The following is a 225,818-nucleotide window of genomic DNA, read 5'->3' on the forward strand; positions in this document are numbered from 1 at the left end:
AAGATCTAGACATTTCACACTTCAGTTAGAAAAACGCCATTCCAAATGGTCTGTCAATGAACGCTAGCATATTATAATTTAATAAATGAATCATTTGAACCACTTGAATGCTGCTTTGGAGATAACAGAAATCAGTAATTTATTAATGTATCTGAAATTTGTTGTCACTTTAAAAAGATTTTAAAGCAATTGCTTCAAAAATAAGGTTGTTTTGAGTGCTTGATGTTATTATGGAGATGAATATTTTTTCTAAAGAAGTACTCTACATTAACGTGGTGTGATCGATCGACTGTCAGTGTTTTGGTCAAGACTGAGGGGAGATAGCCCGAGCAGAAAAGAGCTAACAGATAATGAGAGGATCCATGTGAGGGGTAGAAGGGAGATGGGAGTGTGGGAATGGTGCCATAAACTGGGAGATGATAGAAGTGACAAATGGTTGAAGAAGACAGAACAAGAATTTGTTTTGTATTGGAATATCAGCTTTATTTAACATGCACAATTACAGTCCTTAACTGGTGAGTACCTTGCAAACTGTCTTTTGATTGAACAAAATGAACAATTACATGAATGACGGAAAAATAACATTTCAATGAATGTAGTTTTGAAATTTCTTATAGCCATGTCTTATTGTTATTTGGAAACAAATATTCTTCAGAATTCTAGTAGATATTTTAATTTGAGCAGAGAATCTCTTTATTTTAAAATTACTGCTACCAAACCAAGTTAAATTCTGAATATTACATCAATTAATAGTTTAAAAAGAACTATCAGCTGTGTACAAATTGAACAAATGTCAAAGCATTATTTGTGGTTTACAGAAAGTGATGCCCTGCTGTCATTGTTAAGCAACTGCAACTACTTAGCTGCACACCAGTAAGAATAATTTATTTTATTTATTGAGACAGTGAGAAATTGGTCCTTTGAGTCATGCCATCCAGCAATCCAACAATTTAATTCTAGCCTCATCACGGAACAAGAACCAACTAACCTACCAAAAGGTACATCTTTGGAGAGTGGGAGGAAACCGGAGCACCCAGAGAACGCCCATGCAGTCATGGATAGAACGTACAAACTCCTTAAAGGCAGTGGCAGGATTTGAATCTGGGTCCCCGGTACTGTAAACTGTTGAGCTAACCACTATACTGCCATGCTGCCCCAAGTTCAAGTCCGTGGCAGTCAGACAACAGCCAGACAATGGCTGTTCTGGTGAAGTGGGGGAGGTTTTCCATAATTCTGGAGCAACATCAAAGCTGAGGTGGCAGAGATGTAAGGAGTGTGGTCCAGTGTGACAGACATGGCAGGAGGTGCCAAGGTAATTTTTGCCAAGAATGAGAATTCTTACAACATGAGCTAGCAGAGAGGAAATTTTAGAAATGCCAAAGTGAGCTGTGGACCAACTGAAATACTGCAGTCACTGGGACAATGTGACATGGTGTTTAGATGTCAAAATTTGCATTTATGTAGTATAATAAAGAATTAGATTGTATGATTTACAGAAAAATATTCTGATTCTATATTTATTTTTGTTGTTATAAATGACTGACACATGGCTGCTGTTGAAATGTGCCCATATTTAGGGAAATAACATCTGTCGTTGGAGCAGAGAGAGTTGACACTATTGTGGCAGCTGTTGGGATTCCTGCAGACCTTGTCACGCTCAGATAGAAGAGTTGTTAATGCAGTGTTGCTGATGGTGTCACTACTAAGGCACCCATGGAATGAACATATCAGCAGATAGATGCTAAATTAAACACTCCCTGTTGGTTTAAGCACACAGTGAACTTTGTAAAATGTTTAAGGAACCTGAGTTTTGAAGCTGCTCATCCAGGTCTCCCAGTGCTTATTGAAATGTCTAGATAGATGTGGAGAGGATGTTTGCTACAATGGGAGAGACTAGGACTAGAGAGCACAGCCTCAGAGTGGAGATGAGGAATTTCTTTAGCTAGAGGGTGGTATATCTGTGAAATTCATTGCCGCAGACAGCTGTGAAGGCTAAGTCATTGGGTATATTTAAAGCAGAGGTTGCTAGGTTCTTGATTAATAAGGACCTAACTTTAAATCTTTGGAATGTGGGAGAATACCAAAACACCTGAAGTAAACCAACATGGCCATGGGGAGAATGTGCTAACTTCTTCCAGGCAACCACAAGAACCCAGATCAGCGAAAGCTGGTGCTGTAAAGCAATTGCACTAAACACTGCAATTTTTAGTGTTTGTTGAACCGTTTCAACCTTCCTCTATTATGAAGACTACATTTTGGCTATGATTATTTTTCTGTTTGTATTTTTAATAGCTTGTGCAAGTACATTATAAAGTCACCTTGGCCTGTACATCTCTGCATATCACTACTATGCAAATAATGTGTCAAATTTTGCCCACTTCTTCCTCCCCCGCCCCCAGTTTTCACCATTGAGGCCTGAAATCGTACATTTAATGAGGAGGCAGGGGAGATATTTAATGCACTGCTTGAGGCAGTGGTATGGCTATTTTACTCTAATTTATGGGGCCCATGTCACACCGTGAGGAGGTATTCAACTGGCATCTGTGACTTCTTTAATTGAAAAGAAAGAATTAAGTACAGATCTCTCCTCATATAGATTTAAAATAGAAATGTCCCTCTTATAACCTGGCTGAACTTCAGATAGTTTTGCTGAGCCATCCTCCAGAAAGTAATCGGTGTAGTACTCACAGAGCTACTTGATCCTGCAGGTTGTAAATCCTGTATTTATGAATTGCACTAGCATCCATTTCAGAAATGCCTCAAAGGTGGTTTGTGTAAAATGTATTAGTGTATTTGTTTGCTATAACTTGGCAGAACATCAATTTACTAAAGGACTCTATTCCGTTTCTTTTATTTTAGAGATACAGCATGGAGCCTGCTGTACTCAATTGCACCCATGTGACCAATTAACCTACTAACCCATCCATCTTTGGAATGTGGGAGGAAATCGGAGCTCCCGGAGGAAACTCACACAGTCACAAAGGGAGAACATAGAAACTCCTTCGAGACAGCGGCAGGAATTGAACCCTGGTCATTGGCACTGTAATACTGTTGTGCTAACTGCTATGCTGCTGTGGTGCCCCATCTTTCCATAGATGCTGCCTGAACTGCCGAGTTCCTTCAGCATTTTGTGTGTGTTAATTCACTGAAGGTTTTTGATTATGTGCCATTGTAAATATAAGCCAGTAAGGTAGATATTTTGTGCAAAATATCCCATTCACAGCATTGAGATTAGTTAATCTTGCTATTTTTCAAAAATGCTAGACTTATAGTCACTGGAGCCATGGGGAGAGACAGGTTAGAGCTAAATTCTACATACTTGTAATACACACACAATGCTGGAGGAACTCGGCAGGCCAAGCAACATTTATGGAAAAAAATAGTCAACGTTTTGGAACAAAACCCTTCGACAGAAGTCTATATTCTTGCATTATTTTCAACAAATAATGTTAAATGTGAGAATTACTGATTCAAAAGCTGAATGATTGAGCAGGAAGAATGTAGGTAAGAAGCAGATCTGACTTGACTTGAAATCAAAAGGGCAATGGTGAATACAGGGGACTCACAGAACCAATCTTATTGTTTACCAGGATTCGTATGATTATTGACCAGGTGACTTGTGTTTCTCAGCCACTTAGATGTTACTGACAAACCACTGTGGTATTGAACCTCAGAACGACAATTTCTTTGTCAGACTGATTTCATAGGGATGGTTGTCCCTTTAGCCTGATTCCCCATTCAATAAAATCCCCAATATCCCTTGGCATATTTAGTCAGGTTAAAATTAATGAATGACCCAGCATTAATTGTGAATCTTTTCTCTAGAAGATGTTAATAAGTTTGCTTTTTTAATGATAATTTTAAATGTTTTGCAGTTGCTTTTTGCTGATTCCAGATTTATTAAATTCAATTTATCTGCAATGGGGGTTTGAAATGACCTTGGCATTGCAGAACTGTAACTAGTCAATTGTACCAAAATTCAGCATCTATTTGGAATCTACTGATAATTACATTTATTAAACATGCTCAAAGTTCTCCTGTAACAAGCATTCTTAGACCTACTTTGGATAATAACAACCTACACTCAGTTACCAGTTTATTAATTACAAGAATTGAAACCGGTGTGGTCTGCTGCTGCTGTAGCCCATCCGCTTCAAAGGCCGATACGTTGTGCATTTAGAGATGCTCTTCAACACACCACTGTCGTAACTCATGGTTATTTGAGTTACTGTCAGCTTGAACCAGTCTGATAATTATTACTCAAACCACTCCATTTGGCACCAAGAAATCGTTACACAGTCAAAGTCACTTAGATCACACTACTTCCCCTTTCTGATGCTTAGTTTGAACTGCAGCTGAATCATATGACCATTGAGTTGCTGCTACATGATTCTGATTAGATATTTGCATTAATGAGCAGGGGTACCTAATAAAGTGGCCACCGCATATAGTCTGCACTTACAATATCAATTTTTTTGCTTCCTTTTCCTAGCTCTCCATTTCTATCTTGCTTTACTTAAATCCTCTCTAACCTCCACTTACACTTTACAGAGAAATAAGATCAAATTGGAGATGGTCTGCCAGTTAAATCCAGTAAAAGCCCTAAATGGGTTGTCTTTATAATACTTTTTTTAAAAAATTCATGATTGACAGATTGGGATACACCTTCTTGAACACTATTGTGTATAATTTTAATAGTTATTGGCATAATTTGATAACCTTCCCCCATTTATTATTTGGCACTCAGCTCTTAATTTCTAAATTCCTAATAAACAAACCCCGTTAGCTATCATACATAATTACACTGAATGACACTTTCTTTTACTCATTTTGTCACCTTGTTTTTTTCTACTGTAATGCTGAAAGTGATGAAATGCAACTCCATCCATTTACCCAAGAATAAAAATGGTGAAAGCACGATATTCTACTTGTACACTAACTATTTTTGAGAGGAAGGAATAAGATCTTACAAGTTGCAGAAATTAATATCCTCTAAAGAACTACCTCAGCCATGGGAGATGTTCTTCTGCAGGGGCTTTTCTGCAAAGAAACTTACTTCTGTTTTACTCCTAGGTACTGCAATAGTACCACCAACAGTTATACATTGGTCTCTGGTTCCAATTATGCTGGTAACATAAATTATTTTATAAGATTTCAGTGTTTTCGACAGCTCCCAATTGGAAATGTTGATGCCGACACTGCCTCGAGATATCCCCCTCACTGGCATCTATGAAAATAACAACAGTACACAATTCTTATTGACATTGAAATACTATTCAAGTCCTGTTGATCTTTTCTATAATTACAGGCCTTGGAAACTTTTTTTGATGAAATTCTTAAACAAATTGCTATAGATGCCTTTCAAGTTGTCCTTGCAAATCACTATACAGAAAGATCTTTTAGGTATGGTCTCTGGTAAAATGTGAGAAACGCTGCAGCTAATTGGCACGTGGCAAGCTTCTGATATTGACTGGAAAACCTATTTTATTTATCCCTCGACCAGCAAAGTAAGTCGGGCAGGACAACTTACTCCGCAGCAATATAGTATCCTTGGCTCTCTTTTATACACCATTGAAGGGAGTCAATAAGGCCTCAGTTTGATAACCCATACAAAATATTAGAACAGTGTGCTGTAGGGTCTTAACATAGAAACGGATCCATCAGCTCACAAAGTCTGCGATAACCACCAAGCACACATTAGCACTAATGATCCAGTTTTATTTCACGCCATACTTCTCTCATCCTCTCCCCACAGATTCTACCACTGACCAACAGATAACATGAGGTGGAGATTTAGCTTCCGAAACCACGCACCTTTTGGGATGTTGTAGGAAAATGGAGTATTTGGAGCAAATCCAAGCGGTCACAGGGAGAGCATGCGAACTCTGCTCATACAATGCCAGAGATTAGGGATTTGATGTACCATTGAAGCAGGGACCCTAGCGTCTGTGCCACTCTGAATTCACCAAACATTTTTGATCACAAAGATTAAATTGAAACATGTCTCTATATATATATTTTAGATTTCAATCTGACAGAAATAATCAAACAATTATTTATAGCTCTTACAGCAGGAAAGGATATTAGTTTACTTCAAAAAAAATTGCAGTATCTTTTTGATCCATATTTCCAATACTTAAGGGGGAAAATAATAAATACAAGCAGACTCATTCTAAGACTTACCAGATTCACATCAGTCATTATCAATATCCAATATTTCATTCAAGTCATCAAGGTCACTTTCAGGTGATTTAGCTGCATCTTCTGTTGCTATATTCTCTGTGACTTCCATTGTGGTGATGCCATACTCACTAAAGGAGAAAGAGTTCATATAATTTCACACACACATGCATATTTCCATTTTCACCAAAAGGCCAGCTTCTATCCCCCTTTATAAGACCTAAAAGTATGTCCTGTACATTAAAGATGAACTCTTGATCTCTGAATTGTACTAACACTATAATATGCCCTCCATTTCTGATTTTCCTTTTGTATCACCTTGAGGTACAGTACTGTGCAAAATTCTTAGGCTCATGTATATAGCTATGGTGCCTAAGACTTTTGAACAAAACTGAATATTGTCTTTCCAGTTACCAAATAACACTTAATATGACTGAGGTAATACAAAGCTATGTACTCTTTTTTGTTTCCCCAACCACCTTCATATTTTAATCAAATATACAGTAATGTGCAAAAGTTTTGGGCACCCTAGCTATGTCCTTAAGGACTTTTGAACAGAATTGTACTTAAGCTTAGAGTGACCAGTCTGAATGGCATACAAAGTAGAGGTTTTCACTGTATCATAGTGCATGTGGCAACAAAAAACACAATTGCCATTCCCTTCTCGTGATGTTTTACCATTCAGGGACAACACCTCTCTTTTAACCTTGACATCTCCCACCATTCCAGGTGAGGAAATTACACTTCCATTTGAACATACCGTATTCACGTTCTGTTGGCGTGTGGCCAAGTGGTTAAGGCGTTCATCTAGTGATCTGAAGGTCGTTAGTTCAAGCCTCAGTTAAGGCAGCATGTTGTGTCCTTGAGCAATGCATGTAACCACACATTGCTCTGTGACAACACCGGTGCCAAGCCATATCGGCCCTTGCCCTTGGACAACATCAGTGGCATGGTGAGGGGAGACTTGCAGCATAGGCAACTGCCAGTCTCGCATACAACCTTGCCCAGGCCTGCACCCTGGAAACTTTTCAAGGCGCAAATGCATGGTCTCTCGAGACTAACGGATGCCTATGTTCACATTCCATGTTCAACCAGTTAGTTTGATGCTAATATCTAGATCTGAACTTTTAACCAGTTCCTCACTGTCTGAGGAGGCAAACCATACCCCAAAACAATACTGCATTTCAGCAGCGAAGGAGAGGAAGTAAAAAGTAAATAATCTGCTGATAATCTGCCCAACAATAGTTGTAGGTTACTTACTGTGGGCAAATCGAATTTCTCAAAACCTAATTCTTCTCTCCAGAAGAGAGATAGCAAAGGACAATAAAAAGCAAGTTAAACTAAAATCTACCTGCAAGGTGACTGTAAACCATCCTTGTCCACTGGATCTTCCTTTACACAACTCCCCATCTGGTTTACGTCCCTCTCACTTTCTCTGAGCTCCGTCGACTTTAACTGAGACATCAGAAAGTTGGGTAATGGCTTTCTCTGCTGTTCCTCATTCAGTGCCACACTACTAATGCTGTCCCCTGTGAGGGAAAATAAAGATTAATTTCTCACATGTACAGCAAAATACCGAAACATACAGTGAAATGTGCTGTGTCAAATGAAATCAGTGAGGGTTGTGGCAGGGCAGCCCACATATGTCACTGCGCTACCAGCGCCAACATAATATGACCAGAACTCATTATTATTTTTGGAATGTAGGAGGAAACCAGAGCACCCAGAGAAAACCAATGCAGTCATGGAGAGAACGTACATACTCCTTACAGACGGCAGCGGGAATCAAACCCCCAATCAATTATCACTGACACTATAAAGTGACCACTAGCTCTGTAACGTAATGTTACCATGCTACCCTGCTGGAAATGGTAGAAGTACAGGGCTTCATGTGTAAAGAATATTATTGTTACAGACATTACCCCTCAGAGAGGCTCAATAATATTTAAATATCACTCCTAACAGATATTACACCATAATTATTTTCTAAACATGGAGTTTAGAAGAACAAGGGGAGGTCTGATGGAAACCAATCGAATATTGAAAGACCTAGACAAAGTGGATGTGGACAGGATGTTTCCTATAGTGGGGGAGTCTGGACCAGAGGACACAGCCTCAGAATAAAAGGATATCCCTTCAGAACAGATGAGAAGGAATTTCTTTAGCCAGAGAGTGGTGGAGCTGTGGAACTTATTCCCACAAATGGTTGTGGGAGCCAAGCCATTAGTATACTTAAAGCGGAGGTTGATAGGTTCTTGATTAGTAAGGGTGTCAAAGGTTACAGAGAGAAGACAGGAGAATGGGGTTGAGAGGGATAATAAATTAGCCACCATGGAATGGCAGAAGAGACTCAATGGGCCAAATAGCCTAATTAGAAACAGAAAACCTACAGCACAATACAGGCCCTTTGGCCCACAATGCTGTGCCGAACATGTACTTACTTTAGAAATAACCTAGGATTACCCATGGCCCTCTATTTTTCTGAGCTCCATATCCCTGTCCAGGAGTCTCTTAAAAGACCTTACCGTATCTGCCTCCACCACCGACACCAGCTGTCCACTCTCTCTGTAAAAAAACCTACCCTTGACATCTCCTCTGTACCTGCTTCCAAGTACCTTAAAACTGTGCCTTCTCACGTTAGCCATTTCAGCCCTGGGGAAAAAGCCTCTGACTACATGATCAATGTCTCTCATCATCTTATACACCTCTGTCAGGTCACTTCTCATCCTCCGTCTCTCCAAGGAGAAAAGGCCTAGTTCACTCAACCCATTCTCATAAGGCATGCTCCCCAATCCAGGCAACATCCTTGTAAATCTCCTCTGGACCCAGTCTAAAGTTTCTACATCCTTCCTGTAGTGAGGTAACCAGAACTGAGCACAGTACTCCAAGTGGTGGCTGAACAGGGTCCTATATAGCTGTAGCATTACATCTTAGTTCTTGATCTCAATCCCACAGTTGATGAAGGCCCATACACCGTACATCTTCTTAACCACACAGTCAACCTGCACAGCAGCTTTGAGTGTCCTATGAATTCGGACCCCAAGATCCCTCTGATCCTGCACACTGATAGACAGACAGACATACTTTATTGATCCTGGGGGAAATGGGTTTCATTACAGTCGCACCAACCAAGAATAGTGTAGAAATATAGCAATATAAAACCATAAATAATTAAATGATAATAAATAAATTATTCCAAGTGGAAGTAAGTCCAGCATATTGGCTCAGGGTGTCTGACACTCCAAGGGAGGAGTTGTAAAGTTTGATGGCCACAGGCAGGAATGACTTCCTATGACGCTCAGTGTTGCATCTCGGTGGAATGAGTCTCTGGCTGAACGTACTCCTGTGCCTAACCAGTACATTATGGAGTGGATGGGAGTCATTGTCCAAAATGGCATGAAACTTGAACAGCATCCTCTTTTCAGACACCACTGTCAAAGTCCAGTTCCACCCCAACAACATTACTGGCCTTACGAATGAGTTTGTTGATTCTGTTGGTATCCTCTACCCTCAGCCTGCTGCCCCAGCACACAACAGCAAACATGATAGCACTGGCCACCACAGACTCGTAGAACATCCTCAGCATCGTCCGGCAGATGTTAAAGGACCTCAGTCTCCTCAGGAAGTAGAGACGGCTCTGACCCTTCTTGTAGACAGCCTCAGTGTTCTTTGACCAGTCCAGTTTATTGTCAATTCGTATCCCCAGGTATTTGTAATCCTCCACCACGTCCACACTGACCCCTTGGATGGAAACAGGGATCACCGGTGCCTTAGCCCTCCTCAGGTCCACCACCAGCTCCTTAGTCTTTCACATTAAGCTGCAGATGATTCTGCTCACACCATGTGACAAAGTTTCCCACCATAGTCCCGTACTTTGCCTCATCTCCCTTGGTAATGCATCCAACTATGGCAGAGTCATCAGAAAACTTATGAAGATGGCAAGACTTTGTGCAGTAGTTGAAGTCCGAGGTGTAGATGGTGAAGAGAAAGGGAGACAGGACAGTCCCCTGTGGAGCCCCAGTGCTGCTGACCACTCTGTCTGACACACAGTGTTGCAAGCGCACGTACTGTGGTCTGCCAGTCAGGTAATCAATAATCCATGACACCAGGGAAGCATCCACCTGCATCACTGTCAGCTTCTCACCCAGCAAAGCAGGATGGATGGTGTGGAACGCACTGGAGAAGTCAAAAAACATGACCCTCACAGTGCTCGCCTGCTTGTCCAGGTGGGTGTAGATATGGTTCAGCAGGTAGACGATGGCATCCTCAACTCCTAGTCAGGGCTGGTAGGCAAACTGGAGGGGGTCTAAGTGTGGCCTAACCATAGGACGGAGCTGCTCTAGAACAAATCTCTCCAGGGTCTTCATGATGTGGGAGGTCAATGCCACCGGTCTGTAGTCATTGGAACCACTGGGGCACGGCGTCTTCAGTACAGGAATGAGGCAGGACGATGGCCAAGCGTCTTACTATTAATACTATATTTTGCCATCATATTTGACCTACCAAAATGAACCACTTTACACTTATCTGGATTGAACTCCATCTGCCACTTCTCAGCCCAGTTTTACATCCTATCAATGTCCCGCTGTAACCTCTGACAGCCCTCCACACTATCCACAACACCTCCAACCTTTGTGTCATCAGCAAATTTACTAACCCATCCATCCACTTCCTCATTCCAGGTCGTTTATAAAAATCATGAAGAGAAGGGGTCCCAGAATAGATCCCTCAGGCACACCACTGGTCACCGACCTCCATGCAGAATATGACCCATCTACGATGACTCTTTGCCTTCTGTGGGCAAACCAATTCTGGATCCACCAAGCAAGGACCCCTTGGATCCCATGCCTCCTTACTTTCTCAATAAGCCTTGCATGGAGCATCTTATAAAAAGTCTTGCTAAAATCCATATAAACTACATCTACTGCTTTACCTTCATCAATGTGTTTAGTCATATCCTCAAAAAGTTTAATCAGGCTCATAAGGCACGACCTGCCTTTGACAAAGCCATGCTGACTATTCTTAATCATATTATGCCTCTCCAAATGTTCATAACTCCTGTCTCTCAGGATCTTCTCCATCAACTTACCAACCATTGAAGTAGCACTCACTGATCAATAATATCCTGGGCTATCTCTGCTCCCTTTCTTGAATAAGGGAACAACATCTGCAACCCTCCAATCCTCTGGAACCTCTCCCGTCCCCATTGATGATGCAAAGATCATTGCCAGAGGCTCCGCAATCTCCTCCCTTGCCTCCCACAGTAGCCTGGGGTACATCTCATACGGTCCTGGTGACTTATCCAACTTGATACTTTCCAAAAGCTCCAGCACATCCTCTTTCTTAATATCTACATGCTCAAGCTTTTCAGTCTGCTATAAGTCATTCCTACAATCACCAAGGTCCTTTTCCATAGTGAATACTGAGGTAAAGTATTCATTAAGTACCTCCGCTACCTCCTCTGGTTCCGTACACACCTTTCCACTGTCACACTTGATTGGTCCTATTCTCTCACACCTCATCCTCTTGCTCTTCACATACTTGTAGAATGCCTTGGGGTTTTCCTTAATCCTGCTCGCCAAGGCCTTCTCATGGCCCCTTCTGGCTCTCCTAATTTCATTCTTAAGCTCCTTCCTGCTAGCCTTATAATTTTCTAGATCTCTATCATTACCTAGTTTTTTGAACCTTTCGTAAGCTTTTTTTTTCTTCTTGACTAGCTTTTCAACAGCCTTTGTACACCATGATTTCTGTAGCCTACCATCCTTTCCTTGTCTCATTGGAACATACCTATGCAGAACGCCACGCAGATATCCCCTGAACATTTGACACATTTCTGCCAGCCATACATTTCCCTGAAAATATCTGCTCCCAATTTATGCTTCCAAGTTCCTGCCCGATAGCTTCATATTTCCCCTTACTCCAATTACACGTTTTCTTGACTTTTCTGCTCCTATCCCTCTCCAATGCTATGGTAAAGGAGATAGAATTGTGATCACTATCTCCAAAATGCTCTCCCACTGAGAGACCTGACACCTGATCTGGTTCATTTCCCAATACCAGATCAAGTACAGCCTCTCCTCTTGTAGGCTTATCTACACATTGTGACAGAAAACCTTCCTGAGCACACCTAACAAACTCCACCCCATCTAAACCCCTTGTTCTAGGGACATGCCTATCAATATTGGGGAAATTTAAATCTCCCATCACAATAACCCTGTTATTTTTGCACCGTTCCAGAATCTGTCTCCCTATCTGCTCCTCAATGTCCCTGTTACTATTGGGTGGTCTATAAAAAGCACCCAGTAGAGTTATTGACCCCTTCCTGTTTCTAACTTCCACCCACAGAGACTCGGTAGACAATCCCTTCATGACTTCCTCTGCAGCCGTGTCACTATTTCTGATCAACAATGCCACCGCTTTTGCCTCCCTCCCTGTCCTTTTTGAAATATCTAAAGCCTGGCACTCTAAGTAACCATTCCTGCCTCTGAGCCATCCAAGTCTCTGTAATGGCCACAATATCATAGCTCCAAGAACTGATCCACGCTCTAAACTCATCTGCTTTGTTCATGATACTCCTTGAATTAAAATAGACACATCTCAAACCATCGGTCTGAGGGCATCCCTTCTCTATCAACTGCCTGTCCTCCCTCACACACTGTCTGCAAGTTTTCTCTATTTGTGAGCCAATTTCCCCGTCGTCTGCCTCTTTAGTTCGGTTCCCACACCCCCCAGCATTTCTAGTTTAAACTCTCCCCAATAGCCTTAGCAAACCACGCTGTCAGGATATTGGCCCCCCTGGGATTCAAGTGCAACCCGTCCTTTTTATACAGGTCACACCTGCCCCAAAAGAGGTCCAAATGATCCAGAAATCTGAGTCCCTGGCCTCTGCTTCAATTTCTCAGCCACACATTTATCCTCAACCTCACCCTATTCCTACACTCACTGTCGCATGGCACAGGCAGTAATCCCGAAATTACTACCCTTGTGGTCTTGTTTCTCATAATTCCCTGGAGTCTGTTTTCAGGACCTCCTCCCTTTTCCTACCTATGTCGTTGGTACCAATATGTACCACAACCTCTGGCTGTTCACCTTCCCACTTCAGGATATCATGGACGCGAACAGGAACATCCCAGACCCTGGTACCTGGGTGGCAAACTACCATCTGTGTTTCTTTCCTGCGTCCACAGAATCACTTGTCTGACACCCTAACTATAGAGTCCCCTATCACTGCTGCCATCCTCTTCCTTTCTCTACTCTTCTGAGTCGCACGGCCACTCTGTGCCAGAGGCACGGCTACTGTTCCTTCCTCCATCTAGGTCGTCCCCCACAACAGTACTCAAACAGGAGTACTTATTGTTAAGGGGCACAGCCACAGGGGTACTCTCCAGTACCTGACTCTTGCCCTTCCCTCTCCTGACTGTTACCCACTTATCTGTCTCCTGAGGCCCTGGTGTGGCTACTTCGCAGACATACTTCCTATTCCTATTCTTCACAAGTAATTTACCGCACCTCGACCTGTTATTGCCAAAGCACTCCTACTCTGACTCCCTCTACTCCGACACGCATTCTACAAAGCTGTCTCCTTCTAAAATTTTTCCCGCCAGCCAATCTCGCTGACATCCACGTGCCTGCTCAGTCTTGCCTCGATGAAACCGCTGAAGAAAAAATGATCTTTTAAATTCTTTCTGCCGGTCTGACTCACTGACGCCTATGCCCCTTCACTGTCCTGCCTCGATCCTAATTCTAGGATTCTAGTAATTCTACTCCTATGTCTTAGGGGCTTAAAACTCCAAAGTACACTGAGGTTCCAGCATTATCAAAGTCTCCAATCATTACTCCCATGTCAGTAATTAACAGGCTTAACTGAGCGGAGAGATAGAATGTGTTTTTCTGACTCACTCATTCACAGGATGTGGGACTGGCTGACATCACCTTTGCAGAGATGACTGTAAGCCACAGTGGTGAAGTGCCACGGTTTATGTGGTACAGGTGCCAACAGGCAGGGAGCTCCAGGGTACAGAGCCAGCCGTGACGAAGAAACAGCAATATGTTATAATGTTACAGCATGGAGGGGAAGGTAGTGAGTTGAATAACATGTCTGCAAGTGACACAAAAATATTGAGAAAGATACGTTCAGCTGTAGGGTGATGCCAACAAGTTGGTAAAATAGGGCGGGAAATGCAAACAGAAATTTAATTCTGAAAGCTGATTAATCAGGTGAATGGTAGGGTTTTACTACTGAGGAACGGAGGGACATGTCTAAAAATTGCTAGAAGAAACCACACAGATAAAGTGTTAAAGAAGTTATATAGGACATTTTCTTTCATTGGCCAAGACAAAGAATAAAGAGTATAGAAAGGTTTTTTTTTGTTTTAATTGTGTTCTTTCTTGTATAATGCTTTACAATTTATAAGGACTCAAAGGTAACAGATACAAAGCTGGAGAATTGTCTGCAGTCTTGATCACCACACTATAGGAAGGACATGGCTGCACTGGAGAGGATGCCAAGAAGATTCACCGAGATTCTGTGTGAGGTAGAGTACTTCAGCTGCAAGGAAAGGCTAGATAGGCTGGTTTTGTTTTCCCCAAAGCAGAGAATGTTGAAGACTGACCCAATTATATAAAATGAAGGATATACTGTAGACAGGATAGATAGTGGGAAACTTTGACCATTAGCAGAGGTGTCTATAACCCAAGGGCATGGATTTACAATAAGGACTAGGAGACCTAAGGGTACTTAAGGAAAATGTTTTCATACAAAGTGTGATTGAGATCGGGAATACCCTGCCTGAGGGGGCAATGGAGGACAATACTCTCACCATATTTAAAAACTATCACCATGGAATACAAGGCTATAGGCCGAGGGCTGGGAAACAGGATTAGTGTGGAAAGGTGCTGATCATCAGCAAAGATATAGTGGATCGAAGTGATGCATGCCAAGACTTATAAGCAGCTCACTAAAACCTCCAGATAAGATCATAAGATGGCACTAGCATACAAGGTTCCTTCAGTCGACATCTTCCAGATGGCTCCTGAAAATGTGTCTCACTTTTTTTTACATCTGTTTTTTACCTTAAGTGTGTTTCTGGGATTGTTAGAGCCCACAGTTTACAGTTAGGAGACGGTTTGAGTCAGCCATCGCTTTGCTGTGTCTGAGAAGATTCCGGGAAGCGAGCGCAAACTAGGACAGCTTTGATGCAAAGAAACTTTGAGACAGTGTGAACCGATGTTTGACTCCATTTCATCGGTTAAAATGTCCACCAGTCACTGCTTAAACCTTTGAGGAAGACTGAGACATCAAGGCAAATGCGAAAGGCTACCGAGAGTTCAGCACTGACTGCCTGCCTTTTGATTGCTGCTGGAGAAGGAATCTGTGAGCGACCTAGCACTGTGTGGCTCACTGTGGCAGGCAGTAGGCCTCTCTGCCTCTTGTGGTGTCCCTCTCTTTTGATGAATGTCGATGATACTGTAGGATGGTTTTGTGAGTTCTGCATTTATGATTCGGACTATTGTGTTTATGGACTATGGACCTTTTCACACTTACAGTTTGTACATACTGCCTTTTTATAGCCAGATCCTTTTCCGTTTTGTTGTGCAAGGGGACGGTGTTTGGGGGTTGATGTTCTGTTGCGTTCTATTCATTTTTCTGTATGGGGGAGGGTTGTTTTTGAGAGTCGATGTTCCTGTTCATTTTGAGCAGTGGGGAGGGGGGGGGTTCATGATCAGGATGCCTTTCTTTTTTGTGCAGGGGGAGGGGTTGATGTTTCTCTCCGAACAACTTTCATGTTCTTTCTTTGTTTCGTGGCTATCTGGAGAAGACAGATTTCAGAGTTATATTTGGATATATGCTTTGATAATAAATGAACCTCTGAAGATATAGGAGAACAATTAGGCTATTTGGCCCATTGAGTCTGCCCTGCCAATAGATCGTAGCTGATCTATTCTCCCCCTCATTCCCAATCTCCTGCGTTCATCCCGTAGCATTTAGCGATTCATTCATTCATTCATTCACTTACTGAGGCACAGTGTGGTATAAGCCTTTCCGGCCCTTCGGGTCGTGCCCCCCAGCAACCCCCAATTTCACCCTCACCTAGTCACGGGACAATTTATCATTTGACCTACCAACCATTAAGTCTTTGGACTGTGGGAGGAAACCCACACAGTTATGCCAAGTATGTACAAACTCCTTACAAAGAGCAGCGGGAATTGAACCTGTAGTGCTATTACTGTAAAGTTTTGTGCTAACCACCAGGCTACCATGCCTACCTGCACTACAATGGACTTTGTTTCCCAATTGTATTCTTTCTGGTACTGTATAATGTATTATTTATGCTTTCCCTGTGAGTGCCACTTTTATGATGCTGCTGCAGGTAAGTTTTTCATTGCACCCGTGCATGAGACAATCAGTTCGACTTTGGTAGCCACACACTACAACTCAAATCAAACAAAATACAAAGGGCGTTTCTCGACATGTGCTTTCATAAGAACATAAGTGTCAGCCATCTGGCCTGTCGAGCCTGTTCTGCCATTCAACAAGATCATGGCTGTGGACTCAGCTCCACCTACCTGCCTTTTCCCCACACCCCTTATTTTCCCAGCATTGCAAAATCCTATCGAACTGTGTTTTAATTAATGAGGTAACCTCTACTGCTTCACAGATTCGCTATTCTCTGGGAAAAGCAGTTTCTCCTTATTTCCATCCTAGATCTTGTATCTTTGGACTATGTCCACGGCTCTAGTCTCCAAATCTGAGGAAGGACATTCTTGCTATTGAGGGAGTGCAGCGTAGGTTCACGAGGTTGATTCCCAGGATGGTGGGACTGTCGTATGTTGAAAGATTGGAGCGAATGGGCTTGTATACACTGGAATTTATAAGGATGAGAGGGGATCTGATTGAAACGTATAAGATTATTAAGGGACTGGACACGCTAGAGGCAGGAAAAATGTTCCCAATGTTGGGGGAGTCCAGAACCAGAGGCCACAATTTAAGAATAAGGGGTAGGCCATTTAGAACAGAGTTGACGAAAAACTTTTTCACCCAGAGAGTTGTGGATCTGTGGAATGCTCTGTCTCAGAAGGCAGTGGAGGCCAATTCTCTGGATGCTTTCAAGAAAGAGTTAGATAGAGCTCTTAAAGATAGCGGAGTCAAGGGATATGGGGAGAAGGCAGGAATGGGGTACTGATTGTGGATGATCAGCCATGATCACATTGAATGGCGGTGCTGGCTCGAAGGGCAGAATGGCCAACTCCTGCACCTATTGACAATTGTCTAGTCTCAATTTACAGTGGAAACAATTTTCCTGCCTCTATCTTAATCTCTATCATAATCTTTCTAAAAGATCACCTCTTCTGAATCTCAGTGAGCATAATCCAGGCGATTCAATCTCTCCTTATTTCCAATATCAACCTGCAGAACCTCCTCTGCACTGCCACCAAAGCCAGTACATCTTTCCTTAAGTAGGGACACCAGAACTTTAGGTGCTGCCTCACCAGTACCCTGCACAGTTGTGGTGTAGCCTCGCTCAACTCACCCGTTTGGTGTTGTCTTTTCAGGGATGCTGCTTTGGAACTGTGTTGTGCTGGTGATGGTGGGCTCCTGTCATCACTACTTATGGAAGTTGTCTCATCATCCCTGGTGTCCAACAAGGACCGCTTGTATGAGACGAGTGGGAGCCACCCCTCTCCACTCTCTGCTAACATCTGGTCTGTTACAAATCTCTCCAGGTAGTTGAGTCTGAGAGGGAAAAAAAAGAGTGGTCAAAGCCATTAACGATAAACAGTAGGTAGTCATACAGTCACAGTACACTACAGCACTTCTGTGCTGAACTATTGATCTGGCTAATCCCATTGACCTGCAGCCAGACCACAGCCCTCCGTACCCCTCCCATCCATGTACCTATCCAAATCTCTCTTGTATTCCACTGTATTTCCCAACAATTACCAGAGTCACCCCAGACCTTCAGGGGCACAGCCCTCTCTATCACAGCTAGCGTGTGCAGGAAATACAGGAGCCTGAAGTCCCACACCACCAGGTTCAGAAACAGCTACATTCTTACAAGCTACAGGTTTGTGAACAGACCGCCACAACCCTCGGCAACAGAGCACTGCGGATCACCTTGTGAACTACTAGGGACTTGTCTTCGCTAGTGCCATTTTTTTCCTTGCACTAAGGTCCTGCTGTTACACGGTCTTGTTTTCTTACTATATTGTATAATTTGATGTATAATTCAAATTTTCGGGCATAGTCAGTAGCTACAGGCTTCTGTTGCAACTACAAACAAGTTTTTCCTTTGTACCGTACCTGTGCACAAGACAATCAGCTTGTGCTGATGAGTGTGATTGACTTGTTTACAAAATTATGAGGAATATAAATAGGGTGAATGCTTGCAGGCTGGACTGGACTGAGAGGTCGTAGGTTTAGAATTACTTAGTTACTGCCTGTTATGTGCTGGCGTTTAGGGCAGCAATGAAGGTCCTCCATCTCTGGCGGTGTTCACGGCTTCCTTCATCATGTCAGTAGCTTCCTCCCGGTTTTCGCTACTGCCAGTCATGCAAGTCCCAGGTGGAGACTCAGGAATACCGTCACACTCAGATATAGAAGGATTCTTCATTGCTGTTTCCCTAACAACCTTGTTTTACCAGTCAAGGTTGTTAGCCCTGAGATGAACCTCAAAACCTGGAGGACCAGTGGACCACTCTTGGCCTGGCCTCTACCCCTTGACCTGTTTAGCACAGGTGACCCTACCAAGACCCAAAGCATAAAGCCCTGACTCCAGCCAACATAGCCCTCTGGGTCTTTGAGAATTGCAAGCCTTCAAGTCACAGCATCAAGTTTGTGATTCTCTTGGAGGATGGGTTTAGGGTAAAACACACACAAAGTGTTGAAGGAATTCAACAGGACAGGCAGCATCTATGGAGAGGAATAAACAGTCAGTACTTTAGGCTGTGACCCTTCATCAGCATTTGGTACGTGTAATTCTGGATTTCCAGTATCCCTTGTTTATTACCCGCCCCCTGGTGTTCTGAAACCTAATTATAATTTTACAGTACAATCTGATAAGCTAAATTCCTGGCAAACCACAGTTTGAACATTCCTTCCTGAGATGTACTTTGCTTATATGTTTAGGGTAAAAGGTGAAAAATGAACGTGAGAGGGAACTTCTTCAGTCAGAGGGCAGTGCAAATGTTGAAGAGCTGCCCACTGAAGTGATAAATGCAAGTTCAACTGTAACGTTTAAGAGAAAGTCGATAGGCTGTGTTCTGGGTGCACAGTCTGACTAGGCAGTCAGAGGACTATCGTCTGACTAGGCATAAATTAGGCCAGCATGAACTAGATGGGCTAAAGGACCTGATTCTAGCTAGTAGTGCTGTACGACTCTATCACTCTAAAATAAATATAATGACACAAGTGAAAGTTGAGAGAGAGTAAAAGTTACAGTACTGTGGAAAAGTATAAGGGGGATGTAAACAAATTCCATAAAGTGATGATGCTTTCAAAAATAATGAAATGAAAAGTTTCTAAACATCAAAAAATTACTATAAAGAACAGTAAATAGTAAAAACTAAATTAAATCAATATTTGGTGTGACCACCCTTTGCCTTTAAAACTGTATCAGCCCTCTTAGGTACACTGTCATGCAGTTTTATAAGAAAGTTGGCTGGTTGGTTGTTCTAAGTGTCTTGGAGAACTTGCCACAGTTGTTCTGCAGGCTTTAGCTGCCTTGCTTGTTTCCATCTCTCCAGCTAATCCCAGAAAGCCTTAATGATATTGAGATCAAGGCTCTGTGGATGCCATACCATCTGAAACCAGATTTAAAAATCTAGCTTACCCAAGACTTTTGCACAGTACCGTATATAGGATCTCCCCTCATTCTCCTGCACTCTCCGGAACTAACCTATTTCACACAATACTCCCAATTTGGCCTCACCAACATCTTAAACAATTTTGCGACACTGTATATTATGATAATTTATATTAATTTGAGTTTATGTCATTTATATTCATCATTTAACGGACTGTTGCAAAAAGAAAACTCATTTCCATGGCATCTCATGTCCTGGATTTGTACTTAAACTTGCAATGCGGTAAAGAAATATTAACAAATCATCATTGTGGAAAGTTTGTAGTGTATATTGGGTTGAGTGGAGATGGTCACATCAATACTGTGAGTTCTATGTACTGACTGGATGACCAAGTTCTTCTATAAAGAGAGACAACAGAAATCGGTACCCAGTTATGAACTCAGAATAATTGCTCCACTTACACTGTTTTCTTGTCTGTCTTCAGCAGCTTTGAGGAAAACTCACTCAAGATATCCAGGAATGGCAGATTAGGGGGAGGCTGATTCTTACCCTTTTCACTGAGATCGCTGAAGGCAAACTCAATGCCGTTTCTGTCAAAAGAGATGATGTGCAATGGGTCAGCAATGAAAATACATGATGGTAAAATAAAAATAATTCTTAAAGGCAGAATGACTGTTCGTAAATAAGACAGAAGAAATAGGAAAAGTTGTACTTGTGCAACATGGCCATTGCTTCCCTGGTTTTCAACTGGTCCAAGCCAAAGGTCAGCGAGAAGCGCCTGGCCAAGTCCTTTATACTGATGAACGGCTGAAACCATCTGGTTACACTGGAGCCTTGAGCTTGCAGCAGTTCACTGAACAGCTGTAGTAACAAATGAATTAAGGAAAACATAAAGCCAAAGTTTCCAACTCAAAATTAACTGTTCTTCATCCTGTCAATTTCAAGAAAATTAATTTTTAAAAAAGCAACCAAAGCTACTAATCTACTTCCTCAGGAGGGTAGAGAAATTTGGCATGTCCTCATTAGCCCTTAACAATTTTTAATCAATGCACAATAGAATGCATCCTCTCTGGATTCATAGTGGCTTGGAATGGCAGCTGCTCTGCACATGACTGCAAGAAGCTCCAGAGAGCTGCAGACACTGTTCAGCACATCTTGGGAAACAGCCTTCCCTCTATGGACTCTGTCTATACCTCCTGCTGCCTCAGTGAAGCAGCCAGCATTATCAAGTACCCCACCCACCCTGGAGATTCTCTCTTCTCCTGTTTCCCATCAGGCAGAAGATACCAAAGCCTGAAAGCACATATCACCAGGCTCATGAACAGCTTCTATCCCACTATTAAAGACTATTACATTAATCTCTGGTAAGTAATACGGACTCTTGATCTGACAATCTACCTTATTATGACCTTGTTTATCTGCACTCTACTCGCTCTGTGGCTGTTACACTTTATTCTACAATATTTTTCTCTTTTACTTTGTTCTACCTCAATGCATTGTGCAACGATCTGATGCCTATGAACAGTTCACAAGACAAGCTCTTCACTGTTTCTTGGTACCTGTGGCGATAATAAACCAATTTCAATTTCAACCTGCATTTTTATGAGAAACTTTAACTAAAAAGTAAAGAGCAAATAGAAGTTGAAATTTGGCATTGCCAGCACTGGCTGAGTTTAAAGCTTAGTTAATTTATTTTATCTATTTATTTAGTGATAGGCCCTTCCAGCTCTACGAGCCACACCACCCCATCAACCTTACAACCTTGATTAACCTGAACCTAATCACAGGGCAATTTATAATGACAATACATCCCTTTGGACTGTGGGTGGAATCCAGGGACGGTCCATGCATCCCACAGGGAGGAGATACAGAGACTTCATACAGGACAGCGCTGGAGTTGAACTCCGAACTCCGGAATGCCCGAGCCGCAACAGCACTGCGCGAACCACTACGCTACAGTGGCGCCCATTGACTGCACCAAGCCAGGATGTGTTTCAGAACAAGGACCTGCAAATCTCAGAAGCAATCAAGTTGCATGGATAACAGGTAAAACAGCCAGTCACAAACACAAGGAATTTGGCAGGTCAGGCAGCATCTAAATTAATAAGCAGCCGGCATTTTGGGCTGAAAACATCTGTCATTTAGAGGATGTGATTCACATGGTCGTACAACAGTACGAGAACAGGCTCTTCAGCCCATCGCGACTGTGCCGACCATAATGCCAATTTAACTAATCCTATCTGCCTGTGCACAGTCCTTCCATCCCCTGCCTGTTCACAAGTTTGTCTATCAAACATTGTTATCGTTTCTGCTGCTAGCACCTCCACTGGCATCGTGCTCCTAGTACTCCAGGTTAAAAAACTTCTCTTGCAAATCTCTTTTGAACTTCCCCCCCCCCCCAACATTAAATCTATACTATTTAGTATAAAGACCCTGTCAATCTACCTTGCTTTTTGTTAAAATAAGTGAAAATCATGTTAAAATTGGACATAAATTAAAAATTGCAAGAATTGTGGTCTACCCTAGCATATATAATATACACATGCACGCACACACACACTTTGCACGGGGCAGCAATGACTCATACCAGAGGACAGCCTTTGAAGGTGATTCGAGGGAAGTTCAGGGGAGTTGTCGAAGGTATACACAGAGACCTGTGGGTGCCTGGAATATGCTGCCCGGCATTCCAGACACCCGTGGCGGTTGAGGCTGACACACTTAAGAAACTCCTATGTAGGCACATGGATGAAGCAAACAAATGGAGGGTTAGGGACACAAGAGATTCTGCCCATGCTGGAAATCCAGAGCAATGCACACAAGATGCTGGAGGAGCTCAGCAGGTCAGGCAGCATCTATAGAGCGAAATAGACAGTCAACGTCTGGGTCAAGACCCATGATCATGAGCTGTGTAGAAGGGAAATTTGCACTGAGAGTAGGCTGAAAGGTCAGCACAATTTTGCGGGCCAAAGGCCTGTACTGAGCTGCATTCCCTGCTCTATATCTCATCAGAAAGTTGCTGAATTACTGTGAGTAGCTTCACTAGATGTTCTAGAGTTTCTGAGCTCCCAGCACCACATATGCAAAGGTGGGTGATGGGAGAATGGACTGCTGGCCTGCTGAGTGATGCTCACATCTCCAGAACTTATGCGACAGAATAGAAAACACTGCAGAGATTTATCCCGTTCTCAGCACAGTAAGTAATCCAGCAAGAAATTCAACTGAGCTCAGTTGTGGAAGTTGAATCAGCAAATATTCCTGCTAGAAAGAAGACGAACAGCCTGTCAGGCTGGTGTGGGCACCTTCAGTCTTTCTCTACAGCCATTTTTTATCCCTTTTTCATTATATAGTCAATTTAAAGTTGTACCTGCTCCCAGATAATGTAATCTTAAACATATGCATATAAAGAAGCCTTTGGATCCTTGGGCCCATGATGGATCATAGACAGCACAAGCCAAAGGGTCTCCTCCCGTCTCTTTATTTCCCTGTAGTCCTGCAACTTGTCCCCTCTCATCAACTCCTCGTTGATTCTTTTTATCTTTAACCTACTCCTTTTTGCTTGTTTTTGATCACTAACCTACACTATTGGATAAATTACAGTAACCAATTAGCATACCAGCAGGCCTGTGGAAAGAAAAAAACATGCAGTCACAAAGAGAACATGCAGACTCCACACAGAAAGCACCTGAATCTGGATCTGTGGGGTGCTGAGGCAGCAGCTCAACCAGCTTGCACACTGGTGTTAGATCACAATGATTGCACAAGGAAAAGAAACCAAGCTAGTGTTCATATCATTGTGCAGGAAAATGATTAGAAAAATACAGCTAACTTCATGTGATTGTTGCTGGTGAGGCCTCACTTGGAGTATTGCGAGCAGTTTTGGGCCCCTTATCTAGGAAAAACTGTGCCAACATTGGAAAAGGTCCAAAGAAGGTTCACAAAAATTATTCCAGGATTGAACAGCTTATCATATGAGGGGTGTTTGATGGCTCTGGGCCAGTACTTAATAGAATTCTGAAGAATGAGGGGTGCCCTTATTGAAAACTATCTAATGTTGAAAGGCCTCAGCAGAGTGGATGTGCAAAAGATGTTTCCAATGGTGAGGGAGCCTAAGACCAGAGGACACAGCCTCAGAACAGATGGACGTCCTTTTAGGGCAGAAATAAGGAGGAATACCTTTACCCAGAGAATGGTAAATCTGTGGAATTCATTGCCACAGGCAGCTGTGGAGGCTAAATCGTTGGGTATATTTAAGGCAGAGCTTAATAGATTCTTGATTAGTCAGGGCATGAAGGGATACGGGGAGAAGGCAGAGATTAGGGCTGAGAGGGAAATGGATCAGCCATGATGAAATGGCAGAGTAGATTCAATGGGCCAAATGGCCTAATTTTGCTCCTATATCTTACGGTTTTACCTAGGGATACACTGCAACTGGGGAATGAACTGCTGCCTCTTTCAACATCAAACATAGTTCAGTGAACCCCGATGATTTCATAAGAGATTCTCACCTGCTTTAAGCAGTGAATCAAAGTCATTGCACACTGTATTTTGTCATTCTGCCTTGTCCTGCTGAGTGTCTCCTTAATGATGTCCCCATAGTCGTTGTAATACTAGTGAGAAACAGACACATTTTTAGATTGGACTTCTGGTACATCTGAAAGTAATAAACCAACTTAATAATCATTTCCTAACTTGTAACACTAAATTCTGCATTGCTTTTCCATTGTATTATCTCAGGGTACTGATGCGATGAAATGATCAGTTTGAGATGGCGTACAAAACAATGTTTTCTTCACTGAACTCTGCTACATGTAACAACAGGAGATTAATTTACCAATTATTTGCTAATTTTATCACTAAATCAACAAAATTAATTATGAAGCCATAGGCAAGGCTGTTTTGTGAATGGGAAAGATGTCCCTGTGCAGTCAGAAATCAAAGTTCTAAGTAAATTTATTAACAAAATACATACATGTCACCATAGACAACCCTGAGATTCATTTTCTTGCAGCCATTTGATCAGCAAAGATCTTTCGTACTCAGCCAGGTACCCTACCTGAGCCCAATGCTTTCTGTGGGTTCACCCTCCCGGAGGATGCTCTCTCGTCGGCCTAAGACTGATATCACAGCATCATCGGGGGCTGTGGATGTTTCTGATGGTTCCTCCATGTTTTGATGGTCAAAGCGAGCATAGAAGGCATTGAGCTCATCTGGGAGTGAATCCCGGTTGCCTGCTTTCGTGTTGTAAGAGCTGATAGAACTGAAGCTCTGCCACAACTGTCAAGCATTTTCATGATTCAAGTTTAGTCCAGAATTGCCACTGCCTGCGAGTTGGCTTTTCGGAGACCTTACCTAGACCTTCTGTAACTTTCTCAGTAGCCAGACTTGAATGTCTCCGATCTGGCTCTCAGCGGATTGTGGATCTCATGGCCCATCCGGGGTTTGGAAAAGACTCTGAATGATTTTTTAGGGACACACTTGTTGATGACTGTTTTTATAAAGTCCATGACAACCATGGTGTATTCATTCAAATCCACAGATGAATCCTTGAACATGGTCCAGTCCACTGACGAAGCAATCCCACAGGTGCCCCGGTGCCACCTCTTTGTTGTCCTCATCTCTGGAGCCCTGCTCCTTAGCCTCTGCCTGTACGCAGGTAGGAGAAGGACAGCCAAGTGATCAGATTTACCAAAATACGGTCTGGGCGTATAATAGTGGACTAGTGTGATGGGACCTCCGATGCTGCAAGTACTATGTTGATGGCAATTGAGCAGGGTTTTCTTCAAACAAGCCTGATTGAAATCCACAACTATGATATGAGATGCATCAGGACGGACTGCTGCTTGTTTGGTGGCAGCATTGTGCAGTATCTCAAGCGCCTGGCTTGAGACGGCCGCTAGTGGTATGTAAACTGCAGTCATGGAGGAGAACTCTCTTGGTCAGTAGAACAGTCAGCATTTGATCATTCAGTGTTCATGGTAGGGGGAACACAAGTATGACAAAGCCAACACATCAGAGCAGCACAGAGAACTTATCACGAAATACACACTTCCACTTTTTCTGAATCAGCAGTTCGATCCATCCTGTGAATCGAGAAACCTTCAGGTCTGATCGCCATATCTAGCATACCCTGAGTAAGCTACCTCTCGGTAAAACACAGAATATAACAACTTCTCATTTCTCTGCAATACACCACCCGTGCCTTTAGGTCCTCAGTTTCCATCTCCAGCGACTGCACACTTGCTAACAAGATGCTGGGTAGAAGAGGGACTCAAACCTCTGCGTTTCAGCTGGGTTAGAGTCCCCCCACCCCCTCCCCTCCTCACCTCTGGCCATGGCGATGAACCTTCATCGGCTTAAAGGTGCTGTACCTGCTGCTTGAGGGTTAAGTTCACTGAGTCCTTCAGAAGCTTGTGAAATCTGTCGTTCATTAAGTCGGTTCAGAAGTACATTGCTTAAAAGGAAATTACAGGCTGCAGACTGCAGTGAGAGTAATTCAAGAGGTATATTCAGACATGTACCCTTTTCCAAGGGTCATTGTAAACCTGAGAAAAGGGAATTCAATTTGGTATCTAATTGTGTTGCTTTTCACTGAGCCAGTGTTCAAATTTGCTTTTTCATTAGGCACCTTTTATTTATCTGAAGACAGATTTCACTGGGAAAACACAAAAGATTGCGCAGATGCTGGAAGTCCAGAGTAACACACACAAAAAAAAGTGCTGGAGGAACTTAGCAGGTCAGGCAGCATCTATGGAGAGCAATATACAGTCAACGTTTCGGGCCAAGACCCTTCTTCAGATCTGGATAGGAAGGGGGAAGAAGCCAGAATAATACAGTGGGGCGAGGGAAAGGAGTACGAACTGGTAGGTGATAGGGTAATTGGTGCAAGCAGGTGAGGAGGAAGGTGGGTGGGTGGGGGCAGGGGGAATGCAGTAAGACGAGGAAGAGGTAAAGGCCTGAAGATGAGTACAAAGCTATGGTAGAATCCTATCTAGATGTAATGTTCACACCAATACCAATTTGCCAAAACTTGCAGAGATTTATGATGAAGGCTGCCTTGTATTCAGTTTATATTTCCTGGAGTGTGCAACAGTGAGCCAACGGAGTAATTTAAAATATTATGTAGCAGATGTACAAAAAACCTCCACCCCCGTGGGGGAAGACTAGTTTGAAGGGGTATAACCACAAGTTCGAAGGTCAGTAATAGTGGGATAGACACAAAATGCTGATTGGCACTTCCATTGTATCCTGGATAATGGAGTACCTGACTGGCAGGTCACAGTTCGTGTGGCTTCAGAGCTGTGTGTCAGACATGGCAATAAGCAGCACTGGGGCCCCACAGGGGACTGGACTGGCTCCCTTCGGTATACCTCAGACTTCACATACAACACTGAGTCGTGTCATCAGCAGAAATTCCCTATTGACTCAGCAATAGTCGGTTTATAAAGGGAAGGAATACAGGGCCCTGGTGGAGGGAGGACATGGTCAAATGGTGCAAGCTGAACCATCTACAGCTCAACATTAGTAAGACAAAGGAGATGGTGAAACACAGCAGACTAGACAATACCTACTGTATTGACAGGAGTAAAGAATAGACGTTTTGGGCTGAGATCCTTCATCGAGACTAGAAAGGAAGGGGGAAAGAAGCCACCTTATTCTGGCTTCGTTAACCCTTCCTTTCCAGCAGTGGTGAAGGGTCTTGACTTGAAACATTGACTGCTTATTCCCCTCCATAGACACAGCCTGATCTGAGTTCACCCCGTATTTTGTATGATTTTTCCTTCTGTTTATGATTCACCCCCACTCTCTACTTTCTGCAGATAACGCTCTCTCCTTGATTCCCTTGTCCATTCATCCCTCTCAAATGATATCCCTCTTGGCACTTACCCCTGCAAGCAGCATAAGAGCTACACATAGCATTTACCTCCTCACCATCGACTCAGCCTGCAAGTTAACCTTCAGGGAACCCTGCACGAGGACTCCCAAGAGCCCTTCCACCTCTGATTTTTGTATATTCTCTCTGTTTAGAAACAGTCTACACCTTCATTCCTTTTACCAAAGTACCTGACCATACACTTCACTACGCAATACTCCACCTGCCACTTCTTTGCCCATTCTCCCAATCTGTCCAAATCATTCTGCAGACCCCCTGCTCCCTCAGCACTACCTGAGCCTCCATCTATCTTTGTATCGTCTGCGAGCGTGACCACAAAGCCATCAATTCTGTCATCCAAGGCATTGATATTTCATGTGAAAAGCAGCTGCTCCAACAGTGACCCTGCAGAAGACCACTGCACTGACTGCTAACTCTCCCTACCTCCCCAGCTGGTCACCCTTCTGCTATCTGAAGCCGGCACTCTGGGTGTGACCACCTCAGTAAAAGTCTCATCTACGAATTTCTTCCCAACTCCTCCTCTCTTTTCTCATTCCCATCCCGGCTCCCCCCCCCCCCCCCCCTTACGCCTTCCTTTCTTCTCATTTACCTATTACTTCCTTCTGGTGTCACTGCCCCTTCTCTTTCTCCTGTGATCCACTCTCCTCTCCTATCAGATTCCTTCCTCCTTCAGCCCTTTACCTTATCCACCTGTCACCTCCCAGCTTCTCACTTTATCCCCCTCCCCCACCACCTATCTTCTCCCTCACCCACCACCTTCCAGCGTGTACTTCATCCCCACCCTCTCCCTTCTTATTCCGGCTTCTTCCTCCTTCCTTTCCAGCCCTGACGACAGATCTCAACTGGAAACGTCGACTCTTTATTCCTCTCCATAAATGTTGCCTGACCTTCTGAGTTCCTCCAGCATTTTTGTGTGTGTTGCTCTGGATTTCCAGCATCTGCAGAATCTCTTTGTGTCTATCCCCTCTGCTCCATGGACACTGGATGTAATCGCTGGAACGCCTGGCCCACTTTAACCTTCTGCAGGGAGACTGCAGCAGTTCAAGGTAGCAGATCACCTCTGCTTTCACGAGGACCGTCCAGGTTGAGTGGTTAACCCTAACCCTGCCAGCGGCATTCTCGTCTCTTATGTGAGTTGATAAAATCAAAATCTTTACCTTGATATACTGTTTGAAGATGTTGGCAGCGATGTCCATCTCCACCACACTGAATACTATCAGCTTACAGAAGGCAGCAAGGAGATTCCTTCTCTTGTGCAAAACACCCACTTTGCCTTCTTCATCTGTAATGAAATCAACAGAACATTACAACACAGGTCCTTCAACTCACTATGTTGTGCTGACCTTTTAACCTACTCTAAGAACAATCTAGCCCTTCCCTCCATTTTTCGATCATTCATGTGCCTAAGGGACTCTTAAGTGCCCCTAATATCTCTATCTCTACCACCACCCCCGGCAGGGCGTTCCATCACTCTCCGTGCATAAGTAATGTCTATGAGTTGTGGCTAATGCAGTAATAGTGTGGTACAGTGCAGAAGCACACCCTTCAGCCTATCTAGTATGTGCCAACCTGTTTCTCTGCCTCGACTCCTATCCACACCTGCACCATAGCTCTCTAAACTCTTCCCCTCCATGTACATATCCAAATGTTGCAATTGAACCCACACCCACCATTTCCTCTGGCAGCTCGTTCCACACTCGATCCAACTGATTAATTTTAATTGTTTTTTCCTTTGCAGTTTAACAATCCAGTATCTGCTTGTGTGTTAAGTAGCTTTTATGCACAGAACAGTTTATAAATGCCTTTAATGGATGTCCAAAGTATTATTCTGGAAGCTCCTTAGCTTCTTTGTTCAGAACAAGTATTTTCTCAATAGTTGATTTTACTACAGTATTAAATAAGTATTTCCTAATTGGACTATTCTTATCTATGGAATATCTAAAAGAGGCTGTATTGTGTCAGCTGCCATCTTCCTTAGGCGTCTCTATTTCATGTAGTAGATGTCTATTGAGTTGAGTTTCAATGCTGAGTCTGGGTTACTCTGCGCCATTAAACTAGACAAATATTTCAGATTTCATATTCAGATTCAGATTTAAATTTGTCATATGTGCATCGAAACACTCACTGAAACGTGTTATTTTTGTTAATAACCAACACACGCAAGGATGTGTTGAGGGTAGCCCTCAAATGTCACCACACATTCAGGAGCAGATTTTGCATCTGTGCTTTGCAAAAATTCCTGTCAAATACAAAGATTCTTATCTCTTGAAAAAGCACAAATACTTCCTCTCACAATTTTCTTGAGCTGTGCTTTAATAAAGTTCCCTTGAACCGTTCATATCCTCTGTTAAATCCAACACATAATGCAAATCTAAACCTTCACCAAAGGATAATTCCATGAGGAAATCAGTCACTCACAAAATAGCTACTGGCAACGAGTCCAATATTACCAACCCCACCACCACCGTTATGTTTTTCACATGATCTCATACAACTGCTGCCCAAAACAAAATGAGATGTCTGTCAGCAGGTTTCAAGTTTCCATCTCCATGGCATTATTGAGGGAGCTTTCTTTAGTACTCACTAATCCATGCCAAGTCAAGACAATAAACTTTATACTGCTCTCCAGATGGAAAGGAAGTTAATTGCAGCAACTTCTGCCCATTCACCAGTGAAAAATCAACTAAAATTCAGCAAAATGGAAAACGGGGGATTCAGTGAGGAGGAAATTGAACATACCTCCCCCCACACCTCTTAATTAATATCTGCATTTCTAGAGCCTCAATCAGCTCCTTTTTTTCTGTTTTAAAACTCTAGAGCATCAGCTCTTTTTTTCCATTTTAATCTCTTGAAAGTTTCTACAGATGAACTGTGGAGAGGATTCTGACTGGTTACATCACTGCCTGCGACGGAGACCTTAATGCACAGGATCACAAGGGGCTGCAGACAACTCCATCATGACCATAATCCTCTCCACTATCAAGGTCATCCTCAAAAGGTGGTGCCTCAGGAAGGTGGTATGCATCATTTAGGATCCTCCCCATCGAGGACATGCCCTCTTTCCATTACTACCATCAGAGAGGAGGTGCAGAAGCCTAAAGACACACACACACAATACTTTAGCTCGAGTTCTTTCTTTTCCACCATCAGATTTCTGAACAGTCAATGAAGCCATGAACACTATCTCCTTATTTTTCGTTCGCACTCTTCATTTATTTTGTTACTTATAATTACTTTATGGCTTGCTGCCACAAAACAAGGAATTTCATGATGTAAAGTTTTATCACATAATAAACTTCATTGTGATTCTAGTTCTCGCTGCCTCAGTGACATAGCCTACATAACCAAACACCCTGCCCACCCCAGACATTCGTTCTTCCCCCCAACTCCCATCAGGCTTCCAAAAGCCTGAAAGCTTATACCACCAGGCTCAAGGACAGCTTCTATCCCATTATTATAAGACTATTGAACGGTCACCTGGAATGGTAGGATGGTGGGGTGAAGGTATGTCTCTACCAAAAGAGGTGTAAAGTGCTCCTTCCCTTCATTGGCCTGCAGGTCACCCTTGGGCAAGGTGTAGCACCTGCCCCCTCTCCCCTCTCCCGATCAGGGTCACGTGAAGCCACGGGAGCAGGTGGTGGATGGTCGTAAGAGCAGCTGGGGCATATCACAAGTTCTGGTTATGTGACCACTGACAGCAGGCAGACAATCACTGCAGAGTATTGATAACAGCTGGGGTCACCCGTCTTGTAAAGACACTGCTCAGAAGAAGGCAGTAGCAAGCCACTTCTGGAGAAAAATTTGCCAAGAACTATCATGGTCACGAAAAACCGTGATCACCCATGTCTTTACGACAAGGCACGTAACGAACAAACCTACTTTGATAAGATGGACTCTTAACCTCTCAGTCTATTTCAGTACAGGTTCTGATTCTGATGCTGGACTTCCAGCAGTTGCAATGAATGAAACCGTGTCTGTTGCCCCAGCCTTGCCCAGCGTAAAGGCCAGCGATCAGAGGGGGTGTGTATCCAGCCACTAACCTGAGTGCCAAGTCCAGGGGCGAAGCAAGAGGTCATCCGCTGTGACATCTGCCCTGCGCCACACCCCGCGACTCCACACTGCAGTGCCGGAGTAGAAAGTGTGAATGCAGCCAGTCAGCAGGTCCCCGGGGATCCACGAGGGAAATCTTACGAAAGGGGTACCATGAAGGGAAATCAGCTGAAGATGTCTACTACCAAAGCGGGCGTTCATTGCTAAATGAATGTCATCTCCACTTTTATTTCAGTTAAAGAACAGTCACAATGCAAATACACCTCTTCCACTGGACCATAATATTTGGAAGAAAAAATGACCTTCTTCAGCTGTGGAAAAATGCAGAACTGCAGCTCTATCATGGACACAACCCTAGCAATGCTGAGGACATCTTTAAGAGGCATCCATCATTAAGGACTCTCACCATAAAGGACATGCCCTCTTCTCTTTGCTACCATCAGGAAGGAGGCACAGGAGGCTGAAGACTCACACTCATTGTTTTAGGAACAGCTTCTCCCCTCCGCCAACAGATTTCTAAACAGCCCACGAACACAACCTCGCTATTTTGGTTTCTTGTTTTGCTCACTATATTTCTTAACAAAACTTTATTAATTTTTTAATGTATTGCACTGCACTGCTGCCAGAAAACAACAAATTTCACGACGTATGCCAGTGATTATAAACTTGATTTCGATTCTGAATTTTTGTCCAGCAACTGGCAGAGATCAGAGGGTAGGGTGGAGTGTGACTGCCATCTTGTGGTTGTTGGACACATTACACAAGACAGCATTTCAAGTGTCTTTTCAAATTTAGTAAGAAATAATTATAATCTTTGTACAAGTTTTGCTGTAAACGGAATACACAAGTCCAAACCATAATAAACTATTCTCCATGTGCCTGGATGAGTGCAACTCAAACAACTGTCAATGAACTCAATATCAACTTGTTTGATCGGTGAAAGAAAACGCTAAGGTATGATTATCCTGCAGGAGTCTGAACGCCTGTCCTGGGGTTAAAGGTAAACCATGAGATTCTACAGATACTGGAAATCCAGAGTAACACATACAAAGTGCTGAGGAACTCAGCAGGTCAGGCAGTGTCTCTGGAGAGGAATAAAGAATCAATGTTTTGGGCTAAGACCCTTCATCAGGACTGGAAAAGGAGAAAGAAGTCAGAAACAGGAGGTGGAAGGAGGGGAAGGAGTACAGGCTGGAAGGTGACAAGTGAAGCCAGGTTGGGGGGGGGGGGGGTGGGATGTGTGCCTGTCTCTAAGTAACACACACAAAGCACTGGAGGAACTCGACAGGTCAGGCAGTGTCTATGGAGGGAAATGAATAGTTGAGAACCTCCCCCAGGATCAGAATCAGCACTACCAGCTCTGATTCTCTAATACACTGTTTACTTCTGCTGATGTGCTGAGTTCCACTATCATTTTGTGTGTGCTCCCCAAGACTTCCAGTATCTGCAGAATCGCTTGTGTTTATTTTCAGCTAGACCTTGCCGTGGACACCAAACCGTGAAATAGTCTTTGAAGGTTTGTACAAAATGTAAGCTCCCTAAATTGAAGGTACGCAGATATACTCACGACAGATAAGCCTCAAACTCCTGTCTTAATTTAGAACAAGGACATTATGGTCAATATCATCCCATTAGAAGCTCAGCATTTCCTGGGATGACAGCCTGCTGCAGAGCGATAGGTCACTTGTTCCATCACAGTTCAAAGTTCAAGGTAAATGTATTATCAAAGTATGTAGCGTACTGTAAAACAGGACTTAGCCACCCTCGAGTTTTAATATGTTTTTAGATGGTGTGGCTTCCACTGAGCCCTGATCTCAACGTCATCGAAGCTGTCTGGGATTACCTGGAGAGACAGAAACAAGCGAGACAGGCAAAGACTACAGAAGAACTGTGGCAAGTTCTCCAAAATGCTTAGCACAACCTGCCAGCCAATTTGCTTATAAAACTGCACAACAGTCTACCTAAGAGAATTGATGTTGTTTTAAAGACAAAGGTGGTCACACCAAATATTGATCTGATATAGTTTTTTTAAAAAAAACTGTTGCTGCTCTATAGTGTTTTTTTGATATTTAGAAACATTTAATTATTTTTGAAAGTATCTTCGCTTTACAGAAATTTTTACATGTGCCTAAGACTTTTGCACAGTACTGTATATGTCATTATATTCTACCCTGAGATTCATTTTCTTGCAGGCATTTACAGTAGAAAAAATATAATCGAATCAATGAAAAGCAACCAATATGCAAAAGAAGACAAACTGTACAGACAAAACAAATAGTGATAATAAATAACTAATACTGAGAACAAGAGGTGCAGGATCCTCGAAAGTGAGTCCATAGTTTGTGGAAACAGTTTAGACTTGAGGTGTGTTAAGTTATCCACAATGATTCAGGAGCCTGTTGGGTGAAGGGTAATAACTATTCCTGAATCTGGTGGTGTGGGACCTAAAATTTCTGTACCTCCTTCCTGATGGCAGCAGCGAGTGGAGAGCATGGTCTGGATGGTGGGGTCCCTGAGGATAGATACTGTTTCTTTTTCTGCAAGCACTCCATGTAAATGTGCTCAGTGGCAGGGAGGGCTTTGCCCGTGAAGGACTGGGCTGTGTCCATCACCTTTGAGAAGCTTTTCTGTTCTTATACATTGGTGTTTTCATACCATGCCGCCATGCAACCAGTCAGTATACTCTCTACTGTGCATATATAAACGTCTGTTTTGGAAGTTTTTAGATGAAATGCCAAATCTGCACAAACTTCGAAGAAAGTAGAGGTTATTTGTAATGGCTCGCCAGCTCCTGCAAAGAGCCAGCCTACAAACCCCACCATCCCCCACTTGCCGTTGCTGACGTTCTCGCTGTCTTGGGGAACGAACACGTGCTCCATGACAAAGGCCAAAAGCTGAGACTGCAGGGAAGCCTCGGGAACGTAGGGGAAGGACTCGGCATTGTCACCGCCACTGGACTGAACCTCGTGGCTGAACACCAGCAGGAGGTCACAGAGGATCACGAAAGCCTGGCATTGGAAATACACACATTGTTAGTCACTGGGCACACACTCTGACACACACTGGGGGATTCTCCCACCATCCCTGGCCATGCTAATTACATCAACTGAGAACACTCATCAGCCCTCACTGAGGGGCAGATGGTGGAAAGACATCTTCAAAATGGGGTTCCTCAAGAAGGCAGCATCCATCATTAAGGAAGCTCACCACCCAGAACATGCCGGGTTCTCATTGCTACCATCAAGGAGGAGGTACAGGAGCCTGAAGACCCACCCTCACTGTTTTAAGAACAGCTTCTTCCCCTCTACCATTAGATTTCTGACAGGTCCATAAACCCACCCCAAATGATCCACTTTTCAATATTTATTTATTTGAGCCAGAACCCATTGATCAAGGTGCCACAGGACAGTCAACTATCCAGATTTCCCTTGGAGATCCTAGCCTTTAAAGATTACAGTGAAAATCCCAAGAAATTATCAGGGGCCTTTAACGAAACTGGGTAACAAATACGACGTGTTGGAGGAATTCAGCACTTCAGGCAGCACCAATGGAAAGGAAAAAGTAGTCAATGCTTTGGGCTGAGACCCTTCATCAGGACCTGCATAAAGGATCTCGGTCAGAAACAGTGACTATTTATACCACCTGACCTGTTGAGATCTCCAGCATTTTATAAGTATAACTCTGGATTTCCAGCTTCTGCAGAATCCCATGTGTTAAAGAAACTGGGTGTTTGATTTTTTGTCATTTTCTCTGAACACGAATTTATTAGATATGAAAATGGATGTGGGGAAATGGAAGGCAATAGATCAAGTGATGAAATCATGAGGAACAAGTCCAATAGAGTTGGCAAACACGTTAATTCCTCATGAGCCCAAAGTTCATATATTCCTTTCCCTTGTGGGAGGTAGCCAAGGACTAACTCCCAAGCAGGTCAGGAACTAAGTCCTCTGTTGCATCAATGAACCTCACAGATTACAATCATCCCCTGGTGGACTGCTAGAAATGGCAGGAACCACATTGTATCAATGCCTTTTGTGGGCTATGATCTTGGACCTTATCGTTTACCTGTACTGCACTTTCTCTGTAACTGTTGTGCTTTAATCTGCATTGTTATTGTTTGACCTTGCTCCTCTGCAATGCGCCCTGTAATGACTTGATCTGTATGAGCTTTAAAAATACCCAATGTCTTAGGCTCCACAGCCATCTGTGGCAATGGATTCCACAGACCCACCACCCTCTGGCTAAAGAAGTTCCTCCTCATCTCTGTTCAATAGGGACATCCCTCTGTTCTGAGGTTGTGCTCTCGGGTCCTAGACTGCACCACGATAAGAAACATCTTCTATATCTCCGCCCTTCAATACTCGATGACAATGGATGGGTAGTGGGCAATGGTTAGGGGATGGTGATTGAGGGACTATCATTGATGAGCAGCGGCTGGTGGACAAGGATTGGTGAATGATGGTTAATGGACGATGTTGGTGAGCAACTGCTGGTGGTTGACTCTCATCCTCTGATCATCTTCCCTTTGGTGGGAGCTCACATTCACCCTTGTGAATATTGGGAACCTACGTCAAACGTGCTTTAGAAACTGAAAACACAAGAAAGAAGGCAGATGCTGGAAGTCTGGAGCAACACACACAAAACAACAGAAGAACTCAGCAGGTCAGGCAGCATCTATAGAGGGAAATGGATAAGAGTTAAGACCTTCAACACAACTCAAAAAGCCCTGTTTCAATCCATTAATACTTTTATTCTATGGATTGTTGTAGCATAGAAATTATGGGCCAAATGGCCTATTTTCCACAATTCTGTGCAACTTGTAAAGCCTAGAGCAAGGGAATGGGGCCAATCATATAGACCCTTGAAAGAGCTAGCACCTGCATAACGGGCCATATGGCCTCCTTCTCAGTCAACAGCAGGAAAGATTCAGAAAAACAGCACAAAATCTGAAGGTTTTGTTATGCATACTGACCTGCTCTCTGATAACGTCGCTGACATTGGTCAAATACTGTCTGGAAATATAACAGAATCCCCTCATCTGCTTCCCCACGGACTCCTGCATGGTCTACGTAAGAACAAAGCCAACTTTTACACGCCAAAGACAAAGGATAATTTTCCGATATGGGTTGCACTGTCGAGATTTCTTATACCCTGGCCAGGCTATCATGAAGAACTGTATCCACACGTTAAAGGAAGAACATCAATGACTCTCTAACCATAACAACCAGGCGAGGAATACTAGAGTAAACATTCATACGGCAGGCTCCAGTATACAACACTCTGCAAAAGTCCTATACACAGTACTGTGCAAAACTCTTAGTATGGTTTCAGAGAGCCCTTATCTCAACATCACTGAGTCTGTCTGGGATTACCTAGAGAGACAGACAAGGTCTGCAGAAGAACTGTGGCAGGCTTTCCAGAATTCTTGGAACAACCTACCAGCTGATTTTCTGAAAAAAACTGCACGACAGTGCACCGAAAAGAATCAATGCAGCTTTAACGGCAAAGGGTGGTCACACCAAATTCTGATTTAGTTTAGTTTTTTGTTCCTGTTTACTGCTCTTTATAGCAATTTTTTTTTTGATATTTAGAACCTTTTCATATCATTATTTTGAAAGCATCTTTGCTTTACAGATTTGTTTTTATACGTGCCTAAGACTCTTGCACAGTACTGTACATACAGAGGGGCTGCAGTAATCTGAGTGTTAATACAACCGGTGCAGAATATTAGAACGGACAGCATTCTCAGCCTAGTTGAAATCTGGAAGTGAGTCCACATGGGGATGGGGACTGGTCTGTGACATTCTCTCAGAATAAGTTATCAGATTTAAGACGGTTAATTACAATTAATGGACAGAGATTTCCAGGACTGATTGATCACCAGTATTGCTTACACAAAACAAAAACCATTTTGAGATAGTATCAGTGGCGATTAAACGTATGTAGTCCAAAACCTGTCTGGCGTATGGTAAGGGACAACACACCAAAAAATAAATCTCCTCACCTTTACTAAGAAAGACAAGAATCTGCACAGTTAGCCTGTACACCAGGTGCTATTGTAACATTGACGCCGCAGGTCGTCTTTGATTCTATGGATCAGTGTAGCATGAAAACAATGGGCTGAATGGCCTATTTTATACAGCTTTGTGGAGCTTGAAGAATCTAGAGCAGAGGAATGGGATCGATCGAACAGCACTTTGGAAAGGCTAACACAGGAATAACATTCCATTCTCTGATTCCATGAGGCTCCATTCTCTGATGTAGTCAGGGAAGGATTGAAAAGGTGAGCTGTTGGCCATGAATTTAGACAGGTTAATCATTCTGAGTGGATTGAGTAAATAATGGCCAAGTTCAAAGTAAATTTATTATCAAAGTACATACACGTCACTGTATGCTACCCTGAGATTCATTTTCCTGCAGGTATTCACAATAGCACAGAATGAATGAAAAACTACACACACACTGACAAACAACTAATATACAAAAGAAGACAAACTGTGCGATAAATAGGAAGTCGACATACAGTACCTTAGAGGAAATGCCTTCAGAAACTTTGGAGAGTTGCCACATGATGTGAAAGTAGCTACACTTTATTGCCTGAATAATGATCTGCAACATGGGGGAGAAGAGTAATTGTAAACTTTGCCTTTTTAAGTTAAAATAATTAGGGCTTCTATGTTAAATGTTATTTATTATTTATCTATTGAGATACAGCGAGGAATAGGCCCTTTTGCCACCCAGCAATCCCCTGATTTAACCCTAGCCTGATCACAGGACAACTTGCAATGACCAATTAACCTACCAACCGGTACGTCTTTGGACTGTGGGGGGGAAACCAGAGCACCCGGAGGAAACCCATGTGGTCACCGGCAGACTCCTTCTGGGCAGCGGTGGGAATTGAACCCAGCTCACTTGTACTGTAAAGCTACAATGCCGTGTAGTTAAGTACAACATGAAACCATTCAGTTAGCTCATTCAGTCCCAAGTGAGACTTGGTTCTGGAGACTATGAAAAGAGATAGGCACATGGATAAAGTAAAAATGGAAAGATATGTAGGAGGGAAGGGTTAGATTGATAAGGTCTAGATTGGTTAAGGTTAGATTGATATAGTAGGCTATAAGGTCTGCGTCATCAGATGAAGGGCATGACTGCACTGTAAAATTTTATGTTCTGAGAGACACAATGAAGCTTTTGTGATTTGTAATATGGTCAAAGAGGTTTTAAAAATGACTCTCAAAGTTTGTGCAGTATTGCACAACGGGAAGCTCTGACAGACGTTTATAATTTTATTAGAGGCATTGACGGGCAGCTGGCTTCTTTTACACAGGGGTCAAAATGTCTAGCACTGGAGAGCATGTATTTAAGGTGTGAAGGAGGAAGTTCACAGAAGATGTGTACGACAGTTTGTTTTTACAGGGAGAGGTGGTGGCGGGGGTGGCAAAGACGATAGAGGCATTTCACAAGCTCTTACACAGGCACATGAATGTGTAGATAGTTGGGGGGAGGGGTATCGATATTATGTAGGCAGGAGGTATACGTTTAGTTAACCATCTAATTACCAGTTTAATAAGTTGAGACTCACCGGCTCCGGGACATTCCCGTCTTCCAGCCCACTCTTCAGCAGCTTACAGGTGCTGTTTAACAAATTCCACCGAGTTATGTCATGAGCACTGAAGCAGGGAACAGGGAGAGGGAACTCAGGTCAGGAAGAAAATGCACTTTTGAAGATCAAATGAAACTGCAGATGGTGGAAACCTCAAGCAGGGCATGCCGGGAAGATTTAGCAGTTCGGGGCAGCAAAGTAACGCAGCATGGAGCGTAAAGCCCCTCCTACGTTGACACTGAAAGACTGCGTCACTGGCAGGTACACCCTCAGACTGTGTTGGTCATTGACATAAGCAACACAGTTCACTGTATGATTCAATATTTTGATGTGCATATTACAAATAAAGCTCATCTTTAATCTGCGGGAAGAGGAATGGAATCAATTTTTTCACGCGGAAGGTGCATCATCAGAACACTTTAGATCTGAAATGTTAACTCTGTTTCTCTCCCCACAGATGCCGCCTGACCTGCTGATCAACAATGGCTTCCGGCCCGACACCGCAAGAAACTGCAGAGAGTCGTAGACGCAGCTCAGCACATCACAGAAACCAAACTGCCCTCTATGTCCGCCGTCTAGACTTCTCACTGCCTCAATGAAGCAGTCAACGTAAAGACCCCACCCGCTCTGAACAGTCTCTCTTCTCTCCCCTCCCGTCAGACAGAGGATAGAAAAGCCTGAAAGTAGGCCCCTGAACCAGCGTGGATAACTTCACTCACCTCAACCCTGAACTGATTCAACAACCTACAGACACACTCTCAAGGACTCTACAACTCATCTTCTCAGGATTATTAGCTTACTATTTATTTATTTATTTATTTATTAATTATTTGTGTTTTTCTTGTATTTCCACAGATTATCTTCTGCACATTGCTGCTTGTCAGATTTTGTGTGCAGCTTTTTATTGTTTCTATTACATGTTTTGTTCTACTGCGAATGCCTACAAAAAATGAATCTCAGGGTAGTAGATATGTACTTTGATAATAAATTTTCTTTGAACTTTGAACGATCTGTGTGAAAAGTTGCCCCTCAAGTCCCCCTTAGATCTCCCCCCACCCTCACCTTAAAGCAACACTCTCTAGTTATGGATGCCTCTACCTGGGGAAAAGACTGGGACCATCCACCTTATCTGTGCCCCTCATGATTTTACACACGTCTCCAAGGTCACCCTTCAGTTTTCTATCCTCCAGAAAAAAAAAGGTTCCGGCTTATCCAGCCCTCGTTACTCAAATCTTCAAGCCCCAGTAAATCAAAACAAAGCTTCCACTGATTTCTCCCCCTCCCTCTTCTGTACTTTTCCATTCCCAGTTCTGGCTATCCTCTCACCTTCTTGCTTCTCCTCATCTGCCCTTCCCCTCCTACTGGTGCCCTTCCCTTTCTCCCAGGGTCCAGTCTAGTCTCCCTCCAGATTCCTCAGCTTTTTACCTTTTTCACCTATCGCTTCCCAGCTTCTCACTTCAACCCCACTTTCCCTCTCACTTGGCTTCTCCTGTCATCATCCAGCTTCTGACCTCATTTCCATCCCCTTCACCCCACCACCTATTTACCTTCCCCCTCACCTGCCTTCACCTCTACACCTATCACCATCTGGTTTGTACTCCTTTCCCTCCTCCCACCTTCTTATTCTGGCTTCTACCCTCTTCCCTTGCAGTCCTGATGAAGGGTCTCAGCCAGAAATGTCAACTGTTTACTCCACTCCACAGATACTACCTGACCTGCTGTTCCTTCAGCTTTGTGTGTGTTTAAGTGCAAATCTGGTTCTGTCATAAATGGCTGCAGGAATAGAATGCAGCATACTGTTGGAAAATTTACCGAAAATTGGAAAGGTGGAGGCTGTATAACACCGTATAAAATGACAACGCACACTAATACTGAATTGGGCTTCTCGTCAAATAGAGAGCATTTTTTACTGGAGTCTTCCATATAATTTTTCTATAATGTGGGAAACCAAAATGAGCTCTATGTTCAGTGGCCACTTTTTTAGGGGCACCTGCTTGTTAATGCAAATATCTAATCAGCCAATCATATGGCAGCAACTCAATCCCTAAAAACATGCAGACACAGTCGAGAGATTGTTGTTGTTCAGACCATCAGAATGGGGAAGAAATGTGATACAAGTGACTTCAACTCAGTGCCAGACGGGGTGGTTTGAGTATCTCAGAAACTGCTGATCTCCTGAGATTTTCACACACAACCGTCCCCGGTGTTTACAGAAAATAGTGCAAGAAACAAAGAAACATCTTGTGAGTGGCTATTCTGTGGGTGAAATTGCCTTGTTAATGAGAGAGGGTAGAGGAGAATGGTCAAGCTGACAGGAAGGTGAAAGTAACTGGAATAATCACACATTACAACAGTGACGTGCTGAAGAACATCTCTGCGCACACAACACATCAAACCTTGAAGAGGATGGGCTATAGCAGCAGAAGACCATGAATATACACTCAGTGGCCACTTCATTAGGTACAGGAGGCACCTGCTAAAGTGTCCATGGTGTGTATATTTCAATAGTAAGTGGTGATCTCCATGTCTTACACGTCATTGTCAATTTACAAACTAAATCTCAGTCCATTACTGCAAAGGTCTCACTTACTTATGGAAGGTAGTTATTCTCTTCAACGTTGACCACATTTGGTAAGATTCAGTCTCGTTGAACCGGTCTCCCTGTGGCACAATAAATCACAAATAAGGAGCTATAAAAGTCAAAAGTGGTACCATTGGGTAAGTGCCCCCAACTTTCTGTGTGACTGGGAATTAATCTAATGCTGTAGCCAAATACAAACTGACATACAAACCATCAAGGGACAAGGTTAACTGAGCATTCAGATATCACACTGCCCCCTGTAGGTTGGAGTTTTTTCTGGCTTGTAGAGCCAGGTTCTCAAAGCAAACACACTCAACATCTCAGAGGATCTGCCTGGGCCCTGCACACAAAAGCAATTATGACGAAGGCATGGCAGCGGCTATACTTCGTTAGGAGTTTGAGGAGAATCAGTACACCATCAGACACTAGAAACATAGAAAACCTACAGCACAATACAGGCCCTTCAGCCCACAAAGTTGTGCTGAACATGTCCTTACCTTAGAAATTTCTAGACTTCCCCATAGCCCTCTATTTTTCTAAGCTCCATGTACCTATCCAAAAGTCCCTTAAAAGACCCTATCGTATCCGCCTCCACCACTGTTGCCAGCAGCCCATTCCACCCACTCACCACTCTCTGATTAAAAAACTTACCCGACATCTCCTCTGTACCTACTCCCCAGCACCTTAAACTTGTGTCCTCTTGTGGCAACTATTTCAGCCCCGTGTAAAAGCATCTGTCTATCCACACGATCAATGCCTGTAGCAAATTTCTACAGATACAATTCTGACTGCTTGCATCATCACTGCTATAGATGCTTCAGAAGGTTGTAGACTCTACCAGCTCTTTCACGGGCACAAGCCTCACCTCCATCGTGGACATCTTCCAAAGATGGTGCATCAAGAAGGCAGCATCCATCACAAAGTACCCTCACCATCCAGGACATGCCCTCTCCTCATTCCTACCAACAACGCATAGCTACAGCAACCTGAAGCCCCACATTTAGGAACAGCTTCTTTCCCTCTGCCATCAGATTTCTAAATGGTCCATCAACCCATGAGCACTGTGTCACTACTCCTCTTTTGCACTATTTACTTATGTTTAGATTGTAACTTATAATATTTTTTATGTCTTGCACTGTCCAGCTCCCACAAAATAATACATTTTATGACTTATGTCAGTGACAATAAACCTGACTCTGATTATGCAACACTAGCCATTCGCTTTTCTCTCTTCTATCTTCTTGAAGACACAAGAGCTCGAAAGCCTGGAACAGCCGTTCTTCCCCACTAGACTCCCGAATCAACCACCGTTTTCACTTCTTCCTGGCAGTGCTGCCACATTCTCATATTCTTAACTTGACCTCTCATTTACTTCACTGTTGTCACTTGTACTTTGCATTGCAACATTTGCACCACTCCATTTTTGTGTTCATCACTGTACTTATTATTATCATAAGGCCATAATTCATAGGAGCAGAATTATGGCATTTGGCCCATCGAGCCTGCTCCGCTATTCTATCATGGATGATTTATTTCCCCTCTCAGGATTATTCTTCTGCCTTCTCCCTGTAACCTATAATATCCTGAATAATCAAGTACCTGTCAGTCTTCATTTTAAATATCCCCAATGATTTGGCCTCCACAGCCCTCTGTAGCAATAATTTCCACAGATTCACCACCATCTGGCTAAAGAAATTCCTCCTCATCTCTGTTTTAAAGGGATGTCCTTGTATTCTGAGGCTGTGCCCTCTGGTCCTGGACTCTTCCCGCCCCATGGAAATATTTCCTTTTTGTCCACTCCATTTAGGCTTTTCAATATTCAGGTTTTCCCCTCATTCTTCTAAACTGCAGCCAAGTACAAGCCCAGCAAACGCTCCGCATACATTAACCCTTTCATTCCTGAATCCTCTCCAATGCCAGCGTATCCTTTCACAGATATGAGCCTCAAAACTGCTGACGATACAATATTCACTGCGTGATCTTTACAAGAGCAAGTAATCATCTTGCATCCTATTGTATATGATGAGAAACTAATCTAACATAGCCTAACAAATCTTTTATAGAATCTTTGAAAAGCTGTTAGACACCCATGCAAGAACATCTCAATACCAAGAAGTACAAGTTTTATGATGGTATTGGGTTCCTGTCTGCAAAGCCCTAAACTCAAACGAAGATTTTAAACCCCATCCAATATATAGTAGATATCAATGGGTACACTCATTATAGGAAGGTTATATTATATCTCCCTACTCCTTAAGGACTAGTTTACTTCCCTGTCTAGCCTCGGTGGCGATGTTGAGGTGCCAGTACCCTTTGCTTGAGTGGTGTGCCCTTCCTGCTCTAATAAGGAGGAGATAGTTCCAACTAATGAAGTAGTTCAAACACAGTTTATTTTAAATTCAGACAAATAATTCATAACACACGATTAACAATCACAGAGAATTCCCAATTTATAAAAAATATGCAAATTACAAAATACAAAGGATTCACAAACAGAGATACAGTTCTTACAAACTGGAAAAACATACCAATGAGTTGCAGACGAATGAGTCATCCATCGCAGAAAACAAAGGTTGTGAAATAAGTCCTAGATCTTCCTTTTGTAACCCATCTCTCTGTTATTCTCCTCGACATTCCTAACAATTTCCCATCATTCCAATACTAGTTTCTACTAGATAACATCATCTGCATGTGATGTTTTCCAGATACCTTTGCTGGGACAAAGTAACTCGCACAGATGGTCTTAAAAGCCTCTGGCAAAAGAGATCCCATTCACAATGAATGCTGTGATGCATGACCCCATGTACACAAACACCCCTACTTGTAAGCAGGTTTGACCTGCTAAGCAACGTAACCCCACTGTCTAGCCTTCAGCTAATGGAGACAAGTCTCGTGGCCCTGCAAAAATGTGCCTCCAACTTCAAACTGATTGCTGCTTGCAACTTAACATTAAGGACTGGGGATGTTCTTAACAAAAAAAAAGCTGAATGAAGAATCAAATTTTAATTTTATCACCAATAACTCTGACCTTCAGAAAGGTCTTGCAGCTGTGCTAGAAGGCCAAGTTTAGCAATAAGCTTCTCGGGCCCTGGAAAGTGAGCATCATCACAGAATCAGATACAGTATGTCGCACGCTACCCGGTTTCCAAATTTGGCTTCATTGAAAAATTTGTTTCACTAGGTGATATATAAATGCAAACAATTGCTTAATTCAAAGGAGAAAAAAATATACAGCTCTCACCTTGTGAAGAAAGTCTTTCAGCAGGCGGTTGAACTTCCCCACAAGCTGGTCGAATAACTGACTCTTTGCTTGCTCTACTTGTTCGTGAGCAGCCAGCTCCTCCTTGCTAAGGAAGAGGTATGCCTTCGAACAGAACTCCAGAACTTCAGAGCCTGTCTCCTGTTCCACTATCTCCTTTATCTGCTTCAGCAGGGTACCCAAATGCTGCCAATTCCAAAAGCGAAGAAAAGACCGTGAGAAGAGCAATGGAATTCCAAACCCGAACACCCATATTTCCTTGATCTAGATTAATTTTCCAAAGATTCAAAGTACATTTATTATCAAAGAATGTATAAACTATACAACCTTGATATTTGTTTGCTTACAGGTAGCTACAAAGCATGGAACCTGAAAGAACCCAATTAAAGAAAAAAAAAGATCTCCAACATACAATGTGCAAGAGAAAGAAAAAAATGCAAATCACGCAAACAATCGAAGCAAACAACAGCATTCCAAGCCAAACTGAGTCCTCAGATCTGAATCCTGGAGCTGCCCAGAGCAGGCCCAAAGCCTCACTTATCAGTTCATCATATTAACGGGCACGGAGCATGGCAGCCAGGGCAGTCTTCATAGCCTCAGCGCCATGGAAAGAGGAGTGACCATCATGGAGAGCAGGTGAAATCGGTTCTCACCTCAGATCCTGGCACCCTGCCTTTTCAGTCTATCTGGACCGGCGTTTAAATTGACCAAAAAGCATTCAAGCAAAAGACTCCAATCTCCTGGAGAGGAGAGTGAACATCACGGAAAGCGAGCGAAAATGGCTCTTGCCTCCCAACTGAGAGGATTGTTTAGATTGTCTGAACAGCGGATCCTACCTCGCACGAGGACCCGGCCGCTGTGAAGGGCTTGGGGCCTAGACCATGCCGCCCAGCGACTCGCTCCGGGTCCTGATTTCACCACCCAGCCCAAAGCCGCTCCCAAGCTCTTCAAATCAGCTCGGCGCCCAAAACGATCCAACCTCGCATCTGGGCCAGATGTACGGGCATCAAATTTCCTCTGCCCCAGCTTCTCCTCTCGACAGCAACAGTGATCCAATCTCACAACCTAACATAACTTACCTCAGAAAAGGTGACATTGGTGATGTTTTTAGTTAGATATCTTATCTTTTTAACTACCAAGTGAGCTGCTGCACACATTCAGTGGCGCAATCTTTACTGGAAGCAATTTGCCACAGTAATGATAAGCTTAATAGCACCTGCTATTATTGAGACATAAATTATTCCATAATGTGCAATATTGTGTGAATCCTTACTCTCTGTCAGTTTCTGGAAAATTTCTGTCATCTAAACCCCAGCTTCCCAATACTGGCAAATGGCCAACAGGGTGAGAGCACTGATAGAAATGTAAACTGTTCCTGAATCTGTAAATTAACTCCCAGGATGCTGCCTGGATTGGAGAGCATGTCTTATGAGGATAGATTGAGTAAACTAGGGCTTTTCTCGTTGCAGTGAAGGAGGACGAGAGGCAACTTGATAGAGGTGTGTAAGTTGATAAGAGGCATAGACAGAGTGGATGGTCAGCCAGCAACTTTTCCCCGGGGAGGCAATGGCTATTATGTATGAGAGGGCATAATTCTAAAGTGATTAGAGGGAAGTATGGGGAGGTGCGATGTCAGGAGCAGTTTTTTTTTTACACACACACACAGAGCGGTAGGTGCGTGGAATGGCTGCTAGGGATTACTGGTAGAGGCAGATACATTCATCATCACCATTATGTGTCGTGTCATACGACGTCAGCAATCACGGTCTTTGACCATGATTGTTCTCAGCAAATTTTTCTACATAAGTGGTTTGCCATTGCCTTATTCTGGGCAGTGTCTTTACAAGACGGGTGACCCCAGCCATTATCAATAACCTTCAGAGATTGTCTGCCTGGTGTCAGTGGTCGCAAAACCAGGACTCGTGATATGCACCGGCTGCTCGTGCAACCATTCACGACCTGCTCCCGGGGCTTTACGCGACTCTGACTGGGGGGGGGGGGGGCTAAGCAGGTGCTACACCTTGTCCAAGGGTGACCTGCAGGGAAGGAGTGCCGTAACCTCCTTTAGTAGAGGCACATCTCCAAACTGCCACCCAAGCAGATACATTAGGGACAATTTAGAGGCTCTTAAATAGGCAAAATTTAAGGGCAAAAGAGAAAAGTAGGGCTATGCATTAGGCTGATCTTGGAGTAGGGTGAAAGGTTGCCATGAGATTGTGAGCTGTACTGTGCTCTGCTATGTTCTGTGTTCTAAACTCGACTTCTAGCGTCCACGTCTCCTTGATGCTCCTAGATAAACCTTCATTGCTTTTACAATTTTATTGTTCTTCAGTGGCAAGAAAGCGAAACAGCCAGCAGAAGTGCTGCTTGACGGTTCGCTGGAGTTCGAGGATGCTGCGCTAAACCAGACAGTACTGGCTGATGTGAGGATGCTCCCTATGTTGGCAGTGTAGAATTGCACCAGTATGTTCTGGGGAGATGAAATTTTACCACTTGCCTCAAGAAGTACATCCACTGTTGAGCATTTTTGTTAATGAAGAAGATATGGTTCTCCCAGATGATTCATTCCTGACCTCCGCTGTCATCTATATGGAGTTTACACGTTCTCCTTGCAACACTGTGGGTATTCTCTTGAGTAGGTTAATTGGCCACTATAAACTGCCCTGTGATTGGCAGAATTTAGGGGAAATTGAAGGGAACATGGAGAGATTAAAATGGGTTTCGTGAATGAAAATGGATGGGTGGGAGTTGGTGTGGACGTAGTAGGCTGAAGGGCCTACTTCAGTGGTGAATGACTCGATGGCCTTGTGGAGCAATAGATTAGTGTGGGGTTGCGTTGGACTAAGTGTCTTAACTTGCCTGCTCATGGAAAGTCAGTCCACAGTGGGAGGCGGGGACTGGCCTGTGTAAGGAGCACGGCAGCCCCTCTGCTCACTTCTGGTGCCGATGGTGCTTGAATCGAGTACGCAGTAACCATGTCTTAGGTTGCTGTGGACCAAGTCGATGTGTGCCATGGAGGCGGTAAACAGTGGAGGATATACTTTAGTGCAGAATGCCCATGTACACACTCGAGATAGTACTTGCCACCGTCTGTATAGTTAATGTCTGTTTTGTCCTGCCAATTCAGCCGCTCAGTTTAGTTAAGAATTTGCAACCAAGTGTAGCTTGAAGAGTCATTAAATATCTAGTGTCGTGGTCTGGTAACTTTGAGGACTTAGATAAGTACCTGTTTGACTTAGATGTTTGTTTGGTTGATTGTTTCGCCATTTGAATTGTAAATAAATAGTTAACGAGCTTACTCATAATCAGTGTCAGTTAATGAACCTGACAATCCGCTTCCCCCTTGGGGGAGATTGCTGGTGGATGCAGATTTGGTGGGAGAAAATACCCTGTTTCCCGTGCGGTGTGGCTTGAATAACGCAGTGGGCTCACCTTTTCCATTTGCACAGTACTGTAGACCTCCAGATCAAAATACTGGGGAACTTGTAGAAGGTTGAGCTTAATTGCTTTCTCCCCGTCAGCGGAATACTGCAAAATTAACGTACACAAAGTCAAATTCTAGGTTGCAACAGGCTCCAACAGCCTCATAGATCTCAAAGATTCTCATAGATACTAATCAATCAGTCTCATAGATTTGTCCATCTCTATCACACAGTTTGGTTTCCACTGCCCCGCTCCCCACGTTCTGAAGACACTAGGGTCAAGCATTGCTTCTTCTCTTGGGTACTTTGACAGGCCTCAGAGGCAGGAGGTATAGGGAAAGGGTGGGCAGGCTAGAACTTCATTCCTTGGAATGTAGGGGCAACCTTATAGAGGTGCATAAGATCCTGAGGGCACAGGTAAGGTGAATGTCCGCAGCCCTTTCTCCTAGGGACAGGGAAGCAAGAACAAGCGGGCAAAGGTTTAAGATGAGAAGAGAAAGATTTGAAAGGCGCCTGAAGGGCAACTTACTCATGCAGAGGTTCATAGATGGAATGAGTTGCCAGAGAAAGTGGCTGAGGCTGATACAACAGCCACATTTGACTATATGACATAGGAGCAGAATTAAGCCATTTCATCATGGCTGATCTATTATCCCTCCTGACCCCATTCTCCTGCCTGCACCCTGTAACCTTTGATGCCCTTACTAATCAAGAACCAATCAACCTCCGCTTTAAAGATAATGACTTGGCCTTCCCAGCCGCCTGTGGCAGTGATTTCCACAGATTCACCACACTCTGGCTAAAGGAATTTCTCCTCATCTCTGTTCTAAAGAGACATAATTCTATTTGGAGGTCTTGCCCTCTGGTCCTAGACAATACCTTTCCCCCCAGTCCCTATTGTTTAGAGGGATATGGGACAGATGTGGCAAATGAAACCAGCTTAGACAGGCACTTTGGTCAGCATGAACGAAGGCCCTGTTTCCATGTTGTATAACACTATGACTAAGGCTCTGGGCCTATGAAGAAATAACTGGCTGCATGCCCTCTGACCTCGACATTTGGCATAAACTCAGCAAGCTAGGGGCCAGCCTGCCCTCTGAACCAAAATAGAGTCACAGCACAGACACAGGCCATTCAGCCTATCTAATCTATGCTGACCATGGCGCCCACACAGTTAGTCCCTAATTCCTGCATTCGACCCATATTCCCTTAAGCTCCGCCCTTCCATGTACCCGTTCTTAAATGATGCTGTTGTGTTTGACTCAAGCACTGCCTATCTCAAGTCATATACACACTGCCCTCTGTGTGGAAATGAGGTGCAGCCTCCACACAAACCTTAGCCAGCAGCTGTGGAAGTGCCACAATGAAATGTTCCGTGAGCTTTGCTCGATCGTCCGTCTGGGACTTCCTCTCCTTTACCATCTGAACCTAAAGTAGACGACAGATCCTCATTAATTATCATTGTAGCAGGTGTTGTCTAAAAAGAGAAAGAATACAGATGCATGGAGTATGCCTGTTCACAGTCACTGGGAGAGAGCCGTCGGATCTGGTGTGCTCCACCGGGGGGCGCTGTGACACGGCATCCAGGCTGGGGTCTGTGCTGCCCCCTGGTGTGCGCTCAGCAGACAACAAGCTTTTTTTTTAATGGTACTGTATCTCACATGTGCTTGCTGCCTTGTGCATGCTTTGTGCTGTGTGTGACTGTTGGGTCTGTGTTTTGCACCTTGGCCCCAGAGTAGCACTGTCTTGATTGCCTGTATTCAAGTACAGTTGAATAACAATTAAACATGAATTGAATTGATTTGAATAGAACAGCCCTTCAGTCCATGATATTGTGCCAATCATTATACCTATTCCAAGATCAACCTAACATTTTCCTCCACTATTCTTTCATCGATGTGCCTATCTAAGAGTCACAAGGGTCCCTAATATATCTAACTCTATCACCACTCATGGCAGTGCAATCCACACACTTTCCACTCATGTCAGTGTGGAGGATCAGAGGGATCTTGGGGTCCAAGTCCGTAGGACACTCAAAGCTGCTACACAGGTTGACTCTGTGGTTAAGAAGGCATACGGTGCATTGGCCTTCGTCAATTGTGGGATTTAATTTAAGAGCCGAGAGGTAATGTTGCAGCTGTATAGGACCCTGGTCAGACCCCACTTGGAGTACTGTGTTCAGTTCTGGTCGCCTCACTACAGGAAGGATGTGGAAACCATAGAAAGGGTGCAAGGGAGATTTACAATGATTTTGCCTGGATTGGGGGCACAGAGTCTTACCATTAATACTGTATTTTGCCATCATATTTGACCTACCAAAATGAACCACTTCACACTTATCTGGGTTAAACTCTATCTGCCACTTCTCAGCACAGTTTTGCATCCTATCAATGTCCCGCTGTAACCTCTGACAGCCCTCCACACTATCCACAACACCCCCAACCTTTGTGTCATCAGCAAACTTACTAATCCATCCCTCCACTTCCTCATCCAGGTCATTTATAAAAATCACCATCTCTCTCTCTGTGCCTCTCAGTCGGTGCTGTCGGAGGATGGTGTCGGAGTCTTGGGCCTCGGGCAAGGTTTACCCAATGCGGTTTGTGGATTGGACTCTGTAGTTCATGTTATGATGAGATACAAACACGAGAAAATCTGCAGATGCTGGAAATCCAAAGCAAAACACACAAAATGCTGGAGGGACTCAGCAGGCCAGGCAGCATCTATGGAAAAGAGTAAATAGTCGACATTTTGGGCTGAGACACTTCATCAGGATGCTGATGAAGGGTTTCCATAAGACCATAGACCTTAAGACATAGCAGCAAATTTCGCCCATTTGGTCCATCCAGTCTGTTCGACCATTCAATCATGGCTGATCCTTTCTTCCCCCTTCTCAGCCCCACTCTCCACCTTCTGCCCATAATCTCTGATGCCATGGCCAATCAAGAACCTATACATCTCTGCTTTAAATACACCCAACAACCTGGCCTCCACTGTTCCCTGTGGTAACAAATTCCACAAATTCACCACCCTCTGGCTAAAGAGATTTCTCTGCATCTCTGTTTATGGATGCCCCTCTATCCTGAGTTTATGTCTTCTAGTCCTCAACTCTCCCACCATGGGAAACGTCCTCTCCACATCTACTCTATCTAGACCTTTCAACATTCGAAAAGTTTCAATGAGATTCCCCCTCATCCTTCTAAATTCCAGTGAGTACAGACCCAGAGCCATTAAAAGTTCCTCATATGATAACTCTTTCATTCCCGGAATCGTCCTTGTGAACTTCCTCTGAACCTTGCTCAATGCCAGAAAACCTTTTCTCAGATAAGGAGACCAAAACTGTTCACAAAACTCAAGCAGAGACCGCACCAGTGCTTTATAAAGCCTCAGCATCGCATCCCTGCTCTTATAATCTGGACCTCTTGAAATGATTATATTTGCCTTCTTCACCACCAACTAATCCTGCAAGTTAACGCTTAGGGATTCTGCACAAGGATTCCCAAGTCCCTTTGCATCTCAGATTTGCCAAAGTGCATGACCATGCATTTTCCAACATTGTATTTAATTTGCCACTTTCTTGCCCATTCTCCTAATGTCTGTCCTTCAGCAGCCTTCCTGTTCCCTCAACACCACGTGCTTCTCCACCAATCTTCATTTCATCTACAACAAAGCCATCATTGATATACAGCACAAAAATAAGCGGCCCTAACACCAACCCCTGCGGAACACCACTAGTCACTGGCAGCCAACCAGAAAAGGATCCATTTATTCCCACTCGCTGCCTCCGACCAATCAGCCAATGCTCTAATCTTGCCAGTAACCTTCCTGTAATACCATGGCCTGTTAACTTGTAACCTTGTCAAAGGCCTTCTGAAAATCCAAATATACAACATCCACTGCATCCCCTTATCTATCCTACTTATAATCTCCTCAAAGAATTCCAACAGGTTCGTCAAGCAAGATTTTCCCTTAAGGAAACCATGCTGACTTTGTTGTATATCGTCCTGCGTCAAGTATTCCATAACCTCATACTTAACAACTTCCCAGTCACTGAGGTTAGGCGAACTGGTCTATAATTTCCTTTCTGTTGCCTTCCTCCTGTCTTAAAGAGTAAAGTGACATTTGCAATTTTCCAGTTCTCCGGAATCATGCCAGAGTCTAATTATTTTTGAAAGATCATTACTAATACCTCCACAATCTCTACCGCTACCTCCTTCAGAACCCAAGGGTGCAGTTCATCTGGTCCAGATGACTTATGTAACCTTCGGTCTTTCAGCACCTTCTCCCTCGTAACAGTAACTGCACTCACTTCTCTTCCCTCACACCCTTCAACATCTGTCTCACTACTAGTATCTTCCACAGTGATGCAAAACACTCATTTAGTTCATCTGCCATCTCCTTGTCCCCTGTTATTATTTCTCCAGCCTCATTTTCTAGCATTCCTATATCCACTCTCAGCTGTCTTTTATTTTTTATTTACTTGAAAAGGCTTTTTTTTTTTATCCACCATGATATTGTTTGCTAGCTTGCTTTAATATTTCATTTTTTCCTTCCCAATGATTTTTTTGTGCTTTCTGTAGGTTTATAAAAGTTTCCCAATCCTCTGTCTTCTCATTAATTTTTGCTCTGTTGTATGCACTCTCTTTTGCTTTTACATTAGATTTGACTTTGCTCGTCAGCCACGGTTGTACTAGTTTGCCTTCAGAGTATATCTTTGTTTTTGGAATACATCTATCCTGCACCTTCTTCATTTTCCCTAGGAACTCAAGTCATTGTTGCTCTGCTGTCAGCCTTACCAGCATTTCCTTCCAATTTACTTTGGCCAACTCCTCTCTCATTCCACTGTAATTTCCTTTACTCCACTGAAATACTGCTGCATCAGACTTTACTTTCTGCCTATCAAATTTCAAGTTGAACGCACTCATATTGTAATCACTGCCTCCTAAGGGTTCCTTTACCTTATGCTCGCTAATCGCCTCCAGTTCATTAAATAACACCAAAACCGGTTTAGCTGATCCCCTGGTAGGCTCAATGACAAGCTGTTCTAAAAATCCATCTCAGAGGCATTCAACAAATTCACTCTTTTCAGATCCATTGTGAACTTGATTTTCCCAATCTACTTGCATGTTAAAATCTGCCATGACTATCATAACATTGTCCTTTTGACTTGCCTTTTTCTATTCCCCGTTGTATTCTGTAATCCACATCCTAGCTACTGTTTGGAGGCCTGCGTATAACTGCCACCAGGGTCTTTTTATCCTTGCAGTTTCTTAGCTCAACCCGCAAGGATTCAACATCTTCTGATCCTCTGTCACATCCAATAATTTGATGCCATTCTTTACTAGCAGAGCCACGCCACCCACTCTGCCCAACTTCCTGAAACATCAACATGAGGAAATCTGCAGATGCTGGATATTCAAGGGTCCTGACGAAGGGTCTCTGCCCGAAACGTCGACTGTACTTCTTCCTATAGATGCTGCCTGTCTTGCTGCGTTCCAGCAGCATTTTGTGTGTGTTTCCTGAAACGTCGACTGTTTACTCCTTTCCATAACTGTTGCCTGGTCTGCTGAGTTCATCAAGTATTTTGTGTGTGTTGCTTATGACAGTTTATGTTTTATGTTTCTTTTTTTTTATTGCTATTCGGTGCGATTTTGATCGGGGAACGAGGACTGGCTCTGTAACCTTCAGTCAACGAAAGACACAGTGCTAAACTGAACTAAACTGATCACCAGGCTAATTCTTAGGATGAGGAAGTTGTTTAATGATGAAGATCTAAAAAAGATGTATCAGTATTCATTAGCGTTTAGGAAGGTGATGTTATTGAAAGAGGTAGGAATCTACAGGAACTTGACACAGTAGATAGTGAGATTATTTCCACTACTGGGAGACCTCAAATTAGGGAACATTGTTGCAAGATTAGAAAGCAGTTACTTAAAATTGATATGTGTAGAAACAACTTCTCACGGAATAGAAAGAGACCTTTTGGCCCCACAGATTCCTGGGCTTCAATATCTCGGACTACAAGGTGGCCCCCATTTTTCAAACATTTGGTTTACGACAGCTCGCTGTTACGAAAGACCTATATTAGTGCCTGTTTTCGATAATCAAAGAGGATTTTCGCTTTTACGAAAAAAAGACACCCCCTTTATACGTGTGTTTACCCTAGGAAAGACTACCATGACCGTGAAGCCTTGTGAGGGCAGTTATGTGCGCGTGTGTGTACGTGGTGATTTTTTTTTCTCCAAATCGATTTTGGCTCTCTGCCTTCCCTATTTTGATAAGTGAAACTACACTGTACATACAATATTTCTACTTTATATAGCTGTGTCTTTATCATATCTTTCCAGCTTTTACTATATGTTAGTGTTATTTTAGGTTTCATGTACTACTTGGTATGATTTGGGAGGTTATTTTTTGGGTCTGGGAACTCTCAAGAATTTTTCCCATATAAATTAATGGAAATTGCTTCTTCACTTTACGACAGGTTTCAAAGGAACACTCCACCTTTGGATAGCAGGAGAAACCTGTATCTACCTTGGGCCAAACATATTAATGCAATCGCAACGAGGGCTCTACTTCATTAGGAGTTCCAGGAGATTTGGTTTATCACCAAAGACTGTTGCAAATTTCTACAGATGTACCGTGAAGAGAATTCTGACTGCTTGCATAACCACATGGTAAAGAGGCTCCAAAGCACAGAGGCTGGAGACTCAGCCAGCTCCATCGCCACCACCTATACATTTCAAAAGGAAGGCAGCATCCACCATCCATCATTAAGAACCTTCACCAGCCGAGACCAGCCCTCTGCTCGGTACTCCTATCAGAGAGGAGGTACAGGAGCCTGAACACCCACACTGCATGTTTTAGAAACAGCTTCTCCTCTACCATCAGATTTCTGAACCCGTGGACACTATGTCACTATTCATCTTCGGTGCTATTTATTTTTTTATATTGCAATTCACAGTCATTCTTTTATGTCTTACACTGTAGTGCTACCACAAAACAATAAATGTCACGGCATGTGGCAGTGATGTTAACTCTGTTCTGGTTCTGAAGAGACTAACCTTCTTTCCCAAGCACCTGCCACCGGGAGGGAGGCCCTCTGCCGCCTGCCGAATCGAGCCCAGCATGATCTCCACCAGTCCCTTCTTCTGTAGATTAGAGAAACCTGGAAGACAGCAGAACCTCAAGAGTAACAATGCTTTCAGAACGACCGCGATGACCTGAGAGCTGGCCCTCACACAACTTCCTCACCTTTCTCTCCCATGCTGCCATCTTCTAGCAGTATTGCCGTCATGGACTCCCAGTCCTTCAGTAGGAACGCTGAGTGATCCCAGAGGCTGTCAACGAGGTAGGCTGAATGGGTGTACCCCTGAAGAGAATACATAGTAACAAGGAGTTTACGGGTGTCATCTTCAAACTGAGATCTTGTCCTTAAAGCAGGACCCCATAAGACGAATCTATGGCACACCTGTCCAAGATGGCACATACCAAGAATTTTGTAGGCGTGTGTTATACAGCACTACCTATCAATTCTTTAAATCCCACTCATTTACAGTGCCTCAGTAAAGCAGCCAACAGAATCAAAGGTCCCACTTCTCTTTTCTCCCCTCTTCCACTGGGCAGAAGGTACAAAAGCCTGAAAACATGCACCACTAGGCTCAAGAACTCTTCTACCCCACTATTATAAGACTATTGAAAGGTTCCCTCGATAGACCCCTGACCTCACGATCTCATTATGATGTTGCACCTTATCGTTTACCTGAACTGCACTTGCTCTGCGACTGTTATATTTTACTCAGCATTGTTATTGTTTTAGCTTGTCCTACCCGTGTGCTGTGTATTCATGTCATCTCTATGAGCAGAATACAAGAAAAGCTTTTCACTGCGTTTCGGACATGGTATAACAATACGCTAATTCTAATTCCAGTTCCGTTCTGTAGGTAGAGATGGCATTCCAATCAACACAACTCACACTTCAGTAGTCGTGACTCTCAATCCTTTCCCCAGTATGATACTTAATCCTATAATACGGCCAAATGTTAATCCCACCTCACTCTCCAGATAGAAGTTCACCAGAGTCTTTAAGTGGCTGATGTTACAGGTGGCACTCTCCTTTCTCTCAGTCAATTCATCTTGAAATTCAGAATCCTGACTGCAAAACAACCTGAAAAACAAACATTTCATATGATTAGAGGGTCTCAGGTTTCTTTGTCAAAAAAGCAACATTTATAGGATTGTCAAAGCAGCATGGTAGCATAGCGGTTTGCGTACCATCATTCCAACAGCAGTGACCGGAGGTTCAATGCCACCACTATCTGTGTTCTCCCTGGAACCGCATGGGCTTTAGAACATTGAACACTAAACCACAGTTCAGGGTCCTGCAGCCCACAACATCATGCCAAACTCTTAACCTTTTCTTACATAGATCTACATAGACCTCCATTTTTCTATCATCCATCAAAGGGTTTCCTAAATGTCCTTAATATCTGCCTCTGCCACCATCCCTGGCAGGGCATTTCACGCACCCACAACTCTCAGTGCAGAGAACTTAACGCTGAACTCCTCCCTATACTTTCCTCCCTATGCCCCTGGCATTAGCCATTTCCATCGTGGGGCAAAAGTCTCTGGCTATTCCACTCTAGCACTGCCCCTCATCATCTTGTACACCTCTCGTTTTCTTTCACTCCAAAGAGAAAGGCCTTAGCACACTCAGCCTATCATAAGACATGCTAACTAATCCAGGCAACATCCTGGTCAAACTACTACATCCTTCCCTTACTGGAGTGACCAGGACTGAGCACAACATTCCAAGTGTGGTCTAACCAGGGCTTTATAGAGCTGCAACAGTAACTCACGACACTTGAAATCAATCCCCGAAATACTGAAGACCAACATACCATACACCTTCCTAACCACCCTATCAACCTGCACAGCATCTTTGAGGGATCTATTGACATGGACCCGAAGATCCCTCTATTCCTCCCCCCGCCAAGAATCCTGCCATTAACCCTGTATTCTGCCTACAAATTTGACCTTTCAATGTGAATCATTTCATAGCCTCCGGGTTGAACTCCATCTGCCACTTCTCTGCTCACTGTGCATCCTGTCAATATCCTGTTGCGTCCTACGACAGCCTGACTCAATCCCACCAGCCTTCATGTCATCTGCAAACTTACTAAACCACCCTTCCACTTCTTTATCCAAGTTATTTATAAACATCATAAAGAGTAGGTGTCCCAGAACATATCCCTGTGGAACACCCCTGTCACTGATCTCCAGACAGAATCCAGGGGCAAGCCAATTCTGAATCTAACCAACCAAGTTTCCCTGGATCTCATGCCTACAGACTTTCTGAGTAAGACCACCATGGGAAAACTAATCAAATGCTTTACTAAAATCCATATACATCACATCCACTGCTCTGCCTTCATCAGTGTGCTTTGTCACATCCTCAGAGAATTCAGTCAAGCTCGTGAAGCATGATCTGTCCCTCACCAAGCCATGCTGACTATCCCTAATCAGACCGCTTGCTCAAATGATCATCAATCCTGTCTCTAAGAACTTCCTCTAATAATTTGCCCACCACTAAAGTAAGATTCACTGGTCTAAAATTCCCTACTCCCTTTCTTGAACAAAGGAATAGTATTTGAAACCCTCCAATCAGCTGGTACTACTCCTGTGGCCAATGAGGACACAAAGATACTGCAGGGTGTTCCAGTTTTCTCCCATATCCCAAATACATGTGGCTTAGTAAGTTAATTGGTCACATGGGTATAACCAGGAGGCACCGGCCCATTGGACCCAAAGGACCTGTTAATGCGCTGTTTCTTTAAATAAGTTAATTTCATTAAATGCACTCATAAGACCATAAGACATAGGAGCAGAATTATCAAGTCTGCTCCTCCATTCCATCATGGCTGATTAATTATCCCTCTCAACCCCATTCTCCTGCCTTCCCCGGTAACCTTTGATGCCCTTATTAATCAATAATCTAACAACTGCATTTTTAAATATACCCAATGACTTGGCCTCCACAGCTGTTTCTGGCAATAAATTCCACAGATTCACAATACTCCAGTTAAAGAAGTTCTTCCTCATCTCTGTTCTCAATGAACATCCCTCTAATTCTGAGACAGTACCCTCTGGTCCTAAACTCTCTAACAAAAGGAAATATCCTCCCAACATCCACTCTATCTAGGCCTTTCAACATTTGATAAGTTTCAATGAAATGGCCCCTCATTCTTCTAAAAATCAGGAATTGGAACTCAAGGGAGAAAGAGGTTAGAAATGGAATGGCAGAAGAACAGGGTCCACTGTGCACTAGGAGTTGAAGCAAGCTGGGAATTACATTGGCTCATCTGTTCCAGTTGGCTTGGAACCTCTGGTTCCCATGATCACTTCTTTCTCCGAGGCCTCTCCTCTCCTGTGAATGACCAATGCGAGAACAGAATGAGATGTTCTGGCCCCTCATCGGGCTCGTTGAAAAGATCCATACTTACTTCCTATGCAGGAATTCTCCAGCAGCCACAGCAACGGGCCTGTGTGCCGAGTACACAAAATGGTAGAGCTGCTCGCAGTCTACTGAAGTCAATGCATCTTCGCAGTTCCTACAGAAAATCATGAACAGAGAAGTGCCAGTGTTTTAATCTGAGTTTTGAGTACAGTGCTCCAACATTTTTATGACCATTGCAACGTTTCCTCTCTGTTCCGACAACGGATCTTCAACCTGAAACATTCTGTTTCTCTTTCCACAAATGCTGCCTGACCTGAATTCTTCCAGCAATTCTTGTTTTTATTTCAGACTTCCCAGCATCCATCTTGATTTTTATTTACACCAACTACCTCATTAACCATTTCCTTTAAGACCCTGGGACACATGATCTTGTTGGTTCCCAATTCCAACAATTTCCTCAGCAACTCTATCAGAGTGATTCCAATTGTCCCAAGTTCTGCCCTTCCAATTCATGACTTAAAGCATTTCCAGCTTGTATGCTATATGTGAAGACTGATGCAAAATACTTCATAATTCTCTATTATTAATTCTCCATAAGAACAAGCTTCACGTTGTAAATTCTCTTTTTGATATCTTACACTCCGATTTTTTTTCAACTCTAGCTAACTTTCCCGACTGGATTTGACCTCTGATCCCTGGAATAATCAAGTGTAGGATGCTGGACTGCTACTCCACTCCTCTAAAGCTACTGCTGTTAGTGCAACCTAGTGTTACATAATGGGAAGGAACGAGAGTGCCTTAACTTGTTAAGAGTCTAGGATAAAATTGAACGGTCAGGCATTCAATTTTAATTCAATTCAGTCAACTGGATTTCTACAGGATAGAAGGGAATGGAAGCTATTTTGAACAAATGGGCCTTATCATGAGCAAGAACATATTGAAATTGAGTTATGAGCTAGAACTAATTGGTAAGTGTTACATATCACTGAAAAAGTAAGGAACTTCTATTGATACACCAGAGAAAGCATCGTAGCTGGATGTGTCATGGATTGGTACGGTAACTGCCCAGCACGTAACTGCAAGAAACTGCAGAGAGTAGTGGACAAAGCTCATAGAAACCAGCCTCCCCCTCCATAACTCTGTCTTTAGGTCAGTAAAAAAGCCAGCATAATCAAAGACCCCACCCCACTCTCTCCCCCCTCTTCCCTCATGCACAACTTACAAAAGACTGAAGGAATGGTCTGTAATGCCCTGGCTCACATGGTTCATAGTTTGTCTCTGTTATGCTCTCCTGTTCTCTGTGTAAGCTGCTTGTCTGGGTTACCGTTGAAGATGAGAGATAGGAGAAACGTGTGCCATCCTTTTGGGATGAACGGATTCAGGGGAAGTTTCACTGCTGAGGGACACTAAGGTTGGGCTTGGGGTTGTTTTGAGAGGGAAGAAGAGAGAAGATGCCAGAGAGAAGAGGTTGGAGGAGTCGACCCGGAGTGGGGTCATGGTTCGATGAAGCCCGGGGAGATCGAAGGAGGATCAGCAAAGGGGAAACCCTGAGCTCCAACTTGTGCACATTAGACTGTTGCATTTAAATGGGCCCTTTTCTTTTTTTTTCCTTTTTCTTTACTAACCCTTCAGTCAAATTAAGAATTATAAAGCTAAATCTTTTAATCGTATGCATTGTACTGTCTGTTAATTTGTGGTACTTATTTGTAAAAGTGTAACAAATCATGCAGCACCCATACAAACGGGGGGATTTGGGGGGGGGGGGGGGCCTGCACCTCAATCTCCCATGTTTGGAGAGTGTCTTCCTTACACTTATGCAGCCGACAGAACCAGCTCAGGAACAGCTTTGACTCCGGTGTTAAATGACTACTGAATGATTCCTATTAGGACTCTTGACCTCACAATCTACCTTGTCAGGATCCTGCACTTTACTGTCTACCTGCACTGCACTTTCTTTGGCCCTGTTACACTTCATTCTACATTTTTATTGTTTTACCTTGTTCTACCTCAATGATGATCTGATCTGAATGAACAGTACACAAGTCAAGCTTTTTTACCGCACCTGCGTACATTTGACACTAACAAACCAATTCCAATTCTAATTGTGCAAATCCCAAAACATTCCCATTCCTGTTCCAATGTGCCTTGTACCAAGATGAGGCTATCCTCAGGGTAGTGGAGCAACACCTGACATTCCGTCTGAGTACTCTCCGACCGGATGGCATGAATATCAATTTCTCCTTCCAGTTAACAAATCCCCCACCCTCTTCTCTTCATCTCTCTGACCTTTCACTTCTTCTCACCTGCCTATTACTTCTCCTGGGTCCCCTCCTGCTCCCCTTCTCCTATCATCCACTCTCCACGCCTATCAGATACTTTCTTCCCCACCCCTTGACCTTACCCACACACCTGGCTTTGCCTACCATCTTCCAGCTAGCCTCTTTCCCTCTTCCACCCCCCCCCCCCAACGTTTCACTCAGCCATCTCCACTCTTCCCTCTCAGTCCAGAAGAAGGGTCTCGGCCTGAAACACCGATTGTTTACTCTTTTCCATAGATGTTGCCTGGCCTGCTGAGTTCCTGTAGCATTTTGCATGTGATGCTTTGGATTTCCAGCATCTGCAGATTTTCTCATATTTGTGAAATCCCAAAATGGTTAGGATCACTATTATTCCAAAGGTGCTGACATAATTGGGAAAATACCCATGTTATCAGAAATCAATAAGGAGGCAATTACTCACTCCAACATGAGAGTTAACACCTTAATTGCTTGTACAGCTACTTCACTTTCAGTGTCCAGAGTCATTGATTTGATTCTGTCCTGTTGGAAAGGAAAAGGACACGGTGTGGTTAGGAGATTTCAAACAGTTAAACTGGGGCCCACTCACTAAAAAGAACAGTGGATATGACCTCCACAGTTGTGATTGCATTTGTAATATTTTACTGTTCAAATAATAATTCAAGAATTGCAGTAATCCAATCAGTGGTGTTATGTTTTGTAACTCATAAACATGAAGCTAATTGAAATAAAAAATACGGAAGTCCAGAATGCATTCACGTTAGTTTCGTTTTTACTTTTAGCAAGGCATGCACTCATGACATGGTGGCATTATAATGAATGCCATTTACGTACTTTTACAACTAACCTGTAATTATTTATTTAAATAAGAATGCTTAATCAAACAATATATTTACATTATTACTCAAATATTACTGAAATAGTAAAGACGCAACAAGTGACCAGCCGATTAGATACAGGAATGGAACTCAGCGTGACCTTCTTCCCATCCACTTCTAGGCTTGATGTGCTGTGTACTCATAAATGTTCTTCTGCCTGCACTGTTGTAACTTGTGGTAATGAGTGTTACTGTCAACTTGAACCAGTCTGACCTCCCTCATTAACAAAGTCTTTTCACCAGCAGAACTGCCACACACCTTTTTTTTGTTTTTCAGACCACTCTCTCCCAACATCAAGGCAGTCTCAAGCAAATGCTCGCAACCCATTGGCACAAGGGATATTAACATCTTATGCTTTCTTGATTTTTGTGAACTCTAGATTCTGTTGTGTGTAAAAATCCCAGGAGATCAGTAGTTTCTGTAACCAACAATAATTCTATAGTCGAAGTCAGTAATAGAACACTGGAAGAGGCCTTTCAGCCCACAATGCTGTACTGTTCCAATTAAATTAGTAATCAAATGAGCAAACTAACTAATCCACTCTGTCTATACAATATCCATATCTATCCCTTTTTACACTCCCTGTGTAAAAACTAGCCCTTCACATCGCCTTTGAAATTAACCCCTTTCATCCTAAAGGCATGCCCTCTGATATTAGACATTTCAACCCTGAGAAAAAGATATTATCTTTCTACTCTATTTATGCTTCTTATAATCTTATAAACTTCTATCAGATCTCCCTTCAGCCTCCGCCGCTGTAGAGAAAACAACTTAAGTTTGTAAAAAACACAAAATGCTGGCAGAACTCAGCAGGCCAGACAGCATCTATGGGAGGAGGTGGTGACGACGTTTTGGGCCGAAACCCTTCATCAGGAGGGAAACCCCATAGATGCTGTCTGGCCTGCTGAGTTCTGCCAGCATTTTGTGTTTTTTATTTATTTCCAGCATCTGCAGATTCACTCGTGTTAACTTAAGTTTATCCAACCTTTTGTTATAGCAGGTGCACTCTAATCCAGGCAGCATCCTAGTAAACCTCATCTGCACTCTCTCTAAAGACGACATCCTTCCAATAATGGGGTGACCAGTACTGCATGCAATACTCCAGACGCAGCCTGACTAGACTATTACAAAGCTGCAGCATAACTTGCAGACTCCTGAATTCATGCCTCAACTAACGAAGGCAAGCATATTATATACCTTCTTAACTACCCTGTCAACTTGGGTAGCCACTTTCAGGAAGCTCTGAACTTGGACTGCAACGACATCCTGCTCTTCAACATTGTTAGTCTTTCCATTAACAGAGTCTTGTCTCTTTACGCTTTTACGCTTGACCTACTAAGGTGCAACACCACATTTGTCAGGGTTAAACTCCATCTGCCTATATCTGCAACTGGCCTGTACCTCATTGTATTCTGGGCCAGTGTTATAAGCTATCCACAACACCATTAATCTGAAAACTTACTAAGCCACCCATTTACAATTTCATCCAGGTCACTTACAAACATCACAAGCAGCAGAGGTCCAAGTACAGAGTCCTGCGGAACACCATGAATCAGACTAGTGTATTTAATATTTCAGTAATACTTGAGTAATCTTTGATTAAGCATCCTTGTTCATTTAAATAATTCATAATGGGTTATATGTAAAAATGCATGAATCGCATACAGCATGATGCCACCATAGGATATGTGCATGCCTCATTTAAAGTAAAAGACAAAATTAAACTTGCATCTTTCAGGTCTCTTGTTTTCCTTTGAATTAGTTTAATGTTTTTAAAGTTACAAAAGAAACCCAGACCTCCAGTTAGACTAAGTTCCTTTGACCACTATTCTGTTTTCTGCAGGAAAGCCAGTTCTGAATCCAAATGACCAATTCACAATGGATCCACTGCATCTTCATCTTCCAGATGAGCCTCCTATGAGGGAACTTGACAAACACCTTACTAAAATCCATTTAAACAACATCCACAGCTATACCTTCATCAATCACCTTGATGAGTCACCTCGTCAAAACAACTCAATCAAGTTAGTAAAACACAATTTGCCCCACACAAGGATGTGCTGGCTCTCCTTCATTAAACCGTGGCTTTCCAAATGCTCATAAATCTTATCCCTAAGCTCTCCAGTAACTTCCCCTATCATTGATGTAAGACTCATCAGTCTATAGTTTCCAGAATTATTCCTGGCTCCCTTCTTGAATAATGGAACAACATTAGATCACAATTCTTCCCCTTTCTGCTGATTGGTCTGAATAACAACTGAACCTTTTGGCCATGCTGGCGTGCTTTTAGTCATCAAGTTGCTGACACATGATTGACTGATTAGATATTTGCATTAACTAGCAGGTGTACAAGTGTACCTAATGAAACAGCCACTGAGTGTATTAACTGCTTTTTAAACACACTTATACTATAGGTCATGTGAAGCTCTTGAACAGATTAATTATTGTATGCACTAACATATACTAGGGTCTGTCAGTTAAATAACCCAGTACACAGGCCTGCACACATTGACACAACATTGGTTTTGAAAAATCTAACAAACTCCCATCTAGACACCACTTTCAGGACAGAAAACCTCCCTTCACAGATATGTTATCAGACAGAGTATGACTGAGTTGCATAAGGAAATACAGATGCAGGAGTTAAGTTTAATGGGTCAGAAAGAACTAAAGGAGAAAAAGGAGGAAGTTCCAGAGCTTAGGGTTCAGTCCCCAGCTCTGGAGATGTTAAGTTTAAGACGACTAGGAGAGTTCCAAGGCTGGAGGAGAATTGTGCTGGAATCAAAGATAGCTTCCACTCTAGTTTTGTGGGTTCTCATATGGATTTTGAGGTCAACATGGGATCCACATACACTTCCACAGAACGGGGAGGGTTATGGGTAGCTTGTGTGGTAGGCTGCTCCTTCCTCTGCTAATGCAGCTCTACATGCTCCCACTACAAGGTCTTAAACTTCCCAATACCATCTCCAGTTTCACTGACTAGAGTTTCTAAAGGTCAGTGCACTCCATTGAGTTACAGTGTGCAAATTGGCTTCTTTGTCATCCTGTCTACATGCAATTTCACTTTTTGCGAACCATGCACTTGAAGGCCAGTGGCCTACCCAATAGAGTCAACTGGGTGAATTCAAAGAAAAGAAGGAGCTGGCTCTAGAGGGATTTGGCTCAACTGCCACACCACACTCGAGAAACTTCACCATAAAAATGGGATTATCTCTAGTATCCAGGGTAACTGGATTATCCCTAGTGTCCAGGCCCATCATTACTCTCATTCAGCCAAAACAATAATCAGCACATTATCTGATTGATATTGCAGTGAGATTTTGCTGTATGCAAATTTTCTGCTCTGCTTGGAACTCGGCAGGTCAGGCAGAATCCATGGAGAGGAATAAACAGTCGACAGTTCAGGTTGAGATCTTTCATCAGGACCTGATCAGACCTTCATCAGGAAGGGTCTGATGAAGGGTCTTAGCCTAGAACTTCAACTGTTTATTCCTCTCCATAGATGCTGCCTGAGCTGCTGAGTTCCTCCAGCATTTTGTATGTGGTACTCTGGGTTTTATCATCTGCAGAATCTCCTGTGTTTATGACTCTCTGCTATTTTTCCTACTTTACAAGTCAAATTATATTTTACAAATCTAATCAACTAAGAAGTACTCAGAGTGGACATAGAACTCAGTATGTCAATACAAATCTTTCCACAACTTGCTACTTGGTAGCATTCGAATTTGGAGATCTGTAGGACTTGGTTTTTTCCACACAGAGGGTGGTGCAACATGAGGAGGTGTTAGAGGTGGGCACAGTTACACTTAAAAGGCCGGAGACACAAGGGACTGCAGATGCTGGAATCTGGAGCATAAAACAAGTGATAGAAGTAGCAAAGTTTTAAAATGGTTGGCAGACAACAGAAATTAAATATCACATCAATCTTCCCATAGGTAAGGCCAATTGCATCACATCTTATTCAAATGACGTCTTATTTCTCGAAGATAATGGCAAATACTGTGCTTTTTAATTTCAACTGTAGTAAGTGAAGCAGGCTCTATTTTCCCGATGGCTGAATGCGTTTTTATACTACTTAACATTAAGCTGGTGACCTGTGTATGCTTTACTAGAAAGTTATTCAATCTCTAATGCTGCAGATATGTGGAGTTTTCAAAACTAACGGTTGCCAAGCATTGTAAGCTGCTTTGAACAAAGTTGTTTAAAATACTGTCTAACCGGTCTTTCATTTCTCATTACATATTTTATGTGTGAATTTCTCCATTTAATTTGCACCTTGTATGCTAACTGGGAGAAAGTAACCAAAAATACCAAGGCTTTGTATCAGTGCGTAGGAATTTAGTTTTATGACTAGAAGTCGGAGGCCCAAAGGCAGCCTGTTCTGGTTCGGAGGCCAGACTGTATGGGTGGGAGTGCAGGGGGGTTGGAGCATGAGAAAGAGGCTGTTCTGCTGCTGTTGGCGTTTATGTTGTTCTGCCAGGAATGTGTGACAACACTTGTGGGATGCCCCCAGCGCGCTAACACAAACAACACACTTCAGTCTTTCGATGTACATGTGACAATTAATTAAAAATCAAACAAACTGCTGGAACAGCTCAGTGGGTCGAGCAGCATCTGCGGGGAGAAAAGAACTGTCACCAGGATCGTCCTCCTGCAGGGTTTTACCTCGAAACATCGACAGCTCCTTTCCACCCTCAGACGCTGCTCAACCCATGAGCTTCTCCAGTGGATCGTTTGTTGCTTATGTTTAAAAAAAACATTTAGACAGGTACAGTACAGTGCAAAAGTCTTCGACACCCTAGCTATATACATGTGCCTAAGACTTTCACACAGTACTGTATGAGGATAAAAAAGTTTCATAAGAATATGGGCCAAATGCAGGCAAATGGGATTAGCACAGCTAGACATCCTGCTAGGCATGGATGAGTTAAGCCGAAGGACCTGTGTAAGTGCTGTCTCTTCTCTCCTCTTCTCCGGTTGTCCTTCGGAATCTGATGACAATGTCCACTCCTTTAACAGTGAGATCTTTGATGACTATACAGTCCTATCCTGGACCTATTGTAGGTGGGACGTGTATATGTGGTAGTGATGGTAGTGATGGCAACCATGGCTGCATTTCTCCTGACTCTCTTCTGCTGTCTTCTGGTTGTTCTTTCCATCTCCAGAATACGAACCCCATCTCTACACAGCTGTCGCCAAGTGTTACAGTCAGCAGCAACATCCTCCAGGTCCTCAGGTCTGATCTTGCACTTCCTTAAAGCATTCTTCATCTGATCCTTATAGCGCTTCTTCGGCCCTCCAGCTGAGCGTCAACCATGATAACGCTGGGTGATCATGGCCCCAATACTTCTGCAGTTGGTCTTAACAAGTATTTCAGTGTGAGGCACCCACTCACGCCAAGAAATTCCCAGGATGCGCTGAAGGCAGCTGAAGGACTTGATGTGACGACTGTAGGCTACCCAAGCTTCACAGCCATAAAGGAGGGTGGTGACACAGACCGCTTGGTATACAGCGACCTTTGTGGAGGGACGAAGGCTCCTGTTCTGAAAGACTCTACGCTAAAGTCTCCCAAAGGCAGCTGATGCCTGTTTAATGCGGCTCTGGATGTCGGTGTCAATGCCACTAACCTCAGAGAGAATGCTCCCCAGATATTTGAAAGATGGCACTACCGACAGCTTTTCATCACCAACAGTGAAGGCAGGTAGGGTGGGTGGGATACTGGTACTCCACTGGCAAACCACTTCTGTCTTGGTGGTATTGATGGTCAGCACCATCCTGCTGTATGCTCTTAATGCCACAGCAAGGACAGGCTGAAGATCCTCCGGAGTGTGGTCCACAAGAGCACAGTCGTCTGCATACTGCAGCTCCAAGACCCGCTCTCTACGGAGTTTGGTGATTGCGTGGAGCCTCCTGATGTTAAAGAGGTTTCCATCTAATCTGACGTCCACTGCCACACCGCTGCTATTCTCAATCTCGTTGTGGAGAAGCTTGGTAACACACAAGAGGAAGATGTTAAAGAGCACTGACGTTAGCACAGAACCCTGCCTCACTCCTGTGCGTACAAGGAAGGGCTCAGACTCTAAGTGCTGTATAACACTGTCTAACTCAGAGATTCCTGCTTTTATTTACTTTCAATGTTAGCAACATTGATTCCAAGTTTAATTTGGTGCCGTCGCCACACCAGCGGGAAGTGGAGCTACTGGTATTCTCCACACTCTGGCCCAAGGACATTAACAACACCAGTACATTGGATGTTTTGCTGTATTAAGTTAGGGAATTGAATATATGGGCTATTAGACTGGAAAGTAAGATTGGATATGAAAGGTTATGCGTTGAAACCTCCATAAATTCATTCAACCCAAGATTGGGGCAAAGATTCCATGGTTGCTGCTTCTCCCAGAACCCTCCCTCTCAGATGCCATCAGAAGGAAAGACGTCAACTCACCTTGAAGCGACAGGTGAAAAGATCCATCTTTGCACAACACTCTTGGTCAGAGTACAGGGCCAGTAATCCAATCAGGCATTTCAATCTCACCTCACTTTGCTTCAAAAGAATAACAGCAGCAGGGTTAGAGGAAAAATGGTCAGACTGCATTTTCTACTCAAAATAAATTACCTGAACTGAATGTCATAGATGGGTTTTTTTTTCGCTTTTCTTATTGGCGATATCATCGGAGTGAGTGGTCATAGCCTTAGAGTCAAGCAGGCACCTCAGCATACCATTTTCATATCTACCACCAAGCCAATCCAACTACACTAATCCAACTCAGACACTTGTCCACATCCTTCTTAAGTCAGGGGTTTCCGACCTGCTGTCCATGGACTCCTTGCTTAACGGTATTGGTCCATTGCATAAAAAAAGTTGGGAACCCCAGTCTTAAATGTTGTGGGGGTATTTTCTTCCTCCATCCCCTTCTTGTGGTTAACGCGCTAACTGATCTGAAACCTAAGATATTGGATCATGACTAATTTCACCCCGAAGGACATTGAGAAACCAAAATTGACCTCTTACAAAAGCCAACAAAGGGAGCCTGGAACCCAAGACCATGGGAGCAGGAGGTGGTCACATAACCTGCCAAACCTGGTCTTCCTTTCAGCAGATGGCTGTTATTTTGTGACCTATCTCCAGAAGCATATTTAATTAACTAAAAATGCATCTAAATTAACAACTGAGTTACCATCTTTGGCTTCCTTCAATTAGACAAGAGAGAGAGGCTTGCAGGAGTTTGGGGATATGGGAATTGATCTAAGAACAAGCTTAGATTTGAAAGAGCTCAAGAGGAAATCTGAAGGTTCCCACTTGTAACAGTTTTAGCAAGTAACAATATCAAGGAAAGGTCCCCATCATAGAGTCATAGACAATATAGCATGGAAAAAGGCCTTTCGGCCCAACTTGTCCATGCTGTCCATGATACGCTACATTTACCCATGTTTGGACCCTATCCCTCTGAACTCCTGCAACATATCGAGCCAATTGTCTTTTATATGTTGTTATTGTACCTGCCTCTCTCACTTTCTCTGGTAACCTGTCCCATATAGGCACCACCCTCTGCATGAAGAACTGCCCCTCAGGACCAATGTTCCCTCTTATTTTTAGTAGTCAGCGTGCGCAAAAATCTTACGTTGTGCAAAATTTTTCCCTGTGACAAAAGTACGTCCGCACTGAATGCACACATGGCACAGTTTATGTAGGTTTACAAAATATTTGACATAAAACTGCACAGAGTAACAACAAAATAACATACATATTCTGTTAACTAGTTAACAGAAATGTTTAGCTAAAGGATTATTTTCAATAAGTATAATTATTATTTTAGGTAACTAACCTTTTATGTGCACATTAATTTCTTCTGTGCGCTGGTTGAAAAACGTGTTTGCACGCGCACAGCTTAGAGGGAACATAGCTCAGAACCCTTTTAAAACTCATCCCTTACCTTAAACCCAGGCCCTCTAATTTTTAGCTCCCCTTCCATGAGAAAAAGACTGTGTGCAGTCACCTATCTGTGCCCCTCAATATTTTATATAAATCTATAAGGTCATGAGCAAGGAAAGATATCAGCAGCTCCCCCTACTTATCTGACTTGGACTCTCATCTTTTGTTAATCCATTGCAAAATTATAAGATGCCTCTTCACCATTCCCTCTCCCTCTCCTTTAGTTTTCACTCATTCTGAATCTACACACATATACTGAAATCTGAAACTTGCCATCTCACTCACGTTGGTTCACTACCAAGACTTGGGCATTGTTGGTAAGATAGCCCATACTTCCCACCAATCAACACGGACCTTTTGTAAGGAGGACTAATGGTTGCTGTGAGTTCTGCTGGCCAATAATTGCCAGGTTCAAACAATAGAAGATTAACACACACAAAATGCTGGAGGAACTCAAGGCAGAGACTATGGAAATAAATTAGCAGTCAACAGTTCAGGCCAAGACTCTTCATCACGTCTGGAGAGGATGCCAGAACCAAAAGGCAGGGAGAGGGAAAGGAGGACTAGCTGGAAGGTGATAGGTAAAGCCAGATGGGTGGGAAAGGTAAAGGGCTGGAGAAGAAGGAATCTGATAGGAGAACGAGGAGAACTATGGGAGAAGGGGAACAAAGAGGGGCATCAGGGAGAGGTGATAGGCAGCTGAAGAGGAGAGATAAGAGAGCAGAATAGGGAAAAGAAGAAGAGAAGGGGAGTGGGGGAAAAAATGACTGGAAGGAGAAATCGATGTCATTGCCTTCAGGCTGGAGGCTACCTAGACGAAACATGAGGAATTATTACTCCACTCGGAGAGTGGCTTCATCATGGCAGGTCATGGACCAATATTCGAAACTGGAAATGCAAAAAGAATTAAAATTGCAGTCCACCAGGAAATTCCGCTTTTTGCAGATATAGCGGAAGTGCTCAACAAAGCAAACCCCCCCCCTCCCCAATTTACATTGGGAGTCACCAGTATAAAGGAGACAACATCAGGAGCACCAGATAGAAGATTTCCTGAAGAGTATTAGTAAGCCAAATAGATTCTTATAACAATCCAGTAGTTTTATAATCGACCAATATGATTCGATTTACTTCTAATTTCAGATATATCTAATTGACTGAATTCAAATTCCACAGCTGTGTTGGTGGGAATTGAACTCAAATCTACAGATAAATGGTCCAGGACTCTGAATGCTAGTCACAACTGTAACCCCAATGCCACTATCAAGTCACCTCTCATCCTCCTTTGCTCCAATGCGAAAAGCTCTAGCCCACTCAACCTGTCCTTATAAAACATGCTCTCTAATCCAGGACAGCACCCTGGTAAAACTCCTCTGCAGCCTCTTTAAAGCTTCTGCATCCTTCCTCTAATGAGATGAACAGAACCGAACACAATACTTCACGAGTGGTCTAACTAGTTTTATGGAGCTGTAGCATTACCTCAACTAATGAAAGCCAACACACCACACACCTTCTTAACCACCCTATCAATCTGCACGGCAATTCTGAGGGATCTACATACAAGGACCCCAAGATCGCTCCAGTCCTCCACACTGTTATGAATCCTGCCATTAATTCTGTGTTCTGCCTTTCAAGTTTGACCTTCCAAAGCCTAATAGGTGATGCCTACTTATTTTAACCACCTCTGTAAATGATAATATAGTCTTTCAGCAAAAACCTATTCAGAATCAGAATCAGGTTTAATATCAGTGGCATATGTCATGCGATTTGTTTTTGTGGTAGCAGTACAGTGCAATACATAATAAAGAAAAACTGTAAATACAGTGTTACGAAGGATGAACAACTCTGATGGGCAGAAGGGCGCAGAGTTGCCCATGTCCCCTCCCCTGGGAGAATCACAAACTGTTACTGTTGCCAGGCTGCTAATGAGAGAGTAAGAGAGACAAAAGAAAACAGGCCAGGACATCTGTTACTGATAACAGCCTGAGAGAGAGTTATGTTTATCCACCATGTTATGACTCCCGAAAGACTTATGGCTGCGGAGAGGGCTGTTTACGTGCTCATTAAAATTCCTCAGTGGACAGCCAGAGTGGGCTGGTTTGATGGGTTAAGTCATTCAAAACTGATTGACACCGGAGACCCCGTGAGTGGGGATAAAATTGAGGCTTGGGGTGACACCCCTCAGACGCACCAGGAGACACACAAGTGAGCATCAGACACCCACAAGAAAGTGTGGGGCATCGGGGACCAAACGGATTGGTCAATTTCACTCACAGTTGTTATAGCAAGGCCAGTGGGGACTTGTGTGTGTGTCCACCCTTGCCTGGGTGACAAGTCCACCACAGATGAACGGTCTAGCTAAAGGACAGAGGGGTCATACTTGAATGGCCACAAAAACACATCGACGGATCAAGAAAGTAAAGGAAGGTTTGCAAGACAATAGCTGTCACTGTTTGATCTCTCTCTCTCTCTCTCTCTCTCTCTCTCCCTCCCTCCCTCTCCCTCACCCTCTCTCCCTCTCTCTCACAATTACAACACATCGACCAACAACTACCTCAGCCTGTATGAACTGAACTGAACTTTATACTCACATATGACAATTCATTATCCCCTAGACAACGATAGAGCTTGTTTATTATTGATTATTATTATACCCACACTTTTAGGTTTAGTATTGCTAATGTATATTATCTCTATATTTGCATTGATATTGTTTTGTATATTTTACTAATAAACACTGTTGAAAATAGTACCACCAGACTCCAACGGATTCTTCTATCTTTGCTGGTAAGACACCCAGTTACGGGGTACGTAACGACAGTAAGTTAAATTAAATTAAATAAATAGTGCATAAAGAAAAAAGGTTCATGGGTTCAATGTCCATTCAGAAATATGATGGCAGAGGGGAAGAAGCTGTTCCCGAATCGTTGAGTATGTGCCATCAGGCTCCTGTCCCTTCTTCCTGATGGTAACGATGAGAAAAGAGCATGTCCTGGATGATGGGGAGGTCCTTAATGATGGACGTCACCTTTTTGAGGCATTGTTCCTTGAAGATGTCCTGGAAGCAGAGGAGGGCTAGTGCCCATGATGGAGCTGACCGAGCTCACAACCTCTGCAGCTGATTTTGATCCTGTGCAGTGCCCACCCCCCACCATACCATACGGAGATGCAGCCATGTCCTCTGGGCTCACCAATCTCAACTAGTTAGCTTCCTACTCCCACGAACAAGTCCCAAGTAGCTGTCCAAGCAATGAATGCCAACGTGGAGTAACTCTGGGGCCTTTATTTTCACTTGCACATGGACCATGATGAACATGAACTGAAACTTGGCAAACAGCAGGCTGACGCTTTGTCTACTTTGGGCTCATTACAACACCACTTCAGCAAAATCCCCAGATTAGTTTGAATATATAATAGCATTCAAAAAGGACTGCAAGAAAAGCCATCACAGAATGGAGAATTAATCACCACCCAACCAAGACGGAGAGAGGACCGGAGAACATTATAGATTGACTCACTTTGTCATGCAAAGTCCACCCCACATATTTCAAGTAGCTGTCAGTCAGAAAGCGATCGCTGCAGGTTTTCATCCAGATGCCTATTTCCTCGATACAAATAGCTCTGATTTCAGGCAATGCATCACTGCAGGAAAATGGGAATTATATTTACGATGAATGACTGCACCGTGCTTGTGTATCACATAAACACTATGGTCCAAAATTTAATATATATGTATATTACATGTTATAGAGAGATGGATGCAAAGGTAGATAGCCAGGCAGATATACAGTCAACCCTCATCGATACAAACACTCCAGAGTCAGGCCGAGGCTTAAAATTCTTCAAGAGTTTTGCCTTGGTAACACCTCCAGGCCCCAGAGAATAATCTCTGGACCTTATAGTGTTCATTAACCTCACACAAATAACAAAGAACAATACAGCACTGTACAGGCCATTCAGCCCACAATGTCGTGCCGACCCTTAAACCCTGCCTCCCATATAACTCTCCACCTTAAATTCCTCCATATACCTGTCTAGTAGTCTCATAAATTTCACTAGTGTATCTGCCTCCACCACTGACCCAGGCAGTACATTCCACGCACCAACCACTCTGAGTGAAAAACCTTCCTCTAATATCCCCTTTGAACTTCCCTCCCCTTACCTTAAAGCCATGTCCTCTTGTACTGAGCAGTGGCACCCTGGGGAAGAGGCGCTGGCTGTCCACTGGGCTGCATCATCTTATGTTCTTGATATTTACTGCTTATTTATTTATTATTATTATTTTTTTCTTTTGTCTTTGCAGAGTCTGCACTCCAGTTGAATGCCCAAGTTGGACAGTCTTTCATTGATTCTATTATGGTTATTATTCCGTGGATTTATTGAGTATGCCCACAAGAAAATGAATCTCAGGGTTGTACATGGACTTTGATAATAACTTTACTTCAAGCTTTGCTGTGCACCAACTTAGGTTTACAAAGGTTCAGTGTTAACGACACAAGTTCAATTGCGCCACTGTCTGTAATGAGTTTGTCTGTTCTCCCCATGACCGGTTAAGTTTCCTCTGGGAGCGCCAGTTTCCCCCACATTCTAAAGATGTATGGGTTACTAGGTTAATAGGGTGTTATAGGGCAACAGGGCCTCATTGAGCCAGAAGGGCCAGTTACAGAGCTGTATTTCTAAATAAAAATATATAAAATAAAATACAGAGGAAAAAGGATGTTAGGGCAAACAGATAGAACATAGAATAGTACAGCACAGTACAGGCCCTTCGGCCCACAATGTTGTGTTGACCCTTAAACCCTGCCTCCCATAATCCCCCCATCTTAAATTAAAACAGGGTGCAAGGTCCATTCTGACATGCATTTCCTGTGACCCCTTACACACCTTTAGATGTGAGGGAAGGAGAAAGATTTAATTTGCGATTTCTCATGCAGTCAAATAGCTTGATAGTTTCGCTACTTCATGGAGAATGACTAATTTAGGCCATTAGTCATTCTGCAAGAATCCGAAGGAAAACTGTGCAAATGGATAGAGTCTAATAAAACCACAAATATATGCAGGCTTGCTTTCCGTCCACCTTATGCACTGTTGTGGCAGTTTGAAATTTATGGTGATTGGAATTATTTATTTCGTTCTCTATGCTTCATATGCTCCTTGGTTAGAACGTTTCAAAAACATCATTCTTCCTTGTGATGGAAATTTTCCCGAGCTCAAAGGTAACTCCGAGGATTAAGTGGCATCGGTTGCTGCAACAGTCTCCACAACAATATCTGTCCTAACATATTTCCCCGGAGACTTCAGAATGTGCGCCCTCCAGGGATATGCCTGGACAGTGATGGAGATCAAGGCTCCAGATACAAGCACGTCAAGGAGAAGGCCAGTCTAAAGGGTGGGACATTTTCATTTCCCACACTTAACACTAAATGATTTTTTGAGAAAATGCACTTCATTTAATATTTTTAAAAATAATTTCTTGCACTATTTCCGAGCTCTTGACTTCAGACCAGTTTAGTATTAGCGTGTTAGCGTTTTTGTGTGTGTGTGTGTGTGTGTGTGTGTGTGTGTGTGTGTGTGCAAGGGCACCATCTTGACAAGCTTTTTGCATCAAACTTTTTGGTGATTGCTCATCGTACGGCGTGTCTTGTGCATCTGTAACCTGGCGGAACTATCCCTCTCCAGGTTTGTTTTATGGGGTCGAGTTGCTAGCTCGACACTCAACCCAGGCACAGATGGAGAGCGTGCAAGAGAGCCGGCCGGATTCGAACTCAGGACCTCTCACCCCAAAGTCCAGCGCTGATGCCACTACACCACCAGCCGGTTATTAGCATGTATGTATATCTACAAAAGTATGAGGTTTTAGCCAATAAAGTGCATGTGAAAAGGAAAACATATCCCAGACCATTTATATCAAATTTTTCTTCCATCTTGGAGCTTAGCATCAGGTGGCATTTTTCTAAGTTAAGGATTATTATGGTGAGCATATATACCTTGGGTACACACTCACAGGCCACTTAGTTAGGTACACCTGTACATCTACTCGTTTATCTATTCAACCACTCATGTGCCAGCAACTCAATGCATAAAAGCATGCAGACATGGTCAAGAGGTTAAGTTATTGTTCAGACCAAATATCAGGATGGGGAAGAAATGTGATCTAAGTGACTGTGACCGTGGAATGATTGTTGGTGCCAGGCAGGGTGGTTTGCACCTCTCAGAAACTGCTGACTTCCCCGAGGATTTTCACACACAACAGTCTCTGGAGCAGGGGTCCCGAATCTGGGGTCCACAGACCCCTATGTTAATGGTAGGGGACCATGGTATGAAAAAGGTTGAGAACCCCAGCTCTAGATTTCACAGAAAATGGTGCAGAAAACAAAAAAATATCTAGTGAGCGGCAGTGCTGTGGGAGAAAACGCCTTGCTAATGAAAGGGGTCAGAAGAGAATGGTCAGACTGGTTCAAACTGACAGGAAGGTGACAGTAATTCCAGTATCCATGCGTTACAAGAGAAGTTTGCAGAAGAGCTTCTCTGAACACACGACATGCCAAACCTTGAAGTGGATATAACAGAAGAGCACGAAACATACACTCAGTGGCAACTTTATTTGATGGAGCTCCCAGGACTGGACACCATCTATTCCAGCAGACTCAGGAGGAAAGCAATCAGCGTAACCAGAGACACCACACACCCCGGCCACTCCCTGTTTGACCCGCTGCCGTCCAGCAAAAGCCAGAACAAATAGACTGAGGAACAGCTTCTATCCCAGAGTTGTGACCTCCATCACACCACTGCCACAGAACAATGACTGAAACTGTGAGCACACACAAGGACTCAAATACTTGCACTAACGGCACTTTGTGCATTACTGTGATATTCTGGTGCTGCTGCAACTTATTTTCTGCTACTTATCTATTTAATACTGTTATTCTATTATTGTCTTGTTTTTATCTACCGCTTTATTTAATTGCCTGATAGGAAGCCAAACAGAGTTTCATTGTATCTATGTATAATGACAATAAAGATCATTGATTCATTGATTATAGGATGTACCTAATAAAGTGGCCACTGAACATAAACACCAATGAAATTAGCTTTTTACAGAGATGCACCTTAAGCACACACAAACTTACCGATATCTGTGCACAAAGATTCCTTTGAAAATGGCATCCATTAGATTTTCAATATTACTCTGCTTTTCTAAAATCTGAAAAAATAAAATTAAATATTCATTACACTGAGAAAGGAAAGCATTTCTGGCCCACACTGACTCTGCATCATTTTCCATGATTGGTGGACGCTTGAGAGGTGGAGGAACCTTTGTGAGTCAGAACATGGGACAAAACCGTGACTGGGCTCCCTCGCTTGGGGTCAGGGTTACCTCCCTATCACACTCTCTTTCCTCTTCCTCCTCTCCTCTTATACAGAATGCTCTTAAAGTATCCAAAGGATTGGATTTTTACATTCTTCCAAATCCCACGACTGGGAAATTCAAATACAGCTAACTAAAAGTGGAGTAAAAAGAAAGCCACATCAGTCACGGCAACCATAAAATAGTCTGACTGTCACAAAAACTCATCAACTTTCCTACTGTTGCTCAGGGGATGAGATCCCCATCTTTTTCTGGTCTGGCCATTATGTGACTCCAGACCCACTGATGTTGTTGACTGTTTCTGGCCTTCGAAATCTGTTGGCCAGGAGCTCAGTTCAAGGGCCAATAATGTCCAGGTCTCATGAACAGATGAGACAGATGGTAAAGAAGTGAAGTAAGCCTGTGAAAACCAGTGGGTTTACTCCCCCGTCCCTCCTCCTGTCTTTTTCTGTTCCCCATTCTGGTTCCCCTCTCCTTCTCCTTATCTGCCTATCACCTCCCAGTAGCACCCCTCCTCTTTTTTCTCCATGTTCCTCTGTCCTCTGCTATTAGATTCCTTCTTCTTCAGCATTTTTCACCTATCACCTCCCAGCTTTTTACTTCAAACCCCCTCGCTCACCCAGTCACTATCCCTCTCACCCAATTTCACCTATCACCTGCTAGCTAGAACTTTTTCTTTATCCCAATCTCCTTATTCTAGCTTCTGCCCCCTTCCTTTTCAGTCCCGATGAAGGATCCCAGCCCAAAACATTGACTGTTTATTCCCCTCTACAGATGCTGCCTGACCTGCTGAGATTCCTCCAGCATTTTGTACGTGTTGCTCAAGATTTCCATCATCTGCAGAATCTCTGGTTTAGTGTTGACTCTTAACTCTCACAAGACATTGAGTGGCAGCCATACTCGTGACACCCACATTCTGTAGAGACGTAAACAGCACTGAACTTTGCCAAGTCATCATCCAATCTGAGAAGGGATCACGTTGAACGCTGCCTGCCACCAACCTGAAGGCCTCACTAAATTTACATACATTCTGTGGATGTGGGTGCTCTGGGGTAAGACGGCATTCACTGGACTTTCCCAGCTGGGATGTTGACAGATGCCATTTTCTTCTTGACCTGTTGCAGTTTATTCTCACAGAGGGTTGGGCAAACATATCTGGGAGTGGGTAAACTGTGTAGGTCCATAGAGACATAATATACACTCGTTGACCATTTTATTAGATACACCTGTTCGTTAATGTAAAAATCTAATCAGCCAATCATGTGGCAGCAAGTCAATGCAAAAAAGCATGTAGACGTGGTCAAGAGGTTCAGTTGTTGTTCAGATCGATCACTAGAATAGGGAAAAGATAGGATCTTAGTGACCTTGACCACAAAATGATTGTTGGTGCCAGACATGATGGTTTGAGTATCCCAGAAACTTTTGATCTCCTGGGATTTTACAGAGAAATATGCGAAGAGCAAAAGACATCCAGTGAGCAGTATACTGTAGGCAAAAATACCTTGTTAATGAGAGCAGTCAGAGGAGAATAGCCAGGGAGGTTCAAGCCAACAGGAAGGTGACGCATTACAACAGTTGTGTGCAGAAGAGCACCTCTCAACAGACGACACATTGAACCTTGAAATGGATGATGGGGTACTGCAGCAGAAGATCACAAACATACAGACCCTTCACCAGGACCGAAAAGGAACAGAGAAGAAGCCAGAATAAGAAAATGGAAGATGAGGAAGGAACGTAAGCTTGCAGGTGATAGGTGAAGCCAGGTGAGCCAAGTTTACACATAAGACCATAAGACATAGGAGCAGAATTAAACCATTCAGCCCATTGAGTCTGCTCCGACATTCCATCATGGCTGATCCCAGCTCCCACTCAACCCCAGACATCTGCCTTCTTGCCATATCCTCTGATGCCCTGACCGATCAAGAAACTTATCAACTTCTGCCTTCAATATACGCCTGGACTTCACCTCCACCACAGTCTGTGGCAGAGCATTCCACAGATTTACTACTCTTTGGATAAAAATAATTCCTCCTTACCTCTGTTCTAAAGAGTTGCCACTCAATTTTGAGGCTGTGCCCTCTAGTTCTGGATACCCCCACCATAGGAAACATCCTCTCCACAACCACCCTATCTAGTTCTTTCAACAGTCGGTAGGTTACAATGAGATCCCCCACATTTTTCTGAATTCCAGTGAGTACAAGCCCAAAGCTGCCTAACAGTCCATATACATTAACCCCTTTATTCCCAGAATCAACCTCGAGAAGCTGCTCTGGACTCTCTCTAATGACAACACATCCTTTCTGACATATGGGGCCAAAAACTGTTGACAATACTCCATGTGGCCTGACAAGAGTCTTAAAAGGCTCAACATTATTTCCTTGCTTTTATATTCTATTCCCAAAATAAATGCCAACATTGCATTTGCTGTCTTTACCACACACTCAACTTGTAAATTAATCTTCTGGGAGTCTTGCACGAGCACTCCCAAGTCCCTCTGCACCTCTGGTGTTTGAACCCTCTAGCCATTTAGATAATAGTCCACACTATTGTTCCTTTTACCAAAATGCATTATCATACATTTCCCAACATTGTATTCCATCTGCCATTTTTTTGCCCATTCTTCCAATTTGTCTCAGTCCTGCTGCAATCGCATTGCTTCCTCAGCACTACCTCCCCTGCACCTATCTTTGTATTATCCACAAACTTTGCCAGAAAACCATCAATTCCATTATCTAAGTTATTGGCAAACAATGTGAAAAGCAGCAGTCCCAATATTAACCCCTGAGGAACACCACTAGTCACCGGCAGCCAACCAGAGAAGGCCCATTTTCTTCCCGCTCGCTGCATCTTGCCTGTCAGCCATTCTGCTATCCATGCCAGTATCTGTCCTGTACCACCATAGGATTTTATCTTGTTAAGCAGCCTCATGTGTGGCACCTTATCCAATGCCTTCTTAAAATCCAAGTAAATGGCATCCACTACCTGTCCTTTGTCCACCCTGCTTGTTACTTCCTCAAAGAACTTTAACAGGTTTGTCAGGCAAGATTTCCCTTTACAGAAACCATGCTGACTTTGACTTATTTTGTCATTAGTCTCCAAGTTCCCTGAAACTTTATCCTTCATAATAGACCCCAACCACTGAGGTTGGGCTAACTGGTCTATATTTTCCTTGTTTTTCCCTTCCTCCCTTCTTAAAGAGTGGAGTGACATTTGCAATCTTCCAGTTCTCTGGGACCATGCTAGAATCAAGTGATTCTTTAAAGATCATGACCAATGCATCCATTATCTCTTCAGCAACCTCACTCAGGACTCTGGGATGTCGTCCATCTGGCCCAGGTGACATATCCACCTTAAGACCTTTGAGTTTGCCTAGTACTACACCTGCCATTTGAGAACTTCTTCCTCTGTGGGATATATCAATCCTGCACCTTGTGAACTATTCCTAGAAACTTCAGCCATCTCTGCTCTGCCGTCATCCCCGCCAATATCCTCCTCCAATCCATCTGGGCAAGTTCCTCTCTCATGCCTCTGTAATTCCCTTTATTCCATTGTGATACTGATACATGTGACATGTGCTTCTCCCTCTCAAATTGCAGTGTGAATTCAATCATATTATGATCACTGCCTCCTTAGGGCTCCTTTACATTAAGCTCCCTACTAAGATCTGGGTTATTACACAACACCCAATGTAAGAGAGCCTTTCCCCTAGTAGGCTCAAACACAAGCTGCTCTAAAAAGCCATCTCATAGGCATTAAACAAATTCCCTCTCTTGCAATCCGACACCAACCTGATTTTCTCAACCCCTTGCATACTGAAATCCCCCATTACAATTGTGTCAATACCCTTCTCACATACCTTTTCCATCTCCCTTTGCAATCTCAACCCCACATCTTGGCTACTATCTGGAGGTTTATACGTGATTCCCATAATGGTTTTTTTTAACCTTGCAATTTCTTAACTCCACCCACAAAGACTAAACATTCTCTATCAACTGCTTATTAAAGATAAAATTCCATCTCTTACCAACAGAGCCACAGCAGCACCATTGCCTTCCTGCCTGTCCTTTTGAGACAAAGTATATCCATTGATGTTAAGCTCCCAACCATGGCCTTCTTTCAGCCACTAATAGTACAGTACTATGCAAATATCTTTGCCTCATATACAGTAGGGTGCTTAAGACATTTGCACAGTACTGTAGTAACTTTATGTATTACACCGTATTTCTGTTGCAAAAACGAATTTCATGAGTGATGGTAAACCTGATTTTGATATGGGTCTCCGTTGTGGACTGAGAATGGGAAGGAGACAAAAGACAGGGAGATGGGAATCATGGTTGGGAAAAGGGGATGAAGTGGGAAGCACCAGAGAGACGTTCAGTAATGATCAATAAACCAATTGTTTGGAATCAAATGACCTTGCCTGGTGACTTGGTGCTGGGTGTGTCTGTACCCATGCTACACCCCACCCCTAGCACTCCTTCTCTGCCACCTGTCCCAAACCCCTCCCACGTCACCCTACCCTCACCGTTCCCAAAAATCCTTGGCTTCCGCCAGATTTACAAACCTGCTCTCCGCTCCAAGCTGTTAAATACAGTACTGTGCAAAACTCATGGGCACCCTAGCTCTATATATGAGCATAAGAGTTTTGCACAATGCTGTATAAACTCTAATATCTGCTTTAACATACTGCCCCATACACACAACAAAAAATAATAACTTTATCCTTTGTTTTCCCATTTAACACCATTCAAGCTGTCTTAACCCTCACTGTCCCTCCCATCCATCTGGCGCCATGTGCCTGTCCTTTTCATTGCCTACCTTCTCCCATCATCGGCCTACCTCTGTCTCCCAACACCACCACTACTTGGCTCACTCCACCCATCATGCTTCATCCCTGTCAGTCCACTAATCACCTGATGGCTCCTGCTTCACTGCTCCCCCTCTCCCGATACAGGACCTTGGCTCAAAATGTTGACTATTCCCTTCATCACACAGATGCTGCTCAATACGCCAAGTTCCTCCAGTTGATTGTTAATTGTTCCATATTCTAGCAACTGTGGTCTCTGGTGCGTCTACTTTTATCTTTAAACTGACTTCACCTTGGCATGTTGAAGAGACATGTGAGATCCCGAGAATGAAGCCGGCTGGAGTTTAGGCATCTGGTAAGGTCACCTATAGTGGTAAGGTCAAGAGGGAGAGCAATCCAACCAAGACCTCAGCAATGGAACTGAAAGATGATGACACATCAGAATGGCAGTGAAAGTGGAGGACGGCTACAGTAGTGAAGGGTCCGCAGTCACCTTGCAGTCCATGCCACTGGACCTTTACCCCGATCTGTGAAGGACCGTGTGGCGGTTCCCCTGCATCAGCCTCCCAACATTAAACAAAGTCATGCACAAGCCTTGTCCATTAAGGGCAGAATGCGTGGAACCCTGATCAGTCTCTGCAGCCACCTGAAGACCCACCATTAAGCAACCACTTCGGAGAACATCATACTCAACTTGAGTGATCGCACTACCCTCTTATACCGAAGTTCAGGACTGGGATAACACCACTGAGCATTACCATGGGAGAACGACCACTGACAATAGACAATAGTAGGCCATTTGGCCCTTCAAGCCAGCACCACCATTCAACGTGATCATGGCTGATCATCCACAATCAGTACCCCGTTCCTGCCTTCTCCCCATATCCCTCGACTCCACTGTCTTTAAGAGCTCTATCTAATTCTTTCTTGAAAACATCCAGAGAATTGGCCTCCACTGCCTTCTGAGGCAGAGCATTCCATAGATCCACAACTCTCTGGGTGAAAACGTTTTTCCTCAACTCTGTTCTAAGTGACCTACCCCTTATTCTTAAACTGCGTCCTCTGGTTCTAGACACCCCCCATCATCGGGAACATGTTTCCTGCCTCTAACCTGTCCAATCCCTTAATAATCTTACCTTCAGGGGCTCTCAGACATTTTATGAATTAGGTACAGAGTAGGCTACTCAGCCCTTAGGTCTTCAAGCAGGATCCAAGACTTGCACCAATATCATCTTTCCACACTCAGAAATATTTGGACCCAGCCCGAAACACCTTCTATTCCCCTTATTTTTTTTGTTTTTTTTTCTTTTTCTTTGCGGAACTCAGACCATAGGTACACCCATAGGACCAAACCCTGGTCCACGGTACTCTTTTTTACCGCTGTGTTTTCCTATGTTGGCGACTAATGTGATGGCTTACCTTGACTGCTCCACACAGGAAGGAAATTGTACTCTAACAACAGACTAGGAGCAGCCTCAGATTTGGTACTGATCAACTACCAGTGCACAATTCTGTACCCAATATAATGAAGTCAAGGGTCAGCCATCTCGGTGGAACCTGCACTTTATGTCAAGAATTTATTTAAAACCTAGAGGTGGCATCAGTTTAAATTTCCACAAGGAAAATGGGAGACAAGGAATCTACTTACCTCATCCTTCTTCTGCAAGAATGTTTCTAGTCCCCGGTTTGGCCTTCTGTTCATCTTCTCCACTTCACACTGTCGTTGCGTGTTGTGCAACTGTACCCGCAGACTCAGAGACACGTGGATTAAAGCTGTCATTAGTTTCATAGCTTGAGGGAAAGGAGAATACCCTGGTTTTAGGAAAGGCTTGGCAAATTCAGGCATGGTATCAAATACATGACGGCCAGATTTTGTTACTGTGATAAAAAGGCCTCGGGGTTTCAGGATGAAGCTACCAAGGAATAGCATAGTGCATTTAATGTATAACACAGGCACTATGTCACGTCCTTGCATTCTGAGGATGCAAACTCTGGCCCTAAACTCTCCCACTATTGAAAACATCCTCTTCATGTCCACTCCCCCTCAGTTTTCCAATACTCAATAGGGATCAATGAGATCCCCCTCGTTCTTCTAAACTCCAGTGAGTACAGGCCAAAAGCCGTCAAATACTCTTCATATGTTAACCTTTTCAATCCTGGGATTATTTTCACAAATCTCCTCTGGATCTTCTCCAACATTAGCACATCCTTTCTTAGATAAGAGGCCCAAAACTGCTCACAACACTGCAAATATGGTTTGACCAACGAGTTATAAAGTCTCAGTACTACACCTTTGATTTTACATTCTGGTCGTCTGGAAATGAATGTTAAAATTGCATTTGCCTTCCTTACCATCAACTGAAGCTGCAAGCTAACCTTCAGGGAATCCTGCACAAGGACTCCAAAGCCACTTTGCACCTCTGATTTCTCAATTTGCTCCCCATTCAGAAAATAGTCTGCACCTTCATTCCTTCTACCCAAGGGCATGACCACTGCACTTCCCAACACGATATTCCACCTGCCCCTTCTTCGCCCTTTCTCCTAATCTGTCCGTCTTTCTGGAGACTCCCTGCTTCCTCAATACTACCTACCCCTCCACCTGCTGTATCGTTGTATCGCCTGCAAACTTGGCTGCAAAGCCATCCAGATCATTAAGATATAATGTACTGTACAGGATTGTGGACACTATGTCCTCCAATTGCAGGAGATCAGCAAATTAGCCCGCCTTCTCAGCACAACTAAGAATACCACATCGTAAGAACAATAAACTATAGCAAAAATATAGACTGCCTTCACACAACAGCTGTAGAAGACAACATCTGTATACTCTCAGTTGCCACTTTATTGGGTAGTAATGCCCTTTAGAATCTAAAAATTAAAAATTATTTAGATTTTAAATAGTTTAGAGATCCTTTTACATACTTTGAACCCTACAGCAGATGCTGCCGAACTTTCTCGGCCCCAACAGAGCTCTAAGCCCCATCTCACTGTATCCCGTCAGATTCCTCAGGAGATCCTACAAACATGTGGAAACCCAAAGGGATCTGGGGAAGATCTTTGCCATGGACAGTTTCTGAAGTCCATCTGCCACCTCCTTCTGTTTTGTCTCAGGGGGCTTCCTGGCGTCGTGTCAGAATGAAATTCTCTCACCTGCAAGTGTACTGGTGTGTCGGAAGGCCCGCACCTGGGAGTCTGAGAGGCCGGTTAGAAGTGAGATCACTGTATCCATCAGGTACTCGTCGTGTATGATGGTGTACTGACAGTGCTGAATCAACACTGAGAGGAATTCACAGAAGTTGGACTTGAACTTCTTCCAGTAGGGTCCTGACATTGTCAGGGGGTAATCCCCACTGTCCTGTGGAGAAAACAGGAGATAGAGCAAGGATCAACTGGTGCAGAGGGTGAACAGGGATTTCAACAGCAAGAATGCAGTGGAGAAGGTATCCCTTGAGCTATTGAGAAGCTATTGAAAGATATCAAAAAGATTGAAAGTGCACGGAGAAAATTTACAAGAATGCAGCCAGGACTTGAGTTATAGGGGAAGGTTGAATAGGTTAGGACTTTATTCCCTGGAGTGTAGGAGGATGAAGGGAGATTTCATAAAGGCATATAAAATTAAGAGTGACATGGACAGGGTTAATTCAAGCAGGCTTTTTCCACTGAGTTTGGGTCATGGAATAAGGGTGAATGATGAAATGCTCATGAGGGGAATGAGGAGGAATTTCTTCACTCAAAGGGTGGTGAGAGTGTGGAACAAGCCGGCAAGGGAAAATGGTGGATTGGCTTAGATTTCAACATTTCAAGAGAAGTTTGGAAAGTGAGGGATATGGAGGGCTATGGTCCAGGTGCAGTTCAATGGGACTAGCCAAAATAATAAGCCCAGCATGGACTAGATGAGCTGAAGGGCCTGTTTCAGTTCCATAGTGCTCTATGACTCAATGACTCTAGGTAGGGTTGTTCTCACTGAAGGGAGTAAGGTTGAAGGCTACTTCACAAGAAAACGGTTGTTAGGAATGTGGTTAAAATGAAAAAGTGCCAGTAGCAAATAGCTCAAGGGATCAGATAACACAGATTTAGGATTTGGACAAAGAATGCAAGGGAGGGGAGCACAAGAAGTAATGTTTTAGTTAGAGGGCAGTCTGCATCTGGATTTCATCACATGAAATAATGGTGGGAGCCAAGTCAGCAAGGGCCTTCCATAGAGAATTGGATAGGCATAATTGAGGATGAATAATTCGCAGAATTAGAGGAAAGGATGGACAGGAGCTAGCAAAGACTGAACGGCACAAAACAGGCCATTCAGTCCATGCAAACACGAGGAAATCTGCAGATGCTGGAAATCCAAGCAACACACACAAAATGCTGGTGGAACGCAGCAGGCCAGGCAGCATCTATAGGGAGAAGCACTGTCGATGTTTCCGGCTGAGACCCTTCGTCAGGACCCTTGTTTGGTTTTCCTTTCCTTAGCTTTGTTTTACTCTCTGTATAAAATATCTCCGGAGTTTTGAATTTATTGGTATTTTTTCATGTCCTCTCTTTGCTAGCCAAATTTCTCCCCGCACTTTTCATACTTTGGGGCAATGCAGTAGTGTAGTGGTTAGCACGTTGCTCTTTAGTACCAGCGACACGGGTGTGACTCCCACCACTGTCTGTAAGGAGTTTTTACATTCTCTCCCTTACTGTGTGTGCTCTGGTTTCCTCTCACAGTTCAAAGATGTAGTAGTTAGCAAGCTGATTAGTCATTGTAAATTGTCCTGCTGCATTCCACCAGCATTTTGTGTGTGTTGCCATTCAGTCCATCATTGTTCTACATTTCTATAAACAAATTTATCAGAAAATGGCTGTTTCTATTGATTCTGCTTTCAACATTCACACCTCCTCTAAGCCCAACTTTTGTTTTTCTACTTGTCTCATTACAGTCCACCTTTACCCAGTACCAGCATCCCCATGACGATTTGGTCATGCCTGCTTTCCACCCCATCAAAGCCCTTCCCTTGTATTTGTTCTTCTCGCCTCTTTCTCTGCATCTGTGCTCCATTAAAACCCATCAGAGTTACAATTTCATAGAATTAGGATCACAGACATGCTGCAGCACAACAGCAGACATTCAGCCCAGCATATTTGTCCTGACGCTTGTTAAATCAATCACGTTGGTCATATTCTCCTACTCTTTCCCTTTAGCCCTGTGATTTTCTCTCGAGAGTGCCCATCCCCTCCTCTTTTGAAGACACTAACTCATGCTAAAATAAACTAAAAGATCAAAACTAAGTTTATACTCCTCCCCTATTTTGTACCTTTTGCCCAATTATTAAATTTGAATTGGTCCTGATTTATTAAATTTGCTTAAAGTGTATTACATTTCAGATTTGATTAAGTTTGATCGTGATGAAAGGCACAGCTCAAAACGTCGAATGTTTATTCCTTTCCATAGATATGCCTGACCTGCTGAGTTCCTCTAACATTTGGTGTGTGTTACATTCCCTGTTTCCTGAAACACATGCTAATGGAACACTTTAAACTCATTAAGTTATATCTATCTTTCAATTTATTGAGGTACAGCACGGAATAGACCTCCAAGCCGTGCCAATTCAACCCTAACCTAATCACGGGGCTATTTACAATGACCAATTAACCTATGAACCCGTACGTCTTTGGATTGTGGGAGGAAACCGGAGCACCCGGAGGAAACCCATGTGGTCACAGAGAGAACGCACATACTACTTGCAGATAGTGGCAGGAAGACCATAAGATACAGGAGTTGAATTAGGCCATTTGGTCCATCAAGTCTGTTCTGCCATTCCATCAGGCTCATTTATTTTCTCTCTCATCCTCATTTTCCTGCCTCCTACACACAACCTTTGACTTCCTTACTAATCAAGAACCTATCAACCTCCACTTTAAATATGCCCAACGATTGGCTTCCACAGCCAAATGTAGCATATAGCGTAGAAAGAGCCCACCTGGTCCACATCAACCATCAAGCACCCATTTAACCTAATCCTGCACTAGCTCCTTAAGCCGGGGAGGGTAGTGGGGATAAGATCACGCTTCCTATCAAACGCTCCCCAAAGGCGTGCATCTCAAATAGCCTCTGACAACCAAGTCCAGCTCCTGGCCTTCATGTGTGGCTTAGCTGCCGAGCCCGGCCGCACTGTTTCTACTGACAGGGGAAAGGGTGAAGGCGGGTTACTGGCACCTTAAAACCAGTCACTTCGGGCAGGTGGGGCTCGTCACCTGTGGTTGGCGACTCGTGTATGGGAAGGAAAACTCTGACCTCAAACCTCTGCTGCCTTGCAGCTACACCCACCCATGGGGACAGGCTTCAGGAATAAACCACGAGGATAAATCCAGGGCTGGAGTCCCTAAGGCAGCCCCGCATTGAGTTCGGCTTTGACTGGCAACTCCTGTGAAGCCGCCGGTGCCAACTGCATCGGTCTCTGCCATTCCTTTGGATTCATCAGCTGAATGGAGAGGGGGATACTGCTCCAGGGGAAACAGCTCTCTATATCGTACTGCCCCAGCTTGCCTATTGGCTTTTGGATCACGTAGACCGAAAGGACATAACATCCATGGTCAACCTCAAATAAGAGAGGGCCTCAGCACTAACTGCATAAAACCCTCCCTCTGACTATTCATCCCATCAGTTCCAGTCATGGTTTGGCACAACTCCCTAAAAATTCTCTTCATCTTCCTTCCACAAAGGAAAACCCTTGGAAAACGCTATCTTTCATAGAAACATAGAAAATGGGTGCAGGAGTAGGCCATTCAGCCCTTTGAGCCTGCACCGCCATTCAATATGATCATGGCTGATCATCCAACTCAGAACCCTGTACCTGCCTTCTCTCCATACCCCCTGATCCCTTTAGCCACAAGGGCCATATCTAACTTCCTCTTAAATATAGCTAATGAACCAGCCTCAACTGTTTCCTGTGGCAGAGAATTCCACAGATTCACCACTCTCTGTGTGAAGAAGTTTTTCCTCATCTCAGTCCTAAAAGGCTTCCCTTTTATCCTTAAACTGTGACCCCTCGTTCTGGACTTCCCCAACATCGGAAACAACCTTCCTGCATCTAGCCTGTCCAATCCCTTTAGAATTTTATTCATTTCAATAAGATCCTCCTTCAATCTTATAAATTCCAGTGAGTATAAGCCTAGTCGATCCAGTCTTACTTCACATGAAAGTTCTGTCATCCCAGGAATCAATCTGTGGAACCTTCTCTGTACTCCTTCTATGGCAAGAATGTCTTTCCTCAGATTAGGGGACCAAAACTGCACACAATATTCTAGGTGTGGTCTCACCAAGGCTTTGTACAACTGCAGTCGAACCTCAACCTCAACGCTTCGTTTTTCAAGGCCATGGGAAGTGACAATGGAATCCACTGAGTGAAGGCTGGTTTGCATGACGGACTGGGTTGCGTCCACGCTTCCTGCAATTTTTTTTGCAACCTTGCCATGCCCACAAGTGGTGCATCCAGATAGGATACTTTTTATGATTCATCTACGCTCAATAATCTACGATCCTGTGACCAGGAATGAAAGCGTTCACCTATGAGGAGCATTTGATGGCTCTGGGACTGTTCTCACTGTAGTTTAGAAGAATGGGGGTGGGGAGATCTCACTGAAACCTATTGAATATTGAAAGGCCTAGATAGAGGGATGTGGAGAGGATGTTTCCTAGTGGGAAAATCTAGGACCGGGGAACAGACAAAGAATAGAAGGATGTCCCTTTAGAGCAGAGATGAGGAGGAATTTCTTTAGCCAGAGGGTGGTGAATCTGTTGAATTCATTGCTACAGACAGCTGAGGAGACCAAGTCATTTGGTATATTTAGAGCAGAGGTCGATAGGTTCTTGATCAGTAAGGACATCAAAGGCTGAGGGGAGAAGATGTGAGAATGAGATTGAGCAGACTTGACGGGCTCAACAGCCTAACTCTGCTCCTATGTCTTATGGTCTTCTCTGTACTCCCTCAATGAACTTCATGTCCTTCCTAATGCCAGGTGATCAAAATTGGATCCAAAATTCTAGCAAATTCTAGCAATCTATTTTTCTCTTTAAAACAGACTCTTCTGGCTTGGAGAAAAGCTTATCATATGGATAGGAAAGATTTAGAGCAGAGGTTTCTATTCTGGGGTCTACGGACCCCTCGGTTAATGGTAGGGGACCATGTTATAAAACGGTTGGTAACCCCTGGTTCAGAGGGAGGGATATGGAACAAAAATGAACAAATAGCGCTAGCTCAGATGAGTAGTATGGTTGGCAATTGGCTCAAGGGCCTGATTCTATGCTGTGTGGGTCAATGGCGTGCTGAGCCAAAATGTTAACTCAATTTTCCTCTCCGCAGGTGTTGCATGACCCGCTGCTCATCTTTTGTTTAAGGTTCGGATATGATCACTTCACTCAAGGGAATTAAAATCTCCATGGTAGAAACAGTAAGTTGTGTTGAAGAGCGAGAGAGAGGGTAAAATTCAGACATTGACACAATACCAGTTCAAGTGGCCACGTCACATTCAGGATCCAGGGATACACCATGAACTTCTTGTACTGTAAGCCAGTCTCCTACAGAAAAAGAATAAAAGTTACCTCAAATTTCAAAAACATTGCAATGTCATTTTTTTTCTTGAGTCTATTTGCAATATAAAGTTCATATTAATTTTTGGGGGTTTACAATTGATTTAACTAAAGAATAAAGGCTCCAAATTCTTAGACACATTAAAATGATTTGCTGTGCAACACACTGAAAAAGCTGGAGGAACTCAGCAGGTCAGTCAGCATCTATGGAGGGGAATGAACAGTTGACATTTCAGGCTGATGTCCTTTATCAGGACTGCCTACCCTGCTGAGTTCCTCCAGCAAACATGTGGGTGCTCCCACAAACAAGAAAATCCTGATGAAGGCTTTCGGCCCGAAATGACAACTCTACTCTTTTCCACAGATGCTGCCTGGCCTGCTGAGCTCCCCCAGAATTTTGCGTGTGTTGCTCTGGATTTCCAGCATTTCGGAATCACTTGTGGAAGCAATTTGCATATTTCTAGCAACTAATTGATTAGTTGAATTATTGATCGCAGATGAATCATAAGAAGTATCCTATCTAGATGCACCACATGTGGGCATGGCAAGATTGCAAAAAAAATTGCAGGAAGCGTGGACGCAACCCAGTCCGTCATGCAAACCAGCCTTCATTCAGTGGATTCCATTGTCACTTCCCATGGCCTTGAAAAACCAAACAACTAAATCAAGAACACCTCCCATGCTGGCCATTCTCTTCCCCCCCACCCCCACCACCTACTGACCAGAAGATACAGAAACTTGAGAATACATACTGTTGTGCATTTAATATTCCAGTAATATTTGAGTAATATTGTTTGATTAAGTATTCTTTGTTTGTTTAAGTAATTCATTATGGGTTTTATGGAATATTATGTGAATGCTATACATCATCGCGCCACTACATCATATGTGCATGCCTCACTTAGAGTAAAAATTAAACCAAGACACATTCTTCAGTGTATTTTTTTACGGCAATTAAAGATGAACAGATCCAGGGCAGGTAGAACCCTCCTGATGAAGGGTTTCGGCCCGAAATGTCATCACTACCTCCTCCCATAGATGCTGTCTGGCCTGCTGAGGTCTGCTAGCATTTTGTGTTTTTATCCAAGACACACTCTCCTGTCTTTTTCTTGCAAGTAGTTTTATGTTTTGGAGTTACAAACCATAACACATACCTCAAGGTTCAAGAACAGTCTCAGTTATCAAACTTTTGTACTGATCTCCTGTACACTAATGATCTACCTTGTCCACCTGTGCTACACTTCCTCTTTAATGCTGGGAGTCGGACTGCAACCAATCACCAAGCAGGAGTACGTGACAGGAGCTACCTTTTCAATCAGGTCCGCAATCCGGATTTGAAAGACAGAACTTTGCGGCAGTTTCTCAAAGTGGGATTGCCAGCAATCACCAGGCAGGATTCATTAAAAAGGGCAATTAAAAATAACACAAGTGCAGGCAGAGCAGCTATTCTTGTGAGTGGGTCAGTGGTTGGAGTGGCTTGGGCTCAGCAAACTTGGGTGAAGTAAAGTATCTGGTAAGTTTCTTATCTTCTTCTTAATTTTTCATTCCTCGCCTGCTTAGCCAGAGTGAGAATGGTTCCGGGGGCAGTGTTTTGTACTGTGTGTGGAATGTGGTCTTTCTGGGAGATAAACACATCTGCACCAGGTGCACTGAGCTACAGCTCCTCGGAGAGAGTATTAGGGAACTGGAGCTGCAGCTCGATGACCTTCAGCTCATACAGGAGAATGCAGGTGACAGATAGCAGCAACGGGGGGGGGGGGGGGCAGTCACCCCTAGGTTGCAGGAGACAGGTAATTGGGTGACTGTCAGGAGAAGGAAGGGAAATGCTCTGCCTGTGGAGAGTACCCCTGTGGCCATTCCCCCAATAATAAGTATACCATTTTAGATACTGTTGGGAGGGACAACCTGGGTGGGGGTTGGAGGGAGCCACAGTGACTGGGTCCCTGGCTCTGAGTCTGATGTTTTACTCAGAAGAGCAGAGAGGTGAAGGGGATTGCAGTGGTGATAGGAGATTCCTTAGTCAGAAGAATAGGAATGAGATTATGTGGGTGTGATAGAGACACCTGGATGGTACATTGCCTCCCAGGTGCCAGTGTGAGGGATGTCTCGGATCGGGTCCATTGCATTCTCAAAGGTAAGGGTGAGCAGCCAGAGGTCTCGGTACCTATGGCACCAGTGACACAGTAGAAAAGGTAAGGAAGTGCTGAAGAGAGATTTAAGGAAGCTAGGTAGAAAGCTGAAAAGCAGAACCTACAGAGCATTAATCTCTGGATTGCTGCCTGTGCCATGTGCCAGTGAGGGTAAGATTAGGATGATTCGGCAGGTGAATGCGTGACTGAGGAACTGGTGCTGGGGGCAAGGGTTCAGATTTATGGATCATTGGGATCTCTTCTGCGGAAGGTACGGCTGTACAAAAGGCACTGTTTACACCCGGACCAGAGGGGGTCCAATATCTTTGCGAGCAGGTTTGCTGAAGAGGGTTAAAACTAATTTAGCAGGGGGTGGCAACCGGAGTGATAGTGTTAAGGATGATGTAGTTAGTTCACAAACAGAGGCAGCGTGTAGTGAGACTACTAGTAAGGAGAGGCTGATGATAGGGCAAAATTGCAGTCGACAGGATGAGTTGCAATGTAAAGGCAGAAAAAAACCAAAAAGGGTGAATAGATGATTAAAGGTGTTATATTTGAAAGTGAACAGGGTACAGAATAAGGTTGGTGAACTTGTAGCACAGTTACAGATTGGCATGTATGATGTTGTAAGTATCACTGAAAGAAGATTATAGCTGGGAGCTTAACATCCAAAGATACGCATTGTATCAAAAGGACAGGCAGGGAGGCAGAGGGGGTGGCGTTGCTGTGTTGGTAAAATAAGTGAAATCAAATCATTAGAAGGAGGTGACATAGGGTCGGAAGGTGTTGAATCATGGGGAGAGCTAAGGAGCTGAAAGGATAAAAAGACACTGATGGGAGTTTCATACAGACCCCCAATGTGAAGTTATCCACTTTGGAAGCAGGAACAAGAGGGCAGAGTATTGTCTGAACGGTGTAGAGTTAGGTAAGGGAGAAATGCAAAGAGACCTAGGAGTCCTAGTTCATCAGTCAATGAAGGTGAATGAGCAAGTGCAACAGGCAGTGAAGAGGGCAAATGGAATGTTGGCCTTTATTACAAAGGGAATTGAGTACAAGAGCAAGGATGTCCTTTTGCATTTGTACAGGGCCCTGGTGAGACCACACCTGGAATATTGTGTACAGTTTTGGTCTCCAGGTTTAAGGAAGGACATTCTGGCAATTGAGGAAGTGCAGCGTAGATTCACTAGGTTGATTCCTGGGATGGCAGGGCTGTCTTACGCAGAGAGATTGGAGAGATTGGGCTTGTACACACTGGAATTGAGGAGATTGAGAGGGGATCTGATTGAAAAGTTTAAGATAATTAAAGGATTTGATAGGATTGAGGCAGGAAATATGTTCCAGATGTTGGGAGAGTCCAGTACCAGAGGGCATGGATTGAGAATAAGAGGTCAGTTATTTAAAACAGAGTTGAGGAAGAGCTTCTTCTCCCAGAGAGTTGTGAAGGTGTGGAATGCACTGCCTCGGAAGACGGTGGAGGCCAATTCTCTGGATGCTTTCAAGAAGGAGCTAGATAGATATCTGATGGATAGGGGAATCAAGGGATATGGGGACAAGGCAAGGACTGGGTATTGACAGTGAATGATCAGCCATGATCTCAGAATGGCGGTGCAGACTCGAGGGGCCGAATGGTCTACTTCTGCACCTATTGTCTATTGTCTATTGTCAATAGTAAAGATGTGGTCTACAAATTACAATGGGAGATAGAAAATGCATGCCAAAAGGGCAACCTTACAATAGTCATGGGGGACTTCAACATGCAGATAGATTGGGAAAATCAGATTGGTGCTAGATCCCAAGAGGAGGAATTTCTAGGATGCCTACAAGGTGGCTTTTTAGAGCTGCTCGTGATTGAGCCCACTAGGGAATCAACTGTTCCGGATTGGGTGTTGTGCAATGAGCCAGATTTATTAGAGAGCTCAAGGTAAAAGATCCCTTAGAGGAAAATGATCATAATATGATCGAATTCACCCTGAAAGTAAGTGGATTTTTGTGGAGGAAAGGGAATTACAGAGGCATGAGAGAGTAGCTGGCCAAAATTGATTGGAAAAGGACACTGGCAGGGATGATGGTAGAGCAGCAATGGCTGGAATACCTGAAAGTAATTCGAAGGTTACAGGATATATACATACCAAAGAGGAAAAAGTATTTTAAAGGCAAGATGACATAACTGTGGCAAATAAGAGAAGTCAAAGCCAACATAAAAACTAAAGAGAGGGTATATAATAGAACAAAAATTAGCAGGAAGTTAGAGGATTGGGAAGCTTTTAAAAACAAACAGAAGACAACTAAAAAAAGTCATTAAGAAGGAAAAGATGGAATACAAAAGTAAGCTAGCCAATAATATTAAAGAGGATACTAAAAGTTCTTTAGATACATCAAGTGTAAAGAAGAGGCAAGCGTGGATATCAAACAGCTGGAAAACGATGCTGGAGAGGTAGTAACGGGAGACAAGAAAATGGGAGATACAATGAATACGTATTTTGCATGAGACACTAGCAGTATGCTGAAAGTTCAAGAGGTTCAGGGGGCAGAAGTGCGTAAAGTTGCCATTATTAAGGGGAAGGTCAGAATCAGAATGAGGTTTAATATCACTGGCATATGTCATGAAATTTGTTAACTTAGTGACAGCAGTACAGTGCAATCCATGATAATATAGGAAAAATAAATAAATCAATTACAGTAAGAATATATAAGTGTATTGAATAGTTAAATTAAAAATAGAAATAATAAAAGTGAGGTAGAGTTCATGAGTTCAATGTCCATTTAGGAATCGGATGGCAGAGGGGAAGAAGCTGTTCCTGAATCACTGAGTGTGTACCTTCAGGCTTCTGTACCTCTTACCTGATGGGAACAGTGAGAAGAAGGCATGTCATGGGTGATGGGGGTCCTTAATGATGGACACCACCCCTTGAAGATGTTGTCCACAGAACAGCTGCTCACTGGATGTTTTTTTAAATTCTTACACCATTCTCTGTAAGCTCTAGAGATTGTTGTGCATGAATATCCCAGCAAATCAGCAGTTTCTGAGGTACTCAAACCACCCCAACTGGTACCAACCATCATTCCACAGTCAAATTCACTTATATCACACTTCTTCTCCATTCTGATGTTTGGTCTGAACAACAACTGAACCTCTTGCACTATGTCTGCGTGCTTTTATACACTGAGTTGCTACCACTGATCTTAACTGATCAGATATTTGCATTAACAAGCAGGTATACTGGTGTACCTAATAAAGTGACCACTCCATGTGTGTCACTATATACTATACTGATCTTTAAGTTTCAAGTTTCTAATTTAGTAACATTACTATAAGTTGCCTTCTGTGGTCCATATATAAAAATTGACAAGCGTCCACAGGGATAAGCCAAATTTCCTTAGCCTTCTGTGCAAGTAGAGGGCACTGGTGTGCTTTCTTGGCCATAGTATCTATGTGTTTGGACCAGGTGATGTCAACACCTGGGAGTTTCAAGCTCTCAACCATCCCCACCTTACATAAAACCTAGACCTGTACAGCACAATAAAGGCCCTCTGGCCCATGATATTGTACCGACCTTTTAACCTACTCCACGACCATTCTAATGTTACCCATTTTCCTTTCATCTATGTGCCTATCCAAGGGTCACTTAAATGTCCCTAATCTACCAGTCTCCAGCAGTGTAATCCAGACACTTAACATGCTCTGTGTAAAAACCTATCCTAATATCTCCCTTAAACATTTCCCCGTTCACTTTAAAAGGATATCCTCTGCTATTAGCCATTGACACTCTGAGAAAAAAAATGCTGGCTGTCCACTCTATTTTTGCCTCACGTAATCTTATATACCTCTAGCAAGTCACTTCTCATCCTCCTTCACTTTAAAGAGAAAAGAACTGGATGGGTTAATGTTTCCTCGTAAGACATGCTCCCTTATGAAACCATCAGACATAGGAGCAGAGTTTGGCTATTTGGCCCATCGAGTCTGTTCTACCATTCAATCATGGCTTATTTTTTTCCCTCCTCAGCCCCACTCCCCATAACCTTCAATGCCATGTCCAATCAAGAACCTATCAATCTCTGCCTTAAATACCCAATGACCTACCCTCCACAGCTGCCTGTGGTAACAAATTGCACAAATTCACCACCCTCTGGCTAAAGAAATTTCTCCACATCTATTTTAAGTGGATGCCCCTCTATCCTGAGGCTGTGCCCTCTTGTCCTAGACTCCCCCACCATGGGAAACATCTTTTCCAAATCTACTCTGTCTGGATCTTTCAATATTTGAAAGATTTCAATTTGATCCCCCGCCCCCCAAATTCCAGCGACTACAGGCCCAGAGATATCAAACGTTCCTCATATGATAACACTTTCATTCCCAGAATCATCCTTGTGAACATCCTCTGAATGCACTCCAATGCCAGCACATCTTTTTCTTAGATAAGGAGCTCAAAACTGTTCACAATACTCAAGGTGAGGCCTCACCAGTGTCTTATAAAGCCTCAGCATCACATCCCTCCTCTTATATTCTAGACCTCTTAAAATGAATGTATATGCCTTCCTCACCACCAACTCATTCTGCAAGTTAACCTTTAGTGTGTTCTGCGCAAGGACTCCCAAATCCCTTTGCATCTCAGATTTTTGGATTTTCTCCTTATTTAGAAAATAGTCCGCACATTTATTTCTACTAGCAAAGTGCATGACCATGCATTTTTCAACATTATATTTCATTTGCCACTTTCTTGCCCACTCTCCTAATCTAAGTCTCTGCAGCTTTCCTGCTTCTTCAACACCACCTGCCCTTCCACCAGTCTTCGTATCATCTGCAAACCTGACAACAAAGCCATCTATTCCATCATCTATATCATTGATATACAGCATAAAAAGAAGCAGTCCCAACACCAACCCCTGCGGAACACCACTAGTCACTGGCAGCCAACCAGAAAAGGATCCTTTTATTCCCACTCACTGCCTCCTGCCAATCAGCCAATGCTCTAACCATGCCAGTAATTTTCCTGTGATACCATGGGCTCTTAACTTGGTAATCTGCCCCATGTGTGGCATCTTATCCAGGCAGCATCCTGGTAGATTTCCTCTGCACCCTCTCTAAAGCTTCCATATTCTTCCTATAATGGCAGTTCAGTAACATTAGTATATGCAGGAAAGTGGGCCTCCCTGCTGAAGGGAAATGGCCTTTCTCTTCTTCAACCACACGTAAGTTTATTCATTACAATTGCTCTATGTCTCATGGCAAACAAGCCCTGCCTAAGCAGTGTCTCCTCACGACTAAAGAGGTAAAAGAGATTAGATTTAATTTGCACAGTGAAATGCATTGTGACGTTATTGTTTGTGATGAGCTGGGGGCAGCCCACAAGTGTCGGCACCAACATTCAATGCCTTCAACTTATTAATCCTAACCATATGTCTTTGGAATGGGAGAGGAAACAGGAGCAGCTGGTGGAAAACCATAGGGAGAATGTACAAACTCCTTACAACACGGCAGTGGGAGTCAAACCCCAATCAGTGATCAATCGCCGGTGCTGAATCAGAATCAGGTTTAATATCACTGGCATACATGGTGAAATTTGTTGTTTTGCAGTAGCAGTACATTCATTGCAATACATAATAAAACGATAAACTATAAGATATGTGTGTGTGTATATATATAAAAAATGGTGAGGTAGAGTTCATGGGTTCATTGTCCATACAGAATTTGAGGGCGGAGGGGAAGAAGCTGTTCCAATTGTGCTAATACTTTCACTAAATGTGGAAGATCTGATCAAGCTGTTTATTTAAACTATTTGAAGAACTCATTCAGTGTGGATAAAGTATTAACTCTCCAGTGGGCTAAGGAGGCTCAGGCACTGAGTATACTCAGGATTAATACAAGTACATTTTTAGAAGCTAATGGGATACAGAATTTTGGCAGGAAAGTGGAGTTGAGGGAGCAAAGGGAGCAAGAAAGGGAGGGGTCACTGGCTGATGGTATGGTCACCCCTTATAAGGGACTCCTTAAGCCACGCCTACAAGGTGCATTTTGTTCCAAGACACCGGGGACACACTTTCGTAACTTTGTCGGCTGTGTTACCTGTCCCCAGCAGTCTGTGCAGAGTGTCGATCCCCATGCGCATCCTGCCCACTGAGAAACTGACGCTTATCCAGCGTTCACGTGCACAGCGGGTGTGGGAGAGGGGATTGAATATGCAGCACAAGATGAAAACCAGGTTTTAAAATCAATCTCAAAAACCTTATCTCACCTCATCAAATTCCTCAGTCATTTTTCTCCTGATGTCAGGACTGTGCATATTTTGAAAAACTTCAGCTGTAACAATTCCTGAAAAAAAAAACACTTAGAATAAAATACATTACTTCAAAATATTCATGCTTGAAATACATTACATTTTGGAAAAAAGAAACGCTCTCATAAAGCAGAATGTATAAATAATAGATTGCCCACTCTAAGACCTACCAGTGGACAGGAATCCCAAGTTACAGATGAACATCAAATACTCTAACTTCCGGTAATATTTCCACCTCTCCCTTTCCTCTTCTTCCATTCACCACTCTCTTACCTCTTCTCTTCTCGCCTGCCTATTACCTCCTCCTGGTGCCCTTTCTCCTTCCCTTTCACCCACGGTCCACTGTCCTCTCCTATCAGATTTCTTCTTCTTCAACCTCTCACCTTTTACACCCTTTCCACCTATCGCCACTCAGCTTTTCACTTTGTTTCCCCCTCCCCCGCAGTTCACCTGGCTTCTCCTATCACTTTCTAGCTGCTACTACTTCCCCTCCCCACCTTCTCATTCTGGCTTCTTGTCCTTCCTTTCCCATGTAGGGTCTCAGCCCAAACCATCAACCGTTTATTCCTTTCCATGGATGCCGCCTGACCCACTGAGTTCCCTAAGCATGTTGTACGACGGGTGATTGATATGTTCGTGGCCTAAGGTAGGAGTCGATTTTAGTAAACCTAACACATTTATTTTTCAACCTAGTCCCCTCCTACATGTACACACTTAGCCCAGCAGTCGTGGAGCATACGGATCCCTTCTTTGTAGAAGTGGTCCACAGCAGGGGTGATTGATAACTTCATGGCCTAAGGCAGAAGGAGATGAGTTATTAACTTCAAACTTTCTGCATTATCACTCAAAGAGTTGAACTGCACGTGCATGTAACGAGAGCGTCTTGAACCTCCAGGTGGTCCACAGCAGGGGTGATTGATAAGTGCATGGCCTACAGTAGAAGGATATGAGTTATACAGCTCTCGTTACATTCACGTGCAGTTCGACTCTTTGAGTGATTATTCAGAAAATTTGAAGTTAATAACTCATCTCCATCTACCTTAGGCCACAAATTTATCAATCACCCCATGCTGTGGACCACTTCTGGAGGTCCAAGACGCCGACTTCTACAAAGAAAGGATCTGTATGCTCCACGACTGCTGGACTAAGTGTGTAAATGTAGGAAAAATTGGTTTTCTAAAATTGACGCCTTCTACCTTAGGCCACAAACTTATCAATCACCCCTTGTATGTGTTGCTCTGGATTTTCAGTATTATCAGAATCTCGAGTTTATAGCAGAGTGACCCACCATGCTTGCTACAGAGAGCTGCCACATTTCAGGTTTTGGATCAGAGACTCCAATTAAACCTTTGTTCAGGTCAAAATACATTTATTATCAAAGAATCAAATGTATTATTATCAAAATACATTTATTATCAAAGTATCTATGCAGTATACAACCCTGAGATTCATCTTCCTCAGAGACAGCCATGAACAAAGAAAACTATGGAACCCGCTCAATAAAAACATCAACCAACCCCACCCCACACGCTAAAACAAACCACGCAAACAGCAACAAAAATATCAACCTCCTAAGCGCAAAAAAATAAACTGTGCGAATGGCAACAAGTACGAGCAAGAACACAGAAGATAAATCACAAAATCAAAAGAATCCATATTGGGTTCAGCTCAGTGTCCATTATCTGCAGGCGGCCCAAAATCGCCGCCGAGAAAGGAGCAAACAGAAAACCACAGTCCAATCCACAAACCGCAGACTCAGAACCCGACGGCATCGATGGAGAGAGACAGAGATCGTTTTAACGCAGAGGCCTGCCCTTGAGAGCAGTGAGCGAGAGTGAGAGAGAGAGAGAGAGACCACACACACAGACAGCAGCCATGAGCGAGAGGCTAATAGATGGCCACAGTGGTAAAGGGAAACAACAAAAGAATGGCCAGTTTTGGGATGAGGGGGTCCTCTGAAACTGATATTCTTGGACAGAAGAGCCCCGTCTTGAATGTCAACATCATTCTGTGAGCAACTTTGGGTACTATATCTAAGGAAAGTTTGTGCTAGTCTTGGACAGCGTCTAGAGGAGGATCATAAAGGAATGACAGGTTTGATGTATGAGGAGTATTTGATGTCTCTGGACCTGTAGAGTCATAGAACACTACAGAAAAATGCCATTCAGCCCATCTAGTCCATGCCAAACTATTAATCTGCCTTGTACCATCGACAAATCCCACCTAGACCATAGCTCTCCATAGCCCTTCCATCCATGTACGTGTCCAAATTTCACCGTTGAAATCAAACCTATATCCACCACTTCCACTGGTAGCTCGTTCCACACTCTTATCAACCTTGAGTGGGGGTTCCCCCTCATGTTCCACTTAAACATTTCACCTTTCACCCTATAAACCCATGCATGACCTCTAGTTCCAGTCTCACCCAACCTCAGTGGAAAAAGCCTGCCTGTCTATACCCCTCATAATTTTGTACAACTCCATCAAATGTCCACCCATTCTTCTTCGCTCTAGGGAAGATGAGGATGGACAGAAATACGAGGGAAGAGCCTGGATGGAGCCTGGATAAAGGCCTGGATGGCAGAGACAATAAGAGGCTGTTTTCATTAGTAGGAGATTCCAGGATTATGTTCCTATGCTATAGGAAGGCTGTTATTAAACTAGAAAGAGTGCAAAAAAAAATTAACAAGGACATTGCCAGAACTCAAGGAAGTAAGCTATGGGGAGCAGTTGGACAAGCTCGGATTTTTTTTCCTTGTAGCACTGGCGATTGAGGGGGATCCTTATAGAGTGTTGTGCGATAAGAGCTCCATCTTGTTGTACTAGGGATCACTTAATAGTTTTTTAATAGCAGGGTAGAAGCTGTCCTTGAGATTGAAGATACATGATTTCAAGCTTTTGTTTCTTCTGCTCGAAAGAAGAGGGGTAAAAAGGGAACGTCCAGGGTGGCTGGGGACTTTGATTCGGCTGGCTGATTAACCAAAGAAGTGAGAGATCGAGTCCATGAAGGGGATGCTGGTTTCTGTCATGTACTGAGCTATCTCCACAACCCTGCAGTCACGGGCAGAGCAGATGCCATCGTAACTGGCTCCACCACCATGTTACAGATATTGTTTCCTGTGCAGAAAAAAAAAGCATGGAACAGGCCGTTCCAGTCTGCACTGTCCACTAAACCACCTATTTAATCTTAGCCTAATCACAGCACAATTTACCAACCAGTCCTTTACGGGTTATGCCAACGGGGTCAATAAACTGATTAGAAAGGCTGGCTCTGTTATGGAAGTCAAACTGGACACACTGGAGGCTGTGGTCGAACAAAGGACATAGAATCATAGAAAACTTACAGCACAATACAAGCCCTTCAGTTCACAAAGTTGTGCCGAACATGTCCCTACCTTAGAAATTACTAGGCTTACCCATAGCCCTCTATTTTTCTAAGCTCCATGTACCTGTCCAAAAGTCTCTTAAAAGACCCTATCGTATCCACCTCCATCACCGTTACTGGCAGCCCATTCCATGCACTCACCACTCTCTGAGTAAAAAACTTAACCCCGACATCTCCTCTGTACCTATCCCCAGCACCTTAAACCTGTGTCCTCTTGTGGCAATCATTTCAGCCCTGGGAAAAAGCCTCTGACTATCCACACAATCAATGCCTCCCATCATCTTATACACCTCTATCAGGTCACCTCTCATTCTCCTTCGTTCCAAGAAGAGAAGGCCGAGTTCACTCAACCTTATTCTCATAAGGCATGCTCCCCAATCCAGGAAACATCCTTGTAACTCGCCTCTGCACCCTTCCTATGGTTTCCACATCCTTCCTGTAATGAGGCGACCAGAACTGAGCACAGTACTCCAAGTGGGGTCTGACCAGGATCCTATATAGCTGCAACATTACCTCTCGGCTCCTAAATTCAATTCCACAATTGATGAAGTCCAATACACCATATGCCTTCTTAACCACAGAGTCAACCTACGCAGCTGCTTTGAGCGTCCTATGGACTCGGACCCCAAGATCCCTCTTGATCCTCACTGCCAAGAGTCTTACCATTAATACTATATTCCGCCATCATATTTGATCTACCAAAATGAACCACTTCACACTCATCTCCACATTTCTGTCCAAGGTAACCGTATTTAAATGCAACATTAATCATTGTGACCTTTTCCAATTTCCAAGCCTCTCTGAATTGGAAGAGTACCAGATGATAATCTTCAAGTATACTGTACCCTTCTGGGTGAGCTGCATAAAGACATGTCAGAGAGATTCCAAGATCTCCTCAATCCCAATTCCAGAATGGGCAATAAATCCATTCCTGAACACATGTAATGAAGGATTAACAGGAAGGATGGAGGAAGAACTGATGACTGCAAAATGGCTTTGAGCCGAGGTTCAAAAAATTTTATCAAGACTTTTGGTTGCAGAAAGAAGTCTCTGAATGCTATCCTGCCTGGTGAAAAAAGAGCAAGGTGATTTTTATTGCTTTTCCAACATAATACTTAGTGGAGCGTGGTTGCAGTGCAGTTGCCCAAGTTCTTTAAAAACAATGAAATGAACTGTAAATTACTGAACGTGGGGATCTGAGACTCCTCCCAAGTGGCATTCAGCCTGATGCTGTGAAGCTAACATCACTGCCTCACCCATCCATCACACTGAAAGGTGAAAAAGCAATGAAGTAGTGAATAGTTGGACAATTCTAAAATTGTTGGCAAAAATTGTTTTTACTGTAACGATACAAGGAAATAATCTTATTTGTACTTTAAAGAAGTTTGAATAATTTTTGTGCAATTATTTGTCACTGCTTTGAATTTGCAGTTCCTATTTTTTTCACTGTGCACCATAAATCCTTTATAGTTTTATGCAATGGCCTGAAAGGGAGGGGGGCACTGGGGACATGGACTGGGAGGCAAGGGGGAGGTAATCCAAAATTGTTTGGCAATCACTGGGTTAGATTGATCTTGAGTAGGTTATAAGAGCAGCACAACATCTTCGCCCGAAGGGTCTGTACTATGCTGTAACATTCAATGATCTGTATAGATGACATGTAAAACAAAGTTTTTCACTGTAAAATAGTAAATTCATTTACCAATATCATTGAACCAATTTAGATCTATAAATCTCAGTCCTGAAAGCTAGACTGGACTAGATTCAACACCTTTTGTTGGGGGAGAATTCCAGCTTCTTTTTACCCCTTGAATGGGACAGAGCTTACTGATTTCCCCCTTTAAATGGCCCTTTGCTATGGACTTGCTTTTCAAAGAAATAGTTTCTCTGCCATCACATCCTTTACCAAATCTTCAGCAATTCCAAAAACTTTACAACCTATGGATTACATTTGAGGATCAGTCATTTTTGTAATGTCAGCAAAGAGAAATAGTGTGAAAGTGGGGCAGAAATGGGAATTACCATTATAAATAAGCATTTTTTAAAATAAATCCAGCAATCATTCCTAATGGACACATTTTAGAATGTAAGCCCTGCTTCAATCACAGCAGTGAGAAATGAGAAGTCTCGAAATTATTAAATCACCCAGATATATTCCGGAGCATTTAGTAGAATACAGGGTAATGCATCACAGAAAATACAGGGCACAGTAATGACAAATCAGAGTGGCTCACCTCTGCATCCTGAGCACTGAATAAAAAAAATGATGAGATCCAAGAGTGCAGTATTTCTGTCTTGTTTATATTCTTCAATCCAGTCATCAACCACGGACTGCAAGGTGAGGAAACTAACATCACGCAATCCAATACAACATTACAGAAAAGAAATACAAAACCTGCAAACTACAGTAAGGTTATTGGATTATTTTCAAAGATTTATGGTCTTAATCGCAAAGTTTTAGCCAGAGTAACTATTCACAACACTGCTTCACATATGGACTGTGTTAGTATCCAATAAAGAAGGTTGCAGGGGGAAAGTTACTTTCGATATCATAGGAATGTACAGTACAGTAACAGGTCTTTAACACACACTGTCCATGTAGACTGTTATACCTACTTGTTCTAATCCCATGAAGCCTATATCCTCCTTCTTTCCTATCCAAGTACCTGTCAAAATGCCTTTTAAAAGTTGTAATTGTATCTGTGTCCATCTCTTCCTCTGCCGGCTCACTACCCTCTGCGTCAAAAACTTACCTCTTAGATCTTGTTTAAATTTCCTCTCTCACCTCCAACCTGTGACAATTAAGTTCAAAGTAAGTTTTATTATCTAACGACATATATGTCACAATATACAACCCTGAGGTTCATCTTCTTGCGGGCATACTCAATCAATCTCTAGGATAGTAACTACAACAGGATCAATGAATGATCAGCTGGAGTGCAGAGGACAACAAACTGTGCAAATGCAAATATAAATAAATAGCAAAAAATAACAAGAACATCCTTGAAAGTGAGATCACTGGTTGTGGGAACATTTCAATGATGGGGCAAGTGAAGTTGAGTGTAATTATCCACTTTTATTCAAGGGCCTGATGGTTGGGGGGTGTAATAATTGTTCTTCAACTTGTTGGTGCGAGTCCTGGGGCTCTTGTACCTTCTACCTGACATCAGCAGCAGGAAGAGAACATGACCTGGATGGTGGGGATCTCTGATGATGGGTACTGCTTTCCTACAATGTTGCACGTAGATGCGCTCAATGTTTTGAACTTTGAAATTTCTGATCTCTCACCTTCAATCTGTGTCCATTAGTTCTGGACTTTGCCTGCATGGTCAGAAATATTTGATTACCTGCCCCATTTGTGCCCCTCAAAATTTTTGTAAGCCTCAATAATGTTATCGCTCAGCCTCCCACATTCCAGTGAGAATAAACTAGCCTATCCAATCACTCCTCATAACTACAGCCCTCCATTTTAGGTGACTCCCGCTGAATCTCTTCAGCACTCTTTCTCTGTATCACACCTCATGTTGCCTGTGGTGTGGTGACCAGAAACTGTACTCAATACTCTAAATGCTGTCTAACTGATGCTTGTATATTTCTTGTCAGAGCTAAATGAATTCAACTGAAAAAAGTCGTGAGTTTATTAACACGGTTGAAAAAATTGCTCCCTCTTCTGCTTGCAATCTGAGAGTTGCTGCAATTCATTTCCTACCCATCTTGAAAACATTGTCTCAGCAACCTGGCTGATCTATAACCTGCCTCCAGATATACACCTATACTCCGCATCGCCTAAGTCTTTTAGTTAACAAAGCTCTGAGTGAAAATAACCACCTACCTAATGTATCGTGTTGCTTGCACAGAGAACCCTAAACCTCTCCCCAGTTTTGATTATAAGTTTTTTTTTCCGTACCTAGTTTTATTCTAGGAAAATCAAATTTCACAGTAAAGGCAGCGCAGTAGCATTGGGGTTAGCATAATGCTTTACAGGACAGGCAACCAGGATTCAATTCTCACCGCTGCCTCGAAGGAGTTTGTACATTCTCCCCGTGACCACTCCGGTTTCCTCCCACAATCCACAGACGTGTTGATTAGTAGGTTAATTGGTCTCTGTAAATTGTCCCGAGATTAGGCTTAGAATAAATCGGGGAATGATGGGCTGAGTGGCTCAAAGTGTCAGAAGGGCCTAATCTGTGTTGTATGTCAACAAATTAATTCAGTTCACAAACTCTAGACCACCCCCAACCACTGAGAATACTTTCTCCTTACACTGATTTACTTTGATCAAATTATTTCTGTAATTTCTAATTACCGAGCAATACATTCCCAGTTTCTGGAATCATTCCTACCAGTATCCAAAGGACTGCATGTGGGTGAATTTAAATACAATTTATCAAATAAATCTGCGATTAGATTGCTGACCAGGTAATAGTGACCAGGAACTCACTGGAAATGTTGTCCAAACCCATCTGGCTGACGACATTTGCTCTGGGCAAGTAAGTCCCATTCTAGTTCAAGCTAGATGTGGCTCCAGGACCATCAATGTGGCTGATTCATAATTGTTGATTGAAATTGTTATTCCAATTTTGAACTGAAGATTGTTGTTCAGTCTAGTGGGATAATAAAGGGCACACAATATAACGTTTTTTCCTTTTGTATTTGCACAATTTGTTTCATTCTACACATTGGTTGTTTTTCTATCTGTGTGCAGTTCTTCACTGATTTTATTGAGTTTCCTTGTATTTGCTGTGAATGCCCGCAAGAAAATGAATCTCAGGGTATATGGTGACATATGAGTATGTGCATTGAACTTTAAAAGTCAGTTTTGATATCTGTAGCCATGTCCTGAGAATGACTGTACAAGGGAAGTGTACTTCATTTGGTTTTTGAAACCTCTCAACACTGTGTTGTCACAAGGTCACAGAGCAATACAGCATAGGTACTGGCACTTTGGTCCAATCAGTGCAGACAGATCATGTTGTCTACCCAGTCGGAGCCAATTTCCTTTGTTCTGCCCATATCCTTCTGAGCCCTGTCCCTTCACATACCTATATTAGTGCTTCTTAAAGGAAACTATTGTACCTGACTTCAGACCACACACACAAAAGTGCTGGAGGAGCTCAGCAGGTCAGGCAGCATCTATAGAAAACAGTAAACATCCAGTGTTTACTCTTTTCCGTAGATGCTGCCTGACCTGCTGAGCTCCTCCAGCATTTTCTGTGTGTTGCTTTGGATTTCGAGCATCTGCAGATTTTCTTGTGTTTGTGTATCTGACTTTTTTTTAAATCCCTACACCGATGAAATGTTGGTTGCCATCCACTTTATCTACATCCTTCATAACTGTAAACTCTTTATAAGAGTGCCTCACACTTGGGCTGCCAAAAGAAATGGAAGAGGCGGGTACAACTAGAATGTTTAAAAGGTATTTGACAGGAAATGGTTAATGAAGTATGTATAGACAGACACTTGGTCAGATCGACCAATAGGGCTGAAGGATCTATTTCTGTCTGAACCCACGTGCCTGTGATTGGCTGCAAGCAAGCTTCTCATTGTACATGCACCACGCTGCACCTGAGCATGTGACAAATCAACTCCACTTGATAAAGCACCAGATCATAACACTGATTGAATTAATCCCAGCCATCACAGCAGGGCAGGTAGACAATCACAGCCAACTGTGGGAAGTTACCCTGCCCCCCCATGAACCAGAGGTGGCTTTGCCGGCAGGGAGAGTGACTAACAGTACCTACACTAACTTGGTCAGTAATTTAACCACTACAGTGTAAACCGATTTGAGAACTACCAACATAGCTGACCACTGAGTTCGCATCGTCCCACAGGTACCTGCATGGCACTCTTGCCCATCCTGACCACTTCAAATAGCGTGACGGCCTCAACTTCATCCTGCTGCTCTTCTCCGTGCGATCGGATCTGGTGGCTCCTTGATCTCCGCCTGCCTTTCGATGACTGGCTCCTTCGTCTCTTCCACGTCTACAAATGGCAGGAAATAGTTCACGTTAAATCAAATTTCCAAGCTGATTGTAGACTTTGAGAAGGGGAGAAGTTAGCAGGACACACACTAGTCTTCACTGAAGGGTCAGCAGTGGAAAGGGAGAACAGTTTCAAGTTCTCAGGCATCAACATCTCAGAGGATCTCTCTTTGGCCCTATACTTTCATGCAATCATGATGAAGCTCTGCTTCATTAGGTGCTTAAGGAGATGTTGGTATGTCACTAAAGACTCTTGCAAATTTCTACAGACGCACCATGGAAAGCATTCTGACTGGGTGCTTCGCCCACCGACATAGGATCAGAAGAGGGTTCAGAGGTTTGTAGACTCAGGGCATACCAGACATTATGGGCAGAACCATCTCCACCACAGAGGATCACTTCAAAGCGCAACACACTAAAAGCTGGAAGAACTCAGCAGATCAGGCAGCAGCCATGGAAATGAATAAACAGTCGACGTTTCGGGCTGCGACTCTTCTTCAGGGCTGAGAAGGAAGGGGGAAGGTGCCGGTATAAAAAGGTGGGAGGGAGTGGAAGGAGGCTGGCTGTAAGGTGATAGTTGAAGCCAGATGGGTGGGAAAGGTCATAGGCTGGAGAAAAAGGAATCTGATAGGAGAGGAAAGTAGAACACAGGAGAAAGAGAAGCAGGAGGGGACCCAGGAGGAATGATAGGCAGGTGAGAAGAGGTAAAAGGTCAGGAATAGAGGAGGGGGTATAGTAGAGGAAGAGCAGAGGGATGAATAGAGGACGAATAGAGGAACTGGGAAGAAGGGGATTTTTTTTTCACCTGAAGGAGAAAGCAATATTCATGCCCAGGTTGAAGGCTATCAAGACGGAATATAAGGTGTTGCTCCTCCACCCTGAGGGTGGCCTCATTTTGGCACAAGAGGAGGCCATGGAACGACATGTCGGATCGAGAATGGGAATCGCAATTAAAATGTTTGGCCACCGGGAAGTTCCACCTGTGGCGGATGGAGCGAAGGTTCTCGTCGGAGCGTTCTGATTTACGACAGATCTCACCATATTGGCAGAACCGGACCTGCGGATTCGCAGGTGAAGTGTTGCCTTGTCTAGGTCCCTTTGTGGCAATGAATAGAGATGAGGGAGGAAGAGTATGGGCAGATGTAACACTTAGGCAACTTGCAGGGATAAGTGCCAGGAAGGAGATCAGTAGGGAAGGACAAATGGACAAGGGAATTGCGGAGGGAGAGATCCATGTGGAAAACAGAGAATGGGGGGGAGGTAAAGTTATATTTAGCGGTGGAATCCCTTTGAGATGACAGAAGCAGCAGAGGATGATGGGCTGGATGCAGAGGCTCATGGGATGGAAGGTAAGAACAAGAGGAACTCCTTCATTATTAAGGTGGTGGGAAGATGGGATGAGCACAGATGTTCAGGAAATGAAGGAGATATGGATGAGGGCAGCATCAATTGTGGAGAGAAGGAAACTCCATTTTTTTGAAGAAGGAGGACATCTCTCATGTCATGGAACAGAAAGCCATGTTCTAGGAACAGATGCTGTGGGAGGCGAAGGTACTCAGGAAAGAAATTAGCATTTTTATTGGAGATAGGGTGGGAAAAGGTATAGTCAAGATAGCCATGGGAATCGGTAGGTTTATAAAAGATGTTGGTTGACAGTTTGCCTTTAGAGATGGGAGACAGTGAGATCGAGAAAATGTAGGGCAGTGTAAGAGATGAGCCAAGTGAATTTAAGGGCAGGGTGGAAGTTAAAGGCAAAGTTAATGGAATTAATGAGCTCAGTATGGGTGCCTGAAGCAGCACCAATGCAGTCATCAAAGTAGTGGAAGAGTTGGGGTGTTTTACTAGGAAAGACTTCAAACATAGACTGTTCTACATAGCCAATGAAGAGGCAGGCATAGTTGGGGCCCATACTGGTGCCCATGGCTATTCCTTGAGTTTAGAGAAAGTGGGAGAGATTGAAGGAAAAATTGTTGAGGGTGAGAATGGAGTGTTACAGTTGCAGAGGAAGTGCAGTACAGGCAGACATATAAGGTGCAATGTCCACAACGGGGTAGAGAGAGTGACTTTTACAAGTTTGAGAGATTCGTGAAGGTTGGCCTACTGGTACATCCTAAGCAGGCCAGAATATTGAAAAATCAAGGTTGGGGGAGGTGGTGGGAAGGACTGGCATGTTCAAGTGGCCAGCCCCAAGTGTTTGATGGCTCTGGGCCTTTCTTTGCAGGCGATTAGAAGAATTGGGGGGGGGGTGGTATTTCATTGAAACTTATCGATATTGAAAGGCCTAGATCAGGGATTTCCAGTCTTGGGTACACAGTATTGGTATTGGTCCATGGCATAAAAGAAGTTGAAAGCCTAGACAAAGGAATTTCTTTAACCAGAGGGTGGTGAATCTGTAGAATTCATTGCCACAGATGGCTATGGAGGCTAATTCATTGGGTGTATTTAAAATGGACGTGATTCTTTGTTAGTAAGGATATCAAAGATTACAGGGAGAAGACGGGAGAATTGAATTGAGAGAGGTAATAAATCAGCCATGATGGAATGGTGGAGCAGGCTTTGTGAGCCAATTTTTGACCTAATTCTTATGCTCTTAAGATCTGATATAAATAGAAAGGAAGGAGCAAGTTATCCATAGCTGGAAAATTAAATATTGAATCTATTAGCTGCAACATGCCTGGACAGAAAATAAGGTGTTCTTCTTCGATTTAATGTAAGGTCTCTTTGTGACAGTTCAGGCAGGAGGCCACAGACTGGTCAGAGTGCAAGTGGGATTATGAAGTTAAATGGCTGGCACAGTAGCTGCCTTGCTATTGGAGGGAAAAAAAAGTCACTGATTTTTTAGTCAATTGTCCCAATACGAACAAAATAATAGATAGGGCAGGGGAGGGGAGAGGAGAGAGGAGTGTGTGTGTGTGTGTGTGTGTGTGTGTGTGTGTGTGTGTGTGTGTGTGTGTGTGTGTGTGTGTGTGTGTGTGTGTGTGTGTGTGTGTGTGTGTGTGTGTGTGTGTGTGTGTGTGTGTGTGTGTGTGTGTGTGTGTGTGTGTGTGTGTGTAAGAGCAACACCTCACAATAGCCTCCAACCTGATGGCATGAACATGAAACATGAATTTCTCCTTCCAGTAATGTTTATTTTCCCCTCCCCCTTCCCTCTTCTATTCCCAACTCTGGCCTCCTAACCTCTTCTAACCTGCCTATCATCTCACCCTGGTGCACCTCCTTCTTCCCTTTCTTCCATGATCCACTCTCCTCTCCTACCCACCTTGCTTCACCTATCACCTTCTACCTAGTCTTCCTTTTACCCCCCCCCCCTCACCTTTTTATTCTGGCAACTCCCCCCTTCCTTTCCAGTCCTCAGGAAGGGTCTCAGTCTGAAATGTCAACTGTTTATTCATTTCCATTGCTGTTGCCTGACCTGTTGAGTTCCTCCAGCATTTTGTGTGTGTTGCTCTGGATCTCCAACATCTGCAGAATTCTTGTGTTTAAGTAATAAAATAATATTGAGAACATGAGTTGTAGAGTTCTTGAAAGAAAATCTTAGGTTGTGAAGTTATGCACTCTGATTCAGGAGCCTGATGATTGAAGGGTAATAACTGTTCCCAAACCTGGTAGTGTGGGACCTAAGGCTCCAGTACCTCCTTCCTGATGGCAGCAGTGAGAGGACAGCATGGTGCAGGTCCTTGATAATGGATGTTGCTTTCTGTGACAGAGCTCCTTGTAGATGAGCTCAACAGTGGAGAGTGCTTTAGCTGTGATGGACTACAATGTGTATCCAAACACAGCTCAACACTTCCATATGTTTCTTATTCCTCTGCCGTTTGCCTTAAAATGTGTATCCTCTAATCACTGACACTTAATTTACTGTATTCCTTTCTGGAATTTTGGCATTGCTAGATATATAATGTGATAGTGAGCTTCCTATTTGAAATGTTCCCATCCTTTTTGTGAAGGTAGCTTCACCATTTGCTACAGGTCTTTTTCTGCTTTATTTGCTCCTTCAAAATCCTTGCAGTCATGGTCGTACAGCAGAGAAACAGGTCCCTTAGCCCACCAAGCCCATGCTGACCATCAAGCAACCACTCACACTAAACTCATTTCATTCTCTGCACAACCCCCCACCCGGCACCCCAGATTCTACCACCCCCCCCCCCCCCACCGAATTTACAGAGGACAATTAACCGACCAACCCGTACGCCATTGAGACAGTATGTGTGCTCCGGTTTCCTGAGCCCACGGGAGAAAACCGACACGGTCACAAGGAGGATGTGAGAACACCTGGAGGTTAGGAATGAACTTGAGGGGCTGATAGCCTGAGGCAGCAGTTCTACCAGCTGCACCTCTCTGTCCTACATTTCCTGATTTTAAATGGATTTACAAAATCATGGCATAACAAAAGGAAGCAGGGCAGCACAGTAGCGTAAGGGTTAGCATAATGCTATTACAGCAAACACCGATCGGGGTTCAATTCCCACTGCTGTCTGGAAGGAGTTTATACATTCGCTCCATGACTGCATGGGTTTCCTCCTACATTCTTAAGACATACGGTTTAAGGTGATTGAGTTGTGGGCATGTTATTTTAAAGATGGGAGAATGGTGACACTTACACAATCGCAATCTTCGCTGATATGATGGGAGGCAAAATGACACATTTCACTGTATGTTTCAATGTACATGTGACAAAAGAAACTAATCTTATCCTAATCTGAAGCAAGAAGCATTCCTGATGGAAATTGGCCATGGAAGTCTCTCAGAACATCTACCACGGAGGATACAGGTGTTTAAAAGCTGTTGTGGCACTGCTGTTAAATAGGCTGTATCATTCACATGCCTCAAAGTAAACTCTCAACTTTCATCCCTATTCTGAGCCCTGCCACAGCAAGAGATTCCCAAGTGAACAGATTAAACTGTTTCAGAAACATCCTCAAAGCTTCCTTGAAGAAATGGAGCATCCTCACCAGTCTAAGAGAATTCTGACTTCCCACCAGTTAAAAAGATGAGAACGGCCCAAAAGTGAGTGATCTCTTTGGAAACGCTTTGATGAAGCCACTACAAAGCCAAACAGGAACAGTGAAAAGACTTGTGCATTTCGCCCTCCTCCTACCACACACGTCCATCTACAAAACCACAGAGCAGCAGAGATAAAAATCTCACCTTCAACTCTGAGGGGCAGCCTGAGTGAAGATCAGTACAAGTCTGTGTTGTGTTTGTTATTGAGGGATAGTGCAGAGCACACCAGGAAGCCAGCATGCAGGATACTCAACTGAACATTACTGAGAACCCTGCTTGTACGGTACGCGAACTCCTCCCATGTGTGGGGGGCTAACTGAGTGCCATCGGAATAACACTGTTAGCTACCATTACATAATGGATATGCGTAAACGTAACGCAAGGCAGATTCGAGGATCCAGTGAGCGAAACAGAAGACACAGATTGCGGAAGGGCACATTAACTAAAAACAATAAACCAGGCATCTAGCTAAACAAGTGTTTGTCTAAACTACACAGAACGACAACACTGAACATTCAGAAACCCTTTTAACTTAACAGGTACTCCATCAAATCTCCCCGGGTTATAAAACTGAGAAATTAAGCATGCTACAAATGAATACTTAACAAAACAAACATGGGGGTAGGACCCATCTATATCTGCAACGCTCTTTCACAATTGTCCATCAGCGCTGGTTGCAACTTAGTGGTGTGCCTCAGGGATCTGTACTGGGTCCAGTGTTGTTTGTCATATACATTAATGAGTTGGATGATGGGGTGGTAAATTGGATTAGTAAGTATGCAGATGATACTAAGGTAGGTGGCATTGTGGATAATGAAGTAGGTTTTCAAAGTTTGCAGAGAGATTTAGGCCAGTTAGAAGAGTGGGCTGAGTGATGGCAGATGGAGTTTAATGCTGATAAGTGTGAGGTACTACATTTTGGTAGGAATAATCAAAATAGGACATACATGGTAAATGCTAGGGCATTGAGGAATGCAGTAGAACAGAGTGATCTAGGAATAATGGTGCATAGTTCCCTGAAGGTGGAATCTCATGTGGATAGGGTGGTGAAGAAAGCTTTTGGTATGCTGGCCTTTATAAATCAGAGCATTGAGTACAGGAGTTGGGATGTAATATAAAAATTGTACAAGGCATTGGTGAGGCCAAATTTGGAGTATTGTGTACAGTTCTGGTCATCAAATTATAGGAAAGATTTCAACAAATAGAGAGAGTAAAGAGAAGATTTACTAGAATGTTACCTGGGTTTCAGCATCTAAGTTACAGAGAAAGGTTGAACAAGTTAGGTCTTTATTCTTTGGAGCATAGAAGGTTGAGGGGGGGACTTGATAGAGGTATTTAAAATTATGAGGGGGATGTATAGAGTTGACATGAATAGGCTTTTTCCATTGAGAGTAGGGGAGATTCAAACAAGAGGACATGAGTTGAGAGTTAAGGGGCAAAAGTTTAAGGGTAACACAAGGGGGAACTTCTTTACTCAGAGAGTGGCAGCTGTGTGGAACGAGCTTCCAGTAGAAGTGGTAGAAGCAGGTTCGATTTTGTCGTTTAAAAAAAAAATTGGACAGGTATATGGACAGGAAGGGAATGGAGGGTTATGGGCTGAGTGCAGGTCGGTGGGACTAGGTGACAGTAAGCGTTTGGCACGGACTAGAAGGGCCAAGATGGCCTGTTTCCTTGCTGTAATTGTTATATGGTTAACTTCAGCCTGAAGTGGACCCTGGAGACAAAAGGAAAGAGTCCAGGTCTCTTGGACATCCTATTCTTATACTCCTATGGCACCCGGAACCGGAAGTGTGCCACAACACACAAGCCAATCAATGGGAAGATGTGGCCGCATCCTTTGAATGAGCCAATCAATGACCAACACTGCAGAAGTGGCTTTTGACTGACAGATAAGCCAACCCCTCACATGACAGTAAATAAACAAGAGAACTTCCTCAGTGCATTTCTGCATGTGGTCTGTAACTTAATTAGATTTCTGAGCTGCTGCTTGCATGGAGACAGTTTGTGAGGATGACACGCAGGAAAGAGAGTTCTACATGAATTTTTTCACACTCAAGGTTATAAGGTCTGTAGGCATGAGAAGCAGGATTCAGAGCTTGTGGTTGTAGGGGTTTTGGTCGGGCGGGGTGAGAGAGATAACAGCTGGCAGTTTGGCCATAAAAGAATAGCCTCTCAGTTGTGATGGCACTGCAGTCAGAAAGCAGCGGTCAGTGACCAGAATGTGTACGTCGATGGGTCATCAGTGGGCTTCTGAAGGCCGAGCCAAGTCAAGCTGGCACTAAACGGCGACTCCTTTGCTTACATCCTCATAAACAGCTCTATTTCTATCTTTGATATTTATTTTTTTCCTTTTCGAAGTTCCTTTGAAGACCCTGGCCTGGAGTTACACTCCAACTTCAGTTCTTTGTGGGAATGGGACCCGCTCTCAGGGCTTCATGACCGGCCGCTTTTTGATATCCCGAGGGCACGGCCTGGAAGGCAAACACGCCTTCAGGGTCCAGATCTTCGTGGCTCTGAGGACGTGCTGATTCTAGGCCGGTGCCCCTGACTGAAGCATTGCGGGAGATCACGGAACATCGGGAGCAGCGAGTTTGCTGCAGGTTGTGTGTCTGGAAAGCTGTACCCTTCTGGTGCCGACTCTCTGGGTGCAGAGCTTGGAAGAAAAGCGATGCAACAGACTTTTAACATTGTAAATCAACGAGTTGTTTGTTAATGTTTCCCTTCTCGCTGTGAAACGGGGATACCTCTTTTTCCCTTATTAGGGAGAGAGAAAGCCTGTGGTATGTTTGAATTACCGGGTGAACGAGTAGTATTTGGGGTCCTGCAAGGTTGTGTCTTTATTGATGCTTCTGCAGGCTTGAGAGCTTGGTGGAGGGTGCTGATGCTTTTTGCTGGTGGAGATTGGGAGGGTTGTTGCCCTGCTGCTGCAGGGGAGGGGGGAGCTAGGGGGGGTTTGGGGTTCTAACATTTTAACTGTTATTCATTCTTTGGGGCACTTCTCTGTTTTCATGGATGTTTGCAAAGAAAAAGAACTTCAGGGTGCATATTCTATACATTTCTTTGACATTAAATGCAGCTATTGAAACCTGTAGTTCTCAGTATGTAGTATTAAGCTCATAACTTAAAGAGACAGAGGATAGTTTTATTGAAATTTCTCAAGTACAAGTAGACCTCTACAGATTCAGAATCGACCTCTCACTGAACTTATTCCACAGCCTCAGACTCACTCTCGTGGACTCATGTCATCAGTGTGTTTTTGTATGATTTGTCTTTTGCACATTGGTTATTTGTCAGACTTCGTTTATGTTTAGTTTTTCATAAATTCTATTGTTTTTTTTTATTTTCCTGTAAATCCCTGCAAGATCCCTGCAGTGATTTTGATCATAAATTTGTGTTGACTTCACTTTTACTTTAAAATTTCAATGTGCCCTAATTTACTGACTCCCCATGAACAAATAGTCAGTCCCAGCCTGTTAGAGGTATAGCAAGGCTTGGAAGAAGCAAGTGTGAAGAACAGTCACTCTTGCAACATATGAAACACAACAGCCAATTACAAAGCCAGCAGATGCGATAAATCTAAAATAAGAAACAGAAAATGTTGAAAAGACTCAGCATGTCAGGCAGCATCTGTGCAAAGAGAAACAGAGTTTCCATTTATACAGTGCCTTTCATTTCTGGATCAGCCACAGTTCTTTCCAAAAAATAAAGCATTTTTGAAGAGAAGTTATTAAAAGAATCTATCAAAATGAACATTTTTGTTGAGTCAGGTTCGTTAGACTCTGAAACAGCAAAGGATTTAGGAAGGACAAAATTCAATGTGACCAAAAGCAACATGTGCTACAAGAAAAAGTTTCATATCTACATACTTATTAATTAAAACAAACTTCAGTCCTGCACCTCTGTGGCATTCAAAGTTTTATCTCAGGGTTATGAGATTGCAATTTTCAACCCTACATCGGGAGAGGAAATTCCCTGGTACTCACAGAAGTGGTGCTTTCACTTCCCCTCCGCTGATTCTCCAGGTCATCGTCAGACTCAGAGTGGCTCTCATTCTCTCTGCAACAAACGTAAAACATATCAAACCTCCTGAGTTATAGCAAACAAAATTGCATCAAAGAATGCTCTGGGATTTTCCAACAGAGACTCTGCAGGTGCTGGAAATCCAGAGTAATACACACAAAATGCTGGAGGAACTCAGCAGGTGAGGCAGCAACAATAGGGAGGAATAAAGAATCAATGTACCAGGCCAAGACCCTTCATGAAGTTTATTCCTTTCCATAGATGCTGCCTGACCTGCTAGGTTCCTCCAGCATTTTTGAGTGCTTTTCTTGGATTTTTACCTTTTTGAGAATTGCATTCCTTGGATCTGGAATGCTTGCTCAAAAAGGTAAAAGTGGAGAAGCCTTGATCTAACCAACATATTCTAATGGAAAATTTATGTTAGATGAAAAATAAAGTTTTCACGTTCTTGGGGAATTTTACCAGGATGGCATCTGGACTAGAGGGCATTAGTTACAAAGCGAGGTTTTGGAAAACTTGGTTAATTTGCCTGGAGTGTTGGAGCTTAGTGGAGACCTGAGAGAAGTTTATAAAATTATGGAAGGTATACAGAGGGTAAACATTCAAGGTTTTTTTTTCCCAGGGTGAATATGTCAAACACCAGAGGTCACTGGTTAAAGCTGAGAGTGGGAAAATTTAAAGGGCAAATGTTTTTACATAGAGAACTGTGGATGCCCGGACAGACTGGGTGGAAGTGGCATTCAAAAGGCTTTTAGACAACACATGAATATTCAGGGATGGAGGGATATGGATCGTGTGCAGGCAGAAGAGATTAGTTTAATATAGTATATTATCAGCACAGACACTGTGGGCCAAAGGGCCTGTTTCTGTACTGTGTTCTAATTCCAGAAGAGGACAACTGTAGTGGAAGTCAAGTTGGTCAAGGACCTAACTGTTATGGGATTGGTTCTGCAGAAACTTCTCTGCAGCCCCATCCAACCCAAAATAAATCACACTGGCCTCTGAAATACAGTTCGAGAGTTCCTTACTTTTGGCAAGACGTTCTGCTGGGTGACTCCACTTCTGCTATCATCTCCGCTACAAGGTTCAGCCACAGTCCTAACGAAGTGTCCCCGTTGCGTCGACAGCCATTTTATCATGTCCACCTGCTGCACCTCCTTCCCTTCAGCTGGACTCCAGGTCTGCCTGGTTTCACATGTTGTCAAGCTGCAGAAATAAAAGGTTCTTGATTAGTCAGGGCATCAAAGTTTACAGGGAGAAGACAGAAGAATGGGGTTGAGAGGGATAACATGATGGAATGGCGGAACAGATTCCATAGGCTGAATGGCCTAATTCTATTCCTAAGTCCTGTGGTCTTAAGGAACACGCCCCAGGGCTCAGTGCCTGATCTTCATTCTAGTTTTTAGTTGGAGACCAACATTAGAAAACAACGCAGCCTTCAAATCTCCAAGCAATGGCAGAACAAGGGCAGTACAGTGGAATGATGTATAAGAGGGTTCCAGATGCTGGAATGTACAGCAACAAGCAATCTGTTGGTGGAACTCAGCAGCTCGGGCAGCATCTGTGGGAGAAAATTGGTTTGGCGCAGGTTCGGACCCAAAGCGTCAATAACTCCTTTCCTCCGAATGATGCTGCTCAACCTGCTGAGTTCATCCAGCAGATCGTTTCTTGTTGACTGGGGTAGAATTCACAAGGCAATTAAAGAAAGATGTCCATTTATCTTCGGGTGGCAAGATGGAGATACATCTCTACCAAAGGAGGTATAAGGCGCTCATTCCCTTTGCTAGTCTGCAGGTCACCCTTGGGCAAGGTGTAGCACCTTCTTAGCCCCCGATCAGGGTCCTGTGAACCCACGGGAGCAGGTGGTGGATGCTCGCATGAGCAGCCGGTGCATATCACAAGTGCCGATTATGCGACCACTGATGCCAAGCAGACAACCTCTGAAGGGTATTGATAATGGCTGGGGTCACCCGTCTTGTAAAGACACAGCCCAGAGGAAGGCAAGGGCAAATCACTTCCATTGAAAAATTTGCCAAGAACAATCATGGTCATGAAACTATGATCACGCACGTCATATGACATGGCATAAAATGATGACGCATTTAATTATTTATAGAGTGATTTCCATGGCGCATTTACAGATATGCACTGTTTTGGGGCTGCACTGGGCTGGCAGAGTCACTGTATCACAGCGCCAGAGACACAGGTTCAATCGTGAGCTGCGGTGCTGTCCGTGTGGAGTTTGCCCATTCTCCCTGTGATTGTGTGAGTTCACTCCAGATGCTCCGGTTTCCTCCCACATCCCAACGACAAGCATGCTGGCAGATTAATTGGCCATTGTAAAGTGTCCTTAGAGTGTAGGTAAATGGTTCAATCTGGGTGGGGGGGAGTGGAGGTGAGGAGAGTTGATGGGAAGAATAAAAAAGTGGATTAGTGTAAATGAGTGATGGATGGCCAGTGCAGACGGTGCACCAAAAAGCCTGATTCCTCACTGTGTGTCTTTATAACTCTACAATGCTACTTTAATTTGGGAAAATGGAAAAAAAAAATCATAAGAGACATAGAGTCAATGGGCAGTGTCTTTTTTCCAGGGCATACTGAATGGGGAGATCATACAAAGTTCTTGCAGACATTGGCAGGGATTGAACCCCAACTGCCAGTGCTGTAAATGTTACACTAACCACTACGCTACCACACCACCCCACATATATAGGGAATTTTGTACTCCAGAATCAGGCAGAAAGTTCCAGATTTGAATTACAGAGTCATTGAATTATACTGCATGAAAATAGTTCCTTTAACCTAACTCGTTCACACCAAACAAGATGCCCGTCTAACCTTTGTCTGCATTTAACCCATGTCCCTCTCAACCAGGTGTAGCAGCTACCTGAACACAAACCAAAACCACTGAGAGACTAACCCTAGGTAATCGACACGGAATGGCAAATAACAAAGTTCCAAATCGAAAAAGGCATGGTCGGTCCTTTATAACAAAACCAGCAAAGATGATTAACAATCTTACAGCAATAAAAAAAACTAAAATAGCGATGGAGCAATCTCGGCATTCAAATCAGCAAAACTAAGCGTTCTAATTAGCAATGTAACTAAGCGTAATCTGCGGTCGAACTAAATTAGTGTTACAATTAGCAAAGCTAGCGTATTTGAGCGATCAACAAAAGAATATCATTCCCCATGGCTCATTCCCTCTAGCTAACAATTGGTAGGCCCCTGTCTACATGTCCATTAAATGATGTAATTGTATCTCAAACATGACCCCTGGCAGCTATTTCTATAACATCACCACCCTCCACATGAAGAAGCTTCCACCCAGGTCCGTTTTAAATCTTCCCCCTATCACCTTAAACTTATGCCCTTTAGTCTTTCATTTCCCCTACCCTAGGAAAAATTCCCATGGGGGGAATTTCCTCTGATTCACAGCAAGCACTTCAGTGCAATGGGCAGAACTTTGCTATTAAAGGCTTGAATTTGTAAACCCCTTTCGCTTCCTCCTTTGGTCCAAGTGATTACTCTAGAACAGGGCTTCCCTACCTCATTTATGCCACGGACTCCTTCCATTAACGAAGGGGTCTGTGGAGCCCAAGTTGGGAACCCCTGCTAGAGCAATGAGTAACCAATCTGCAATTTTCCTCGAGCAACACTAGGATGACAATTAGATTACTGACTCCGCTGGACATTGTGGTTATGTTGTGTTTGTTTATTTATTTATTTTTATAGAGAAACATCGTGGAACATGCCCTTCCGGCCCAACAAGCCACAACGCCCAGGACAATCTGTGTGGATCGGAAATAACATCTCCACCTCACTGACAATCAACACTGGCACAACTCAGGGCTGTGTGCTTGGCCCACTACTCTACTCTCTCTCCACCCGTGACTAGGTACACCTGTAACGCCATCGATAAATTTGCTGACGACGCAACTATTGTTGGCAGAATTTCAGATGGTGGTGAGGAGGCGTACTGGAGCTGGATATAACAGCTAGTTGAGTGGTGTTGCAGCCACAAACTTTGCACTGAACTCCATAATGTGTGGCTGCACCTACGGGCTGAACCCAGCCCATCTTAAGCTGATTTGTCTGTTAATGCAAACGACGTATTTCACTGTATGTTTCGATGTGCATGTGATAAATAAATGAATCTGAATCTGAATTCAACATTAACCAAGAAAATGGAGATAACTGCCCTACTCTTTCACACCTGGCGACAGGCGTCCACTTGTAAGACTACAGTTCTGACAGTGCAACTTGCTCTCAGATTTTTGTTATCAGATCTCAGGAGGATGCTGACAAATGGGACTTGAACTGGCTCAGAGATCGCAACGGAGTCACAGCCGACACTTGCGAGAAAATACCACAGGACACAATGAGGTCGTCTCCTCTTGATTCCGAAGGGCGAGACCAGCCGTTCCACGGACCATTTCCACACACTGGGAGAATAACCCACAGCGTAGCATCTTATTACAATACATGAAAAAATAATCATATTATCTACATAAAATCAAAAAGCAGCCAGCTCATAATCTGCAGCACCATGCTCTGTCACAAGCAGATTTATGTGGTGGGAGGCAGCCTTCTTGTTTATTTCCTGAATGAGTCAAACTTGAATATTTTTACAGCACTGCAGGCCCGCGGTTTATTGTGGCATTTTTCACATGATAATTTCTTCCAATTGGAGGTATCCAAAGGCCAGGTTTGCACAGATAGAGACAGGGAGATGCCTACACAGTTAATACATATGTATCTATGTAAGTGGAGCTATACATACATCAGTTACTCCCAGACAGCTGTCACCCGCAGAACGCAAAACATTTTCTCTTAGAAATTCAGGCAATGTGGTTACAATCACTGGAATTAGAGTGAAAAATGTTACAATAACGGGAGAGGTACTGTGCATATGAAATTTCATGCTGATAGATGAATGGAGGGAAATGGGACTGTCCGCGGAGAGGAAGTAATCTCCGACGATGATTAGTAACTTGTAGCTCAACACTTTTACTATTTCTTTCAACCTGCTAAGTAAAAAGAGGATGCTTAGCACAACCTTGTACTGCGGGATCACCTCCCGAGTGATCAAAGAAAGAAGCAGAAAAGGCTGCAAGTGTAAAAATGATCAGCTTTCCAAAAAAAATAAGGGTGGGTTAACATTTCTTTCAATGCGATGTGTTGGGAACTTGGGCTATTCAGCCACGAGTCCAATTCTGACAAGCAATTAGAGCACGGTTAACTTAATCCACGAGTTTAGTGCAATTTCCTCAAATTTAATGGGAGGTATGGGTGGCCCTTGCCTTTATATTTGATCAGAATTAAACTAGCTTTATCTTCCAGGCTTTAGTACAGCTAGTCCGTTGTATATTTCTTGGGGTGAAATCTTAACCTTGGGTGTTAACAGGCAAAAGAAAATTGGTATTTTTCTCCCTAGAATGGAAACGGCCGATACTGGACGGCATAATTTAAAAATGATTGGAGGAGAGTCTAGCAGGGATGTCAGAGGTAGTTTGTTTTTTTAAAAACACAGAGTGGTGGGCATGTGGAACGCCCAGCCAGGAGGCAGATATATTGGGAGCATTTAAGAAACTTTTAGATAAACACATGGAATGAAAGGAAAATGGAGGGCTGTACAGGAAGAATGGGCTGAGTGATCACAGAGTAAGTTAAAGTCTGGCACAACACAATGGGCCAAAGGGCCTGTACTGAATAGTAGTTTTCTAGATTCTATGTTCTAAATTGGTTGGTTATTGTCACATGTACCAAAGTACAGTGAAAAACTTTGTTTTACATGCTATCCGTACATATCATTTCATTACACCAGTGCATTGGGGTAGTACTAAGGCAATAATGCAGAATAAAGTGTAACAGAGTAAGTGCAGACCAGGAGGAACATTATCAGTCATTCTTGGAGTCATAGCACATAGATTTTTTAAAAGTAGAATGATTGCAACAGAAATAATGAGTGGATATGCAGAGAGTCACTTGCAATAAGTTGCTAAGCTCCTGCTTCACTTTCTGTCAAAAATGTATATTCCAGATTCAAGATTGGTTGTTGTCATTCTTCAGTACAGAGGTGTAAAGGAGACAAAATGATTGTTATTCTAGATCTAGTGCAGCATAAAAAACACAGTAAAGGACATAATTTTAAAAAACAAATTAAAAACCACAATAAATATAAATATGGAAGCAATCCTATAAAACACAATGTACAAGTACATGAACTGATCGAACCCCTCCGACAAATGACCAGGTGCTGTGTTGCACCGTGGCCGATGTGAGAAGAACCCTGTGCAGGGTCAACCCACGGAAGGCTGCTGGACCAGACAACATCCCTGGTAGAGTGCTCAGAGGATGTGCAGACCAGCTAGCAGATGTTCTCACTGACATCTTCAACATCTCCCTGAGCAGCGCCACCATTCCAACGTGCTTCAAGGCCGCCACCATCGTCCCCATGCCGAAGAAGTCTTCAGTGTCCTGCCTAAATGACTACCATCCTGTTGCACTCACATCCATCATCATGAAGTGTTTCGAGAGGCTTGTCATCAAGCATATCAAGACCCTGCTGCCCCCCTCACTGGGCCCCCTGCAGTTCGTGTACTGTCCCAACCGCTCAACAGGTGATGCCAGTGCCACCACCCTCCACCTGGTCCTAACCCACCCAGACAAAAAGGACACATACATTGAGATGCTGTTCATAGACTTCAGTTCAGCATTCAACACAATCACCCCTCAGAAACTGATTGGAAAGCTGAGCCTACTGGGTCTGAACACCTCCCTCTGCAACTGGATCCTAGACTTCCTGACTGGGAGACCTCAGTGAGTCCAGATCAGAGGCAGCATCTCCAACACCATCACACTGAGCACAGGGGCTCCCCAGGGCTGGTTGCTCAGTCCACTGCTGTTCACTCTGCTGACCCACGACTGTGCAGCAATACACAGCTCGAATCACATCATCAAGTTCGCCAATGACACGACCGTAGTGGGGCTCATCAGCAAGAACGACGAGTCAGCTTACAGAGAGGAGTTGCAGCAGCTAACGGACTGGTGCAGAGCCAACAACCTGTCTCTGAATGTGAACAAAACAAAAGAGGTGGTTGTTGACTTCAGGAGGGCACGGAGCGACCACTCCCCGCTGAACATTGACGGCTCCCCGGTAGAGATCATAAACAGCACCAAATTTCTTGGTGTTCACCTGACGGAGAATCTCACCTGGTCCCTCAACACCAGCTCCATAGCAAAGAAAGCCCAGCAGCGTCTCTACTTTCTGTGAAGGCTGAGTAACGTCCATCTCCCCCCCCCCCCCCCCACCCGCATCACATTCTACTGGGGTTGTATTGAGAGCATCCTGAGCAGCTGTATCACTGCCTAGTTCGGAAATTGCACCATCTCGGATCGCAAGACCCTGCAGCGGATAGTGAGGTCAGCTGAGAAGATCATCGGGGTCTCTCTTCCTGCCATTATGGACATTTACACTACACGCTGCATCCGCAAAGGAAACAGCATTATGAAGGACCCCATGCACCCCTCATACAATCTCTTCTCCCTCCTGCTGTCTGGGAAAAGGCTCCGAAGCATTCAGACTCTCATGACCAGATTATGTAACAGTTTCTCCCCCCAAGCTATCAGACTCCTCAATACCCGATGCCTGGACTGACATCTTACTGCCCTATTGTCTTGTTTATTATTTATTGTAATGCCTGCACTGTTTTTGTGCACTTTATGTAATCCTGTATAGGTCTGTAGTCTAGTGTAGCTTTCTCTGTGTTTTTTTTTAACGTAGTTCCGTCTAGTTTTTGTACTGTGTCATGTAACACCGTGGTCCTGAAAAACGTTGTCTCATTTTTACTATGCACTGTACCAGCAGTTATGGTCGAAATGACAATAAAAGTGACTTGACTTGACTTGATGTGTGTAAAGTGACTCGAGATGATTTGTATGTGGGGGTGATGAGGGATGTGGGGGCGGTGGGTCAATGGGTGGGGGTGTCATTTAGGTGTTGATCCATCCACTTTGAGTCCGGTGCTCCCGGGCTAGATGCCACGGAGCCTCTTTCATGAGCAGGATGGCTGGGATATTCATGACATTGCTGGCCTTTTGCCTTTCTGTATCGACTGTATGACCTTGATGGGGGGGTAGTCTGATGCCGGTGATGCGCTGCGCAGATTTAACTACCTGTGGTAGAGAGTTCCTGTCCACCACACTGCAGTTTCTGCACCACATTAGGTTGCTCACAACTGCGCATCTGTAGAAGGCCATAGTAGTTTGCACAGACCAGATCTCTTCAGCTTCCCCAGAAAGCAGAGGCACTGGTGAACTGCAGTATATTGAAGGCTAATTGCCTGATTACCTCTCTGAGTTTTATTGGCAACAATCAATCTGCTGCAGGAGCTCAGCATGCGGTCCAGGAGCATCTGAGGCTTCAAAGGCAGTTCACTAGCCTTGGTCCATTAACGTTCTCTGGTAACCCCCCCCCCCCCCATCCCTCTAGCCAGACAACTGCTTAAACATCCCTACTTGATGGATGGGCTCTGAATACTGAGATTCTGAGACTGACTGTCTGGAGTTTAGCCCTCTGGCGCCTAGCTCCTGGTACAGCCACACATGGCGTTAAGGTCAAGGGGGAGATTCCAGGCAAAGATCATCCAACCAAGACATCAACAGTGGATCTGGCAGGAGATGATGACACATCACAATGGCTGTGAAGGTGGAGGAAGGCTGTAGCAGTGAAGGGTCCCCAGTTGTCTTGCATTCCTTACCGTCAAGAACTGTGGGTAGGCTGTCTGTGAATCAGCCTCCCTATGTTAAACAAGGTCATGTACAGGCATTCTCAATTAAGGGAATCCACCCTAACATCCCAGGTTAAGTCTCGTGGTGATCCAGGTCAGCCTCTACAATAGACCCCTTCAACAGTCACGAGAACATCAGACTCGACTGTAGGGACTGCACTTCTACTACTCGAAGAGAGTGAATACAGCAGAAGAAGCCAGGAGCAGCAACAGATACTTCCCAGTTTAACCCAACCTGTTTGATCTACTGCAGAAGTCAACAGCCATAAATCAGGATATACAACAAAAATACACAAACTGCTGTAAAAAGTCGTCAAGACAGACAGCTAGTGCAGTGAGAAATGGACAGCTGATGGTTTGGGTCATTGTATTCTGGTACTGGGAGCTCCATGCTAATTTTGATCCTTCCCATCTAAAAGGATCAAAAGGAAGATGAGGGAAAAAAAAATTCACCTGAGAGGCATCACAGGTGGTACTCAATGCCCAAACAGACCACATAGCAGGAACCCTCCACATTTAAAAGATGCACAAGCACTGATTAATGTCATAACCTTCAAAGAAGTACAACTAGTCTTAATAATTATTTTTAGCCGATGTACCGTAGATGGGCTGAGTGGCCCATTTATTAATTATAAATGGATTCATGCAGCACAGAAACAGGATCCTGAATTATACAATTACATTGATAAATTCAATTATACTTATAACAGCAGCTACTAATATCTATGCTCAATTGTAACAGAAAAGGTCTCATGAGATCTCTCATTGTTTAGTTTATCGCACTTCTCCAGTATGACTACTTTTAGTGAAGAATAGTGTCAATTAATTATGTCCCACACTTACACTGAACCTTTTCCAATTACTGCCTTTCCCTTGGGGCTCACTACACCCTGTGTGTTGGGCCAGGCATACAATACTGTGCAAAAGTCTTAGGCACAATAACCAGCTAGGGTACCTAAACCATTGTACGGTACTGTATTTGTGGAGCAGAGAGTGAGGTGGAAAATCTGGCAGGAGCAACAGATGTTGGTCCTGAGGAAGGGTTTCGACCCGGAACGTTGTCTGCTTCTTTCAACAGATGCTGCCCGACCTGCTGAGTTCATCCAGTTTTTTTGTATGTCTTGATGTTGGGATTGGCAAGGGTGGAGCCTTGGGAGGGGTGTGGGACAAGTAGCAGAGAAGTGCTGGAGAGGAGAAGACACGGGTGCAGAAACGCACAGTCCTGAGACACCAGGTAAGATTATATGATTGCAATCAATTGGTTTATTGATCATTACTGAATGTCTCTCTCCCACTCACTCCCCTTTTCCAAACCATGATTCCCTTCTCTCTGCCCCCTTCATACTCTCTGTCCACAACAGAAACACACATCAGAATCAGGATTATCATCACTCACATAGATCAAGAAATCTGTTTTTTTTTGCAGCGGCAACAACAGTACAATGCAATACATAGAATTACTACAGTACTGTGCAAAAAGCTTAAGCACCCTAGCTGTATATATGTGCCTAAGACTTTTGCACACCCAGGGACTTGATGGGCTGGAGTTTAATTCATAATTCCAAGAACATAATTATAATTAAATAGATAGATTCATTGATCTATTTACATGATAAGAATGAATAAATAACATGAATGTATTTATAATTAAGCAAGTTTATAAAGTGGTGTAGAACAAAACTGAGAATTCTGTAATTAGCGTGACAGGAAAGGTTTGGAGAAAATTCAGCTGCAATCAGCATGTGTTCAGATATTGCTGTGTTGTACCTACCTTGACTGATGTTGAACCAGACAGCTCAACAGACACAATTCTTTGTCTGGTGAATTAAGTCATTAAGGTGAGAGATGAGGTTGTTGGAACACAGAGCACTTCCTCTGCCAAAACAATCAGCTCTGGTCACAAGCGGTGAGTCATGTAGTATAGAGCTAAACTCTATCTCTCATCTTCACACCATGTAGAAGTTCAGAAGTGTCAGCCTAGATTACGTCATGAAATCCTGAAGTGAACCATTTTCCAGCAACTTTATCTGAGATATGAAAGTACAAACCATCCCAATGAAACATATGAGGAACACACACAAAATGCTGGAGGAACTCAGCAGGTCGGGCAACATCTATGGAGAGGTATAAAGAGCCAACATTTCAGGCCACGACTTTTCATCAGTCCCAAAACATCAGTAGTTCTGATGAAGGGTCTCAGCCAGAAGCATCGGCCAGTCCCGATGAAGGGTCTTGGCCCAGAACGTTGGTTCTTTATTCCTCTCCATAGATGCTGCCAGACATGCTGAGTTCCTCCAGCATTTTGTGTGTCTTACTCTGGATCTGCAGAAGCTCTTGAATATAACATCTGTGGAAATTAAGTGATGGCATAAAGACTGCTTACTGGAAGTCCTGAAACTTACCTTCAATCATAGACAAATCCAATTATTTCTCAAAATTGTAGTGATTAAGCTTTCAATAATAGTAAATGGCCATAAGAATAGGAGCAAAATTGGGCCATTCAGGCCATTGAGTTTTCTTCGTCATTCCATCATGGCTGATGCATTATCCCTCTCAACGCTCCGAAAGTTTTCCTGCACTTTATCTCCAATTATCCTCCTATTAAATTAGAGAAGGTCCAGAAGAGGTATATTAGTATGACCCCAGGAATGAAAGATTTAACATAAGAGGAGTGTTTGATAGCTCTGGGTCTGTACTCGCTGGAGTTTAGAAGAATGACGGGGGATCTCATTGAAGCCTGCCAAATACTGAAAGGTCAAAATAGAGTGAATGTGGAAAGGATGGTTCCAATAGTGGGGGAGCAGCCTCAGAATAGAAGGATGTCCTTTAGAACAGAGATAATGAGAAATTGCCTTAGCCAGAGAGTTGTGAATCCAGGAATTCATCGCCGCATACTGCTGTGGAGAGCAAGTCATTGGGTATATTTAAAGAGGAGTTTGATAAACTCTTGAATAATAAGTGCTTCAGATTTATGGGGAGAAAGCAGAGGAATGAAGGCTTAGGGTGAGAAAGAAAATAAATCAGCCATGATCACCTGGCAAGCAGACTCGATGGGCCGAATAGCCTAATTCTGCTCCTATGTCTTATGGCTTAAAAAGACTTGGATCTCAAAAGAGCCCCTAGTTCGGGGGTCGGCAACCCGCGGCTCCGGAGCCACATGTGGCTCTTTTACGTCGGTGCTGCGGCTCCCTGTTGCTTTGAGAAATAATTGGTTGTGGCGACCCTTTTCCTGGCACATCCGAACCGACTCACAATTAGATAGCCTACGGGGTTTGCGAGCACAGAGCTTTGGAGCCTCTGCTCCATGGGGGGCCGGTTGAGGGAGGCTTAAAAGTGAGGCTGAAGATTTCGAATAAAGTTTTTTCCTTCGACGGCAGTTACCGACTCCGTGTCGTAATTTTAGCGCTGCGTGTGGCACACCGCTACATGGTCAGTATTTAATTAAAATGTATTTTATGTTAGTTTGTTAGTTTTTGAAATGTAAATCTAAATTTGAAGATTATGGTGATCTTGTACAATCTAATTAAGACGTTGTGGCGACCCATTTCCTGACATATCCGAACCGGCTCACAATTAGCCAGCGTTCAGGCTAAGGGAGATAGCCTACGGGGGTTTGTGAGTACGTGTCTTTTGCAGCATCCGCGCCCATGGGGGGCGGGTTGAGGGAGGCTGAAAAGCAAGGCTGTTTAGTTCGAATAAAGCTATCTTTGACTGCAGTTTACTGACTGCGTGTAGCAACCGCTACAACGTGTTTTTATCGCTGGCTGTCCAGAGGGAAGGTGCTGAAACGCTTTGTCGCGTGTCTGGAACAAGTGAAAACTTTCCTGGGCAGCAAAGGGCTCAACTTTCCTGAGCTGGAACAGCCAGAGTGGCTGGAAAAGCTACACTTCATGGTAGACATGACAGCGCACCTGAACACGCTGAACACAGCTCTTCAGGGGAAAGGACGTACAGCCCTGCACATGTTGGAGGATGTTTTGGCATTCGAGCACAAGTTGACGGTGCTTGCCAGAGATTTACAGAAAGGCACATTGTCTCACTTCCCCAATTTGAGAGAGTTCAAACAATGTCACGACATGATAAATTCGGAGTATTTACATGTTGCAATCATCGCAATGCAAACATCGTTTGGGAAACTCTTCTGTGAGTTCAGAGAGGAAAAAAACACATTATCCTTCCCGGTCACTCCCCTAAGCATCGATCCATCCCTACTGAATACGACTGCATTGTCAGGTGTGAGTCAACCTGAACAAGTATGATAAATATTTTAATTGCCTATTATTTTACGTATATTCATATGTTTTCATTGTTCAGTGAAATAGTCCTTTTATTTTTCAGGTTGACAGCTGGCTGACGTTATTTTTGGTTTGCTGCAGGCGGCAAATTTAAGTTTGGCGTTTTTCATAAATACAAGAAGGACTCAAATAGACATTGAGTATTTTACTTAAAAGTAACCTTCAACCCAACGTCTTTTTTTCGGAGTTCAAAATGTTTTTGTTGCATGCAGAAATGTAATTTCGTTTTCTCTGCAGGAGTTCATCAATTTCATAAATGCAACACATTATAGTTTGTTTATACATAGCATAAAGGCAAAACAAAACGTTGTATGCAGTGTTATTTCATTTTAAATGTCAAACGGGTTTTGCGGCTCCCAGTGTTTTCTTTTCTGTGGGAAATGGGTCCAAGTGGCTCTTTCAGTGGTAAAGGTTGCTGACCCCTGCCCTAGTTCAATACAAACAGAATTAATTTTGGAGACATGATATTGAAAACCTAGGGAAATCTTTCCTCAAAATTGTGACAACCCTTCTCAGGTATCCTTCTCCTTTTCTCTCAACATTTAAAGAAGGATTACCAAATCAGGTGGTGGACCCTGAGCAATCAGTTCCTCTTTCCATTCATTGAGGCTCAGTTTTCCAATAAGACAGGAAGCTATTTAGCATGTGAGTCATCAACGAAAGAAATAGTATCCACTGCGACAGAATTAACACCAAGGACATAGTTCCATGTCAATATAGTTACTCTGTTCTTCCTTGAAGATCACAATGTAGCTGATTAACTGATGGCATTTCACAATATGTGGAGATGAATCTTCTCCCTGCCCAATGCCATATCCACCTTTACCCCCCACACCACACCACCCCCATTGATTAGCTATCTACAATGAAAGGTTAGACCAACAAAATGGTAAATTATAAACATGAAAAAGATGCAGATGCAGGAAATCCAAAGCAACACACATTAAATGCTGGAGGACCGCAGCAGGTCAGGCAGCATCTATAGAAATATACAGTCGACGTTTTGGGCCGAAACCATTCATCAGGGACTTCAGCCAGAAACGTTGACTGGTTATTCATTCCCATTGATGTTGCCTGACTTGCTCAATTCCTCCAGCAATTTGTGAGTGTTGCTATAAAAAATAACTTAGATGGATTCAGAGTCACATGAGGGAGAAATCACCATAAGACCATAAGATATTAGAGCAGAATTAGGGTATTTGGTTCATCGCGTCTTCTCCGTCATTTCATCATGCCTGTACCCTCTCAGCCCCAATCTCATGCCTTTTCCCCATATCCCATCTTGACCTGATCAATCAAAAATCTATCAACCTCTGTTTTAAATATACATAAAGTTGTCTGTGGATTATTTCTTCCAAAGCTCTATATATAGTTCCATGTTAAAAAAAAATCTGATTTTGCTTTCTCTCAAATTATAGTTTAACCATCATCTTTGTTAAACAAGTGAAAGTGTTAATCATTCCTGAAATAATAGTCTACAAAGCAAAAGTTAAATGTATTGTAGCTTAACCAATGTCAATAGCAAAACAAAGTGCAAAATGATAAATTATCTCAATGCTGGCAACCTTCTCCCTACTCAGCAAAGGTCACTGAGAGAAATTGCAAACCTTGAGAATAAAAAATATCAACCAATATTTCATAAGAAACCAACAGAGTTAACTTTAAGCTCTAAAAATACTTTCATCCTGAAGTCAAGCAATGGGCATAGTTCAAAAAGTAAACATCACTAACAACAAACATTGGTCACCACCAAAGGAACATCCCTGATTATATATAAACACATATATATATGTGGAGGAAATGTGTGGTAAAATACTTTTCCACGTGGAGGAAAACCATCTCTGAACAAAACGTAGACAGATAAAGAGATAAAGTGGCATAAATCTGTAAAGGAGCTCAGAAAGATAACAAGCAGCAGAATCCCGAAAGATCTAATTTGATATTAGAACTTGTCACATTGCAATTTGACTCAGGTCCTAACTCACCACTGCAAGAAATACACTGCTAGACCAAATCTGCAACGGTTAGGTTGTTTATACATAACAATAAAAGTTAGGCCACCAGCTATCTATTGTATCAATTGGCTCACTCAGAAGACCAGGTTTGCATGGACTAGATGGGCTGAAGAGCCTGTTTCTGCACTATAGTGCTCTATGATTCTACATAAGTAAAGACGATGCAATGAAAACCTAGGTAGACAGTTGCAGCAAAAGTCACCATTTTTCCAAAATGCTTGTAGGAATCAAAGCAGAAGATTCTAAAAAAAGGTTATCAGGTCAAGTGGTTTCAGAACAACCTAGACAAGTAATATATCTTGTAGATGACATAGACTGTAGCCACAGCATGCACGGGTGGTGGAAGGAATGAATGTCACAGAACGGAAAACCATTCAGCCCAGAGTCCATTCTAGCTCCACGCCACCATACAACATTCCCCTGCCCTCTTGCCAAACCTTACACTCTTTCCAAAATAGTTTACAGTTCTTCTCTGACATATAGCTACTTCATAACTGCCACACTTATATCTACCTCTTTCGTTATAATCATTTGCTGTGTAAAATACTTTTCTTCATGTGCCAAGGTGAGGCCACTGTCAGGCCAGAGGAGCAACAACTTACATTCCATCTGGGCATCCTCCAACCTGATGGCATGAATATCGAATTCTCCTTCCAGTAAAATAAAATTTCCTCTCCCTTCCTCTACTTCCATTCCCTACACCTTTTACCTCTTCTCATCTGTCTATCACCTCCCCCTGGGTTCCCCCCCCCACTTCCTATACACCACTCTCTCTCCTATCAGGTTCCTTGCTCTCCAACTCATTACCTTCCCCACCCACCTGTCACCTTCTAGTTATCCTCCTTCCCCTCCCCCTCCCTTTTTATTCTGGCTTCTTCCCCTCTTCCTTTCCAGTCCTGATGAAAGGTCTCAGCCCAAAATGTCGACTGTTCATTTCCATAGATGCTGCCTGACTTGCTGAGTTCCTCCAGCGTTTTGTGCGTGTTTCTATGGATTTGCATCTGCCAAGTTTCTTCTGCTTATATTTTTCTTCATGTCTCTTTTCGGTTCTTTTGTCAATTACTCTATCAACTGGTGTAAGACTCTGCAGATTAGGCACCCTTAGAACTGTAGTGGTGTGGTACTTGGAGACATTTCAGGCTACTGTAGGATCCTTGTATTCTGTGTCGTGCATTTATTACAGTAACTAGTCACATTAGTGGAGGTGTGGTAAAAGCGAAAGGGAATAAGTTACGCATTCTTATTTATTTTGTGGCTTGGGGCCAGCAGAGGTCATATCTTTGCTGACCACTGAATATCACCTCAGGATTGTACGGTTACTAACTGAAGACGATATGGTTGCTAATAAAGGATTCAACTCTTTGGAGCAATCATTTCACAAGTGCTGAGGGTGCGTCATGCAAGTGTAACAACCCTGTGGCAGTCGCAGGCGAGCGGCAATGGTTCTGCTTTGATTTTGAATCAGTTATTCATTGCTTAAATCATGCCCAAGTAGGTGAAAGAAAGGGTGGAAACAAGGGCCCCAGTGTTTGAGAGGGAGCATGTGATCACCAGGTGGCAAGCCAGGCACCAAGCCATCAGCATTTCTGCATTAACAGATCGCAGATTATCAGTCATTCTGCATGTCTACATCAGTTTAACAAGTATTTGCCATACAGTCATGCAATACAGAAAACCATACCTTTTTGCCAATCTACACCAAACCCATTTGCCTGCATTACAACTGCATATTCCCATGTCTTGCCTATTTAAGTAACTGTCGAAAAGTCTCTTAAATGTATTGACTGTGTCAAATGGCACCCACTTCCCTGGCAGACAAATCAGATGACAACCACTCTCTGTGTAAAAAATACTTTCCCCTCAAATCCCCTTTATATGTACAAAATCAAGGGAGGGAAGTTTAGGGGAGACATCAGGGGTAAGTTTTTTTACACAGAGGGTTGTGAGTGCCTGGAATGACTTGCCAGGGATGGCGGTGGAGGCTAAAACATTAGGGGTATTTAAGAGCCTCTTCGACAGGCACGTGAATGAAAGAAAAATAGAGGGTTATGGGGTAGTGTGGGTTTAGTACTTTTTTTTAAGGATTATATGGGTCGGCACAACATGGGCCTGCACTGTGCTGTAGTGTTCTATGGTTCTAAGGCTCCTTCCTTTGATCTTATTGTTGTTACACTAGCATGGGCAAAAGTGTTTGACTATCTACCCTACCTATACTTTTAACAATTTTATATACTTTCATCAGGCTCCTCTGCTCCAGAAGAAATAAACCCAGGCTATTGAATCACTCCCGGTAATTAGATTCCTCCAATCATGGCAACAAGTGTGATTAATCTGCTCTCCAGCACCACCACATCTTTACTACCGAATGTAGTCTAACCAACGTTCTGTAAAGTTGCAACATCATGTCCCAACTTCTACATAGTATTCCCTAACCTGTGAAGGCAAGCATGTCATATGCCCTCAATTGCCCCATCAACCTGTGTGGCCACTTTCGAAGAACTATGAACCTGAATCCCAAGGTCCCGCTGTTCAACACGTTTCTTAGTGACCGACCATTTAATGTGTATGTCCTTCTCCTACTGAACTTCAGAATCAGAATTATTTTCGGTATCGCTGACAGATGTGAAATTTGTAGGCAGCAATACAATGCAATACATAAAAAACACTATACAATAAATATATAGAAAAATTAAACAAGTAGTGAACATTGTAAAATAATGTTGCTTACTTAAGTACCCATGGCTATGACTGTGGACTGCAGCTGTAGTAGTTCTAAACGGGAATATTTGACGATTTCTTTTGGAGCTGCACACTTTCCCAAAATGCATCAACTAAAAATAAGAATCGGGTATATTATCAGTCTTTGTACGTCGTGAAATGTGCTGTGTTTTGGCAGCAGTATAGTGCAAGGCAAAAATATTACTACGAATTATAAAGAAATAGTGCAGAAGAAAACCAATAATGAGGTAGGGCTCATGGTCCATGCAGGATTCTGATGGCAGAGGGGGAGAAGCTGTTTCTGAATGGTTGAGTGTGGGCCTTCAGATTCCTGTACCTCCTTCCTGATGGTAGTCATGAAAAAGACGGCATGTTCCACACTTTTCACACCTTTCTGGATTACATTCCGCCTGCCAGCCTGATTTAAATCTTGCTGTGGCCTTAGACAACCTTCTTCTCTATCCACAACACCAACAATTTTAACTTACCTGCAAAGTTATTAATTGTATTTCCTAAATTCACATTTAAGTCATTTATATTTGTTACAAACAAGGACCCCAGCCAAGAACAAACTGCTGGGGGAACTCAACAAGTCGGGTAGCATCTGTAGAGGAAAAGTGGACAATTGATCTTTCATAAGGGTCTTGGCCCGAATCGTCAACTGTTTACTTTTTTCCCCCATAGATGCTGCCTGGCCTGCTGAGTTCCTCCAGCATTTTGTGTGTGTTTGAAAACGTAAACACGAGGGAAATCTGCAGGTGCTGGTAATTCAAGCAACACACACAAAATGCTGGTGGAACGCAGCAGGCCAGGCAGCATCTATAGGGAGAAGTACAGTCGACGTTTCGGGTCGAGACCCTCCTTCAGGAGTTTGTGTGTGTGTTGCTTGGATTTCCAGTATCTGCAGGTTTTCTCTTGTTTGTGATCTTTCATGTATAATTTTGTTACAGCTTGGGCAATTTGCCCTTTGTTCCGCGTGAGTGGGGGGGAGGGAAGAGGTGGTGTTGCTTTATTTTCTTTGAACGGGTTCCATTGTTCTTGTTTTGTCTGTGGGGAAGACGAATCTCAAGAGTTGTATACTGCATTACGTACTTTGATAGTAAGTGTACTTTGAAACCTTTGAATGTATATCGATCCCATATGAAGCAAGCTCTTTGGTCGCTATGAACCTTAAATGCAATCCACTATTCCCAATATACACTCTACAAACATTTAACAATAGAGTACTTCTGACCCGAAACCGACAATTTCTCAGATGCCTCCACACAACTAAACTCGCTTTACAAAGAAAGAAGACCGGCCGAAAACCTCCAACCCTGATTGGCTGAAATTATTTCCCTTTCCCTACACGTAGAGGAAATCCCAGCTCCTGATTGCTCCGGGCCGCCGTCCATCACACCAAGCTGCCTTCCCCTCCCCCTCTCCCTGGTCGTATTGTTGGACCCACGGCCCTGCGATGGCGGAATTACACGCTTCCAAACAGCTCGTTGGGAAGAGAGATTCTGTCATGGCAATAAATGCAGCGTTGCGCACGGATGGCGCTACTGAAATCGCGACCATTAAAGAAAGTTTAATGAGTACCGATTAGAAATGTTCTTTTCCCACCGTCCTGCTCGCCGTCCGTGCTGCCGAACAACGGATGCACACTGCCATCTGATGGCCTTGCATGCAGCTCCGAAAAGGTTTCTCTGTATATTTATTTCCGCAACACTGTCGCCCTCTGGTCGCAGTGAAGTTTGTAGCTACTATGCGAAAATATAACCGTGTTCTGTTAGCCCTGGTTACGGCTGAATCCACAGGTCCGCGAAATCTGGGAACGGAATTATTCAGGTTACTGAGTTTGCACCGCCATTCCGTCGCCCATTCTCCAGCCTTCTCCCCGTTACCATGGACACCCTTGCTGATCAAACTTCGCTTTAAATATACTCATGGCCGTCTGTACCAATAAGTTACGTAGATACACCATCCTTTGGCTAAAAAAAATCCTCCTTATCTTTGTTCTGAAAGGCCATCCTTCTATTCCGAGGTTGTGCCCTCTCGCACTAGACTCCTCCACGATAGGAATCGTCCTCCCATACGGGCAGAATTAGGCTATCTGGACCCTCAAGTTTGCTCCACCATTGCACAGTGGCTAATTTATTACCCCTCTCTATCCCATTCTCCTGCCTTCTCGCTGTAACCTTTGATGCCCTGACTAATCAAACATCCATCAATCTCTACTTCAAATATACCCAATTACTTGGGTTCCTCCCACTTCCTTCAAACAAAAGGTGCAGCCATGGGTAGTTGCTTGGTTGCTTGGGTCCCAGATATGCCTGCCTTTTTTGTCAGCAATGTGGAGCAGTCTATAAAACCATAGAACATGACAGCACAGAAACAGTGTATACCCCTGAACAAGTGTATGTAAATATGAAGTAACAGAGTGCCACCTGGGTGGCAAAAGTGTGGGAATGTAAAGACTGTAATGGAAACATTTGTAAAGGACTGAGAATCATTGAATGGTTTATTGTACATAATTTTATTTTTGAATAAAGTATATTTTGTTTAATAAAAAGAAACAGGCCTTTTGGCCCTTCTTGGCTGTGCCGAACCATTTTTCTGCCTAGTCCCACTGACCTGCACCTAGACCATATCCCTCCATACCCCTCTCATCCATGTACCTCTCCAAGATTTTCTTAAATGTGAAAAGTGAGCCCGCATTTACCATGGCAGCTCATTCCACACTCCCACTACTCTCTGTGTGAAGAAGATCCCCCCAATATTCCCTTTAAACTTTTCCCTTTTCACCCTTAACCCATGTCCTAGAACCATAGAACATTACAACACAGTACAGGCCCTTCAGCCGTCCATGTTGTGCCGATCCATATAATTCTTTAAAAAAAGTACTAAACCCATACTACACCATAACCCTTTACTTTTCTTTCACCCATGTGCCTGTCCAAGAGGCTCTTAAATACCCCTAATGTTTTAGCCTCCACCACCATCCCTGGCAAGTCATTCCAGGCACTCTCAACCCTCTGTGTAAAAAAACTTACCCCTGATGTCTTCCTTAAACTTCTCTCCCTTAATTTTGTACATATGCCCTCTGGTGTTTGCAGGTGTCCTCTGGGTTTTTTTCTCTCCTAGCCTCAGTGGAAAAAGCTTGCTTGCATTCACTCTATCTATACCCATCATAATCTATGTCTATGTTTGAAACCAATACTGGTGTCACTACCCACTTTTCCTACATCGATGACTGCATTGGTTCTGCTTCCTGCACCCATTCCAAGCTAGTCGACTTAATCAACTTTACCTCCTACTTCCACCCTCTCCTCAAATTTACCTGGCCCATTTCTGACACCTCCCTCCCCTTTCCCAGTCTGCTCCTATCTCTGGAGACAGCTTATCCACTGATGTCTATTACAAATTCACTGACTCTCACAGCTACCTCTTCCCACCCTGTTACTTGTAAAAATACCATCCCCTTCTCTCAATTTCTCCATCTCTGCCACACCTGCTCTCAGGAGATGTCGTCCTTCTTCAAAGAAAGGGGCTTCCCTTCCTCCACCATCAACGTTGCCTTCAACCAAATCTCTTTCATTTTGCACAAGTCTGCTCTCACCCCATCCTCCCACCACCCCACTCAGGGATAGGATTCCTCGTGTTCTCACCTGCCTACCACCCCACTAGCCTCCACATACATGCATCAGCACATAATTCTCTGTAACTTCTGCCATCTTCAAAGGGATCCCACCACCAAGAACATCTTTCCCTAACGCCCCCCCCCCCCTTTCTGCTTTCCACAGGGGTCACTCTCTACACGACTCCCTTGTCCATTCATCCATCCCCGCCCATCTCCCTCCTGGCACTTATCCTTACAAGCAGAACAAGTGCTACACCTGCCCCTACACCTTCTGCCTCACCACCATTCAGGGCCCCAAACAGTCCTTCCAGATGAGGCAACACTTCACCTGTGAGTCTGTTGGGATCATCTACTGTGTCCAGTGTGGCCTCCTGTATATCAGTGATACCCGACGTAGATTGGGAGACCATTTCACCGAGCACCTACGCTCCATCCACCAAAAAAGCAGGTTCTCCCAGTGGCCACCAATTTTAGTTCCACTTCCCATTCCCACTCTGACGTCAATCCATGGCCTCCACTGCCACGATGATGCCACACTCAGGTTGGAGGAGCAACACCTTATATTTCATTTGGGTAGCCTCCAACTTGATGGCATGAACTCGAACTTCCAGTAATAACCCACCCCTTCGCTATTTCCCATCCCCTTTTCCCTCTCACTTTATCTCCTTGCCTGCCCATCGCCTCCCTCTAGTCCTCCTCCCCCTTTTTCTTTCTTACATGGCCTTCTGTCTATTCCTATTAGATTCACACTTTTCTAGCCCTGTAGCATCTGTGAAAAGGAGCAAAATCAATTCCTCCAGCATTTTGTGTGTTATTTTAATACACCACCAAGCCCCGGACCCATACAACCACTGGATACACAATATTCTATAACTTATCTTCATTCACAAAGAGTAAATAGAGGAGGGAATACAACTAAGAGGAGGCAGCACATTGGTGTGGCATCTCCAAGGATCCAGGTTCAAAGCTGACCTCAGATGTTATACCCGAGGAGTTTACTTCTTCTCCCTGTGACTGTACGGGTTTTCACTGGGTCCTCTGGTTTCCTCCCACATCTCAAATATTTGCTGTTAGGTAAATCAGCTGGAACTTACTTCTTAGAATAATTAAGTGACAAAAGAATTTGAATTGATAAGCATATATGATCAGCCCATTGAGTTTGCTATGCTGTTTTATCAGGGTTGATCTACAACCCTCTCAAACCCATCTTCCTGCCTTCTCCCCATAACCTTTAACACCCTTACTAGGTAAAAACCCATCAACTTCTGCTCTCAGTAAACTCACAGCTATCTGTGGCACTTAATTCCACCGATTCACCATACTCGACCTAAAAAAAAGATCCTCATCATCTCTGTTCTAAATGGACATCATTCTATTCTGAGGCTGTGCTTTCTGACACTAGGTTCCTCTACTATAGAAAACAACCTATCTATCTAGGTCTTTCAATATTCAATCGGTGTCAATGAGATTCCTCCTCTCCCCCTGCCCCCCCCCCCCCCACCACCATTCCTCTGGACTCCAGCAAGCTCCACATGCATTAATCCTTTCTTTCCTGGGATTATTCTCATTAACCTCCTCTGGATCCCCTTCAATTCCAGCATAAGGGGCCCAAGACTGCTCACAATACTCCAAATGCACTCTGACATGATTTATACAGCCTTATCATTCCACTTCATCTGTTGCTTGAAAATGAAGTATTTTCGTTTCTCATCTGTAACTTTCAATTATATGATATCTTTTATATGTCAAGTTTATTTCAAAGTATTTTTCAGTCACTCATAAGAAACACATAGCTAATTAGAACACAGAAAAAATGTGATAGTTCCAGTCTGTTTATGTGATGGAAAACAAATAAAAATGAAGTTTCTAGAATCTGAACCAAAAACAAAAGTGCTCAAAGAACAGGTTGTTTCCTCCTGCCACGGATGCTGCTTGATTAGCTAGGCATTTCCAAGTTTTTGATTCCGTTTAATGATGTTGATTGATGGAGAAAATAGTTGATTCCTCCAGTATTTTGTGTGTATTAATCATTCTTGATCCACACACTTGACTGCCTCTGATTTGGCTGGCAGCAGGTTCCAGATTTCATTATTCATCCAGGGCTTCTGATTGGGGAAAACCCTGTATGATTTAATGGGGACACACTCATCCAAAGTTGTTTTAATAAAGACTGTAACAACCCTGGTGTAGTCACTCAGGTCCCAGATGAACTCTTGAATGTGACCCAGTCTACTGACTCAAGGCAATCCTGTAATCATTCCACAGCACCCTGCGGCCACCTCTTGGTTGTCTTGCTCTCTGGAGCCTTGTTCTTTAGGCTCTGTCTGTATGCAGGTAGCAGGAGTACAGCCAAATAATCTGACTTGCCAAAATTTGGTCTTGGGAAGGAACAATAGGCATTCCTTATTGTAGTGTAGCAGTGGTCCAGAGTGTTGAGACCTCTGGTGCAATAAGTTACATGCTGGTGATAACTGGAAAGGGTTTTCTTCAAATAGGCCTGGTTAAAGTCACCAAATATCAGTTGAAATGTGTCGGGATGGGCCGATTCTTGTTTATAGACAGTGTCATGCAGTTTCCAAGTGCTTATAATCGACTATTGGTGGAATGTAAACTATCACAGATAAGAACTCTCGAGGCAAATGGAGTGGTATACGTTTAATCATTAGTTGTCATTAAGACCAAAGAACTGATTGTAGACATCAGGGGAGGTAAGTGAGTGGTCCATGAGCCAGTAATCATTGGTAGATCAGCGGTGGAGAGGGTAACATTAAATTCCTGGTTTTCACTATTTCAGAGGCCCTGTCATGGATCCATCATATAAATATTATTGCAAAGAAAGCACAACATCGCCTTTGCTTCCTCAGGAGTCTGCAGAGTTTGGCATGTCATCGAAACCTTGGCAAACATCTATAGATGTGTGGTGGAAAGTGTGCTGACTGGCTGCTTTATGACCTGTTATGGGAACACTAATGTCTCTGAGTGGAAAATCTTACAAAAGGTATGGATTTGGCCTAGTAAATCACAGGTAAGGCTCTCCAAACCATAGAGCACATCTACATGAAACATTGCTGTAGAAAAGCAATATCCATCATCAAAGATCCTCACAACCCAGGCCGTGTTCTTTTCTCACTGCTACCATCAGGTAGAAGGTACAGGTGTCTCAGGACTCATACCACCAGGTTCAAGAACAGTTGCTATCACTCAACCATCAGGCTCTTGAACAAAGGGGATAACTTTACTCATTTAAGGACTCTGTTATATTGTTATTTCATTCTCATTATTTATTACTATTTATTTATATCTGCATTTGCACATTGTTTAAAGTTAACAATTCCTGATGCTTATAGTTTAGTTACTGTTCTATATATTTGCTAAGTACGCCCACAGAAAAAGAATCTCAGGATTCTATGTGGTAACATGTATATACGCTGATAATAAATGTTACTTTGAACTTTTGAGGAACTACAAAGAATTTGAAGGTATCAACAATCATCTTCAATATTACAATGAAAATGAGGATTTGGAGGATGGATTCATGGATAGCATTGTATGAAGGCAGTCCATTATCTACACAAGGTGTATGAGCTGATTTTATTTATTCCATACGCTGGATGACTTCCTCCATCGATAAATATAAGAAACAAATACGTAGTTTTAGGGTATTGTAGTACTATTGGTAGTGTTCTTATTTGATCTATATTTCATTTAAATATACAATTTGTTACTCAGTTTGTCTTTTTTATACCTTTCTAACAATTATCTGAAATATTAACTAAATTGAGAAGCTACATAATTGGGCCAAAATGCATTGATCCCAATTTATCCCAATTAACTGGAATCCACTATTTTTTTTACAGCATGGTAACAGGCCTTTCCAGCCAAATGAGCCCACATCGCCCATTTGTACCCATATGACCAATTAATCAACTAACTCATACATTTTTGGAATATGGAATGAAACAAGAGCACCATAAAGAAACCCACATGGTCATGGGGAGAATTGAACAGACAATTGAGGAGGCATAGTTTTAAGGTGCTTGTAAGCAGGTACAGAGGGGATGACAGGGTTAAGTTTTTCACACAGGAAGTGGCGAGTGCATGGAATGCACTGCCGGCAACAGTGGCGGAGGGGGATACAATAGGGTCTTTTAAGAGACTCTTAGGTTAGTACATGGAGCTTTGAAAAATAGAGAGCTATTTGGTAGGGTAATTCTAGGCAGTTTCTAGAGTAGGTTACATGGTTGGCACAACACTGTGGACCTAAGGGCCTGCAATGTTCTATCCATCATCAGGGACCCCCACCACCCAGGCCATGCTCTCATCTCACTGCTACCATCAAGAAGGTGGTACAGGAGCCTCAGGACTCACGTCACCAGATTCAGAAACAGTCATTACCCTCAACCATCAGAATCTTGAACCAAAGGAGATAACTTCACTCAACTTCAGTTGAAATGTTCCCACAAACTATAGATTCACTTTGAAGAACTATTCATCTCATGTTCTCCATATTTTTTGCTGATTTATTTATTGGTATTCTTTCTTTCTTTTTGTGTTTGTAGATTGCCTTTTGCACACTGGTTGAACACCCAAGTTGGTGTGGTTTGATTATATTATGGCTATTATTTTATTGTGGATTTTTTGAGTGTGCCTGCAAGAAAATTAATCTCAGGGTTGTATGTAGTGACACATATATATACTTTGATAATAAACTTACTTTGAACTATGCCAGGGTGGAATAGTGGGTGTTAAGGGTTACATTAAAAACAAAACTCAAAAAGTTATCTTTAATTTTACTTTCATTTTTGTTTACTAGAAAGATGCGCATTTATTGCTGATCTCTAATTATCATTGAACTTAATTGTTTGTCTACTCATTATAAAGGAGGTATTAAAGTTAACTACATTGCTACACCTATAAACTAGGGTGTGTAGGAGAGATTTTCTTCTCTAAAACCAGATACATTTATACAACATCCTACAAGTTTCAAGAACATGATTGCTGACATTGATTTCCTTTCCAGATTTAATCAATGAATTAAATGGAGATAATTTAATCCATATTTTAAGATCATTAATTCAACCTCAGGATTAATAATCCAATAAATGGATGAATGGGATTGATGGGAAAACTTGTACACAGTAGACTTCATAGCGCACAGGACTCCTTCCATACAGTGATACAAAAATAAGAACTCTAAAAATAATTGAATGACATTGCTAATATCCTTTGGCTCATCTTCTCGCTATGCATACACAATAGCAAGATGAAACCCTGGGAACTATTCACCTGTTCCAACTAACTCTGCTTGTAATTTCAACCCACCATCAGTCTAGTTCACATCAAGTAACACTGAACTTTGCAGTTGGAGAATGATATAGTCAGGAAACTTTTACCTCCATATCTCAATTGACTATTTGTTAATTCAATTTCAGAGGCAGAGGGATCCTCATTGGGTTTAGACTACAAGACACAGATGCAGAATTAGATTCCGCCCATCAAGTTTCCTCCACTATTACATTGTTGCTAATTTATTCTCCCTCAGACTCCCATTCTCCTGCCTTCTCCCTGTAACCTTCAACACTCTAACTAATCAAGTATCTATCAACCTCCACTTTAAATATGCCCAGTGATCTGACCTCCACATCTGTTTGTAGCAGATTCACCACCTTTGGCTAAGGGTATTCCTAATACTAAGTAACAATTTTTTTTTAAATGGAACTATTTCACAGTTTATACAACCACAAAAAAAGTCAAGAGATTATAATATTTGACCCTTGAATGACAACTGTTTTTATTTCAGTCTCAATTTCTATCACATTTCCAAAGTCATGGGCCAGGACAAGAATTGTTCTTCAAAATGCTTTTAGTTCCATTTTGATTTGTATTTTTTTTTCTTGTCTTAAGTATAAATTGAAGAAAAGTATTTTTAACTAACAAAGACTCTGCAAGATGAGTTTGGTGACCGAAATTCAACAAAATGTAATGCGACTTCCACTAAGATACAGTCAAATTGGCTGATGGATAAATGTCAGCTAGGATAGGGATTGCAGGAGAATATAAAAAAGAAATTTAAAAGGTTCTCAAGTGAAAGCTTACTTGCTAGCCTAATTCTCTATGGCACTCTGTTAAGAAATGAAGTTGCAGCACAGTTCACTATTAAAAGTAATTCAAATTTTTTTTTTATTGAGATACAGCATGGAATGGGCAGATGGAGCTTAGGAGAAGATAACCTCTGATCTCAAACTGCTGCCATACAGCTATACCCACTCATGGGGAAGGCTTCAGGAGTAAACCCCGAGGAAAAATCTGGAGCTGGAGCCCTATGGTAACCTCATCGCTGACTGGCAACTCCTGTGATGCCACTGGTGCCAAACTGTATTGGTCTTTGCCGTTCATTTGGGTTCGTCATCTGCATGGAGAAGGGGAGCTTGCTACATTGGCAACAGCTTGCTCTCCATATCTTACTGGACTGATGTGCATATCTAGACAAATAGGCCCTTCTGCTCAGTAATTCTCTGACTTAATAACCAATGTACAATATCCAATTGTCCTACCAACCAGTACATTTTGGACTACAGGAGGTAACCAGAACACCCTGAGGAAATCCACACGGTCACTGGGAAAACTCCTTACAAACAGTGGTGGGAATTGAACCCGGGTCCCCTGTACTGTACTGTGCTAACCACTACACTACACTACACTATCGTGGTGCTCTGCATCAGAGCAGAGTATTCCATTCAATACATACAAAATATGTATAAATAGCTGAAATGTTAACTTTATTTCTCTCTTCTCCAATGCTGACTGAATACCTTCAGCATTTCCAGCTTTTATTTCAGATTTCAAGCATCTGCATTATTATATTTTTGTGGTAACATTTTATCCATTTTGTTTTACAGAACACAAAGCTCTGATCATCAAACTTTCTACTGATTTCAAAGTTTCTACTGATGTACCAAATCAGCAAATATATTATTGAAACTAAGCAAAATTAAACTGCATAGAAGCCCAGGGACAATGGATGGAAGTGTATTAGGGAAAATCAGCTATTGATGTACGAGTGCAGATATGGTGACACAACTGAGTTGTGGATTGGGGAAGGGGAGGTAAAATAAAATTGGTGTTGCAATTTGGTTATGGGGTACTCTTCATCAAAAGTAGGTGGTAAATGTTGTGGGCAAGGGAAGAACCACAGTGGGCCAACCAGACCTGGACTCGATGGCATAGACTCTCTTCATCCAGTCATGTACCTTGCCTTATATGTGTTCCTAAGTTGTGTCTCTGCATGACTGGCCAGAGCCAACCAAAACCAAAATGTACTAGTGAAAACCATGGCAGTTTCATCCCGGCATGTACTGCATGCCATTGAATACCAATGTATATGTTTAAGCACCAGAAGCAAAATTACAGACTTCACCATCCATATTGATGCACAAACATCAATTTCTCTAAATTCTTTAAATTTCTCCCTCCTCCTCTTACTGTCTTTTTTCCCATTCTGCTTTTACTCTCACCTGCCCAACACCTCACTTTGATGGCCTTCCTCCTTCCCTTTCTTCAATGGTCCACTGTCCTTTTCTATCAGATTCCTTCTTCTTCAACCCTTTAACTCTTCCACCAATCGCCTCCCAACTTCTTACTTTATTTCCCCACCCCCACCTTCTCCCTCACCTGGTTTCACCTATCACCTGCAAGCTTGTACTCCTGCCTTCTTCCCCCTTATTTAGCAGTCCTTATGGAGGGTTTCAGCCTGAAACGTCAACTGTTAATTCCCATCCATAGACCTGCTGAGCTCCTCCACCATTGTGTGTGTGTTGCTCTAGATTTCCAGCACCAGCAGATTTTCATATTTACTATTCATATAATAAGTCCCTGACTTCCCATAACAAAATGTTTTATTGGTAGAAATTCAATCATGTAGCACACATTATGCAATAGAATTTCTTGACCATTAAGTTCGAAAAGAACTAATTGCTGTTTGTTTTCAGATTATTCTTCTGTGCAACACATATCTACTTAAAGTCTCTAGCATACTCAGAGAGTTTTTGTGCTTTGAGCATCATCTCAGATTCGTGGCAAAAGACATGACCAAAGAGAGTTCTTCAGTAAGCTCTTCAGGAAGAGTTGACACAGTTTTGATGATACTGCGAGTAAGACTGAGTATCCTGAATGAAAAGCAAATAGAAAATAATAGCTTAGTATTAACATTAGTATTTAAGTTGCTTAATTATTAGCAATAATTAGTCTCTCAAACTACACTCAGTGGCCACTTTATTAGGTACCCCTGCTTGTTAATGTACATATCTAATAAACCAATCATATGGCAGCAACTTAATGCATAAAAGCATGAAGACCATCATCAGGAGATTCAGTTGTTGTACAGAACAAACATCAGAAAGGGGAAGAAATGTGACTTGAGTGACTTTGACAGGGAAATGATTGTTGTGCCAGACAGGGTGGTTTGAGTATCTCAGAAAATGCTGATCTGTTGTGATTTTCATTCACAACACTCTATAGAGTTTACAGCAAATGGTATGAAAAACAAAAAAATACTTCCAGTGAATGGCAGTTCTATGGGCAAAATGGGAGAGGTCGGAGGAGAATGGCCAGACTAGTTCAAGTTGTCAACAAGGCGACAGTAAATTAAATAACCACGTATAACAGCAGCGGTGAACAAAACTGCATCTCTGCTCCACAACACATTGATGGGCTTCAGCAAATGAACCATGAAGAAAAACTCAGTGTCCACTTTATTAGATACAGGAATTACCTAATGAAGTGACCAGAGTATATAAACACTTTTCCTGATAGGGGCATTAAAATCAACAGATTTCACGGTGCATGAATGTATTTTTGTAAGGTAGCACTCAAACAGAGAGATGGAAAACATTTTACATTTGAACACTTGCAGTGCTGAACTATCTCATCCCATAAAGGTAGCCTCAGTAACCCTTAACCGCAGCTGGCCACAAATCATAGGGGTTGTGCCTCCAAAGTTGAACAGTTGCTCAATACATACTGTTCAAGTTTAATAATAACTAAAATGATCGTAGATTAGCAAATATTTCTAGATTCATCTCCATTTCTTCTTAGGCAGTCCTTCAGGATTGTGAATGACTTGCTTACGTTCCTTGTCTATGAATTCTGAGGGAGCTGATGAGTCCACTGTGCAGACCACAGACTTCCATATATGGTGGCTGATAGTGGGCCGGCAGAGGGTAGATTGTGCTATGGTATGTTCCTTCAGCCACCTAAACAGGATAATCCTAAATGCCTCATCTCAATCTTGACTGGTCATTGGCCATTTAACTCCTGTTGCCAATTCTAATAAAAGTTCTCCAAACAGAGCAAAAGACTGGACATTGATCACAAAATAAGGTCAATTAGTGGCAGACAACTGTTGTACCACAAGAAATAACTACGAAGCCCAATGTTAGACATTTTCAGTTATTAGTTAACTATGTCAAAAACTATGTGTTTTGAGAGGTTGGTCAATAAACATATCAAATCCTGCCTGAGAAGTGACTTAGATCCACTACAATTTTCCTACCAGCACAACAGGTTCACAGCATTTCATTGGCTCTTCACTCAACCCTGGAACATCTGGACAGCAAAGATGCAATACACCAGAATGTTTGGCATTCAATACTAACATCCGCTCAAACTAATCAATAAGCTTCAAAACCTTCATCTCAATAGCTCTGTGTGTAATTGGATCCTCGATTCCGGTGCTTCTGCTGTGGCCTCCTGTATATCAGTGAGACCCGACAGAGACTGGAAGACCGCTTCACCGAGCACCTACACTCCATCCACCAGAAGAAGCAGGATCTCCCAGTGGCCAACCATTTAAATTCCATTTCCCATTCCCATTCTTATATCTGTTGCAATGAGGCCACACTCAGGTGGGAGGAACAGCACCTTATATTCTATCTGGGTAGCCTCCAACCTGATGACATGAACATCAATTTCTCCAACTTACACTAATTCCATCCCCTTTTCCCTCTCTCACTATCTCATTGCCTGCTCATCACCTCCCTCTGATGCTCTTCCCCCCTTTCCTTTCTTCCAGGGCCTTCTGCCCTCTCCTATTTAGATTCCTCCTTCTCCAGCCCTGTATCTTTTACACCAATCAATTTCCCAGCTCTTTACTTCACCCTTCTGCTTACCAGTTTCACCTATCTCCTTGTGTTTCTCCCTCCCCTTCCCCCAACTTTTAAATCTACACCTCATCTTTTTTCCTCCAGTCCTGCTGAAGGGTCTCGGCCCGAAACGTCAACTGTACTTTTTTCCATAGATGCTGCCTGGCCTGCTGAGTTCCTCCAGCACTTGTGTGTGTTGCTCGGATCCTTGATTTCCTCACTTGCAGTCCAGTCAGTTCAGATTTGGCAACTTGCTTTCCATGATCTCTATCAACACAGGTACACCAAAAGGCCATGTGCTTATAGCCCCCTGCTCTACACACTTTACATTTATGACTGAGCAGCTAAGCCCAGTGGCATTTTCAAGAATGCTAATGACACCACTACCATAGGCCGAATCAAAACTAACGATGAGGTGATGAATCAGCATATAGGAGGGAGATAGAAAATCTGGCTAAGTAGCGCCATAACAACAATCTCTTACTCAATGTCAGCAAGACCAATGAGCTGATTATTGACTTCAGAAGAAGGAAATCAGAAGTGCATGAGCCACTCCTCATCAGAGGATCAGAGGTGAAGAGAGTCAGCAATTTTAAATCCCTCTGTGCTATTATTTCGGAAGGCCTGTCCTGGGCCCAGCACTTACGTGCAATTACCAAGAAAGCACAGCAATGCCTCTACTTCCTTGGGAGTTTGCGCAGATTCAGCACGACATCTAAAACTTTTGACAAACTTTGTAGATGTGTTGTACCATATCACAGCCTGGTATGGAAACACCAATGCCCTTGAATGGAAAAGCAGCAAAAAGTAGAGGATACAGCCCAGTCCATCACAGGTAAAGCCCTCCCCACCATTGAGCACATCCATACGAAATGTTGTTGCAGGAAAACAGAACCCATCATCAGGGACCCCCCCCCCCCCCAACCACTACCCAGGTCATGCTCTCTTCTTGCTGCTGCCATTAGGAGCCTCAGGACCCACACCACCAGGTTAGGAACAGCTATTACCCCTCAACCATCAGGCTCTTGAAGCACAAGGGATAACTTCACTCAACTTCACTTGCCCCATTATTGAAATGTTCCCACAGTCAATGGACTCAACATTCAAGGGATCTACATCTCATGCTTTCAATATTCACTGCTTATTTATTTTATATTAAATTTTCTTTGAACTTTGAACATAGATTTTAAATTGTTTAGTGATTTCCAATGAATAATTTCCAAAGTGGATTGCAAACAAGCATCCTCCCCATATCTACTAGTCATTTCCAGTCATACTCACCAGTTTACATAATGGTATGGCAGGAGAGGCTCCTCTTCAGGACTCTCAACAACAGCCAATGCAGATTTTAAAGCCTTGAAATTAGCTTCGATGTCTCTTATTAGTACATCAAATGCATTATATCCACTGAAGTAATTCAAAACTTTCTAGAAGAAGAACATAAATATCCTCTGGAATAAGAAAAACTATATCATTGCCCCAGTGGGCAAGGCAATCATCGAGTCTATTTCTAATCCATAAGAATACAGTAACAAAGTTTAATGCCACCAAAACTGAGAATCTTGTTACTAAAATCCTACAAGCCTTCAATCACAATCAAATTTCTGGTGTATTTTACTGAAATAATGCCTTCTTTAATTTTAGTGAAATTTGTGAAGAAAGTGGAAAAACAGGAGGACACAGAAAGCATAATGATTTTTTCTAAATTTAAACATAACATAGTTTGAGAGAACCAATTAAATACAGTGGGAGGATTAATTTCCTTCCAATTCAACAATATAGATCTTCTAGCCATCAGAGTTAGAAATGCAATCATTCGACGGGCAGAAGAAGATAAATGCAGTGAGTCTAACATTGGTAAACCAAAAATTGCGGTAATAGGATGAGGTTGTAAATCAATATTCAAAACCGCAGAAATAATATCAAAAATATCTTTCCAATATTTTTCCAAAAACGAACAAGACCAAAACATATGAGTTAAAGACGCAATTACAGATTGACATCTATCACAAATAGGACTAATATGAGAGTAAAAGTGAGCTAATTTATCCTTGGACATATGGGCCCTATGTACGACCTTAAATTGTATTAATGAAGTGGTGTTTTTGAGAGTCTATTAAATTTGAAAAGTTATGGAGACCATTTATTCAACATTTTCATATGATGTAATATGACCCTGTTCCAAGTTCATTTGATTTCCCAGCTATTATCTTATGTATGTTGAGAGGACTGGAAGTGACGGCATTGATGAATATTTATTCTTGTGAGATATTATAAACAGCCCCCTTTTTTTTCTCTTTTTTTTTGCTTCTTTTTTCTTCTATATTAGTTATTAGATTAGATTAGCTAGTTTTGCACTATATATATATATATATATATATATATATATATATTTGTTTTTATTTTTTTTCTTTCTTTTTTCTGTTTTTTTTATATCATATATTATGAAATATTTAGACTTACCTGTTCATACATATATTGTATGGCTTATGTCTTGGTAAACTCATTTATATTGTAACTATTGTTTATGTTTTTTTTTCATATGTAATGGAATTTGTATGTTTGTAATTTCTTTATCAATATATCATTTGTATTCTGTCCATATTATTAACAATAATAAAAAGATTTAGAAAGAAAGAAAGAAAGCATAATGATTCCGATGCTCGGTAATACTTTACATCAAAAAAGCAATAGAACAATTTTTACAATACACTTTGAGGTAAATCAAGATAACACTCACATACAAGACTGAAAGTTGATGTGCTATGTACTTATGACTTCCCAGATGTTGAACATCATCTTCCAATTGTTGACTTAAAACCAAAAGTTGATTTAGTTTCCCAATATGGGAAAAATAATCTGTAATGAAAACAAACAGAACAACTTTAGTCTCCAGATTCAACATCCACGATTGGCACAATAACATCTTGCTTTCTGTAAGAACTAATAGCAAAGTAGGGAAAGTTATATCAGGAAGAACACATGGAAACATATACTAGTCATAAACTTAAAAATTAGCATTGTTGAAAAAAATTTTAATAAAACTTTGCTATAAATATGGACCAATAATTATCAAGATTACATTAAAATTAATGCAAGATCAAATGATCAGCTGTATTTGTCACATGTACATCAAAACATACAGTGAAGCACATTGTTTGCATCAACGAACAAAACATTTGCTGACAGCACCCACAGTGTCACCATGCTTCCGGCACCAGCATAAATTTACTAACAATTTACTAACCCTAACCTGTACATCTTTGCAATGTGGAAGGAAACTGGAGCACCCAGAGGAATCCAAGTGATCACGGGATGGGTGGGGGGGGGGGGGAACAAACAAACTCCTTGCAGGCAGTGGTGAGAATTGAACCTGGATTGCCAGTGCTGCAAAATTATTACTCTAACTGCTAAGCTATCATGCTGCCCCAAACTGTATAAAACAGCAAATGTTTTGCAAGCCTGCACATGCTGACAGAATAAACCCATTTAGGACTTCAAAGAATCAAAATTTATTTTCAATATGCAAATCTGACTGCTACATTCCACTTATTTGAAATCTAATACTACTTTCTCGATAAATCATCAGTGTACCATATACATAATTTAAACAATAAATGGAGACAAGCAAATACTTTGATATGTGAATTTAACTTTGAGAAACCTATTTCAAAATATTTTTGTCAGACTTTGGTAGGGTGGTGGAAGAAGACACAATAAGATACAAACAGCAATCAGGTTTAATACCTATAGACAAATGATTTTCCCATTTCTCATGTACCATTCCTTTCATGAAAACTACGCAATTAAACTGTTCCCAGACTTACGCCAGCATTATACCATGTTACTTAGATGTTTTTAAAGGTTAATATAACTTTCTTCTACCAATGCTATTTATCTGATACAACTTCCTCCAGTCAGAAATGGTGATTCTAGAATTCAAAGGAAGCAATTCCAATTAAATATATTTGGAAGTCTCGCAATTCCACAAAACAGATGGTTTCAATGTAATGCCATCAGTTTGCTGAAAGTCAGTTTCATTTTGTTAACAGCTGTTGTCATCTGAGGGGTAACTTGTCCATTACCCTTACCTCCTCTTGAAGGTAAAAGACTTTGAAATCCACCATTTGAAAAGCTTAACTGTCCTCCATTTTTTTAAATTTCCTAGAAAACCTAAGAAATGTCCATACTTGATATTCTTAAGGTTAAGAATATCGAGTATGGACAAGCATGAGCGCAAACCTCACACTACCAAGTTCAAAGGAAGATCCTTCTTTTAAAAAAAATGCAATTATTAGAAGATTTACACAAATTAAATGGGAAGAATCAGTTTATCTTAGTTATTAACTCACCTGAATTCAAAACCCCCATAGTTCTTCATGTATGTAACAAAAAGCCATCTTTGATGCAAAAGTTATAGAAAACCATGATGTTGAGTTTCAACACTAAATAAAAATTAAAATAAAGTAAACTATAGTTTAATGAAATTAAAAGTACTTTAAGCCTCTACTAAGGAATTAAAACTGAAAAAGAAACTGATAATAATTGCAGCACAGTATGTAAATAATGCATCATATATTATGGGTTTCCAACCACAAGCTTCTAAACAACTTATGCTGGGGCATAGGCCACTGACAGCAACTAGCCAGTCTTTCATGTTGTCCCCAGGTACAGCCCATCTTTGAAGTTCCTCCTCTCCCAGGAATGAGGTCTTTGGAGCTTCTGTTGGTGTTTCTGTAGGTCTGGGTGTTTATGAGATGGGATTGCTTACACAATGCCCAACCCTCCTCCTTTCAAAGCCAGCCTTGAGACCGTCCATGGTGGAGTTTAAACAGCTTATATTGCCACATTTTATGCCAACTACACAAGTTCTACATTGGTTTCTTTTAAATACCTGAATACCACTGTGACAAAGTGATATAACTAAATTTTTAAAAAAAACACTGCATTGCATCGTAGAAGACTGTTACAACTGTGTTATCTGAGAATAACAAAACTACATTATATTTGGTTTAAGTGCATGATAACCCCAGCAACGCTGATTATAGCAGCTGGTTTTAAAAAGATCAGGCAGCAAATAATTACTGTATTCTGCAAATAATATGAACAAGTTTGGCACTATTCTAGATGCTGTGATTCATGTTGTATTTTGTGATTCATTCAACTGCATTAAATGATAATGAAACCATCATTTCAAATCTATACAAGAATCTGAAACCTGCTCTGCCCCATTAGGATTGTAAGCCAGTCACTGAAGAATGCAACAGCATCATTAACACATTTGCAATACAAAGCTTTATACATTTTGGTGTCCAGAAATTTATCTTTATTAATTTGTTCATTTGTCATGAAGAACTCCAGGTGAAGCTATAGAGACACATTCTCTAGTCTTCATGTTTTTAAATCCCCTTTTTCCTTGAGAATACAAATTAGAAAATTGAAGCCATAAAAGCTCCCATTTATAAATATGTGTTGTTCATATTTACATTTGAAATGTTTTCATTATTAGTTTCTCTTATTTTGCCCTATTCCTCCCCCCTTTATTTTTATAATTTTCCTTATAATAGAAGTGTAAACTACTTTCTAAATGGAGAGAAAATTTTAAAAATCTGAGGTGTAAAAGGACTTGGGAGTCCTCATGCTGAAATTCCTAAAGGTTAATTTGCAGGAGATTCAGTGATGATGAAGGCAAATGTAATGTTAGCATTCATTCTGAGAGGACTAGAATATAAAAGCAAAGATGTGGCTTTATAAGGCACTAACGAGGCTTCACTTGCAGTACTGTGAGCAGCTTTGAGCCTCTTATCTAAGGAAAATTTGCTGACATTGGAGAGGTTTCAAATCACAAAAATGACTCTGTGACTGAAAGGATTATCATATAAGGAGCATCTGATAGCTCTGGGCTACACACTGGAATTCAGAAGAATGAGGGAGGATCTCATTGAAGCATATTGAACGTTGAAAGGCCTCGATGGAGTGGATATGGAGAGGATGTTTCCTATTGTGAGGGAGCCTAAGACCAGAAGACACAGCCTTAAAATAGAGGGATGACCATTTAGATCGGAGGTGAAAAGGAATTTCTTTAGCCAGAGAGTGATAAATATGTGGAATTCATTGCCACAGGCGGCTGTGGGAGACCAAATTATTGGGCATATTTAAGGCAGAGGTTGACAGATCCTTGATTAGTCAGGGCATGAAGAGATACAGGGAGAAAGCAGGAGATTGGGGCTGCGAGGGAAATGGATCAGCAATGATGAAAATGGTGGAGCAGACTCTATGGGCCAAATGGCCTAATTTTGTTCCTGTATCTTACGGTCTTACCCAGCAACCAATTTTATGTTTTCTTCTGGGATGTTTAGAATTTTGTTTCAGTTATTTATGAATTGAGCATGTCACTGGCTAGCAGGAAGATCATTCCCAATTCCCCTAGAGCAAATGTTGTTTAAAAAACTTTCTGAAATAAAGCAATAGACATCATCATTATTATTAACAGACTGACTGGAGGCTGATTTCCAATCAATCTGTCTATCCCCTTCCCTAAACATATTTAAAACAATGCAAAGAAAAGGATAAAAACATTTATGACAATGTTCCAACTTCAAATTTCCTATCAAAGTATGTATATGTTACTATATACTTCCTTGAGATTCATTTTCTTGCAGGCATTTACATAAAGAACTACAATAAAATTTATGAAAAACTATACATAAACAAAGACTAACAAACAACTAATGTACAAAAGACAAACTGTGCAAATAAAAATACTGAGAACATGAGTTATAAAGGGTACTTGAAAGTGAGTCTGTAGGTTGTAGAATCAGTTCAGAGTTGTGGTGAGTAAAGTTATCCAAAAAGATGTTATTGTGCTCCACTTCAAAGATGAAATTTTTCAAAGCACACCTTACTCTTTTCAATAATTATTCACTTGGTATACGGTGCACCTTTCTCTGCAGAATAAGTCAGAGATTCAACCCAAAAGATTGAAGCTGTATATTGGTATAGATATCCAGTTACACTTTTATTTGTTAGATGTACTTGAAAGCATTGCCACATGCGAAAGTATTCTTACCATCTGTAGTAGGCCGTTCCAGCATATCGACAGGTCTCCCATGGATCACATATATTTCAACACGGGGAAACAATGTGGACAATCCTTGAGAATCCAGGTAATCCTGTTAAAAGCAGTTTGCATTGCAGAGAGTCATATAGCTACACAACAATACCACAGGAAGTCACCATTTAGAAAACACTTGATAATTTAGAGTTCCTTGCTTTAGAATGGTAGAATTATTAATTTTTTTTAAAGTTTATATTTAAACAGCACCTTTACTGTAGAAAAATGCTTCAAACATTTCATGATCTTTCTGTTATCATTACTAGTGGATCAGGAATGTATTATGAGGTACTTGATTCTTAATGCATATATTTTTCAAGCAACTTAACAAATGTGTAGACTGGAACAATAATTTGCACCACTATAAAATTAAGAGTTTTATTAAATGTGAATACACATTACCTCCAACTGTGGAACAGGGTCTGGTAGATGCTCCAGAAAATGTTTAATTCTTTCAACATAATATATACCTGTATGAGAATTAAACAACTGTTAAATAAAGTTGCCTAATTCCAATTACTACTCCTTAATAATTATTTTCAAAACTCTTCACACAATTAAATGTCTTTTTGGGGCCATGACAGAATTCCAGCTCGTCTTATAAACTGTATGTTTTATTTGTCACTATTTTTGTATTAAGTATATTAAGATGATCACAACCTATTTCTCAGAACACATGAGCCATGGAAGATCATCCCAGATTAGCAATCTTGCAAATGGAACTCATGAATGGTTAGCATCTGAAGAGAAAAAATGAATGTCAAGAAAAAAACTCCATGAATCTAGAGGAATTTCTTGGTATAAATTTTCTGCTGCCAGGGAAATTAGATCGGTGTTCAGAGACAAGCATGTCTCTTGAAACTTTCAAAATGCAGGTTTTTGATAGAACTGATTAATGCAATTTAAATGAAGCAAGGTACGGGAATCTGACTTAGGTTATTTTTACCTTAGTTATGTTACTTTCCTAGTCCCCAAGAAACGTACTCAATCCATCTCATTGCCCCAAATCATAACCATTTACTGATACAACTCAAGCACACCTACAAACATAGTCGGTTAACACCAAAGCCTGTGATTCACAATCCTTCTAGGCTCCAATCTACAACCCAGATACCAGATGCCAAGTATTTCTTCCCTGTAAACCTCAGCCCTGGCCCTGCTCCTCAGACTGTCCATTAATTTCCACTTGCACAACAGAAAATGCATCAAAGCCCCAAGCCTTCAAGTATGTCTGAGTTGTTAGCTCACTGTATATAACAAATTAACACACTTTCATGAATGCTGAAGAATTCAAAGGTCAACTTTTGATGTGAATTTTTGCTATAGTCCAAAATTATTTCAAATAGCCAAAATCCACCAATGATACATAATCACAAAACATAGACATGACTTCATTTAGGCATCATAGGCTTTGCTTTGCTTTTTTAAATTCAACATTCTGACATGAAGCAGAACTTTATCTTGCACCTGTCCTCTATGACAGTTGCTCATCCACTTGTGACTTTTCCAAGGTAAGCAAAAGTCCTCAATAATGATTCTGCCTTACTTGGGTTATTTATTTAGAGATACAGCACAAAACAGGCCCTTCCAGCCTAATGAACCATACCACCTGACAACCCACCTATTTAACTCTAGCCTAATCACAGGACAATTTACAATGACCAACTAACCTACTAACTGTAACATCTTTGGACTGTGGGAGGAAACCAGAGCACCTGGAATAAACCCATGCGCTTCACAAGAAGGACAAACAACTTCTTACAGAAGGTATCGGAATTGAACTTTGAGGCCCCGAGCTGTAAGAGAGTCATTATTTAGTTCTGTAATGTCCACAGTTGTGTTATAGTTCAAGCAAATGATTACTTTCTAGGTCTTGGTTAACTCTGAAGTCAAATTAGTGAATTGGTTATACTTTGGATATAGAACACACCTGATTTTGATAGCCCAGCCTGTCACCCTTTATCTCTCACTCTTTTTGCAAACACATATTGCTCTCAGCTTGTGGATGACCAACCTGTACATCATCTACTTCAGAAAACTTCAGCCAGGACATCAAAGGGCATCTCAGTGTTGGAACCAACTACAACAGAAATCATATGGTCACTAGAGTATATTTTTGCCTAAAGATGTTATTATTGTAATAAAAATTGAAAAGGCAATTAGACTGAGAGTATAAAACATCAGAAAATACAGGGCTATAGGACATATCCAGCAAGAAAGGCTTTGCTCATGAAGAAGGAGAAACTCTGCCAATATCACAGATGGATGACTTAAGAGTAGAAATGGCCTCTTCTGATACAGGCAGAGCAAGCAAATTACCTGAAGTGATTGAATTCAGTATTGATTCCAGAAGACTGCAACACACCCAGAAGCATTTTTGCAACTATTTATTCTCCTTTGTTTGCATCCTCACTCTCTAACTTCCTCTATTAACCTACTGGCCATATGTTCCTCAGTATCTTATTCCCACAACAATCCTGGCTTCAACCTTTGTCCTATCCATCACTCCCCTACCTTCTCTACAAATTAAAACTATTTTGAATCTCTCACTTTCTGAGTCTTTGATTTGGGTTATCAACTCTGTTCATTTTTCCACAGACGCTGTATGATCTACTGAACATTAAAAGAATTTGCTGTTTTGCAGATTTCCAGCATTTGTCATTTTCTAATTTACATTTTTAAAATTATAACTATACCTACCTCTTGTATGAAAAGATTCTGATTCCACAGGGCTTTTATCTTCTCTTAGCTGTTCCTGTAACTAGATAACAAAAGATTTTTTTTTAATTCAGAGGGCTGTGCAAAACTTTAATAAATAAGAGAAGCCTGGAAATACTCAGCAGATCAGGCTGAATCCATGGAGGAGCAACAGAGCTAATGTTTCAGGACAGAGAACCTTCAGCAGAACTGAAAAGGAGATAATGGAAACTTGTAAAGCTACAGGGTGAGTGACAGGTGGTGAATATCATTGATAGGGTGAAAACAGGGTGTCTATTGTAGGCAGGCATCGATCCCAGGGAACCATGGGTTTGTGCCCCTGGTGGACTGTGTCCTCTCCAGGGCATAAGCCTGGGCGGGAACATTTGAAGAACCGGCTGTTGCTCATGCAGCGGGTTCCCCCTCTCCACATCACTGATGTAGTCCAAGGGAAGGGCAAGCACCGATACAGCTTGGCACCAGTGTCGTCACAGAGGTGGCCAGAGTGAAGTTCTGAACAACATCAAACTGCCTTAAGGAACCCTGCTCCAGATATCTTCCTCGGGGTTTACTCCCGAAGTCTTTCCCATTGGTGGGTATGGCCGCAAGGCAGCGGAGGTTTAAAATCAGAATTTTCCTTCTCCTAGGTGGGCCACTGTCCAAGGTTGACAGGCCCCACCTGCCCGAAGGGTGACTATGGGGATAATTTTTAAATAGGTTATTTGGCCATTGAGTAAATGAAAGCAGGTATAGTTATTTAATTATGAAGGCATAATTAAAAGACATTGACAGAAGAATGTGGGAGATTACTACTCATGAATTTACACCTGAATTTAAGCAAAAATAAATTATTTCTACCTTCATGTATTCAGAACTACAATATGGTGATGGCATGCTTATGGTGCAGGCTGCTGAAGTATAGTTTGCTAACTTTTGTTTATTAGTCATATAATTTAATTATAATGTAAAGAATGCCACATTCTTTTACTCGGTTCCTATAAAATGCACACTTCCTACAAATTCCCAAAAATCACACAGAAGTTAATGTACTTTCATTCTTAAACATGTTAAGTCTCATTTTAAATATTTTTGAAAGTTACTTTGTAGCTAATGTATTCTGGGTCAGTTATTGATTATCAACCATTGTTCACACTATATTAGCCCACACATTACTTACCTGATGCACCTCTGCCCGAATAAGAAGATCAAGCTGGAAGCAGAGTGACCAGATCTCCACAGCTATTTGCTCACTGCTTAGATGGGTAGGTTGAAGGGGCTTCTTAATATTAATATCCACTGAATATGGAACAAGCAAAAAGAGAATCATGTTAATTCATAGAATCATAGAGTTGCAGAGCACAGAAGTCACTTTTGGATGACCACATCTATGCCAACCTTTATTCCCCATCGACATAATCCTATTTGCCCATTAGGACCATATCCTTCTATGCCTTGCTATTTAATTGTTCTTAGTTATATTAACTTAACAGTTAAGACAATGAAGAGTGTGCCTAAGACCTTTGCAGAATACTGTAATAATTTTATGTGTTGCTGTGACGAGATCTGAAGGATTATTCTAAGGTGGACTGTTCCTTTAAAACAGAGAGAGAGAGAGAGAGAGAGGGAGTGAACAGCATGTGTGCTAATTCAGCAGCAGGACGACAGAGAAAGTCTGAGTTGCCTTGGAAACTGAAAGGCGGAGTTATATGATGGACAGCTTGCATTCAGCTCTTGGAGATATATGCAAGGTCAGTCGACTTTTTAATCAGACACACAAGACATACACAGGAGACACACGACGCCAGAGGCAAGGAGGACACTGGTGAGCTTTGTGTGCCCAGAACAACAGTGGGGTTTTTGCTCACAGTGTGGACAAAGGAGTGACCGGTGGGGAGCTATTGGTGTGTTTAACACTGGCCTGGGTTGATAGCTCACTGTGGAAGACCGGCATTCCACTTCCTGAGGCCACAAGTGGTGACTTTAGATAAGTTTCGGGAACAGGAGGACGACATGGAGGATCGGCATCGGCATTGGAAAACAAACCAACTCTCCATCTCTCTCCCTCTCCAACTCTACTCAAATCAAATTCCCGAACTGAACTGATTACTTACCATACCATCATAAGACTGTATCACCCAATCACCTAAGCTGGGGAAGCTTGGGAACCTTATTTACTCACCTATATATATGCATATACTCTTCTAACCTGTTTACCTTATCTTGTTTTATATTACTTTATTCACGAGGTTACTAATAAAATAGAGTTTATAACGGCAGACTCAGACTCCAGGTGTGTCCATTTCTGCTGGTTCTTTTTAACCTGTTATGGTGTACATAACAGTTGCACTGTACTACTGCTGGAAAAAAGTAACAAATTTCATGACATATGTGAGTGATAATAAACCTGATACTGATGTGGGTCTCTATTGTGGACTGAGAGTGGGAAGGGGACAGGGAGAGGGGAATCATGATTGGGAAAAGGGGAAGGGAGAGAGGAAGGAGCGGGAAGCACCAGAGAGACATTATGTAATGATCAATAAACCAGTTGTTTGAAATCAAATGCCCTTGCCTGTTATCTCAGGGCTGGATGTGGCTGCACCCTTGCCACCATTCCCCCATCCCAGTACTCCTCTGCTTCTTATCCCACAACCTTACCATCCCAACATTCTTTGCTCCCACCAGATTTACGAACTAGCTCTCCACTCCACATTGACAAATACAGTACTGTGCTAAATACGTCTTGGGCAGCCTAGCTATATATATGTGCCTAAGACTTTTGCACAGTACTGTAGGTGCAGACTTTTTATAAAAAGTGGAAATAAAAAGAACTGTAGATGCACAAAAAATGCTGGAAAAAGTCAACAGCTCAGGCAGTTTCTGGACTGCCCATCAAAAAGTTGACTGCTTCTCTTTCCATAGATGCTGCCTGAACTCCAGAGTTTTTCCAGCATTTTTTTGTTTATGTACCACACAAAATAGAATGGGGCAGCTCAGTCATGAAGTAACTAAACTAGCATAGTAAAGACCAATATCCAGAAGGATGGGAATTGTACTGTGGCAGTTGGAGACTTTCAAGTACTAAGTACATCAGGAAGATTCCATGAAACCATTGGAGCCAAATTAGGCCATTTGGCCCATCTGCTCTACCATTTAATCAAGTCTGATCCATTTCCCTCTCAGCTCCAACCTCCTGCCTTCTTCCTTCATGCCCTGACTAATCAAGAACCTATCAACCTTTGCCTTAAATATAGCCAATGACTTGGTCTCCCTAGCTGTCTGTGGCAACACCACACTCAGACTTATAACCCCCTAGCTAAAGAAATTCCTCCTCACCTTTGTTCTAAATGGATGTCACTCTATTTTGAGGCTGTGCCCTCTAGTCGCAAACTCCTTCACCAAAGCAAACATCCTCTTCTTGTCCACTCTATCTCAGCCTTTCAATAGTTTTCAATGAGATCCCCATTCATTCTTCTACATTCCTGCAAATACAGGCCTAGAGCCTTCAATTGCTGCTCATATAATAACTCTTTCATTTCCAGAATCATTCTTGTGAACCTCCTCTGAACCTTCTCCAATGTCAGCACATCCTTTCTTAAATAACGGATCCAAAACTGCTCACAATACTCCAAGTGAGGCCTCACCAGTGCTTTATACAGACTCAGCATTATGTTACAAACAACAGAAAATGTGAAAATCCGGCTGAGGGGTCTTGGCCTGAAACGTTGACTGTACTCTATTCCATAGATGCTGCCTGGTCTGCTGAGTTGCTCCAGTATTTTGTGTGTGTTGCTCAGCATTATATCCTTGCTTTTATATTCTAGTCCTCTTGAAATGAATGTTAACATTGCATTCACCTTCCTCACAAACAATTCAACCTGCAAATAAACCTTCAGGGAATCCAGTACAAGGGCTCCCATGTCTGTTTGCATCTCAGTTTTTTGTACTTTCTCTCCATTTAGAAAATATTCTGTAGCCAGCTGATCGTGTAGTGATGTCAGCACTGGGCTTTGAAACAAATGGTCCAAAGCTGGAATCTGGCCAGCTCCTTGCACGTTTTCCATCCATGCTGGGTTGAGCGTTGAGCTAGTAACTCAGCCTCGTAAAGAGTCAAATGCTATGGAAATGGCAGAATGCCACCCATTGAGGCACAATGTGCAAAAAGGGAAAAAATAGTCTATGCTTTTATTCCATCTACCAAGGTGCATGACCAGATACTTCTTGACACTGTATTCCATTTGCAACCTCTTTGCCTGTTCTCCAAATCTAAGTCTTTCTGCTGCCCCTCTCCTTCCTCAATACTACCTTCCCCTCCACCTATATTCATTTCATCCACAAACGTGGACACAAAGCCAACTCCATCATCCAAATCGATGATGTACAGTACAACGTGACGATGGCCTATTTTGTCCTGTGCTTCCAAGTATCCTGAAACCACATCCTTAACTGAGGTCAGACTAAATGGCCTATCCTTTCTTCTGCCTCCCTCCCTTCTTGAAGAGTGGAATGCCATTTGCAACTTGTCAGTCCTCCGGAACCATGCTGGAATCCATTGATTCTTGAAAGCCCATAACTAATGTCTCCAGTAATGACTTCAGGTACCTCTTTCAGAACCCTGGGGTGTACACCATTTGGTCCAGGTGGCTTATCTACCTTCAAACCTTTCAGTTTCCCAAGCACCATCTTCCTAGTAATCGCAACTTCACTCACTTCTGCATTCTGACACTCTTGAACTTCTGGCATACTACTAGTACCTTCCACAGTGAAGACTAATGCAATATACTTATTCTGTTCCTCCGACATTTCCTTGTCCTGCATCACCATCTTTCCGGTGTCATTTTCCAGCAGACAAACATCTACTCTCACCTCGCATTTACTCTTTATATATCTGAAAAAACATTCGGTATCAATTTGGTATTATTGGCTAGCCCACCTTCATATTTCATCTTTTCCCTCCTTATGGCTTTTTAGTTGCCTTCTGTTGGTTTTTAAAAATTTCCCAATCTTCTCTCTTCCCAATAATTTTTGCTCTTTTTTTATGCCCTCTCTTTTGCATCTATGTTGGCTTTGGCTTCCTTTGTCAGCCATGGTTGCATCATCTTGCCTTTCAAATACTTCCTCGTCTTTGAGATTTATCTATCCTGCAACCTCCAAATTTCTCCCAGAAACTACAGCTGTTGCTGCTCTGCCATCATCCACTGTAGTATTGATATATCTGACTTAAGCTTCTCCCTCTCAAATTGCAGGATGAATTCTATCATATTATGATCATTGTTTCCAGGAAGTTCCTGTATCTTAAGCTCCCTAATCACATCTGGTTCATTACATAACACCCAATCTAGAATTGCTGATCCCCTAGTGGGCTCATCCACAATCTGCTCCAAAAGGCCATCTGGGAGACATTCAATAAATTTTCTCCCTTGGGATCCAGCATCAACTGATTTTCCCAATCTATCTGCATATTGAAATCCCCCTTGATTAATGTAACATTGTCTTTTTGACATGCTTTTTCTATCTATTTCTGTACCACATCCTGGCTACTGTTTGGAGGTCTTTAAATAACTTCCATCAGAGTTTCCTTACTCTTTCAGTTTGTTAACTTTGCCCACAAGGATTCTACATCCTCTTTCTAAAGATTTGATTTCTTTTTTTTTACCAGCAGAGCTACTCTCCTCCTCTGCCTACCTGCCTGTCCTTTCAATAGATTGGGTATCCTCATATGTTAAGCTTCCAACTACAATCATATTTCAGTTATGACTTTGTGATACCCACAACATCATACTTCCCAATCACTAACAGCACTACAAGATAATCTACCTTTTTTTTTGGCTATACATTCAAATATAATACCTTCAGTCCTGTATTTGTCACCCTTTTCAATTTTGGCCTCCTTTTATAGTGCAATCCATCCCACTGACTGCAAATTTGCCCTATCATCTGCCTGTCCCTCCTGACAGTCTCACTGTACATTATCTCTGCTTGTAAACCAACATCCCTATCACTCCGGTCTCCCCCCACCACCACAAAATTAGTTTACTTTATCAAAAAATATCAAACCTGAAGCTACAGAATTGTCATAAAAATTATCTGGTTATCATTTCTCTTTAGTATAGGAGTCTGAGGGAAGACACGTGCTAAAAAATTATAAAATTACGAAAAGCATAGATAGGGTAGGCAGAATATTTTTTCCCAGGATAGCAATGTCAAATACTAGAGAGTATAGAGAGAGGAAGAGATTAAAGGGGATGTATGAGGCAGTTTTGTTTTAAACAGATTGATAAGATGATTGGAACAAGATGCTAGTAGTGGCAATGGCAGCAGAAGCAATAATGGTGTTCAAGAAGCTTTTAGATAGGCATATGAATATGTGAAGAATGTAGGGATGTCAATCATGTGCTGTAAGAATGAATTAATTTATTTTGGCATAATTCTCAGCTCAGATGTTGTGAGTCTTGTTCGTGTGCTGTATTTTTCCATGTTCTATGTTCACTCCTACCCTTTGGACAAAGCTATCTGACTGCTTAACTTTACACGGCCGCAGCCCATAAATTTGATTAATTCTTCATTGTTTAGTCATTTTAGGGAATTAGGGGTGGACAATAAATTATCAGCAATATCTATACTCCACGCATGAATAAATATATATACACTTGGATCCTGTAGTGGTATTGTCATTGCCTTGAACTACATTTTGGCGGAAGAACGGTTCGAGAAAAAAAAAACATAGATATGGTTGAATTATGGTATAGACTCGATGGGCCGCATGACTCGATTCTACTCCTATATGTTATGGTTCTCAACATCTGCCTGGGAAGGAAAAAAACAGGCCGCAGTTTAACCTCTCACCCAACCACGGTTCCCATTCATCTAAGTCCCTTTAACATGCCGAAAGCCTGACAGCAGCTTCACTCCTAAAACTTGACTCAAGGAGAAACTAAGGTAAGTGCTCAGTCAAGGACACGGTTTGAGGGGCGCCCAAAAAGAGGGGGAGATGGGGTTAGGTGGGAGCGAAGGGATCTAAATGGAAAGGGTGATGGAGGGAGTTCCAGGGCTCCGGACCCCGGCACGGCGATCACACGACTTTGTGATTAATTTACACATCAGGTGACTCCCCATTCAAGGATGCCTCGATCGAAAGCCCCTGGTGCTAGTTAAATGTGTGCCAGTGTTTCCCGACCCTACCTCGGAAGCGGCGCTGGTAACAACAGGGCTCCCGCAGCGGCTCCGTCCGACCCACGGCTGCCATCGTTACCAGGACAACAGCCGACAGCAGCCCGGAGCGCAATCAGCGCCGTACCGGCTCGATGGGTCAGCACAGGGTCACACTGACAGCTTGGTCCTCCTTACAACCCAAAATAATTTATTTTACTAGCAGCATTGTAATAATCTGTTATGACTAAATGCTTGAAGATTGTCCTTCAAAAAATCGCATATTATATGCCACACGGGTCTGTTTGGGTGTCCCAGTTTAATCGTTCCGGCCGAGGAAACCAGAACAGTGAGGAGACAAACCAATGTGGATGACTGTGTTTCTGAAATATTTGGAATCAAATTTAGTTCGTGCCAGACAGCTGAAGTTTTTTTTGTGTGTGGGCTGATCAGGGTGTGATAAAGATATATTGAAATAAACGCTACAGATTAGAATTGGGGACGGAGATTATACCTCTGAAGGCTCCAGGAGCAATTTCTGGTTGTCAAAAGCTGCCGAGTTTCCTGGCGTTTAGGTTTGGTTCTAGAGATTTATTTTGGTGTTTTCGATTTCAATGCACCATCAAACTGACCGTGGCCATAGCTGTTTATGGAGAATTGAGAATCAATTACCTGCCGTAAAGATGTTATCAGCACGTGGTTTTGGAAACTTCAGCCTGTTAACCTTGGTGTCCAAGTGATTCTTGCAGCCATGGGATTGCTAAGGAATATCTCGAAAATGCCTTTACCACATCTCCTGAACAGACTCTACTCTTTGAAATTATGTTCAACCCTAACTTGTAGGAGGATATCAGACTTACTGTTTTACCAGCCAAAACTGGTTCTGATGAACAAAAATGTCCCTATTAATTTATTGAAAAATCTATGCCCCCGAAATTTATCATGGAACTCTGCGAGGTGTTTTGCCACAAGTCAGAGTAATTCAAAAAGCATGAAAGATACTTGCAGTAGGAAATCAAGAACTGAAAAACAAGGTGGTGGGGATGATGAGGTGATAACGGAACTGGACTGTGAAATAGAAGAGAGTGAATATGAAGAACTTCTTCAGGGACAAGCATTTGCTCCTTCTGAAGGAGGGCACAGAGTATTTGTTGTTCATCCAAATGTTAAGTGGGGAGCAAAGAAACAACATCTCACAACAGGTAAACTTGTTACTAACTAATATAAAATATGTTTCAGTGGTGTATACTAGTATTCAGTAAGGTGCTGCATTAAATTTGCAGTGGAAAATAAAATTTAACATAGAAACACACACTGAAAATTGGCTACACACACAAAATGTTGGTGGAACGCAATCAGCCCAGCAGCATCTATAGGAAGAAGTACAGCTGACTGACGAAGGGTCTTGGCCTGAAACGTTGACTGTACTTCTTCCTATAGATGCTGCCTGGCCTGCTCCACTCCACCAGCATTTTGTGTGTGTTGCTTGAATTTCCAGCATCTGCAGATTTCCTCATGTTTGCGTTATGAAAATTGGCTGGCTAATGGGGAATAAAGATGAGGCATAAATGTCTCTTTTTCTCGCTGGCAAAATATGATGAGTAGTATTCCACTGAGATTGATGGTAGGGTCAGAATTTTCTACAGCCTGTTTAAATGACTTGGATGGGTGTACTAATGGCATGGTTACTAAATTTGATGTTAACACAGACACTGGGAGAAAAGCAAGTGGTGGTGAGGACATACAGAGACAACCAAGAGATACAAGTTAAGTGAGTGGGAAAAGATCTGGCAAATGGAATACCATGTGGGAAAATGTGAAACTCTACACTTGGATAGGAAAATGAACATTAGTTCAGATTATCTAACAGGTAAAATATTACAGTAGAGATGTAGAGAGATCTGGGTGTCCTTCTGAATAATTTGCAAAAGATTAGTGCAGTAATTAATTAGAAAAGCAGAAGAAGTTTAATCTTTATTACCAGGGGAATTGAATACACAAGTTGGGATGATATGCTTCAGTTAGTTAGAGCGTTGGTATGATTGGTAATAGTGGTCTGTGCACAAATCGGTCACTTTCTTCATGCGTTAATGTGTTGGAAGGAGTTCAGAAAAAGTCTTTTTAAACCTGTACCTGGAATGAGGAAAGTCTGGACAGGTTAGACATATCTAATGGTTTGGAAGAGTGAGAGAGAACTTAGTCCTGAGGGCAACTTTATTTGTTCATTCATTCTTGAGGTACAGCACAAAATAGGCCCTTCCAGCCCTTCGGGCCACACCGCTGAGTATTTCCCCTGATTTAATTCTAGCCAAATCACAGGACAATTTACTATGACCAATTAACTTAACTACCGGTACATCCTTGGACTGTGGATGAGGTTGATTTTTCCATGAGATGGTAAGTCTTTGGAATTTCTTCCTGAAAGCACAGCAGAAAGAACCTTCAGATACTTTTAAGGCAGTGATATGTTCTGAATAAACAGGGTGAAAAGTTGTAGTGGATATTCAGAAATATGGAGGTGAGATTACAAGCCAATCAGCTATGAACATTAAATAATGGGTAGTAGGGTGAAGATATGTCTCTACCAAAGAGGTGTAAGGTCTCCTTCCCTCTGCTAGCCTGCGGGTCACCCTTGGGCAAGGTGTAGCACCTGCTTAGCCCCTGATCCAGGTTATGTGAGCAGTTGTTGGATGGTCGTACGAGCAGCTGGTGCACATCACAACCACTGACGCCAGGCGGACAATCTCTGAATAGTATTAATAATGGCTGGGGTCACCTGTCTTGTAAAGACACTGCCCAGAAGAAGGCAATGGCAAACCACTTCTGTAGAAGAATGTGACAAGCACAATCATGGTCAAAGACCATGAATATCCACGTCATATAACACTGTACATAATGATGATGATGATGCTCAGATGACTGAGTGACATTTTCCTGCCCTAATTCACTTGCTCATATCAAGTCTTTTCAACACCATGTGTATGTGAACGTTTTTATCCTCTAATCTTCATATCTATCCTCAATAACATAGTTCATTAATTTTATCCCTTACAATATATGCCTGCTGTTACCTCCTTCTGTTTGTGAGTTCCACAATCTTGCAACTGTTTGTGCAAATGTTCGTCCTAAATTCTCTGTTGGATTTGTTGGATCATAATTATAATATAGTCATCATAGTTCTTGCACGTGCAATCTAGTTCCGTTTTATCCCATCAAAGCCTGTGGTTACATGCCAAATGTAAGCGAGCTTCTAAGAAAGTAGAGGTATTAGCATGCCTTCTTTTCTCAGACTCTTAAACCAAATTATCTAGATCATTCAAAAACTATGCTCTAGTTCTTTGTATCTGAATGTGTTGATAGGCTGCATCAATGTTGAAATTTAGTCTTGTTACACAATCTCCCCAGTGCAGTTCTGTATTTCAAGATTTAAGATATTCTTGGTTTACACTTTTTTTTCTTCTTTCATTCTTGTTAGTTGTTTGCATATGCATTGGTTTGACATTATTTTCACACTGTTATATGAATAGGCTCTGTTCATCGGCCGTCTGGTGCCTTGTTGCAGGATTAAACTACTCCAGACCAGATGCGATTGTGCATTGTTTTATTTGCACTGTTAATTTGAGATTATCTCATTCTTCCTTTCTTCTTTCACAAGGTGAACTTCAAATGGCCGAAGCAGTTGCTCTTGTAAATACTTTGCCCAACTGGCAGGTTGTTGATAAACTCATCCTTTCTACAAAAAGTCCAGATAACAAACTAGTTTTTGGCAAAGGCAATTTTGAGACTCTTACAGGTAAAAACTTATTTAAAAAGTCTAAATATCATATTTTGAAAATATGACTGAAAATGATACTGATATCTAGTTAATATCTTTACACTGCCTTTTCTGGTAGTTAACCATTTAAATTTCAAGTGTTTCACTGAACTTCATCAGTGCATTAAAAACAATACTAACCAATAAAACTTAGTTTTATGAAGTTGCTGTAGGTTGCCATTCAACTTTAAGAAACTTTTATTGGAACACTAGCAAGTTTGTGTAGTTATTGTACTATTATATGATCAAGCTACTTTGGCGATCCTTCGTTGTAGTAGAAGTCTTATATCTTTATCAGCTTTTATTTTATAAACTCAAGATACCTGAAAACAATTGCTTAATAATAATTTTGAAGATTAACTGCTCCAGTAATGAAATTATAAGCAATTTAATTTGTACAATTGTTTTACAGAAATAATTAAAGGGATGCCACAAATTACTGCAGTATTTATGAATGTTGAAAGACTGTCTGCAATATCGGAGGTAAAGATCTTCACATGAGCAGAATGCATTAAGAAAGAATTGATCGTGATGTGTACGTGTTAAATAGCTGACAGCAAGAACTAGGACAATCACAAGGGTAAAAGTTATTTTTTTACCTTTTTGGGAATATGAGCATCTAGAGCCACAGGGTTATACAGCACAGAAATAGGCTCTTTGGCTTAAGTGGCATATGCTGGCTAAGCTAGGCCCATTTGCCCACATTTAGCCTGTATCCCTCTAAAGCAAGGTTTCACAACCTTTTTTATGCCATAGACCACTGCCGTTAACCAAGGGGTCCATGGACTCTAGGTTGGGAAACTTTTGTATCCATGTACCTGTTCAAATGTCTTTAAAATGTTGTTCATCTCTGTAAAGTATCTATTACCCATTCCTAATAGCCCTTAAGAGCCTGGCTATCGAACTTCTAAAACAACCGCAGCACTTCTGGTACACCTTGGTGCTGAAGAGGAGTGTGTTTCAGAATTTAGACTCAGTACCAGTGAAGGACCAGCATGTGATTAAGTTGGTGTATAGCTGGGAGGGGAAACTGATGATGATAGTGTGCCCATGCATTTGTCCATATCTTAAATTGTCCTGGAATATATAAGTATTGTCTCCATGATCCCTATTACTCAGTAACAGTTTACAGAGTTTTGGTGGTATTATTGCACCAGCAGAGGCTGTTAATTTGCGTATCATGAGTAAAGAGCTTAATATGTCAGATCTGTGATACTTACACAGAAACACTATTGTATGTTAGAAAATAGTTCATAATATTGAAGCTGCAGAGACCCAGGTGTAGGTGTGTGTGTGTGTTTGTGGAATCTGCACGTTCTCCCTGTGACACCCTGTGGGTTCCCCCTGAGTGGCAGAGGAAAATAAAATAGAAGTGGTTAGGAGTGTCTTAGACAGGCACATGGATACATTGGGAATAGAGGAATGTGGCATTGTGTAGGCAGAAGGAATTAGTTTAGTTGGGCATTAGCTTACTAATTTAATTAGTTTGACACAAGTTTGTGGGGCGAAGGGCCTGCTCCTGTGCTATATTGTTTTGTTCTGTTCTTGGTATTCTGAGTGTAAAACTGAGTTTACTAAGTAAGAATGTTATAGGTCTGACTTTCCTCCTATAGTAACTTAGCCGGATTGCCTTCATTGGATTTAAGGTAATTTATGCTTCCTGCTCAGAATCTGATCCTGTAATCCCCAGACACTAAAAAGCAAATGTTCCTGATCATTTAATGAGTATATTAGCTGCTTTAATTGTGATGTATCCCAAAGCCAAATAGACTGAGAGTGCTCTCATCAGCCAAGTCACACTCAGTGAAGATACTGGAAAGTGGTCTACAAAACCTGCATTGTTAGCTGGAGCCTGCCAGAGAAACTTGTAAAGGAAGATATAAATTCTTTAAATCTTAAAAATGATTTATTTATTGGAGTATTTCATTCCAGAAAACATGGAATGCATCCAGTTCAAATAAAGTCAATTCAATACAATACTAACTTACATTTGTAGAAGGCCATACAGAAACTTTCAGTGGTTAGCATAATGCTGTAAGATCAGGTTCAAGTCCCGTTGCTGTCTCTAAAGAGTTTGTACATTCTTCCCATTACCATGTGGCATTCCTCTGAGTGTTCCAGTTTCCTCCCACCTTCCAAAAATGTACAGTTCTATACAAAAATCTTAGGCACATGTACAAGGCCATAAGACATAGGAGCAGAATTAGGCCATTCATCCCATCAAGACTTCTCCGTCATTTCATCATGGCTGATCCCAGATCCCATTCAACCCCATACAACTGCCCTCTCACCATGCCCCAACCAATCAGCAATCTATCAACTTCTGCTTTGAATTTACCCACTGACATGGCCTCCACCACAGTCTGTGGCAGAACATTCCACAAGTTCACCACTCTTTGGCTAAAAAAATTCCTCCTTGCTTCTGTTCTAAAAGGTCACCCATCAGTATTGAGGCTGTGCCCTCTAATTCTGGTTACCCCCACCTGAGGAAACATCCTCTCCACATCCACCTTATCTAGTCCTTTCAACACTTGGTAGGTTTCATTGAGATCCCCACACATTCTTCTAAATTCCAGTGACCACAGGCCCAAAGCTGCCAAATACTCCTCGTATGTTAACTCCTTCATTCCTGGAGTAATCCTCCTGAACCTCCTCTAGACTCTCTCCAATGACAATACATCCTTTCTGAGATAAGAGGCCCAAAACTGTTGACAATATATATACCTAGATGCCTAAGACTTTTGCACATTACTATATTTGTCAACATGGAGTGGAGAACAACTTTGTAAATCTGGCGGGAGCAAAGGATGTTGGGAATGGCAAGGGTGAAGCACCACGGGGGGGGGGGGGGGGGGGGGGCGGGGTGGAACAGGTGGCAGAGAAGGAATACAGACACGCCCAGTCCTGAGACACCAGGTAAGGACATTTGATTCCAAACAATTGGTTTATTAATTGTTACAGAATGTCTGTCTAGTGTTTCCCATTCGCTCCCTTTTCCCTTCCCTTTTTCTCAACTGTGATTCCCTTCTCCCAGCCCCCTTACCATTCTCAGTCCACAAAAGAAACCCATATCAGAATCAGGTTTATCATCACTCACATATGTCATGAAACTTGTTTTTTTTTTTGCAGCAGGGCAGCTGTACATAAAATTACTACAGTACAGTGCAAAAGCCCTGGGCACCCGAGTTATAGAAGACTTTTGCATTTGTTGGTGCCAGAAACGTGGTAACACTTGCAGGCTGCACCCATCACACATCAGACTGTGTCAGTCATTGACTCACAACAACGCATAACATTTGTGTTTTGACATACATGTGATATGTAAGAGCACAACCTCAAATTGAGGGATGATCTTTTAGAACAGAAGGAAGGAGGAATTTTTTTAAGGCAAAGTGTGATGAATGTGTGGAAAGCTCTGCCATAGACTGCAGTGGAGGCCAAGTCCATGGGTATATTTAAAGTGGAAGTTGTTTGATTCCTATTGGTCGGGCTATCAAAGGATATGGTGAGAGGGTAGGTGTATGAGATTGAATGGGATCTGGGATCAGCCATGATGAAATAGTGGAGTGGGCTCAGTGGGCTGAAGGGCCTAACTCTGCTGCTATGTCTTACAGTCTTAAATAAAGCTAATCTTTCTTTCTTCCATTATGATATACAGTAATTTCTTTGATGTTTGTTTCGTGTCAAGGCTTTTATATTTTTGTGAACAGAAAATAAAAATTAATTATATACCTATTAAAAGAAGAAATTTTTTCAGTTCTAGCTGCAGATCTGTGAGAATTTTAGACGATAGATTTAGGTTTGCTTTTGATATTGTTCATTATTTTTGTTCCAATATTAAACTAGGGTCATCAAACTTACAAACTTTTAAAAATAATCATTTGCTGTAGTCCTGACAAAGGGTCTCGGCCCGAAACGTCGACAGTGCTTCTCCTTATAGATGCTGCCTGGCCTGCTGTGTTCCACCAGCATTTTGTGTGTGTTATTTGCTGCATTATGCTTATTTATCATTTCATTACACAATTTATTCTCTGGAGAAGGAGAATTGATAAGATATTTATGTCTGTATATTTTAGAAAGAGCTGGAGTCTACTTGGGGTGTTAAAGTTTTTGACCGGTATTCCATCGTCCTTCACATCTTCCATTGCAATGCTCGTACCAAAGAAGCCAAACTGCAGATAGCACTCGCTGAGATCCCTTACCTGAGGTAAGAGTTGTGTTGCTGCATCTCTCTCCCTCTCCCATCAACCCACACTCCCCTCTTACCCCTATACCCCCTCACCCATCATCCTCTCCCCCTCCCCCCTCACTCTTCACCCACACACCCAAAGGAAATCACACCTGAAGCCTTGGTGTCATACTTGATAAGGAAGTACAAATCTCTGTAAAATTTTCTTGTTATCTGTAAACTGCTGGGAAAACACCAATGCAACATTTATTCACAAAGTACGAAGCATTCAATTTCATTCAGTTCCCTTAATCACCTCATTTGCCATCTCAAATCACATGTAATAAGAGTGGATGCCAGTCAGCCTCAATCCTAGTGAACTGCTTAAGAAGAAGGAGTTGCACATATTAAAAAGAGTTGTTACACAATTAAATTATGCAGTGAAATAGTATTTAATTTATTTTTTCTATTTAAATATAATTTTTAAATTTTTGCAAAATTCTTCTGTAGTATATACTAGCCAGACTTGTACTTGTACTAGCCACTTCTGCTAAGAATGCCTTTGCTGTTTTTAATTAAATATTTCATTTCTTTTGGAGCAACGAACAGTCTTGCTAGGGGAACTTTGTGAGTTGTGCAGTATCAGTAGAGAGAAAGGAATTATCTATGTTTTGATCACGATCTTAGATCGCACTCCTGATGCAGCATCTGAACATGAAACATCAACCAGTTTGCCCCCCTACCCCGAGACGCTGTTTGACCCAGCACATTAGGCACAGACTGGATGGGCCAAAGGTCCTGTTTCTGTGCTGTTTTGCTCTATTGTTGGTTGCTCTGGATTCCTGCATCTCCAGTCTTTGGTTCTCCATTGTTTTGCCTTTATTTGACAGGTCCCAGTTGAGAAATGAATTGGCCCATTTAGACCAACAAGGTGGTGGATCCAGGTATATCATGGGGTCAGGTAATATTTCAGCTCTTGCATGATTTCTGTCTGTGAGGTTAATTACCAATTATCTCGTCGTTTTTGTTGCTTGGTGTGTTCTGTGTTGCTCTGTTGAACATCGTGTGTGTGTTATGTGGCACCAGCTCATGTGGTGAAACTTGCAAGCTGTCCCCAGCTTATCCTTAGGTTGTGCTGGTCGTTAACGCAAATGACACATTTCACTGAATGTTTCCACGTGCATGTGATAAATAAATGAATCTGAATCTGAGGTCATAGGAAGGAAAATTATGCATTGGCATTTGTTGAAAGAGAGTTTGATAATAAGAGTGAAGAGGTCATCTTCCAAATATATGGTATCCTGGAAAGACTGCATCTGTAATAAGTAAAGCTTGGTTTCCTACCTAAAGAACGATATACTTGTAAAAGTGGACGTACAGCAAGGGTTCCCAGATTGGTTACTGAGATGACAGTTTTATCATTATTGGAGAACTTAAGCAAACTGAGCCTGTACTTTCTTGAAGACTGAGAGTTGATCTTATTACAACATGCAGAGTTCCTACAGGTAGATGTTGATTTTACTGTTTCTCACATTAGGACATCGAGAACCAAGGGTCACAGCCTCACAGCAGGCCAGACATTCAAGACCAAGATGAGAAAAAAACTTTCAGTAATGAAGCAGTGGAATTTATGACCCTACAGATCTTACAGTACTGAAGCAGAAATTAATAATCTTTCTGATTTAAGGATATTAGAGGATATGCCATTGTCATATTTTCATTTTTTAACAATATAGGAAGCCACTTTACACCATCAAGTCTCTGCATTCCTGTCCGTCCCACTCACCCATATATTTCCTTCTAGCCTATTTTCATTCACATACCAATCAATTCGTACCACCCACCTACACCAGGGATAGTTTGAAGCAACTAATTAGTTTGCTAGCCAGCTCGTATTTGGAATGTGAGAGGAAACATGATACCCAGGGGAATTCATGCATTTCCAGAAAGACCTTGCAAACTCCACACAACCAACACTAAAATCAGAATCAGGTCTAATATCACTGGCATATGTTGTGAAATTGGTTTTGTGGTAGTAGTACATTGCGATACATAGTAATAAAATTATAGCTTACGATAAGAAGCAATATTAAAAAAGAAAATTATTTTGAATAGGTATTGCAAAAGGAGAGAAAAAGTACTGAGGCAGTGTTTAAGGGTTCATTGTCCATTCAGAAATCTGATGGTGGAGGGGAAGACACTGCTCCTGAAACATTGTGTGTGTGAAACCCAGTTGCTGGAATAGAGGCAACAGCATTACCCACTGTACCATTAGTAAATTGGTTTATTGTTGTCCTGTGTACTGAGGTACAGTGAAAAACTTTGATTTGCTTGCCATCCAAGTTCATGTTCAAATTCAATTGTCATTCAACCATGCACGTGTATGCAGCTGAATGAAACAGCGTTCCTCCCAGGGCCAACCATACAAATCACTTCATCACATCAGATCAGTACATTGAGTTAGTACAAGGGAACAGGAATAACAGTGCAGAATATAGTGCTACAGTTACAGAGAGAGTGCAGTGCAGGCAAACAATAAGACCATGAAGAGGTAGATTATGAGATTAAGAATCCATTTTAAAGTACAAGAGGTCCATTCATATAGTCCAACAGTAGTGGGATGAAGCTGACCTTGATCTGGTGGTGTATTCTTTCAGATTTTTGTATCTTCTGCCCAATAGGAAAGGGAGAAAAGAGAATATTCAGGGTGGGAGGGGTCTTTGATTATGTTGGCTGCCTTACGAAAACAGAAAACAGTATAGACAGAGTGTGGTTACGGCAGAGAAGTTGTGCCAATATAAAAGATCAGCCATGATGTTACTGAATGGCGGTGCAGGCACTAGGGGCCAAATAGTGTTCCGCTTCTATTTTTTGTGCTGTTATGGTTCATACAAGTTAATGCAGTTACCATTTTCCAGGTGAGACCTTCATGGAGGCTCAGCAGCGCCTCCTCAAGGGGAGGGAACTGAAGATTAGAGCAGCCTTGGAGAAGCTAAGACGAAAACGGCAACTGTTGAGAGCTCAACGAAAGCGTAGAGAGTTCCCAGTTATATCTGTCATGGGCTACACTAATTGTGGTAAGTTCTATATTCGGCTAAAAAAATCAGTAGAACTCCAAGGGGATACGTTGTCCTCTGGTCTTTACTCAAACAAAATAAAATTATGCAAGTAAACATTGGGCCCAACATATTGATGCAGTTACAAATAAGGCACAACTGCAGCTATATTTCATCAGAAATTTGAGGAGATTTGGCATGTCACCAAATTTACTTACTGCTCACTATGCCACTGGTGTTTAGGGCAGCAATGAAGGTCTCCATCTCAGGCGATGTTCAGGGTTTCCTTCATCAAGTTAGTAGCTTCCTCTCAATTTTCACTACTGTCAGACATGCAAGTCCCGGGTGGAGACTCAGGAATACCATCACACTGAGGTGTAAAAGGGTTCTTCATTGCTGTTTCTATAACAATTTTGTTTTACCAGTCAGGGTTATTGGCGCTGAGCTGAACAGCCAAACCTTGAGCCAAACTCTTAGTCTGGCCTCTACTCTTTGACCTGTTTGGCATTGGTGACTCTACCAAGAGCCAAAGCATAAAATCCTGACCCCAGCCAACATAGCTGTCTGGGTCATTGTGGCACACAAGCCTCCAAACCACAACAAGGTTGTGGTCCTCTTGGAGGTGTCACCAAAGACACTCAAAAACTTCTGCAGATTTACCATGGAGAGCAATCTAACTGGCTGCATCACCATCTGTTACGAAGGGGCCACTGTACAGGATTGAAATACACCGCAGTAATTTGTAAACTCGGTCAGCTCCACCATGGGCACTAGCCTCCCCGGCATCCAGGACATCTTTAAAGAGCAATAGCTTAGAAAGGCAGCATCCACATTAAGGACTCTCAATGCCTAGGGCATGCCCTCTTCTCATTGCTACCATCAGGGAGGAGGTACAGGAGCCTGAAGACACACACTCAGCGATTCAGGACAGCTTCTTCCCCTCTGCCATCAGATTTCTGAATGCACATTGAACCCATGAACACTACCTCACCACTTCTTAATGTCTGTTTTTACACTACTTGTTTAATTTAATATATATACTGTAATTTACAATTTTTATTATATATTGCAGTGTATTGCTGCCGCATAACCAATTTCACAACATAAGCCAGTGATATTAAACCAGATTCTGATTGCTTATGAAACCCCCTTATGCTGGGTGTCTCCGGAAAACCGGCTTGAGCCCCTCACTGACAGTCACCGGATTCCACAACTTTGTACATCTAGGATGTATACAACTTCTGTCCTGCCAAATCTGTGAGGTTGGGATGTCTTGCCCACCCAAACCCCGGTTTGTGTGCATCCTGTGTGAGTTACTGCCCCCGGTAAGAAGTAACAGATTGTACATGGCATACAATTAAAAGTATATTTAAGAATGTTAATTTAAGCAAACAGTTATTAAATTAAAGAAAGAAAAAAAAACTAAAAGGGCCCATTACTCTTAAACCGTCAAATGTGCACTTAAGTTAGAGCTCATCTTAAACTTCTCTGTCACTCACACGCTGGGCCTGTGTGAAAACACTCACCACCTTCCGAACGTCGCTCGAAAACCATCTCAAACAAACAGGTCTCCCATGGGAGAATTGGTTCTTCTTGAAGCTATTCATCTGCACAAAGCATCCTTTATCACCCTGTTTACTTCCAGTGCACACCAACCAAGACTTCTTCGCCTGCGTCCTCTAGAGCCTCCTCCCAAATCCACCATCCTGATTGGCTGACACTACATTCCTAAGTTGAATGACAAAGCTTCTTATCTCAACTCAAACCCAAACAGGCTGAGAGCAGTACAGACTGCTCTTACAGAACTGCTAAAATAAAATACCTGCAGCATAGCATTAAGAATCTTAACCAGGACATTACACTTATATTAATTAATATTTGTGAATGAAGAAAGCTATATCCTTATAAACTGAGAGTGGACAGGAATCCATTGGGCCAAACGGCCTCCTTCTATTTATCTACAGTAAGCTCTTCCAAGTAATTAAAATGAAAGTAGTTCTACTTCATTAAACAAAGAAAGTGAAAAACGTTTGGGTATTTTACATGTTATAAGTTCTGCATTATTGTTAATTATGAACACAAGTGATTTGCAGTTGCTAGAAATCTCGAGCAACACACACAAAACGCTGGAGGAACTCATCAAATCAGGCAGCATCAATCGAGGGAAATAAACAGTCGATGTTTCAGAACAAGATGAAGATGTGTTCAAAGTTCGAAGTAAATTTATTATCAATGTATGTATATGTCAGTATATACCTCTCTGAGATATATTTTCTTGGAGGCATTCACAATAACAAATAAATACAGTAGAATCATTGAAAAACTACACAAAAAGACTGACAGACAACTAAATTGCGAAGTAAGACAAACTATGCAAATGCAAAAGAAAACAATAAATAACTAAGTTAATAAATAATACTGAGAACAATAGTACTGAGAGTTGTAGAATTCTTGAAGGTGAGTCCATAGGTTTTGACAACTGTTAATTACATTGGGAATTTTTTAGCACAGTTAACAATAATTGAATTTTTAATGGGTGATTTTGTAAAGTATTGTCAGGCTTAGAAAACGTAAATAAAACCTGTTTTCTTGGCTATGGAATATGTTTTAATCCTGGTGTCTTTCACATTTCAATACAGGCAAAACCACCCTGATCAAAAGTCTGACTGGAGACTTAAGACTTCACCCCAGAGATCAGCTGTTTGCTACGCTTGATGTTACCACTCATGCTGGCTTGACTCCAAGTCGTATGACAATCCTTTATGTTGATACCATTGGATTTCTCTCTCAACTTCCCCACAACTTAATTGGATCCTTTTCAGCAACTCTAGAGGATGTGGCACATTCAGTAAGTTTTTGTCACATGTTTTCTCTGTGCATAGACCTGATATTGTTAGGAGCCATGGAATGTAACTTTCTGTGTTTTAGCTCAAGTAATTAATTCTAAGCTGAATCATATCAGCATGAAAAGCCCAGCTTTTCTTTCAGGCAAGTTGACATGGTGCCTGGTTTAGAAATGGATGAACAATGGTGTGAATGGTGGAGTGGAGGTACATGTCTTCCAAAGGAGGGATAAGGCACTCCTTCCCTCTGCTAGCCTGAAGATTACCCTTGATCAAGGTGTACCACCTGCTTAGCAGCGCCCCCCACCCCCCTGATCAAGGTCACATGAAGCCAGGGAGCAGATGGTGCATATCACAATTCCTGATTATGCAACCACTGGGAATGGCTGTGGTCACCCATCTTGTAAAGGCATGGCCCAGAAAAAGGCAATGGCGAGCCACTTCTGTAGAAAAATTTGCCAAGATCAATGATGGTCAAGTAAAAACCACGATCGCCCAAGTCATACAACATGGCACATAATGAACAAATGAAAACAACAGTGAAACTGAGCTTGTTTCTGAGCAGCTCCCACTAGAAATGCAATTATAACGTCTCAAATAAGAGCGGAGTCAGCTTTGGCCATAATCGAGGCAAGTAACACAAGGTGGGTACCGTTAAACTAGCTGTAATAATCTGGAGTAAAGATTTCCTAACCTTTCTTTCTTTTACATTCCTTTCCAAATGTCAAGAGTTCAACAATGCTTAAAAGAGCTTCAAGGTAATAGAAAACCCACTTGAGAGAACTTTTCAATAGAATAAAAATATTGAGAGGGAATCTAATAAAGCCATTCAGAGCCATGGTTAAATGATAAATAGCAAAAATGAATTTCCTTTGTTCCAATGATGTTTGAATACAATTTAATATAAAAGATTAGTTTTATAAAAATGTTCTCTTCTCTCTATCCAGGATATTATAGTTCATGTTAGAGACATAAGTCACCCTGAAACCACCAACCAGAAGGTGAATGTGTTGAACGTTCTCAAGAATCTTCAGCTGTCAAATCAACTTCTAGATTCTATTATTGAGGTCCACAATAAAATTGATTTGGTGGACAGGTAAGAACATTGTGGTTGTTGAGCATACCATAAGTATATATAATGCATAAAGGGCATATTTCTCACTGTTTTTATACTCTCCCATAATTTCTTATACTTTGTCTTGATATATTAATATCACATATACCGAGACACAGTGAAAACTTTTGTTTGTATTCTGCCTGGACAGATAATGTCATACCCAAGGTAGTTAAAAACAAAAAAATGCAGGATAGTGTTGCAGTTACAAAAAAGGTGCAGTGCAGGTAGACAGATATGTTCAGTGGCATGGAAAGATGACATTTAGACTGTCAAGTCATGGGACAAATAAATCCTGCATTGTCGTAAGTATTTTTTTTTATCCTGGGCCTGGCAGACACGCAGTTGCAGATTGACCCTCCATAATCTCCAAGGAATAATAGACAATAGACAATAGGTGCAGAAGTAGACCATTCGGCCCTTCGAGCCTGCACCGCCATTTTGAGATCATGGCTGATCATCTATTATCAATACCCGGTTCCTGCCTTGTCCCCATATCCCTTGATTCCCCTATCCATAAGATACCTATCTAGCTCCTTCTTGAAAGCATCCAGAGAATTGGCCTCCACTGCCTTCTGCGGCAGTGCATTCCAGACCCCACAACTCTCTGGGAGAAGTTTTTCCTTAACTCTGTCCTAAATGACCTACCCCTTATTCTCAAACCATGCCCTCTGGTACTGGACTCTCCCAACATCTGGAACATATTTCCTGCCTCTATCTTGTCCAATCCCTTAATAATCTTATATGGTGCAATCAGATCCCCTCTCAATCTCCTTAATTCCAGCGTGTACAAGCCCAGTCTCTCTAACCTGTCTGCATAAGACAGTCCAGACATCCCAGGAAGTAACCTTGTGAATTTACGCTGCACTTCCTCTACAGCCAGGATGTCCTTCCTTAACCCTGGAGACCAAAACTGTACACAGTACTCCAGGTGTGGTCTCACCAGGGCCCTGTACAAATGCAAAAGGATTTCCTTGCTCTTGTACTCAATTCCCTTTGTAATAAAGGCCAACATTCCATTAGCCTTCTTCACTGCCTGCTGTGACTGATGAACAAGGACTCCTAGATCTCTTTGTATTTCTCCCTTACCTAACTCTACACCATTCAGATAATAATCTGCCTTCCTGTTCTTACTCCCAAAGTGGATAACCTCACACTTATTCACACTAAACGTCATCTGCCAAGTATCTGCCCACTCACTCAGCCTATCCAAGTCACCCTGAATTCTCCTAACATCCTCATCACATGTCACATTGCCACCCAGCTTAGTATCATCAGCAAACTTGCTGATGTTATTCTCAATGCCTTCATCTAAATCATTGATGTGAATCGTAAACAGCTGTGGTCCCAATACCGAGCCCTGTGGTACCCCACTAGTCACCACCTGCCATTCCGAGTAACACCCATTCACCGCTACCCTTTGCTTTCCATCTGCCAACCAGTTTTCTATCCATGTCAATATCTTCCCCCCCAATGCCATGAGCTCTGATTTTACCCACCAAACTCCTATGTGGGACCTTATCAAATGCCTTCTGAAAATCGAAGTACACTACATCCACTGGATCTCCCTTGTCTAACTTCCTGGTTACATCCTCGAAAAACTCCAATAGATTAGTCAAGCATGATTTGCCCTTGGTAAATCCATGCTGGCTCGGCCCAATCCTATCACTGCTATCTAGATATGCCACTATTTCATCTTTAATAATGGACTCTAGCATCTTCCCCACTACTGACGTTAGGCTGACAGGACAATAGTTCTCTGTTTTCTCCCTCCCTCCTTTCTTAAAAAGTGGGATAACATCAGCCATTCTCCAATCCTCAGGAACCGATCCTGAATCTAAGGAACATTGAAAAATGATTACCAATGCATCTGCAATTTCCAGGGCCACCTTCTTTAGTACCCTCGAATGCAGACCATCTGGACCTGGGGATTTGTCAGCCTTCAGTCCCATCAGTCTACTCATCACCGTTTCCTTCCTAATGTCTAATCTGTTTCATTTCCTCTGTTACCCTATGTCCTTGGCCCAAACCATACATCTGGGAGATTGCTTGTGTCTTCCCTAGTGAAGACAGATCTAAAGTACTTATTAAATTCTTCTGCCATTTCTCTGTTTCCCATAACAATTTCACCCAATTCATTCTTCAAGGGCCCAACATTGTTCTTAACTATCTTCTTTCTCATCACATACCTGAAAAAGCTTTTGCTATCCTCCTTTATATTCCTGGCTAGCTTGCATTCGTACCTCATTTTTTCTCCCCATATTGCCTTTTTAGTTAAGTTCTGTTGTTCCTTAAAAATTTCCCAATCATCTGTCCTCCCACTCACCTTAGCTCTGTCCTTTTTTTTAATGCTATGCAATCTCTGACTTCCTTTGTCAACCACTGTGGCCCCTTCCCCCCCTTCCTTCTCCGGGGGATGAACTGATTTTGTACCTTGTGCACTATTCCCAAGAATACCTGCCATTGCTGTTCCACTGTCTTTTCTGCTAGGATATCCGTCCAGTTAACTTTGGCCAGCTACTCCCTCATAGCTCCATAGTCTCCTTTGTTCAACTGCAACACCAACACCTCCGATCTGCCCTTATCCTTAACAAATTTCAAAATTCTCAAAACAATAATCACTCCTTGTTCAAAGAATGCATTCATTAAAGAATGTACTATGCCGTCATAAAAGTGATTTTTAAAAAAAGTTTTATTTCTCATCAAGACTTGACTAACTCTTGCATGTCTCCATCTCACTTTTTCCTTTTTCCTATCGTGTTCTCTTCATTTCTTTCCATTCCCCCATTCCCACAGGTAGCAGTATTTTGTGAATAGTGCTCTATTAAGTTTCTGTTGAAGTGACAATAAGTCTTAATGAAGAGGACTTTTGACTTTATTGATGTCATACAGATTTCTTATTTAAGTTTAAGGTTATCCAGTTAATCATGCTTCCTCTAAGACTCTGTAGGATAATTCTTTTCCTTTCTTCTTAAGCTATCAACAAACAGATCCAAACGCCATTGCAGTTTCAGCTCTTCATGGACACGGTATAGATGAACTGAAAAGGAAAATTGAGGAGGCGGTTTTGCAGGCAACGGGAAAGCTGATCCTCACCATCAAAGTAAATTTGGCTGGACCTCAACTGAGGTAAAAATTAAATCACACGTCTTTAGAACAAGTTTCAATTCTTTTCATAGTGGAAGTTAACAGAGTGGAAATTCAATCTCAGTAACTTGTATTAAATGTAGAATATGGTAACAGAATTCAGTGGAACCAGATATTTAAAGTATGCTTCTAAGTGCCATACTATCATAGTGTGTACTTAATACAAGTGACTGAAGGTGAAGCTTCTGCAGCATCTAACAGATCATGTTCAGGAGTTGGAGCTGGAACTGGATGAACTCCAGATCATTCGGGAGGCTGAGGGGTTGAAAGACAGGATATACAGGGTGGTAGTTACATCCAAGGTGCAGGACATATTTCATGCGCCGCAGTCCCAAGGAGATGCCGGTTTACATAGAGGGTGTTTGAACTGAGAGGGGGCAGTCGGCACATTTTGCACACCACAGTCCCCGAGGAGATATTGGATTGCATGTAAGTCGGCACTTTGAAAGGACCAATAAAATGAGTTTAGTTTTTTTTTCCATGATTTTATCTTTCTTATTGCACATTTCGAGCAGTGGGGAGGCCAGACAATACTGGAACATTCCTCTTGCAGGGTGTGGGAAGGCAGAGAGACTTCCATGGCCTTAACAACTACATCTGCAAGAAGTGCATCCAGTTGTAGCTTCTAACAGACCATGTTCAGGAGTTGGAGCTGGAACTGGATGATCTCCAGATCATTTTGGAGGCTGAGGGGTTGATCAGGTAGGACATAGAGGGAGGTAGTTACACAGGTAACTGGGTGACCATCAGGAGGGCGAAAGGGGATAGGCAGCCAATGCAGAGTACCCCTGTGGCTGTTTCCCTCAACAAGAGGTATACCACTTTGGATCCTGTTCGGGGGAATGACCTAACACAAGAAAGCCATGGTGGTCAAGTCTCTGGCACTGAGTCTAGCTCATTGTCTCAGAAGAAAAGGGCGGAGAAGAGGCGAGCCATAGTGATAGGGGATTTGTTGGATATGGGAACAGAAAAGAGGTTCTGTGGATGAAAACAAACTCCTGGATGCTTTGTTGTCTCCTGGGTGCCAGGGTCAGAGACACCTTGGATTGAGTCCACAGCACTCTTAAGTGGGAGGGTGAGCAGCCAGAGGGCATGGTCCACCTCAGTACCAATGACATGGGTAGGATGGGTGACTAGGTCCTGCGAAGTGAGTTAGGTGCTAAGTTAAAGGATAGGACCTCCAGGATTGTGATCTCAGGTTTGCACCCGTTACTCCTGCTAATGAGGCCAGAGCTAGGAAGATGGTTGAATCACTGAGATTTGTAACCCCTCGCTTGGGAAGTCTGAGGTACCTACCTGTTTCAAGGCTTCAATTATACCGGTGCCCAAGAAGAACGTGTAACCTGCCTCAATGGCTATTGTCCAGTAGCACTTGTATCCACAGTGATGAAGTGTTTTGAGAAGTTGGTGATGAAACTTCTCAACTGCTGCCTGAGAAACGACTTGGATCTGCTCTACTTTGCCTACTGGAGCAACAGGTCAGCAGCAGATGCCATTTCAGTCAACCGTGGAACACCTGGACAGCAAAGGTGCATACATCAGGATGCTCCTTATCGACTACAGCTCGACGTTACCCTCAGAACTAATCAGTAAGCTTTAATATCTCGTTGTGCAATTGGATCCTCAATTTCCTCACTTGCAGACCCCAGTCAGTTCAGACTGGTAACAACATCTCCTCCACAATCTCCATCAGCACAGGTGCACCACAAGGCTGTGTGTTTAGACCCCTACTCTACTCACTTTACACTATGACTGTGGCTAAGCACAGCTCCAATGTCATGTTTAAATTTGCTGACAACACCACTGTCATTGGCTAAATTAAAGGTGATGATGAATCAGCATATAGGAGGGAGATTGAAAATCTGGCTGAGTGGCGCCACAACAATATCAGCAAGACCAAGGAGCTGATTATTGACTTCAGGAAGTCCACAAGCCAGTCCTCATTCTTTGGTGTTATCATTTCAGAGGACCAACTCTGGGCCCAGTAAGAATGTGTAATTATGAAGAAAGCACAGCAGCACCTCTTAGGAGTTTGTGAAGATTTGGTATGTCAACTAAAACTTTGACAAACCTCTATAGATGTCTAGTGGAGAATATATTGACTGCCTCTATCACAGCCTGATGTGAAAACAACAATGCCTTTGAATGGAAAATCCTACAAAAAATGGTAGATACAACCCAGTCCATCATGGGTAAAGCCCTTCCCACCACTGAGCACATCTACATGGAGCATTATCAAAAGAAAGCAGAATCCATCATAAGGGATACCACCATCCCCCCCCCACCACCCCTACCACCCAGGTCATGCTCTCTTCTCGGAGCTGCAATCAGGAAGAAGGTACAGGAGTCTCAGGGCTCACCAGGTACGGGAACAGTTATTACCCCTCAACCGTCAGGTTCTTGAACCAGAGGGGATAACTTCACTTGCCCCATCACTGAAATCTTCCCACGACCTATGGGCTTGCTTTTAAGGATTGTTCATCTCATGTCCTCTATTTATTGCTTGCTTATTTATTATTATTATTTTTTATTTTTCTTATGTATTTGCACAGTTTGTTGAATTTTGCACACTGGTTGTTTGTCTGCTCTGTTGGGTGCTGTCTTTCATTGATTCTGTTGCCATTGGATTTATTATGCCCACAAGAAAATGAATTAGGCTTGAATATGGTGACATATATGTACATTGATAATAAATTTACTTTGTACTTTAACACGTGGCTAAAGAATTGGTGCAGAAGAGAGGCCTTTGGATTTTTGGATCTGTGAGCTCTCTTCCAGGAAAGGTGGGACCTGTACAGAAGGGATGGTTGGTACCTGAACTGGAGGAGGATTAATTTTGCTGTGTTGCCCATGGGAGTGGGTTAACTAGAGTTGCAGGGGTTGGGAACCTGAGCACCAGTAAAGATAGTGGAATGGTGGTGGTGAATGATGTTGTTAAGCCGACATACAAAGTCAATGATGAGCATGGTGGAGCTAATGTTTTAAACTGTGTATATTTCAATGCAAGGGAAATTGTAGGAAGGGCAGGTGAGTTTAGGGTAAGGATCAGCATGTGGAATTATAACACTGTAGATATTAGTGACACTTGGTTGAAGGAGGGGCAAGAATGATAGCTCAGTGTTCTGGGGTTCCGTTGTTATAGACGTGAAAGAGTGGAAGGGATTAAAGGCAGAGGTGTGGCATTACTAGTTGGGGAAAATGTCACAGCAGTGCTCTAACAGGACAGACTGGAGAGCTAGTGAGGCTTTATGGATAGAACTGAGGAATAAGAAAGGTATGACCATGTTACTGGGATATATTACAACCACCCAACAGTCTGTGGGATTTAGAGGAGTAACTATGTAGAGAAATTGCAGACTGTTGCAAGAAACATAAGGTTGTGATAGTAGGTGATTTTAACTTCCCACATATTGACTGGGACTCCCATACTGTAAAAGGGTTGAATGGGGAAGAGTTTGTCAAACGTGTTCAGGAAAAAATTCTTAATCAGTACATAGAAGTCCCAAATGGAGAGAATACTAGCTCTCCTATTAAGCAATGAGACAGGGTAGCTAACAGAAGCTTGTGTATGGAAGCACTTTGCATCTAGTAATGATAATGTCATTAGCTTCAAGACAGTTAGAGAAAAGGATAGGTCTGGTTGTCAGGTTGAGATTCTAAGTCGGAGAAAGGCCAATTTCGATGGTACCGGAAAGGATCTGGCCAAGTGTGGATTGGGACAGGTTATTTTCTGGCAAAGGTGTACTTGGTAAGTGGGAGGCTTCAAAAGTGAAATTTTGAGAGTACTGAGTTTGTATGTGCCTATCAGAATAAGAAGCAAGAATAATGATTTAGGGAATATTGGTTTTTAAAAGATATTAAGACCCTGGTTAAGAAAAAAGAGGAGATGCATGGCAGGTATGTAGAAATGAGGTACTTGAGAATTATAAGACATGCAAGAGGAAATCAGGAGGGCTAAAAGAAGGCATGACAAGGTTAAGGAGAATTCTAAGAACTTCTGCTAATATATTAAAAGCAAAAGGACAGCAAGGGACAAGATTGGTCCTCTGAAAGATCAGAATGTGTGTGGAGCTGATAGAGATGGGAGATCTTAAATGGATTTTTTATCTATAGATGTGAAGCAATGCAGCTGCAAAGTCATACACCCCGTACAGATTAGAAAGGACGTGGTGTTTACTGTCTTGAGGCAAATTAGGGTGGATAAATCCTCAGGGCCTGATAATATGTTCCCTTAAATCCTGTGGGAGGCCAGTGCAGAAATTGCAAGGGCTCTAACATATATTTAAAACATTCTTAGCCACTTATGAGATGCTGGAGAATTGGAGGATAGCTAATATTGTTCCATTGTTTAAGAAAGCCTCTAAGAATAAGCTGGGAAGTTATAGGCCTGTGAGCCCGACATCATATGAGCATTTGGATAGGCATACTGATTAGGGATAGTCAACATGGCTTTGTGCATAGTAAGTGATGACAAACCATTCGAAGATTTTTTTCAAGGAATTTAACAGGTAAGTTGATGAAGACAAGGCAGTGGATGTTGTCTGCATAGACTTTAGCATGGCTTTGACAAGATCCTGCATGAAAGGTTGGTCAAGAAGGTTTGGCGAGAATGTTTGGCATTCAGGACGAGGTGGTAAATTGGATTAAACATTGGCTTTGCGGAAGAAGCTGGAGAATGGTTGTTGTAGATAGTAGCCTCTGTCATTGGAGGCTTGTGACTAGTGGTTCACTGTTACTTGTACCTTTATTAACAGTCTGGATGATAATGTGGTAAACTGGATTAGTGGATGACACCAAGAATGAGGTGTAGTGAACAGCAAGGAAAACTTACCAAGGCTTGCAGCGGGATCTAGACCAGCTAGAAATAATGGGCTGAAAATGGCAGATGGAATATAATGCAGACAAATATGAAGAGTTGCACTTTGTGAAGACCAACTAGGGTAGGACAAAGAGTGTGGTAGATCAAAGGGATTTGGAAATTTTAGATCCATAATACCTTGAAAATGGTGTCACAGGGAGATAGGGTTGTAAAAAGTCCTTGAGAAATTGGCATTCATAATACAGGAGTTGGGATGTTATGTAGAAGTTGTATAAGACATCAGTGAGGCCTAATTTGGTGTACTGTGTGCAGTTTTGGTCATCTACCTTCAAAAAAAATCTAAGATGGAAAAAGTGTAGAGAAAATTCACAAGGATGTTGCCAGGACTTAAGAATCTGAAATTTAGGGAAAGGTTGAATAGTTTAGAACTTTATTCCCTAGAACGTAGAAGATTGAGAGAAGATTTGATAGAGGCATACAAAATTATGAGGGGTATAGAGAGGGTAAATGCAAGCAGGATTTTTCCACTGAGGTTGGGTGAGACTAGAATGAGAGGTCATGGGTTAAGGGTGAAAGATAGAATGTTTAAGGGGAACATGAGGGGTAACTTTTTCACTCAGAGGGTGGTGAGAGTGTGGAATGAGCTGCTAGAGCAAGTGGTGAATGCAGGGTCAGATTCAACATTTAAGAGAAATTTGGACAGGTACTTGGATGGGAGGGGCATGAAGGGCTATGGTCTGGGTGCAGATTGATGGGACTAGGCAAATTAATGGGCTGGCACAGACCAGATGAACTGAAGGGCATGTTTCTGTGCAATAGTGTTCTATGACTGAAGTTCTAGCCTGTCAACATTTTTAAGTTGTACTGCAGAAATAATGCGGGTCTGTTCAGGGGGACAAGGAGTGGTTTCTAATGGATTACTGGATGGAAATGCTCAGATAAAGATGCAGACATATAACACTGTTGCTTTTCATCTTTTCAGCTGGTTGTATAAGGAAGCCACTGTGCAGGAAGTGGATGTTTTGCCAGAAGATGGTTTGGCCAACGTAACTGTTATCATCAGTCACTCTGCATATGGGAAATACAGGAAGCAGTTTCAACACTGAAGGAAATGTAAATGCTGTTTTTGTACCCCGAGATTTTACCATTTTTTGCCTGCCCTCTTGTAGGTGAGGACATTTTAAAAAGTACTTACTTGCCTCACTGAGAAATGTGGAGAATTACACTGAAGTGCAGGAATCATTGTTCTGTTGGAAAACTTGCACACAGCAAGATCCCATGGAACTAAGTCCTGGAGGTATTCATAGCTTTTTCTAAGCAATCTTTGATCATTTCCAAGAGACAGGTACAACCTTTATCTCATGCAAAGAAGGGAGGTTCAAAAATAAGTCAAAATTTTGTTCAATAAATAAATCACAGATATTGTAAAGTACCTAATAGTGAAACATTATTTATTCCACTCCACTTACTTGGGGCTAATCTATTTGATGCAGGATTGCAGAAACCTGAAACATCAGCAGTTTCTTTCATCCCTCCGACACTGCTCGACCAGTTGAGTTCCTCCAGCAGATTGTTTGTTGGGCTAAAGTTTTTAATAATTTTTACAACATGGGTATGTTTTAATCCCATGGTTAGAGAAATGTAGTGGACTAATATCTCTGTTCCAGAACAGCACGAAGAGCTGCGTGTTAGTGCAGCAGGTAGGGTTGTGAACTCATAGTTACCCTGACCCCAGAGTGTCCCTGTGATGTGATTTCTCCCCACATCCCAAAGACATGCAGGTTGGTAGGTTCATTAACTATAAATTATCACCCATGTAGATGGGTGATTGAAGAATCAAGGGTAGAGTGAAAGAATAGGTTAGAGGGAAAGAAATGACAAAATGAGATTGCCCCTGGAGCTGGCATTGATGGGCCAAATGGCTCCTTGTATGAATATGAACATTTAAAGCTGAAAATGGTGTGCAGCAGGAGCAGTCGTGGACCTTGATAGTAAAGTTCACAAAGCTGACCAATCTTCCATCAAATAGTTGTGTATACACTTATGAAGAAGTAAGATTCATTCACAAAGTGCAAAAACAAGGGATTCTGCAGATGCTGGAAATCTGGAGCAACACACAAAATACTGGAGGAATTCAGCATCTATGGAGGGAAATAAACAGTCGACATTTCAGGTCAAGACTCTGCATCAGGACCCAATCATCTTCAAAAGGACCTGATCAAGGATCTTGCCCCGAAATGTCAAATTGTTTATTCCTCTCCATAGATGCTGCCTGGCGTGTTGAGTTCCTCCAGCGTTTTGTGTGTGTCACTGTGCATTCAACATCTTCAAATAGAGAGAAGGGGTGGTGGGGGGGGGGGGGGGAATCTGAACAGCAGATAAAATACTGGACTAACATGGTAAGTAAATATGCTCTTATTTTTATACACTATTATGCATCAATGCAATTTGTAACAGTTGCAAACATATAAAATCAAGTTTTATGTAAACTTTCAGGAAGTAATTCATATCAAGTATTCCTGAATCTGCATAGTAGAATGTAACTGGCACTCATTATCATAATTAGTACTTGCATTCATATTTTTGTTGCTGATAAAGTGTGATACCTCCTGTAACTAATAAAGTGGTGATCTAGTGTATGTGTGTGGCCTTCTGCTGATGTAACCCATCTATTTCAAAGTTCAGTGTGTTGTGTGGGCAGTCTCCTCTAACCTCTCTCATTAACAAAGCCATTTCGCTCACAGTACATCCAACTTCAGCAATACCCCCACCACATCCTACTTTCACCAATGAGCACGAGGTGTTTTGCTTTTAGATTGCAAGCAAAAGACTCCCTCCAGTGTTTGCACAGAGACAACAAACAAATAGATGTTTGTTTAATCTGTGTAGGGAGATGTTATTTATTGCATAAGGTTTCTTGATTTAGTTTTTCACTAGCATAACTTAACTATAATTTATATTCTTTTGTTGTCTGTACCTACATGCCTGTGATTTTGCTGCAAGCAACTTTCTCCATTGCAGTGTACTTGTGCACATGATGATAAACTTGTCAAGGTGTTATGACCTGGAATGGTGGAAACAGATTCATTGATAACTTTCAAAAAGTAATACCTAACATTCAAACAAAAATGGAGGTTTATAAGGAAAGAGCAATAGGCCAAGATTCTACCAATGCACACAGGATGGGCTGAATGCAGTATGATTCCATGACTCAGAGTAGCAAGGTTGCAGGAAGCTTTTGCAATGCTATATAGGATCTTGAGGATCCATTTGAAGAAACAGACACATTTTTTTGTCATCTGTGCTGTATGCTGTTGATAATATGTTTTGTACCTTGGTTCTGGAAGAACGCTGTTTTGTTTGGCTATAATTATGTATGGTTGAATAATTAAACTTGGAACTTCTCACTTAACATGGCATCCAAATAAAACTCCTTCAGTGCTAAATTATGAACACTCTTAACAATGGGACATTTAACCTGTAAGCTCCAGGCGTTACACTTGCCCAAGCCAAAAAGGAAACTCTACAGCTTTCTAAGATGTTATATAAGTATATCAGTTTCTTTCACTTTAGATCAGTTTTCTATTGAGGTCAAGTACAGCCGGAACCAGGTCACCATCTTGTATGAAATCCCCTGCAATTATATTAAGGCAGTACTTTCCAGGTCCTGCTGTCTGCTTTATAATCCATTCTCTCAAATATGGGTAATTAGGAAAAGTCAGTTTCTTCAAGGAGCTGTGGAGGTGAGTCACAATGTACCACCAATCTTCTGTAAGGTTCATGCCAGCAACAAAGAAGCCATCTACATGAGGAGTAAATAAAATAACTGGTTAAAATGGCATTCAAAACAGAAAGATAATTATGAAAGATATTTGCTTAGAAATTTATCCTTGACCAGTAATGCTAAACACACTATGTACAAATTAAAGCATGTTGCGCTCTGTTGAACTCAATAGAATGAATTTCATAGGGAAAGTACAACAATATGCCTATGCAGCATGAAACTCAAACTAAACATTAAAAACATAGACATTGAAGTGGCAGTGTCAAAATGAATCTTTATAGATTTCTCAAAATCTCAACTTGTGTATCTATCACATCAGGGTTGATTTCAAGTCAAATCAAGTCACTTTTATTGTCATTTCAACCATAACTGCTGGTACAGTACACAGTAAAAACGAGACAACAACACTAATCTACGTAAACCAACACAAAAACTACACTAGTCTACAGACCTATCCAGGACTGCATAAAGTACACAGAACAGTGCAGGCATTACAATAAATAATAAACAAGACAATAGGCACAGCAGAGGGCAGTAGGTTGGTAGTCCAATGGTTTGGGGGAAAAATCTGTTACATAAACAAACAGCTGAATGGCGGCGTCCAGGATACCGTCTGTTTCTGTACTCCTGCCGAGTATTTCGTTGCCACGGATGTAGTCCAATTTAATGTCCATTGGAGAGCAGAATGGACGGGAGAGCCGACCGGCTTGGGCTTGCTTTTTTCCTAGCACAGACTCTTGCCCGCTTGCTTCGCTTCTGCTTCCTCGCACACCGCTTACGACGTCCCCAGCTCTGGCCACCGGCATCAGGCGACTTCGAGGACTGCAGACCTAATTCCCTCAGCAAGCCGAGGTCGCGCAATCTAGCCAGCAGATTTTCATGAAGGTTTGTTTTTGGGCGAACTCTGCATTGTAGCAGTAACTGGCAATGGTAGGTAGTCGCTTTGTTATCCATCGCCCTAATCCCTAAATGTGCCTTAAAATTAAAAACCTAAATCCGAAAAAAGCAGATCCGAAAGGCCACTGCTGTCGTGGGCCACGCCGCCTACTGGCTTGGGAGTGTCCTAGAGTTGTAAAGCACAGAAGCTGGCCCTTCAGCCATTTGGATCCAACCTGTACCATTTTGAACTGTAATTAACCTTTTTCGTTATTCTAATTTGTTAATTGGTGCAAGTCAATATTAGACTCCACTTTGCTGATTAAAGCAATGAGGGAAATTGAGGCATCAAGGCAAGTGCAGAGGGTGAACACCAGCTGTGTGTCTCTTGATTGCTTGCTACCAGAGAGGGGAGCACTTGTTACTGTGCCCACAGAGTGCTGCCCAGGTTTTCTGTGTTTTAGACATGGACTTGGACCATACACTTTTTTTTTTCAGTCTTATAGTTTTTTGCATTCTTTATAAAACCTTATTCAAAAAACTTTATTGTCATTCCAACCATACATCAGCTCTGCAGGGCAGAATGAGACAGCGTTTCCCAGGGGCAAGTGTAATCATAACTTAACAAACGCAACAATAAATAGTAAAACACAACAGCCTCATGTCGGTTAAAATCAACTTAAGTGCAAGTTAAAAGTGTCCAAAGCAGAGTCAGGTAGAGCAGCTATTTAGCAGTCTGACTGCCTGTGGGAGGAAGCTGTTTAGTAACCTTGTGGTTTTTGTTTTGATGCTCCTGTAACATTCGCCCGACGGCAGAAGAACAAACAGTTCATGGAGAGGGTGTGAGGGGTCTTTATTGATATTCCGTGTCTTCTGGAGGCATCGACTCTGAAAGAGGTCTTGGACAGAAGGCAGGGAGACCCCAATAACCTTCTCTGCTCCCCTTACCACCCTCTGCAAGGCTTTTTTGTCGGCAGCACTGCAGCTGGAGTACCAGGTTGTGATTTTTCTGTGTTTTTCGCCCAATCTGCCGCAAAAACAACAAATCTCACAACATACGGTGGTGATATTAAATCTGATTGTGATCCTCCCCAAACCAAAGGTTGGAACAGCCAAATGACTGAATCAGAATACAATCTATCAGGTGTATCATCACTGGCACACAAATTAGTTGTGGCAGCAGTACATAGCAACAAATTTAAAATACTTAAGGTTACAGTAAGAAACATGAGAAAAATAAGAAGTAAATTGTGCAAAAAAAGAGAGCAAAATAATGCGGTAGTGTTTGTGGACTACTCAGAAGTGGTGGAGGGGAAGAAGCTGTTCCTGAAATGTTAGGTGTGTGACTCCTCCCTGATGGTCGTATGAGAAGAGGGCATGTCCTGGATGGTGAGAGTCCTTAATGTCGGATACTGCCTTCTTAAGGCACTGCCTTTTAAAGATATCCTTGATGGTGGGGGCGGGGGGGGGGGGGTTTCTAATGCCTATGATGGAGCTGGCTCAGTCTACAACCCTCTGCAGATTGTTTTCAATCCGCTGCATTGGAGCCTCCTCACCAGCTGGTGATGCCACCAGTCAGAAGGCTCTCTACGTTACATATGTGGAAAGTTGCCAGTGTCCCAGATACTATAACCGATTATATCCTGCAGGATATTTTGAATAATTTTTCAGGATCTGAGCATTACTGGCAAGGATAGATTTTATTCCCTATCCCTTCTGACTGCATTGAGGCACGTTCATGAATGACTGCAGTCCTTCAAATGAAGCTCTTCCCATAACATTGTTAGAACACAGAAATATACAGCACATTATGCTGACCATGTAAAGAACTCTAGAAACTGCCCAGAATTACCCTATTGCATAGCCCTATATTTTTCTGAACTCCATGGTCTTAAAAGACCCTCATGTATCTGCCGCCACCATCATCACCGCCAGTGCATTCCACAAACCCACTACTCTGTGAAAAACTTACCCCTGACATCCCCTCGGTACCTATTTCCAAGCACCTAAAAACAATGCCCTCTCACATTAGCCATTTCAGCCCTGGGAAAAAGCCATGTAAAGACAGGTTAGGTGGAGATAAGACCCAGAACAGTGAAGGATGGTGATATATTTCCAAGTCAGAATGGTGGACAATGTGGAAGAAAACTTTCCAAGCACCATTCACAACCAGATGTGACAAGACTGAAGATCTGATCCAATCCATTACTGCACACTATTTTTGTGGACTGGCGTGCACGCAATCTGTGTCAGCTCAGGTTTAGATCTGGATTCTGCTTCCAACATTCCCTTCTACATTCTTCACTGTGTCAAGGTTGGTATTCTGACCTGGTAGAGTCCTCGAGTTGTAAAGCATAGAAGTAGGTTCTTCGACCATTTGGTTCTTGAACCAACTTGGAACAAAATTTATTTTTTTTCTTCTAATTGTGTTCTTTCTTATAACTTGCAGGTTGAGACAGTAATTAAGAAGGAAAATGCAATGTTAGCATTCATTTGAAGAGGATTAGAATATAACAGCAAGGATGTATTGCTGCAGCTTTATAAGACATTGGTCAGACCACACTTGGAATATCTGGGGTCCCTTATCGATGAAAGGATACATTGGCAGAGGAGGTTCATTAGAATGATCCTGGGAATAAAAGGGTTAAGAATTTGAAGTATTTGATGGCTCTGGGCCTGTACTCACTGGAATTGGGAAGAATAAAGGAGGAATCTCACTGAAACCTATTGAACATTGAAAGGCCTGGATAGAGAGAATGTTTCCTATAGTGGGAGAGCCTCAGATTAGAAGGACATCCCTTTGGAATGGAGATGAGGAGGAATTTCTTTCGCCAGAGGATGGGGTGGTGAATCTGTGGAATTCATTGCCACAGATTCTTTGAAGGCGAAGTCCCTGCATATACTTAAAACAGAGATTGATAGGATCTTGGTTAGTAACAGCATCAAAGGTTATGGGGAGAAGACAAGAGAATAGGGTTGAGAGAGATAATAAATCTTCCATGATGGAATAGCAGAGTAAACTCGATGGGCTGAATGGCCTAATTCTGCTGTTTTGTCTTAAGGCCTTATATTGGACTAAGTGAGGGGATGCAAGGTAATAGCATTTGACACATCGCCTCTTGTGGAGTTCTCTACTGTAAACAGCTACACCTCACATCAAATCAATCAGCATCCCTAGACACAGAGGGATAATGATTATAGAAATGAAAGAATCTGCAGATGCTGGAAATCCAAAGCAACCCATACAAATTGCTGGGGGAACTCAGCAGACCAGGCTGCATCTAATGAAAAGAGTAAACAGTCAACATTTTGGGCCAAGACCTTTCATCAGGACACTACACCCTATGGTCTTATATAAAAAATACATATAATTTCTGTTTGATGCATGTTTTTCTTGTAAAGATGCTATGTGCCTGTGATGCTGTTGCAGTAAGCTTTTCATTGCACCTGTGCATAGAGGTACTTGTGCAGATCACAATGATCTCGACTGTGACTTTTACTTTGCTGTCTGCTGGTTTCTCCACACCCATCCTTTGTAGCTTTGTAGGAGATAGCTTAACACCAAAGTGTGTGTGTGTGTGTGTGTGTGTGTGTGTGTGTGTGTGTGTGTGTGTGTGTGTGTGTGTGTGTTCTGAGAACTATTCCTTGTGACCTGACCTCAATACCAGCTGCCACATCTGTCTTGACAAGAGTAAAAGGGTCATGTTTCTAGTACCTGGTCGTCCTTTCTGTTTCTGTGTTTCTAGATATTGAACAAGTGATTTAGGTTTGTATGTATCTGCCCACCAATAGGAGATTCCAGGCCAAAGTTTGGGATATTCTTCTGCAATGTTGTCATCATAGGACAGGATGACTTGACGACCCAACTTCCACAATTTCCTTAATGTTACCCGTTCCTGTAGAGAAAGAGCATTGTAAAAACATCTCTATTAATTGAAAACTATATAATCCTCAATCTGTAGAAATTAAGCAGAATTTACCAAATTAATGAACACCTTTCCCCTTTTAGTTTCCTTCCCTCCCCCAATAAATTAGAAATTAACTTCTAATGTGCAAACATTTTCTTGTTATTCACAGATCTTTACAATTAATTAATTGTTCATTCAAGAATGGCATGATAGCTTAGCACCGTATTACCACGCCAACAGTCACCAGCTGGGTTTAATTCTCCCAACCGTAAGGAATTTGTACATTCTCCATGTGACTGGTGGATTTCCTCTGGGTTCTCTGGTTTCCTCCCACATTCCAAACAAAAATACAGGTTACTGTTAGTGAATTGAGGGCGTGCTATTTTGGTGCCAAAAACGGGCTACCCGATGCAATCCTCGCTGATCTGAATGATTTGACGCAAATAACGCATTTCACTGTATGTTTTGATGTACATGCAACAACTAAAGCTAATCTTTAAATCTCTTGATCATTACTCTAAAAGCATAACTTACAGCAGAGGTTTTCAGGCAGAGTTTGGGCCCAAATATGTTTTCAATTTTCTGAATTAACTGGTGGTGCTGTTGGTCATTCATCCCTTCAAAGAACCTGCAGGCCAGAATAACTACTTCCTTGGGATGGGTTTCCAACCAGTCTCTGATCTTCTTGAACGCGTCCTTTAAAATACAGAACTGTGATTAAGGAAAGCAACCTTAAAGATTTTAAACAACCTATGTTTTTTTGCTCAATCCTTTCTACTCCTGGGTAAAGAAATTCACATAATAGAGTACAAAGTGAATTTTATTGAATTGGATCCCATTGGTTGCAATGGTTCAGAATCAGATTTAATATCACCGGCAAACTGTATATTATAAAATTTGTTAACTGTGCAACAGCAGTACAATACATCATAGAGAAACAAAACTGAATTACGGTAAGTGTATATATTAAGTAGTTAAATAAGTAGTGTAAAAACAGGAATTTTAAAAATAGTAGTGTTCCTGGGTTCAACATTCATTTAGAAATCGGATGGCAAAGGGGAAGAAGCTGTTCCCAAAGCACTGAATGTGTGCCTTCAGGCTTCTGTATCTCCTTCTTGATGGTAGCAATAAGGAGAGGGCATGTCCTGGATAGTGGGGGTCCATAATGATGGATGCCACCTTTCTGAGGTACCGCTCCTTGAAAGATGTCTTGGATACTAAGAGGCTAGTACCCATGATAAAGGTGACTAATCTTACAACTCCTTGAACCTTGCTTTGATACTGTGCAGTGGCTCCCCTCCCATTCTGCAGCCAGTCAGGATGCTCTCCACAGTACATCTACAGAAGTTTAAGTGTTTCAGGTGACAAACCAAATCTTCTCCTAATGAAATATAGCCACTGTCTTGCCCTCTTTATAGCTGCATCGTTACGTTGAGACCAAGTTAGTTCCTCAGAGATCTTGACACCAGGAGCTTGAAATTGCTCCCCCTCACCACTTCTGATCCCCCTATGAGGATTGGTTTGTGCTCCTACCCTTTCTGATGTCTGGTATCAAAGTTCTTTGGTCTTACTGATGCTGAGTGCAAAGTTGTTGCTGCAACACCACTCAACTAGCCGGTATATCTCGCTCCTGTACGCCCTTGTGTTGCCATCTGTGACTCTGCCAACAATGGTTGCATCATCAACAAAGGTATAGATGGTATTTGCACTACGCCTCACCACAAAGCCACAGATGTAGAGAGAGTAGAGCAGTGAGCTAAGCACACACTGCATGCACCACTGTTGATTGTCAGTGAGGCGGACAGATTATTACCAATCCAGACAGACAGTGCTCTTCCAGTTAAGAAGCTGAGGATCCCGTTGCAAAGGAAAATACAATGCAAAGCAAGCAATACACTCAGTGGCTACTTTATTGGATGCCTCCTGTACCTAATAAGGTGGCCACTGACAATGCAATATATGATAATACAGGAAGAAAAAAAAATCTATGTATATTAAATAGATTAAATTAGGGCAAAACAGAAATAATATACATAAAAAAGTGAGGTAGTGTTCATGGGTTCAATGTCTATTTAGGAATCGGAGGGCAGAAAGGAAGTAGTTGTTCCTGAATCACTGAGTGTGTGCCTTCAAGCTTCTGTACCTCCTTCCTGACTGTAATAATGAAAAGAGGTCATGTCCTGGGTGATGGGGATCCTTAATGATGGACGCCGTCTTTCTGAGGCACCACTCCTTGAAGATGTCTTGGATACCATGGAGGCTAGAACCTAAGATGGAGCTAACTAATTTTACAACTTTCTGTAGCTTCATTCCATCCTGTGCAGCAGCCCCCTCCATACCAGACAGTGATGCAGCCTATCAGAATGCTCTCCACGGTACATCTATAGATTTCCGAGTATTTCTTCAAACTCCTAATGAAATATAGCCACCGTCTTGCCTCCTTTATAGCTGCATCAATATATTGGGACCAGGTTAAAATCCTCAGAGATCTTGACACCCAAGAACCTGAAATTGCTCACTCTCTCCACTTCTGATCCCTCTATGAGGATTGGTATGTGTTCCCTCATCATACCCTTTCCAAAGTCCACAATTGGCACTTACTGATGTTAAGTGAGTACATAAGTATATCATGTAGCAAATCCAATATTGACAATTTCAGGAACTTAAAGAAAACCCTCCTGATGAAGGGCTTTGGCCTGAAACGTAGTCACTACCTCCTCCCATATATGCTGTCTGGCCTGCTGAGTTCTGCCAGCATTTTGTGTTTTTATTGACAATTTCACATTACTCACCTAAACAAATTTCTCACCTTTCTTACAAAAAAAGCATTTATCACTGTAAACTTTGTATTTTATCTGATACTCCTCAATTATAAATATGGAGTTGGTTAGCAAGTCTGTGGAGCTACCTGTAATTAGCTAACATTACTAACGTTGGATGGATCCCAGCTGCTGATGGATGAGTCAGCTCACTAGAGCAAGATTGGATATCTAGTTGAGTGGTGTCATGACCTCTTGTTCAACATTAGTAAATCTAAAGTGATGATTGTTGACTTCAGGAAGGGGAAGGAGGGTGAACATCAGCCAAAATGCACTAGGGAAATCAGCAGTGGAGAGAATCGGCAGCTTTAAGTTCCTGAGCATTAACCTATCAGATCACCTGTCTTAAGCTCAGCTCATAGATGCAACCATAAAGAAAGTACATGGTGTCTCTACTTTCTTAGGTTAAGGAGATTCATCTTGTCACCAAACACTCTTAACAAATGTCACAGTTCATACTAAATAAAGTATAGTACTTCCTCTCCCCTCCTCTTCTATTCAACCCCCCCAGCCTCTTAACTCTTCTCACCTGCCTATCACCTCCTCCCAGATCCCCTTCTCCTTCCCACTCTATCAGATTCCTTCTTCTCAAGCCCTTTACCTTTCCTGCCTACCTGGTTTCACCTATCACCTTCAAGCTATCCTCCTGCCCCTCCCACCTACTTTTTTATTCTGGTGTCCTCCCCCTTCCTGTTCTGCCCTGGAGAACGGTCTTGGCCCACAATGTCGACTTTTAATTCATTTCTATAAATGCTGACTGACCTGCTTTTTCCCTCTGGGGGGGGGGGGGGGGTGGTGTGTGTGTGTGTTGGTGTCACTTTGTATTTCCAACATCTGCAGACTTCTTCATGTTTATAGAAAGTATCCTGACTGGTGCATCATGGTCTGGGACAGCAATTCAAATGGGCAGAAGCTGCAGAGAGTGGTGGACTATCCCTCCTCACCTGCAGTATCTACAGGAGGTGCTGCCTCAAAAAGGCAACATCCACCAAAGATCTCCACCATCTACGCCATGCCATCTCGCAGCTACCACGGGAAAGGAAGTGCAGAAGCCTAAGGTCCCACATCACCAAGTCCAAGAACAACTATTTTCCTTTCACCAATTGTTTCCTTAACCAATTGAAAAAGCGGTAATCACTACAGTTTAGCAACACCATGATCACTTGGCACTAAAATAGGCTTTTTTATTCTAATCGTGCTCTTTCTTGAAACATAGAAAATAGATGTAGGAGTAGGCCATTTGGCCCTTCGAGCCTGCACCACCATTCAGTATGATCATGGCTGATCATCCAACTCAGAACCCTGTACCTGCTTTCTCTCCATACCCCCTGATCCCTTTAGCCACAAGGGCCATATTTAACTTCCTCTTAAATATAGCCAATGAACTGGCCTCAACTGTTTCCTGTGTCCTGTGGCACAGAATTCCACAGATTCACCACTCTCTGTGTTAAGAAGTTTTTCCTCATCTCAGTCCTAAAAGGCTTCCCCTTTATCCTTAAACTGTGACCCCTCGTTCTGGACTTCCCCAACATCGGAAACAATCTTCCTGCATCTAGCGTGTCCAATCCCTTTAGAATTTTATATGTTTCAATAAGATCCCCCCTCAATCTTCTAAATTCCAATGAGTATAAGCCTAGTCGATCCAGTCTTTCTTCATATGAAAGTCCTGCCATTCCAGGAATCAATCTGGTGAACCTTCTCTGTACTCCCTCTATGGCAAGAATGTCTTTCCTCAGATTAGGGGACCAAAACTGCACACAATATTCTAGGTGCGGTCTCACCAAGGCCTTGTACAACTGCAGTAGAACCTCCCTGCTCTTGTACTCAAATCCTTTTGCTATGAATGCCAACATACCATTTGCCTTTTTCACCGCCTGCTGTACCTGCATGCCCTCCTTCAATGACTGGTGTACAATGACACCCAGGTCTCGTTGCATCTCCCCTTTTCCTAATCGGCCACCGTTCAGATAATAATCTGTTTTCCTGTTCTTGCAACCAAAGTGGATAACCTCACATTTATCCACATTAAATTGCATCTGCCATGAATTTACCCACTCACCTAACCTATCCAAGTCACCCTGAAAAAAACTGTGTATCAATCACTAGATTCTGGAATGGCTCCAGAAGACTAGAAAATCGAAAATGTCACTCCACTCTTCAGAAAGGGAGAGAGGCTGAAGTAAGGAAACTATAGGCCAGTTAGTCTGACCTCAGTGGTTGGGAAGATGTTGGAGTCGATTATTAAGGATGAGGTCTCAGGGTACTTGGAGGCAGATGATAAAATAGGCTGTAGTGTGCATAGTTTCCTCAAGGGAAAATCATGCCTGGCAAATCTGTTGGAATTCTTTGAAAAAATAACAAGCAGGATAGACAAAGGAGAATCTGCTGACGTTGTATACTTGGATTTTCAGAAGGCCTTTGACAAGCTGCCACACATGAGGCTACTTAACAAGCTACAGCTGAAAGTATGACAGGAAAGATTCTAGCATGAATAAAGCAGTGGCTGATTGTCAGGAGGCAAAGAATGGGAAGAAAGGAAGCCATTTCTGGCTGGCTGCTGGTGACCAGAGGTGTACCATAGGGCTCTGTGTTGGGACCGACTCCTTTTACATCTCACATCAATGATTTAGATGACAGACTTGATGGCTTTGTTACAAAGTTTGCAGGTGATAGGAAGGTAGGTGGTGGGGCAGGTAGTTTTGAGGAAGTAGAGAGACTACAGAAGGACTTGAATAGATTAGGAGAAGGGACAAAGAAGTGGCAGATGGAATACAATATCGGAAAGTGTATGGTCATGCATTTCAATAGAAGAAACAAAAGAGTTGACTATTTTCTAAATGGAGAGAAAATACCAAAAAACTGAGGCACGAAGAGACTTGGGAGTCCTTGTGCAGGATTCCCTAAAGGTTAACTTGCAGGTTGAGTCTGTGGTGAGGAAGGCAAATGCAACGTTAGCATTCATTTCAAGAGTACTAGAATATAAAAGCAATTATAAAGCACTGTCACGGCCTCACTTGGAGTATTGTGAACAGGTTTGGGTCCCTTATCTTAGAAAGGATGTGCTGAAACTGGAGAGGGTTCAAAGGAAGTTCACAAACGTGATTCCAGGATTGAATGGCTTGTCATATGAAGTGTTGATGGCTCTGAGCCTGTATTCACTAGAATTCAGAAGAAGAAGGGCTGACCTCATTGAAACCTATCGAATGGAGAAAGGCCTTGATAGAGCAGGTGTGGAGAGCAGAGTAGCAGAGTCCAAGACCAGAGGACGCAGCCTCAGAATAGAGTGTTGTCCTTTTAGAACAGAGATGTGGAGGAATGACTTCAGCCAGAGTGCGAATCTATGGAATTCATTGCCACAGGTGGCTGTGGAGGCCAAGTCTTTATGTATATTTAAGGCCGAGGTTGATAGATTCTTGATTGGTCAAGGCATGAAGGGATAGGGGGAGAAGGCAAGAAATTGGGACTGAGAGGAAAATCAGATCAGCCATGATGAAATGGTGAATAGATTCGAATGGGCCAAATGGCATAATTCTGCTCCTTTATCTTATGGTTTTATAATTTAAACTTTTCCTTGTGAATGTTCCTTTTATGATGCAGCTAAAACTAAGTATGAGAACAAGGACAGCAGTAAAATAAACAACTGCTGAGTATTGCCTGACAGAACAAAGAGTAAAGAACTGGTTTAGGGAATCTTGATTTTCAAGAAATAACGTGGCTCAGGTTAAGGAAAAAAAAGGTGCTTAGCAGGTAGGAACAAAAGAGGTACTTATGGAATATAAAAAAATGCAACTGAATGCTTAAGGAAGAAATCAGAAAAGTTAAAAGAAGGCATGAGGTTGTCCTAGCAGACAAGGTGGAGGCGAATCCTAAGAGATTCTACAGATCTGTTAAGAGCAAAAGGATTGCAAGGGGATTTGTCATCTGGAAGATCAGAATGGTAATCCATGTGTGGAGCCAAAAGAGATAGGGGAGATCTGAAATGTATTTTTTGCATCTGTATCTACTCAGGAGAGGGACACAGAGTCTGTAGAAGTGAAGCAAAGCATCAATTTCTTGGACCCTATACAGAGGAGGAGGTGCTTGCTGTTTTCAGGCAAATTAGGGTGGATAAACACCTAACAAGGTGTTCCCTCGGACCTTGTGGGAGGTGGGGGCAGAAATTGCAGGGCCCTTGCAGAGATATTTAAAATGTCCTTAGCTATGTGTTAGGAGCTGGAGATTAGAGGATAGCTAATGTTGTTCTGTTGTTTAAGAGAGGCAATTTTAGACCTGTGAGCCTGACGTTCATAGTTGGTAAGTTATTGGAAATATTCTAAGGAACAAGTATTTGAATAGACAGGGACTGATTAGGGATAGTGCCTGTTAGGTCTTAACTAACCAATCTTAAGAGTTTTTTTTGAGGAAGTTACCAGGAAAGTTGATCAAGGAAAGGCAGTAGATGTTGTCTACATGGACTTTAGCAAGACCTTTGACAAGATCTCACATGGGAGGTTGGTCAAGAACGTTCAGTTGCTTGGCATTCAAGATGAGATAGTAAATTGGATTAGACATTGGCTTGTGGGAGAAGCCAGAGGGAGAGTAGATGGTGGCCACTCTGACTGGAGGCAATGAGTAGTGGTGTGCCACAGGGATCGGTGCTGGGTCCTTTTCTGTTTCTGGACGATAATATGGTTAACAGGATCAACAAATTTGTGAATGACACCAAGATTGGGGGTGTAGTGGACAGTCAGGAAGGCTATCAGGGCTTTCAGAGAGAATTGCATCAGCTGGAAAAATGGGCTGAAAAATGGCAGATGGAATTTAATGCAGACAAGTGTGAGGCGTTGCACTTCAGTAGGATCTACCAGGGTGGGTCTTACACAGTGAACAGTAGGGCACCAAGGAGTGAGGTGGAACAAAGGGATCTGGAAATACAGGTCCATTATTCATTGAAAGTAGCATCACAAGTAACAAGTAAAGTTGTAATGAAAGCTTTTGGCACATTGGCCTTCATAAATCAATTTATTGAGAACAGGCGATGTAATGTTATGTTGAAGTTGTATAAGCCGCCAGTGGAAGTGGTGGATGCAGGTTTGATTTTAACATTTAAGAATAATTTGGATAGGTGTATTGAACACTACAGCACAGAAACAGGCCCTTCAGCCCATTCAGTCTGTGCATAACGATTAATCTGGCTAGTCCCATCGACCTGAACCCAGACCATGACCCTCCATACCTCTCCCATCCACATACCTATGCAAACCCACATCCACCACTTCCGCTAGCAGCTTGTTCCACACTCTCACCACCCTCTGAGTGAAGACATTCCCCTTAAATACTTCACCTTTCACCTTAACCCATGACCCCTGGTAGCAGTCTCACCCAGCCTCAGTGGGAAAAACCTGCTTGCATTTACCCTATCTTGCCCTCATACCTCTATCAAATCTCCCCTCATTCTCTTACACTCTAGAGAATAAAGTCCTCTAAAATTGTATTCCCCAGAGCTAATTCAGATCATGTTTGTTAGCTGTCTTACCTGAACAGTTATCGTTGTATAGATCCCATGGACAAAGTGCAAATTTTCAGTTGTATCATTTGGTTTATGAGCAATCCGAAGATCAAAGAATCGAATTCCTTCCTCCAGCTGTTGAGTTACATTGGATTCCTACAATATAAGTAAAAGAATTCTATTTTTAAAATCCCTTCTGCTGTATAATTATGTTTGCTCTCTCTTTGACTCCATTTTAAAACAGCATTTTTGTTCTTCTCTGGAAGCTCCAGAAAAACCTTGTTTCTTTGTTCCCGTTCAATGTTTTACTGGGCTTCTGAACTCGGCAATGTCTCTTTGTGTGATGTAGACTTTTTTTTTACAGCATTATTCATTTCTATTACAGCTGCATCAACACCCTGATCATCCAAACTCTCTGCGTTCATATTTTTTAATGCACGTCGATGTGCTGCCGTGGAAGCATGCATTAGGAGTTTGTGCAGATTCAGCAGGATGTCTAAAAATTTGACAAACTTCTACAGATGTGTGGTAGGGTGTATATTGACTGGCTGTATCACAATCTGGTATGGGAATACCAATGCCCTCAAATAGAAAATCAAAATACAAAAAAAAATTCTGGATACGGCATAACAGGTAAAGCCCTCCCAGCCATTGAGAATATCTATGTGGAGTGTTAACAAAGGAAAGCAGCATCTGTCAACACGGACCCCCACAGCTTGGGACATGCTCTCTTCTCACTGCTACCATTAGGAAGAAGGTACAAAAGCCTCAGGGCTCATAGCTCCAAGTTTAAGGACAGTTATTACCCCTCAATCATCAGGCTCCTGAACCGAATAGGATAACCTCACTCAACTTCTCTTGCCCTATCACTGAGATGTTCCCACAACCCATGGGTTCACTTTCAGAGACGCTTTATCTCATGTTCTTGATATTTATTGCTTACCTATTTTTTTATTTGCACAATTTCTTGTCTTTTGCACACTGGTTGAACACCCAAGTTGGTGTGGTCCTCCATTGATTCCATTGTGGTTATTATTCTATTATGAATTTATTAGTATGCCCCCAAGAAAATAAACCTCAAGGTTGTATATGGTGACATATGTGTACTTTGAACTTTTAATCCTCATAAAATTCAACTTCTTGCAAGGTCATAAAATGAATTGGGATGTTGTACAATAATTTTTTTAACCTCTTTTTATTCCTTATACATATGCTCTGCATATGCCTAATAATAAAATTGCATATTCTACACATAACTATTTCAGTGATAGGTGGTAGAATGTTTTCAGTTACAGAGGTGAACTAAATCACAAGTGGGAAGGGATTGATGAAGAAGATGGTTTATAAAGGAGAATCACAAAAGGGAAGGAAGGCTAATAAGATAAGATATTCATTGCCACAGGTGGCTGCGGTGACCAAGTCATTGGGTATATTTAAAGCAGAGGTTGATAGATTCTTAATTAAGTAAGGGCATCAAAGGTTACAGGGAGAACGGCAGAAGAATGGGGTTGAGAAGGATAATAGATCAGCCATGATGAAAAGGCATAGCAGATCAATGGACCGAATGGTCTAATTCTGCTCCCACATCTTATGATTTTCTACTGGACCTAGTGACAAGACATGAGGTAATGTCGCTTAAAAAATCAACCCTAGTGGGGGTTTCAACTGCAAAGAGCTACACCTCACATCAAACCAACCAACACCCCTCGACACAAACCTCCTAAAGGGCATGATTTGCAATCGTCCCTCCTGTCGTGCACTCACTGACGGAAAGGAAGGATCACAGACACACCAAATAATGAGTGACAGACTTACAAACAGGACAAAGGCACCTCAAAGCACAAAGATAATCAAGAGAGCCTCAAAGGGAGGATATAAGAATCCTGGCATTCCAATGATTTATTCACACTGAACAGGCACCCATCACCATAAGGCTTTACTGCAATTTAAATGTGCCAGGGTCCTTAAGCTTGTTATAGCCAGGGTGGTAGTGGTGTTAAGTTCCTACACTTATCAAATGCCCCCAATGGTGCGTGACTCAAATACCCTCTGACAACCAAGTCTTTCATGTGTGGCTTAGCTTCTAGGCCCAATGGAACTGTTTCTACTGACAGGAGAAGGGGCAAAGGTGGATTACTGGTGCCTTTAAATAAGTTGCTTCAGTGGTTGCCAGCTCATCTAGGGGAAGGAAAACTCTGATCTCAAACCTCTTGCAGCTACACCCACTCATGGTAAAGACTACGGGAGTAAACCCCAATGAGAAACCCAGAACTGCAGTCCCTAAGGCACTCCTACGTTGAGTTCAATGCTGACTGGCGAACTCAGTCAACTCTCACGAAGCTGCTGGTGCCACACTGTATCAGTTTCTGACATTCCTTTAGATTCATCAGCTGTGTGGAGAGGGGGAGCCTACTGCATGGCCAACAGATTATTCTCCATATCATACTGCCCTGGCTTGTGTATCACGTAGACAGCGAGGATACAACATCCATAGTCGACCTCGACCAATGGGAGGCCTCCTCAAATGTGCCAGGGAAGCTGCAGTGCCCATAACAGTAATGTGAGACTTGCAGTCAGAGGAAGCTGCAATGTGCAGATTCTGACTAATTCCCACGTAAAATGGTACTCTGACTCCTATTGATGTCACGATCTGTGATTTCCTAAGCAAAGCTACCTATTACAAACTGTAAACACCAGAGACAAAAGTAAACAGCGTCACTGGAATACACAGAAACCATCATAAAACTGCAAGAAACAAGACGACTGTAGAGCATCATCACCACATAGAACAACATACACAAAACTGAGGGAATTTAGGGACAGCATGAGTGGTTAAGTGGTTTAATCTCATTAAAACATCACATGAAGATCTTCTTTTATTATTTTCTGTAAATTCTTTAAAATGATAATACATTATAAAGCATTATAACTCATTATAAAAGAAAACTTTTCAAGTGGGACAGCTAGAAGCTGGAACAATTATTTCAACCAAAGAAAAGATGACTTTGCTCTCCGTATGTGATTAACATTGAAAAATGTATGAAGACTTAAGTTAAATAAATTAAAGTAGCCTTCATACTGGTATCGACCCAGAGCACAAAGCTGTACCTAAATCTAACACTAAAATGGATCCTATTTCAGGCTGTGGAGTGAAAGCAGTCAAAAATGGAGAAGGATCATCATGGCACTGTGGTGAACTACATATACCTGTCTGGACACACCCCCTGCTGACTGCTCCTGTGGCTCCTCCCACAGACCCCTGTATAAAGGCGATCAAGGCCTGAGCCCGGCCTCTCAGTCTCCAGAATGTAGTATGGTGGTCAACCACTGCTTGTTCCTTCTTCCAGTCAATAAAAGCCGATATCTCGCCTTTACGTCTCAGAGTGAGTTATTGATGGTGCATCAGGCACTTAATGGGACTTACAAATGAAGTATATTATTAAGACAAAGGAATCTTCACCCTCTGCCTAACCATGACACACTACATTGGAATAACTACTGCTTACAAATGCCATGCAATGTTGGCTGCAAAAGGCAGAGCTTACCTGTGTCGTACACCATCTGTATATCTCTGGACGTGTGATGCAGGGTATTATATGATCCAGATAGTTTACAAACTTATCTGAAGGTGTGACAGGAGAACTTAAGTCTAAGCAGTAAGACATGGAGTCATGGCTTCCTGCAACGGAACGAGAGTCATTCTATTTACCATACGATGAATCACAAATGCACACAGATCAATCACCACTCTACTAACCACATTTACCACACATCAACACAAAGCAACTGCTTAGAAGCTGGATTACCCCCGTGTTTTGTGCAGTAAATGTTGGTACACATGACATTAAATCGCAAGCCGTCCTCAAAACGTCTTCAAATTGACAATGTGCGTGGAATGAGGTGATGACACTCCATGGCTATGCATTGTTTGAACACCCCACCTTTACCAGCTGTGATTGGACATACAGTCAGTGGGCACATTATTAGGTACACCTGTACACTTGCTCATTAATGCAAACATCTAATCAGCCAATCATATGGGAGTTCTCGCTTGGTGGAAGAACAAGCTGGATACTCAGGGGCTCGGGCTATTTTTGACCTTTGTGACTATGTTTTTTGAAATTGTAACCATATGTGCTATTTCTTCAACGTGCAGTGCGCTTTATGTCATTGGTAATGTGTTGTGCACCTTAGCACTGGAGGAATGCTGTTTCATTTGGCTATATCCGTGTACGGTTGAATGATAACTAAACTTCAAAGCTCAAAAATTCAAAGTAAAATTTATTATCGGAGTACAAGCACATTACTACATACAATCCTGAGATTCTTTTCCCTGTGGGCATACTTAGCAAATCTATAGAACAGTAATTGTAAACAGGATCAATGAACAACAAACTGTGCAAATGCAAACATAAATAAATTACAATAAATAACAAGAGCATGAAAAAACAAGATATGGAGTCCTTAAAGTGAGACCATCAGTTGAGGGAACACTAGAAATAGAATGAATGCAGTTATAAGTGAGTCCTGAAGCTCTCCTACCATCTACCTGATGGCAGCAACAAATGCACAGAGTTACCTAATCCAGAGGGTTAGTAACTTTAAGCTCCTGGGTGTCACTATCTCAAAGGACCTGTCCTGGATCCATCATGTAAATATAATTGCAAAGGAAAGCACCTCAGTGCCTCTACTTGCTCAGGAGTCTGTGGTGATTCGGCATGTCATCAAAAACCTTGGCAAATGCCTATAGGTGTGTGGTGGAAAGTGTGCAGACTGGCTGCACTGTGGCCTGGTATGGAAACACCAGAGCCTTTGAGCAGAAATACACAACTTCAGAAGTTGTGTATTTGGACTAGTACATCATAGGTAAAGCCCTCCCAAGCTTTGAGCTCATTTACATGAAACGCTGTCGTAGAAAAGCAGCATTCACCACCCAGGCCATGCTCTTTTCTCACTGCTGCCAGCAGGTAGAAGGTACGGGTCCGCCACGTCATCCGTATGCCTGACTCCCACCTCCCTAAGCAACTCCTGTTCGGCCAACTCAAGGATTCAAAGCGCACTCCCAGAGGGCAGAAAAAGTGGTTCAAGGACAATATCAAAACCCAGCTGAGGAAGTGCCACATCGACCTGACTGGGTGGGAGAAATTAGCATGGGATTGGAAAAGAACTGCCTACGAGGGAACTGCACAGCTGGAAGAATACCTCCACCATGCCACTGAGACTAAGCAGCTTCAACATAAGGAGAGACTGGGAAAGGCCCAACCAGCTATATCCAGCACCACCTCAATGACCTCCACCTGCCAGCACTGCAATACGACTCATGGACCACCCATCCGCCTTCCAGTCATCTCAAGACCCACAGGTGACCAGATCAACCACCAAGAGAAGACTACGAGTGATCGCTGATGCTGATGATGTTGCCGTGACTGGCTGATTAGATTATTTGCATTAACGAGGCATACAGGTGACCCTAATAAAGTGACTACTGAATGTATTTCTTAAAATCCAATCTCTCGGGTCAATTCTCCCATGTTTTTCATCCCATCTGGTCTGAATGACTTCCGTCAGCCACATCCTTTACTTTCCCGTCAACATCCAAAAGCATAAACTTGAAACTACCTTCGCCCACTTCCTCCTTTAAAAGCAGATGTTGTTGAGTAACCAGTTAAGTTTTCAAATTACACAGCATAATCCCAGGTGTCTATTTTTGCAGGCAGACATGGCCTTTGTCTTACTTACCCAGGAATGAGTCCTTTCAGCTACAAGCTTGTTCTCCTTGGAACAAAGGACTTTGAGATGAAATTGGATAGAGCTATACTACATAAAGACACGTATACAGAACCCCTGTCCTTTCAAGGAAAACATTCTGATTCTAGTCTGTTGCTGGAGTTGTTGGCTTGAGGTTTAAGGACTGAATTTACACTGATGGACAAAAGATTCAAGGAGGATTCAAAGATAATTATTTTGAGCAGAGAGATGCTTGGAACTTGGAGGAGGGTTGGAACCAGAATCAATGTTGAGAGGGAATTGGAAAATCTGAAGAAGAGATTAAAAAGGCTCACGAGGAAATTAATTTGAAGAGCTGCACGGAAAGAGCAGGGGAATTAATCAGATTGAATTACTTTAGCTGCAGTGATTTAGTCAGAGTCACAGAACATTACAGCACAGAAATAGGTGCTTTGCCCCATCTAGTCCATACTGAACTATTAACCTGACTTGTCCCATTGATCTGTACCTGGACCATAAACCCACTCCCTCCATCCATGTACATATCTAAATTTCTCTTAAATATTAAAATTGAACCTGCATCTACCACTTCCGCTGGTAGCTTGTTCCACCCTCTCAACACCCTCTGAGTGTAGAAATTCACCTTCATGATCCCCTTAAACATTTCACCTTTCACGTTAACCCATGACCTCTAGATCTAATCTCACCCAACCTCAGTGGAAAAATCCTTCTCACATTTACCTTATCTATACCACTCACTATTCTATATACCTCTATCAAATCTCCACTCAATCTTCTACGCTCCAGGAAATAAAGTCCTAACCCATTCAATTTTTCCCTATAACTCAGGTCCTCAAGTTCTGGCAGTATCCTTATAATTTTTTTTGGACTCTTTCAATCTTACTTAGGTATTTCCTGTACATAGGTGACCAAAACTGGACACAATGTTCCAAATTAGACCTCACCAACATCTTTTACAACTTCAACATGACATCCCTACTCTTGATTTATGAAGGCCAATGTGCCTAAAGTTCTCTTCACAACCATATCTACCTGTGATGCCTCTTTCAAGGAATTAAGGATCTGTATTCCCAGATCCCTCTGTTTTACTGCACTCCTCACAGCCTACCATTGACTGAGTAAGTCCTACCCTGATTTGTCCTCCCAAAGCACAACACTCAAGCTTGTCTGCCTTAAATTCCATGTAAAATTGAATGCAATTTTACATTCAGATCTATAATTAAAATGTAAATTTCAATTTAATAAACTGAATTTTATAAATTCAGGCTCCTGAACCAATGTAGAGAATGAGATTAGAGATAACACCTTTGAGGCATTGAGTGGATAGCCAGAAGATTTTTTCCCAGGGTGGAAATGGCTAATACGAGGTGGCACAGCTTTAAGATGATTGGTGGAAAGTATAATGGGGATATTTTGAGGTATCACACACAAAATGCTGGTGGAACACAGCAGGCCAGGCAGCATCTATAGGAAGAAGCACTGTCGACGTTTCAGGCCGAGACCCTTCAAAGTCCTGACGAAGGGTCTTGGCCCAAAATGTCGACGGTGCTTCTTCCTATAGATGCTGCCTGGCCTGCTGCGTTCCACCAGCATTTTGTGTGTGTTGCTTGAATTTCCAGCATCTGCAGATTTCCTCGTGTTTATATTTTGAGGTATGTTTGTTTTTTTACATGGAGGGTGGTGGGTGCGTGGAATACACTGTCAGGGTTAATGGTAGAGGCAGATATTAGGTTATTTAAGAATCTCTGAGATAGGCACATGGATCACAGAAAAATGGAGGTCTATGTGGAAGGAAAGGCTTAGATTGATGGGTTAAATATTAGTGGGTTAAATATCGGCACAACATTGTGCACTGTGATATTCTACGTCCTATTATAGTACTACGCCTCATGCATGTAACCCCCGAGAATCTAAGCTCAAATCCCATGGAAAATTCAATTTAATAAACTGAATTTAATAAGTCTGCTTTGTTGAGAATGCAATCAGTTTGTTAATTGGCTTCAGCAAGAGGAAACAGTCCCACGTATCTTCATTGGGCTGTGTTCCGTGTAGGTGGTATTTAATGCTCTCTGGTATGGCTGACAAACAAACTTAGAACAATAGAGGTTGGCTGGGAAAACACCAACATGCCATGTACCAATTGGGAAAGTGAAGAAGTGGGATGAAGTGGCCTGGATCACAGAGTCTGAAAACAGGAGTAGTACTAGATATGTGGAGTTTCAAAACTAAACTCTCCTGATGTCAGGCAGTCGTGATGAAGGTTCTTGGCCCAAAACGATGACCCTATTCTTCTCCAAAGATGCTGCCTCCACCATTCTGTGTATGGATTTCCAGCATGTGCTAAATTTCTTGTGTTTCAAACTAAAGTCACTTAGACAGGCATTTACCAACACTCACATCAGAAAACTTGGTATCCTCATTCCTGAAGTAAATTCTACCCTATTTTATTGCAGGCTGCACGTTTGCTGTTGGGAGATGGGAGGGTGACAACAATGCCAGGAGTTTAAAGAACAGAGGGAACTTTATCTCATTCTGGGATGTTTGGAGTGTTGCATTCTGCATCCCTAAACCAGCACTGAATCCACAAACACCAGCAGAGGCGGAGAAAACAGCAGCAACAAAATTACATTTCTCAGATATTTCCTCACTTTATTGTCACCAGGACCCAAGTCACTCACAGCTTTATTCCCCATTGCTTGTCTAAATATAACAGGCAAGTCTTTGCCTATTGCTCCCTTTTCCTTTCCACAAATTTACAAAAAGCCCAACTGTGTTAATTTATAGTTCCTTGAAAGTGGTATTATAATTCCTTTAAAGTAGCAACACGGGTACATAGGATAATAAAGAGACCTTTTGACACATTGGCCTTCATAAACCAAAGCACAGAAGTTGAGATGTTATGTTGAAGTTGTGGAAGACATTAGTGAGGCTTAACTTGGAATATTATGTGCAGTCTTGGTCACCTACCTACAGGAAAGTTGTCAATAAAATTGAAGAGTATAAGTAAGATTGAAGAGTAAATGTAAGCAGGCTTTTTCCATTGAGGTTAGGTGGGACAATAACTAGAGGTCACAGGTTAAGGGTGAAAAGTGAAATATTTAAGGGGGACCTGAGGCTCTTCACTCAGAGGGTGCTGAGAGTGTGGAATGACCTGCCAGTAGAAGTGGTGGATACGGGTTCGATTTCAACACTTAAGAGAAATTTGGATCAAGTCAAGTCACTTTTTATTGTCATTTCGACCATAACTGCTGGTACAGGTCACAGTAAAAAATGAGACAATGTAAGTACATGGATGGGAGGGGTAAGAAGGGCTATCGTCCGGGTGCAGGTCGATGGGACTGCCAATGGCAGAATAATAGCTCAGCATGGACAAGATGAGCTGAAAGGCCTGTTTCTGTACTGTAGTGCACCCTGACCCTGTATCTCTCAAGAGCAGCACCATTCAATCTGCCCAAACCTCACTTCCTCTTCAGTTCCCTAAAGCTCTCAATGCCTTGACCTTTCAAATTTTTAGCGACGTCCTCTTTAAATATATACAGTGATCTAGCCTCCACACCTCTCTGGGAGTATAGAACTCTGGAGATTATATACTTATTTGACACATTGCCGGAGAACTTCTTTCCACACCTATGCTGACTACAAAAGGTAAGAACAACTGACAGATCCATAGTTACCTGGAATAGCCAAATTGCACAGACCTATGTCCCATAACTTTTCCGGCAGGTCAGACATCCATTGAGAAAACTGGTTCTGGATAAGACTTGGAAACCCTATTTGCTCCTTTGGCCTTGAATCTGCTATTTTCTGCAACGAGAATTACAAAGAAGTTATCAGTTTTATTTTGATGTCCTAAGTTTAAAAGTAATGGAAATACAAGACTGCATTTCCCTAACCTCCTCACATCAAAACTCTGTTGACAGGATTGATGCCAGATGCCAGAATATCCCAGATGACAGTGAATGAGGCAGCAAACCTATTTAGCTAATGATAGACATGCTGTAACTGTGATGATGGGTGCACAAGACTGGCCTGCGTGGCCAAGTTTAGTTTGAACAGGATACTACATTCAGGAAGTTACCACACATTCCCAGGGTTACAGCATGTCTTAAACAATGCAAAGTTGGAAAATATCAAAAAGCAGAAGTGGCGGGTGCCAAACAATTTTGATAAATACATACCTGGGAGCAAATCATCCTTTTGTTCACCATGATGCATCATCCAGTGAGTTTTCAACCTGCTTTCCCCCCCTACTGCACTCAGCTGCACACTGTCTGAGGGCATAAGATGTAATGAGGTCATAATGATTTCAAAAGGAGAATTATGCCAAATAATCAATCACAGGTCATTAAGGGGGGGAGGGTAATTTTTGCCGCAAGAAATAAGTGGGTTTGAATGAAGTGGGAAGTTTAACTCTTAAACCCAAATCTAACTCAGTTCAAACTGTGGCTTTGAACAGAGGTACATTACATTTAAGGTGTGATGCCCTAGGCTTCATAAGGCGTTGGTCAGACCACATTTAGAATACTGTGAGGAGTTTTGGGCCCCATATCTAAGAAAGGATGTGCTGGTATTGGAGAAGGTCCAGAGTAACTTTAGGAGAAGGATCCCAAGAATGAAATGGTTAACATATGAGGAGTGTTTGAAGCTCTGGGCCTCTACCAAAAAAAATTATTCTGGGAACGAAAGGGTTAACATACAAGGTGCAGTTGGTGGCTCTAGGCCAGGGGTCGGCAACGTTTACCACTGAAAGAGCCAATATGGACCCATTTCCCACAGAAAAGAAAACACTGGGAGCCACAAAACCCGTTTGACATTTAAAATAAAATAACACTGCATACAACGGTATTTTTTGCCTTTATGCTATGTATAAACAAACTATAATGTGTTGCATTTATGAAATTGATGAACTCCTTCAGAGAAAACGAAATTACATTTCTGCATGCAACAAAAACATTTTGAACTCCGAGAAAAAGACGTTGGGTTGAAGGTTACTCCATAGTTAGCCTACCTTCGATCGAAGAATTAAAAGAAAGCGCGCACTGGCGGGTGTCAGGCATTGGCAGTGGTGATGTATATTAATAGCGATAAAAAACACATTGTAGCGGTGTGGCGCTACACGCAGCGCTAAAATAAAGACACTGCAGTCAAAGGTAACTTTATCCGAACTAAACAGCCTTGATTTAAAGCCTCCCTCAACCCGTCCCCGTGGGCGTGGATGTTCCAAAAGACACAAACCCCCGTAGGCTATCTCCCTTAGCCGGAACGGTGGCTAATTGTGAGCCGGTTCGGATGTGCCAGGAAATGGGTCGCCACCACGTTTTTAGATTGTACAAGATCACCATAATCTTCAAATTTCGAATTACATTTCAAAAACTAACAAACTACGGGGAGCCGCAGCACAGAGATCAAAGAGTCGCATGCGGCTCCGGTGCCGCGGGTTGCCGACCCTTGCTCTAGGCTGTTGTTTGAAAGAATGAGAGGGGAAATCCCTTTGAAAACCACTGAATATTGAAAGGACTAGATAGAGCAGACAGGTTTGCAATACTGGAAGAGTCTCGGACCAGAGGATGCAGCCTTGTAACAGGACATCCTTCAGAACAGAAATGAGGTGCAATTTCTTCAGCCAGAGAGTGACAAATCTGTGGAATTCATTGCCACACGTCCCTATGGAGGCCAAGTCACTGGAATATTTAAAGCGGCAGTTGATAGGTTCTTGATCAGTAAGGGCACAAAGGTTGTGGGTAGAAGGCAGGAGAAAGAGAAAATAAATCAGCCCTGATCGAATAGCAGCGCAGACTCGACTGGCTCAATGACCTATTTCTGCTCCTATGTCATATGGTCGAATACGGGGATCCACTCAGACAGTCACTGCAGCTGCTTAAAGAAGTTTCCTAACTCTTATAAATACATTCTAGTTTTTAAAGTTGAGCTTGATATCCTGGTCTTGGGAAACCCAGCAAACGAAAGAAGCCAAGACAGTGTGGTGTAATAAAGTAAGTGTCTTACAGTAATCCTTGTGCCAAAAAGAGTACTTCCTCTCAGCCTCACAACCCAGCGTTAAATGTCCAACCGAACCCACATCTCTAAACAGCCTTCAAAACCCACAACCCACTTATGACCTGCATCCTCACCATTACTCTTTACTTCCCAAATTCATTTATTTAGTATTACAGCACAGATTAGACCCTTCCGGCCCTTCGACCCACATCGTCACAGCAACCCCGATTAACCCCAACCTAATACGAGACAATTTACACTGACCGATTAACCTACCTGGCATGTCTTCAGACTCTGGAAGGAAACCGGAACACTCGAGGAAAACAGAGACTCCTTACAGAACGGCGCTGGAATTGAATTCCGAACTTCGGAACACCGAGCTATGATAACGTTGCACTAACCGCTACATTACCATGGCATCCAAATACACATAGCAGCCCAGAGGACTGAAGCAGGAAGGATGAAGAGTGGGTGGGTGAGGGAACACAGGAGAATAAGCGTAAGCACAAGATAATCTGCAGATGCCGGAAATCCAAGGCAACACACACAAAATGCTGGAGGAACTCAGCAAGTCAGGCAGCCTCTGTGGAAAAGAGTAAGCAATCAACTGTTCGGTCCAAATGAAGGGTCTCGGCCCCAAGCATCAACTGTGTACTCTTTCCCATCGTTGCTGCCTGGCCTGCTGAGTTCCTCCTGCACGCTACAGGAGGATCACCTTTCCAAATGGGGAAATTAGAAAGGGGGTCAATTTAAGTTGAGGAAAAAGACTGGAGATTGAGAAGGGTGACAGGAGACTGGGATTATGGATGGGAAATAGGAAATCAGAGAGGATGGGTAAATTAATTCTTGGCTCATTGGGAAGCACTTTCACCTCCGAGTCAGAAAGGCGCTTGTTATATTTCCCAACCAGAAACAAGCACAAATAATTTAGCCAAGCACTCCAAAGCAATACTGAGGGAGTACAGACCATCTTCTAAAACAGACTCTAAGCTAAATTACATTTAATTCAGCTCATTAGCCAATCCTTACCCACCCCTCTCTCCACATTCTCTCCCTGCATTGATACTAACCTGGTAGGAGTACATTGATTCAATAGTCCTAGGCTTCCCAATTTCAGTCAGGCAATAAGGAATAGAGAGATCTAAATGATGACTAAACCTCATCTTAGACACCCCACCCACAAAACACCGACAGCCTCTGATAGGTCATATGGATAGAGGTGGAGCCTGGCATCCTTTCAAAGTCACCTCAACTTTGCAGGACTTCCTAAAACTCTGTGATGTACTTCTGAAAACTATACAATTACTATTTAATATTAAAGTTGATTAAAAATTTTAAACATGATCATTAAAAGCAATACACTAAAGCAAGAACAAAAACATACCTTTGCCTTCCTGATTTCCAGGTCAGGAATCCCTGAGGGGTGGGGAGACAGATTCTCCAGCAGCTGCTAATCCAGGGGAAGCCCAGTACAATGGGGCACCACATCAGGTCGAATGATTTAACTATCACTCTGCTTGTCCCAGATTTATAGCAGGGGGCATACAGGGTGCAGGTCGCCGATGGTTCTCTAGAGTTGCCAGTTCAATCCATTGAACCCCTCCACTCTGCTCTCTCAAATGGAAGTGAAGGCTGTAAAAACCACTGTTTGAGGAAAATCATGAATGTTATTTCCAGTATGCTGTAAAAATATTCATCACTTAGTCGATGTGAAAGTAAAATTTATTCCTAAAGTTGTGTACCTCGTGATTTACTTTCTTGCAGCCACTTACAGAAAAAATAAAGAAACTAAGCAGGATTTATGAAAACTATACATACACAAAGACTGACAAGCAACCAAATGTGCAAATGAAAAAAAATGTTAAGAAGGTTGTAGAGTCATGGAACACTACAGCACAGAAACAGACCCTTCAGCCCATCTAGTCCATGCTGAATTATTATTCTGCCTAGTCCCATCAACCTGCACCCTCCATTCCCCGCCCATCCATACCTATGCAAATTTCTCTTAAACATTGAAATCGAACCCGCATCCACCACTTGCTCTGGCAGCTCATTCCACATCAAGTCTAGTCACTTCTTATTGCCACAGTAAAAATGAGACAATGTTTTTCAGGACCATGGTGTTACATGAAACAGTACAAAAACTAGACTGAACTACATAAAAAAACAGAGAAAAAAAAACTACACTAGACTACAGACCTATCCAGGACTGCATAAAGTGCACAAAACAGTGTAGGCATTTCAATAAATAATAAACAAGACAACAGGGCACATGTTCACCACCCTCTGGGTGAAGAAGTTCCCCCTCTTGTCCCCCTTACACATTTAACCGTTCACCCTTAACCAATGACCCCTACTCCTTGAAAGTGCGTCTGTAAGCTGTGGAAGCAGCTCAGAGTAGTGGTGAGTGAAGTTGTCCACATCAGTTTCGCAGCCTGATGGTTGTAATTAAAAGAAGTTTTGCCCACGTTCCTCGGACTGTTTGGGAAAGCTTGCAATGTACCAACCGGCTGTCATTTTTCTAGTTTGCAACTGTAATCACACTTCCAAAGTAGCAACACACTCAACATGCTAGAGGAAATCAGCAGGTCTGCAGAGGCCGGAAATCCAGCCAACATATCTAGCTGGATCTGCAGATGCAAAGTCGCATTTGGCTACACAGAAGGGCCAGAAAAAATATTTCCACATGACTGCACGGCTCCGCCGCCAACTAGTAGAAGCAAGAACAAAAGGTGTGGAAATACTCGAGTCAGTCAGGCACTCTCTGCAGAAAGAGAAATAGAATTAATGTCACCAGAGTAAAAGTTTGTCAAAATGGCTTATTAGTCATTTTACGGTGACATACCACAAGCATCAGAACATAGAGATGCAAAAGTAGCATAGTGGTCAGCATAATGTCTTACAGTACAGGTGACCCGGGTTCAATTCCCGTCGCTGCCTGCTTGTACGTTCTTCTTGTGACACTGTGGGTTTCCTCCGGGTGCTCTGGTTTCCTCCCACTGACCAAAGATGTACGGGCTGATAGGTTAATTGTACATTGTAGATTGTCCTGTGATTAGGCGAGGATTAAACTGGTGGATGGCCGGGTGGTGTGGCTCAGAGGGCCTATTCCGTGCAGTAGCTCTATAAATAAGTAGAATACGTACACGACGCTGGAACAACTCAGCAGGTCAGGCAGCATCTGTGAGAAAAGTGTAACCAACGTTTCCGGCCAAGACCCTTCATCAGGAATGAAGAGAGGGCCGAAGCCCAGTAACTGAGATAGGGGAGGGGGAAGGGCGAGAGGCGCCAGGTAGAAAACTAATCAGAGGAAAGATAAAGGGGGGAGGGGATAAGCATGAAAGAACTGTAGAGATAAAGGAGCAGAAAGTTGAAAGGGGAGAGAGGCAGAGAGGGACCTAGGATAGGGGATGGGGGAGGGGGAGGGAGAGGGGGAGGGATAGGGGAAGGGGGAGGGGGAGGGAATTACCGGAAATTGGAGAATTCAATGTTCATACCACCAGGCTGGAGGCTACCCAGACGGTACATGAGGTGTTGCTCCTCCAACCTGAGTTTGGCCTCATCATGGCAGTAGAGGAGGCCATGTATGGACATATCTAGATGGGAATGAGAGTCAGAGTTGAAGTGGGTGGCAACCGGGAGGTCCTGTCTATTGTGACGGACGGAGCAGAGGTGCTTGACGAAGCAGTTTCCCAATCTGCGTCGGGTCTCGCCGATGTAGAGGAGGCCGCACCGAGAGCACCGGATGCAATAGACAACTCCAGCAGACTCGCAGGGGAAGTGTTGCCTCACCTGGAAGGACTGTCTGGGGCCCGGAATGGTGGTAAGGGGGCAGGTGTGGGGACAGGTGTAGCATTTGCACTTACAGGGATAAGTGCCGGGTTGGGAGTTCTGTGGGGAGGGACGTGTGGACCAGGTAGTCGTGGAGGGAACGATCCCTGCAAGAAGCTGAGAGGGGTAGGGAGGGAAAGATGTGCTGGGTGGTGGGGTCCTGTTGAAGGTGGCGGAAGTTGCAGAGGATAATGTGTTGGATCCGGAGGCTGGTGGGGTGGTAGGTGAGGACAAGGGGAACCCTGTCCCTGTTGTGGTGATGGGAGGATGGGTTAAGGGCTGAAGTGCGGGAAGTGGAGGAGATGCGGGTGAGGGCATCTTTGATGACGCCAGAAGGGAAACCACGATCTTGAGAGAAAGAGGACATTTGAGAAGTCCTGGAACGGAAAGCCTCATCCTGGGAGCAGATGCGGAGGAGACGGAGGAACTGGGAATAGGGAATGGCATTTTTGCATTGGGCAGGGTGGGAAGAGGTACAGTCAAGATAGTTATGGGAGTCAGTGGGTTTGTAGAAGATGTCAGTGGATAGTCTGTCTCCAGAGATGGAGACCGAGAGATCAAGAAAGGGGAGAGAAGTGTCCGAGATGGACCAAGTGAATTTAAGGGCTGGGTGAAAGTTAGAAGCAAAGTTGATGAAATTGACGAGCTCAGCATGGGTGCAGGAAGCAGCACCATGCTCAAAGTACTATAAATAAGTACTTTGAGATTCTAACACACTCTAAGCATTCCCTCCTGCTCAGGTTCTGACCAACCGAAATGTTAACTTTATTGCTCTTTTCACGATAAACCAAATTTACCTGGAATTTTCCAGGTAAAGGGCAGACTTTCATTTGAGGTGGGAGGCTGGAGTGAGTTCTTTCTATTCCTTTCCTGCCCTCCCTCAGATGCCTTGTCATTCTCCTCCCTTCTGACTGGTCAACCAACGCCATTTCAACCATATTTTATTTAAATGTCATTTTCAATAAGTAAACCCCAAAGCAGAACCCTCTACAGTATCTTCGAGTATAAGGAGGATACACTGATGAAAACCTGCTGATCTGGAGAAGAAATCCGGCAAAATATGAAGTGACACATACGCTAACTGCTGGAGGAACTCAGCAGGTCAGGCAGCATCTACGGAGGGGAATAAACAGTCGTCATTTCGGGCCGAAACTCTTCATCAAAATAGTCTTTTTTCACCAAGGTGAGGTTCGAGGTGGAGGCGGTTTATGTCTCGTCGGTAGTTGGAGATCCAGAACAGACAGAAGATCAGAGCCACATCTCCAAGAAGTGGTGGGTGGGAGAGGGGTCATCGGCGGGGTGGAGAATTCTCGCCCAAGAAGTGGGCTCGGAGACGGAAGAGGAGCAAAACAGTAAGTTGGCTGGAAGCCAGATTTCAGCATTAGCAGCTCAAAGACAAATCAGAATAACCAGAACCATTTTATGTGGGCCGAGGTTGTACGTAAACAGGGTTAGCACTGTGGAAGGAAGGAAGGAAAGAAGGGAAGAAAGCGCTACCGTGTGCCCACCGGCCCGCGACTCTCGGGGCCGGTGCCCCGATTGCGGATTCTCCGCTGCCGTGCCCCGGTTACAGTGCGTCGGTCTCTCTCTCTCTCTCTCTCATGCCACGGCCTGTGCGGAAGTCCTGAGGGGGCGGGTGCCTCTTGTTAATGCTTTTTGACGGATATTCAGTCTAACGGTTAAAATTATTCACCGAATCGTGTATTGTACCTTTGCGTCGGTCTCAGCAGAAAGTGAAATTACCGTGGGTATGTGCGAGTTGAAGATCCAGTATTATGTAAATCCTCTGGTGAAAAGGCAGGAGATATTTTGCTAACTGCCCACTCATCGGTCCTGTTCCGTTGACTGAATTTAATTCGAATTTTGTTAAAATAACTCATAGAATCCAAATCACAGCGTTCTCATATTGTCATTGAGCAGAGAAACGGCCCTTCCCGGCAGAGTCATTGAACACTACAACGCAAAACAGGCCATTCGGCCCATCTGGTCTGTGCTGACTATTATTCTGACCGGTCCCATCAACCTGCACCTTAGGCCATAAGATATAGGTGCAGAATTAGGCCATTTGGCCCATCGAGTCCATTTCCTCATGGCTGATCCATATTTCCTGGCAGCCCTAATCTCCGGCCTTCTCCCAGCATCCCCTCATGCCCTGACCAATTAAGAACCACCTGGACCATTGCTCCTATCTACCACTCCTATCTACGTAATTATCGAAACGTCTGAAATGTTCAAAATAAAACCTGCATCCACCACTTCCACATTCTCACCACCCTCTGAGTGAAATTCCCTTTGTTCCCCCTTAAATGGACGATCTTTTACACTTAATCCATGACTTCTAGTCTCAACCAACCTCAGTGGAAAAGCTGGCTTGCATTTGCCCTATCTATACCTCTCATTATTTTGTATACCTCTATCAACTTTGTATACCTCATTCTTCTACGCTCCAGGGAATAGTTCTAAACTATTCAACCTTTTCCAATAACGCAGGTCCTCAAATCCTGTCAACATCCTTGTACTTACCTGCACTAGGTTGTTAATTCTAAGTGCTCATCTAGATATCTCATGAACATTGTAAGAGTTTCTGCCTCCACGACCCTCTTGGGCAGTGTGTCTTCTAAACAACTCTCTGAGTGAAAAATTATCCTTTATATCCCTTTCAACCATTTACTCTTTACCTTAACCAGTTCAGGTTGCAAACTTTGTCATGGGCACTAGCCTCCCCAGCATGCAGGACATCTTCAAAAGTCGATGCCTCAATAAGGTGGCAACCATCGTTAAGGACGCCATCGCCCAGGAGATGCCCACTTCTCATTGCTACCATCAAGGACGAGGAGCCTGAAGCCACACACTCAATGTTTAGGAGCAGATTCTAACCCTCCGCCTTCATATTTTTAAGTGGATAGCTAATCCTTGTACACTACCTTCTGATTCAAATTCCCATTTCCATTCTGATGTGTCAATCTATGGCCTTCTCTTGGGCCAAGATGAGGCAACCTCAGGGTGGGGGAGCAACACCTTATATTCCATCTGGGTACCCTCCAACCTGATGGCAAGAATATTGGTATCTCTTTCCAGTGAACAAATTTAAACCCCCTTCCCCTTCCTCTATTCTCCACTCTGACCTTTCACTTCTCACCCACCTATTACTTCCCCCTGATTCCCCTCCTTCCCCTTCTCCTATTGCCCACTCACCTCTCCTACCAGTGTGGTGAACTACATATACCTGTCTGGACATGCACCCCCTCCCCCGCCCCCGCTGACTGCTCCTGTGGCTCCTCCCACAGACCCCAGTATAAAGGCGATTGAGGCCTGAGCCCTGCCCTCAGTCTCCAGGATGTAGTATGGTGGTCAATTGCTGCTTGTTCTTTCTTCCAGTCAATAAAAGTCTATATCTCGCCTCATGTCTCAGAGAGTTATTGATGGTGCATCAATCAGATTCTATCTTCTCCAGCCCTTGACCTTTCCCACCCACCTGGCTTCACCTTTTACCCTCCAGCCAGCCTCTTTCCTCTCCCCCCACCCTTTTTATTCAGGCATCAACCCCCCCCCCTTCCTTCCAAGTTCTGAAGAAGGGTCTTGACCCAAAACATCGACTGTTTACTCTTTTCCATAGATGCTGCCTGACCTGCTGAGTTCCTGCAGCATCTTGTGTGTGTTGCTCTCTTATCTTTTTGCTCTTTTTGCACTACTTATTTAATTTAATTTTTCTTTTTGTAACGTATAGTTTTGTTTTATTATGTATTGCACCATGCTGCTGTCACAAAGCAGTAAATTTCAAGGCACGTGCCAGTGATATCTGATTCTGATTCTAAACCTGTGCCTCTGGTAAAGACACATATGCCCAGGGGAACTGGAATTGATTTATTGCTATCACATGTACCTAGTTACAGTGAAATGCTTGCCATACTGATCAATTCATTACACAGCCATTGAGGGAGTACAGTGAATTTGCCCCTTTCCCCAAAGAAGGGGAATC

General features: G+C 42.6%; 4 protein-coding genes and 1 long non-coding RNA gene across 12 annotated transcripts; 2 read left to right on the forward strand and 3 right to left on the reverse strand.

The window, feature by feature from the left end:
- Positions 1-1,556: 1,556 nt before the first annotated feature.
- Positions 1,557-137,775, reverse strand: LOC132391080 (cohesin subunit SA-2-like). Of its 2 annotated transcripts, XM_059963805.1 has the most exons (34): positions 137,291-137,775; positions 135,720-135,822; positions 118,918-119,095; positions 117,853-117,925; positions 108,720-108,866; positions 105,116-105,212; positions 99,455-99,531; positions 91,009-91,080; positions 85,674-85,878; positions 84,172-84,314; positions 77,478-77,551; positions 73,866-73,989; positions 68,863-68,961; positions 61,982-62,061; positions 59,289-59,396; positions 56,839-56,953; positions 56,041-56,158; positions 55,851-55,954; positions 50,125-50,217; positions 48,800-48,895; positions 45,350-45,553; positions 42,118-42,188; positions 39,507-39,594; positions 38,453-38,533; positions 36,897-36,989; positions 34,758-34,932; positions 29,032-29,156; positions 24,489-24,590; positions 20,696-20,844; positions 20,445-20,573; positions 17,712-17,914; positions 7,532-7,709; positions 6,184-6,311; positions 1,557-5,227 (listed from the first exon to the last, which is right to left on the reverse strand). In XM_059963805.1, exons 3-33 carry the CDS (start codon positions 118,959-118,961, stop codon positions 6,194-6,196), a joined length of 3,585 nt encoding a protein of 1,194 aa, XP_059819788.1. In that variant the 5' UTR covers positions 118,962-119,095; positions 135,720-135,822; positions 137,291-137,775; the 3' UTR covers positions 1,557-5,227; positions 6,184-6,193. The 2 variants fall into 2 exon arrangements, with proteins under 2 accessions (XP_059819788.1, XP_059819787.1); XM_059963804.1 differs by lacking the exon at positions 135,720-135,822.
- LOC132391082 (uncharacterized) lies at positions 136,694-146,098 on the forward strand. The gene is made up of 3 exons (XR_009511087.1): positions 136,694-136,808; positions 142,126-142,329; positions 145,526-146,098. It is a non-coding gene; the product is annotated as an uncharacterized LOC132391082 (long non-coding RNA).
- si:ch211-218d20.15 (uncharacterized) lies at positions 146,094-166,530 on the reverse strand. Its single transcript, XM_059963806.1, has 8 exons — positions 166,461-166,530; positions 160,459-160,577; positions 159,285-159,345; positions 156,987-157,054; positions 156,540-156,642; positions 152,211-152,329; positions 150,752-150,897; positions 146,094-147,496 (listed from the first exon to the last, which is right to left on the reverse strand). The coding sequence occupies exons 1-8, from the start codon at positions 166,522-166,524 to the stop codon at positions 147,391-147,393; spliced, it is 786 nt and encodes a 261-aa protein (XP_059819789.1). The 5' UTR covers positions 166,525-166,530; the 3' UTR covers positions 146,094-147,390.
- A 239-nt stretch (positions 166,531-166,769) lies between these two features.
- On the forward strand, positions 166,770-191,726 carry gtpbp6 (GTP binding protein 6 (putative)). Of its 3 annotated transcripts, XM_059963808.1 has the most exons (11): positions 166,770-167,629; positions 170,083-170,220; positions 170,654-170,724; positions 174,318-174,448; positions 175,300-175,370; positions 177,328-177,486; positions 180,105-180,313; positions 181,256-181,404; positions 184,399-184,551; positions 186,535-186,614; positions 190,371-190,491. In XM_059963808.1, exons 1-10 carry the CDS (start codon positions 167,179-167,181, stop codon positions 186,605-186,607), a joined length of 1,605 nt encoding a protein of 534 aa, XP_059819791.1. In that variant the 5' UTR covers positions 166,770-167,178; the 3' UTR covers positions 186,608-186,614; positions 190,371-190,491. The 3 variants fall into 3 exon arrangements, with proteins under 3 accessions (XP_059819791.1, XP_059819790.1, XP_059819792.1); XM_059963807.1 differs by lacking the exon at positions 186,535-186,614 and having other exon boundaries at positions 190,371-191,725; XM_059963809.1 differs by lacking the exons at positions 177,328-177,486; positions 186,535-186,614 and having other exon boundaries at positions 190,371-191,726.
- A 61-nt stretch (positions 191,727-191,787) lies between these two features.
- On the reverse strand, positions 191,788-224,147 carry si:dkey-66a8.7 (PI-PLC X domain-containing protein 1). Of its 5 annotated transcripts, none has more exons than XM_059963813.1 (9): positions 223,583-224,147; positions 219,393-219,652; positions 216,190-216,282; positions 215,686-215,815; positions 209,809-209,942; positions 206,291-206,419; positions 198,491-198,652; positions 197,764-197,944; positions 191,788-193,190 (listed from the first exon to the last, which is right to left on the reverse strand). In XM_059963813.1, the coding sequence occupies exons 3-9, from the start codon at positions 216,217-216,219 to the stop codon at positions 192,958-192,960; spliced, it is 999 nt and encodes a 332-aa protein (XP_059819796.1). In that variant the 5' UTR covers positions 216,220-216,282; positions 219,393-219,652; positions 223,583-224,147; the 3' UTR covers positions 191,788-192,957. The 5 variants fall into 5 exon arrangements, with proteins under 5 accessions (XP_059819796.1, XP_059819797.1, XP_059819794.1 ...); XM_059963814.1 differs by having other exon boundaries at positions 223,550-223,675; XM_059963811.1 differs by lacking the exon at positions 223,583-224,147 and adding an exon at positions 223,337-223,495 and having other exon boundaries at positions 216,190-216,278.
- Between the last annotated feature and the right edge of the window lie 1,671 nt (positions 224,148-225,818).

The sequence above is a fragment of the Hypanus sabinus genome, chromosome 3 (genome assembly GCF_030144855.1).
Source record: "Hypanus sabinus isolate sHypSab1 chromosome 3, sHypSab1.hap1, whole genome shotgun sequence".
Lineage (NCBI taxonomy): Eukaryota > Metazoa > Chordata > Chondrichthyes > Myliobatiformes > Dasyatidae > Hypanus > Hypanus sabinus.

Excerpts from the sequence above, each read along its gene's own strand:
- LOC132391080 (XM_059963804.1), bottom strand. The coding sequence starts at position 118,961 with ATGATAGCAGAAGTGGAGTCACCCAGCAGAACGTCTTGCCAAAA. Across the intron at positions 84,315-85,673 it reads ACACACCAGTACACTTGCAG|CTATGAAACTAATGACAGCT; the intron begins GTGAGAGAATTT and ends CTTTCCCTCAAG. Across the intron at positions 73,990-77,477 it reads ATCTTTGTGCACAGATATCG|TGATGCATTGCCTGAAATCA; the intron begins GTAAGTTTGTGT and ends ATTTTCCTGCAG.
- si:ch211-218d20.15 (XM_059963806.1), bottom strand. The coding sequence starts at position 166,524 with ATGGCAGCCGTGGGTCGGACGGAGCCGCTGCGGGAGCCCTGTTGTTAC. Across the intron at positions 157,055-159,284 it reads AGAATCTTTTCATACAAGAG|GTATATATTATGTTGAAAGA; the intron begins GTAGGTATAGTT and ends ATTCTCATACAG. Across the intron at positions 156,643-156,986 it reads ACCCTGTTCCACAGTTGGAG|GATTACCTGGATTCTCAAGG; the intron begins GTAATGTGTATT and ends TGCTTTTAACAG.
- gtpbp6 (XM_059963807.1), top strand. The coding sequence starts at position 167,179 with ATGGGATTGCTAAGGAATATCTCGAAAATGCCTTTACCACATCTCCTG. Across the intron at positions 180,314-181,255 it reads TAGAGGATGTGGCACATTCA|GATATTATAGTTCATGTTAG; the intron begins GTAAGTTTTTGT and ends CTCTCTATCCAG. Across the intron at positions 181,405-184,398 it reads AAAATTGATTTGGTGGACAG|CTATCAACAAACAGATCCAA; the intron begins GTAAGAACATTG and ends TTTCTTCTTAAG.
- si:dkey-66a8.7 (XM_059963813.1), bottom strand. The coding sequence starts at position 216,219 with ATGGTGAACAAAAGGATGATTTGCTCCCAG. Across the intron at positions 209,943-215,685 it reads GTGCAATTTGGCTATTCCAG|GAAGCCATGACTCCATGTCT; the intron begins GTAACTATGGAT and ends GTTCCGTTGCAG. Across the intron at positions 198,653-206,290 it reads ATACAACGATAACTGTTCAG|GACGCGTTCAAGAAGATCAG; the intron begins GTAAGACAGCTA and ends TGTATTTTAAAG.